The 260,002-nt window shown below is 45.4% G+C and overlaps 3 protein-coding genes across 6 annotated transcripts; 1 reads left to right on the top strand and 2 right to left on the bottom strand.

Annotated features, from left to right (window-relative positions):
• Positions 1 to 20,649: 20,649 nt before the first annotated feature.
• psap (prosaposin) lies at positions 20,650 to 81,055 on the bottom strand. The gene is made up of 14 exons (XM_080215733.1): positions 80,922 to 81,055; positions 71,384 to 71,517; positions 65,599 to 65,673; positions 54,113 to 54,238; positions 51,967 to 52,143; positions 43,004 to 43,144; positions 39,316 to 39,372; positions 38,075 to 38,170; positions 35,584 to 35,679; positions 35,015 to 35,198; positions 30,520 to 30,683; positions 29,213 to 29,293; positions 25,053 to 25,160; positions 20,650 to 21,266 (listed from the first exon to the last, which is right to left on the bottom strand). The coding sequence occupies exons 1-14, from the start codon at positions 80,962 to 80,964 to the stop codon at positions 21,231 to 21,233; spliced, it is 1,518 nt and encodes a 505-aa protein (XP_080071859.1). The 5' UTR covers positions 80,965 to 81,055; the 3' UTR covers positions 20,650 to 21,230.
• A 9,615-nt stretch (positions 81,056 to 90,670) lies between these two features.
• On the bottom strand, positions 90,671 to 173,373 carry fam149b1 (family with sequence similarity 149 member B1). 4 transcript variants are annotated; one of them, XM_080215729.1, is made up of 17 exons: positions 173,243 to 173,373; positions 169,206 to 169,319; positions 161,165 to 161,300; positions 157,997 to 158,139; positions 150,063 to 150,182; positions 147,637 to 147,810; positions 142,201 to 142,391; positions 132,947 to 133,114; positions 124,238 to 124,356; positions 117,075 to 117,178; positions 112,962 to 113,012; positions 111,605 to 111,829; positions 105,838 to 105,958; positions 104,994 to 105,119; positions 97,796 to 97,871; positions 94,221 to 94,349; positions 90,671 to 91,072 (listed from the first exon to the last, which is right to left on the bottom strand). In XM_080215729.1, the coding sequence occupies exons 1-17, from the start codon at positions 173,287 to 173,289 to the stop codon at positions 90,999 to 91,001; spliced, it is 2,118 nt and encodes a 705-aa protein (XP_080071855.1). In that variant the 5' UTR covers positions 173,290 to 173,373; the 3' UTR covers positions 90,671 to 90,998. The 4 variants fall into 4 exon arrangements, with proteins under 4 accessions (XP_080071855.1, XP_080071856.1, XP_080071857.1 ...); XM_080215730.1 differs by having other exon boundaries at positions 132,947 to 133,111; XM_080215731.1 differs by lacking the exon at positions 132,947 to 133,114.
• A 4,855-nt stretch (positions 173,374 to 178,228) lies between these two features.
• On the top strand, positions 178,229 to 249,723 carry bms1 (BMS1 ribosome biogenesis factor). Its single transcript, XM_080215695.1, has 23 exons — positions 178,229 to 178,298; positions 179,988 to 180,167; positions 183,688 to 183,878; positions 185,057 to 185,136; positions 187,076 to 187,264; positions 189,348 to 189,490; positions 194,329 to 194,450; positions 199,545 to 199,738; positions 201,872 to 202,023; positions 205,915 to 206,573; positions 209,349 to 209,447; positions 209,863 to 210,011; positions 211,706 to 211,787; positions 213,994 to 214,076; positions 222,411 to 222,587; positions 223,668 to 223,856; positions 226,699 to 226,879; positions 228,173 to 228,231; positions 239,769 to 239,891; positions 240,715 to 240,862; positions 244,777 to 244,952; positions 246,830 to 246,982; positions 249,242 to 249,723. Exons 2-23 carry the CDS (start codon positions 179,989 to 179,991, stop codon positions 249,464 to 249,466), a joined length of 3,753 nt encoding a protein of 1,250 aa, XP_080071821.1. The 5' UTR covers positions 178,229 to 178,298; position 179,988; the 3' UTR covers positions 249,467 to 249,723.
• Positions 249,724 to 260,002: the final 10,279 nt, after the last annotated feature.

Raw genomic sequence — 260,002 nt, 5'->3', positions numbered from 1 at the left:
TGTCCCCCCGGTGCCAGTGTGTCTCCCGCAGCCTATGTTCCCCTCTCCCAGTGAAGCGTTCAGTCTGACTGTCTCCGTGTCCCAGTCAGGATTATTGTGAATCTCTGTCAATGTTCAGAACCACAGCAGTATTTCCTTATTTAAAATGCTTTTAATTTTTGTATGAATTTTTAAAGGTTTTATGGTATTATTCTGCCCTGTGATTTGAGGAATCATCCCGCTGTTTTCATTGATTTGGACAAAACAAAATAAAAAAAAATCTTCCGTGTGACTGGCCCTCGCGTGCACTTGTCCTTCTGCCTTTAACAAAGAACAAAAACAGCCCGGGAAACAGGCCCTTCGGCCCAACGAGCCCACCCCGCCATTTTAACATCACCCCCTGTCCACCCATGACCCTTATCTATTGTTTTATGGCATTCCACATTGAGGGAAACTAATTTAGGGACAATTTATTACTTCCAATCAGCCTAAGAGCACATCTTTGGGGTGTGGGAGGAAACCGGAGCACCCGGAGAAAACCCACGCAAGCATGGGGAGAATGCACAAACTCCCACAGACACTGGCCCAAATCCATGTGTCTGCACAGCAAACAGTGATAGTCACTGAGCTGTCGTGTTGCCCAGCATCTGGTCCAGTTTAAGTGCACACTAACGACGTGAAGGAGAATTTAACACTGCCAGCACGTCTTTCAGACCGTGGGTGGAAACCCACGCAGACATGGGGAGAATGTGCAAACTTCACACAGACAGTGTCCCAAGCCTGGAATCGAACCCAGGACCCTGGTGCTGTGAGGCAGCAGTGCTAACCCACTGTGCTACCGTGACACCCTATGATTTCTATAACCTGCTCAGTGACGCTCAGTCACTCAGCTCCTCGCCATATCGCCCGGACTCATAGAACATAGAACATAGAACATTACAGCGCAGAACAGGCCCTTCGGCCCACGATGTTGCGCCGACCAGTTACAAAACAATGACCCACTAACCTAAACCAATCCCTTTTTGTCCATAAACCTATCCACGGATCTCTTAAACGCCCCCAAACTAGGCGCATTTACAACTGCAGCAGGCAGGGCATTCCAATCCCTCACCACCCTCTGGGTAAAGAACCTACCCCTGACATCCGTCCTGTAGCTACCCCATGGTGAGGAGAACCTAACCACCCTTAACATCAGGGCAGTGTTTGGCATCAAGAAGCCCCAGCAAAACTGGAGAGAATGGGTCTCAGGGGGCAAACACTCTGCTGGCTGGAGTCATAGTTGGCACAAAGGAAGATGGTTATGGTGGTTGGAGACCATTCAGCTCAGCTCCAGGACATCTCTGCAGGAGTTCCTCCTGCAGGAACGTGTCCTCGACCCAACCACCTTCAGCTGCTTCACCTTCCCTCCGCCAACGGATCAGAAGTGGGGAGTGCGCCGATGACGGTATAACTTTTATTTATGGAACTCAGATAGCGAGGCAGCGCATATCGACCTGCAGCAAGACCCGGACAACCTTCCGGCTCAGACACAGTGCCAGACGATGACCGTCACGAGGAAGAGAGGTTCTACCCACTTCCTCTGACATTCAGTGGAACATAGAAACAGGGGTAGGCCAATCAGCCCCTCTAGTCTGTCCTGCCAGTTAGGCCGCAAAATGGAGGGTACAAAAACCCAAGGGGAAAAACAGTAATCTATATTGATATAGCGCCTGTGAGACCCTTTCATAGAATCATAGAACCCTACAGTGCAGAAAGAGGCCTTTTGGCCCATCGAGTCTGCACCCAACACAATCCCACCCAGACCCTACCCCCATATCCCTACATATTATACCCACTAATCCCTCTAACCTACACATCCCTGGACACTAAGGGGCAATTTCTTAGCATGGCCAATCAACCTAACCCGCACATCTTTGGACTGTGGGAGGAAACCGGAGCACCCAGAGGAAACCCACGCAGACACGAGGAGAATGTGCAAACTCCGCACAGACAGTGACCCGAGCCGGGAATCGAACCCAGGACCCTGGAGCTGTGAAGCAGCAGTGCCAACCCACTGTGCCACCGTGCCGCCCAGGATGTTGCCTGGTCTCAAGGGTACTGGCTATGAGGAAAGGTTGAATAAATAGGATTGTTTTCACTGGAAAGACAGATACTGAGGGGAGACCTGATAGAGGTCTACAAAATGATGAGGGGCAGAGAGGGGGTGGATAGTCAGAGGCTTTTCCCCAGGGTGTAAGTGTCTATTACAAGGGGGCAGAGGTTCATGGTAAAGTTTAAGGGAGATGTGTTGGGGGGGGAAGTTTTTCACACAGAGAGTGTTGGGTGCCTGGAACGCAGGTGGTGGAAGCAGGAACATTAGCAACATTTAAGAGACATCTGGATGGATATATGGACAGGGAGGGAGTAGAGGGATACGAACCGAGTAAGGACAGAGGTTATTTTTAGTTGGTTAGGGCATCATGATTGGCACGGGTTTGGAGGGCCAAAGGGCCTGTTCCTGTTTGCAATGAATGAGTAGCTCAGGTTGTCCAACGAGGGGCATACACGCGATGGGTCGTACGAGGGCTGCTCTTGGATGTTGCTTTGAGAGTTGCCTAGTGCTTCACATCGTTAGTGTACGCTTAAACTGGACCAACTGACGGGCAACACGACAGCTCAGTGACTATCACTGTTTGCTGTGCAGACACATGGATTTGGGTCGGTGTCTGTGGGAGTTTGCACATTCTCCCCGTGCCTGCGTGGGTTTTCTCCGGGTGCTCCGGTTTCCTCCCACACCCCAAAGGTGTGCTGTTAGGCTGACTGGTGTAACAAATTGTCCCTAAATTAGTCTCCCCTCCATCTTCCCCAAAGGTCATGGGTAGAGGAGGGCACTCACAATGTTAAGATGGCGGTGGGGGCTCGTTGGGCCGAGGGGCCTGTTTCTCGGGCTGTGTTGTTCTTTGTTGTCGAGGGGCTCTCGGGCAGACCAAACATATGGAACGGCCCAGTAAAATGTTCCAAAGTTACAGGAGCGTTAACACCGATATCCCTTCAGGAGATGGACCTTTGTGTTAATAATCAACCAGATTGTGTGAAGCATGGATTATCCGGGTGTTCCATTCCAATTTAACAGTAAAGCGAAGGGCAACCTTGATTAACAAAAGGATACTGTTTAAAGTTTATTAGTGTTCGGTTTACAATGAAGTTACTGTGGAAAATGCCCTAGTTGTCACACTCTGGCGCCTATTCAAGTACACTGAGGGAGAATGTAGCACGATCAATGCATTTAACCAACAGGTCTTTCGGACTGTGGCAGGAAACCGGAGCACCCGGGAGGAAACCCACGCAGACACGGCGAGAATGTGCAAACTCCACAACAGGCCCAAGCCAAATTTAAATTCACTGGCCCACCAGCTCAGGCTGTTTCTCTGTTAATCTCCCAGGTCCATCGCTGGTCCCATCATCATGCTACTGACCCCACCCACACACCCCCCGCCCCCCTCACCTCCCCCCCCTCCCCCCCTCCCACCACCACCACCACCCCCCAACAAACTTTGCTTCTTTTCACTGTAACTTCTATAAATCCGATCCCCCATTGGATAGGGTGGCAGTGGCTGACTTTTTAAATAATTTGGACGTCCCATCCGCCGATACTGAGTTCAGTGCGGAGGCAATGATCCCTTGGGTCAGGGGATGAGATAAACTGCATTAATCCAACGCAAAGTGACAAGGCCCCAGGTCCCAGGCTTTCCTATTGAACTCTGTAAAAAGTTCTCTCCTCAGTCCGCCCCCTTATTACTCGATATACTTCATGACTCACTGCCTCAAGGTTCTCTGGCCCCTAACGCTGACTCAAGCTTCCACCCCGCTCCACACTGAAAAGTTTCCGAGAGACTGAGGGAAGAGAAACAGAAAATGCTGGAGAATCTCGGCGGGTCTGACAGCATCTGTGGGGAGAGGATAGAGGCAACGTTTCGAGTCTGGATGCCAGAGCCCTGAGGAATTTGAATCATATCAGCCTATCCCCCTATAAAACGCTGACGTAAAGCTGTTAGCTGGGATATAGATATTTGAAGCCTTGTCTTTCTGGTAAAATGTGACGATTGAATTGGCTTTGGGAAGGAGCACCAATTATTTTCAAATGTATTTTATCTCCTCGATATTATACTTTTCCCCATCGCCTCAATCAACCTTGAAGCTGTGGCATTTCCAGATGCAGGGATGGCTTTGGACTGGGAGGGGTGGCACAGTGGGTTAGCACGGCTGCCCCACAGCGCCGGGGACCTGGGTTCGATTCCCGGCTCGGGTCACTGCCTGTGTGGAGTTTGCACGTTCTCCCTGTGTCTGCATGGGTTTCCTCCCACAGTCCAAGAATGTGCGGGTTAGGCCGATTGGCCATTGCTCCTCAGTGACAGGGTGATTCGTAGGGTAAATATACAGGGTTATTGGGATAGGGCTTGGATGGAATGGTTGCCAGTGCAAGCTGGATGGGCCAAATGGCCTCCATCTGCACTGTAGATATTTTATGATTTGACCAGTCTCCTGTCCATCGACTCTGTCTATACTTTCCGCTGTCTTGGAAAAGAAGCTAGCTTAATCAAGGACCCCACATCCCCAGGACATCCCGTCTTCCACCTTATTCTGTCAGGTTAGAGATAGAAAACTCTGAGGTCCTGTACCGACCGACTCAAGAACAGTTTCTTCCCTGCTGCCGTCAGGCTTTTGAATGGACCTACCTCGCATTAAGTTGATCTTTCTCCACACCCTCGCTGTGACTGTAACACTCCATTCTGCACCCTCTCCTTTCCTTCTCTATGAACAGTATGCTTTGTACTGCGCAAGAAACAATACTTTTCACTGTATAGTAACAAATGTGACAATAATAAATCAAATCAAATCAAATTTGACCAGGTGGAGGGGGGGTTATTTGACCAGGTGGAGGGGGGTTATTTGACCAGGTGGAGGGGGGGGTTATTTGACCAGGTGGAGGGGGTTATTTGACCAGGTGGAGGGGGGGTTATTTGACCAGGTGGAGGGGGGGTTATTTGACCAGGTGGAGGGGGGGTTATTTGACCAGGTGGAGGGGGTTATTTGACCAGGTGGAGGGGGTTATTTGACCAGGTGGAGGGGGGGTTATTTGACCAGGTGGAGGGGGTTATTTGACCAGGTGGAGGGGGGGTTATTTGACCAGGTGGAGGGGGTTATTTGACCAGGTGGAGTGGGTTATTTGACCAGACGGAGGGGGGGTTATTTGACCAGGTGGAGGGGGTTATTTGACCAGACGGAGGGGGGGTTATTTGACCAGGTGGAGGGGGTTATTTGACCAGGTGGAGGGGGGATTATTTGACCAGGTGGAGGGGGATTAATTGACCAGGTGGAGGGGGGTTATTTGACCAGACGGAGGGGGGGTTATTTGACCAGGTGGAGGGGGTTATTTGACCAGGTGGAGGGGATTAATTGACCAGGTGGAGGGGGTTATTTGACCAGGTGGAGGGGGGGTTAATTGACCAGGTGGAGGGGGTTATTTGACCAGGCGGAGGGGGGGTTATTTGACCAGGTGGAGGGGGGGTTATTTGACCAGGTGGAGGGGGGGTTAATTGACCAGACGGAGGGGGGTTTATTTGACCAGGTGGAGGGGGGGTTATTTGACCAGGTGGAGGGGGTTATTTGACCAGGTGGAGGGGGGGTTAATTGACCAGGTGGAGGGGGTTATTTGACCAGGCGGAGGGGGGGTTATTTGACCAGGTGGAGGGGGGGTTATTTGACCAGGTGGAGGGGGGGTTATTTGACCAGGCGGAGGGGGGGTTATTTGACCAGGTGGAGGGGGGGTTTTTTGACCAGGTGGAGGGGGTTATTTGACCAGGCGGAGGGGGGGTTAATTGACCAGGTGGAGGGGGGGTTTTTTGACCAGGTGGAGGGGGGATTAATTGACCAGGTGGAGGGGGGTTATTTGACCAGGTGGAGGGGGGGTTAATTGACCAGGTGGAGGGGGGTTATTTGACCAGGTGGAGGGGGTTATTTGACCAGGTGGAGGGGGGATTAATTGACCAGGTGGAGGGGGGGGTTATTTGACCAGGTGGAGGGGGTTATTTGACCAGGTGGAGGGGGTTATTTGACCAGGTGGAGGGGGGATTAATTGACCAGGTGGAGGGGGGGTTATTTGACCAGGTGGAGGGGGTTATTTGACCAGGTGGAGGGGGGGTTATTTGACCAGGTGGAGGGGGGTTATTTGACCAGGTGGAGGGGGTTATTTGACCAGATGGAGGGGGGGGTTATTTGACCAGGTGGAGGGGGGGTTATTTGACCAGGTGGAGGGGGGGTTATTTGACCAGGTGGAGGGGGGGTTATTTGACCAGGTGGAGGGGGGATTAATTGACCAGGTGGAGGGGGGGTTATTTGACCAGGTGGAGGGGGGGTTATTTGACCAGGTGGAGGGGGGGTTATTTGACCAGGTGGAGGGGGTTATTTGACCAGGTGGAGTGGGTTATTTGACCAGGTGGAGGGGGGGTTATTTGACCAGGTGGAGTGGGTTATTTGACCAGGTGGAGGGGGGGTTATTTGACCAGGTGGAGGGGGATTATTTGACCAGGTGGAGGGGGGTTATTTGACCAGGTGGAGGGGGGATTAATTGACCAGATGGAGGGGGGGGGTTATTTGACCAGGTGGAGGGGGTTATTTGACCAGGTGGAGGGGGGGTTATTTGACCAGGTGGAGGGGGTTATTTGACCAGGTGGAGGGGGATTATTTGACCAGGTGGAGGGGGTTATTTGACCAGGTGGAGGGGGTTATTTGACCAGGTGGAGGGGGATTATTTGACCAGGTGGAGGGGGTTATTTGACCAGGTGGAGGGGGGTTATTTGACCAGGTGGAGGGGGGGTTATTTGACCAGGTGGAGTGGGTTATTTGACCAGGTGGAGGGGGGGTTATTTGACCAGGTGGAGGGGGTTATTTGACCAGGTGGAGGGGGATTATTTGACCAGGTGGAGGGGGTTATTTGACCAGGTGGAGGGGGGTTATTTGACCAGGTGGAGGGGGGATTAATTGACCAGATGGAGGGGGGGGTTATTTGACCAGGTGGAGGGGGTTATTTGACCAGGTGGAGGGGGGGTTATTTGACCAGGTGGAGGGGGGGTTATTTGACCAGGTGGAGGGGGTTATTTGACCAGGTGGAGGGGGGATTATTTGACCAGGTGGAGGGGGGATTAATTGACCAGATGGAGGGGGGGGTTATTTGACCAGGTGGAGGGGGTTATTTGACCAGGTGGAGGGGGGGTTATTTGACCAGGTGGAGGGGGGGTTATTTGACCAGGTGGAGGGGGTTATTTGACCAGGTGGAGGGGGGGTTATTTGACCAGGTGGAGGGGGGGTTATTTGACCAGGTGGAGGGGGGGTTATTTGACCAGGTGGAGGGGGTTATTTGACCAGGTGGAGGGGGGGTTATTTGACCAGACGGAGGGGGGGTTATTTGACCAGGTGGAGGGGGTTATTTGACCAGGTGGAGGGGGGGTTATTTGACCAGACGGAGGGGGGGTTATTTGACCAGGTGGAGGGGGTTATTTGACCAGGTGGAGGGGGGGTTATTTGACCAGGTGGAGGGGGGGTTATTTGACCAGGTGGAGGGGGTTATTTGACCAGGTGGAGGGGGGGTTATTTGACCAGGTGGAGGGGGGGTTATTTGACCAGGTGGAGGGGGGGTTATTTGACCAGGTGGAGGGGGGGTTATTTGACCAGGTGGAGGGGGTTATTTGACCAGGTGGAGGGGGGGTTATTTGACCAGACGGAGGGGGGTTTATTTGACCAGGTGGAGGGGGGGTTATTTGACCAGGTGGAGGGGGTTATTTGACCAGACGGAGGGGGGTTATTTGACCAGGTGGAGGGGGGGTTATTTGACCAGGTGGAGGGGGGGTTATTTGACCAGGTGGAGGGGGGGTTATTTGACCAGACGGAGGGGGGTTATTTGACCAGGTGGAGGGGGGGTTATTTGACCAGGTGGAGGGGGGGTTATTTGACCAGGTGGAGGGGGGGTTATTTGACCAGGTGGAGGGGGGTTATTTGTTTCCAATTTTGGGCAAATTTGGTTTTTGTCCAAATGATATTTTCTGGGTTTGTTTCCCTCTATACCTACCCTCCTCCAAATGTGCGCACTAACACTGTACACCGCCCAGTGACTCCAATCCCCTCACCCTGGTGATTAAATCCCTGTCTGTCACCGTAACGTCACCAGCTCTGTTCATGGGAATCCCTTGAGGAGCCTCTAGAGTTATGAGAGAAATCAGCAGAGGACATGAGATTGCTTTGGCAGATACGGCAAAGGAGAATCCAAAGAGCTTCTACAAATACATAAAGAGCAAAAGAGTAACAAGGGAGAGAGTCGGAGCTCTTAGGGATCAACAAGGACATCCATGTACGGATCCACAAGAGATGGGTGAGATCCTGAATGAATATTTCTCATCATTATTTATTGCTGAGAAAAGCATAGATGTTATGGAACTTGGGAAAATAAATAGTGATGTCTTGAGGAGTGTACATATTACAGAGAAGGAGGTGCTGGAAGTCTTAAAGGTAGATAAATCCCTGGGACCTGATGAAGTGTATCCCAGGATATCGTGGGAGGCTAAGGAGGAAATTGCAGGTCCCCAAGCCAAGATATTTGAATCATCGATTGTCACAAGTGAGGTGCCTGAAGATTGGAGGGTGGCAAATGATGTACCTTTGTTTAAAAAGGGCTGCAGGGAAAAGCCTGGGAACTACAGGCCAGTGAGCCTCACATCTGTGGTGGGTAAATTGTTGGAAGGTATTTTGAGAGACAGGATCTACAGACATTCAGGACTGATTGGGGAGAGTCAGCATGGCTTTGAGAGTGGAAAATCATGTCTCACAAATCTGATTGCCAAACTAGCTTTTTATGATTAGTAATTAATGAAATTTAAATTGATTTGAACTCCCGGTGCTCCGGTTTCCTCCCACATCCCAAAGACGTGCTCTTAGGTGTAACAAATTATCCCTAAATTAGTCTTCCCACAATCTTCCCCAATAGGTGTAGACAAAGGTCACGGGTAGAGGAGGGCACTCATAATGGCGGCGCGGGCTCGTTGGGCCGAAGGGCCTGTTTCCCAGGCTGTGTTGTTCTTTGTTCGTTCCTCTAAGCAGTGGATTACTAATCCAGTCACTTTATTGAAATAATCCCATCTCCTGGTTCAGTGTGGTGACTGATGTTGTAAACTGGTCAGTAACTCATCGCTAATAACTGCACAGTCTCGGCTGGTGAGAATATTCAGCTTGGGAAAGGATACCATTCAGTAAAATGAGAATGATGGAATGATTAGACCACCCTCTACTGGTGCAGCAGTACAGCCACTGGGCAACAACACACTGAACAAGCAGTGATTCAGACTGAAACCTCATCCAGCATTCAGTGAGTGTAGGGCAGGCTAAAGGAGAGTATCCAATCCAGCTGGACAACGCAATAGGCGCAGCCCCCATGTCCTAGCTGTGATCCTACCACAGATAAACATAAAGTTAACACTGGTACTGCTGGTACATCATTAACATTTTTCTCCCCAGCTCGATCAACTCAAGATGATAAAATCTTGGCTGCAGAACTGTGTATCCTGCTGTGAAACACTATCAGAAGTGTTGATTGTGGAGTAAAAATTGATAAAGAAATATACAGTGACTCATTGTTAGTGAGAGGTGGGAAAACTGAAGCAAAATTTCTGGGTGAAAATATTCTAGCACCGTATTCTGTACAGAAGCTTGTGGAGTTTAGAACATAGAAAAACTACAGCACAAACAGGCCCTTCGGCCCACAAGTTGCACCAATCTTATCTCTACCTACCAGGCCTATCTATAACCCTCAATCCTATTAAGTCCCATGTACTCATCCAGAAATTCTCAAAAAGATCCCATCGAATCCGCCTCCACCACCACCAACGGCAGCCGATTCCACTCACTCACCACCCTCTGAGTGAAAAACTTACCCCTGACATCTCCTCTGTACCTGCTCCCCAGCACCTTAAACCTGTGTCCTCTCGTAGCGACCATTTCAGCCCTGGGAAATAGCCTCTGAGAATCCACCCTATCTACACCTCTCAACGTTTTATAAACCTCTATCGGATCACCTCTTCTTTGAGTTCATCAAAGAACATGGCTTGCCCTTTTCAGGAGCAACTAATACTTCAAACAAAGTGTTTCCCAATAGTTAGAACATAGAACACTACAGCACAAACAGGCCCTTCGGCTCACAAGCTGCGCCGATCATATCCATACCTACCAAGCCATAGAACTATCTGTAACTCCCAATCCCATTAAATCCCATGTACTCATCCAGGAGTCTTTTAAAAGACCCCAGCGAGTTCGCCTCTACCACCACCGACGGCAGCCGATTCCACTCACTCACCACCCTCTGAGTGAAAAACTTACCCCTGACATCTCCTCTGTACCTGCTCCCCAGCACCTTAAACCTGTGTCCTCTCATAGTGACCATTTCAGCCCTGGGAAATAGCCTCCGAGAATCCACCCTATCTATTCCTCTCAACGTTTTATAAATCTCTATCTGAGGCTTCTGAGATTCTTTCATTTTGAGAAGAGAGTGCAACGTGTGTTACTTTACAGCGATAACAATGAACAATAAGGCAAAGGAGAATCCAAAGAGCTTCTACAAATACATAAAGAGCAAAAGAGTAAGAAGGGAGAGAGTCGGGCCTCTTAAGGAACAATAAGGACATCTTATTTGATAATAAATAATAATAATAAATAATAAATAAGGATCTGAATAAAGTGTCTGCACTGCTGGCAATGCAAGTGTAAACTACGGAAAACACAACAGTGTTTATCGGAAACTGAAAATAGCTCAAAAGAACATTATTGCTGCAAGACAAACCATCATTCATGTCAATCAACTTTCAGTGGATGAAGCCGTGTGTGTGTAGGGAGGCCAGAAGTCTGGCTTTAGTCCAGACAGTCCAGCTTTTGAGCACTCCGTCTGGCGCCACCTCGAGCACAAGAGTTGAATACACAACTCTTTGTTCATTTTTCCTCCTTTTTTGGGTCTGACTGAAAAAAACCTTTATAAATTATCTCAGGTATACTGTGTGGAGTTTGCACATTCTCCTCATGTCTGCGTGGGTTTCCTCCGGGTGCTCCGGTTTCCTCCCACAGTCCAAAGATGTGCGGGTTAGGTTGATTGGCCATGCTAAGAAATTGCCCCTTTGTGTCCAGGGATGTGTAGGTTAGAGGGATTAGTGGGTATAATATGTAGGGATATGGGGATAGGGCCTGGGTGGGATTGTGGTCGGTGCAGACTCAATGGGCTGAAGGGCCTCTTTCTGCAATGTAGGGTTTCTATGATTCTATGATCTAAAACAATGGGAACTGAAAGCTATAACAACCACTAACGTTTCTTCACTCAGAGTGGTTGGGGTGTGGAATGCACTGCCTGCTGTGATAGTGGAGTCGGACACTTTAGGAACTTTCAAGTGGTTATTGGATAGGCACATGGAGCACTCCAGAATGATAGGGAGTGGGATAGCTTGATATTGGGATTGGACATAGCTCGGTACAACATTGAGGGCCGAAGGGCCTGCACTGTGCTATGTTCTATATACTAAATTATCTGGCCCATATTTTGTACAATGCAACAAGATTTGCTACAAGAAAACTGGAAATTGATGTTGAAAATATGGTGCTGAAAATGTACAACCATTCCAGCATCTCAGCTAAAAGATCAGCACAGTTAAAGGAATTCTGTGAATTTGTGGGTGTTGATAATTGTACAGCATGTTGTGACTCTCTTTTGCCATCTACTGACAGAATACTGAAGTGCTGGCAAGTCCTAAAAAGTTATTTTCAGAGTCGAGGTGAGGGGGGAGGGCCCCACGGCACAGCAGCAATGCTTTGGAGATGAAGGAAATGCCTGTGAATCGTCAGAGATCTATTTCTCCTTCCTCAGTCACACTCTGCACAAAACTGTGTGCAGTTTTGGTCGCCGCACTTGCGCAAGGATATTTTGGCCTTGGAGGGAGTGCAGAGGACGTTCACTAGGCTGATACCGGAGTTGAGGGGGTTGGGCTATGAAGAGAGACTGAATAGACTGGGTCTCTACTATTTGGAGTTTAGAAGGATGAGGGGGGATCTTGTAGAGACGTATAAGATAATGAAGGGGATGGATAGGGTAGAGGTGGAGAGGTTCTTCCCGCTCAGAAAGGATAGTAGGACTAGAGGGCACAGCCTCAAGATAAGGGGGGGCAGTTTAGAACAGAGTTGAGGAGGAACTTCTTCACTCAAAGGGTGGTGAATCTCTGGAATTCTCTGCCCGTTGAAGTGGTGGAGGCTACCTTGCTAAATACATTTAAGTCACGGGTCAATAGGTTTCTGATAGACAGGGGAATTAAGGGTTATGGGGAGAGGGCGGGAAAGTGGAACTGATCCACTTCAGATCAGCCATGATCTTATTGAATGGCGGGGCAGGCTCGAGGGGCTAGATGGCCTACTCCTGCTCCTATTTCTTATGTTCTTAAATTGTTCTCAGACACTATTAAAGTGCTACCGTGACCATCAGGAAGACTGACCAGAAGGAAGGAAGAAGCTGCCATTGAAACTCACCTTTGTGATGACGGACCAGAGGGACTCAGAGAATCGGGCCTGCAGTTTAACCAAACCATCTTTGCGGACAGTATACTTGAATCTGGGGTATCCTCTTGTTTTATGTGGGCAATTTAAGGGTTAGTAGTGTTATTATTAATAAATAATTTCCAGTTGTCTTGTAGCAAATCTTGTTGCATTGTACAAAATATGGGCCAGACAATTTAATATATAGAACATATAGAACAGTACAGGCCCTTCGGCCCTCAATGTTGTGTTGAGCTTTGTTGAACCCTTACTTTTTTGTCCTTTGTCCATTTTGCAAATAAGAGCACCGGGGTAAAACCTTGGAGTGAGCAAACTGGACGAAAGTATCTGAGAATTAACAAGGACAACAATACAAAAGGGTCCAGAGGGGCAATTTTTTCGCACAGAAGGTGGTGAGTGTCTGGAACGAGCTGTCAGAGGTAGTAGTAGAGGCAGGTACAACTTCATCTTTTAAAAAGCATTTAGACTGTTACATGGGTAAGCAGGATATGGGCCAAATGTGGGCAATTGGGACTAGCTTAGGGGTTTAAGAGAAAAGGGCAGCATGGACAAGTTGGGCTGAAGGGCCTGTTTCCATGCTGTAAATCTCTATCACTAGAAGCCCAGTCATTCAGTATAATTTCAGTATTTAAGCTCATGGCCGAACTGAAAAGCAAACTTGAGAGAAGATTAAAGGACTGTTTCTTTGGCTTTGCAGTGAACACCAAGCTTAGCTAGCTTACCCCTAAAGTATCTAAGAAATGTGAAGCAGACTTCATTCTTTCCTATAAAAGGGTCATGAAGTGACTTCTGTGAAAACAGCTTTCATAACAAAGTGTCAAAATTGAGCCTAACAAGTGCCATACCTTTTGGAGAATTCTGTGAGAATTCAAGGCCTGTAACCTTCAAGATATTGATATGGATGGATTATATGAAGAGTATGGGATTGTGGAGGCAATTATCAACACTCCTGAGATAGCCATAATGAAGAACTATTCAGTAAATCTGAGGTCTCTTTTACAAACCTAAAGAAGGTGAGTGCTTATATCTTCTCTATTCCACACAGCAGGGCTCACACAGAACGGGTTTTTTCAGTGGTGACCTCAGCTTGGAGAAACCGTTTGCAAGTGGACTCAGTCAAATCAGAGCTCCAAACATGGAACAACTTCTCAGGAGAGTGCTCAGGGTGACACGGTAGCACAGTGGGTTAGCACTGCTGCTTTGCAGCGCCAGGGTCCTGGGTTTGATTCCTGGCTTGGGGTCACTGTCTGTGTGGAGTTTGCACATTCTCCTCATGTCTGCATGGGTTTGCTCTGGTTTCCTTCCACAGTCCAAAGATGTGTGGGTGAGGTTGATTGGCTACGCTAAGAAATTGCCCCTTAGTGTCCAGGGATGCGTAGGTTGGAGGGATTAGTGGGTATGATATGGGGGTAGGGCCTGGGTGGGATTGTGTTCGGTGCAGACTCGATGGGCCGAAGGGCCTCTTTGTGCACTGTAGGGTTCTATGATTCATGGACAGAAAACTCCTGGAGATGGCAAATAAAGAGAAGAAATAGACATCCATACCTGGCGATCCACTGTAGGCCCAAGTAGGCTACTTCCTTTAGTTTGGGAAGTAAGTTAATTTGATGAGCATATCGGCTTCAGCAGGAGTGAAAATGAATATTCAGTTCTTTATTGATACTGTGTGAATGTATGTATGTAATATACAGAACAATGAATCATTAAATAGGAAAAAGGGCTCTGGCAAAAAAATCACTGATTAATGATGAAATAGCTAGGTTTTTGCTGGATTTATATAGGTAAAAAAAAGTATCATGTTGGAATTTTTATTTCATAAAATAACTCAACTGATCATCTGTTTGCATTTATTGTTTTTGCAATACGGTTTAAATTTTATTAAAAAAAATAAATTTTTTTGAAGAACGCTGTGTATGGTAACCTATGACCATGAGTGCAATGTCCCCCTTTTTGGAAATGGCCACCCTATGTGTATGTGAGGAATTTTGAACGTGGATCAAGTTGGGTTGATGGAACATTACAGCACGCTACAGGCCCTTCGGCCCTCGATGTTGTACCGAGCTACGTCCAATCTCAAGATAAAGCTATCCCACTCCCTACAGGGTTTCTGGACCCATTAAACATAGAACATAGAACATTACAGCGCAGAACAGGCCCTTCGGCCCACGATGTTGCGCCGACCAGTTTAAAAAAAGCAACAATGACCCACTAACCTAAACCAATCCCTTTTCGTCCATAAACCTGTCCACAGACCTCTTAAACGCCCCCAAACTAGGCGCATTTACAACTGCAGCAGGCAGGGCATTCCAATCCCTCACCACCCTCTGGGTAAAGAACCTACCCCTGACATCTGTCCTATAACTACCCCCCCTTAGTTTAAAGCCATGCCCCCTCGTGCTAGATTTCTCCATCAGAGGAAAAAGGCTATCACTATCCACCCTATCTAAACCTCTAATCATCTTATATGTTTCAATAAGATCCCCTCTTAGCCGCCTTCTTTCCAGCGAAAACAACCCCAAATCCCTCAGCCTCTCCTCATAGGACCTCCCCTCCATACCAGGCAACATCCTGGTAAACCTCCTCTGCACCCTCTCCAAAGCCTCCACATCCTTCCTGTAATGTGGGGACCAGAACTGCACACAATACTCCAAGTGCGGCCGCACCAGAGTTGTGTACAGTTGCAACATAACGCTACGACTCCTAAACTCCTACGACTCATTGGGTCTGATTTTACCATTGCGTCATGCAACAGGGATTTAAATGTATTTTCATGCTTTAAATTGAATTAATGAGCTGCCTGCCCAACTTTACCGGCATTTCCCCCTTTACCGTCACGTTCGCGGGTCCAGATTCGGTTCAAAACAGACCTGCTCGGCAAAGACCACGCCAGCTGCTGAAGAGGTAAGCTCAGAGCTTCCAGCAGCTCTCAGATCAGGGGGGTGGGGGGGAACGGGAGGCAGGCCAGATCATCCTCTGGTGAGGCGGGGGGGGGGGGGGGGGGGGGGAGGGAGGCCAGCTTGTTGTCTGGTGAGGGGGGGAAGGAGGAGGAGGGTGATGGGAGGAGGGAGGCTGGTTGAGAGGCAGGAGGAGTGAGGCCAGATGAGTCTCTGGTGGAGGGGGGAGGCCCAATCATTCTCTGGGGTGGAGTGGGGGGTCAGATGTATCTCTGTCGATGGGACAGAGGGTTGGGGGGGGGGGGTCTATTGCGACTTTGCAGGGGGCGAAAGGGGTATAGGGTTGCGATCGGTCTCAGTAGCGGGGAGGGGGATGAATGGGTATGTGGGACAGTTATGTTGTTGGGGTGGGGGGGGCGATGCGATGTCTGTGGGGGCCATTGCTCCCGCTTTTCGCTCCTGGGCAGCTTTATCTGTGTTGTGGGGCCCAGAAGCGATGTGACAAGGGCGCATTTTTCAATTTTTTTTTCCTAACTGCGCGTGTGTAGTTCTGAACTCTGATCGTTTCAGGCATGTTAAGCCCCACCCACAGCGCAATTCAGACCTGCGATTCTTTTTCAGCCTGAGTGCCTATGGGGGTGCCCGAGAGCAGGTTTCCAAATGAGATCTGAATTACACCCAGATTCTGAAAATGGTAAAATCGAGCCCTTAGTGTCCAAGACTGGGTCCCTGTCTTTCCAAGCGGACATAGAACGGAGCTTTGTCTGGAAACACGTAGACGATTTGAAAGAGCGGGAGTTTCCCCGGCAGCCAGTACAGGCATCGGAGCGATATAGTCATCTGGGAATGTATGTGGCTATCCAAGCACTGAATACCAGGCAGAACCGGCCTCTCCATGGAAACAGAATTAAATTACCCGTGTCTCATTGTTTCAGCTGACAGCAATCCTGTACCCCAGACAGAAGGATTACGCTGTGATACAAAGCTTCGGAAACCCCCTGAAAGACTTCATTTATAATAGAGTGGGTTCAATTACTAAATGTTTAATTATTTTGGACTGTGTAAATTGAATATTGACGTTTGTATAAAGGGACTTAGAGGGGGAGGGATGTAGTGATTGTCCCTTTAAGGATCATTCTGCTGACTAAGGGTCACAGGACCCGAGGCAACTCAGAGAGCATAATATCTTGGATTCATACAGTACAGAAGGAGGCCATTTGACCCATCAAGTCTGTACTGAACACAATCCCACTAGGCTCTATCCCCGTAACCCCATGTTATTTACCCTGTTAATGCCACTGACACTAGGGAGAACTTAGCACGGCCAATCAACCTAACCCGCACATCTTTTGGACTGTGGGAGGAAACCGGAGCACCCGGAGGAAACCCACGCAGACACAGGGAGAATGTGCAAACTCCACACAGGACAGTCACCCAAGGCCAGAATTGGACCTGGGGTCCTGGCGTTGCGAGGTAGCAGTGCTAATCACTGTGCCACCGTGTCGCCTAAGCAGGATAGGGGGAGCGGGGAACAGGGATCATACTGGTGAGCTTGGGTTTCTGTTCCAGAACTTTCTAGGGAGCTGACTGGCAGCCGTGAGGCTGTAAACCTCTGAATAGTTTTTAATCTGTAAATAAATGTGTTGTTTCTTTCCTTAAACCAATGGACAAACATTATTACAATTTCACTCGAATGCATAGCCTGGTATGGACCCTTGAAACTACCTTCAGAACAACAGAGGCTCGGGAAGGAGTGAATGCAGTATTTGAAGAAATGAATGGATAGGACAGAGTAGAAAGAAACGTTTTCTGGAGTTAAGGATCTAGAACAGCTGGGCATAGATTAAATGCATCAATTTAGGAACCACAGCTTCTGTTAGAGTTGTAAGGCCGGTGACTTGTGGTCAGTGGCCTAAGCAACTAGACTCAACATAGAATGGGGCAATCTAAATTAAGCAGCAGTCAACAGCATCTGCAGCCAGGCCTAATGGGGATCCGTTCATGCCAAGTTTAAAACACAAACACAGGTCAGATGTGAGCAAAGGCAAGTTTGGACTGGAGATACGCAGACCTGAACAAATTAGGACAGTACTTGTGTATTCCCCAGTTTCTGCCTGACTCTGAACCTCAGATTCCCCTGCCATCGCCTTATAACAAAAGGAGCTACATGCACCCCGTGCCCCTGAGGATGGACACCCAGGGGGGCCCTAGCATCTTCCATACATAGAATCAGCAATCCCATTTGGGTACTGCGACCCCCGCCTGGTAACCTCACTGGCTGGAAACCAGAGAAGCTTCCCGAAAGGTGTGAGGAAGGGGGATAAGAAGAGATACCTGGGGGCCACCTCCAGCGAAGACTCAGTGTTGGCAGCAGAGATACAGCAAGGATCCAGTTAAGAATCGATGAAAACCCAAAACCAACTTTAATCACACAGAAGACCTTGAGTTCAGAGTTCAGTGAAAACCAGAGACCAAGGTCCATACCTGGTGGAGTGAGTTTGGCCAGTTCAACCCCACGGATAGTATTTAGGTCTCAGATAAATGTGCTGAAATAGTTTTAAAGTTAAAGGAGTTTCATTTAACGAAAGTGTTTTGTTGAAGTTTTGGACCAAAAGTATTGTAATAATGACAAAGTTTATTTAAGCATTTATTTAAGAGCAGCTGGGTAAACGTGTCTTAGTAAAAACTTGTCAAAGTATCTAATTTCCAGACAACAGACTTCACATCCCAAGTTAATGACTGCAGTATAGATTATTAGATAATTTACGATAGGTTAAACAACTAGGTGAGTAAACTGGACAAGCATATCATCGCTCAAGAAAACTTGAGTATTGCTGACAAAAAGAGAGATGTGTTTCTGAAAACTTTCCAACTTGTACTTACGAGGACAGAGGCAAGAATGACCTGGATAAGGGTAGTGATTGTACTATTGCCAAGTTTGCAGACGACACAAAAAAAATAGGTGGGAAGGCAAGTGGTGACACAAGGAGTCTACAGAGGGATACAGACAGGTTAGGTAAGTGGGCACAAACCTGGCAGATGGAATATAATGTAGGGAAATGTGAAGATACGTGCTTTGGTAGGAAGAATAAAGGGGCTGAAAATTATTTAAATAGGGAAAGACTGCAGAAAGCAGCAGCAGAGGGATTTGGGGATCCTCATGTCCAAATCACAAATAGTTCATGCAAATTCTGCAAGTAATAGGGTCAGTAAATGAAATATTGGCCTTTATTTCAAAGGGGATGGGGTAGAAAAATAGGAAAGTATTATTAAAACTATACAAGACACTAATTAGATTATATCTGGAATATTGTGAACAGGTTTGGTCCTTTAACTAACCATTGGAGGCAGTCCAGAGAAGATTCACTAAGTTGATCCCAGGTATGGAGGGATTTTCTTATGAGGAGGAGAGGATGAGTAGATTGGGCCTGTACTCATTGGAGTTCAGAACAATGGGAGCTGAATGGATTGAGACATAAGATTTTCAGGGGGGTTTAACAGTAGATGCTGAGAGGCTGTTTCTCCTTGTGGGAGAGTCCAGGACTAGAAGGCACAATCTGAGTAAGGGGGTCACCCATTTAAGATAGAGGTGAGGAGGAATTTCATCTCTCAGATGGTAGTGAATCTGTGGAATTCTGTACCGCAGAGGGTTGTAGAGGATAGGCTGTTAAGTTCAAGGATGAGTTAGACAGATTTTTAATCAGTAAGGGAATCGAGGGCTATACGGATTAGTTGGGAAAGCAGACTTGAGGATTATCACATCAGTCATGATCTCATTTAATGGCAGAACAGATTTGATGGGCCAAATGGCCTACTTCTGTTCCTATGTCTTATGGTCTTTTTTTTATATACCCCAGGCCCCCCCCACCAACGCTAGAGTCCTAAACAGGAAATGACATCATCAACAATGGCCAACCATTCTTCCTCTTTTTGGTCAAACAAAATAGACAAACTCAAGTTAAATTAGGACCAAGTAAAAGGGGCAGCTCCCCAAAAGGAAGGGGAACAGCCTAAACAAAAACAAAAAGTACAAAGGAAACTTAAGACACATCAACTCAAAATGTGATTGTCGGGGTCTATAATGCACCCCAGCCCCTGCAGTGCTCAGCAGGCACGGAAGGCATCAACTGTGCCCATGGAAAAATACCAAAGTTCAAAGTGAATAGCAATTTATCCCCCAGGAGCTTGGAGTCCTGACTGATTTAGACATTGCCATGGTAAATACACCAGGGAGATATTTTCCTCCAAGCTTTATTCAAGAATGGTGCACTGTCTGGACATAATACTTTTTCCTGCAGAGGAAAGCTCCCTGCATGAATATATGTAGCTTCCAGCAAGTGTACGTGAACCACATTGCAAAATGTGTGATAATCTTAAATTGATTTTAGTGTAATTCCTAGCATACTTGGGATTGTAGAATAAGTGCTGCCCAATCGCAGAGTCACATCTAATAACAAAGAACATACTGTCAGACATTATGTTCTGGCTGTTTGTCAGACTTTGCCTATTGCGAACAGCCAAAATTGTTTGATACATTTCCCGCACCCACCTTAATATGATTTTGCGATCCTATCTGTGCGAAATGTGGACAGGTTGTGTTGAATGGCCTGTTAGGATGTAATTTCTGTATAATATCCCAACGGACACACTTCATTTGCTCAGTTACTCAAGCAAATTTGTAACCAACCCTAGGAATGAACAGCAAACTCTGCTTAGCACCAACTTTTTTGATACGGCATCACATAAGCGACCTATTGAGGGAGCAGCGCTCTGAAAGCTCGTGATTTCAAATAAACCTGTTGGACTATAACCTGGTGTCATGTGGCCTCTCACCCTGACTTGAGGGCAGCAGACTATTTCACTGCTCTGAAACTTAAGTCGTCACACTCCAGCGTCCGTTCGGGTACACTGAGGGAGAATTTAGCATGGTCAATGCACCTAACCAGCATGTCTTTTGCACTGCGGGAGGAAACCCACATAGACACAGGGAGAACATGCAGATTCCGCACAGACAGTGACCCAAGCCAGGAATCGAACCAAGGTCCCTGGCACTGAGAGGCCGCAGTGCTAACCACTGTGCCACCACAGGTGCCCCCTTTAGTGTCAACTGAAAAATGACCAACTCTCAGCAACTCAGAAAACCCAAAGGAAATGATGTGACGACAGATAGGATTTACAGCGGGTTTTATTGACAAACCAATTCACACACTAGATTAAAAGACAAGTTTAACAAACTGTTTAGCAAACAATTTATATTCAAAAACACTAATATTTCAGACATTTTGAACATGCAGGCCCATGTCCCTTAGACCAATTGTCCCACAGTAAGCAAAGCAGAGCTCGAATCAAACTTGCAAAAAAATTATACATTAATTCTCAAACTGGAAAAAAACAATTATTGCACTGCAGCATTTTCCTCCAGTGTACAAAGCCCGTGTAGGGACTTACCGTGATGCTCCATCTCCTGCCATCGCAGCATAGTTAGCACAGCATGGCTACAACCACAACTCGCCACAAGCGGGGCTTAAAATTAGAAAGCATTTACAGATCCAGTTAATGTCCACAGGGTAGTTAGACTGTTAATAGTGTGTTGTTTCAGATACAAGGCTTACAAGGTGGCTACAACAGACACTTCTCTGCCTAACGTAGCAGGGTATATCGTAAGCAAAAACAGAAAAATATCTGACAGAAAGAAAAAGGATTTGCATTTTAAAACTATTATCATCTTCATCTAGAAGTTGATGTCTTTCAGTTCCAGATATGACGCTTGCAATGTTCAACAGCCTGTTGGGAAAGTAGATGTGATCAGAAATCGCACGGTCAAAGACAGTATTGACTCAGATAAACTGCAGCCTCAGTTTGTGAAGGCACTAAATTGGAGAATACAGATCGACTGGTCTGAGCACGCACGCGATGATGTTCTGCCGAAATGGTCAGTTTTTAGAGGCAGCAGCAGCTCAATCTGTTGCCGTGACAGCAGAATGAATTTCACTGAGGTATATGTGGATGTTAACATGCTGATAATGAAGAAAGACAGGGGATTGGACTTCCAGAGGAGACATCACGGGGTGGGGGAGGCGGACGGCATCGAGGGGGGAGCTGAGCGGCAAGGGCGTCGGGGCCTAGCTTTGCAGAAGATGCCGGTGGAGGAGCGGTCAGGGGTGAGGCTGGCTGCTGCACCTGAGAATGTGTGTTTTACCCACTCACTCAGTCTCACCCCCACACCAACACACAGTTATACCCACTTCCACAGTGGGTGAGGGCGAGTGAGCACCTGGGAGCGAGTGAATGAGCAACACACACACACACACACCCACCCACATACACAGACACAGAGACATATAGAGAGACACAGCCACAGTGACGTAACAAAATACAGGAACACACGTACAGAGAGAGACACACACACACTGACTCCCTTGGTTATTTTTATTAATTCTTTATAATTTCTTTGACATTGCTTTATTATCGCTTAGTAAGTTATTTTCTTCATTTCTCAATGTTTTTTAGAATTCTGTTTAATGTTGTGCCAAATCTTATATCTTTTAAATTTGCCTCGCCTGCCCATGGATAACAAAAGAAATGGAAATGTGACAGCCCACGTAACAAGACTGAACTATTCTGATCGAGCTGCTGATAGAACAATAATCTGTTCACCAAAATACCAAACCTGCACAAAGAAACCAAGTCCTGAGGTTTGGTGAGAGTGACTGCCTTTAACATCAAGGCAGCATTTAAGAACATAAGAACATAAGAAATAGGAGCAGGAGTAGGCCATCTGGCCCTTCGAGCCTGCCCCGCCATTCAATAAGATCATGGCTGATCTGTCGTGGCTCAGTTCCACTTTCCCGCCCTCTCCCCATAACCCTTAATCCCCTCTCTTATCAAAAACGCATCAACCCGCTTCTTAAAAATATTTAGCGAGGCAGCCTCCACCACTTCAACGGGCAGAGAATTCCAGAGATTCACCACCCTTTGAGTGAAGAAGTTCCTCCTCAACTCCGTTCTAAACCGCCCCCCCTTTATCTTGAGGCTGTGCCCCCTAGTCCTACTGTCTTTTTTGAGCGGGAAGAGTCTCTCCACCTCTATCCTATCCATCCCATTCATCATCTTATACGTCTCAATGAGATCTCCCCTCATTCTTCTAAACTCTAACGAGTACAAGCCTAGTTTATTCAGCCTCTCCTCATAGCTCAACCCCCTCAACTCCGGTATCAGCCTAGTAAACCTCCTCTGCACTCCCTCCAAGGCCAAAATATCCTTGTGCAGGTGCGGCGCCCAAAACTGCACACAGTACTCCAGCTGTGGCCTCACCAATGCCCTATACAGCTGCAGCAAGACCTCCCTACTTTTACATTCAATCCCCCTCGCTATGAAGGCCAGCATCCCATTCGCCTTCCTGACCACCTGCTGCACCTGCAGGCTGGGTTTTTGCGACTCATGCACAAGGACCCCAAGGTCCCTCTGCACCGTCGCCTGCTGCAGTTTTTCGCCACGTAAGTAATAGTCCTTCCTACCATTCTTCCTACCAAAGTGGACCACCTCACACTTGCCAACATTAAATTCCATTTGCCATTTCCTGGCCCATTCGCCCAGCCTATCTAGATCCTTCTGCAGACTCTCCACACCCTCCGCACAATTTGCCTTTCCCCCAATCTTGGTGTCATCAGCAAATTTCGACACCCTACACTCGGTTCCCTCCTCCAGATCATCTATATAAATGGTAAATAGCTGAGGCCCCAGCACCGACCCCTGGGGCACCCCACTAGTCACCAACCGCCAATCCGAATAGCACCCATTGACCCCCACTCTCTGCCTCCTATTTGACAACCAATCCTCTATCCACGCTAACACCCTACCCCCAACTCCATGTCCTCTGACCTTCTGCAGTAACCTCTTGTGAGGTACCTTATCAAACGCCTTCTGAAAATCCAGAAAGACCACATCCACCGGCTCTCCTCTATCCACCGCCCTAGACACATCCTCATAGAACTCCAGTAAATTTGTCAGACTTGACTGAGTGCAGCATCAAGGAGGCCTTGCAAAGCTGGAGAGAATGGAAATCTGAGGGAAATCTAGCCAGCACGCTGGAAGATGGTCAGCGGTTGGAGGCCAATCAGCTTAGTCTCAGGCAGGTGCTCCTCAGGATAGTGTCTTCAGTCCAATCATCGCCTGGCTGCTTCACCAATGACCAAAGTCAAACTGGGGTAGTTCACTGATAATTGCACGATGTTCAGTCCCATTCCTCAGATACTGAACCAATGTGTAGCTGAAAAGATTGACATTATCCAGGCCTTGGGCTGTTCAGGTAATGACCATCAGCCAATTAAAGTAATAATATTTACAATTCTCTGTTTCACGTACTGTTTGCTTCCATCAAATTTGCCATCATTGCCCACTACCCACCCAGGAAACTCCCCTCTGCCCCTTCAGAAACCAGCTCCCTCTTCAACCTCCCCCCTCAACATGCTGAATATTTGAATCTAGCCAATCGGATTTCTGCCTTTGCTGCAGCACTGAAACTGTTCGCAATTCCATCCTATACGACTTTAATATACTACCCCCCAATCCTATATGACTTTAATATACTGCCCTGATCCTATATACCTGTGACATACTATCCTGTTCCTATTTGACTGTGACATACGTAGAAACATAGAAAAACTACAGCACAATACAGGCCCTTCGGCCCACAAAGTTGTGCCGAAACATGTCCCTACCTTAGAGATTACTAGACTTACCAATACCCTCTATCTCACTAAGTTCCGTGTACTTATCTAAAAGTCTTTTAAAAGACCCTATCGAATCCGCCTCCACCACCATTGCCAGCAGCCCATTCCACGCACTCACCACTCTGAAAAACTTACCCCTGACATCTCCTCTGTACCTACTCCCCAGCACCTGATCCTGTAACACCCCTTTATGTATTCTTTACCCAGCTGGTTGCATAAGTGCCAGTAATGCAACTTTGTCAGTACACCTTGACCTGGGGCACAGCTAGTTCTGGATCACAAGTCTTCAGCACTACTGTCATGATACTCTCAGTCTTTTCTATATCCAAAGACCATCTGCAATGGAGGATAGCAGTGCATACTCTCACATCCAAGTCCATACACGGCAGTGTGCAACATCACTGAGCTCAAGAGAACTACTGATACCTACACTGCATTCGGCCCATCAGATCTGTACTGACTCTTACCGAAGCTCACCACTCCACTCTAACCTGTATCCCTGCCCATTTATCATGGCTAAATCTACACATCTTTGGGCACTAAGGTACGATTTAACATGGCCAATCCACCTAACCTGCACATTTTTGGGCTGAGAGAGGAATCCAGAGGAAACCTACACAGGCACATGCAAACTCCACACAGACGGTCACCCAAGGCCAGAATCGGACCTGGGTTCCTGGTGCTGAGAGGTAGCAGTACTAATACACAGCTGGCATTAGAATGCAAAACCTCTGAGTCACTTTCAAACCTCTCACTTGGCGCATTCTATAACAGTATTTTAAAAGTACACTTAACAGTGCAGCAATTGTTGTAAGGCTGGTATGGTGTAGTTACTTACATTGCACTGGTTTGCAGTGTCCATGTTCTTACACCAGTATGACGGACCCCAAACACATTTATCTGCTCCCAAAAGATGCTTCTTTGCACCTAGGCAAACTCCAATTTTCTGCAGATGGAAACATGAATTTACTGATTAGGCAAATACTGTTTCAGGATCCAAGAAACCTCAAAATGGTGTACCGTACCAAAAGCAGTTACCCATCTAGAGAGTTTTGCTTATTATTCTGAATTCTGGTGTTCATCCATCGTTTACAAGACACAAGTCAGGAGTGTGATGGAATACTCCCCACTTGTCTGGACGGGCGCAGCTATAATAACACTCAAACAGCTCGACACCATCCAGGATAAAGCAGCCCTGCTTGATTGGCACCACATCCACAAACATCCACTCCCTCCACCACCGACACTCAGTCGCAGCAGTTTGCACTGCAGCAATTCACCAAAGATCCTCAGGCAGCACCTTCCAAACCCAGGACCACTTCCATCTAGAAGGACAACGGCAGCAGATACACATGGGAACACCACCACCTGCAAGTTCCCCTCCAAGCCACTCACCCCCCTGACTTGGAAATATATCACCGTTCCTTCGCAGTTGCTGGGTCAAAACCCTGGAATTCCCTCCCTATCAGCACTGTGGGTCAACCCACAGAACATGGACTGCAGTGATTCAAGAAGGCAGCTCACCACCACTTTCTCAAGTGCAAATAGGGACAGGCAATAAAAGCTGGCCAGCCAGCAACATCCACGTCCCACAAATGAATAAAAAAAAATTAGAACATTAGAACAGGGGAAAACAGCATTTTCTTTCCTCCATTATATAGAGACCCCTCCCCCTCCTCCTCACTGGATTTTACATGGTATTGCTTACAGTGAATTACTGTTTTGCAATAAAAACACAACATTTGGAAATACTCTGCATGTCAGGCAGCATCTGTGGAGACAGAACAGGTTTGCAGAAAGGATAGACAAATGCCAGGTGAAATTTAATGTCACATTACAGATGTGCAAGATGACTGATCCTGACAAGAAAGAAGCAGAGATAAGGGGACAATTCTAAAGGAGACCATGTTTGCATACTGAATGGAGGCGTGCAACAAAGCTGCCCCCAAGTCTACATCTGGTCTCCCCAGTGTTGAGACCCATTGTGAGTAACAAACAGCGTATTGTCAAGTGAAAGAAACGCGATTAAATCATCTGGAAGTGTCTGGGATCTTGGATGAGTGAAAAGAGAGATGGAATAGAATCATAGACTTCTACAGTGCAGAAGGAAGCCATTCAGTCCATTGAATCTACACCATCCACAATAGCACCCAGGCCTTATCCCCATATATTTACCCTAGCAAGACACCTGCTAAAATTGCTTAGGGCAATTTAGCATGGCAAATCCACTGAACCCACACACCTTTGGACTGTGGGAGGAAACTCAGTTCTGGTCACCTTGTTACAGGAGGGATATGGAAGCTATTGAAAGAGTGCAGAGGAGATTTACAAAGATGTTGCCTGGATTGGGAGGCATGCCTTATGAGGATAGGTTGAGGGAGCTCGGTCTTTTCTCCCTGGGGAGATGAAGGATGAGAGGTGACCTGATAGAAGTGTATAAGATGTTGAGAGGTATAGATAGGGTGGATTCTCGGAGGCTATTTCCCAGGGCTGAAATGGTCACTACGAGAGGACACAGGTTTAAGGTGCTGGGAAGCAGGTACACAGGAGATATCAGGAATAAGTTTTTCACTCAGAGGGTAGTGGGTGAGTGGAATCGGCTGCTGTCGGTGGTGGTGGAGGCAAATCCGATAGGGTCTTTTAAGAGACTTCTGGATGAGTACATGGGACTTAATAGAATTAAGGGTTATAGGTAAGCCAAGTAGGTAGGGATATCATCAGCGCAATTTGTGGGCCAAAGGGCCTGTTTGTGCTGTAGTTTTTCTATGTTCTAAACCGGAGCATCGGGAAAAAGCCCACGCAGACACAGGGAGAATGTGCAAACTCCACAGTGTCACTTGACGCTGGAATTGAACCCGAGTCCCTGGCACAGAGGCAGCAGTGCTAACCATTGTGCCGCCTGTGTTGACGGGGTTGCATCTCCAACATTTGCAATGGAAAGGTGCCTGAGGGAAAGAATGGGGTATTAATAGTGAATGAAGAGAGGATCAGGATGCCACAGAGGGAATGGTCTCTCCTGAATGGTGAAATGGAAGGGCAGGCTTACACACGTTTGGTGGTGACAGCGTGCTGGAGTGGGCGGGAATGGTGAAAATTCAATAGAAAATTTGTTGCTACTGGAGATGAGTGGAACGGAAGGTGAGAACAAGGGTTAACTTATCGTGTTTCAGACAGATGGAGGGGAAGTGGCAAAAGCAGGAAGCGAGTGACATTGATTGGACACATTTGAAGGATCCTGTTAACTGCCGGAGTGGAGTCCCTGGTTGAGGAAAAAAGACATATTTAAAATGTTGGTGTGGTAAACTACACCATCAGAACAGCTGCAATGGAATCAGAGAACAGGATTTGAATCCTAATAGGAGAGGTAGCTATGGGAGTCCATGAGTTTGAAGTGAATATTACTTGAAAAGCTACCTCCAGAAATGGAGCAGAGAAGTCGAAGAAGAGAGGTCAGAGAGGGAAGAAACTGTTCTTGAGTCAGTTGGTATGCGACCTCAGACTTTTGTATCTTTTTCCTGATGGAAGAAGGTGGAAAAGAGAATGTCCATAGTACATGGGGTCCTTAATTATGCTGGCTGCTTTGCCGATGCAGCTGAAAATGCCAGGTGAAGGCGAGAAAAGGGTGGAAATTGGAAACAAAGTCAGTGATATTTTTCAGTTTCAACAATAGCATGAAGATAAAATGTTTAACAAAGCCTGCAGAATAAGGAAACATTTTAAAATGGGCTGTGTTTGCTGCTAACATTGTGCATGCATAGGTTTATGCTGATGGTAGATCTATGTCATTGATATCAGGTGACACAGTGAAGAATATGCCTGTCTACATCAACGGGGATGAAGTAGGAAGGGTCGAGAGCTTCAAGTTTTTAGATGTCCAGATCACATACAACCTGTCCTGGTCCCCCCATGCTGACACTATAGTTAAGAAAGCCCACCAACGCCTCTACATTTTCTCAGAAGACAAAGGAAATTAATTACAATTCTCACCAACTATTACAGATGCACCACAGAAAGCATTCTTTCAGCTTGGTATGGGCTCCTGCACTGTCCAAGGGTGTGAGAAACTACAAAAGGTCGTGAATTAGCTCAATCCATCACACATACCAGCCTCCCATCCATTGACTCTGTCTACATTTTCAGTTGCATCGGCAAAGCAGCCAGCATAATTAAGGACCCCATGTACCATGGACATTCTCTTTTCCACCTTCTTCCGTCAGGAAACAGATACAAAAGTCTGAGGTCACGTACCAACCGACTCAAGAACAGCTTCTTCCCTGCTGCTGTCAGACTTTTGAATGGACCTACCTTGCATTGAGTTGATCTTTCTCTACACCCTAGCTATGACTGTAACACTACATTCTGCACCCTCTCCTTTCCTTCTCTATGAACGGTATGCTTTGTCTGTATAGCGCGCAAGAAACAATACTTTTCACTGTATCCCAGCACATTCGACAATAATAAATCAAACCAAATGGTTACAGCTGCCACCTTCATAGGCAGCAAAGTGCAGCAGAGCTTCTTCATGGTCACCACTGTCCTTGGCAGCAACCGGAGAAAATTTCTAACCTGGACTGAGTGTGATGGATTTTGGAAGCTCCTTTTCCAGCAGGTTATAAGGGAAAGGTTTGCAGATGGCAAGCTAAAATCCATTCCTGCAGTTGTGCTTGTGTATCTAAATTCAGTGACGTAACTTACCGACCACCAAAGAAAGACTAACTGGCCTATAATTACCAGGGTCATTCCTATCTTAGAACTTACAGGAGGGCAGCCAGACCCAGGGACAGGGCAATGGCCTGACCTTTTCCAGGAACTGGCGGGCAAGTTCTGAGCAATACTGCAAGTTTCAAATGACACTTAATGCTAAACTGGTGGTAGTTCTGTGCTGTCCACTAAACTCACTGCAAAGCAGGTCCAAGCACTGCACAAAAGCTGCAGTTTACACACAGCAGGGCAGAGACATGGCAGAAGGCATTCTTAAGAAAGTTAAATTATACTCACGGTGCAAACAAATTCTGGGTCCATAGTTTCCAGCAAGATTTCCAGCAGAGTTTGTCCATATTGACTTATCAGCTGCTTGCACTGAAACACAAAAGCCATTCTTTCAGTTAAGTGGTCATTAAGGCAGGAAATCTCTCAGTTACAGGTCCGAACTCATTCAGCAACATGATGGTATACCTCAGCAATGCTGTCTTCACAGTGCAATCCCTCGCCCCCCCCCAACCCGAGACAGACGCACAGACACACGCACAGACACCCCAACTGGTTCGTTTGCTGAAGGGAAGAGGCAAATAATAATAATGTGACCCCCCCAGCCCCCACCACAGTCATAGAATCCCTACAGTGCTAAGAGAGGCCATTCGGCCCATCGCGTCTGCGCTGACCACAATCTCACCCAGCCCATATCCCCGTAACCCCACATATTTACCCTGCTAATCCCCTGGCACTAGGATTAATTCAGCAGAGGTTATCCATACAGGCCCCCACCTTCTCCACCGTGCCCCCTGCCTGAGGTGTGGTGACCCTCAGGTTAAACTCTTCATCAGTCAGCTCTCCCCTTCAAAGGGAAGAGCAGTCTCTGGTCATCTGGAACTATGGCCACTTTATCTTTGCTTGTGTTGGCAGCTTAGAAGCTGGAGTTACACAACTAAGTTCTGCTGTCATGGATCTGCCTAGTAAACGCAGAACAGGAATTTAAGGAACAATGGGATATGATCTGCCCAGTAAAAGGTATAAAGTAGCCAGCATTCCAAACGAGATAATGAAGTACAATCTTCCCCAATTATATCCTGGTTCGATCTGATTCTCTTCTCTGTATATTTGGGCTGTCTGTGGAGGCCTTTGTAAAGGTAACTTAAATATCTTTGCTGGACCAGGAAAAGATGTCTCCGAGACTTGATCATCAGCCTTGCATTGCGTGCTAACAAACTTGATTTGACTCAAAGATTTACTTAATTTGGGTATTATTTGGGAAGGGCAAAGTCTTGAGTTCAGTGATTGCGGGTGTACACTTTGGAGCAAGGAGTATTGTGTACGTTCGGTAAATCATATATTTACTTATCTTAAGAGTGACATAGTTCAATTTGTGTGTATTTGTTTTTTTCTTTAATAAATAGTCTTTAATAATTCTTACACAATGACTGGGCTTGTTATTCTCACTGGAATTTCATGTGACGTCTCATGCCATTCCTGAACTAAAACTATACACCACCACGAAGTGATGCTTCTCGTTGAGATGCCCTCGCAGATCTCATCTGGGATGTTTGTCACACCGCAGACTGTAGATTGGGAAGCTGGTGGTCTCTTACCTCATCGCGTGCTTTGGCCGGCAGCAAGTTGCACACTTTGTCAAGAGCGGCTTCAATCTCGTGCTCAGTAGCATTCTTTTCCAGTAATTCATCCAAACGTTTTACCACGGTCTTACAGATTGCACACAGAGGGCCTATTTTCGGCTGCTCTGGTTTAATTTTTTCTGGAGGTCAGAAAAGATTTGCATCAGGATACAAAACCAAATTCACATTTACTGCAGACGACATCCACGAAAAGTACGACAGTTTCAGTAAGAGTAGGGAAGGCGGGGGAGTGGCATTGTTAATCAAGGATAGTTTAACGGCTGCTGAAAGGCATTTCGAGGGGGATCTGCCTACTGAGATAATATGGGCTGAAGTTAGAAATAGGAAAGGATCAGTCACGTTGTTAGAAGTTTTCTACAGACCCCCAAATAGTAATAGAGATGTGGAGGAGGAAATGGCAAAACAGACTATGGATCGGTGTGGAGGTCACAGGGTGACTTTAACTTTCCAGATATTGATTGGAACCTTTATAGGTCAAATAGTTTGGATGGGGCACTTTTTGTACAGTGTGTGCAAGAGGGTTTCCTGACACAATATGTGGATAAGCCGACAAGAGGTGGGGCCACATTGGACTTGGTACTGGGTAATGAACCGGGCCAAGTGTTAGATTTGTTTGTGGGAGAGCACTTTGGAGATAGTGACCACAATTCGGTGTCCTTCATTATTGCAATGGAGAGGGATAGGGTCACACGGCAGGACAATGTTTATAACTGGGGCAGGGGTAATTATGATGCAATTAGGCAAGAATTAGGGAGTACAAGAGGGGAGCGGAAACTGTCAGGTATGGGCACAAATGAAAAGTGGAGTTTTTTCAAGGAACAAATACTGGGTGTCCTTGATAGGTGTATCCCTGTCAGGCAGGGAGGAAATGGCTGAGCGAGGGAACCATGGTTCACAAAGGAGGCTGAATGTCTTGTCAAGAGGAAATAGGAAGGGTATGTAAGGGTGAAAAAACAAGGTTCAGTTGGGTCGCTTGAGTATTACAAGGGAGCAAGGAATGAGTTAAAGAAAGGACTTAGGAGAGCTGGGGTGGGGTGTCATGAGAAGTCCTTGGCGGGTCGGATAAAAGAAAACCCCAAGGCTTTTTACTCTTATGTGAGAAATAAAAGAATGAGCAGGGTGAGGTTAGGACCAGTCAAGGATACTAGTGGGGACTTGTGCATGGAGTCAGAAGAGACAGGTGAGGCGTTGAATGAATACTTTTCTTCAGTGTTCATTAAGGAGAGGGCCATGTTTTCGAGAATGAGTATGTGATACAGGCTGATAGGATGGAGGAGGTAGATGTTCTGAGGGAAGATATATTAGCAATTTTGAAAAACCTGAGGGTTAATAAGTCCTCTAGGCCAGATGGGATACATTGGGAGGCAAGGGATAAGATTGTGGAGCCTTTAGCTTTGATCTTTGGGTCTTCACTGTCCATGGGGATAGTGCCAGAGGACTGGAGAGTGGCAAATGTTGTTCTTCTTTTCAAGAAAGGAAACAGGAATGACCCTGGTAATTACAGGCCAGTTAGTCTTACTTTGGTGGTCAGTAAGTTAATGGTAAGAGTCCTGAGAGATAGGATTTATGACCATTTGGAAAGACAGTAAAAAGTCTGACAACACCAGGTTTAAGTCCAACCGATTTGTTTGATAGTACACTCACTAGCTTTCAGGGTTAGTCCCTGCGTCAGGTGAATGGAGAGTTCTGGCCTCAGACAGAGCATATGACAGAGTTTACAGATTACTGATTAGAATGCGTAATCTGTAAACTGTCTGTGCTTTATATGCTCTGTCTGAGGCCAGAACTCTCCATTCACCTGACGAAGGGACTAACCCAAAAGCTAGTGAGTGTACTAACAAATAAATCGGTTGGACTTAAACCTGGTGTTGTCAGACTTTTTACTGTGTTTACCCCAGTCCAACGCCGGCGTATCCACATCATGTCTCATAGGAGACAGAGGGTGCTGGCGGAAGGAAAATTTTCAGACTGGAGGCCAGTTACCAGCGGTGTACCACAGGGATCAGTGCTGGGTCCTCTGCTATTTGTGATTTTTATCAATGACTTGGAAGAGGGGGCTGAAGGGTGGGTTAGTAAATTTGCTGATGACACCAAGATTGGTGGAATTCTGGATGAGGTGGAGGGCTCTTGCAGCTGCAAAGAGACATTGATAGGATGCAGAGCTGGGCAGGAAAGTGACAGATGGAGCTTAATCCTGATAAGTGCGAGGTGATTCGTTTTGGTAGGACAAACTTGAATGCGGATTACAGGGTCAACGGCAGGGTTCTAAGGAATGTGGAGGAACAGAGAAATCTTGGGGTTCATAGCCACAGATCTCTGAAGGTTGCCACTCAAGTGGATAGAACAGAGAAGAAGGCTTATAGTGTGTTAGCACTTATTTACAGGGGGTTTGAGTTTAAGAGCCACGGGGTATTCTGCAACTATACCGGACATTGGTGAGACCACATTTGGAATTGTGTGTTTAGTTTGGGTCACCTCACTAAAAGAAGGCTGTGGAAGCATTGGAGAGAGTGCAGAGGAGATTTACCAGGAAGCTGCCTGGTTTGGAGGGTAGGTCTTATGAGGAAAGGTTGAGGGAGCTGGGGCTTTTCTCTTTAGAGCAGAGGAGGATGAGAGACGACTTAGAGGTTTATAAAATGATGAGAGGGATTGATAGAGTGGACGTGTAGAGACTATTTCCTCGGGTGGATGCAGCTGTTACTAGGGGGCATAAAACTAAAACTATAAGGCTCATGGTGGGAGATATAGGAGGGGTGTCCAAGGTAGATTCTTCGCTCAGAGAATGGTTGGGATATGGAATACACTGCCTGCTGTGATAGTGGAGTCGGTCACTTTAGGAACTTTCAAGCGGGTATGGATAGGCACATGGAGCATATCAGAATTTTAGGGAGTGGGATAGCTTGATCTTGGGATTGGACATAGCTCGGCACAACATTGAGGGCCGAAGGGCCTATATTGTGCTGTAATGTTCTACGTTCTATAACTCCATCAAAAAAAAAACTCACACAACCAGAACATTACACTGCAGCCTCACAGTAACCGACACCAGTAGGGCAGTCACTAATCGTGGTATTTCTTGCACAAATTGTCAAATTGACAGCCCAGACAGTTATCCAATTGAATGGCATGGGCAGTGGGAAAGAAAATAATGAAGTAAATGTGGTAACTGAGCCACCAGCCAATCTTCCAGTTGCAGTCTTAATTTCATTCCATTTCTATTCCAATTCACTGTAACAGATAGATTATCCTGCACAACAGGGCTTAGACATTGTCCAACAATTCTGAGCTGTTTGAAACAAGAGTTAGAAAAGGTCTGTATTTTGATCACACGAATGTTTCAAGGTTTCACCTTCAAAGCCCAATAACAAGAGGAAAATGTCACTTTAGGGGTTGCGATTTGAGAAATTCAGGTCAGACACATTATACAAGACCACAAGGCAGGTGACTTTACACAAATCCTCATAATTGTGACAAATCTCCAATGGACGGAGATTCTCCCCGTGCTGGACACCCACTGACCATAATGATAGTTGGCTTGCAGGTGCAGTAGTTAATTAAGAAAGCAAATGGAATTTTGTCCTTCACTGCTAGAGACACGGAGTGCAAAAACAGTGAATGTATGTTGCAGCTATGTAAGGTGCTGGTGAGGCCAAACCTGGAGTACTGTGTACAGTTTTGGTCTCCTTACTTGAGGAAAGGATATACTCACATGGAGAGGGTGCAGAGGAGATTCACTGGGGTGATTCCAGAGTTGAGAGGGTTGGAGAGACTGAGTAGACTGGGGCTATATTCATTGGAATTCAGAAGAATGAGGGGCGATCTTATAAAAACATATAAGATTATGATGGGAATAGAGAAGATAGAAGCAGGAAAGTTGATCCCACTGGCAGGTGAAATTAGAACTAGGGGGCATAACCTCAAAATAAGGGAAGTAGATTTAGGACTGAGTTGAGGAGGAACTTCTTCACACAAAGGGTTGTGAATCTGTGGAATTCCCTGCCCAGTGAGGCTACCTCATTGAATGCTTTTAAGGCAAAGATAGATAAATTTTTGAACAGTAAAGGAATTAAGGGTTATGGTGAGCGGGTGGGGAAGTGGAGCTGAGTCCATGAAAAGATCAGCCATGATCTTATTGAATGGCGGAGCAGGCTCAAGGGGCCAGATGGCCAACTCCTGCTCCTAGTTCTTACATTTCAAGCCCCCGGATCATCTGAAGACTGCAGCCTATGAAGCAGCCCAAATCTATCTCCCAGGCTGGGTAAAACAGGGTTGCCTGTCTGCCCTCATCTGGCAGGCTGCCCACATCCTGCACATTTGATGCTGCCAGGCTTGTGGGTAAGGTGGGGTACAACTACATAGGTCACTGAGATTCTGCTGAAAGCTGATGAGATCAGCTGGAAGGCTTAAGGAATTGTGATTTAACTGTAATGGAAAAATAAATCCCACGCACCAACAGCCATATGTTCTGTGCTCTTGCAGAGGCCAATGGCTGTACATACAACTGCGGGATCTAATTCCTGTGCAAGAAGCTCCACCACTGCCCTCCCATAGTCTCTGACAAAGTCTTCACACTCGCTTGCTACAGTAGCTGGCAGAAGGGAGCACACTTTTGCCACAGCGTTAGTGATCATCTCCTGTAGGTGAGAAACATATCAATTATCATTTAATCATGCACAATTGTTTGCAGTCATACAACCATGTTAGTCTATCATGAGATATCTCTTGTACATTATCCCTGGCAATATTTAACCCTCAGGCGCGACCACAGATTATCTTGATCATTATCACACTGCCGCTGGTGGGAGCTTGCTGCGTATGAATTAGATGATGGTTCTTCTATCAATGACTAGACTTCAAAAGTACTTAACTGGCTGTAAAGGGTTTTATGATGTCTCATTTATATACCTCCTTTTATAACTACCCAAGTATTTTAATCACTGCTTCTCCCAAGTCGTAATCAACTACACATCTTTTTTGGGCTACGTTTCCGACCCTTATGTCAAGGTTCCAAGTGCTCACCTCCGTCCTGTTCAGCTGCAGAAGGCTGTCAATCTGTTTCATGGCAAACTCACAGATTACACATCCCTGCGACGTTGCCGCAGGTGCTGGGCTTTTCTGAAGACGGAAAAAAAATTTAACATGAGGGAATGGTTGAGGTAACTAAAGTCAGTGTGTTTGGGGGTGGGGGGGTGGGGAGGGTTGTGGAGCAGTGGGTGGGGGAGGTGCATGATCATGTTCTGGATTTATACCTGATCCAAAAAAAAAGAAATCCTACATAAGTATTATGTAGGAATCACTAACCCAGTCCACACAGATTTCTCAATAAGATGGTCCCTGGCAGGATCTATATTTAATTTCCAGTGTGTTTGAGTTTTGCACAGCTGAGAATGTTCTTGATTTATTAAAGCATCATGCAACATGCAAGGAGTCTATTCAGTTTGTGGTATCTATGCTTCTTCTTTGGCAAGAGTTATCCAGTTCGTCCCAAGTCCTGCTTTTTCCCCCAAAGCCTTGCAGTGCTTTGGTTTCATGTATTTGTCCTATCCTCTTTCACAAATTACAATGAATTTGGTTCCACCACTCTGTTGGCAGTGTATTCCAGATCAGAACTTGCTGCATAAAAACATTTCTCCTCACATTTCCCCCGAGGTTTTATCATCTTCGATCTCAGTTCTCTGGTTACCGACCATGCTCCCAATGGAAAGAGTTTCTTGTTATTTACTTTGTCAAAATTCATGATTTTGAACAGCTTTCTCAAATCTCCTCAACTTTCTCTGCTTTGAGAACAATCCCAATTTCTCCAGCTAACTCCTCACCCCTGGCAAGATTCTGGACAATCTACACAATGATGACAGCAGAAATGAGAGAGTTGCATTTAACGAACAGCTGGGGAACAGTGCTGTAATCATAAAAGACAGGGGTTATTTGGCTCTTTCTGCTCCTGTGTTTGCTTAGTGGTGGTAGTCTTTATAGTGGAAGGAGCATCTGTCCCAGAGTCCCATTCACTTAGTGATCCCTGCACGCTGCCTGTGGGTTCCTGCAGGAAGTGATATAAAAGTGGTAAAGCAAATTGTGCGGAGGGTGTGGAAAGTCTGCAGAGGGATCTAGATAGGCTGAGCGAGTGGGCGAGGACCTGGCAGATGGGGTACAATGTTAGCAAGTGTGAGGTTATCACTTTGGCAGGAGGGATTACTATTTAAAGGGTGAAAAGCCGCAGCATGCTACGGTGCAGAGGGACCTGGGGGTCCTTGTGCATGAATCGCAAAAACCCAGTCTGCAGGTGCAGCAGGTGATCAAGAAGGCGAATGGGATGCTGGCCTTAATAGCGAGGGGGATAGAATATAAAAGCAGGGAGGTCTTGCTGTAACTGTATAGGGCACTGGTGAGGCCGCAGCTGGAGTACTGTGTGCAGTTTTGGTGGCCACACTTGCGCAAGGATATTTTGGCCTTGGAGGGAGTGCAGAGGAGGTTCACTAGGCTGATACCGGAGATGAGGGGGTTAGACTATGAAGAGAGACTAAATAGACTGGGTCTGTACTCGGAGTTTAGAAGGATGAGGGGGGATCTTAGAGATGTATAAGATAATGAAAGGGATGGATAGGGTAGAAGTAGAGAGATTCTTCCTGCTCAGAAAGGACAGCAGGACTAGAGGGCACAGCCTCAAGATAAGGGGGGAGCAGTTTTGAACGGAATTGAGGAGGAACTTCTTCACTCAAAGGGTGGTGAATCTCTGGAATTCTCTGCCCATTGAAGTGGTGGAGGCTACCTTGCTAAATATATTTAAGACATGGAGAGATAGGTTTTTGGTAGACAAGGGAATTAAGGGTTTTGGGGAGAAAGCAGGAAAGTGGAACTGATCCACTTCAGATCAGCCATGGTCTTATTGAATGGCGGGGCAGGCTCGAAGGGCTAGATGGCCTACTCCTGCTCCTACTGCTTATGTTTATGTTTAAGATAAACATAAGGGAGAACAGAAAGATATGTTGACAGGGTGACAGGAAGTAAGATAGGGGAGGCTCGCTCAGAGCACAAAGACTGCCTGGGCACATTCAGAGAATCCTACAGTGCAGAAGAAGACCTTTGACCCATCGAGTCTGCAGTGACACATGATAGGTGCCTATCATCCTACCAATCTAATGCCATTTACCAATACTTGGTCCATAGTCTTAAATATTATGATATGCCAAATGTTCATCCAGCTACTTTTAAAAGGATGCGGCTCAAATGACCCATTTCTGTGCTGTAAATTCTCTAAATCTCTTTACTCTCTCTCTCTCTCTCTCTCTCTCTCTCTCGAGGGCCTCAAATCCATCATGTGGGCCCAGAATTGAGGATTAATGACTGATTTATAACCATTTACCTTCTTTGCTTTTTCACACCATGCCTGCCTCTATTTTACCTCCACTGGCCCTACACTGCAGCTTCAGAGGGTAAGCAGCCAAAACCTGTCGCGGAAGAAATATTCAGACATTTCCTGGACCATGAAACTAACAAAGGCACTCTACTGCACCTGGACAGGGTTAACAATGGCTTCCTGGAGGAGTTGCATGGGCACAGTGGCTGGTTTCTGGCAAAATCCATTTGTCGTACAGATCTCTTTCGCATCCTGAAAAGAGGTAATGAAATTCAAGTAAAATTTCTTTGTCAAAAAATATTAAAACAGCAAAAGTAGTAGCAAGAATTATCTTAACAAGCACAGGAGAAAGGACCACCTTAGCTGTGATGCAGCCACTAGCAATCAAAGTACTGTTTTAATCTCTGAACAACATATTGGCAGCTAATTGGTATAAATCAAATCAAAAATCAGACAGATACAGGTAGAGAGTAGAGCACTGTTTTTTTAAGAGCAGGGCTAGAGTATAGCAGGGCTACATTGTGATGCCACAGATCTTTTTATTTGGCTAAAATTGACTTCAGGGTAACAGTCCCTTTGGGGACCAGCTAACCTCAAAGCTCTCCGGTCTAAATGTCTAACTTTCCACAGCATTAACCAATTGGGCTGTCAACTGTATTAGTGTGTTTTAGGGGCGATAATCTGATCCCCAGATCCCAGTGGACGTTATGGGCTGTAACACTGGCCTGGAGATCCTGATGTGTATTAAGGACTGCAACATAGAGGCTTTGCGCTAAAAATATCCACTGAGAGTTTAGGATCCACCGAAAGCAAGAAATGTCCCAAAACAAGTGATGCGATTCCTGATTGCAACCAAGTGGGAAGTTGAGGGCAATAACTTGCATCTGTAACTGGGCTAAAGAAGAGAAAATATAATCATAATTCCGTCAAATCGCATTTTAGAGATCCCTGCTAGAGCATCCGAACTTTCTGGTGCCAGACAGGCGTAACGGTTGCTTGTCATTAAAACCAGTGTCAAAACCAGGAGTGAAAGGAGCCAAATAGAAAAGTAAGTGCTATCCTGAGAGGCTGCACTGTGTAGGCGTTAAGGCAGGACTTCTTGAAACAATGACGTAGAGATGCCGGCGTTGGACTGGGGTGGGCATAGCAAGAAGTCTTACACCACCAGGTTAAGCTCACCTGATGAAGAGTCAGCGCTCCGAAAGCTCGTGATTCCAAATAAACCTGTTGGACTCTAACATGGTGTTGTGAGACTTCTTCTTGGAACAATGATTTACAAATTACTCCCCAGTCATATTCCCAACGGAGATTGGTTGGAAGATTAGAGAGCTCGATCAGAGGTGCAGCATTCCCAATATATAATGCTATGCTTGGACAAGGATTGTTCAAATACTCACTCTTGTCATCAATATCTCAACCACTCGTGGTGCATGCTGTGAAATGTAGTTCTCGCACTGAAATGACAAGTGAATAATGCCTGTTAATACACATTTATTATCATGCACCACCTGATGTTTTTCACTAAACTTCCACACAAATAACTGGTAAAAAGTTAAAGGTGATTAGAAACTGCAATGTTACACCCCTTTACAAACGGGACTGAGATGAAACACAACAATCACAAAGCTAATGGAAAAGGCACAGTAAGAGTGGCATGGTAGCACAGTGGTTGGCACTGCTGCCTCAAAGCACCAGGGACATGGGTTCGATTCCCAGCTTGGGTCACTGTCTGTGCGGAGTCTGCGTGTTCGCACGAGGGGACATAGCTTTAAACTAAAGGGTGGTAGTTATAGGATGTCAGAGGTAGGTTCTTTACCCAGAGGGTGGTGGGGGAATGGAATGCCCTGCCTGCTTCAGTTGTAGATGCGCCTAGTTTGGGGGCGTTTAAGAGAACCGTGGATAGGTTTATGGATGGAAAGGGATTGGTTTAGGTTAGAGGGTCATTGCTTTTTTCTTAATTGGTCGGCGCAACATCGTGGGCCGAAGGGCCTGTTCTGCGCTGTAATGTTCTATGTTCTATATCTGCGTGGGGTTCCTCTGGGTGCCCTGGTTTCCTCCCACAGTCTGAAAAATATGCGGGTTAGCTGCATTGATCCGAACAGATACTGGAGTGTGGCACTAGGGGAATTTCACAGTAACTTCTTAGAATCATAGACACCCTACAGTCTCGAAAGAGGCCATTCAGCCCATCGAGTCTGCACCGACCACAATCCCACCCTGGCCCTACCCCCATATCCCTACATATTTGTCTCTCTAACCTACTAGTCTCTCTAACCTACGCATCTCAGGACACTAAGGGCAATTTTTAGCATGGCCAATCAACCTAACCTGCACATCTTTGGACTGTGGGAGGAAATTGGAGGACCCAGAGGAAATCCACGTTGACACGAGGAGAATGTGCAAACTCCACACAGACAGTGACACGAGCCGAGAATCAAACCCAGATCCTTGGAGCTGTGAAGCAGCAGTGCCACCCACAGTGTTGTAGTGTTAATGTAAGCCTTCCTTATAACACTAATAAATAAACTTTAACTTGAACAGTTTTATTAGAACACACAGAAATTTCCCCTGGGAAATGGGATCAAACGACAATTCTCATTCGACAGCCTGGAAATCTCTCCTGGTTGAATAGTTTCAGTCCAGGACACAAACACACACTTGGCTGGAATCACTGGGGAGCAGGACAGCTGACATCCTCTCTCCACTCAAAAGGAGAAAGCTCACTACATAATCCCGATTGGCAAAGCACAACCTGAAAATGTAAATATTCAACCACAAACACATTTAACACTCAACTTGGGAAATCTGTACGAATCTATGTTCTAAAGGAATGTCTACACATTGGTACAAAATAAAAATTCTTATCTCTTTTGGGATCTGTTGTACCTCTGGCAAGATGTCAAGTGTACTGCACAGGGAGAGGACAGACAGGCATCCTGACACCACTCCCTTATTGATGATTAATACACGAGTTGGGGACAATCTTTCCTGTCCCACTCGCTCCTCCCATGGTTGACACATGGGCACTGCAGCAGATCAGCTCTCACTTTCCGTCTGCATCTCCCTCCACAATGTCTGTTTGTTTTAAAGGTATTCCAACCTGCAGGCTTGTTCTAAACGATTGTATCCATGGACTTGATGGGATTCTTACTGAGGGTGATGACACCTTTCCTCCCATCTGGCTATACCTTCTACCACTCGCCCCCTCTAGAATGTTGGTCATGTCACTAAATCAAATCGTGGTCTGAACTCCTGCTCCTCTGGCACTTTCTCCTCCTTTTGAATACCTCACTCACTCATCTTTCATTTAACATCTTCATTCTCTACTGCCCACTCTTCTTCTCTACTGACACCTTTTTTTCAGCCACTGCACCCAATGATTTTTATCCATAGTGACTGCAATCTCCATCTCAACTCATCCTGTTCTTTCTCCTCAGAGATCACTGCCCTGAGATGGCACAGTGGTTAGCTCTGTTCTTTCATAGCATCAGGGACCCGGGTTCAATTCCGGCCTAAGGTGACTGTCTGTGTGGAGGTTACACATTCTCCCCATGTCAGCAGGGGTTTCTTCCAATTTCCTCTCAGTCTAAAGACGTGCAGGTTAGGTGGGTTGGCCATGCTAAATTCTCCCTCAGTGTCCCCAAGATGAGCAGGCTAGATGGATTAGCCATGGCACGCATGTGGGGTTACAGGGTTAGGATGTGGTAAGATGCTCTTTGCCATCGTGCTGCCATCCATTAAGACATAGGCAATAGAATTTTGGATGGCTTCAAGTAGAGAAGGTTAGAAAGTGAGAGGCTAGTCTGGAATAGGCAGTTGTAATAGTCTAGTTTTAAGATAATAAAGACTGGGGTGAGGGTTTCAGCAGCAGATTAATTGAAATGGGGCAAAGTGGACATGTATATAAGGTTACATAACTCCCCTCGGCATCAAATATGACCCAAAGTTTCAGACAGCCTGGTTCAGACTCCATTCAGGAAATGGAGTTCGTGGCAAGGACCGAAAACAATAACTTCAGTCTTCCCAAAATTTAATATTTAGAAATTTTGCTTACCTAGTAGCAGGACAGCAGCGTAATAATTTAAGGATAAAGACAAGGGTCATGTGGCTTTGCTATTCCCATGAGAGAATGAAGAAAAAAGCCATATGTTTTCATTTGCTTACATCGCTCTCAGTCCATGTCTCACATCACCCCCTCCCCCCACCCCTCCAACCCCTCCAGGGACATGCTGATGTCTGGTTCCAACCAAAAGTAGCCAGAGAATCAACTTCAGTGGCTTTCTCTGCCTGCTCCCAAATTGTTATCTTTGCTGTTCCCAAGAATCTATCCCCCTTCTTCTCAACAAAGTGCTGACCTTTGGTGACACCATGCAAAAACTGGGATAGTTTCCACAAGTGTGCTAATACCACCCAACTAGTTCCCTTGACCCTTGCATTATCCTTAAATTATTACGCTGCTGTCCTGACACCTGCAACTAGATAAGCAAAATTTCTAAATATTAAACATTGGGAAGACTGAAGTTATTGTTTTCGGTCCTTGCCACAAACTCCATTTCCTGAATGGAGTCTGAACCAGGCTGTCTGAAACTTTGGGTCATATTTGATGCCGAGGGGAGTTATATAACCTTATATACATGTCCACTCTGCCCCATTTCAATTAATCTGCTGCTGAAACCCTCACCCCAGTCTTTATTACCTCTAAACTTGACTATTACAACTGTCTATTCCAGACTAGCCTCTCACTTTCTAACCTTTTCTACTTGAAGCCATCCAAAATTCTATTGCCTATGTCTTAATGGATGGCAGCACGATGGCACAGTGGTTAGCACTGCTGTCTCACAGCGCCAGAAACCTGGGTTCTATTCCCAGTTTGGGTCACTGTCTGTGTGGAGTTTGCACCTTCTCCCCGTATCTGCATGGGTTTCCTCCTGGGTTCCGGCTTCCTCCCCCTATCTGAAAGACGTGCTGGTTAGGCGCATCGACCCGAACAGAGTGGGGGAATTTCACAGTAACTGTAGTGTAATGTGCAACAGATGTGCAACACATTTGACATTCACCAGCTAGGACACACCCAGCATGACTCACCAGTTGTGTTAAACCACCTCCCAGATTGCACTGCTGTTTTAACTGAGCAACGAGCTCATCCAAGACGATGGCTTTCTCTTTCGCAGCAACCTGAATATCAGTGATAAACTGGGTGCAGCCCTGGCACACAGCATCATTGCTCTGAAACAAACAGATTTGAATTAGAAGACTTGAAACAACTCACCCATCCTCAGAAAAGACAGAAAGACTGATGTAACTCCAATCTTTTCAATGCGGGTACCAGAGCTGAAGAGTGGGCCATAGAAAGGATTAAAAACAATCTCTTTTCTTTTATAAATTTTCAACCTATTACTTTAAAATGTTCAAGAAAAGAACAACATTTATTAATTTCAGCTGGATAGCGAAGGACCGAGCTCCATATCTCTAAACTCCAACCAATAATTGGACTGATAAATGAGACATTTGAAAAAAGACAGCAAGTAAAAGGAATAAGATAAATAGACCACATGAAATTGAGCTTAGCAATGGAACCAGTAAAGAATAATAGAATGGCAATGAACTGCAGGGAGGTGTTGCTGAAAAGATTGAAATGGCCAACAAATGATGAGGTTAGGGACCAGGATCTGTGGTGGCAGTGACGAAAGGTATCATTCTGAGACCTCATACGATAAGCAGCTAAAAGGTGATTTGGAGAAATGTGGGCTGCGTGGTGGCCCAGTGGTTAGCACTGCTGCCTCACAGCGCCACGGACCCAGGTTCAATTGTGGTTTGGGCGATTGCCTGTTTGGAGTCTATATGGGTTTCCTCCGGGTGCTTCGGATTTCTCCCACAGTCCAAAAGATGCGCTGGTTAGGGTGCATCGGCCATACTAAATTCCTCCTCAGTGCACCCGAACAGGCGACTAGGGGATTTTCACAACTTCTTGCGTGGTTGCGTGGGTTTCCTCCGGGTGCTCCGGTTTCCTCCCACACCCCAAAGATGCGCTCTTGGGCTGATTGGTGTAACAAATTGTCCCTAAATTATTCTCCCCTCAATCTGGTTTCCAACGTGGGTGCCATAAGCATAGACATGGGTCAAGGGTGGAAGAGGAAAAGCACAATATTAAAATGGCGGCGCGGGCTCATTGGGCTGAAGGGCCTGTTTCCTGTGCTGTGTTGATCTTTGTTCTTGCAATGTTAATGTAAGCCTACTTGTGACAATAATAAATAAGCTTTAGAAACTTTAAACTGGATGGCAGAAGATATAGGTACAGAGTTTGAGTGTCACAACAAGGATCTTTTGCAATAAAGGTCAGGCTGCAGCAAGGGCAGGAGCTAAAAATAATGGTCAGGGCATGTTTGCTCTCTCGAAAGAATAGAGCAATAACAACTATCAGGTTATCATGGATTGATTTACTTACAAATAATCTTTTCATTTATTTGCTGTTTGTTTCACAGAATTCTTTAATATAGTAACAAGCTTTCAAAAATAAACTGCACGTTTCAGTGGATCTTTGTTCAAGCAGGAATTGATAAACAACTGGAATTTGTAAGCTACACTGAAGATAGCCACTGTCTGTAATTATCTGATAAATTAAGAAATGCAATAGCAAATAAAGATTGCACCAGACTGAAACAATTGAGGGCACCCATGACCAGGCATTGACAAAGATGATTGGAAATCAGATCAGCTGAAACTAGCACCGATCAGGTGATATGATGCAATGGTCATCAAACAATTCCATCCAGCCTGTTCCAGCCTGGTTTACCTGGAGTGTGTGGGGGATATTATAAATCAGACTGAATTTTACTCTGCTCCCTCATCTACACTGATGAAATATTCCTTTCCTGTGAACGCCATTTCACCTCAAAATGGTTTAGTAATAATCTGTGTGCTGGTCAGTCCACAATCCCTTAGCAACAGCCTTTTGTTCACGGGAAGCTTGCATTCAAAAATCCCTGAACTCTCTTGAAGTTGTCAGTGACCTGTTTATTTCAATGCACGCAAGATCATTATACAGCTGTGTGCGCACAAATACATCTCAGAACAAAGAATGAGTTGATATTTCAAGTCTGTGCACATCTTCCTCAGCTCCAACGAGTCATTTGGGCTTGAAACAGTAACCCTATTTCTCTCATAAAAACACAGAAAAGAAGAACAGGAGTAGGCCATTCAGCCCATTGAACCTGCTGCGCCACTCAGTGTGATCATGGCTGATTATCCAATTAAAGCCTGAACCCAGCTGGCCCCCCAAATTCTATGATCCCTAAGAACTAAAACTAGCTCCCTCTTGAAAACATACAATGTGTTGCCCTCAACTGTTCCTGCGGTAGTGAATTTGTGATGTGGAGATGCCGGCGTTGGACTGGGGTAAACACAGTAAAAAGTCTGACAACGCCAGGTTTTAGTCCAACTGATTTATTTGACAGTAAACTCACTAGCTTTCGAGGGGTTTCCCCTCTTCTTCAGATGAATGGAGAGTTCTGGCCTCGCAGAGCACATAAAGCACAGCATATAAATTCACAGTCGTGAATTTGACAGGCTTACTGCTCTCTGGGTAAAGCTATTTCTCCTCATCTCAGTCCTAAAAGGTTTCCCCTGTATCCTAAGAATATGATCCCTGTCTTTGGACTCCTCACCATTGAGAACATCCTTCCTGCATTTATCCTATCCAGATTTGTTAGAATTTATAGGTTTCTGTAAGAGTCTTTCTCATTCTTCTGAACTCCAGTGAATATAATCCTAAACAATCCAATCTCTCCTCATATGACAGACCTGCTACCCCAGGAATCAGTTCAGTAAACCTCCTCTGCACTCCCTCCATAGCAAGAATCTCTTTTCTCAGTTAAGGACATTAAAACTGCACACAATGTTCCAGATGCAGCCTCACCAAGGTCCTATGCAATTGCAACAAAACATTCCCACTCCTGTATTCAAATCCATTCTCTATGAAGTTTGCCTTCTTCACCGCCTTCTGCGCCTGCATGCTTACCTTCAGCGACTGGTGTATATGGACACCCAAGTCTTGTTACACTTCCTGTTCTCTTAATTCATAGCCAGATAATAGTCTGCCTTCCTGTTTTTGCTACCAAAGCGGATAACCTCACATATATCCACATTATGCTGCATCTGCCACTCACTCTGCTTGCCCAAATCACAATGAAGCATCCCTGTATCCTCCTCACAGCTCATCCTCCCATCTAGCTTTGCTAGAGATATTACATTTAGCATCCTCATCTAAATCATTACTATATATATAGTGAATAATGAGTCGCAGCATAGATCCTAGTGGTATTCCACAAGTCACTGCCTACTATTCTGAAAATGGCCTATTTATTCCTACTCTTTGCTTCCTGTCTGCTAATCAGTTTTCCACCTATCACAATACGCCACCCCCAATCTCATGTGTTTTAGTTTACACACTAACCTGTTAAGGTGAACTTTGTTGACAGCCTTCTGAAAGTCCAAATAAACCACATCCACTGCCCCCTCCTCTACCGATCAACTCCACTAGTTACATACTCAAAGCATTTCAGTAGATTTGCCAAGCGTGATTTCCCTTTCACAAACCATGCCGACTCTGTCCAATCTCACCACTGTTTTCCAAGTATTTTGGTATAAAATCTATGACAATAGATTCTAGAAATTTGTTCACTACCAACGTCCAGCTGACAGGTCTATAGTTCTGTGTTTTCTCTCTACTTCTTAAATAGTGAGGCAGGATTAGCTACCTTCCAATTTGTGGAATGGTTTGAGAGAACTATAGAATCTTGGAAAAATGACCACTAATGCATCCACTATTTCCAGGACCACTTCCTTAAATTCTCTGGGATGTAGATTATCAGGCCCTGGGGATTTATTGGCCTTCAATGTCAATTTCCCCAACACCTTTCTCTATTAATACTGATCTGCTTTAGTTCCTCCCTCCCACTAAACCCTGTATTCTCCAACATTACTGGTGTTACTTGTCTCCTCCTTTGGGAAGAGAGAACATATATTTAGTTAGTCAGCCATTTCTTTGTCCCCCATTATAAATTCCCCTAATTCTGATATTTGTCTTCACCAATCTTATTCTCCTCACATATCTACAGAAACGTTCAGTCAGTTTTCATGTTCCCTGCAAGATTACTCTCATACTCTATTTTCACCTTCTTAATCAGTCCCTTGGTCTCCCTTTGCTGAGTTCTAAACTACTCCCAATCCTCAGGTCTGTTGTTTTTTACCTGGATCTAACTCTATCTCTAATTTCCTTTGGAAGTTATGGTTTGGCCACCTTTTCAGTTTTACTTTTTGCCAGACAGGAATAAACAATTGTCAAAGTTCACCCATGTGCTCCTTGAATGTCTGCCTCTGCCTAAACACCGGCATCCCTTTAAGTAACGCTTCCAAATCCACAGAGTCAACTTGCACGTCATAATATCGTAGTTTCCTTTATTAAAATTTAGGGCCCTTGTCTCTCCCTCTCCCCACAGATATCGTCAGAATTGCTGAGCTTTTCCAGCATTTTTGTTTTTGTTTCAGACTTCCAGCATCCACAGTATTTTATTTTAGAACAAACATTGTTATCCTTCAATTAGGCCCATTCTCCCTTCCAAAGGTCACATTTCACCTTCACTTTTCACTGGTCCCAACCACCTCTAACCTTACACATCTCAATTCAGGTCCCCACTCCTCTCTCTTCTCTCACACATGCCCCATTCCATCTCTCATCTCACTGGCTGTGCTCTCCCTCTCCTGACATATCCCACATCTGGACTGTTAGTTCCCTTTTCCCCAACTGTAGGGGGTCACACACTCTGGGAGAAGATGAATTGCAAAGAGAACAGGAAGGATGCACACAGTTTGAAAGCCTGAGCTTAGATCATAAAACAGTTTTAAAAATCCATTTATCTCGCCAAATAGTGAAATGAAGTTACAAAATCTGGTCTTTCATCCATTATACTAGACAAATACAATTAACCGGGAGCTCACTGACACCAAATCCAACAATTAACTCTCACTTTGGACATTTATTCGATCCCTTGACCATTAGCTTTGTTTCATTCAGTTACCGAGGATCACTCTTCCCCAGACTGTGTTCTGGGGTATGGCCATTACAGCCACACATTTTCCAGCCACTCTGCTGGCCCTGTCACTTTCAGCTGATGAAACCCCTGTCTCACTCTTTGGGTAAAGAAATTTCTTCTGAAATTCCAGTTTGATTTCTCTGTGACTATCTTATACTGACGGCCTTCAATTGTGCTCTACCTCACAAGAGGAGACATTTTCCCTGCAGCCTTTCTATTAAAACCCATCAGTTTAAACACTTCTATTAGGTGGAATAGCCCCCTTTTCAAGGGAGTCCAGCCTGGCAATCCTTTTCTAAACCCACACATTTCTGGTATCATCCTTGCAAGCTTCTCCTCCATTGCCACTATATCCTTTTTAATAGTATCGCCACCAGAACTGCACATGGTTCAAACCAAATTTAGCACAACATCCATATTTTTCAATGATATCCCTCTAGAAGTAAAGCTGGTGCTTGGTTTGCTTTGTTTGCGGCCTTGCTAACCTGTGGACTAACTACTGCTGACTGATGTAATTTTATCCCAAGGTCCCTTTGCACCATCTAACCTTGTACCTGCCATATAATAAATAACCTCCCTATTCTTCCAACCAAAATACACGACCTCACATTTATCTGTGTTGAACATAATTTGCCAATCATTTGGCCATTCTGAAAGGTTAATATTCTCCTATATTTGTTTTCGTCCTCTTCAGCATTAACTAACTTGGTGTAACCTGTGAATTTAGGAATTGTGTTTTTGATTCCAAAGTCTGAAAATTAATGTGCAGACACTGACCCGCGTAGGACACCACTTTCCACCTTCTCTCACTGTGAACAATAACACTTAACTCCCACTCTCAGGTCTTGAAGCCAGTTAGCAAGCCATTCTCTCACTTGCCCATGACTCTGCACCTCTGGCCTGATAAGGTATTAAGAGGGATCTTATCAAAAACCTTTTGAAAATTCAAATGAACTACATTATCACTGAATCCCTACAGTGCAGAAGGTGGCCATTTGGCCCATCGAGTCTGCACCGACCACAATCCCACCCAGGCCCTATCTTCATCTACTCCATGATCTCCCTCCGAATCAATTTAGTGAGTTAGTTAAGCAAAAGTATCCCTTCAGAAATCCATGCTGAATCTTCATTATTCTGTTACTTTGCTTCTCCCATTTTGTAAAGATTTCCAGCATTTTTCCTACTATTGATGTTAAGGTGACATCTATAATTCTCTGGGCTATCCCCCTCTGCAAATACAGGGGGTTACATCGGGTTGACAGTCTCTCCTCCTCCACACAAAGTTCATTCTCACTTCTCCAATCTATCATCCAGGTTTTGTCATACTTCCCTAAGTCTTTAAGTATAATTCAGGGATGGAATTTATTGCCCGAGTATCCTCCTACTTTTAAGAGTCATCCAAGGTCTTACAGTGGTGAGCATTTTTGCATTGCTCCTTATTATAGGAAGGATGTAAAAGTACTGGAACTGGCACAGCAGGGATTCACTAGAAATAGATTAGAGTTGTGGTGAGAGAGCTGAGTGAAAGCACTGGAGTTAAAGTTATGGGGAGTGTCAATCATGCTCAGCAGGTCGAGCAAACTTCACAATCGTGAATAATTAAAGATGTTGGCACCAATTTCTCCAAAGCTGATTAGCATTTGGGATCCTGCCACAAACGGTTGCTATGGCAGGGTCCACAAAATATTTTAAACGAGGAATATTAATGGATAGAGAGCTGGATAGTGGGAATTGATTTAAGTATCAAATCGGTGGGATAAATGTCTGTTTCTGTCTTTTAACACTCTGTGGAATTTGCTGCAACAGCATTAATATGAATGTGGATGAAGCAAGAACAGAGTAATTTCCTATAGGAGCAGAATATGGCTCTAGAGTTTGGAGTCTACAGGGAAATTCAATGAGAAAAAAAGATGAAAATGGCCAAGTCTTTTTAAGATAGTGAGATCATGCACAACTAAGCCATTGTGGCGGCGGAACAGCAAGTGCACGGGGCTGGAAATTTATATTTATAGATTGGTTTAGAGGGATACGGGCCAAATATGGGTAATTGAGTAACTGGTAAGAACTGGGCGGCATGGACAAGTTGGGCCTAAGGGCCTGTTTCCATGCTGTAAACCTCTATGGCTCTATAGTAGAAGGAAAAACTAATAAATTTTCTGACTTAGCAGAGAGACTGCACTCTCAGCCAAGGTGACAATTACTTTGGATTGTGGTTAAAGGAGGACTGGGAGGATTGTGCCTCACAGCACCAGTGACTTGGGTTCCATTCCCGGCTTGGGTCACTGTCTGTGTGGAGTTTTTCACGTTCTCCCTGTTTCTGCGTGGGTTCCCTCCGGGTGCTCTGGTTTCCTCCCATGGTCCAAAAGACGTGCTGGTTAGGGTGCATTGGCCATGCTGAATTCTCCCCCAGCGTACCCAAACAGGTGCCGGAGTGTGGCAACTAGGGGATTTTTGAAGCAACTTCACTGGAGTGTTAATATATGCCTACTTGTGACACTAATAAATAAACTTTAAACAGAGCAGAATAGGTCCAAACCAAGTTCAAATGCATAAGAAACAAAAGTTTGAGTTAGCTGGGAGGGTGAACAAGGAGTGGGAGGAGTTGGCTGCCTCTGTAAGAGGACACATCAGTGAGAAAGATCATTGATGGGCTCATAATATCAACATGCTTCTGCATATCCAGGAGAAGACACCTTTGCTGCTAGCTATTAAAGAACAACATGTATAATCTGAAATGATGTGGAAGCAAATTTAGTGGTACCTTTCAAAACTTAACTGGGTTAGGAGCAAGGGAATGGGGCTAACTCTTTCAAAAGCTGGTGCAGGACATAATGGGCTAAAGGGCCTCCATTATGAGCTGCACAATTACACGTATCCAGGGATTGGGGAGAATGTGAATGAAAAGCTGTAGTCTGAGAGACTGCTCAAAATCAGCCTGTGGTAAACACTACAACAAGTACAGTAATAGATCAGAGCACAGGGTCACATACTGTTTGAGGGAAACAAGTGCCAGGCTATATAGGGACTGGAATTTGCGAGGGAAGTAGTGGTACGTGGGGATAGCGATCTGAGCAGCTGAGAAATGATACAGCAAGTGCAGGACTGAAAGAACAAAGAAAAAGGCAAAATACTCAAAATCTGAAATGTGTAGAAAATACTGCCAAAACCCAACAGCTCACATAGCATCTGGGCAGAGAGAGATGGAGTTGATGATCATCTGAAGCAAGGTCACTTGCAACATTAACTGTGGGCTGAGGCTGAATCTTCCACAGATTGGCAATCACCAGTGGGTACCAGAAGGGAGTTGCACATTTCTTGCCTGTCTTCTGAACCGAGTGTTGTGAGAAATGTGCAGCCCAACAGCTCCCCCAGTCCTATCAACACAGGACAAGATCAAGAGTTATGAAGCCCTTGATTAACGACACGAGGAAAGGTCAGGGGTTGGTCAGCTGGAGGAGTGGGGGGATTGCTGCTCAGAGAGGCTAGTAGGGGAAGGGGATGAGCCCTGTCCGAGGCAGAGGTTGGGAGCAGGAGTGGGATGGGAGCAGGGGTGAACAGTGCTCTGGATGCTGCAGTGCTTTAACACCTTTGTTGATTAACTTGGGTTTTGCTCATTTTATACCTGCCACGTAACTTAGGACAAACGGCCCATTCTCCGTGGTTCTGGCCAATCATGGAGCAATCTGGGCAGGACTACAAACAGCAATCAGAAGTTTAAACTTCCACCAGGTATGTGTTTATGTCAGGCCCACATGCCCCTATCGGAATCCCTCTGGTCCCCAAATATCCAAAGAACAGAAGATCTGAGCCTCTATCTCCACAGATGCTGCCTGATCTATTGGGTGTTTCAAAGAAAGAAGTGATAAAGATAGGGAGGCTCATGGCACCAGATCTGCACTGCACCACAGAATCAACTTTACACAAAGATGTCAACCGCACATTTTGGTTTCTGCTTACCTTTGGCTCAGTGACCTGCTGTGGATAGAGGAGGAGAGGGATATTGGCAATGAAAGGTGGTGTTAATTTGGACATGACCACTTCTGGTATCTCATTGGAGAGAATATTCTTCTCGGCAAGATTCTCTTGCAGCGATTGGCACAAGTGCAGGGCACTGCACACCACTTCAGGATTGTCCTTTCAAAGGAAACAAAGTAAAGCACACAAAATTCAACGATTTTCTAACTCACACCAACCCAAGAATCAACTCCAAATACTGGTCATCATTGAGATGGGGAAGTGGAAGCCCCACTAGTTTCATGGGAAAGCACATCACCTGCCCCCAACCCAAAAAACAAACCAAGGACAGGGAACTGGCCCCTTCAAACTGTCAGGAAGTGGTCCAGGCTCCACAGATAGAGGAAAAGGAGAGAGGCTGAGGCATTTTGGGGACAGAAAAGGGAAAGGGAAATGGAGAGAGAGAGACCGCGTGCGCGCTCTCCCCCCCCCTTTCCCGACGTGCGCACGCGTGGTCTCTTTCTCTCTCCCCCCCTCCCCGAGAAAGGGGGTGTCGGGAAAAGGAGAAAAAGAGAAGGGGGGGGGGGGGGGGGGGAGGGGAGGGGGGGAGGGAGAGAGAGAGAGAGAGAGAGAGAGAGAGAGAGGAAAAGCAAATTACTGCAGAGGCTGGAATCTGAAACTAAAAGCGAAAATGCTGCAAAATGTCAGCAGGTCTGGCAGTGTGTTTAAGATGTGAAGATGCCGGTGTTGGACTGGGGTAAACACATGAAGACGTCTGACAACACCAGGTTAAAGTCCAACCGACTTATTTGATAGTAACCTCACAAGCTTTCGAGGTTTCCCTCTTCATCAGGTGAATGAAGAGTTCTGGCCTCAGATAGTGCATATAGAGCACACACAGTGCTTTATACAGATTTGCATTCTGATCAGTAATCTCTAAACTATCTGTGCTTTATATGCTCTGTCTGAGGCCAGAACTCTTCATTCACCTGACGAAGAGAGAAACCTCGAAAGCTTGTGAGTTTACTATCAAATAAATCGGTTGGACTTAAACCTGGTGTTGTGAGACTTCTTACAGTGTGTTTAAGGAGAGAAAAGAGCTGACGTTTCGAGTCCAGATGACACCTTTGTCAAAGTTTTGCGTATATGAATATGATGATTATGTAAAAGCTTTGACAAAAGGTCATCTGGACTCGAAACGTCAGCTTATTTCTCTCGTCACAGATGCTGCCAGACCTGCTGAGATTTTCCAGCATTTTCTCTTTGGATAGAGTGACAGAGAGCATTGGGAAAGGAGAGAGAGGCACCGAGAAGGAGAGTGGGAAAGGGGACTCAGAGAGGAGAGAGTGGGAGTGGAAAAGGAAAGCAAGCAAAATGCTGAGCTGAGTTTCAAGAATGCTGTGGGTGAGACACAGAAGGGCTTGTTTGATTGTTTTACTTTGAATTGATACAGTATTTCTGTCATATTCACTGATTTATTTTGTTTTGCAAATTATTCAAGCTGGGAATACATCTTACTGTATATGCATAGTGCAGTATTTCAACTTGTACAACATTTTTTCTGGGCAAGCGTTATCCAAAGGAACCAAACTCTGCTTTAACCCTGATTCCTACAGGAACCTTTGATTCACAAATTGTTTCATTTGAACTGGTGATTTTCAGGAATGCAATCACAACTTAGAGGACTTACTGTCCTTATCTAGCTGCCCTTTAACTGTATCGGCATTAGCTAAACTACTCCACGTGATAGCAAATTCCACACTTTAACCGCTCTGACTTGCAGACCGGGGAAGAGAAAGTCCAAACAAGGGAAGAACAAGGCCTATTCGTTGTTTTAAGTGACAACAGTGGTTAGCACTGCTGCCTCACAGCATTAGAGACCTGGGTTCGATTCCCATCTTGGGTCACTGTCTGTGTGGAGTCTGCAAGTTCTCTGTGTCTGCGTGGGTTCCCTCCGGGTGCTCCAGTTTCCTCCCACATTCTGAAAGACGTGCTGTTAGGTGCATTGACCCGAACAGGCACCGGGGTGTGGTGACTAGGGGAATTTCACAGTAACTTCAGTGCAGTGTTAATGTAAGTCTTACTTGTGACTAACAAATAAACTTTACTTTAATACACAAGATCTATGACGTGGAAAAGTCTGTTTTACCAGCTCGCCCCTGAGAATATCCAAAATGACTGGCAAGTAGTCATCTACCAATTCATCGCATTCTGATGTCAAACTTGGGCTTGGAAGCAGTTCACAGGCCTTTTCCAAGTAACCGCGTAACTCAGCCTAAAAGATAAAACAAGCTTACTAAATCAGCTGCTGTGAATAGAATAGATTTAAGGTTAAGGAGAGCATTCGTTATTTGAGTAAATATAGAAAAATATTTATTGACACATAAGAACATAAGAAATAGGAGCAGTAGGCCATCTAGCCCTTCGAGCCTGCCCCGCCATTCAATAAGATCATGGCTGATCTGTCGCGGCTCAGTTCCACTTTCCCGCCCTCTCCCCATAACCCTTAATCCCCTCTCTTATCAAAAACCCATCAACCCGCGTCTTAAAAATATTTAGCGAGGCAGCCTCCACCACTTCAACGGGCAGAGAATTCCAGAGATTCACCACCCTTTGAATGAAGAAGTTCCTCCTCAACTCCGTTCTAAACTGCCCCCCCTTTATCTTGAGGCTGTGCCCCCTAGTCCTACTGTCTTTTTTGAGCGGGAAGAGTCTCTCCACCTCTATCCTATCCATCCCATTCATCATCTTATACGTCTCAATGAGATCTCCTCTCATTCTTCTAAACTCTAACGAGTACAAGCCTAGTTTATTCAGCCTCTCCTCATAGCTCAACCCCCTCAACTCCGGTATCAGCCTAGTAAACCTCCTCTGCACTCCCTCCAAGGCCAAAATATCTTTGCGCAGGTGCGGCGCCCAAAACTGCACACAGTACTCCAGCTGCGGCCTCACCAATGCCCTATACAGCTGCAGCAAGACCTCCCTACTTTTATATTCAATCCCCCTCGCTATGAAGGCCAGCATCCCATTCGCCCTCCTGACCACCTGCTGCACCTGCAAGCTGGGTTTTTGCGACTCATGCACAAGGACCCCGAGGTCCCTCTGCACCGTCGCCTGCTGCAGTTTTTCGCCCCGTAAGTAATAGTCCTTCCTACCATTATTCCTACCAAAGTGGACCACCTCACACTTGCCAACATTAAATTCCATTTGCCATTTCCTGGCCCATTCGCCCAGCCTATCTAGATCCTTCTGCAGACTCTCCACACCCTCCGCACAATTTGCCGTTCCCCCAAATTTGGTGTCATCAGCAAATTTCGACACCCTACACTCGGTTCCCTCCTCCAGATCATCTATATAAATGGTAAAAAGCTGAGGCCCCAGCACCGACCCCTGGGGCACTCCACTAGTCACCATCCGCCAATCCGAATAGCACCCGTTGACCCCCACTCTCTGCCTCCTATTTGACAACCAATCCTCTATCCACGCTAACACCCTACCCCCAACTCCATGTCCCTCGACCTTCTGCAATAACCTCTTGTGAGGTACTTTGTCAAACGCCTTCTGAAAATCTAGAAAGACCACATCCACCGGCTCTCCTCTATCCACCGCCCTAGACACATCCTCATAGAACTCCAGTAAATTTGTCAGACACGACTTCCCTTTAATGAAACCGTGTTGCGTCTGCTCTATCAAGCAATTCCCTTCAAGATGCCTCGCAATTTCCTCCTTAATGACAGATTCTAACATTTTACCTACCACAGACGTTAAACTAACCGACCTATAATTCCCCGCCTTTTGCCTGGCACCCTTCTTAAACAACGGCGTAACATTAGCCGTTTTCCAATCATCCGGCACTTCCCCGGAATCCAGCGACGTCTGGAAAATAACCACCAAGGCATCCACTATCACCTCCGCCATTTCTTTCAGAACCCTCGGATGCATTCCATCCGGTCCTGGGAACCTGTCCACAATCAGCCCCTCCAGTCTGTCGAGCACCGCCTCTCTAGTAACAGTAATGTCATTAAGACCCTCCAGTCCTACCACCTTTCCATCGCTAACACCCGGCAAATTATTCACGTCCTCCTCCATGAAGACAGAAACAAAAAAGTTATTCAATACCTTAGCCATATCCCCATCCCCTACCACTAGGTCCCCTTTCTCATCCTCTAAAGGACCAACGTTCACCCTAGCCAGCCTCTTCCTTTTTATATATTTATAAAAACTCTTGCTATCCTTTTTCATATTAAGTGCTAGCCCAGGCTCAAGTGACTGAAGTAAAATGTGAAATATGCACATCCATTTGCAAGCCTTCCACTGACATGTGACTTTAATATGCTATCACGAACCTAAAGATATGTGACAAAGAGGGAAATGTTTTCATTTTACACTTTATAGGCGTGGCAAGAGTTAGACTTTCTACAGTAATACATGACAAGAAAAGTGATAAACTGTTGAGAATTATATAGCAACGGGGGGTTGGGAGGGGGGGCACCAACTGACAATGGAGGAAAATTTACAAATGACTAGATGAGAAAAATGTGTGTACAGAAACATGACGCTTATGAATAACATAACTGAAAATCCTGTCAGCAACACACTCAACAGTCACACATCAAAAATGCTTCCATTACACCACTAACCCAGCTGGCTGACAAAGCTGCGAGATTGGGTCTACAGCAGGTGGCAGGGGAACTACCGTACTTGGCCTCATCATCACCAGTCTCCCCATTACAGATGCATATGTCCACACTGGTATTGGTATTCAGCACAGTCCTTATGGGGATACAGTCCTGTCTTCATGTTGTGGATCCATCCACCATATTGTATGGCATTCCCACTGTGCAAAACAGGAACACTGACTTGGGAGCAGCAGCAAGCCATTTGCCACTTGAGTCTGCTCCATCAATCAATAAAATCATGGCTGATCTGGTTATGGTCTCAACTTCCTCTCAGCCCCTAACCCTCGACTCCCTTGTCTATCACCAATCCGTTAACCCAGCCTTGTATATATTTCAAGAGCCAGACTCCACCACTCTCTGGGGAAGAGAATTCCACAGCCTAACAATACTCACCTCAGCCTTAAAAGAGAGAGCACTTATTCTTAAACTGTATCACAGATGCTCTATTCTCTTCCAAAATTGGCAACATCCTCTCGATATCCATTTATCAAATCCCCTCAGGATCTTATACGGGGTTGACTTCAAACAGATTTAGCAACTAAAAACAGAGTAGCCATGAGGCAGTGGGATTCATGTGGCAAACCAAGCAGGATACTCACAACCAGTGGATCAGATCTCAGCCTGGCAATCCTGCCACATACAGCTGTGAATGGTGGTGAGCGATTAAACAACTACTTGGAGGAGCTGCTCCTTAAACACTCGCAACACTCAAAACATTCAACTTCAACACTCCCAACTTTCAAACATCTTCATGATGCACGTTGATGATTTTTTACAGGGTGACACTGTAGAATTTGAGAAATGTATTATTAATAACTGTTTAGAATGGAATTAGGGAAAAGGTTTCTTTGTCAATGGAGTTTTGGTTTGATTGGATTTTAGATGTATGTGTTTAGGGTTACTGTATTATCGTAGTTGTTTTGTTCGTAATTGATGGGAGTTATTGCTAATTTTCTTTCTATACTCGCTAACTATATTTTTCAATAAACTTGGTTTGATAATAGCTCCCAGTGGGTCATTTGAATCAAAGCTGAAGTGAAGTATATCATGCTCATCCTAGCAAAATTCAAAGTGCAAAACTTACGATGCAGGCAGACTTCATAAAACACTCTTGAGTTTCTGACCTAAATTATAACAAAGAGAAGGAAATCTACCATCCTGATCTGACTGAGACTCTAGATCCATAGCAAGGCACTTGACTCTTTGGGATGGACAACATATATTGCCCAGACTCCATGGAAGAATTTAGAACTCTCAGTTGAACTTGGCTTGTTGGGAATGGTTGAGTTAGGGATGTGCTGAGCTACGAGCATCTTGCTGTGTTGCCTGTGGACACCCAGCTTTGGCTTGCTAGATCTGTTCTGAATCGATCCAATTCAGTGCAGTGGTAGTGCCGCAATACAATAGAAAAGTGAAGACAGGACTTTGTCTCCATGGCTTGGTGGTTACTCCTACAAATAATGTCATGGACAGATGCATCTTCAACAGATAGATTGGTCAAGGTGAAGTCAAGTTTGATCTGATTGGTTCCCTTACCACCTGACCCAGGCAGCCAGCTATGTCACAGTGGACTTGGCCAGCTAAGATGGCAGTAGGTGGTACTCAGCAGGCTACCTATGTTTGACCTAATGCCATGGGGCTTCGTCAGTGTTAAGGAGTCTGAGGGCATCTCCTCCTGATTGTACACCCACATATCCCAGGATGGTGGTGAAGCCTAGGACATGATCTGGAAGGTTTGACCTGCATTGTTGTACACATTAATGAGCGAGTCGTGAACGTGGGGGTTATGATCAGCGAGTTCGCACATAACACAAAATTGACAGTTTGGTCAACAGTGAGGAGGCAAGCCTTGGATTAAAGGATGATATAGACAGACTGGTTAGGTGGGCAGAACAGTGGCAAATGGAATTTAACCCTGAAACGTGTGAGGTGATACACAGAACATAAGAGCAGGGAGTTATGATGGAGCTGTATAAAACACTGGTTAGTCTATAGTTGGAGTTTGTGTGTGCAGTTCCGGTCACCCACAAGGAAGGATGTGATCGCAGTATAGAAGGTATAGAGGAGATTCACCAGGATGTTGCTTGGGTTGGAATGCTTTAGCTACGAAGAGAGGCTGGTTAGTGCACAGTTATTTTCATTAGAGCAGAGAAGGCTGAGAGGGGACCTGATCGAGGTGTACAATATTATAAGGGTCATGGGTAGATGGGAAGAAACTTTTCCCTCAGCAGAGGGGTCAACAACCAGGAAGCATAGATTTAAGCTGCAGGAGGTTGAGAGGGGATTTGAGGAAAAGCTTTTTCACCCAGAGGGAATCTTGAACTCACTGGCTGAAAGGGTGGTAGAGGCAGGAACCCTCAACATTTAAGCAGCCTTTAGATGAGCACTTTAAACAAGAGCGTGTACAAGGTTGGGGACCAAGTGCTGACAAATGGGATTATAATAGATAGGAGCTTGATGGGTTGAAAGGCCTCAATCTGTGTCGTAAAACGCTATAACTGATTTTGGCACAACTCTCCAGATGGGATGACGCAGTGGTTAGCATTGCTGCCTCACAACGCCAAGGATCCAGGTTTGATTTCGGCCTTGGGTCATTGTCTATCTGGAGTTTACACGTTCTCCCCGTGCCTGCGCGGGTTTCCTCTGGGTGCTCCAGTTTCCTCCCACATTTCAAAGATGTAAAGGTTAGTTGGATTGGCCATGCTAAATTGCACCTTAGTATTCTGAGATGTGTTGTTTAAGGGGATTAGCGGGGTAAATACATGGGATTACAAGGATAGGTGGGGGAAGGTGGTGAACGGGTAAGATGCTCTTTCAGGGAGTCACTGCTGACTCAATGGGCCAAATGGTCTCGTTCTGCATTGTGGGGATTCTATGATTCAACATTAGTAGGAAAGGCTTTGCAATGTTCACTTGGCACAATGTACTTTGTTGTTTGCAGAGATTGTGTTCTCAGATGGTCTATCCAAAACTATTTCCTTTTGATTTTTCTGCAGCCATTTCATATGATTGAGTGGCTTGCTAGGTCATTTTAGAGAGCAGTTAATAGTCAGTCCACACTGCTATGGGTCTGAAGTGACATGAAGACCAGGCCAAGTATGACCATTAGTGTATCAGAGGTTTTTGCAACAGTCCTGATTTCAAGGACACCGTGGCTGAGACTACTCAAATTTTTAATTATTTAATTGAATTAAACTCCGCCAGTTGCTGTGTTGTGATGTGAGCCTGGGTCGGCAGAGTATAAGCCTGGGCCTCTGGAATGCTGGTCCAGTAACATTACCACCATCTTAAATACCGTCTGGTACTTCAGACTGACAATCATAGGCTATGGTAATGGGTGTAGACAGTATATAGGACAGGCTCCCCAAAACCCGTCCAGCACCTGCAAAGCACAAGTCAGGACTGTGATGGAATACTCTCTACTTGTCTGGACGACCACAACTCCAACAACACTCAAGAAGGTCAACACCATCTTGAGACATCCCAGAATGAAGCATGTATTACAGAACATTGGATGGAGGTTCAAAATGATGATGAATGAGATAACGCTCAGCTCCTCACCACACAAGCTCCATATCCCGAGTAATTTAGATATCAAAGAGAAATGTTGGATAAATCCCCAGGGCCTGATCATCGACATTCCAGACTATTTAAGGAAGTGACCCTAAAAATAGTGGATGCATTGATCATCTTTCAAGATTCTACAGACTGGAACAGTTCCTACAGATTAGAGAGTAGCTAATGTAACCTCACTATTTTAAAAAAAAAAGCACTAATGAGGAAATAGGGAATTAAAGACCAGTCAGTCTGGGGAAAATTCTGGAATCCATTATCAAATATTTGATACCAAGACACTTAGAAAACAGTGGGATGGGGGATGATGCACTGAGATGGATAGAAAATTGATCAGCAAACAGGAAACAAAGAGTAGGAGTAAACAGGTTTTTTTCCCAAGTGGCAGGCACTGTCAAGTGGGATACCACACAGATCAGTGCTTGTGCCCCAACTATTCATAATGTATATTAACGATTCAGATGAGGGAACTAAATGTATTTATCTCCAAATTTGCCTCAAATCCAACTCCTCACCTGTACTCAATATCCCTCTTTCCCTTTATTAGGACTATATCCATCTCCCTCTTGAAAGCATTCGGTGATTCAGACTCCACCACGCTATGCGGCAACAAGTTCCACAAATTCACCACCCTCTGTGAGAAGTAGTTCCTCCTCATCTCAGTGTTAAGTCTACTGTCTCTCAGCCTATGCCTGTGACTTCTAGGTTGCCCCATTTGGTCCACATTTACTTTATCAATCTCTTTTCAAATTTTATATACCTCGATCAGATCCCCTCTCATCCTTCTGAGTCCCAATGAGTATAAGACCAAACTGTTTAATCTCTTCTCATAAGTCAACCCGCATCCTCAGAATCAACCCACTGAATCTCCTCTGAACTGTCTCCAATGCCAGCACATCTTTCCTCAAATAAAGAGAACAAAACAGGACACAATACTCTAGATGTGATCTCACCAACACCCTATATGGGTGGCACAGTGGCACACTGGTTAGCACTGCTACTTCACAGCTCCAGGGGCCTGGGTTCCATTCCTGGCTTGTGTCACTGTCTGTGTGGAGTTTGCACATTCTCCTCATGTCTGCATGGGTTTCCTCCTGATGCTCCAGTTTCCTCCCACGGTCCAGAGATATGCAGGTTAGGTTGATTGGCCATGCTAAAATTGCCCCTCAGTGTCCTGAGGTGCGTAGGTTAGAGGGATTAATGGGTAAAATATGTAGGGAGATGGGGATAGGGCCTGGGTGGGATTGTAGTCGGTGTAGACTCGATGGGCCGAATGGCTTCTCTTTGTACTGTCAGGTTTCTATGATGTCTATATAATTGCAACAACAGTTTGCTACTTTTACATTCCAGTCCCTTTGCAATAAATGCCAGCATTTCACTTACCTTTTTCATTACATGCTGCATTTGTATACCGACTTTTTGCAAGTGAAGAAGACAGACACCTAGATTTCTCTGCCCGGATGCATTTTGAATGTTTTCCATTTAGGTAATAATTTGCCTATTTTTTTCTGCCAAAATGGATTATCTCACATTAAACTCCATTTGCCAAATTTTGATCCATTCCCCTAACCTATCTATATCCATCTGTAGATTTTTTATAACCTCTGACAACTGAGGTCCAAGGCACCCCACTAGTTACATTTTGGCAGCCAGAGAAGAGCCCATTTATCCTGACCCTCTGTTTTCTGTCAGTCAGCCAATCCTCAATCCAATCCAGTACTCCACTCCTATTGCCCTGTGATCTTACCTTCCTGATCAATCTTTTATGCAGCACCTTGTCAAACGCCTTTGAGAAGTTTAGATATACCACATCCACAGGCCCCCCACTATCCACCTTGTTGGTTATGGGAGCAGAAACTGTCAGGTATAGGCACTAACGAAAAGTGGAGCTTTTTCAAGGAACAAATACTGCATGTCCTTGATAGGTACATCCCTGGCAGGCAGGGAGAAAATGGCCGAGTGAGGGAACCATGGTTCACAAAGGAGGCTGAATGCCTTGTCAAAAGGAAAAAGGAAGCGTCTGTCAGGCTGAAAAAACAAGGTTCAGTTGGGTCGCTTCAGTATTACAAGGTAGCTAGGAATGAGTTAAAGAAACAACTTAGGAGAACTAGGAGGGGGCATGAGAAGTCCTTGGCGGGTCGGATAAAAGAAAACCCCAAGGCTTTTTACTCTTATGTGAGAAAAAAAACAATGATCAGGGTGACGTTAGGGCCATTTAAGGATAGTAGTGGGAACTTGTGCATGGAGTCAGAAGAGATAGGTGAGGCGTTGAATGAATACTTTTCTTCAGTGTTCACTAAGGAGAGGGGCTGTGTTTTTGAGGGTGAGTGAGTGATACAGACTGATAGGATGGAGGAGGTAGATGTTCTGAGGGAAGATGTATTAGCAATTTTGAAAAACCTGAGGGTGGATAAGTCCCCTGGGCCAGATGGGATACATCCTACGATACTTTGGGAGACAAGGGAGGAGATTGCGGAGCGTTTAGCTTTGATCTCTGGGTCCTCACTGTCCACGGGGATAGTGCCAGAGGACTGGAGAGTGGCGAATGTTGTTCCTCTCTTCAAGAAAGGAAATAGGAATGCCCCTGGTAATTATAGGCCAGTTAGTCTTACTTCGGTGGTCATAAGTTAATGGAAAGGGTCCTGAGAGATAAGATTTATGACCATTTGGAAAGATGCAGTTTAATCCGGGATAGTCAGCACAGTTTCGTGAGGGGCAAGTCCTGTCTCACAAATTTGACTGAATTTTTTGAGGAGGTAACTAAGTGTGTGGACGAAAGTAGAGCAGTTGATGTCGTATACACGGATTTTAGTCAGGCATTTGATAAGGTTCCCCATGGTAGGCTCATAAAGAAGATAAGGATGTATGGGATAGAAGGAAATTTGGCCAATTGGATAAGTAACTGGCTGTATCATAGAACACAGAGGGTGGTGGTGTAAGAAAAATTTTCAGACTGGAGGCCAGTTACCAGTGGTGTACCACAGGAGTGAGTGCTGGGTCCTCTGCTATTTGTGATTTTTATCAATGGCTTGGAAGAGGGGGCTGAAGGGTGGGTTAGTAAATTTGTTGATGACACCAATATTGGTGGAGTAGTGGATGAGGCGGAGGGCTCTTGTAGGCTGCAAAGAGACATTGATAGGATGCAGAGCTGGGCAGAAAAGTGGCAGATGGAGTTTAACCCTGATAACGTGAGGTGATTCATTTTGGTAGGACAAACTTGAATGCAGATTACAGGGCCAACAGCAGGGTTCTAAGGAATGTGGAGGAACAGAGAGATCTTGGGGTTCATATCCACAGATCTCTGAAGGTTGCCACTCAAGTGGATAGAGCCATGAAAAAGGCTTATAGTGTGTTAGCATTTATTAACAGGGGGTTTGAGTTTAAGAGCCATGGGGTTATGCTGCAACTATACCGGATGTTGGTGAGACCACATTTGGAATATTGTGTTCAGTTCTGGTCACCTCACTATAAGGAGGATGTGGAAGCATTGGAGAGAGTGCAGAGGAGATTTACCAGGATGCTGCCTGGTTTGGAGGGTAGGTCTGAGGGAGCTGGGGCTTTTCTCTTGGGAGCGGAGGAGGATGAGAGGTGACTTAATAGAGGTTTATAAGATGATGAGAGGGATTGATAGAGTGGATGTGCAGAGACTATTTCCTCGGGTGGATGTAGCTGTTACTAGGGGGCATAACTATAAGGTTGATGGTGGGAGATATAGGAGGGATGTCCGAGGTAGATTCTTTACCCAGAGAGTGGTTGGGGTGTGGAATACACTGCCTGCTGTGATAGTGGAGTCGGACACTTTAGGAACTTTCAAGCAGTTACTGGATAGGCACATGGAGCACACCAGAATGATAGAGTGGGATAGCTTGATCTTAGGATTGGATACAGCTCGGCACAACATTGAGGGCCGAAGGGCCTGTACTGTGCTGTTCTATGTTCTATCCTCAAAGAACTCAAGTTTGTCAAGCTTGCCTTTGCTTTCATAAAACCGCGCTGACAATGTTGGATTGAGCTTTGGCTTTCTAGATGCTCAGTCATTTCCTCCTTAATGATTGATTCCAGAAACTTTCCCACCACAGAGGTCAAGCTAACCAGCTTATAGTTTCCTACTTTTTGCCTCTCTGCCTTTGAATAGGGGTGTCACAGTAGTGTGTTTCCAATCCATTGGGACCTTACTGGAATCCAAAGAATTTTGAAATATCACAACTAATATCTCTGCCGCCATCTCCTTTAATATCCTCGGCTGCAGGCCATCAGCTCCAGGGGACTTACATGCCTTTAATCCCATTAGTTTACTCAATACCCTCTCCCTTGTGATGGTTATTGCACCAAGTTCCTCCAATCCTGAGTTGGGTGAAATACAGAGGATTTAGCCGGCCACTTACCCTGGGAATGTTAGTCAGTTTCATTCCCAGTCTAAAAGCTACATGAGACAACACAACATTACAATCGATCCCGCCAATATCCAACCCCCCCCACCACCACTTTCCAACCTGATTTCCCATATTAGCCAGAGGACCTCAGGCCCACCCATCCTTTGGAAGACCTTTAAAAATGTACCTGATATGGCAGCTACTGCCATAACAAGGAGCGTTCTCTCCTTTCCCTGATCCTGCTGTACTTTCCCACTACTGCTTCAGCTGGAATCAGAAGATTCCAGAAAAAAACATCGGTTTGGGAAAAACTTCCTGAGCACCCAGCAATTCCACAGACTGGAGGATCTGGGCCACAATTTTCAGAGCACGATGGTAGGCCTTACTTGGCATGGATCATTTCAATGCCTCATTTAACACACAGGATCTCAACGACAGATCAGGTCAATTACAGGAAACATTCAAATAATAATACTTGGTCTAAGACACACCCAGAGAGCTGTACAACTTGTTCCTCCTAACGCAGTATTCAAACTCTCCACCCCCAAGTTCAGCAATGTAGTGAACGTGTTCCATGTGAAAGGACTGATTCAAACTCTGAGTTGAATTTCAAATCCTCATTTAGCAATGCAACCTCGAGACTATTGCGACATTAAAGATATTTCCAGAAATACTGGGTCAGTTTTGACTCCTCGCAATCAGTGGCAATATCAGAATAATGACTGAGTGTGCGTACATGACAGTAACCCATGCCACAGTCCAATTCAGAACTCGGTCGCTGAAACTTTGGATTAAAGGACCATTTGCCTTTGTTGCTCTTACCTCGCTGACCCCAGAAGGGGCTAGTGGCTTCTAGGCATGTACCCAACTTAATTTTCAATACAGCTCTGCCTCTAAAACTAGGCCCTAACCGTTCTCAAGGGCCATTAGGGATGGGCAATACCAGCCATCTTAGCCAACAATGCCCACATCCTAGGACTGAATATTAAAAGAAAGTTTACACTCAGTACCTCAGTTGCATTGTCCTTCAGAAGGTTTCCCATCACAGACACAACTTCTTTGCACAGGTCACATGGGGCACTTTTCTAAAATAAAACAAAGACAGAATAAATACCAATATAGTTTAGAAAAGTTCCTCATTTTGAGCATTTAAATCCACAGTCAAGGTCAGAAATACCAAAATTGCAATCAGATCAAGTAGGAATGTAGAACAGCCTCGGAGATAACTAGGACCAGCCTGAACCGGCTGCCCAGCTATCAAAGAAGAACAAAGAACACAGAAAGGTACAGCACAGGCCTGCGCTGTTCACGATGCCTGCCTAAACTAAAACCGTATGCACTTCCATTCCCATCCTATTCACGTATTACACTTGGGCTAACTCATTCTCCAGAAATAAGTCTAATAGGAGCTGCCCTCTCATTGAACCAGAAACATATTCCTGCAGAAAACTGGTCAATCAGATGTGGTCTCCAACATTCTGTCTGCTCTCTATACCCATTGCAACTCCCTGGTCTATCAACAGGTCCTTTAATCAACAGGTTGGAAATTGAGTCTCTGTGGGTGGAGTTGAGGAATAGGAAGGGGGCCATTACTATGCTAGGAGTGTACTACAGGCCGCCCGACAGCCCGCGGGCAGTGGAAGAGGGTATACGTAGAGACATTTTGGACAAGTGTAGGAAGAACAGGGTTGTTGTAGTGGGAGATTTTAATCTCCCTGGGGTGGATTGGAAGATACCTTGAGCTGGGGGGGTCGGACGGGGAGGAATTCGTAAGTTGTATATTGGAAGGATCCTTGCAGCAGTATGTAGACAGCCCGACTAGACAGGGGGCTACACTGGATTTAGTTCTGGGCAATGAGCCGGGTCAGGTGGTTGAGGTTGCGGTAGGTGAACATGTGGCTAATAGTGACCACAACTCTGTCTACTTTAGGATACGAATGGAAAAAGTTGCGTGCTGTCCTAAGGGGAGGGTGCTAAATTGGGGGAGGGCTAGACACAGCCGAATTAGGCAGGAGCTTAGGGATACAGACTGGGATAGGCTGTTGGAAGGCAAGACCACGTTAGGCATGTGGGAGTCTTTCAAGGGAAAACTGCAATGGGTGCAGGAAAGGCATGTGCCGGTTAGGAGGAAGGATGGGAAAGGTAGGATTAGAGAGCCGTGGATTACTAGAGATATAGAAGACCTGGTTAGGAAGAAACGAGAGGCGTATGTCAGGTCTAAGCAGCTGGGAACGGAGACAGCGTTGGAGGAGTACAGAGAGAGTAGGAGGGATCTCAAAAGGGGAGTTAGGAGGGCAAAAAGGGGGCATGAGATGGCTTTGGCAGGTAGGAATAAGGAAAATCCAAAGGCATTTTACTCCTATGTTAGGAGCAAAAGGGTGGCTAGGGGTAAAATCGGTCCTCTCAGGGACAGACGAGGGGAATTGTGCTTGGAGTCTGAGGGAATGGGGGAGATCCTGAATGAGTACTTTGCGTCGGCATTCACGAAGGAGAGAGGCTTGATGTCTGGTACGGTCATCGAGGGAGCAGTAGACCAATTGAAGGATCTATCGATTATGAGGGAAGAAGTGTTAGGGCTTTTAGGTTGCATTAAAACTGATAAATCTCCGGGGCCCGATGGCATTTATCCTAGGATGCTTAGGGAGGTGAGGGATGAGATTGCTGGGCCTCTGATGCAAATCTTTGTCTCTTCTTTGGACACAGGTGAGGTCCCAGAGGACTGGAGGATAGCGAACATGGTACCGTTGTTTAAAAAGGGTAGGAGAGATAACCCGGGTAAATATAGGCCGGTGAGTTTAATGTCAGTGGTAGGTAAGTTGATGGAGAGGATTCTTCGGGATAGGATGTATGCGCACTTGGAGCATTGCGATCTGATTAAGGATACGCAGCATGGGTTTGTAAAGGGGAAGTCTTGCCTTACGAATCTGGTAGAATTTTTTGAGGTGGTGACAAAAACGGTCGACGAAGGACGAGCCATGGATGTCGTCTATACAGATTTCAGTAAGGCGTTTGACAAAGTCCTTCACGGTAGGTTGGTAGAAAAGATTAAGGCTCATGGGATACATGGCCAGGTATCTAGATGGGTTGAGAACTGGCTTGCAAAGAGGAGACAGAGAGTAGTAGTGGAGGGGTCCTTTTCTAGCTGGAGGTCTGTCACTACTGGTGTGCCGCAGGGCTCAGTACTGGGACCTCTTCTCTTTGTAGTGTATATAAATGACTTGGAAGAGGGAGTAAGTGGTGTGATCAGCAAATTTGCTGATGGCAGCAAGATGGCTGGATTGGCAGGCTGTGAGGAGCAGTGTCTGGCAATACAACGGGATATTGATAGGCTGGTATATTGGGCAGATACATGGCAAATGGAGTTTAATCCGGATAAATGTGAGGTGATGCATTTTGGCCGGAATAATGTAGGGGGGAGTTATATGATTAAGGGTAAGCCCGTAAGGAGTATAGAATCGCAGCGAGACCTGGGGGTGCAAGTGCACAAGTCTTTGAAGGTGGCAGTACAAGTGGAGAGTGTGGTGAAGAAAGCCTATGGTATGTTAGCCTTTATAGGAAGGTGTATAGAATATAAGAGCTGGAGTCTAATGTTGCAGTTGTGTAGAACGTTGGTTAGGCTGCATTTGGAGTACTGCGTCCAGTTCTGGTCGCCTTACTAACATAAGGATGTGGAGACTCTGGACAGAGTGCAGAGGAGGTTTTCCAGGATGTTGCCCGGTATGGAAGGACTGGGTTGAGGAAAGATTGAAGAAATTGGGGCTCTTTTTCCTTGAAAGACGGTGACTGAGGGGGGATCTAATAGAGGTATATAAGATTATGAAGGGTATAGATAGAGTAAACAGAGGTAAGCTATTTCCTATGGTAGAGACACATAGTACGAGGGGCCATGGGCTTAAGGTGAGGGGCGAGAGGCATAACACGGATATTAGAGGGAGGTTTTTCACACAGAGGGTAGTGGGGGTACGGAAAGCTCTGCCAAGTAAGGTGGTGGAGGCAAGCACGCTAGAGTTGTTTAAGAGTAAATTAGACAGGCACGAGTGGGTTGGAGATGGGTGGACATAGGAGATTGTTTTAAACAAGGGTCATTAGCATTGGGGCGTCCCTGGTAATGTAAATGGATATGGTATGATAATAATGTTTTTTCTCTTTTCATTCACAGGTTTTAAGTCGGTTCGCCTTGTTGCCCAACGAAGGGCGTACATGCGGTGGGTCGTACTTGGGCTTCTCTTGGTTGTTCGAGATTGGCCGAGTGCTTCATGTCGTTAGTGTGTGCTTAAACTGGACCAGATGCTGGGCAAGACGACAGCTCAGTGACTATCACTGATTGCTGTGCAGACACATGGATTTGGGCCGGTGTCTGTGGGAGTTTGTGCATTCTCCCCGTGCTTGCGTGGGTTTTCTCCGGGTGCTCCGGTTTCCTCCCACACCCCAAAGATGTGCTATTAGGCTGATTGGCAGTAATAAATTGTCCCTAAATTAGTTCCCCTCAATGTGGATGGCCATAAAACAATAGATAAGGGTCATGGGTGGAGAGCGGGACTGGTGGTGTTAAAATGGCGGCGTGGGCTCGTTGGGCCGAAGGGCCTGTTTCCCAGGCTGTTTTGTTCTTTGTTTTTTGTTTAACAGTCTCTCTAACTCTGCCTTCAGTAGCCACCCTTGACTGCTCTCTGGATACAAGAATCCCACTGATTAATGACAGTTGAAAATAGGACTCTCATCTCCAGCTTAATTGGGAGACGTGTTATTTTTAAAAATGTGACCTCTCGTTCTTAGTCTCTCCCCAGCATGGGGGAGCATCCTTTTAGCATCCACCATGTCAAATCCCCTCAGGATCTATATTTCAATAGATTGTTTGGCTGGGGTGGGGGGAAGCTATTTAGAAGTAGGGGGAGGGAGGACACGCTGGTATTCAGCTCTGTCAAGTTATCCGACCACCTTCAAAGATATTTGTCAGCCCCCAAGTCTCTCTACCCCTGCACTCTCTCTACCACTGTCTCATTATTTTAAACTTCCCATCCTCACTCATGCACGTGACAATAATAAATAAAATTTTTTAAAAAAATCAACCTATTTGAAATGTTTCACATCACACTCGTGCGTTGAATTTTACATTGTATCTGCCCATTTCACCAGATGTCTAGAAACAAAAAACAGCCTCCTGTCGAGATTTGGGTTAATTAAAGATTTGGATCATGCCCGACTGATTTAATTGAGAAGTAACAGGGAAAGCCGACGGAGGGAAATGTAGTGGACGTATATGGATCTTCGAACCTTTCACCCAAAAAACACAGAAAAGACTGGTTAACCAAATTGAGCTTTGTAAAGAGAAAGCTAAATGTCAGCTTCAATGAATAATTAGAGTGGTGACAAAAAACTGGAAGTCGTTATTTTTCAGACCGAAGGATAAACAATGGCACACCCAAGGGTCAGTGCTCAGAGCGCTGTTTTTATCATATAGAAAATACCTTTTGTTTTGTACCTTTTCTGTTCATGGTGAGTGAGGACACAGTAAAAAGTCTGACAACACCAGGTTTTAGTCCAACCTATTTACTTGATAATATACTCGCAAGCTTTCGGGTTAGCCCCTTCGTCAGGTGAACCTGACGAAGGGGCTAACCCGAAAGCTTGCGAGTATATTATCAAATAAATAGGTTGGACTAAAACCTGGTGTTGTCAGACTTTTTACTGTGTTTACACCAGTCCAACGCCGGCATACCCACATCATGGTGAGTGACTCAGCAAAAGCAGCAGCAACCAGCCAGGGTGGAGAGGCTTAGGTGCAACATCCAGTTTGCTCGATTATCAGTACGTCAAGTCCAATTTCAGAGCAGGAATTCAACGAGTATGAGATTTTGTTGCCTCTCTGATCAGCCTCTCACCCACACCCCATACAGGCCTGTCTCCTCTGGGTACTCCGGTTTCCTCCCACAGTCTAAAGATGTGTGGGTTAAGCGGATTGGCCATGATAAATTGCCACTTAGTGCCAGGGGACTAACTAGGATAAATACATGGTGTTATGGGGATAGAGCCTGGGTGGGACTGTGGTTGATGCAGACTCGATGGGCCGAATGGCCTCCTTCTGTAATATAGGATTCTATGGTATTGTATGATACAGAAACCAATCTGACATTTGAACCCAGATAGAGTGAGTTTCCAAAAGCAACAATTTGATAAAACCTTTATGACTATCTATTGCTTCCTATTCAAACTTGAGCCCCACCAAAACATCCAGCTGATCATTTGCTTAACTCTCTTCAATAATCCACAATAACCGACACATTGTGATTATAGTTATAAAACTGCCATCGCAGTTATTAAAAAAAGCACTGATTGTACCAGTCCCACTCCACCCTAAACTGTGCTGCTACATTCACCGACAAGTAATTACATGCTTCAACTTAAAAGATCAGCGTTAAGTTGTAATTCATCCCTAGTCATTAACATGTGACACAGAGAGCTATGCAGCGTTGCAAAATTGTCAAACGCATTATGCACTGTAGTCACAGTAAACTGCAGGAAACTGTCCACATCAATCAAATCAAGCTGCATAATATTAATAATTCAGGCATCAAAACTATTCCAGCTTCCTGGTGAATTCAATTACTGCAGAATCAATATCATTCTGCTGTATCCTCCTTATCTGACCAATCATAAATAATTCTTGTCTAAATCATATTTCACCAGAACTGTTACTCAGCAGTTCGGCTAGTCTCACATGCCGTTGGGTCCAAAAAGCGACACCACTTGTGACTGATCGAAACATGGGGCATTAACGGACAATATTCCCATTCTTACCGCAGTCGGCTGTCTCCAGACAGTCTGCTGACAGTGCTTTACAGCTCCACATTCTGAGGCAGTCCTTACGTCTTGACACCAAAAGGTAGGTCCTTCAGCACATCGCTCCTTCCCCAGGAAAGGACTGGCTACAGCTAAGATGGAGAAAAACAAGCTACTTGTAATTCAATTCAGAAGCAAAGATAATCATTAAGTTAGGAGCATAAAGGGATGCGAGGCATAACAAACTACTGTGCCTGACTTCTGCCATAGTACCTCAAAGGTCTGTGTACAACTCAGCAGCCAACATAATTAAGGCCCCCACGCACCCGGACATTCTCTCTTCCACCTTCTTCCATCAGAAAAAAGATACCAAAGTCTGAGGTCACGTATCAACCGAGTCCAGAACAGCTTCTTCCCTGCTGCCATCAGACTCTTGAATGGACCTACCTCAAATTAATCTGATCTTTCTCTACACCCTAGCTTTGACTGTAACACTACATTCTGCACTCTCTCCTTTCCTTCTCTATGAATGGTATGCTTTGTCTGCATATTCCTGCTCCTATTTCTTATGTTCTTATTACAGTGCGCAAGAAATGATACTTCTCACAGTATGTTAATACATGTGACAATAATAAACCAAATCAAAAACAACTGGGGATTAGCAGAGTAAATACATGGGGTGGACTTATTATCGACGCAGAATTGATGGGCCAAATGGTCTCATTTATGATTCTACGTACAAATCAGGAGGAGTAGGCCACTTGGCCCCTCAAGCTGCTCCCCCATTCAGTAATATCATGGTTGATTTGATTGTAACCTCAACCCCACATTCCCCAATAACCTTTCACCCACTTGTTAATCAAGTATCGATCCAGCTCTGCCTTAAAAATACACAAAGACCCTGCTTCCACTGCCTTTTCAGAAAGAGAGTTCCAGTCTCATAACCCTCAGAGAGAAAAGTTCTCCTAATCTCTCTTAAACCAGTGACTCTTTCTTCTAGATTGTCCCAAAAGTGGAAATATCCTCTCCAAATCCGTCCTGTCAAGATCCCTCAGAATTCTGTTTCAATTAATTCCCCTCTTATCTTCTAAACTCCACCAGATACCAGCCTAGCCTGTCCGACCTTTCCACATTACACGACCTTTCCACATTTCACAACCTTCCCATTCCAGGTATTATTCTGGTCAGCCTTCTCTGAACTGCTTCCAATGTATTTACACCTGAGAAAAGGAAGCCATTCAGCCCTTCGATTCTATTCTGCCGTTCAATAGGATCATGGCTGTTCCTCGATTTCAATGCCACACTCCCACACTTCCCCCATGCCTCTTGGCACTGTTAAAATTTAGAAAACTACTTCCTTCTTCAATATATTAAGTGACCTCCACAGACTTCTGTGGTAGAGTGTTCCACATAATTCCACTGAAACGTGACCAATACTGTACACAGTAACCCAGATGTGGTTTTATTAATGCCCTGTAAAACTGAATAATTTGACTATCTTCAGTTACTTATTTCCATACTTTCCCATTCCTGTTGGATTTGCCAGCAGATTGTTCAGTAATATCAGCATTTCCAAGCCATGAACATTTTCCAATTTGCACCCAATTTTCCTGACCTGGGCAAACTCGGCCAAAGAGGTTTACAGCATGGAAACAGGCACTTCGACCCAAATTGTCTATGCCGCCCTTTTGTTTTCAAACCCCAAGCTAGTCCCAATTGCCCCTCTTTGGCCCACATTCCTCTATACCCATCTTACCCACGTAACTGTCTAAATGCTTTTTAAAAGCAAAATTGTCCCTGCCTCTATTACCTCCGGCAGCTTGTTCCAGACACTCGCCACCCTGTGTGTGAAAAAATTGCCCCTCTGGAAACTTTTGTATCTCTCCCCCCTCACCTTAAACCTCTGCCCTCTAGTTTTAAACTCCCCTACCTTTGGGAAAAGATGTTGACTATCTAGCTGATCTGTGCACCTCATTATTTTATAGACCTCTAATAAGATCACCCCTCAGCCTCCTACACTCCAGGGAAAAACGTCCCAGTCTATCCAGCCTCTCCTTATAACTTAAACCATCAAGTCCCGCTAGCATCCCAGTAAATCTTTCCTGCATTCTTTCTAGTTTAATAATATCTTTTCTATAATCGGGTGACCAAAACTGTACATGGTCTGTTGCAGCACGGTAGCACAGTGGTTAGCACTGCTGCTTTACAACTCCACGGTCCTGGGTTCGATTCCCGGCTCGGGTCACTGTCTGTGTCGAGTTTGCACATTCTCCTCATGTCTGCGTGGGTTTCCTCCGGGTGCTCCGGTTTCCTCCGACAGTCCAAAGATGTGCAGGTTAGGTTGATTGGTCATGCTAAAAAATTGCCCCTTAGTATCCAGGGATGTGTAGGTTAGAGGGATTAGTGGGTATAATACATAGGGATATGGGGGGTAGGGCCTGGGTGGGATTGTGTTCGGTGCAGACTCGATGGGCTGAAGGGCCTCTTTCTGCACTGTAGGGTTTCTATGATTGGCTCCATCTTAACCAGTCGCATTAATATGAAGCCTTTCAGAGAAAACCGTTCCATGGAGCCTCACAGAAGCATCATCAGATAAAAATTAACACTGGCAAAGGGGAAGATATCAGAAAAGATGGCTAAAAGCTTGATCAAACGTTGCATTTTAAAGTTAAAAGTTTATTTATTCGTCTCAAGTAGGCTTACATTGACACTGCAATGAAGTTACTGTGAAAATCCCCTAGTCGTCACACTCTGGCACTTGCGGGTACACTGAGGGAGAATTTAGTATGGCCAATGCACCTGCATTGTGGGAGGAAACCAGAGCACCCGGAGGAAACCCACGCAGAGACAGGGAGAAGATGCAAGCTCCACACAGGCAGTGACCCAAGTTGGGAATCGAACCCGGGTCCCTTGTGCTATGAGGCAGCAGCGTTAGCCACTGTGTCACCCTCAGGAGGTCTTTGAGGTGAGGAAGCTGCAGACAGTTCGAGATGTGAGAGACACAGACAGAGGGGTGAATGAAGGATGCTGATAAACACGGACAGGGTAACAATTTTACCAATCAGGAAAACACTTCATAAGACACAGGAACAGAAATAGGCCATGTGGAGCATGATAACTCTCAATTCAACTTTCCTGCCTTGTCCCCATGATCCTTCACTCTCTTAGTGATTAAAAATCAAATTAAAAAAAACAGAAGCAGAAAATCTGGAAAATTTCAGCAGTTCTGACAGGGAATGTGTTAAAACTCTGACTATCTCAGTGGGGAAATGAAAAGCACCTTTATGAGTTGTGAAACAGTGAGAATTGACGCTTTCTTGGCACAGGTACCAAAGTACTTGTCCTTGTTCAGGACAAAGGGGAATTGTAAGGATGAGAGACTGGAGCTGCAGCCAGCGACTGGGTCAGAATTGTCAACACTGCAGTTAGTCACATGCTTGTGACTGGCTACTCACATGATTAAACTGCAGAGCGTTAGAGATCACAGGACCAGCAGAGTCACCAAGCTATCTGGAAATGTTTTTATCCACTTCCTCATTGCTGTCAGGAATGAACAGACTCCAACAAAACTAGAGAGAAATTATTAATTTCAATTCCCATTCGAAACTCCACTCTCTTCCTCCCCCAGTCCAAGGTCAGTTTCAGATCACACACTCGAATCTCCAAAAATTGCAAACTTCCCCAAAGATGCTGCTTTGCACCAGAACTCTGATTAATACTGGCTTTTATTTCTTCAATCCTCCAACTTCCCGCAATTCCATTTGTCCAAAAATTGAACAGATTTAATCTTAGTCTGCTCCGCAATCGCTTTGTCCGCAGTGGATCAACTTGGACACAAATTCAAATCATAGGCTCAAATCTGAATACAGGAGTTGGGACGTCTTGTTGAAGTTGTACAAGAAATGCCTTACCAATATCTTGTAAGGCCACACTTGAAATACTGTTCTGGTCACCCTATTATAGAAAGGATATTATTAAACTAGAAAGAGTGCAGAAAAGATTTACTAGGATGCTACTGGGACTTGATGGTTTGAGTTATAAGGAGTGGCTGTATAGACTGAGACTTTTCCCTCTGGAGTGTAGGAGGCTGAGGGGTGATCTTTTAGAGGTCTATAACATAATGAGGGGCACAGGTCAGCTAGACAGTCAATATCTTTTCCCAAAGGTAGGGGAGTCTAAAACTAGAGGCGATGGGTTTAAGGTGAGAGGAGAGAGACACAAAAGGGTCCAGAGGGGCAATTTTTTCACACAGAGGGTGGCAAGTGTCTGGAACAAGCTGCCAGAGGCAGTAATAGAGATGGATACAATTTTGTCTTTTAAAAAGCGTTTAGACAAGTTACATGGGTAAAACGGACAGAGAGGGATATGGGCCAAATACAGGCAATTGGGACTAGCTTAGGGTTTTAAAAGGTGCAGCATGGACAAGTTGGGCCTCTTTCCGTGCTGGAAACCTCTATGGCTCTCTTTTCAAAACCCCCCAGCCCCTCTCAGGGTGGCACGGCAGCACAGTGGTTAGCATTGCTATCTCACAGTGCCAGGGACCCAGGTTCAATTCCTGGCAGCGTGTGCACCTTCTCTTCACGTCTGCGTGGGCTTCCATCAGATGCTCTGGTTTCCTCCCACCATCCAAAAGACGCGCTGGTTAGGTACGTTGACTGTGCAAAACTCTCCCTCGGTGTACCCGAATGGGTGGCGGACTATGGCAACCAGAAGACTTCAGTGCAGTGTCAATGGAAGTCTACTTGTGACACTAATAAATAATAAAAATAAAGCTTCCTCCACCAGCCTCCCCCCACCCCCTCCTCCTCAGGCCCTCCCACACCTCCCTTCCCATAAACCCTCCCAGACTCCCCAAACACACCACCCCCCCCAACCCTGTCTCCCTCTGACCTCCCCCACCTCCAGCTCCTTGACTTGCCTGTTCCCTTTGCCACTCCAGGGACTGTCTCAGCCCCACCTCCTGAAATCCCCTCCACCTTTGTCTTTGCCGCTCTGCTGTGAGTGAGAGTGAAAACACAGGCATGACACTGCCCAAGTGACCCTGAGGACCAGGCTAATAACCTGGGGACACAGGGTTCAAATTCCCCCATGGAAGCTGGGAATAAATCTGGAATTGATAATTAGTCTCAGTAATAGCAACTATCACTGACTGCTGAACAAGTGGATTTTTGTCCTATGGGGAAGGAAATCTGCCATCCTTGCCCGGTCTGGCCTACATGTGACTCCAGACCCACAGCAACAGTTCTCAAAGTTCCCACAGTTCCCTAAAAGTGCAACACAGGTGGTCAAGGTGATTAAGAAGGCATGCGGCATACTTATCTTTGCCAGCCAGGGCACTGTGTACAAGGGTTGCGGCTATATAAAACTGTAGACCACATTTGGAATATTGCATGCAGGTCTAGTCACACTACTAGCAGGAATGGAAGCTTTGGAGAGAGTGCAAAGAAGGTTCACCAGGATGTTGCCTGGCCTCGAGGGTGTTGGCTACGAGGAGAGGTTGGATAAACTAGGATTGCTTCCACAGGAAAGACAGATACTGAGGGGAGAGCTGATAGAGGTCTACAAAATTATGAGAGGCAGAGAGGGGGTGGATAGTCAGAGCCTTTTTCCCAGGTGGAATTGTCAACTACAAGGGGGTACAGGTTCAAGGTGAGAGGGGGAAAGTTAAGGGAGATGTGCGGGGGAAGTTTTTCATGCAGAGAATGGGTAGGTGCCTGGAGTGTGTTGCCAGGCGAGGTGATAGAAGCAGGCACATTAGCAACAGTTAAGAGGCTCCTGGATGGATACGTGAATAGGGAGGGAATAGAGGCATCGGGACCGAGAAAGAGAAGGCTTTTTTTAAGTTTAATTAGGGCATCATGATTGAACAAAGAAAAGTACACTCCAAACTCGTGCCAATGTGGTTGACCCTTAAATGCCCTCTGAAATGGCCCAGCAAGCCACACACCTGAAGATCAGTTAGAAATGGACAAGTGATACTAGCCCAGCCCAGCCAGAGACTTCCACAAGGGATAAGAAAAGCACCAACATGTTCTGAGGATTGTCATTTGGAAAGTGAAAAGGAGAATGGGCTATTCATGTTTCACAGCTGAGTGTAACCACATCACACTATAAAAGTGCTGGCTCAGTACAAAGGAGGAACATTGTTAGCAAGCTGTGACACAACAGAATCCAGGTGTGGCTCCCAAATTTGGAGTCTGCAGTACAAAGTCTTGTGATAGGATAAGCTCCATAACGTTAAAAGCTAGCTGCCAATACACTGACTAGTGAAATCTGGCCGGACACTGGATTAATAAAATTCAATTAATTGGTGGTCTTGTGTGTTTCTTGAATGCATTCACATGTCACTGTAATGCTCTCAACAATGTTATTCAGTAAAAAGGATTACGTTTCAGCAAAAAAATTTCAATTGGGGTGACTGAGCACAATGCTAATCAGCTCACGGATTCTGTTTGATGATCGATATCTCACTGAAAGATCAATACTGCAATCATAAAACCAGAGCACACGGTAGCACAATGGGTTAGCACTGCTGCTTCACAGCTCCAGGAACCTGGGTTCAATTCCCCGCTCGGGTCACTGTCTGTGTGGAGTTTGCGCATTCTCCTCGTGTTTGCGTGGGTTTCCTCCGGGTGCTCTGGTTTCCTCCCACAGTCCAAATATGTGCGGGTTAGGTTGATTGGCCACACTAAAATTGCCCGAGTGTCCTGAGGTTAGAGGGATTAGTGGGTAAAATATGTAGGGATATGGGGGTAGGGCCTGGGTGGGATTGTGGTCGATGCCGACTCAATGGGCTGAATGACTTCTCTCTGCACTGTAGGGTTTCCATGATTCTACATCAGGGTAATCATCTCATTGTGCCTGTGCTGCAGAAGAGGAAAAAATCAGCTCCAGTGCCAGTGGCAGGAACTCCCACAGTGATGCCCTCAGACAGTAATGCCCTTCAAAGTCAAACAGCCTGCCAAAACTCTCCATCACCTGTGAAGAGCGAACGCTTGATGAGATTTTGAGGGCTGTTGTTATAGCTAAAGTCATTGCGGCAAGGAAGTGGAGCAAAGAAAAGCAATCCATTTGGTAGAATTTAGATGGAGTCCACAGCAAGCTCAGTGAAGCTAACTGGTCTGAAGATCAATATTTAGATTGCTTGATGAATCATCAGGGCCACCCAAACCCCAATGAACACTGCTCTCAAACTCCGGAGCCTAGACTGCAATCAGCTGCTGATCCGTGCTAGAAAGTCTCCTCATCAGACATCAATCTGGTATAAGAACATAAGAAATAGTAGGCCATTTGGTCCCCCAGTCTGCTGCACTCCCATTCAATTGATTTTTTTAAAACATACACAGAAGCACTTTCTGTTTTTATATTTCTTGCTAGTTTACTCTCATATTCCAATGTCTATCTTTATTTTTAGTTATCCTGCGCTGATAGCTCAAATTTCCAAATTCTCTGGCCTATCGCTAATCTTTCAGAATGATATCATCCTTACCTTTCTTACTCAGTTCACCTTTATGGAGGTCCTTCTTTCTCAACTGAACATATCGGAGTTAGGAAATATTTCCTCAAAATCTGCCACTGTCTTATCTATTTTCCAATCCATTGTGGCCAACTCTGTTTTTAAAAGCTTTATAATTGCTTTTATTTAAGACACAAGTTTCACACCCAAATGTCTCACCCTCAAATTGGATGTGAGACTCTATCATGTTAGGATCTCCTGCCCCAGGGGGTCCTTTACTATGAGATCAATAGTTTATCCTGCCTCATTTAGAGCCACGAGGTAGCACAGCACCTAACGCTGTTGCATCAGTGCCAGGGACCCAGGTTCAATTCCAGTCTGTATGGAGTTTGCAGTTTTCCCATGTCTGCACGGGTTTCCTCTTGGTGCTCCGGTTTCCTCCCGCAGTCCAACGATGTGCAGGTTAGGTGGACTGGCCTTGCTAAATTGCCTCTTGGCTTCTAAAGATGTGTGGGTTAGGTGGATTAACGGGGTAGATATGTGGGGTTACAGGGATAGGGCATGGGTGAGATACTCTGTCGGAGAGTCAGTACAGACTTCATGGGCCGACTGGCCTCCTTCTACGCTGTAGGGATTCTATGGTTCTATGAGTCCCTGAAACTGGCTCAGGGTCCAACTGCAGCACTTAATCCTGTCAGATTGCTGCTTCTATTGACAACAAGAGCTGAATAACTCATTATATTGAATTTGAATGGTTGTGTTAGGAAATCCAGACTCTGTAAACTGATTACTTACTTCTTCAAAGATCTGTTTGTTGAGCAGGAAGTTACACAAGGAGCTTCAGTAAGAGATTTGGTGCTCTGCGTTGTTATTACAAACGGTTTACTTAAATCTTGACAGTCTGTAACTGGCGCATTGTTACCTTCAGTGTTCCTAGCCTGGCAAAGGGTTAGCCTCACCATACCAGGGCCTGACTCAGGTGAAAATACTGCACTGGCTTTTCAGCTTTTCTTTCTAGGTCCCATACTACAGTGCTGCAATAACTGGGTGATTTTAACCTTCATAGAGAAAGGTGGTCTTCAGGATGAGTTCATACCCTGTATTGAGCACAATTTCTTAGAACTATACGTTCTGGAATTGACCAGAGAGCATGCGATGGTGCAATCACAGAATCACTACACTGAACAAGAGGCCATTCGGTTCATTGACCCTAACAAGTGTGTCGTATCCAGACCCTCTCCCCAGCCCTCAAATATTCAGCATGGCCATTCCACATTTAACTCACAAATCTCTCGGGCTGTGGGGGGAAACCGGAGCACCGGGATGGCACGGTGTTCAGCACTGCTGCCTCGCAGAGTCAGGGACCCAGGTTCAATTCTAACCTTGGGTCACTGTCTATGTGGTGTTTGCACATTCTCCCCGCATCTGCGTGGGTTTCCTCTGGATGCTCCGGTTTCCTCCCGCAGTCTGAAAGATGAGCTGGTTAGGGTGTATTGACCCGGACCGGCGTCAGAGTGTGACGAGTAGGGGAATTTCACAGTTATTTCATTGCAGTGTTAACATAAGCCTTACTTGGGACATTAATTTTCAAAACAACATTTTCATCTGGAGGAAACCCATGCAGACACGGGGAGAAGGTGCAGGCCCCACGCAGACTGGAATTGAACCCGGGTCCCTGGTGCTGTGGGGCAGCGGTGCTAACCCACTGTGCCACCCTGGTGAGCCATCCGCAGTGAGGATATTCTCACTGAAGCTCCCCCCCCACCCCACAGCAGGGCGGTGGCTGCGGCAGGGTGAGGATGGGCTGGAGCTTGTCTGAATGATGCAGCACAGCATATCAGGGTGGACTTTAACCTGGTGTTGTGAGGTTTCTTATTGATGCAGCATTTTCCTTCAATAGGGGTCTGCAGACAGAGGCTGGCAGCAATCCTCCCCCCGGGGAAAGGGGGGGGGGAACAGTCCCTGACACAGGCCCCACTCACTCATTCCCCCCTCACCCCGGCGGGAGCAGCAGCCTCTTCTCCCGGCCACCTCCTCCCTTCCCGCCCGGGGTCCCTCAGCCCGATCCTTCCCTCCCCTCCTCTCCTCTCGGTCTCCTACCTGCACCGAGATAACACAGCGCCCAGATCCAAATCGCCGCCATCCTCAACCCTATCGCTCCTCACAATGTCCTCACCCTGCCCGGAGGACCCAGAAACAGCGCCGCTTGCAGCAGGGGAGGAGCAACTACACCCGCATGGGGGGGGAGGAGCTGGAGGACCCAGAAACAGCGCCGCTTGCGGTAGGGGAGGAGTAACTACACCCACAGGGGGGAGGAGCTGGATGACCCAGAAACAGCGCCACCCGCAGCAGAGGAGGAGCAACTACACCTGCACGGGGGGAGGAGATGGAGCGCTCAGAAACAGCGCCACCTGCAGCAGGGGAGGACCAACTACACCCACACGGGGAAGGGGGCTGGAGGACCCATAAACAGCGCCACCTGCAGCAAAGGAGGAGCAATTTCACCCATACCGGAGGGAGGAGCTGGAGAGCCCAGAAATATACCACTTGCAGCAGGGGAGAAGCAATTACACCCAGACCGGGCGGGAGGAACTGGCGAGCCCAGAAACAGCGCCACCTGTAGTAGGGGAGGAGCAATTACACTCAGACCGGGAGGGAGGAGCTGGAGAGCCCATAAACAGCGCCATCTGCAGCTGGGGATGAGCAACTACATGCACACCGAGAGGGTGGGGAAGCAGCTGGAGGACCCAGAAACAGCGCCACCCGCAGCAGAGGAGGAGTAACTCCGGCCACGCCGGGGGAGGAGCCGGAGAGCCTTGAAACAGCGCCACCTGCAGCAAAGGAGGAGCAACCACACCAACGCCGGGGAGGAGCTGGAAGTTCAGGAGGACCAGAAACAGCGCCACCTGCAGCAGGGGAGGAGCAACTCGGGGTGGGGGCCTAACCCAGTGACTTGGCCTCAGTCTCACCAATAGAATCCCTACTGTGCAGAAGGAAGCCATTCAGCCCATCGTGTCTGTACTGACCACAATCCCAATCAGGCCCTATTCCCACAACCCCATACATTTACCCTGCAAATCCCACAAAACTAGGGGCAATTTAGCATGGCCAATCAGCCTAACCCGCACATCTTTCAGACTGTGGGAAGAAACCGGAGCCCCCGGAGGAAACCCACGCAGACATGAGGAGAATGTGCACACAGACAGCGACCCGCGAATTGGGTGAGGAAATGTTTCCTCATTTCAGTCCTAACTGGTCTATCCTGAGACTGTGCCCCCAGGTTAAAGATTCCCCAACCAGGGAAATATCCTCCCCGTGTCCAACCCGGTTAGAATTACACACGTTTCAATTAGATTCCCTCTCACCCTTCTAAACTCCAGCGAATACAGGCCCAGTTGAACCAATCTCTCCTCAGACGACAGTCCATTCTCCTAATGACCGTGCGGCCAAATTCCCCTCCAACCCCATTCTCAAGTTTGCTGACGACACCACCGTAGTGGGTCGGATCTCAAACAGTGACGAGACGGAGTACAGGAATGAGATCTGGTGAACTGGTGCAACAACAATAATCTCTCCCTCAATGTCAGCAAAACGGAGGAGACTGTCATCGACTTCAGGAAGTGTAGTGGAGAACATGCCCCTGTCTACATCAACAGGGACGAAGTAGAAATAATCGAGAGCTTCAAGTTTTTAGGTGTCCAGATCACCAACAACCTATCTTGGTCTCCCTATGCCACCACTATGGTTACGAAAGCCCCACCAACGCCTCTACTTTCTCAGATGACTAAGGAAATTTGGCATGTCTGCTACGACTCTCACCAACTTTTACAGATGCCCCATAGAAAGCATCCTTTCTGGTTGTATCACAGCTTGGTATGGGCTCCTGCTCTGCCCAAGAAACGACAAAGGATCATGAACGAAGCCCAGTTCATCACTCAAACAGTCTCTCAACCATTGACACTGTCTACATTTCTGTTACCTGCCACCTGTCAGCCCAAGCCTGGACGTTGTCCAGAACTTGCTGGACTTGGACATGGACTCTGAGGAGTTGTGAATGGTGCTGAACATTGTGCAATCATCGATGAACATCCCCACTTCAGATCGTATGATGGAGGGAAAGTCATCGATGAAGCAGCTGAAGGTGTTTGGGTTGAGGGCACTAACCTGAGGGACTCCTGCAGAGATGTCCTGGAGCTGAGATGACTGATCTCCAACTACCACAACCATCTCTCTTTATGACTCCAATCAGTGGAAAGTTTCCCCTGATATGCAGTGACTCCAGTTTTGCTCAGGCTCCTTGATGCTGCACTCGGTCACATGGTGCCTTGATGTCGAGGGCAGTCACTCTCACTGCGGCTCTGGAGTTCAGCTCTTTTGTCCACGTTTGACCCATTGCTTTATTAAGGTAAGCTGAGTGACCCTGGCTGAATTCAAACTAGGCATCCATGAGCAGGTTATTGCTGAGTAAGTGTTGTGTCATAGCTCTGTTGATGACACCTTCCATCACTTTACTGATGATGGAGAGTAGGCTGATGGGATGGTAACTGACATTGACCTGGAAAATTACCCTGGTATGTCTTGTACACAAAAAGCAGGACAAATCCAACCCGGCCAATTACTGTCCCATTGGTCTACTCTCAATCATCAGTAAAGTGATTGCAAAAGAGCTTGTTGCTTATGCTGTTTGGTGCATACTCAGTCCTGTCTTGTCCTAGGGTGACACCTATTTTTAGGCATGCCTGGTGCTGCTCCTGACATGCCATCCCGCACTCTCCATTGAACCAGGGGTGATCCCCTGGCTTGGTGGTAATGGTAGACTGGGGGATATGTCAGGCCATGAGGTTACAGATTGTGTTGAGTACAATCGCTGCTGCTGAGGGCCCACTGCGCCTGACGGATGCCCAGCCTTAAGTTGCTTGATCTGTTTGTAGTCTATCCCATTTAGCTCAGTGGCACAGCTGCTGCCTCACAGCACCAGGGATACACATTCAATTCCGGTCTTGGGAGACTGTCTGTGTGGAGTTTGCACGCTCTCCTCGTGTCTGCGTGGGTTTCCTCCGGGTGCTCCGGTTTCCTCCCACAATCCAAAGATGTGCTGGTTAGGTGGATTGACCATGCTAAATTGCCCCTTAGTGTAAAGGGTATACACATGGGGTCACAGGGATAGGGTCTGGGTGGGATTGTGGTCAGTGCAGACTCGATGGGCCAAATAGCCTTTTCCCGCACTGTAAGGATTCTATGATTCTATTTCACGATTCCAGTGCCACCCAACACGATGGATTTGGGATGTGAAGATGGGACTTTGTCTCCACAAGGACTGTGTTGTTACTCTACTTGTCATGGACAGATACATCAGTGGCAGATTGGGGAGGATGAGATTAAATATCTTTTTCCCTCTTGTTGGTTCCCTCACCACCTGCCATGGTCCCGTCTAACAGCGATGTCCTTTTTCTCTTTATCCAATGCTGTGTATCCCTCATAGAATTATCGAAACCCTACTTTCTCTATTCTTGCACATTATACCCACTAATCCCTCTAACCTACACATCTCAGGACACTAAGGGGCAATTTCTTAGCATGGCCAATCAACCTAACCCGCACATCTTTGGACGGGAGGAAACTGGAGCTCCCGGAGGAAACCTACGCAGACACGAGGAGAATGTGCAACCTCCACACAGACAGTGACCCGAGCCAGGAATCGAACCCAGGACCCTGGAGCTGTGAAGCAGCAGTGCTAACCACTGTGCTACCGTGCTGCCCATATCCAGGATGGTGGCATAGCGATATCCAGGATTCACTGGATTTTTTGGTTACAGATTCGAAAGGTGCTATCGAAGGAGCCTTGGTGAGTTCCTGCAGTGCATCCTGTAGATAGTCCACATGGCTGCCACTGTGCATTGGTGGTGGAGGGAGTGAATGTTTGTGGATGGGATGCCAATCAAACGGGGCTGCTTTGTCCTGGATGGGATTACATTTCTTGAGTGTTGTTGGAGCCGCACCCATCCAAACAAGTGGAGAGTATTCTGTCACACTCCTGACTTGTGCCTTGTAGATTGGGCTTTGGGTATTAAGGACACTTTGACAACATAATTGAAAAGGGGACGAATTTGCCACAAACTGTACCATGTAGCAATGCCTCACCCAACAAGTGGCAACATCACTGACCATATAAACTGTTGCAGAGAAGGTGGAAGGGGAGGGCAGAATCCTGGCTTGAGAACCCTCCCTCCTCAGGGCACCTTTTGTTCTCTCTGCTCAAACAACTGTTGCTGGAGGGTTGTCTGACTGAATCAGCTCCGGACACACAAGTCACGAAGCTCGGCAGATGTCATCCTGGTTTCGAGGAATTGATGATGGTGATGTTCGAGGCTGGCTGGAAATTGAATAGATTATTGAATATCCTTCATTGACTGTCAATCCCACCTATGGGGAAGAGGCCCAGGGATGATGCCAGCGAACAGCATGAACATTTGTCTGCCTGCTCCTGCTCCCTTCCATCAGGCGATGAGATCACTGTCCTTGGTCTTTGAAAAGTATTTCCATTTTTAGTTATCCATTTCTGCCTTTCACCAATTTCTTCATGTTTCAGTTCATCATTTCCCTGCGTTATTTTTAACCATTTCCCATGTTGGCCTCAATCACTAAAAGTTTTTTTCCACTTTCAGATGATTTTTCACTATATAGTTTTTTATTACAGCTTTGATTTCTCGTTTCCAGACTTCTCAAATATCCATTTCCCTTTCAGATCCACTTTCTGAACATTTGATTGTTTGGTAAATTATCTATCAGCCATTTGATTAAACATTCACCATTTCAGGTTTGTTTTTTGCAGGCATTTTTCTTTTTGATGTTTTGGTTAATAATTCCCCACTTTTTAAATTAATTCATGGGATGTGCGTGTCGCGGGCAAGGCCAGCATTTATTGCCTATCGCGAGTTGCCCTTGAGAAGGTGGTGGTGAACTGCCTTCTTGAACTGCTGCAGTTCAATGTGGTGTAGGTACACCCACAGTGCTGTTAGGAAGAGAGTTCCAGGATCTTGACCCAGCGACAGTGAAGGATGGTGAGTGACTCGGAGGGGAACCTCCAAGTGGTGGCGTTCCCAGGTATCTGCTGCCCTTGTTCTTTGAGACGGTAGAGGTCATGGGTTAGGAAGGGGCTGTCTAAGGAACCCTGGTGAGTTCCTGCAGTGCATCTTGTAGATTGTACACATTGTTGCCATTTTCATCATTGGTAGAGGGATTGAATAGTTGTGAAGTTTTTTTGTTTGAAGATTTCTCCATGTGTTGACAGATTTGTTGAACACTAGACATAGGTTTCACATTCAGTAGGTCAAACTATATTTGTATACAGGAAAAACACTTGTATTGTAGAGGTCCCATCAATGTTTTATAGCAAGAAGGCTGAGGAATGGGAATGGATGGGGTTGGTGGGGGTCTCAAAAGCAAAATGGCTGCGAATGCCTGTCTTTCATTTAAAGCAACCACTATACCAACCATCTGTCTTATAGAGACGTATAAGATAATGAAGGGGATGGATAGGGTAGAGAGATTCTTCCCGCTTAGAAAGGATAGCAGGACACAGCCTCAAGATAAGGGGGGGGGGGCAGTTTAGATCAGAGTTGAGGAGGAACTTCTTCACTCAAAGGGTGGTGAATCTCTGGAATTCTCTGCCCATTGAAGTGGTGGAGGCTACCTCGCTGAATATATTTAAGTCACGGGTAGATAGGTTTTTGACAGACAAGGGAATTAAGGGTTATGGGGAGAAAGCTGGAAAGTGGAACTGATCCACTTCAGATCAGCCATGATCTTATTGAATGGCGGGGCAGGCTCGAAGGGCTAGATGGCCGACTCCTGCTCCTATTTCTTATGTTCTTATTCTCTGAAAGCTCTTCATTGAATGTAAAGTGCTTTGGAATGCTCAGAAATGGTGTGAAAAGTGCTTTATAAATAAAGCTTTTTTTTCCAAATTCCAATCTTTGCGAATTCTTTCCTTATCTGCAGAATGCTATTACGACTATATTGATTTAAAGTCCTTCCTACAAAGCTATCTTTTCTGCTGATCCTTGATTAAACTGCAGTGTGTTCCAGCAATAGAGTGAAATTAAGGATGAACACAGACACTGAACTCAGATTTAACCATAAATATCTCTTGTGTTGGTGCAAATTTTATTGTTTAATTAAAACTAAAGTATACGTATAAAACTTCTGGCATACAAAATTTACAAAAGTTTGATAACACCAGTAAAAATAGCATTGAATCTTACTGGCAGCCATAAAACAGACTTCACCCTTCCCTAAATTAAATCTGTAATCCATTCAGACCTACCAGACAATTACACATACCCTAGTTAGTACAATCCCAACACATGCACTCAATTCTTAATGATCCTAATGAAGCAGAACAGCCCTGCTCAAGATCAACGTCTGAATATTGCCAAGCACTAACTATCAGAAAAGTCCTGTGCTCCAGACCTCCTAACAGAATAATGTTGGTCAGAGGTATTTGACAGGGTGCCTGTGAGGTAGAGAACAGAAACTGTAGCAGGAATACTCTTTTTTAAAAGATGCAACTGTCACTGCAGCATCACCCACGGGTCAAAGAAACATGTAACACTCTGGAGGGCAGCGGGCGGGGAGTGTTCACTGGTTAGAGGAGGAGGAGGGATGGAGAAGATGGGGTGGAGGAAGAAGGGTGGTGAGGGGTGAAGGTGTGCAGGTAAAGCAGGACATCAATGGATTTGGAAGGGTGAAGATCTGAGAACGGAGATGCAGTCTGACTGGATCTGAGGTGGACCTTGTACAGATCAATACCTTTGGCCACTGTGAGAAGGGAAGTGTCCAGAGAGCAGGTTTTCAGTTTCATCGAATTGAGTTCAGATTCCCTCAGGACACTGACGTTGTGTAGCAGGGCAGTGTAACTAGATCTCACGCTGACTTGGTTGAAGTTGATGAGAGTAAAATAAAGTTTATTTATTAGTGTCACAAGTCAGCTTACATTAACACTGCAATGAAGTTACTGTGAAAATCCCCTATTTGCCACACTCTGGCACCTGTTCGGGTACACTGAGGGAGAATTTAGCATGGACAATTCACCCAACCTGCACATCTTTGGACTGTGGGGAGAAAACAGAGCACCTGGAGGAAACCCATGCAGACACGGGGAGAATGTGCAACTCCACACAGACAGTGACCCAAGCTGGGAATTGAACCCGGGTCCCTGGCTGCTGTGAGGCAGCAGTAACCACTGTGCGACCGTGCCGCCCAGAGGAGAGATTCCACAAAGCGGGGTTCTATTCCATGGAATGTAGAAGGTTAAATCTTCGAGATATTAACGAGAAAATAAAAACTGTTATTCCCACTGTTGGGAATTATAGGATTAGGAGGAAAAATGCAAATAACAGAGACAGACTTTTTCAGGAGTGAAATTAGGAAACACTTCTACACATGAAGGGTGACAGAGGTTTGGAATTCTCTTCGGTAAGCAGCAAATCAATTGTTAGTTTTAAAACTGATATTGATAACATTTTATTCACCAGATGTATTAAGAGATATGGGGCAAAGGTGGATAAATAGAGCTAGATCAAAGATCAGCCTGAATACTGAACATGATCAAGAGACTAAATGGCTTAAAAGTAATTTACTTTTCTTGAATCATCAAAGGATCGTCTGGACTCGAAACGTCAGCTGTTTTCTCTCCTTCCAGATGCTGTCAGAGCTGCTGAGATTTTCCAGCATTTTTTCTTTTGGACTAAGTGGTTTCCCTGGTTCCTATGATCCCACTTACTGTAGAATCCTACAGTGCCCATCGAGTTTGCACCAGACAACAATCCCACCCAGACCCTATCCCCATAACTCCATACATTTACCCTAGCTCGTCCCCCCTGACACTAAGGGACAATTTAGCGTGGCCAATCCACTTAACTGCACAACTTTCAGACTGTGGGAGGAAACCGGAACACCTGGAGGAAACCCGTGCAGACATGGGGAGAACGTGCAAACTCCACTCAGACAGGGCCCCAAGCCGAGAATTGAACCCGGGTCCCTGGTGCTGTGAGGCAGCAGTGCTAACCACTGTGCCACCGTGACGCTCATTTAACACAATAGCAGCTTAAAATAGAACACAGAAACCCTACAGTGCAGAAACAGGCTCTTCGGCCCATCGAGTCTGCACCGACCACAATCCCACCCAGGCCCTATCCCCATATCCTGCTGATCCCTCTAACCTACACAACCCAGGACACTAATGTACAGAAATGTACAACTGTGGGCAAGATATCTGTTCAATTCCTTAAAACAAGCTGCTCAGGTCACTGCAGGGATTGGTGATTGAAGTGAATCCATCCTTCCCCCTTGGCGAGCTGATTCATCCTTTGTGAAATCTCTCTCTCTGTCAGTGTTGGTGATCTCTCGGAGTTTCAATGTTGTTATTTGCTTTCTCGTGGAATATTGCTGCAATAAGAGGGTAATGTACACTCGTAGCACCGGAACCTGTGAGCCTGATGCTGGCTGTAGAATCTCACACACATTGAGCATCTGGTCTGCCTGCAGAATCCCGATCCATTTTCTTGCCCTGCGCACTGCAAATTTCTTCAGACAGGCCTCTGAGCTCTGAATCCCAAAAGTGAGAGAGGTTGTGGAGGGGTGTGGGTCACATGTCTATGAGGATTTCTTTTAAGCCACATTGAAAAATCCAGAGTCCCAATCTTAGTGATTTAAGGTTCACAACTGAGAATTTGGGCAGCATTTTCCAAAAGGCAACTCCAAGAATGAAATGGTCAGAATTTATTCTCCTTTGATGTCCTTGCTGTAGGTTTATGACCTATCGCTCTGGGATCAGGCTGTATTCATCATCCTCTATTCACGAGGACAATCCCGGCTTTTAAACTCCTAATAAAGGCCTTTGCACAGCTCGTGAGGCACATCCCTGCAGCCATGGGAAGATTAAATCACGTTCGGGATGAGGGTTCCTTGACTGCTTTCAAGGGACAGGAACAAAACTCTGTAGACTGATTAATGATTGGTCAATGGTCCAAAAAGTTGAAGGTCAGAACAAAATATTAGGAGTGTGATGCCAACCTGTTCCTGAGACCCCTCGATCCAACCTGTTCCCGAGACCCCTCGAGCTAACCCATTCGCGAGACCCCTCGATCCAACCTGTTCCCGAGACCCCTTGGTCCAACCCGTTCCCGAGACCTATCGATCCAACCCGTTCCCGAGACCCCTCGATCCAACACATTCCCGAGACCCCTCGATTCAACGCAATCCCCGAGACCCCTCGATCCAACCTGTTTCTGAAACCCCTCAATCCATCAAATTCCCAGGACATTCCCAATCCAACACATTCTCAGGACCCCTTGTTTCCTGCATTCCCATGACTCCTCGTTCCAAAAACTTCCCTGGACTCATCACTCCCAACACATTCCCGGGACCCCTCCCTTCAATACTTTCCCGGGACCTCTCAATTCAACAAATTCGCGGGACCCCTCGCTCCAACATGTTCTCGTTAGCTCCCCGCTCCAACATATTCCTGGGACTCTCAATCCAACATGTCCCTTGTATCCCTCGCTCCAGTATAGTCCCGGGACCCTCAATCCAACATGTGATTGGTATCCCTCGCTCCAACACATTCCCGGGACCCTCAATCCAAGATATTCTCAGGACCCTACAGGTGGGGATTGCTTGGTGACAAAGTAATCTCATTAACCACATCCAAAACCAGCACCTCACAGCTCCAACCTGATTCGTTGCACTGACTTGAAGAGGAAAGACCTCTTCATCTTTTTTGTGAAGAGATTAACTTACTGGCTAGCAATGACTAGTGTGGGAGAAGGTGAATGAAACACCTCAGATTAAAGTGGACACGATTTTATCATTGTAAATATCAATGTGTATACAGGCTTTGCTGAACTGGCAGTGAAGAGTTTGATCAAATCATTATTTCTTTGTACTTGCAGGAAATGAATTAGAAATTCTTTCTTGTGCACTTCAACTCAGGGAGATGGCAGTTGCCACATTTTCCATCAGCCTTTCTTCTCAATAAATATCGCTCAGCTTGACGGAGGCTGTGCTGCCTTCTGGCCTGGCCGTGTTCCTGGAGGTAGCACGTTAGCTGGTTCCAGAGGTCACTCACTGGGGTGGATAATGTCAGATCTTGTCCCCGCACAGCTCTCTTGTTTGCTATAAGGCAGTCCTGCTTCTTGAGCCAATGCCTCCACGGATATGTGGTGGGTTTGGGAGTGGTAAACGGTGACCTGGTACAGAAGGAAAGATAATATTTCGATTTATTTCACATTTCCGTGCAGTCCCCTCCTTTTCCCCGACCCACCCTGCTACCTCCACTCTGCCTTACTTTGCTCTTACCCTGTCTCTGGGAAAATATAAAGAGCTGCAAATGTGAATATGGGAAGGAAAAACAGTAAGGGATTTCAAGGACAACAACGAAGGTACGGTGGAGCAGAAAGAAAGAATTCATTGGAGTTGTCAGAAAGGTACATCAATAATCAGGGGAGATTTTAAATTACATATAAATTGTAAATGTCAGATGGACAAAGTTGGTGTAGATGAGTTCACTGAATGTTTTCAGAATAGTTTCTTAGAACAGCACATTCTGGAGCTATACGTGACCTTGTGCAAACAGATGAGAGTAATTAATGATCTCCTAATGAAGGCACTCCTAGGTAGCAGTGACCATAATAAGATGATTTTTACATTCAGTTAGAGGGAGAGAGGAGTGGGTCTGAGACTATGTGTTTACATTTAAATAAGGGCAAGTATGAGGACATGAAAGCAGAGCTGGCTAAAGTAAATTAGCAAATTTGATTAAGGGATAGAGATGCAGTGGCAAATATTTTTGATTTGATTCATTATTGTCACGTGTTAACATACAGTGAAAAGTATTGTTTCTTAGATAGCGGTAGATAGAGGGGAACCAGTGGATGTGGTGTTTTTAGATTTCTAAAAGGCGTTTGATAAGGTGCCTCACAAAAGGTTGCTGCAAAAGATTAGGGTGAACGGAGTTGGGGGTAAGGTGTTAGCATGGATAGAGGATTGGCTGTCTAATAGGAAGCAGACAGTTGGAATCAATGGGTGCTATTCTGGTTGGCAGTCGGTGACTAGTGGAGTGCCGCAGGGATCGGTGCTGGGGCCCCAGCTATTTACCATTTATATAGATGATCTGGAGGAGGGGCTGAGTGTAGGGTGACGAAATTTTCTCAAATTCTACTCCATTTACCAGATCTTTGCCCACTCACTTAACCTCTCTCTATCTTTTTGTAGCCTCCTTATGTTCTCTTCACAACTTACTTTCCTACCTATCTCAGCAACTTTGGCAATTGTACAGTCCCTTTATCCAAGTCATTTTATATATATTGTAAATAGTTGGCGCCCCAGCACTGATTCCTGTGACACACCACTCGTTACATCTTGCCAACCTGAAAAAGTCCCACTTATGCCAACTCTCTCTTTCCTGTTAGCCAACTAGCCTTCTATCCATGCCAATAATGTTACCCCTCATACCATGAGATTTTATTTTCCACATTAACCTTTGCTGTGGCACATTATCAAATGCCTTCTGGAAATCTAAGTACAGTACATTCACTGGTTCCCCTTTATCCATAATACTTGTTACTTCCTCAAAGACCTCCCATCAGTTGGTTGAACATGATTTCCCACTCATAAAACCATGCTGCCTCTACTGTTTCTGGGATGGTACTTATATCCTCTATAGTGAAGACTGATGCAAAGTAACTGTTCAATTCATCTGCCATCTCGTTGTTTTCCTTTATTAATTCTCCAGACTTACTTTTTACCGGACCAACGCTCACTTCGTTAACATTTCTTTTTGAAATATTTACAGAAACTCTTGACTATCTGTTTTTATATTTTTGGATAGCTTTTTCTCATACTTTAGATTTTCCCTCCTTATTAATCTTTGAGTCATCCATATATTGTCCAATCTTCTAATCTGTCACCTGTCTTTGCATAATTATATGCTTTTACTTTAAGTTTGTCTGTGGCAGATGGAGTTCTAGGTGGAAAGGTGTGACATGATCCAGTCTGAACTTACAAAAGAGAATATTTGCTAAATGGTGAGAACCATGTTTTGGTCCGGTCCACTTGCTTTTTAATGGTTACGGTGCTTAGGGACCTAGTGGACAGGTCCAAAACATACTTTACAAAGCTAAATGAATATTAGCCTTTATTTCAAAAGGACTGGAATAAGAAGGGATAAGGAGAACAAACAGAAGAAGAACAAAGAATAACACAGCACAGGAAACAGGCCCTTCGGCCCTACAAGCCCACGCCGCCATTTTAACACTCAGTGAGTGCCTCATTCCAATCCTTCTTCCACCTATGACCTTTGTCCACGCCTCTTGGTCTCCACAATAAAGTGTGCAAATTTAGAGAATTTATGTGCACCAGATTAAGGGAGGTCTAATTTAGGGACAATTTGTGAACACCAATCAGCCTAAAAGCACGTTTTTGGGGTATGGGATGAATGTAGGTTACCGTTAGAAAACATAGAACATAGAACATTCCAGCGCAGTACAGGCCCTTTGGCCCTCGACGTTGCGCCGACCAGTGGAACCAATCTAATGGCCCTCTAACCTAAACTATTCCAATGTTATCCATATGCCTATCCACTGACCATTTGAACGCCCTTAAAGTTGGCGAGTCCACAACTGCTGCAGGCAGGGCATTCCACGCCCTTATTACCCTCTGAGTAAAGAACCTACCTCTGACATCCGTCCTATAATTACCACCCCTTAATTTAAAGCTATGTCCCCTCGTGTTAGCCATCACCATCCGAGGAAAAAGGCTCTCACTGTCCACCCTATCCAATCCTCTGATCATCTTGTATGCGAGTCTCTGGTTAGATCCTCTTTGTGATGCTGCATTCAGTTCTGCGAACTGCGCCTTAGGGAGGATCTAACATTACTTTTGGCTGGGTGTAGTACAAATTCATCAGAACGATACACGAGATAAAAGGGTTAAATTATGTGGACAGGCTTCAGAGATAAGGCTTGTATTGTCCTAGGTGTAAAAGATTAAGGGTGATCTAATTGAGGATGACTGAAAGAGCTGAAGGGGTAGATTCCCTCTGATGGGACAGTGTAGAGCAACTTTAAAATTAGAGCATACCTGTTCAGGGTGATGCCAGAAAGCATGTTCAGCAGCAATCTGGAACTCTCCCCTCTAACTGCCTTGGAAACTGGACGTCAATAAACATTTTAGAGGTATGGTAGATAAGCAAGGATGTTAAGGGTTCTGGAACCAATGCATGCAGATGGTATTAGGTATACGTCTGCCAGGATCTAACAGATTAGCTGAACAGACTCAAAGGGCTGAGTGGCCCACTCTTGTTCCTATGTTCCTGGCCCTGTGCTAACCATGTCCTACCCAGTGATGTTTGATCTTCCATCTTCTCTTCAGTTTCTATTAGTGAGCCGCTGTGGTGGTGCAACATATCAAGGTGAGAGGAGCTGGAAGTACTCAAACTCATCCCAGTCACTCCGATAGAATTGGAATCTGGAATAAATAAAGCACAATCAAACTAAGTTAATTAAGTGATTCAATATGTACCTCCAGCTCACACAATCATTCGCAGACCTCTTTGTCTAATGTCTCCTGAGAGACTGCAAAGCCTCAGAGCCTTCCTGCACCAGATACTCGTTGTAACTTGCAACTCCATAGCACCTAACAACATGCAGAGCACCCAACCATGCAGAGGGGAGGAAAAGGACCAGGAGGGGACAGGATATTGGCTGAAGAGGAGACAGAAAACAGAGGGTTAATGGATGTTTTTTGTATTGGAAATCTGGTTTGTGGTGGAGTTCCCCAGGAGTCAGTGCCGGGACTCATGGTTTTCCTGATATATATTAATGTACAGGACTCAGCTGCAAAACTTGTGGACGATACAAACTTAGGATTATTGTGAATTGTGAGGAGGATAGCACAGAATATTAAAAGGACATAGACAAGTTGGTGGAATGGGCAGACAAAATTCACTGCAGCAGATTGTGAAGTGATTCACTTTGGTAAGAAGAACGCAGAGACAATGTAAAATAATGGGGGAAAATCGAAAGGGGGTGTAAAAATCATACAAGTTTAAAAACCATTTAAGCTGCTTGATTAAAGTTTAGTGTCATAAGTAGGCTTAAACTAATGCTGCAGTGAAATGACTGTGAAAATGCAAATCTCAAAATAATGTGCCTAAACAGGTGCAGAAATGAGGCAACTGGGGGATTTTCACAATAACTTCATTGCAGTGTTAATGTAAGCCTATATGTGACACTAATAAATAAACTTCTGTGGTGCATGCTGACCTGACTGTCAGTCACGGCTCTCTCCGATGCCTCCCTGAGAACGCCATTGCTTGCTGCTCAAGGGGGTCAAGAGATGCAGCTCGGGGACCTCAAAGCGGGTCCTCACCCGCTCCCTTTGATTATGTGCCACTGGTGACAAGAAATCCTGGTGGCTGGAAGGCTGTGGGGTATCGGGGGTGGTGTGAGGGGAGTATTTACTATTTTGGCATCATCTGTCTTCGGGTTTGTGTGGTGATTGGAGGTGTCAGATGGGTTTGAGGACGATGCTGGGGGACTGGATGGCCACTGGGTCTGCAGGAGGCGAAACAGGATGGGGTAAATGCCCACCCTCACTGCCCAAATGAGGTCATTCATTTTCTTGAGGTGTTAGCCGCTGGTTCTCTGTGTTAGTGCATGGGCACTGACTGCCGCTGTCATCACATCCTGTAGTGGCGTTACTGTCCTGACTCCTGGGTCATCTGCTCTCTCAGAGCAACAAGATAGCCTGTCTCTCCTCCATGGCATCCAGCTGGGGTCCGAGCTCTCCCTCCATAAACCGTGGGGCTGGTCTGCGTGCTGCCATCTTCCTGCTATGGTTGTGTGTGCATCGTTAGTGTTTAAATGGAGCTCCCCCCTGGCTTAATGGTGCACGGCTGTGGTCACTCGGGAAAGTCATACACCTGGAGTTTCCATGATGGTGTGTTCCACATGACAGCGCTTTCAGTGCACTAAGTGTTGGTGGATTACGGTGCAGAGTGCCTCAAACAGACCAGCACGCATCACTCCAGCATTCTCACCAGTTTGACAATTAGTCATTTTTTGGGAGAATGCTGCCCTCCATTGTCTTTCTTGCAGATTTCATTCAGAAATTCAAACAGAAAGCCTAAAATTTCTTCACTATCCAGTTGCCAGGCATCTATCTCACATGGGCAGCACGGTAGCACAGTGGTTAGCACTGCTGCCTCACAGCTTCAGGGACCCAGTTTCGATTCCTGGCTTGAGTCACTATCTGTGTGGAGTTTACACATTCTCTCCGTGTCTGCGTGAGTTTCCTCTGGGTGATCCGGTTTCCTCCTATAGTCCAAAGATGTGTGGGTTAGGTGGATTGGCTGTGCTAAATTGCCCCTTAGTGTCAGGGGGATTAGCTAGTATAAATGCAAGGGGTTATGGGGATAGGGCCTGGGTGGGATTATGGTTGGCACTGTAGGATTCTATGATTCTTTATACTTATAGTTTTACTTGTAGGAAGTAGCAACACCTTATTTTCTCTTTGATAGATTTGTAATCCGTGTTCATATATCTTTCCAATGGTTACATATGGTTTAGACTTTGAGATTTTCCGAAGGTGATCAGAAGGCACCCCAGCAAATTTGATTTCTTTCTGCCAATTTGCATTATGGACATTCAGGTTTTATCTTTATGTTCATAAGATATATTGGAGCAGAATTAGGCCATTCGGCCCACCGAGACCGCTCTGCCATTCGATCACGACTGAAATGCTCCTCATCCCCATTTTCTTGCCTTCTCCCCATAACTCTTCAACCCATTACTAATTTAAAACCTGTCTAACTCCTCCTTAAATTTACACACTGTCTCAGCATCCACTGCACTCTGGAGTAGTGAATTCCACAGATTCACAATCCTTTGGGAGAAGTAGTTTCTCCTCACTCTGTTTTAAATTTGCTACCTCTTATCCTAAGATTACGACCTCTCATTCTAGAATGTCCCACAAGAGGAAGCATCTGCTCCAAGTCTACTTTATCCACACCTTTTATCATTTTATATGCCTCAATTTAATCTCCACTCATTCTTCTAAGTTCCAGAGGGTATAGGCCTAAAGTGTTCAATCTCTTTTCAAACGACAAACCCTTCATCTTTGGAATCAATCTCGTGAACCTAGAAAAACCCATGTCTGAAAAAATGTTCTTTATTACAACCTTCACCATGAAGCTCAATGGTGAAGGATGCTGTTGGAGACTAAATTTTGCACTTTTAACGTTTATTCATTGATGTCACAAGTAGGCTTCCATTAACATTGCAATGAAGTTACTGTGAAAATCTCCACTTACAGAGATAGACATTACAAACGTGCACTTCCTAACTCAGCTTCAGTGTGTTCTTATTTACAGGAGTCCAAATTAATCCCCAATTAATACACACCATCTGTAAATAATTAAATACACCATTAACATACAATTAACAGAGAGCTGAACTGAGATTGTGTTGGACTGCAGGTGAGATGTTAAAATGAGGTTCAAGGGATGGAAAAAATCCCAATAGTACTGTTTGGACAAGAGTAGGGGAGGCCACCTATCAGACTGAATCTGCATTCCTCTATAATACCTCATTAAAAAACAGATTCTCTCACTGCTCTCTGTGCCTACTTGCTGTGCATCAGTTAGATGCCATGTTTCCTACTTCACTCCAATTCAAAGAGACTTAATTGGCTGTGGAGTATTTTGAGACTGTGATTGTGAAATAATGCATGAACGTGGATTTGTTTTCCTCTATATCTGGAGGACTTGATGTCAGGCAGAGTCTTTGCCTATTGTGGCAGTGCCTAGCTGAATCACATTATCTCTTTTGGTGAGTTCCTGTTTTTCAGTTTGGAGGAAAGGTAAGAGTGCGCAAAATGTAAACTAAACAGTTCAAATCACAGTAATAATTTACCTGGTCCCGCAAATCTTCTGTGTGACTGAGGAGTATATTCTAGAGCTGTGAAGGATCGATGGTAAGAAATATCTGACTGGAAAAGAACCATAGGAATACAATATTATTAGTATCTCTCAATGTTGGATTGAAACAAAAAGTATTGCTGAGGCCTCGAAGGTACAAGTGTCAAAAATCATAATTTTGCTCATAATTAGCATTGCCTTTAATGATACAATCATTAAACAAATGGAAATAAGTTCCCGGAGCCATCTAGACAATATTCCTTACCCTAATCCCATATCAGATCAACTTACTCCTCCACCTGTGCAACCTGTCCCTCCTTTCCCTGCTCCATTCATTTCTTTCTGCTTCAACTTACGCCACTCTTCCACACTCCACCTGCCTCACTCATTCATACTCCTCCTATTTCTCCTTTCTTCTCCCAACTCTGCCCTCTTTCTGTTCCACTCAACCCTCCCTTTGCTGCCTGGCTCTCCCCACTCCAATCACCCCCTGCTCTCCCCACCTCACTCCAGCAATCCTCCCTTTAATCTCTCCACCCATTAACCCCCTTCACGTTTCTCTGCACACTTCACAGAACTTTTTGTTTGAGGATATTACTTATAGCGTTGACAAAGGAGAATGGATATGGTGTATTTAAATTTTCAGAAGCCTTTTGATAATGTTCTACACAGGGGATTTGTTTATAAAATTAGCTCACATATCATATAATAATATGGTTTTGGTTAGAATTAGTTGACAGAGAGAAGGACGAGTGTGGCAATAAACAAATCATTCTCAGAATGGCAGGCTGTTATTAGTGGGATCCTGCAAGGATCAGTGCTAGGACCACATCCGTTTGCAATCTACAGAGATGATTTGGATGTGGGAACTAATAATGACGTCGTATTGGGTGGAAATGAAGTTGTGAGGAGGATGCAAGTAGACTTCAGGAGGACTTGAACAAGCTAAGTGAATGGGCTAGAACATGGCAGATGGAATATAATGGGAATAAGTGTGAAGAAATTTACTTTGGTAGAAAAAAAAGGCAGCAGGTATGGGCAAGGTAGGGGAATTTCACAGTAACTTAATTGCAGTGTTAATGTAAGCCTTACTTGTGTCACTAATAAATGAACTTGAACTATTTTGTTAAATGGGGAGAAGTTGGGAAGTTTGGGTGTCCAAAGGGACAAGTTACATAGCCGTGTAGCTTGTACATAGAGCCTTGATGAGGCTGCACCTGGAGTACCGTGCACAGTACTGGTCCCCCTATCTAACTTGCCATAGAAGTAGCGCAATGGAGGTTCACCAGATTAATATCTGGGATGGTGGGACTGTGTTGTGAGGAGCCATTGAGGAGACTAGGTCTGCATTCCCTAGCTTTTCAAAGAACAAGGTGTGACCTCATTGAAACTTATAAAATTCTGACAGGGCATGACAGGGTGAATGTAACATAGAAAGACAGAAGATAGGAGCAGGAGGAGGCCATTCTGCACTTTGAGCCTGCTCCGCTATTCATTACGAACATGGCTGATCATTCAACTCAATAGCCTAATCCTGCTTTTTCCCTATAATCTTTGATCCCATTCACCCCAAGTGCTATATCTAGCTGCCTCTTGAATACATTCAATGTTTTATATGTAGATAAGATGTTCCTCCTAGTTGGTGACTCGAAAGCCAGGAGACATAATCTCAGGATTCAAGACAAGTAAATATTTTGTTTTAGTAATTCATTCATGGACATGGGTGACATTCCTTCACTGCCTTTGAAGTGATGCTGAGCTTCCACCTTGAACTGCAGTAATCAATGTGGTGTAGGTACTTCTACAGAGCTATTAGCAAAGGAGCTGTAGGATTTTGAGCCAATATCAATAAATATTTCTAAGTCAGGATGGTGTCTGTCCTTGTCCTTCCAGGTGATAGAGATTGTGGATTTGGAAAGTATTGTTGAAGAAGCTTTAGCAAGATACTGCATGCTTTTCATGGGTGGAACATACTTTGCCATTGTTTGCTGGTGGAGGAAGAGATTAAATGTTTAATGTGGTGGATGGGGTGCCAATCAATTAGGCAGCTTTGTCCTGGACGGTGTTGAGTTTTTTGAGTGTTGTTGAAGTTACACTCATCGAGGCAACTGGTGAGTATTCCATCACATAAATCCATCACTTGTGGTTTGTAAGCAATTGAAAGGCTTTGAGGAGTCAGATGAGTCACTCGACATGGAATTCCAAGCCTTTGATCTGCCCTTGTAGCCACATTATTTATGTTGCTGGTTTCTTCAGGTTTTTTGTCAAGTTTGATCCTCAGGACATGGATAGTAGACGATCCAGCAAAGAGTCATAGAGGTTTACAGCCCTTCAGCCAACTTGTCCTTGCCACCCAGTTTTTACCATCAAGCTTGTCCCAGTTGTCTGCATTTAGCCCGTATCCCTCTATACCATTTAGCCCATGTAACTGTCTAAATTATTTTTTAAAATAACAAAATTGTACCCGCCTCTACTCCTACCTCTGGCAGCTTGTTCCAGACACTCACCACCCTCTGAAAGAACTGTCCCCCCGGACTTTTTTCGTATCTCTCCCCTCTCACCTTAAACCTATGCCTTCTAGTTTTAGACTCATAGACTTTTGGGTAAAGATGTTGACTATCTAGCTGATATATGCCCCTCGTTATTTTATAGACCTCTGTAAGATCACCCCTAAGATTCCTATGCTCCAGGGAAAAAATCCCAGTCTATTCAGCGTCTGCTTATAACTCAACCATCAAATCCCGGTAGCATCCTAATAAATCTTTTCTGCACTCTTTCTAGTTTAGTAATATCCTTTCTATAATAGGGTGACCAGAACTGTACACAGTATCCCAAGTGTGGCCTTACCAATGTCTTGTATAACTTCAACAAGACGTCCCAACTCCAGTATTCAATATTCTGACCAAAGAAACTAAGCATGCTAAATGTCTTCTTCACCACCCTGTCCACCTGTGACTCCACTTTCAAGGAGCTATGAACCTGCACCCGTAGATCTCTTTGTTCGATAACTCTCCATAATGCCTTACTCAGTTAATGGTATGTCCTGCCCTGGTTCGATCTACATTGGTTCCCAATCAAACAATGCATCCACCTTAAAATTCTTATTCTCATTTTAAATCCCTCAATGAACTTGGTGCTCCCTAACTCGGTAAATTTCTTCAGCAGTATAACCTCTTCCCCTCCACAGATTTCTGCACCCTGCTAATTGTGGCCTCTTCATCTTTTCAACATTTCTAATTTTAATTCATCATTAGTGACCATGCCTTCAGCTGCCTGGGCCAAGACTCTAGGGTCTCAACTCTTTATGTCTCCACTTCATGGTACTTAGTAAGTGCGGTTTTGTTGGAGAGACTAGCTTTTGGATTTCAGATGTCAAACTAAAGACCTGCCGGCTCTCTGGTGGATGTAAAAGATCCCATGGTACTCTTCTGAAGAGGAACAGGGAAGTTATCCTCATTGTCCTGGCCAATATTTATACCTCAATTAACATCAGCTTCCTATTACATTGCTGCCTGTAGGTGCATGCTGCATGCGTTTCCTACATCGCAACAATGATTTCACTTCAAAATTACTTCACCGGCCATTAACTGCTTTGGTACATCCTGTGAAAGTAGTGAATGTAGGTATTTCCTTTCCTTCCCCAACAATTTTAAATGGTCACTCATATTGATACTAGCTTTTTTATTGCAGATTTATTCAATTAAGTGAATTTAAATTCATAAACCCATGTCTCAAAATTATTAATCAAGGTTTATGCATTATTAATCCAATAAGATAACCACCAGGCTATTGTAATCCCTTGTTTATCCTGAAAACCCATAAAATCTTGAAAATCTCTAACCTTCTCAAATCTTGGATATAGAGCAGGCTACAATTTGGCCAATCTCTCCTATCAATTGTGTCTCTCCCCCAGGTGACCTCCATCAGCTATATCCGTCATCTGGGGAATCTCCATCAGTTTCATCCCAATCCAGGGAATTGTCATCAGTTATATACCTCATCAAAGAAATCCCCATCACCAGTGTCCCTAATCCAGGGAATCTCCCATCAATAGTGCCTTCCCCCCAGGGAGTCTCCATCAGCTATGACCCTAATCCTGGATTCGATTCCCGATTTGGGTCACTTTCTGTGTGGAGTCTGCACATTCTCCCCATGTCTGCGTGGGTTTCCTCCCACTGTATGAAAGACATATGCTAGTTAGATGCATTGGCCATGCTGTATTTTCTCTCAGTGTGCCCGAGCAGACGCTGGATTGTGGCAGCTCGGGGATTTTCACAGTAACTTCATTGAAGTGTTAATGTAAGCCTACTTGTGAAAGAAATTTTTTAAAAAATCCAGGGAATCTCAATCTACCCTGCCTCTGCCTCACAATGTCCTCATTGGAATGGTGACATAATGATGACACCTGAAAAGTTAACTTTATTTGTCTCTCCTCAAATGCTGCCAGATGAGACACCCTCGCTGATATCTGAGAGAGCTGTCCCAGTCAAGCAACAGTCCTACATTGTCAAACTCATTGGCTGGAAAGCACAATTCAAGGTCCAGACTCCTCTATCCTCAGCCCTGGGACACCAGGACAGATCCAGCAAGAAGTGGCAATACAATAAAGAGGATATAACCCTGGAAATCTTCACTCGAGACTCTGGATCCCAGGAAGTTTCAATGGAATTAGTCAAACATGATGAAAGAAAGCTCCAGCTGATAGACATTTACTGGCCTCCCTCAGCTGATCAAATACTGCTCCTCTATGTTGAACACACACTGTCTGTGTGGAGTTTGTACGTTCTCCCTATGTCTGCGTGGGTTTTCTCCAGGTACTCCAGTTTCCTCCCAGAGCCCAGTGATGTGAAGGTTAGGTGACTTGGCCATGCTAAATTCTCCCTCAGTGGAGTGTGGCGACTCAGGGATTTTCACAGTAACTTCATTGCAGTGTTAATGTAAGCCTACTTGTGACTAACAAATAATAAACTTTAAACTTTAATACCACATGGAAGAAGCACTGAGGTTAGCGAGAGCATAGAGAGTATCTTGGGTGAGGGACTTCAATAACCCTGGTCTGCTTAGGCAATCTCTCAGGATCGTGGATGAATTGTTTCCACTCCAATTCGATGGGTTCTCGATGGCTGCTAAGTCCAATACATATCTACAGACTCTGTCAGACGTGGGGCAAGTGGCACTTGAAGGATTTAGTAGATGAGTTGTTTGGAGGTTTCTGACATAGAATCTAACATTTTGGTTTGATTTATTGTCACATGTATTAGTATACAGTGAAAAGCATTGTTTCTTGCACGCTATACAGACAAAGCATGCTGTTTATAGAGTACATAGGGGAGAAAGAAAGGAGAGGGTGCAGAATGTAGTATTACAGTCATAGCTAGGGTGTAGACAAAGATCAACTTAATATGAGGTAGGTTCATTCAAAGGTCTGATGGCAGCAGGGAAGGTGTTCTTGAGTTGGTTGCTACGTTTCCAATGAAGTCTCTTGATGTGATTCGTTCTACCATGGCTTATGACTGACCAAAATGGAGGAGAGTATTCCATGAGTTGGCAGGGATATTTTGCTTTGAGGACATCCCTTAAGTCTTTCTGCTATACTCCTGCTGCAATTGAGTTTGGAGTGGAGCAGTTGCTTTAGGAATCTGGTGTCAGGCACATCAATGACAAGTTCCATCAGCAGAGCTGGTTCTCAGTAACTGGTTCAAGTCAGCTTGGGAGAGGACACTGCTGTTGGACAGCCTTTCTTATCACCAGATATGGAAGATCTTACGACAGCACAGCTGGTGCTACTTCTCCAGGGCTTTGAGGCGCCTACTGCAGGTTATCCAAGTTTCTGATGCACATTGGAGCATGGCAATCACAGCTGCCGAGTAAACCATGATCTCAGTCTCAAGATTGAGATCCTGGTTCTCAAAATGCCCTTTTACTCAATCAGCTGAAGGCTTACATCAGAGCCAATGATGTATTTAGACATCTGTCTGTCTCCATTGTGTGGAGACTCCCAAGGTACAGAAAATATTCACACTTTCTGGGATCTCATTATTGATCTTAATCGATGTGGGCAGTTAATATGTTGTAGGAGCTGGTTAGAAGGTGAACTTTGTTTTCTGGGTGTTTTAGTGAAAGGCCCATTTTCTCATGTGTTTGAAAGATGGAGATGGCAATGAACAGGAGCTCTGTTTCTGAATAAATGTACAACCTTCATCTGCACAATGAAGCTCTGTAATTGAGGTTGACGTACTTTAATTTTTGGATTGTAGGTTAAACAGTTCCCTGTCACCCCACTGACAGCAAGCATGGGGGAGCTCAGCAAAAACTGGGAGACGATCAATGTTTGCTAGACAGAACATTTTAGAAAACTCCTCAAGTGTTTGAGTTCAACATCCTCAACACCCTGTCTGGCTTATGCAGTGAATTCAGGAAAAGTACAAGGAACAGCATCAACCACTGTAACTTGCCTTTTGACCTCACAAAAGTCTCTGATTCTGACGGAGTGTCCTCCTCAAATTTGGCTGCACTCAGAAGTGTATCATAATTTTCCACACGGACCACAACTGGACCTTACCATTCCCAGTTATATTACAGTTTGGTATGGCTCCTGTTCTGCAGAAGACCGCAAGTCATGAATGTAGCTCAATCCATCACGGAAACCAGTCTCCCATCCATTGACTCTGTCTACACTTCCTGCTGCCTCAGAAAAGCAGCCAGCATAATTAAGCACCCGGACATTCTCTCTTCTACCTTCTTCCGTCAGGAAAAAGATACAAAAGTCTGAGGTCACGTACCAACCGACTCAAGAACAGCTTCTTCCCCGCTGCCGCCAGACTTTTGAATGCCCCTACCTTGCATTAAGTTGATCTTTCTCTACACCCTAGCTATGACTGTAACACTACATTCTGCACTTTCTCGTTTCCTTCCCCATGAACGGTATGCTTTGTATAGTACGCCAGAAACAATACTTTTCACTGTATACATGTGACAATAAAAAAATCAAATCAAATCATGCTCAATCTTCAACCACTCTGATAACTTGCTTTCCTCGGCAAAAAAGGATTATTCTTGCTTCCCTACCATTTGATCAGATAGCATAGAGATCTATGATCCAACCCAAGACTATTTTGGGTTGTACTGCTCAGCCACCTATAGGTTAAACCTGATGAGACATTGGCAAAGCTAAATTTTATGTTCCTCCTTACCCGAAAGGTGTGTGAGGTTTTGGGCCGGGTAAAGCATTCATACCCCAGAAATCTATCTCTTGGAGGCAGATGGCTTGTCTCATCTATAACTGCACTGTGAGCCCGGTTTGAATGCATTCGCATTTTCTACAGGGAAGAAAAAAAGCAGTTAGCCGCCTGATATTAGCAACATTCTTAGTCTGACAGAGAGCAGCTTTGCTGTTCCTGTGACTATTTACTGAATTACTTACTGTGTCACAATTTTTTGATTTCAACATTTTATTCTACCCAGCCTGACAGTTCTGCATTTCAAGTACCTCTTTCTCTCCTCTCCTAAGGGTTATAAAATCATACCGTGCACAAGAGGCCCTTCGGCCCATCAAGTCTGTGCCAACTTGTGAGAAACACTTGACCTCCCAACTAATCCCATTTAACATAGAATCATGGAATCCATACAGTGCAGGAGGAGGCCATTCGGCCCAGAGTCTGCACTGACAACAATCCCACCCAGGCCCTATCCCCGTACCCCACGTATTTATCATGCTCGTCCCCCAACACAAAGGGGCAACTTAGCATGTCCAATCAACCTAACCTGGACATCTTTGGAGTGTGGAAGGAAACTAGAGCACCTGGAATAAACCCATGCGGACAAGGGGAGAGCATGCAGACTCCGCACAGACAGTCACCTGAGGCCGGAATTGAACCTGGGTCCCTGGTGCTGTGAGGCAACAGTGCTAACCACTGTGCCAGCACTTGGCCTAAATGTAGGTTATCAGTACGAAAATGCTTGGTTGCAGATCGGAACGACACGAATATTACGGCACATGATGTGGCAGCAACAAAACTGGGCAAGTTGCTCAGGTACCTGTGGTCGGGCAGTTAACTTTCCAGCTGAATGATCAGTATCAGTGCTGCCAATAGGCGGAAGCAGGGTGTTGTGCCTGAGAGGCAGAGTTGGGGCAGAGAGGCGATCACTTGCTGTCTGTCTGTAATCAAAAAGAAAAAAAAACTTGAGCTTCCTAAATGTCAAGACTTACCATTGAGCTAAACATGATTGAGATTCATATTCCTGTCCATGTAGCATGTTCTCACAATAGAGGATGTACTTACAAAGTTTCACAGCCAAAGGGTGAAACCAAAAAATCCATATACAGGAAACACTGCCACTACGGTACCTTCTCCAAGAGACACCATTTCCAAACTAGTACCAGATGATTTGAATGATTATCATAGAATCATAGAACCCGACAGTGCAGAAAGAGGCCCTTTGGCCCATCAAGTCTGCACCGACCACAATCCCACCCAGGCCCTACCCAATATCCCTACATATTTTACCCGCTAATCCCTCTAACCTAAGCATCCTAGTATACTAAGGGTCAATTTTGGTATGGCCAATCAACCGAATCCGCACATCTTTGGACTGTGGGAGGAAACCGGAGCACCCGGAGGAAACCCACGCAGACACGAGGACAATGTGCAAACTCCACACAGACAGTTGTAGACAGTGAGGATGGATGTCACAGTTTGCAGAGGGACATAGATAAGCTGCAGAGCTGGGCTGAGAGGTGGCAAATGGAGTTTATTGTGGAAAAGTGTGAGGTGATTCACTTTGGTAAGAATAACAGGAGTACAGAGTATAGGGCTAAAGGAAGGACTCTAGGTAGTGTCGACGAGCAGAGAGATCTCGGGGTACATGTGCATAGCTCCCTGAAAGTTGGCACCCAGGTTGATAAGGTTGTTAAGAAGGTGTACGGTGTGTTAGCTTCTATTGGTAGAGGGATTGAATTTCGGAGCAGTGAGGTCATGTTGCAACTGTACAAAACTCTGGTACGGCCGCACTTGGAGTATTGCGTACAGTTCTGGTCGCCGCATTATAAGAAGGATGTGGAGGCATTGGAAAGGGTGCAGAGGAGGTTTACCAGGATGTTGCCTGGTATGGTGGGAAGGTCTGATGAGGAAAGGCTGAGGGACTTGAGGTTGTTTTCGTTAGAAAGAAGAAGGTTAAGAGGTGACCTAATTGAGGCATACAAGATGATCAGAGGGTTAGATAGGGTGGATAGTGAGAGCCTTTTTCCTCGGATGGTGATGGCTAACACGAGGGGACATAGCTTTAAATTAAGGGGTGGTAATTATAGGACGGATGTCAGAGGTAGGTTCTTTACTCCGTGGGTAGTAAGGGCGTGGAATGCCCTGCCTGTAGCAGTTGTGGACTCGCCAACTTTAAGGGCATTCAAATGGTCAGTGGATAGGCATATGGATAACATTGGAATCGTTTAGGTTAGAGGGTCATTAGATTGGTTCCACTGGTCGGCGCAACATCGAGGGCCGAAGGGCCTGTACTGTGCTGTAATGTTCTATGTTCTACTGTGACCTGAGCCGGGAATCGAACCCAGGCCCCTGGAGCTGTGAAGCAGCAGTGCTAACCACTATGCTACCGTGCCGCAAAATTACCCCAATTTCATAACATTAAATAGTCACATGTAACTTTTTTCTGGAGTAATAACCATATTCAAATGCAGGATTTCCCCATTAATACTCAGAGAGTGAGACTTTCTTTGGTGAATTTTGTTGTCACTCATTTACCAATGGATATCCATAATGCTGCCTGCACCCATGGTTCAAAGTAAAATACTTCAATCTATAAAGTGCATCTCTTTATATAAATATTTAATCTTGTAAAAAAAATAGCTAGCTTGAGTTATGCAAATGATAATTTTGTACAAAGCACTCATGCAATCATACTGCCCCGAATACCCATTATGTAGCATTGTACTGGGGCAGAGAGATCTTCATTTCATCCTGGAATTCAAACCTAACATCAGAAGTGAAAAGGACAACATGCCAATAGCTCTCTCACTCAGTTTGAAAGAGAATCTCTCATATTGAGTAAATGGTCATTCCAGCTGTATAAATGGATAATGTTATGAAGCAGAGATGGATCTCCCCCTCTGAGAACTAACACCTCAGAAGAGGACTACCTCGCCTCATCATCTGTAAATGAGTGTGAAGTGGTATGGTCTACGCTTCAGCAACTTTTAGTGGTTAAATCAAAATAACTCCCTGACATTCTCTCTAAAGTCAATAAGGAACAATTTATCTATCTAACAGTGAACTAGTTAACTACTGGATAAAACAAGATTCGAATGGAATGCTGTTCAGATAAATCCAAATCCCAATTATTCCTGTAGGGATTCTATTAAGAAAAAAAATCGAATTTTAGTCACTCTCTAAATTACAACCAGGTTTTGTATCTTCCGGAATATTCTGGGCTTTCTCTGTTGATTCTCCTATCTTGAGCTTCTGTCTTCTTTCATACCTTTGCTATTGAGATGAGCATTGAGCTAATAGCTGTGACAGCTGTGGCAGATGCTCTCTTCCTCTCGCGCACTGCCCTTTTCCTTTTCTACCTGTGATGACATACCAATATCTCCCACAAAATGATTGGTCTTAGATTAACAAAACCATCAAATTTAAATTTAATAGGTTCTTGGTATTTAAGTGCCTGATTCAAATTTTATTCGCTGAATTCAAAAAAATGCAAAAGCCTGTTGCCCTGGTAACCCTGCTGCTTGGCCTTCCGATTAAAAAAAAATTGGAAGTACTTACATTTTTTTAAACTTTCTCTAAGCACAGAAAAAAAGGTGCCACCTTTTAACAGACAATTTACAGACACCAACTTCACAATAATACTAATTGCCTAGGTATCATTACACTTGTATTAAACTAAGGTAACAGATGCCAGTGTTACACTGTGGGGGTAGGGGAAGAGAGAGAACATAACAGATTCACTCTTGGGCTACTCCAAACCCTGCACTGTGACCACATTATTGCCCAGCCTTGCGTAAGTTGGCATTGGGACAAATGATCAGAAAACTAAAGATAAAGGTAAAGTTGCCATGGTCCCAGATGACCATAGGCTGCTCTCCCCTTTGAGGGGGAAGAGCTGATTGGTGGTGGTTTTAACCTGAAGATCACCACACCTCAGACATGGAAAAGGCTGAAGGTGGGCCTTCATGAATAACTTCAGCTGGTACAGGAATTGAACCCGCACAGTTGGTGTTGCTCTGCATCACTAACCCACCATCCTGCCAACTGAGTGGCTGAAGAATTAATGTGGCACCTGTACTGGGAAAGGAACCAGCTGTAGCACTGGGATGGGCTGCATCCGATGGCATTATGCTGTTGCGTTTTTAAATCAGCTTTTTAATTTTTATCTTTAATCTGCGTTTATTAGCTGGACTTTGTTGTCATCGCTTCTTCTTAACTTTAGAGCTGTTTTCACTATTATTTTTATTCTTGTCTTAGCCTCTCCCTCCCCCTATTTTACTGGTTTAAAGCTCGTGGTATCCGCAGCCCTATTTTCACTTTCAGCGAAGGCCTTAAAACACGATTCGAATGGAATGCTGTTCAGATAAATACAATTCCCACTTATTAACAAAAAAAATAGAACTTTTGTCTCTCTCTTTAAATTACAAAATATTCTGGCTTCTCTGTTGATTTCTTTCATCCGGACTTCTTTCTTCTTTGCATATATATCACTATCAAGGTGAGGCTTTGATTAAGATATAGATGAGGTTGTTACGTGGCAGATGGCCATTGCTGTCTCTGCCTATTATCCTACTGCCAGTTCTTTTATATCTGTGATGACATATCCACATCCCCCTAATAGGATTGGTTCTCAGGTTACCAAAACATCAAATTTAAATCTAATAAACTGCTGTTATCCAAGTGCCTAATTTAAATTGATGGGTTAAATTGAAATGCCTGTTCTGGCTGAATTAAAAAAAATCAAAAAGCCTGAAAGCCTGTTGCCAAAGCAACCCTGCTGCTTGGGCTTTGATACAATATTTCAATCCGTGTTCTCCATGTCTGTGTGGAGTTTGCATGTTCTTCCCGTGTCTGCATGGGTTCCTTCTGGGTGCTCTGGTTTCCTCCCCCAGTTCAAAGATGTGTGGGTTAGATTGATTGGCCATGCTAAATTGACCCTAGTGTCAGGGGGTTAATTAGCAGGATAAATGTGCGGGGTTATGGGAATAGGGCCTTCGTGGGATTGTGGCTGATATAGACTTAATGGGTGAATGGCCTCCTTCTGTACTGTAAAGATCCAATGCACCGGCACCTTTTTTAAACTTTCTAAGCACAGACAAAACATTACCTTTCAAAGGGACATGCAATTTTTTTTTCCCTAGTATTTTTACAATTTTGTTTATAATTTTACAAACATCAACTTTGCAAAACCAGATCAGTTCAAGGGTCAATGCACAAGCACTTCTTGAGGCAGTCCAGTTTGAGGCAGCGCAGAAAAGTTTAAATTTGTAATTGCTTACAATTAGTTTGTAGTTTAGTTATGCACATTAGTTAAGTAATGAAAGAGGGTTAACCCAAAGAGATTATGCTGAATTCTGGGATACTAGCTCATCAAGTGACCTAGTCTTTGTTTGCATCGCACTCACACTTGACAAGGGAAAAAAAGGCCATATGGCTCTTAAGAGGGTGATGCAAAACATTATGGTCAAACTATGACTGGTGTGGGACCATCAAACACACTGGCAATAAAAAAGCTTACCAGTTTTATTTAAAGTAAAAAGTTAAAGTAAAGTTTATTTATCAGTCACAAGTAAGACTTACCTTGACACTGCAATGAAGTTACAGTGAATTTCCCCTACTCGCCAGAGTCCAGCACCTGTTTGGGACAATACACCTAACCAGCATGTCTTTCAGAATGTGGGAGGAAACCAGAGCTCCCGGAGGAAACTCACGCAGACACAGGGAGAACGTGTAAACTCCACACAGCCAGTGACCCAAGCCGGGAATCGAACCTGGGTCCCTGGCAGTGTGAAGTAGCACCGTGCCACCCCTAAATCCTTAAAAATTAGTCCCTAATTCAAAGCTATGCAAAGAAAAGCAGGTGTTAAAACATTCAGCCTGTGCATGGAACGAGTGTTTCAAAGAAGTCGTTTTATTTCAGTGTGTCTTTGATTTTGTATGTTTCAAATCAAGTTCTGCGATTGGTGATCTGAGGACAGAGACAGATTAGTAAACACAAATATTCAATATCCTTAAGAGAACAGGAGGTGGATTCTTTGATGCCGCGCGTGGCTGGGATTCTCCAGTCCTGCAGCAGCGAACGGAGATTTGGCTGAATACCAGATTACCTGTTCCCACCAGCAGCAGTAATGGGATGTGCACAACCAGAGAATTCTGACCCAGTGAGTGTGTTGTCACCCCAGACACTAATCGACTGATATCCCAGTGTCACACCGGACACAAACTCACTAAACACTAACCTACATCCCACTGTCACACCGGACACTAAACACTGACCGATATCCCTCTGTCACACCGGACACACACTCACTACGTAGAAGATGGTCACAAACCCTAGCACCAGAGAACAGGGCTCTAAGAGGGAAGATACACAGTATAGGCAGAGCTATTTCATGCTGCAGGTAGTCAATGTGTGAAACGAAAAGGTGTGAAGGCACGTAATGCGAGAAAACATCAAGGAGCATGGAGACATCTGCAGTGGAGCAGCTAACTGAAGCCATTAATTTTGGGAAATGCCAGTTACACTCCCGAATCTTTTCCATTTCTGTACGTTGCTACATTTCATGCTTCCATTTCACACTTACAGCCGGATTCCCTGCACCGCTTTGTCAATGGATCCAACTGGAGTTCCGGAGTGGGATAAAGTTGAATGTATTGGGTGGAGTGTCCGAGGAGGATTGCGCCGTCTTGCAGAATGGACAGGATAGGATAGAGAGGAAACACTGTGTTCTAGCTGTTGGTTTGCATTAAAACGGTTTGAAGAGATGGTGCTTGAACGTGGTCGCAGAATAGGCCTCTCATCCTGATCCCTGTAATCAAGTTTAAAACACATTTACAATGCATCTGTCACATCTTCAAAGTACCCGCCAACGTTTTCTGCCCAAACACAAAACCGAAACCGAAACTCCCACTGTGTCAATCGTCCTTCATTGCCAATAACACAAACCCAAACAGCACATATCCGGTAATCTACAATCACAGATTACTACAGTGCAGAAAAGGCCCTTCGGCCCATCAAATCTGCACCGACGCATGAAATGCCCTGACCTGCCCACCTAATCCCACTTGCCAGCACTTGGCCCATATCCTTGAATGTTATGGCGTGCCAAGTACTCATCCAGGTACTTTTTAAAGATGTGAAGCATCCTGTCTCCATCACCCTCCCAGGCTGTGCATTCTAGACTGTCACCACCCTCTGAGTTAAAAAGGTTTTTCCTCAAATCTCTCCCTAAACCTCCCACCCCTCTCTTTTAACGTATGTCCCCTCGTAACTGACCCTTCAACTAAAGGGAACAGCTGCTCCCGATCCACCTTGCCCGTGCCCCTCATAATCTTGAGCATCTCAATCAGATCATCCCTCAGTCTTCTCTGCACCAAAGAAAACAAGAGTGGAGATAGCATTAGGCATGGGTTGAAGAGATGTGTATTGTCTCCAGACAGGACAGTAAGTGAGATTTTGCAAGCCCAGGCAAGTCATGGGGGTCACAGATAGTGTGACATGAACCCAAGATCCCGATTGAGACCGTCCTCATGTGTGGGGAATTTGGCTATCGGTCTCTGCTCAGCGACTCTGTGCTGTCGTGTGGCAACACACCATCCTGCAGTCTCTTTCACGACTATCTGTGCCCTTAACTATGGAGTCCCCTATGACTATCGCTCTTCTGAACTTTGACCCTCCCAGCTGAACAACAGAGCCAGCCGCAGTGTCACTGCACTGACCGCGGCTGTTATTTTCGCCCAATAGGCCAACCATCCAACAGTATCCAAAGCGTATACCTATAATCGACATGCTGCATGACTGTCCATGAACTGGTCAACTGTAAGAACACCGCAGCTCAATATCAAACTTACCCCACTTTGAAGCAACAATCAATCACATTGCCAAAATGCTTTCCTCAAGTTGAGGATTTTTTAAAATTAAGAATCTCTCTCCAAACTTACATGGTACAGTCCATCCAGAAGTTGCCACTGCTTATCGCTGATTTTTGAGTTCTAGATAATAAAACAAATAAATAAATGCTTCAAATGTTTATAATATGTTACAAAATATAAAGACCTACTTTGAGACTCTGCCACTTGTCACCACTACTGAAGTTTTTCTCAATCTTGTCTGTGTCTGGCTCTCATATTTCATATATTCACTGTACAAATGGCAAACTGGCTACTGCATAGTAAATGCAGTTTATGTTTTTAAAATCAGATGGTGTACACACACACACCACACACCCACCCACGCACACACACACACCTTGCCTTGTTTTAGGTGTTTTATATGTAAAAAAAAATTATGAGGTCAGGTTGCACAAAGATAACTTGTACAGGACGGCACGGTGGCACAGTGGTTAGCACTGCGGCCACACAGCACCAGGGACCAGGGTTCGATTCCTGGCTTGGTCACTGCCTGTGCAGAGTCTGCACATTTTCCCTGCGTCTGTATTGGTTTCTTCAGGATGCTCTGGTTTCCTCCCACAGTCCAAAAGGTTAGGTGCATTGGCCATACTAAATTCTCCCTCAGTGTACACAAACATATGCTGTGAAGCATGGTGACTAGGGGATTTTCACAGTAACTTCATTGCAGTGTTAATGTAAGCCTGATTGTGACACTAATAAATAGACTTTAAAAAAGACTTTAAAGTATTCTCTGAACCATAGAAGGATCTGATTAAAGCATTTAAAATGATGATGGATTTGTTGAACAAGTATAGAGGAACAGCCTCCTCTGCACTGGGAATCCAGGAGAAAGAGGCATAATCTTAAATTAGAATCAGGAAACACTTGTCAAATTTTTCGAAGCATTGTGGAACTCACTTACTGAAAGAATATGGGTGCTGAGTGCCCACAAATTTTTGACACCAAGATCGATAAGATTTTTATTACGTGTGGGATTTGGAAGGTGGGTAATAAAGTTGAGATCAACCATGAATTAACTGGCTTATGGGATGAATTTGAGAGGCTGAATGGTCTATTGCGGAGGTGATAGCCTAATGGCCTTATTGCTCGACTATTAATCCAGAATCTCAGCTAATGTTCTGAGGACCCAGGTTTGGATCCTGCCATGGCAGGTGGTGAAATTTGAATTCAATAAAAAATCTCTGGAATTAAGAATCGATTGATGACTGCGAAACCATTGTCGATTGTTGGAAAAACCCATCTGGTTCACTAATGTCCTTTCGGGAAGGAAATCTGCCCTCCTTACCTGGTCTGGCCTACACGTGACTCCAGAATCACAGCAATATGGTTGACTCAACTGCTGTCTGAAATGGCCTAGCATGCCACTCAAATTAAGGGCGACTAGGGATAGACAAAAAATGCCAACCAGCCAGCGATGCCCATGTCCCACAAATGAATTCAAGAAGTCCGATGGTTTTGTCACTGACAGTCCTACTGTCAAAAATATTTTTTTTTAAATCTGGATCTTAAAGGCACAAATCCATGGTGGAAGTTACAATCAAGGTCAGGAATCTTGCAATAAAAAAGTTTTATCAATCTTACCTGAAAAGATGAAACATTTTAATGACAGGATTTTTACTCAGAAACATCCTCCAAATTTTAATAATGATTATATGAAATACTACATGTTTTACATGTAGGGGCAGCATATTGGCACAGTAGTTAGCACTGCTGCCTCAAAGCACCAGGAACCTGGGTTCGATTCCCAGCTTGGGTCACTGTCTGTGTGGAGTTTGCATGTTCTCCCCATGTCTGCAAGGGTTTCCCTGGGTGCTCCAGTTTCCTCCCACAGAAACATGTCCTGGTGAGGTGCATTGACCCTAACAGGTGCTGGAGTGTGGTGAATGGGAATTTCACAGTAACTTAATTGCGGTGTTAATGTAAGCCTTACTTGTGACTAACAAATGAACTTTACTACAAAGCTAATGTAGTATTGGTATTGTGGTATTGGCAGTGCTTCCTCCGAGTGCTGCATGCAGCTGCAGCACAACTAGCTGACCCTGTTCCATAATGCCACAATGGTCAACATAAAGCTGTATTGCTACTGTGGGGTAGTAATAACTACAGCAAGACCGCGGTATGCAAAGTAACCTGACGGGATTCACCAGCTTTGGGTGTTGCAGTAATGCAGCATTTGTTAGCGCTAGGGTAACAAAGTGGAAATGGCAAATTTAAATTCAAATTCTTCACTCAAAGGGTGGTGAATCTCTGGAATTCTCTGCCCGTTGAAGTGGTGGAGGCTACCTCCCTGAATATATTTAAGTCACGGATAGATAGGTTTCTGACAGACAGGGGAATTAAGGGTTTTGGGGAGAAAGCGGGAAAGTGGAACTGATCCACTTCAGATCAGCCATGATCTTATTGAATGGCAGGGCAGGCTCGAAGGGCTAGATGGCCAACTCCTGCTCCTATTTCTTATGTTCTTATGTCAAATCCCATTACAGCAAGCGATCTTTGTACCTGATCACTTAACATACTAGGGTTTTAAAAAAGGGGGCTTCAGAGATCACAAATGTAGCTTTGATCTTCTTTATTCCTTGGTCTCTGCATGGATCTTGTAAACTAAAAAGTTGTAAGTGTGAAAAGACTATTGGAGAAAAGCGGGAGACAGGGAACTATAAGCTAGTTACCCTATTATCAGTAAGTGAGAAAATGCTGCACTCTCTTATTAGTGATATGAACAGGCACTTAGAAAATTGTAATATAACTAGGCAATGCAGATTGATTAATGGGAAATTCTTATCCATTGTTCAAGAATTGTATGTTTAATGCATGCAGGTGGTGGGCAATTAGCTGGAGTTCACTAGAAAATTGTAATATAACTGGACAGAGGCAATACAAATTGATTAATGGGAAATTCTTATCCATCGTACATGAATTGTGCATTTAATGCATGCAGGTGGTGGGCAGTTAGCTGGAGATTCACTTGTGCACCTGTAAATAAGAACTTAATGAAATGCTAACCACTGTGCCATAGCGCTGCCCATGCTGAGCTTCTCACATCTCAGGAAGCCTGACAGAGAGATGGAGGTGAAAATGGGTGGCTCCAGAAGATCAGCGCTTTAATAGCACTCCTAGTTGGCCAGAAGGAGGCACAGGTGCTTCCCCTGGCCTTTCGAGGATGCAGTTCCCTTTCTTCTGCAATAGTGGTCATCATTAGTAGTTGCTCTCATTGTCTGATCTCTCGCTCGCAATGCCAGGCTCTCTCCCAATTACATTAACGTATTTACAGCCAACAGAAAAAGAATTTGACTGGTTGCTGGACAGAGGCCCTGCTGTTAAATTCTACAGAACGTTATGGCCACCTCCAGCAGCAGCAGCTCCCCTCAACCCCACCCCAACTACAGGAAGTACTCCATACCCCTGCCTGTCTCCTGTGAATATTGAGGGTTCTGTTGTGTAAATATCATAATCAAAGTCCCTCAGGTGGTACAATCAACAGAATATGATCGTAAAATAACAATACTTAAAGCATTATAAAACTGAAAACAGTGCATTGTCCAGCTCCATATGAGCAAAGCCACAGGCATTTTGGAGATACTTTCCATTCAATGCTACAAGAATTCTGTAAAACAAGCAATAAAACCTAGAGAAGCCACAGCATGATTCTTCATAACCCAATAAATAAGGTAAAGTTGCTATGGTCTCTATGATCATAGAGCTGACTGGTAAAGATTTTACCCGAGGGCCACCGCGCCTCAGGTGAGGAGCAAGGTTGGAAAGGCAGGGCCTTCATGAATAACCTCAGCCGGTATGGAAATCGGACCCAGGCTATTGGTGTCACTCTGCATCACTAACCAGCCATCCAGCCAACTGACCCAACTCCCCAAAACACCAGCAACCAATGTGGGGCTTTAACCTCTGACCCTGAGGTTAAGAGCTCACGCTCTACAGACTGAGCTCACTAGGCTCTTACATATATGTTACGAAAAGCCCTGTCTGCCACCCTGAGTACAGACACGGTCTTTCACTCCCAGTTTACCATAGTCTCAACATGACAGACAGAGAGATAAGAGACAACGTAAATCAAAAAAAGCGATGTTGACAAAGTGAACACCATCATGTGAACTGACAACAAAGCCCAACTTAAGGAGCAGTACTTACTGAATCTTCCCAGCTAGTGGAGAGTTTCTCTGGTGAAAGGGAACTCCTTGGATTTGTAAACTGTTTGGCCTGGTCTGTACTGCCCCAATATGCGCTTGCTGAACCTGCATGCAAAAAAACAGACAGAATCTAACATCAATTTACATTGCAGCACAGTGGCACAGTATTACTGCCTCATAGTGCATTCAATTCCTGGCTTGGGTTACTGTCTGTCTGTCTTTGCACATTCTCTCTGAGCCTGTGTGAGTTTCCTCCCAGTGCTCCGGTTTCCTCCCACAGTCCAAAGACATGCTGGTTAGGTGCATTGGCCATGCTACATTCTTCCTCAGTGTATCCAAACAGGTGCTAGAATGTGGCGACTAGGGGATTTCCACAATAACTTCATCGCAGTGTAAATGTAAGCCTACTTATGACTAATAAATTAACTTTACTTTTACTTAAAGGACTTCTATTTTGCTCCAGAGATGCTATCAGATAAAAAAGGCCATTGGCCAAAGAAGACGTTATGGGGGGGTGGGGTGACTGAAGGTTTGGCTGATGAGGTGTGTGATAAGAACAGTGGCAGAAGGATGAGTGAATCGTGGAATTAGGTATGGAATTCCAGAATGTAGGGCCTAGGTAGTGAAGCATAGCTACCAATGCTGTGGTGAAATGAGGGAAGAAGACACAAGAATTCAAACTGAAAAGAATAATTAGTTCAGTGGGATTTGTATGAGAAGATTACTGGGCTGAATAAATCCCAGGATAGGATGGGATGAAGCAATGAAGACTTAAATAATAGTAAGAAGTCTCACAACACCAGGTTAAAGTCCAACAAGTTTATTTGACAATAAACCCACAAGCTTTCGGGGTTTGCCCCAAAAAAGACAGAGGGTAGCAGTAGAGGGGTGCGTTTCTGAATGGAAGGCCGTGACTTAGCGATGTACCACAGGGATCAGTTCTGGGACCTTTGTTGTTCATTGTATATATAAATGATTTGGAGGGAAATGTAGCTGATCTGACTAGTAAATTCGCAGATGACACAAGAATTGGTGTAGTTGTGGATAGTGAAGAGGCTTGTCAGAGGTTACAGCAAGATATAGAGCGGCTGGGCAGAGAAATTGCAGAGGGAGTTTAATCCAGGCAAATGTGAGATAATGCATTTTGGAAGGTCCAATGCATATAGGAATTATAATCCCAATGATCCACATTTCTGTAGCCCTCCCTCCTACACCAGCTCTTTAGCCACATATTTAACTGTACAATCTTTCTATTCCTAAACCCACTGACATGTGGCACTGAGAATAATCCTGAGATTACAAGTTTAGACGTCCTGCTTTTCAACTTACTACCTAACTCCCTGTATTCCCTTTGCAAGACCTTGTTACTCTTCCTGCCTATGTCATCAATACCAATATATACACCATGACCTCTGGCTTCTCGCTCTCCCTTTTGAGAATGTCCCAAGCCCTCTCAGAAATATCTTCGAACCTGGCATCAGAGAGGCAACACACCTATCTGTGCCCCTGATTCTAGAATCTCCTACTACTCTGGCCCTATTGCTTTGGAAGGAGTAATTTGGCAAAAAAGTCCTCAATGAATGGTAAAATACTCAAAGTTCTGTGGAACAGAGGGACCTTGGTGTTTTTGTCCACAGATCTCTGAAAGCAAACAGTATGTTAGTAGGGTGGTAAAAAAGACATATGGGAGATGGGATACTTGCCTTTATCAATCAAGGCGTAGATTACAAAAGCAGGGAAGTCATGTTAGAGTTGTGTAAAACTTTGGTGAGACCACAGCAAGAGTACTGTATCCAGTTCCAGTCGCCACATTATAGGAAGGATGTGACTGCACTGGCAGGGGTGCAGAGGAGATTCACCAGGATGCTGGAAGTTATGAAAAGAAATTGCGTAGACTTGGATTGTTTTCGTTGGAGCAGAGAAGACTGAGGGGTGACTTGATTGAGGTGTACAAGATTATGAGAAACATGGACAGAGTGGATAGGGTGCAGCTGTTCCCCTTAATTGAAGTGTCAGTCACAAGGGAGCATAGGTTCAAGGTGAAGGGTGGGTGGTTTAGGGGAGATGTGAGGAAAAACCTTTTTACCTAGCAGATGGTGACAGTCTGAAATGTGCTACCTGGAAGGGTGGTAGAGGCGGGATGCCTCACATCCTTTGAAGGGGATGAGCACTTGGCACATCATAACATTCAGGACTATGGGCCAAGTGCTAGCAGATGGGATTTGGTGGGACCCTTACTGCCACACACACTCTCACTGTTACACACACCCCTCACACACTCTCTGCCACACACTTTCCTAAGTTGATTGGGGCCCTGGTTGAGGACTAGAAAGCCAGAGGAGCCAAGAAGGGTGCCAAGAAAGTCATCAAGAAAGTGCCACCAAAGAGCGGCAAGAAGAGGAGGAAGTCCAGGAAGGAAAGTTACGTTATCCACATCTACAAAGTGATGAAACAGGTTCACTCCAACATCAGCATCTCCTCCAAGGCCATGAGCATCACGAACTTATTCATCAATGACATCTCTGAGTGCATTGCGTGGCCCATTACAACAAGCACAGCACCATCAGCTCCCGGGAAATCCAGACTACTATCTGCCTGCTGCTGCCCGGGGAACTGGCCAAGCATGCTGTTTTAGAGGGGACAAAGGCAGTGACCAAGTACACCAGCTCCAAGTAAAACTGTACAATGCACTGAAAAATACACACCCTCACTCATTCAATGTCAACACTCACCGAATACGCATGTGTACGTATATACACAATGTTGTAGGTAAAGTAATACCTCAGGCTGTTAGTGAGTCAAAATACAGTGGTTTTTATTTCAAAGTTCTGGTGTTCATTCAAGAGCTTTGGGAGAAGTAGGACTAATGACTCCTCATAGAACACAAACACAAGTGGGCATTTATACGTCATGAGTCTTAGTGTCAATCACGACACCAAGTTTCCCATTCCGGCCAGAACTCCGGGTCTTCCTTCCTTGGTCGTGATGCAGCCCCAGATTTAATCACGATTCACAGTCCAGCTGGCAGCTGCAGTCATGACACACGGTCATGATTCAAAACCTTTCTGCCGCAGTACCGGTATCCCTGTCTTTGAAGTTACTTGTGCGATCGCGGCTGTCCCAGCAGGACTCTTCCTGTTAAAAGCCGGTATTGTGATCTGCCATCAGCAGCTGTCAAAAGCTATCGTAAACTACCATCAGTGTAATGATGTCCAACTAACACAAATAGATCAGCCAGGGAACTACTGACCGGTGAGTCTCATGGCAGTGGAAAGGAAACTATTGGAGAAAATTCTGAAGGAGAGCATCTATCCCCACTTGGAGAGGCAAGTTTTGATTATGAATCGTCAGCATGGATTAATCAGAGGAAGGTCATGCCTAACAAATTTGATTCAGTTTTTTGTAGAGGTGACTGGGTGTTCAAATGAGGGTAGCTTATATGGATTTCAGCAAAGCCTCTGACAAGGTCCGGCTTGGGAGACTTATGATGTGGCAAATTCATATGTGATACAGGGTAATTTGATAAAGTGGATTCAAAATTGGCTCAGTTATAGGAGACAGAGGGTGATGACAGAAGGTTGCTTTAGTGATATTGATCTGTTGGGGAATAGAGATGAGGGCACTTCACACTCACAGAGGTAGGGAGTCTCCAGAACACTAGTGATTGGAGGACTGCTGGAGACCAGGCCCATGCTGAGTCTGAGGGAGATGATGAATCTCCGGATGATAATGATGTGTTTGAAATCGATGTGTTATGTTTATGATCGATGTGGATCAACCTTTTTTTATATCCCTGAAATTATCACCTCTGGTGGCACGGTGGCACAGTGGATAGCGCTGCTGCCTCAATGTCAGCAACCCGGGTTCAATTCCGGCCTCAGGTGACTGTCTGTGTGGAGTTTGTACGTTGTCCCAGTATCTGCATGGGTTTCCTCCGGGTGCTCTGATTTCCAAAGATGTGCAAATTAGGTAGATTGGCCATGCTAAATTGCTCCTTAGTGTCAGGGGGATTAGTGGGGAATATACATGGGATTACAGGGATAGGGCCTGGGTGGGATTGTTGTTGGTGCAGATTTGATGGGCTGAATGGCCTCCTTCTGCACTGTACGAATTCTATGGTTTTATGACCATGTCAATTCAAGCCAGATGCGTTTTGTGTGCTGCACTGGTGTCAAACTGATCGCTGCCTGATCCGGAATTTCCAGGGTATCACGCTTTATTTGGCAGGTGTGGCCTCCTGGATGGATGAGTGTTACGTACCTGGAACAACAGTAGTGCCCACTAGCGATGCAGGAACAGAAAGTGTGCCAGTGCATCTGAAGAATCACTGAATCAGGTTGTCCCTGCTGTCCCCGCACTCCTGGAGGTTCCTCATAGCTTCCTCATTGTCCTCTCCCTCTGGCTGCTGACATCAGCATCAGAGTTCTCGTCTGTGTCCACGTCATCTTCCTCCTCCTGCTCAAGCGGCTCCCCCCCTGGAGTGTGCGAGATTGTGGACAGCACAGCAGACTATTACAATGAGCGACACTCACTCGGGTGGGTACTGCAGGGCATTTCTGGATTGGTTGAGGCATCTGAACCTTATCTTCAGCAGCTAATGGTCCTTTCCATCACAGCTCTCGTGAACACATGGCATTGGTAGTATTTTTCCTCCGCATCCATCCTTGGGCACCTTTTCAGCAGTTAACCCTTGTTATCGGTCATCTACCAACCTAGACTAGCTGGGGCATGAAGATCGTGGGCACCTGCAGAATGTACGAATTACGGAATTGCCCGTGTACCTCGTGCACACCTGCAAGATCTGAGTTCCGTGATTACACACAATCTGAACATTCGTCGAATTAAAACTTTCCTATTCACAAAGGCTCCTGGTTGGCCAGCTGGCACCTTGATGCCCACGTAGATACAATCAATAGCTCCTTGGTTGCAGGGAAGCCCTGCGATGACTACAAAATTTCTTGCCCGCTCAGCCTGGCTGACCTAGTCTGTCTTAAAATGGATGAATCTGCTCACATGCCTGAACAGTTACTACGTTAACACAGCTGTCCACAGCTGACTGTGCCCTGGAATGATCTGGAGACATAGAAATTTATTGCCACTATGGTCTTCAGAGCAACGGGCACTGGGTGCCCCACCACACAATTGGTGGCTATCTCAGGTTCTATCATCTGCCAAATGCTTGTGATGGCTTCCCTTGATAGCTGGAGCCTCCTGTGGCACTGGACTTCGGTCGTGTCAAGGTAGTTGGACCACTGCCTGTTTGCCCTGGCAGCTGGGTTATGATGTTTTCTTCAGGGAAAGTCTTCTTGCCCTCTGTGAGGCCCTGATCATCCTGTTCATGGACCTATGCCTGAGCTGGGTGCCTGCGATCACGTTGCCTCTTAAATCTTTGTCCTCTTGAGAGGAGGAAGTGCTCCCCGCCAACAATACTCATTCGTAGGTTGGCTAATGGAGCTTACCCACGCACAAGATGGGGGACACAGGGACCCAAACATCTGGTGCCAGCCAACAGGAAAGCCCTGACAGCCCAACACTCTGGTGAGCCCAATACACAAAACACACTTTCCACATTACAAGCCACCTCAGCTCACCTCTACAAAGGCCTAACTCCTCAGCCAGTAGGCATCTTTTATCCCACTCTGGAAATAAAAGTGATCAATTATGATCAGACTGCCTTCCTGTGTCACCATATGATGAGCTTAAGTTCACACAGGCAACATTAAACTCCAGTCAACTGGGGTTTTAATCTCCTTAATAACTCTAATTACCGTGGGGCATGTGTCTGATCCGTGCCTGTTCAGTGAAATATCGAGTGAGTGCGTAATGACATCAGGATGAATGCCCAATGTCATCACACGCCATTTAATGGACATCCAGGATGGGCATGCACAAGTTCAGGAGACATACAATTCTAAATTAAGTGGTAATTTGATTCAAATATTTCAAGTGTTAAGTGGAACAGATAAGATGGAATAGGGAGAAATTGTTTCTGACGGTTGGGGAATCTAGGCATTATTTAAAAATTACTCCTGTAAGACCACAGTCTAAAGTTAGGAGACACTTCTACATATAAACGGTACCCGAAGTTTGAAATTCTCTTGTTCAAGCAGCCATTGATGCGAGGCATTTTGTTAAATTAAAAATTAAGATTGATAGACTCTTTTTAACAACAACTTAAATTTATATAGTGCCTTTAAAGCAATGAAATGTCCGAAGGTGCTTTGGAGGGCATTATGAAACAAAGTATGACACCAGCCACGTAAGGTCAGATGACTAAAAGCTTGGTTAAAAAAAGTAGGTTCTCAGGAGCGTCTTAAAGGAGGAAAATGAGGTAGAGAGCTGGAGAGCTGTAGGGAGAGAATTCCAGAGTTTGGGATCTAACTAAAGGCACAGCCATATGAGTGGTTAAAATTAGGGATGCTCAAGAAGTAAGAATTAGAGATCAGAGGGACATGGGGCTAAAGAGATAGAGAGGGATGAAACTGAAAACAAGGATGAGAATTTTAAAATCAAGATAGTACTCGATGGGGAACCAGTGTTGGCCAACAAGCACAGTAATGATAAGGCAACAGGACTTGGTATGAGTTAAAACACAGGCTTCCATGGAGGGTTGAATGAGGGAGACCAGCCAGGAGTGCGTTGATACAGTCAAGTCTAGAGGCAACAAAGATTATAAAGTAATAATGAGATTTCAGCAGCAGATAAGCTGAGATAGAGATGATGTCAGGTGGTGGTGGAAATAATTGGTCTTAGTGTTGGCTGGAATATTGGATCAGTTCATCTCAGGATCAGATATGACACCAAGGTTGTGAACAAACTGGTTTAATATCAGACTGGTGCCAAGAGAGGGATTAGGTGAGGAGCTGGAGGAATAAAAATAGTATGGGATGTGGGATCAAAGTGGAGATATGGAGTTCAGGCACATATTAGATGGCTGTCACTGAATGATGGAACAGGTCTAAAGGGCTACATGGATCATTTGTATTCCTTTTGAGTCTGAGCATCACTGCTGTAAATCTCCTCTACACCCTCCGTACTGCGATCACATCAGTCCTGTAACGTGATGACTTCAACTGAATACAGTACTTTAGTGTGACCTAACTAATGATTTAATTTATGTTGCATGCTGCATCATATCAACTTTGTCCATATATCCACACCAACCTGAGATTTTGTTAGATAAGCACTGAAAGCTGGCACTCGAACTTGCGATAACTGTGGCACGAACAAGTTCTTAGGTTCAATTCCTGCACTTTCATCTGACGCAATACTCTTCTCTTCATCTGCAGAACACACAGATTGAATAAAGTCAGTCTTGGTCACTACGATTGAACTCTGAAAGGGTTTCCCCATTCCATTCAGTCTATTTTGAAAGAAAATGGCGTACTCCCTCAAATCCTGATGACACCACCTTCTGAGAGAAAGTTTGGCCGGCACCAGGCGTCACTGGCAACTCACCAAAGTGTGTGAGTGTGAAGTACCAAGGCTGATCTCAATCTCATCGTTATAGAACGGAAGAAGCCATTTCGGCCCTTTGTATCCATGCCAACTTTCCATAAGATAAACACTGCTTGTCTCACTGCTCCACCATGGTCTTCCAACATTTTTATCTTCAAGTGCTTATTCAAAGAACTTTTGTCTCAGTGGATTCTGCCTCCACCACACTCTCAGGCAGGCATTCCAACTTCATCACTCACTGAGTAAGAAGAATTTTCCTCCTGCTGCCGTTGCTTTTGTCAATCACCTTAAGTCAGCATAGTAGTTAATACTGCTACCTCACACCACCAGCCACCCAGGTTCAATTCCTGTCTTGGGTCACTGCCTGTGTGGAGTCTGCATGTTCTCCCTAGGTCTGCGTGGGTTTCTCCGGGTGCTCCGGTTTCCTCCCACAGTCCAAAAGACATGACGGTTAGGTGCATTGGCCGTGCTAAATTCTCCCTCAGTGTACCCGAACAGGTGCCGCAGTGTGGCGACTAGGGGGTTGTCACAGTAACTTCATTGCAGTGTTAATGTAAGCCTACTTGTGTCAATAATAAATAAATAAAGTCCCTGTTCTCTGGCTCCTGACCTTATTGCCAACAGGAACAGTTTCTCCCCTCTCTCTACACCACTCACGATTTTGAACACCTGTATCAAATTCTCTCTCAACTTTCTCTTTTCTAAGGAGAACAACGCCAGCTTCTCTAATCTACCTACATAAATAAAGACTCTTTCCCTGGAACTATTCTCTTAAATCTTTTCTGTATCTTCCCTAAAGTCTTCACATTATTTTAAAGTACTGTACCCAGAATTTGACACAATACTCCAGTTAAGGCCAAACTGGTATTATATAAAAGTTCATAACTTCAAAACAAAAACAACAGTTGCTGGAAATACTGGAAAATGTAAGTTGCTTAAGACAGGGACAGTTTGGTTATTCATAGAAACCCTACAGTGCAGAAAGAGGCCATCTGGCCCATTCAATCTGCACCGACCACAATCCCACCCATTCCCTATTCCCATATCCCTATATATTTTACCTGCTAATCTCTATAACCTACGCATCCCGGGACACTAAGGGGCAATTTTGGCATTGACAATCAACCTAACCCACACATCTTTGGACTGTGGGAGGAAACTGGAGTACCCAGAGGAAACCCACGCAGACACGAGGAGAATGTGCAAACTCCACACACAGTGACCCAAGCTGGGAATCGAACCCAGGTCCCTGGAGCTATGAAGCAGCAGTGCTAACCACTGTGCTACCAGCTAACGTGTCACCCTATGCTAATTGAACTTTTGATGTTTTGTTGAGCCCAGCAACACTGCAAACAGATGTTTACCTAAGGCAAGCTGGTAGCAATGGGGAACAGAACATAAAGTGTTTGAATAAGGGGTTAGAAGTTCAAAGGAGTACATAGGGTGTGAACTTTTTATTTACAATTGAAACAGTAGCCTCAGTAGGAGCAGGAATACATCACTCAGCCCCCTGAGCCTGCTCTGCCATTCAATAAAATCATGGTTGGTCTGATTGTAATCTCAACCTCACATTCCTTCTTCGCCCCGACAACCTTTCATCCTGTTGTTAGTCATGAATCTATCGAGCTCTGCCTTAAAAATATTCAAACATTCTGCTTCTACTGCCTTTTCAGGAAGAAAGTTCCAGAGGCTCGCAATCCTCTGAGAGGGCTTTTTAAAAAATCTTTTGTCTTAATTTAGTGATCCCTTATTTTTAAAAGTGACCACTAATTATAGTTCCCGAATACTTTCCACCCTGTCAATGCCCCTGAGGATCTTAAAAGGTTTTGACCAAGCCACCTCTAACTCTTCTAAATTCCAGAGATACAAACCTAATTTCTCCGACCTTTGCTCATACCACAACCCTGGTAGTAGTCGAGTATAGCTTTCTGAACTGCTTCCAATGCATTTACATTTGAATGTAGTTATTCAGCCAGTTTCCTGTTGCCGACACCTAACACGGCTGACAGGTAGTTTTCACCTCAGAACCTACAAATATCTGTCCGGGTAAAGTTACGGGCTTAGAAACACCCACTAGCTGCTTCTCATTGGGCAAGCCTCCATTCACTCAATAAGGCAGCTCATATTTCATGAAGCCCAGGGGTAGATTTATTTACCCCATGGCCTCTGTGGTCAGCCCTCCTCCCTTAGATCTGTGTATTTCCCAGACCCCACTGCAAGGAGGTCCTTGCCATCACTTGGCACACAGGTAAAAGTCCATTGAAGGCGGGGCTGGGTCAGGCAGTGTAAGCCAAATAGGGGACCTTCTTTTTCGGAAGAAGCATTGCTGATTCACTGAAGCAGGCTCCTTCTCAGCTTCCGCTTCAGCTCAGGGGCCCACTTCTTCAGCTTCCACCTCCAAGTTTGTAGCTTCACCATCAGGAAGTGGCAACAGGATTCAGCCTCAAGCTGAGTACTGGCACGGGCAGCGGCTATTTCCATGGTGATGGGGGCTCGGGCAAGGACTCTCTGGTCCTGAGATGCTTCTTTAGAGTTTCACCCTCTACTTCAACCTAGCAAGCTACTGGTCCTGTTTTCTCAATAATGATCCCAGGGTCCCATCTGGGACAATCCCCCAAAGTTCCTTTCATGAACCAGGCTGCCTGTTGCAAAAGTTCTTTCTGTCCTTGTGGGAATCAAAGTTGCTTTTCTGGTTTTCCTGTTGGGATTCCACTCTCCTGTCAAGATTGGGAATAATAGGCTCAATCTGTTACGAAGACAATATCCCGTCAACAGCACTGCTGGAGCAACACCTGTTGTGGTGTGCAGTGTCATCCGGTAATCGAATAAAATTGTGCCACTTTAGTCTTCATGGATGCCACCTGTTGCTTTTTCACACCATTTTTGAAGATCTGAACTGCCCATTCACCAGTCCATTTGATGACAGGCGATAAGGTGCAGTCCAGAAGTGTCAGGTACCGTTGGAGAGCACAAAGTTCTGGAAATCACTGCTAGTAAAGGTTGTGCCGTTATCAGAAACCAGGACTTCCGGTATCCTGTGTACACTGAAGCTACGTCACAATTTCTCTATCATAGCCTGAATGGTGGATGAGCCACCATTGGGCTCATGGAGTACCTCTTGGAGTGCGTGTCCACTATGGTTAAAAACTTAGAACACATAAAAGAACCTACAAAGTCCACATGTACTGACACTCATGGTCTGCCAGGCAACTCCAATTGGGGCAGGAAGGCTGAGGGTGGGACCTTTGACCTTCCTGGCACAGGTCACATTGCTTTACCAAGTCTGTGATGTTGTTGGAATCAAAACCGGGCCACCAGACATAACTCCTGGCCAGCATCTTCATTTTGATACTGACGGGCGTCCAGTATGTAGTTTTGTTGATATTAGGCATTGTCTTGGGGATGGAACAATTACACTGACCCTCAAAGACCCTCACTGACCCTCTGTCCTCAACGCTAAGTTCAGATTTCTTAATGATTAGATGTTTCATTTTTTTCAAAGGGTTGACCTTGGAGCCAATCCTGTAAACTCATTTGGTAATTTTGGATAAGCTTGGGTCCTTTTGGGTCCAGGCTTTAATCTGCTTTGCTGACACAGGTAAGGTCTCCAAAAAGTTCAGGGGCTCACAACCTCTTCTACTGATGGTAAAGGAATGAATCTTATGGGCAATGGGAGGCAAGTCATTGCTTCTGCACTGGTATCTTGGTGCCCGGGCAGTGTTCTAGAACATATTCATAAGTTGTCAATAATAAGGCCCAGGGCACATCCCAAAACTAAACAAAACATCAACTGTAGACATATTGATGGAACTTTCTCACACCAAATATGATTGCCAACCTCTCCTTCTCAATTTGAGAATATCTTTGTTCTGTGTCCGAAAGGATCCTGGAGGCATCTGTGATGGGCTTTTCTGTCCTATCTTTTCAGTGATGTGATAGCAATGCACCACCCCCATACTGGGAAGTTTCACAGGTGAAAATAAGATCTTTCTTAATGTAAGAGCATAAGGATCAGGTGCAGGAGTAAGCTTTCTGGTCCCTCGAGCCTGCTCTGCCATTCAATAAGATCATTGCTGTTCTTTTCGTGGACTCAGCTCCACTTACCCACCCGCTCACCATAACCCTTAATTCCTTTACTGTTCAAAAATGTATTGACCCCTGCCTTAAAAACAATCAACGAGGTAGCCTCAACTGCTTCACTGGGCAGGGAATTCCACAGATATGCAACCCTTTGTGTGAAGAAGTTCCTCCTCAACTCAGTCCTAAATCTGCTCCCATAAGAACCGAAATGGGCCAGTAAGTTGGATAAGTGTAACGGACGTTTGACCTTGGAATAAACCTCTGCCTGCAGAGCTTCCCAAGACCATCTGTGGGATTTTCATAGTACGGCATGCAATGGGGCCAGCAAGAAAGCCAAATTCGGGATAAACTCTCTGCAGTAACTGAATAACCCCAGCAAGGATTTTAACTCCATTGTGTTCCTTGGGATTGGTGCCTCCTTCACGACCTTCACGTTATCCTCTATTGAATGTACTGTCATCTACTCGGTGGCCTAAATAAATTTGGCCACCTGAAAAATGCTTTTCTCCTTCTTCAAGCAAACTCCTGCCCTGGAGAATCGCTGCAAGACTTATTCTTGGTGGTCAGGTGTTCCTGTTCTGAAGTCCCCACAACCAAGATGTTTATATTGCTTCCTTGGGTAGCCCTTTAAGGATGTTCTCCATAACTCTTTGGAAGATGGCACATGTTGACAAGACCCCGAAAAGCAAACAAGTATACTCATAGAGTCACTTATGTGTGTTGATTAGTACATATTTCTGGGAGGACTCATCCAATTCAAGCTGGTGATGGGTGTGGCTCACATCCAACATGGAGAATGTCTGGCCATCTGCTAATTTAGCATACAGAACTACGATCCAGGGCGTAGGGTACCTATTGGGTTTAGAGACCCGACTGATCATCAGTTTGTAGACTCTGCAAAGATAAGCCAATTTGTCAGGCTTAAGAACAGGGACTACGGGCATGCCTCATTTTGCCAACTGCATTGGCCTTATTATACCCAAACTTTCATGCCACCCTAGTTCAGTTTCCACCTTCTCCAGCATGGAGTAAAGGACTGGCCTGGCTCTCAAGTATCTAGGTGTACTGTAGGGGTCAATGTATATCTTGGCCCTGGCTCCTTCTATTTTCACCAAGCTCTCCTGAAAAACTCCAGGGTATCTCCTCATAACTTTGTAAAGTCCTCCCACTCCTAGTCTGAAGTTCGCCAACCAGTTCAGCCCAATATGCTGGAGCTAATCTCTCCCCATAAGGCTTGGTCCGTGCCTCCATACAACAATGATTGAGAGATGAGCTGGTTGCTGTCTATATGTCACTGGGGCCACTGTGGTGCCTTTTATTTGTAAAGGTTCCCCTGTGAAGGTGGTTAGCCTGGTCCTCATATTGTCCAAGCTCAGGTGTTAGATGCCCAACTGAAGGTGCTTATAGGTCTGTTCACCTATAATGGAGACTGTGACTCCCATATACACATCCATCTTCGAGGGATGGCCAATACCAGTAATTCCATCATTACTGGGGTAATCAGTTGCAGTGTCTCTGTTTCTGGAAGACAAGATATCAGCATGGTAGGCTCAGGTCTTGGTTTTCTTCCTGGGTAGCTCGCATTTTGCCTGTTCCTGAAACATCTCTGTGGCTGTGTCCTTTGACAGTCCTCATAGTAAACCATCAACTGGCATCACACCTCTCTGGATTTCATCTTTAATACTCTTGGAGTTGGCACTGCCGCTGTCGGTGACATTCCTATATTGAAATGGGCCCTTTATACCTCGTTGACCCAAGCACATTCCATAGAGGACTGGTTGTATGACAGTGCTGCTTGATATCCCTTGTAGCTCCTGAGCCCCTTTTCCTGCATTCTCAAGTGAAAAGGAAATCTCAATGGCTTTTTAAAGTCCAAATTGGGTTCTGTCAACAGCTTCTTTTGGATGATTAGATCATTTATGCTGCTCGCAATTTTTCCGCAACATTTCATTAAGAAGCGGTCCAAATTCATAGTGTTCAATCAGTTTCCACAACCCTGTCAAGAACTTAGTGACAAGTTCTCCAGGGGTTCTCCCAACCATATTGAAGAGATTGCTGGGTGATTACTGGGGGTGTTGGGTCATGGTGATTTGTTTTACCAGGTCGGCCAGTTCATTAAAAGTTTTGAGTTAGGGGCAAACGGATAGGTCAGATCTTATCACCCTGAAATACATGGCAGCACGTGCCATTAGCAATATGACTTTCTTCTTTTCTTCTCCTTCAATGTTGTTAGCATGGAAGAAGTAATGTACTCAGTGTATTGGACCCAATCTTCCCCACTGCTCTCATCGGAATGGGTTTCCTGAAAAGAATTATAATGGCCTTTTCTTATTTGAGAAATTCTTGAATTTGACGTTATCTAAAGTGAAAGATGGAAGAAAAAGGAATATTTCTCCTCATCGCCAACGTAGCAATTCAGCTAAACATCAGTTTCTTGACCCAATACCGTTTATTATGCACCAAAGGGAAAGTCCGCTCCCACAGCTTAATCAGGTAGTCTTCACCGCAAGATCTCCAATCTGGGCAAAGTTATTAGCTTAAAAACCTCGTTCACTGCTCAATAAGGCAGCTTGAATTCACAAAGCCCGTGGATAAACCTATTGATGAACCCCTGTGGCCTTTGTTGTCGTCATAACACTTAAATAAGGAAACCAAACTATACACAATACTCCAGTTGCAGTTACACCAATCGTAATGTACTATGTTAGGGGTGTGTTTTTTCATAAAAAGAAACGACGGGGTTTGCAAAAATGGATTCAAAGCAACAACAACATCAAAGATGCGTGGGTTAGGTTGAATGGCCGTATGAAGTTGCCTTTTGATATCAGAGGATTTATAACAGGGTAGATGTGTGGTGTTGCAGGGATGGGGCCTGGGTGGGATTGCTGTCGCTGCAGGCTCGATGGGCCGAATGGCCTCCTTCTGCACTGTACGGAATCTATGCTAACAAGTGATTTATTTTAGATGTTCTCTGCACTGCACCAAGTACAAACAAAAAATAAAACAGCACCCTTTGTCAACAACCTAATGACATCATCATCAAATCATGTGATCAGCTGTTAAAGGATCCTGCAACCCTTTTAAATATCTAACCTCCCTCCCGCTTACTTTTGTGGTCATGACAAAAAGTTATTCCAATGTTATACTTGGATCAATAATACTCTAGACACAATACTATGCACCATTGATCATTATCCATCTTCAATAAGAAAACTGATCAAGAGGTCGCTGTATACGATATTCTGGAATTTGGCAGTCCTTGGCCCGAGAAGATTTGGAATTACAGGAGAGACTTCTTTTCTTGGAACTAACTCTGCATCATTCTCATGTGTATAGCACCAGAGACATAATCATTAAGTAACCCACATTCTGACAACATTAGGGACTAAAGATGTTGATACTCATGGAGGTGATTTGGCGAAATCCAATAATTTCACCTTGGACAGTCGACTCAATTATGAGATGACAGCACCATGTTGCCAAACTAGTTCATCTTCGGTTTGAACTGTGAAATTGGACTTATTTTTACTAAAGAAATGGCTGGTACCCATTTCTCACTCGTGGCGTAATTACGTGCCAGCACTTGATCTTCCTGTTGAAATGAGCATTGTTTCTCACCCTCACTTCTCATCTAGCAATTTGAGATTTTTGTTGACACTCTACTATCTCTGAAGTTCCTGGAGGTAATAATAAATTTGGATAGTCACATGGTAGTGTTTCTATAACATGCCAAAAAGCTATTCACATAACATGGTAACAAATCTTGCTCTTTTGAAGCTTTTAAAAAATGTTGCATTGTACGAATCTTTCAGCTAATCCATTGGTTGATGGATGATAAGGTGCGGATTTTATATGCTGAATACCATTTACTTTGCGATAATCCTCAAACTCTTGCGAAGTAAACTGTGAAACGTTATTGCTAACAATATGTTCTGGTTTACCAAATCTTGCCAAAAAATTCATCAAGTTTTTAAATGGTTTCTTCAATTGTAGTGGATCTCATAATAACAACTTCTGGCCACTTTGAGTGTGCATCAATTATGCTTATGAACATATAACCCTCAAATGGACCAGCACAATCTATCGTTGCCATGGAATTTTAGGCCACTTCTAAGAGTGTAAAGGAGACGTTAATGACATATTTCTTATTCGTGCACAGGATTGACACTGTTCCACTTTTTCTTCAATCTGAGCATTCGGACATGGCCACCAAAAATAATTGTGCTAATTCCTTCATCCAGACTCTACCAGGATGCCTTTCAAGTAGTTGTTCAAGAAATCTTCAACGCAGGCTAGGAGGAATGATCATTCCGATTCCCCAAAATAGACACCCACCTTGGACGGTCAACTCAAGCCTTCTTGACACATGTGGTTTCGAAACAGGATGCGGACGATGCGTTCCAGCTATTGTTCCTTTCAATCCCATATCCATTGCCTTCCCCATCACAGCATCATTTTTGGTATGTCTCTGAACTTGAGAAGCTGTCACAGGCAAATGATCTACTGGTGAAAGATAAAGAACATTAGCAAAAGTAGGTTGGTGGCATCTCATCAATAGGTAAATGTAAGTATAATAATGCATGAGCATGGCATTTGGAATGATGATGCTTTACATCATAAGAATGTGCAGATAATTTCAGTGATCAACTTCACAATTGACTAGCAATCGACTACATATAGCCCAAAATTGGTATTTAAGGATGGATGATCAGTCAATAATGTGAAATGATGAACATATTAGTAACGATGAAACCTTTGCATGCTGAAGATGACACTCAATGCTTCTTTTTCTAGCTGAGCATTGTTAGGTTCAGCACTAGTCAGAGTATGCGAAGCAAAAGCTATTTTTCTCCCAAATGCATAATATGTGGAACGATACTCCATAAGGTGCAGCGTCACAAGCCAGGAGTAATGGTTGCTTTGGATTAAAATGAACCAATACTTCAGATTTCTGCAAAGCACCACTGACATCCTACGATGTTTTCTCACATTCTGTTGTCCAGTTCCGTGACTGTTTCACGCAAAGCAAATTATGCAAGTCTTCAATAATGTAGCTAAGTTAGAAATAAATTTGTCATAATAATTTATTAGTCCTCAAAAGGACCCAACTGCATTACATTCATTGGATGAATGCTTCCATCTTTTTAGGTGTTTATTTAGGCCTTTGCTCTCAATAATGTGGCCCAAAAACTGGACTGATGTCAGGAAAAAGTCAAATGTTTCTTTCTTGATACTCAGTTCATGTGTTTGAAGACATTCCAATGTTGCTTCTAAATTATTCAAATGGTCCTGTTCAGTGGATCCTGTGATTAGAATATCATCCAGGTAACATTGTACACCAGAGAGACCACTTAAAATCTGATCCATCAATCTTTGGAGTAGGACTGGTGCAGATATTATTCCAAAAGGCTGTAACAAAACTTTTATACTAAAAAAGAACTTTATGAGTAAAGGTGGTATGCAATGGTTGTGAATTAATGGTGGCATGCATCTGTAAATATATTTGCGAAAAATCAATCTTGCTGAATCCATAACCCAGCAAACAAATCTTCAATTAAAGGACACGGATACTGATTAGCACACAACACTGGATTTACGGTTGTTTTAAAATCACCATGAATACAAACTGAATCATCTGGTTTCATGATAGGCACGATGGGGGTAGCCCAGTAACTCATTATAACCAGCTCTAATACACCAGTGCAAACAAGTCACACTAATTTTTCTTTAACGTTGGGACGAATTGCACATGGCATTGCTCTAGCTTTGAGTTAACAGTATGCTTTACCTTGAATTTCACTTGAACTCCCTTCACTGAGGCAAGCATATAGTCAAATACACTCTCATATTTATGTAGAAGGTGCTTTCAGGTCTGTTTTGACATCAAACAATCAGTTGACAGCGTGCCAGTTAAGCTGTATCTTCTCCAACCATGATCTCCCAAATAGTGCTGGAAAATTCCACGGACCACATGGAGATACAACTCAACTGTTTGCCCACTCAACTCTACACTGACCATGATATAACCTTTTAATGGCATGACCTCTTCCATGCATGTTCTCAAAATCACATCAGATGATTTTAAAGGAACATGCTTCAACTTTTGCTGCTAGGTAGTCTCAGGAATAAAAGATACAGCAACATTAGTGTCAACCTCGATCCTAATAATATGTTGTCCACTTAATTTTGAAATCACCCAGAATCTAGGTGATTCATCTTGTATGGGTTCAACGCTCAGCTGAAACTGTTCATCATATTTCAGGGCATTCACTTCTTCACAATTGTAATTATTTTCTTCCATTTTGTAAATTATTTTTGTACAATGCAACTTGTTCTCCTTGTTGAAGGTTCCAGATTTTTCTTCGGAGTGTTTTTCTCAGGGGAAGCCTGTTTAGCCCAATGATCTATTGCAATGTGACCCATTTTGCCTCAAGTTTTGCAATGACTCTCCTTACTCCAGCATTCATTTTTTGAATGACCCACTTTGACACTACTGTGACATGCATGTTGCTGCTTTGACTTCTTATGGGTAGTTCCCAACTTGTGGATCTTCATTCCTGCACTAAATTGTGAAGTCTCTTGAGCAGCCAGTTACATTGACACTGCAATTTTCAAACCAAAGTACGCTCAGCAAGTAATCTTTAGATAACATCATTTAGAGACCACAAACTAGACAACTGCGAATAGTACCTTCTAACAACTCACCAAACTCAAAATGTTGTGCTAGTCTTTTTAAGATTGCCACAAACTGAAAATGCTTTCGCCTTCTACTTGATTCATTCGGTGGAACTGTTCCGCTATGATCAATAACTTTAGAGAATCGTGCTTTTCAAGGGCCTTTGTCATGTCATCATAAGTTTTTGGCTCCAGGCTTTGCTGGATGGACCAAGTTCCAAAGCAATTGAAGAGTTTATTTCTTGATGTACTAAGAAAGACTGGTATGAGCAAGTGATTTTCAATTTCATTTGCTTTCACAAAGCAAACTCCATGAAAGGACACATCCATCTATCCATCACAAGACATTATCCGCAATCCCACGTGCTTTATCTTTACATAATAGTCTGCTATGTGAGATCTTGTTGAAAATCTTCTGAAAGTCTAAACAACCCACCTTAGTCAAATATGAGTTACACCCTCAAAGAATTCCAATAGATTTGTCAAGCATGACTTCCCTGTGTAAATCCATGCTGACTTTGTCATACTGTTTTCCAAATCCAGAGTTATGAAATCCTTGATAATAGACTCCAGCAACTTCTCCAGTACTGACATTAGGCTCACTGGTCTATAGTTCCCTGTTTTCGCTCTACCTCGCTTTTGAATAGCAGGCTTACATCAGCTACCCTCCGATCTGTAGGAACCAGGCGAGAGTCCAATGAATCCACCAATGAATCTACTTTTCCAGGGCCAGATCCTTAAGTACTCTGAGATGAAGGTTATCAGGTCCTGTAGATTTCTCCACCTTCAATCCCAAGAATTTCCCCAAAACCATTTCTCTACTAATGCTGATTTCCTTCAACTTCTCACTAGAGTTACCTCTCTCACAACTTCTGGTATATTATCCATGTCTTCCTTTGTGAAGATGTGGAGATGCCGGCGTTGGACTGGAGTAAACACAGTAAGAAGTCTCACAACACCAGGTTTAAGTCCAACCTGTTTATTTGATAGTAAACTCACAAGCTTTCGGAAACGGTGTCCCTTTGTCAGATGTGTGGAAGGTTCTGATCAGAGAAAGGCATATAAAGAGACACACAGTTTACAGAATACTGATGAGAGTATATATTAGAGTAAATAAACTGGTTGGACTTAAACCTGGTGTTGTGAGACTTCCTTTGTGAAGACTGAAGCAAAGCATGAATTTAGCTCCTTGGCCATATTTATTTTCTCTGTTTCTGATTGCAAGGCGCCTACATTCACTTTTGCCACTTTTTCTCTTTACATATCCATAGAAACTTCTACAATTTCTACCCTGGGAAAAAGACTTCAACTATCCATTCTATCCATGCATTTCATAATTTTGTAAACTTCTTTCAGGTTGCCCCTAAGCCTCCAACGTTCAAGTGAAAACAAACCGAGTTTGTCCAATTGCTCCTCAGAGCTAATACCCTCCAAAACAGGCAACATCCTTTTCTTTACCCTCTCCAAAATCTCCACATCATTCTGGTAGCGTGGCACAGTATTCCAAAAATGGCCTAAGTTCTATACAGCTGCAATATGACTTGCCAATTTTTATATTCCATGCCCCAACCAATGAAGACAAACACCTTCTTGACCACCGTATCCATTTGTGTTGCCACCTTCAGGGAACTGTGGACCTTTAACATCTCGATCCCTCTGTATGTTAGTGCTTCTAAGGGTTCTACCATTTACTGTATACTCTCCTGCATTAGACCTTCCAAAATGCATTGCCTCACATTTTTCTGGATTAAATTCCAGCTGCCCAGTTCTCCAGCCTATCCATATCCTGCTGTAACCTCCCTCTTGCCCATGCCATCCCCATCCCAATCCAGCCGTTCCATCCTTCCCATATCACCTCTCCAATGCCACCACCACCAATCTTCCCATGCCATCCCTTCATATGCTATTTCATTCTTCCCATGCCACTTCTCTGATGCCATTCCCTCCTTCCACTCATCCCACGCCATTCAAACTTTTATCTATACTCTATACTGTATTATTTTACTCAAGGAGCACCTTCATATTATTTAAAATCCTTGTGACCGCCCTTTTATCTTTTCATAGAATGATAGAATCCTACAGTGCAGGAAGAGGCCCTTCGGCCCATCGTGTCTGCACCGAACACAATCCCACCGAGGCCCTACCCCCATATCCTACATATTATACCCACTAATCCCTCTAACCTACGCATCCCTGGATACTAAGGGGCGATTTCTTAGCATGGCCAATCAACCTAACCCGCACATCTTTGGACTGTGGGAGGAAACCAGAGTACCCGGAGGAAACCCATGCAGACACGAGGAGAATGTGCAAACTCCACACAGGCAGTGACCCGAGCCAGGAATTGAACCCAGGACCCTGGAGCTGTGAAGCAGCAGTGCTAACCACTGTGCTATCATGCCGCCCTTTTTTATTAGGACTCTGGCCCCAGTCTGATTCAGGTAGACCCTGGGCCAACAGTTTCTTGTTCCAGTAATTTTGCAAGTAAATAGAATCACTCTTTGTCAAATCACTCCTCCAGCCCTGCATTATTTTCCTGTATCCCAAATCATTCCTGCAGCTCTTTAGTCTTTGTTTTACATACCACTGTGTCTGCCTCAATCTTTGCCTCATAAAGCTTTATTGGTTTGTGATTGCTATTGCTAAAGATTCTAGAGAGGTTTACATGTACAACGTTGGACTGATTTCATTATTGTGCTATTTACTAAGTTTAGCTTAGCCAAGTAGGGAGGGGAATGAACCAAGGAGACAGCTTGATTGGCAACTCAACAGAGAACTGAGGAAGAGTCAATGTCAAGTTCTTAGTGTACTAGCTGACTTGAAAAAAGGCAGGAGTTTGTTGTAAACTTCAATTTGGAACAGTCATGCAGAAGTATTGACATGGCTAATTGTACTAATTGCGAGGCTCTACAATCACTCAGCAGGGTAAAGTAATTTATTTGTGTATTCAAAGCACACTATGGACAAGGGAGGTCAATGACAACCTGCTGCAATGCAAGCTTCGACTTGTGCTCCTGCAGAACGCAAGTTTGGACTTGTGTTCAACCACCACTCTGCGCTCTAGGAGGCATGCTCTATCACTGCTCTCAGCTCACGAACCCGAGGTCAACCAGTGCATATCGTGGTCTGTCGTGCTATCACATTAAACTGTTCTCCAAGTACCATTCAATGAAGCCACAGACTTTCTTCCACAATCCAAAGGTCTGAAGCTTAAGTGAATTGGCTATGGGAAGTGTGTGGAGTTATGGGAATAGGGTAGGGTCTGAGTAAGATGTTTGTTCACAATTGGTACAGGCTGAATGGCCTCTTTGTGCTCTGTAGGTTTTCTATGGGTTATACCCACACAAGGTCTGTCCTTGGCAGACAGAAAGAACATGTTCACGCATCATGCTTTTTCCAACTAAACAAAAGCTTGAGGGATAGCCATTCTCTGGTTCTGGACTCACCCATAAGAAGAAAGCATCCTTTCAAACTCCACAATGTCAAGACTGTTTTGGATTTTAAATACTTCAATCAAGTCACCCTTCACTCTTCGAAGCTCCAATGAAAACAAGCACAATTTGTCCAACCTTTGTTACAAGATAACAAGATTATAAGATTTCCAGAAGGCGTTTGATAAGGTGCCTCACAAAAGGTTGCTGCAAAAGGTTAGGGTGCACGGAGTTGGGGGCAAGGTGTTAGCGTGGACAGAAGATTGGTTGTCTAATAGGAAGCAGAGAGTTGGAATCAATGGGTGCTATTCTGGTTGGCAGTTGGCGACTAGTAGCAAGCCACAGGGATCGGTGATGGGGCCTCAACTGTTTACCATTTACATAGATGATCTGGAGGAGGGGGCTGAGTGTAGGGTGACGAAATTTGCTGATGACACGAAGATGAGTGGAAAAGCGAATTGCGTGAAAGGCGTGGAAAGTCTGCAGAGAGATCTGGATAGACTGAGCGAGTGGACGAGGACCAGGCAGATGGAGCAAATGTGAGGTTATCCGCTTTGGTAGAAATAATAGTAGAAGGAATTATTATTTAAAAGGCGAAAAGCTGCAGCATGCTACGGTGCAGAGGGACCTGGGGGTCCTTGTGCATGAGTCGCAAAAACCCAGTCTGCAGGTGCAGCAGGTGATCAAGAAGGCGAATGGGATGTTGGCCTTTATAGCGAGGGGGATAGAATATAAAAGTAGGGAGGTCTTGCTGCAACTGTACGGGGCACTGGTGAGGCCGCAACCGGAGTACTGTGTGCAGTTTTGGTCGCCACATTTGCGAAAGGATATATTGGCCTTGGAGGGAGTGCAGAGAATGTTCACTAAGCTGATACCGGAGATGAGGGGGTTAGCCTATGAGGAGAGACTGAATAGACTGGGTCTGTACTCGTTGGGGTTTAGAAGGCTGAGGGGGGATCTTATAGAGGCATATAAGATAATGGAGGGGATAGATAGGGTAGAGGTAGAGAGATTCTTCCCGCTTAGAAAGGATAGCAGAACTAGAGGGCACAGCCTCAAAATAAAGGGGGGGTGCAGTTTAGATTGTTGAAGAGGAACTTCTTCACTCAAAGGGTGGTGAATCTCTGGAATTCTCTGTCCGTTGAAGTGGTGGAGGCTACCTCGCTGAATATATTTAAGTCATGGGTAGATAGGTTTCTGATAGTCAAGGGAATTAAGGGTTATGGGGAGAAAGCGGGAAAGTGGAACTGATCCACTTCAGGTCAGCCATGATCTTATTGAATGGCGGGGCAGGCTCGAAGGACTAGATGGCCTACTCCTGCTCCTATTTCTTATAACCTACTCATTCCAGTTATCAATCTAACAAATCCCACCCCTCCAGAACTACCTCCAAAGCATTTATATTGTGACAATAATCTGCCTTTAAGATTTTTTAAATATGTCGTGTGAGAGGAATGCTTTAAGTTCTGTTTATGGTGCCAATCTGTCCATGACCCCAGCAGCCACATGCTGAGAATGTAGAAGAATACTTGACTCTAGATATTGGAGTGTTTATTTTAATCTATATCGTGGCTATTAGAAATAACATAGTAGTTTAATTTGAGTTTTTGTACTTGTGTCCCAGGAAAGGGTTAAAACTTTAGTTTCACTTCATGCTAGGTTTTGTTTCACTTTAAACTGTGCCTGAATTGTATTTGAGGTTTGATGATGTAAAAGCAATTACAGGCTTTCAAGAAAAACTAAGCTGTTGCTTAATAACCAGAGGCTCACCTTGAGACAATATCCCAGTTCACTTCAGCTAGCTCAGCTTTCATGCCCACATGGTTGCCCTCCTTTATGTTTAAAATACGAGTCTTAGGTCCACTCTTCTCCCTTTTATAGTGTGGTTGCAGCTGCCTAGAGATACTTTAACACTGAGGCCATTAATTAATCCTGGCACATCACATTATACCAAGTCTAATATCACCTGCTCTCTGATTACTCAAAGAAACTATCTCAAAAGCATTCTATGAACTCCTCACCCAAGCTACTTCTATCAATCTGATTTTTCCAATTCAAATGTAGATTAGAATCACCATGATTATTGCAATTCCTTTCTCACAAGCACCCAATATTTAATTTTGTATGGATTGTTTGACATTGTAGTTACTGTAAACTACTCCCACTAGTGACTTCTTTCCCCATTATCTCTCATTTCCACCAAAACCAGTTCTGTATCCTGATCTCCTGAATTAAGGCTATCTCCAACAATTGCACCAATGCCATCCTTGATTAAGAGTGCTCCCCTCTATCTTTACTCAGCTTCCTATTCTTCTTGAATTTGGTACCCAATTCTTGTCATCCTGAAGCTCTGCCTCTACAATGGCTATCAGATCATATTTATTTAATTCAATGTGGGTTATCAATTATTTTACTTTGTTATGAATACTGTGGGCATTCAGATACACGGTCTTTAGTTCTGTCTTTTTGTGATCTTTGTAACATCAAGACTTGACTGTATTCTTAGGTTTTTCCTCTGTTCCTACTTGCCATTCTCTGATTCTCATTTCTTACATCACTATTTTGCTCTTGTGCCTCGACTCTACCTCTTGAATAGCTACGTCTATGCAAGTTTGATCCCTCAGCAGCCCCCCTGCCCCCCGGTTTAGCTTAAACACTTTCTACTTCCCTCATTATGGGGCTCACAAGAACACTGGTCCGAGCATGGTTCAGTTAGAGACAGCGCCAACATTACAGCCTCCACTTTGCCCCATACCGTAGCCAGTACCCTACACACCAGAACTACTTAGAATAGAATCATAGAATTACTACAGTGGCAGGAGGTCATTTGACCCAGCGAGCCTGCTCAGACAACAATCACACCCGAGCCCTATCTCGTAACCCTATGTTATCTACCTTGCTAACCTCCCTGACACTAAGGGGCAATTTAGCATGGCCAATCAACCTAACCCACACATCTTTGGACTGTGGGGGGAAACTGGAGGAAACCCATGCAGACATGGGGAGACTGGAGTTAGACCCAGGTCACTTGCATTGTGAAACAGCAGTGCTAACTACCGTGCCACCTTGCTACCCATACCCGTCTATTATTCATTCACAAGGGTGTAATTGTAACTCGCGCACAAATATTTTTCAGCAAAGACACTTAATTATGCAGAAATAATTCCCCTCCCAACCTAAAAATCCTAAATCCATCTGTTGAAATAGCCCAGATCAGTCAACTTAGTAGACAGCAGAAACTGAATCTGAGGCACTCTGATTGACGGTGTTAGAACTCACTCAGCAGCTCCTTGACTGACGAGTTCCTTTAAACATTTGAACAAAGTGATTTGAAAAGCAGTAATCTCCAGAATTAGCACTTATCTTCAAATCCTTCACAGAGTAGCTCATGTGTCTTCAGTTCAGAGCTTTGAAACTGAAAATGTGTTTTGGACAGAAACAATTTGCAAAATCGTTATACCTCAAGTTCAGGTGTCTTTATACCTGAAACATGCTCTTCCCAGTGCTTCCGGATCAGCTCCTCCATACACCCCAGGACCTCTAGCCACACCTCATCAAAGAGTTCTGCCACAATTGTATTCCTTCTGCACTGACTTGGAGAAACTGGAGGCAGCCCCAGTCTGTTTTCGCATTGCAAAGCAAGACTCAGCTTCTTCTCACTGATATCATCTTCCCTGTGTGGATACAAGGCACAAACAAGTGAAGTAAATTAAAATGCAAAGGAAACCACATTCGCTTGTCCTGATCGCTACATCCAGAAACCACTAGAGGTTCGAAACAACAGCAAGACAGGGTTCCACAATAAATCTGCTGACAATGTTTGCCATTGATATCTCCTGATTATACCTGTCACCCTCCAGTTCACCTGTGGATTTGTTAAACTCAATGAGATCATAGAAAATAATATTCATGCAGATCACTTAGCCCCACCTGACTTGCTTATATTCAGTGTTAGAACGAGTGGGCAAAGTTAGAAGCTATACCTGAGGACCCTGGGTTAAATTTCTTACTGGGCTAACAAAAAATTCAGAAGGGCACAACAATTCCCTTTATTGCCTGGATTACTGAGATGTGGGATTAGGAGTGGTGGAGGTTAAAGAGGTAGGCAAAATCACATCTGATTCTCCCTTTAGATACCTATCCAATGACCTCTGCTGGAAACCTACCTGACCATGTCATCTTCTGGCAGAGATGAGAAACCAGATAAAAAAAAACCCAGGTCAGTCAGGCAGATAAACAAGTGAAAAGTTTCCTCCTGACCTTTAAAGCGATCACAACTAGTCCAGGAGACCTCTCTGGCCATACGTCCAGCTACCAGCATCTAGTACAAGGGATAGCACAAGTGGTTAGCACTTCTACCTCATAGCACCAGGGACCTGGGTTCAATTCTGGCCTCTGGACACTGTCTGTGGAATCTGCATATTCTCCCTGTATCTGTGTGGGTTTCTCCAATGCTCCAGTTTCCTCCCAAACTCCAAAGATATATGGGTTAGGTTGATTGGTGATGCTAAATTGATCCTAATGGATTTAGCAGGGTAGATATGTGGGGTTATGGGAATAGGGCATGGGTGGGACTGTAGTCGCTGCAGTTTAAATGGGCTGAATGGCACTGTAGGGGTTCTGTGATTCTTTGATCTCTGTCCCAGCCAGTTCAGCTCTTGCTTAAAGAAATCTAGCGAATCGGCATCAACTTGAGCCAGCAGCCTGGTTCACCGGTCCACTATTCTCTGAGAAAACAATCACTCATGGCATGAAACCTATTTCTGGTCATCTCTAACAGCCGTCCCTCCCTAACCTATTTAGTTGATATAATTGGTTCATGCAAATATAATCGATACCCGTCATCATCTTAGAAACTTCAATCAAATCATCTCAAAGTTTACACATCTCTATAAAATGTAAAGTCGCAGTTCTTCAAGCCTGTTTTGGTACCCTAAGGTAGTGGACGTTGAATGTGGACAGGCCAAGCTCATTTGCAGTGCCTTTAAGAGATGGATAAGCTGTCCAACATTTACTAACTAGGATCACAATAGAAGAACGCACATGTAGCTGAGTTACAATTTATCAACAATAGTCAATGGGAATGATTTTGAGGCAGCACTGTCTGTCAGTGGGAATGGCATCGGGGGCTCAAAATCCACAGAGTGATTTGCGCCAGTAAGTTTCTGAGTTTGGTCTTACTGGTCCCTCACCGGTGGAGTAGTCTGAGATATGCCATGGAACGGAAGAAGGCTCATTTTAATACATTACAATGTCATTAGTGAGCACTCTCTCCAAATATTGGTGAATCTGGTGAATTGGTGCAATGACAATAATCTCTTCCTCAATGTCAGTAAAATCATCGACTACAGGAGGGCAGTGGAGGACATGCCCCTGTGATACATCAACTGGGATGAAATGGAGATAGGCAAGGGCTTCAAGTTTCTTGTCCTGATCACCAGCAAACTGTCCTGGTCCCTCCAGCCAGATGCTGTAGACAAGAAAGCCCATCAATGCCCTGCTTTCTCAGGAGGCGAAGGAAATTCAGCATGTCCACTAGGACTCTCACCAACTTTTACAGATGCACCAAAGAAAGCATTCTTTCTGGATGTATCACAGCTTGGTATGTTCCTGCTCTGTGCAAGACCACAAGAAACTACAATGGGTTGAATGTAGCCCAGTCTATCACGCAAATGAGCTTCCCACGCATCTACACTTTCCGCTGCCTTGGAAAAGGAGCCAGTGTAACCAAGGACCCCACACACCCCGGACATACTAGGGTTCATTCTCCCACCCTGCTGTGCTAAAAAATCAGCGCAGCTGGCCGAGGGATCTAAGTGGTGTCCGATCTGCAGGATCAGCGCTGGGCGTCTGGCCCAGAGCACATCTCCCAGTGGTGGATTTCCAGCATTATAGATACGGGGCGGGGGGCAATTGAAATACTATTTGAATGTAATTAACTGAAGTCTCCAGACCCGCTAACCTCCCCTATCCTGCCAGTGAAACACTCCAGTAGGGGTTACACTACTCCCCACTTTCGGGCAACTAGCGGCCCGACCCCGTTGGACTGAAGAGGAGGAGGTAATTGGGCCTTGCAGGAGGATGGCGGGGGTGGCGGTGCCCCGGGCATGGGCACCCTGGCAGTGCCAGCCTGTGTCCCCAGCATTGCCCAAGGGGCAAAGTGCCTATGACCAGGGTTCACTTTGGCTCTGTCCATCAGGCATCGGGCAGTGTTAAAGAGGTTGGGCCTAGGGGGCGACCAGTGGGGGTGTAAGGAGCAGCACCAGGAATACATAAAAATAAGATGTCAACCATGTGCAGCTCTGCTCAAGATTATTTGTGTGCCAAACAGAACAAGCAGCATGCAACAGGCAAAACTACCCGGCAGTGTGGAAAATTGCACAGGTATGTCCTGTATACAAAAAGCTGGACAAATCCAACCCAGTCAATTACCAACTCATCAGTTTACTCGGAATCATTTGTAAAATCATAGAAGGGGGTCATCAACAGTGCTATCAAGCAGCACTTACTCAGCAATAAACTGCTCATTGATGCTCAGTTTGGGTTTCGCCAGGGTCACTCAGTTCCTGACACCATTACAGCTTTGCTTCAAACACGGACAAAGCTGAATTCCAGAGGTGAGCTGAGAGTGACTGCCCTTGAGATCAAGGCAGCATTTGACCAAGCATGGCATCAAAGAGACCCAGCAAAGTTAGAGTCAATGGGAATCAGGGGAAAACTCTCTACTGGTTGGGGTCATACCTAGCACAAAGGAAGATGGTTGCGGTTTTTGGAGGTCAACCTTCTCAATTCCAAGACATCACTACAGGAGTTCCTCAGGGTAATGTCCTGGACCCCAGCCATATTCAGCTGTTTCATCAACTTTTCTTCCATCATAAGGTCAGAAACCGGCATGTTCGCTGATGATTGCACGTAGTCCAGGAAACAAGTGGCAAGTGACATTCATGCCACACAAATGCCAGACTATGACTATCTCCAACTAGAGGGAATCTAATCATCACCCCATGACAATCAGTGGCATTACCATTACTGAAATGACCAAAATCAATATCCTGACAGATTACCATTGACCAGAAATTTAACCAGATTAGCCATATAGATACTGTAGCTACAGGACAGATAGGAAGCTAGGAATCCTGTGGTGAGTAACTCAACTCCTGACTCCCCAAAACCTGCCCAACATCTGGAAGGCACACGTTAAGAGTGTGATAGGATAATGTCCATTTACTTTGGTGACTGCAGCTTCAACAAAACTCAAAAAGTTTGACACTATCCAGGGCAAAGTAGTCTGCTTGCTTGGCAACCCATTCAGAAACTCTCCCACTACCACTGATGCACAGTAGCAGCAGTGTGTACCATCCACAAGATGCACTCCTCAGACAGAACCGCCACACTGCTACCTTCAGGAAGGGCAAGTACAGCAGATAGCTGGGAATACAATGCACCCGTATGTTCCCCTCCAAGCCACACACCATCCTGACTTGGAAATATATCACTGTCACTGGGACAAATCCCGGAACTCACTGACAGCACTGTGGGTGTAACTACATCACATAGACAGTAGTTTCAAAAATGCAGCTCACTACCACCTTCTCAAGGGCAATTAGGGATGGGAAATAAATACTAGCCTGGCCAATGATGCCCATATCCTAAGAATTAATGAAAAACCCAAGGGAGTGCTGAGAATTTCAAACTCGCTTCCTGGATGGCTGGTAGCAGCACAAACCCTTATCACATTTAAATAGGCTTTGGATATGCACTGTATTCGCTGTAACCTACACAGCAAGAGCTGGAAATGGAATTAGGGTGGCTAGCTCTTCCTTGGCTGGTGGACACAATGGGCTGAAAAGGGTGAACTTTCTCTGTTTAACCATCCTCCACACACTAGAGTTCATTCAAATTCACTGCCCATCCACTTGCTTATGCCATTTACCCACTACTCCTACACTCACCAACCTGTACTGGCTCCTAGGCCTGAACCAGCAAAGCTTCATTTTTAAAATTAAAATTTGAACACCATTGTGTTTAAATTCTTTGTAGCTTCTACCCTCCCTATCTCTTTAATCACACCTAGTATTAGAACTTTTCTTGAACATTGTGCTTCTGCAAGTCTGGCCTCGAGCGTGGCCGCCACTTCCTTCATCTTATCATCAGCAGCTGACCCTTCAATTACTGAGGCCTTTAAGCTCTAGAACTCCCTTGCTAAACATTTCTGCTCCTTTCAAACACTTAAAACCTACTCTTTATTCAAGCATTTGATTACCTCTCCTAATATCATCTTTACTGGCCTTGTGAATCTTTTTGCCTGATTACACTCAGGCGCCTTGGGATGTTTTATTCCATTAACCACAAGCTGAGTTTGTTGTTGAAGAGTTGGGAGAGTGAGCACTGTTAGTCATTGAGTGGTGTTAATCTGAGTGGTGACCTCAGCCACGAGCCAGCTCTTTCCTATTGGCCCCTGTGCCGGCTCTCTCCCATTGGCCCCCTGTGCTGGCTCTCTCCCATTGGCCCCCGTGCCGCCTCTCTCCCATTGGCCCCCGTGCTGCCTCTCTCCCATTGGACCCCTGTGCCGGCTCTCTCCCATTGGCCCCCTGTGCTGGCTCTCTCCCATTGGCCCCCTGTGCTGGCTCTCTCCCATTGGCCTCCTGTGCTGGCTCTCTCCCATTGGCCCCCTGTGCTTGCTCTCTCCCATTGGCCTCCATGCCTCAGGCACCTTGGGATGTTTTATTCCATTAAACACAAGCTGAGTTTGTTGTTGAAGTGTTGGGAGAGTAAGCACTGATAGTCATTGAGCGCTGTTAATGACTGGTGCTGTGGACAGGGACTAAGCTTTAGGGGAAGATACTGAATTGAAATGATGATATTGGTGCTAATTCATGAAACTGGTTGTTAAATAGGAACAGTTTCCTTGGTACTAACAGGTCTTTGTGATGAAATGCCAGGTATTCTTCAACAACACCTTCTGCAACAATCACACCATTATCTGACTCGTCATCTTCTTCACCGGGAAAAGTGGCAATCTTCCGCATAAAGTCTCCTTCATTGCTCTGAGGAGGCCCCGAGATGGTCACTTTCTTGCCAAGAACACAGAGTCTAAAAGAAAGAAAAGATAATTCCATGCCGTTCAAACATAAAAGCAGCTAAAATTATGGGGAGTTGTGTAATGAGTGAAATGCTGTACTCCTCAACAATCTGGTAAAGGCAGCGTGCAGCCGAGGGTCGATTCATAGCTTGTGCTGATTGCGAATAGGGTGGTTCTGGAGTTGTTGCAATTAGCCTGTACTCTACAAAAGCTGGGGAAGCAGAAGAGTAAACCAAAGCTTTTGTTCCTCCTAACAATTTCGTGTCCTTGTCTGGATATGTGACTTAGCTAGAGTTAGTTGTTTCTAGAATGTCACCATAGTGATCACCACAACTCTCTTGTGTTCCTGTGCTAACTATGAGGATTCATTTGGGAACAGAAAAATCTTAATCAACTGATTAATTACATATTAGGCTGGATATGAGAGCCGTTGGTCTGTTAAAGTTATTTGGCCAACATTCATGTGGTTGGAGCAGATTACTCTAACTCAACTATTATAAGGAGAGGCTGGATAGACTGGTATTTCTTCCTCTGGAGCATAGGAGGCTGAGGGGTGATCTTACAGAGGTCTATAAAATAATGAGGGACGTAAATCAGATAGATAGTCAATATCTTTTCCCAAAGGTAGGGGAGTCTGAAACTAGAGGGCATAGGTTTAAGGTGAGAGGGGAGAGATACAAAAGGGTCCAGAGGGGCAATTTTTTCACACACAGGGTGGTGAGTGTCTGGAACGCTGCCGGAGGTAGTAGTAGAGGCAGGTACAATTTCATCTTTTAAAAAGCATTTAGACAGTTACATGGGTAAGATGGGTATAGAGGGATATGGGCCAAACACGGGCAATTAGGACTAGCTTAGAGGTTAAAGAAAGGGACGGCATGGACAAGTTGGGCTGAAGGGCCCGTTTCCATGCTGTAGACCTCTATGACTCTATCCTGCCATTTTCCCCTTTTGTTGAAGTACCTATCCAATTCCATCTCACGGTTTGTGACTTCAAAAATGATATTACAATTGGAAAGATTCTACATTGTTTCCTACTGATAACTTGAATATTCGTTTTTATGTCTTTTAGGTTCGGAAATGTTGGCTTTACAGCTTAATATGTTTACAATTCTATATTCAGTCTTAGTTTCACTTTTTTTGAATGTTTTTGTAAAGGTGAATTGTGCTAAAAGTTGACACGGGTGATGGTGATGTGATGACCTGCTTGGTTGGTGATGTCTGACTTGTAACAAACAGTTTGTTTAATTTCAAAAGAACAGCCATTTGTGGTAAACATAAGACTTTTCTTAAGGTAATGATCAGTCTCCACCATATTGCTACCAGTCAATACAATCTGTCACCATTTATATTCCATGAGATTTCTCCCCCATTGGCCCCCGTGCCGGCTCTCCCCCATTGGCCCCCGTGCCGGCTCTCCCCCATTGGCCCCCGTGCCGGCTCTCCCCCATTGGCCCCCGTGCCGGCTCTCCCCCTATTGACCCCTGTGCTGACTTTACCCCCACGAGTCCCTGTGCTGACTCTCCGCCACTATCCCCTGTGCTAGTTCTACCCTATCAACTCCATGTGGACCCCAATCATCTTGAATACCTCAAATCTTCTTTCAACCTTCTCTTCGCAACAAGAACTGCCCCAGCTTTTACTACTTATCTATGTAACTGAAGTCTGCCATTCCAAGAACAAACTGCAGAAAATAAAAACTCATGCTGTATTTTGTGGATAAATGCGGAAAAAAGATTGGCAAGTTGGCTAAAAATCAGGGAATGTGCGTAAGTGGGAGCAGTGCGTGTTCAGTGGTTTGTTCTGGGGTCTCAACTTTTTATGACCAACGTCAATGACTGAAGGGGGCGAAGGCATGGTTTGCAGATGACACAACACTAAATATTGTGATGAAGACATGAAGGGTGGGATTTTCTGGCCACGCTTGCCCCAAATCTTAGATTCTGTGGGCAACAAGGTAGCAAAGTAGTTTGCACTGCTGCCTCACAACATGAGCAACTGGGTTCGATTCCTGGCTGGGGTCACTGTCTGTGTGAAGTCTGCATGGGTTTCCTTCGGGTGCTCAGGTTTCCTCCCACAGTCTGAAAGACATGTTGGTTAGGTGCAGGTGCCGGAGACATGCCGGTTAGGTGCATTATCCCGAACAGGTGCCAGAGTGTGGTTACTGGGGGAATTTCACAGTAACTTCATTGTAGTGTTAATGTAAGCCTTACTTGTGACTAATAAATAAACTTTAACTGCTATATTATTCTTGGCTGATACTTACTCATTCACATCTGCCTCAGCATCTGAACTGCAAATTGACAATGGAGTAGTGACATGCTCCGGACCAGGATACCAACAATAGGCTTCATCAACAGGAGCCACTATTTGTTTCCCCAAAATTCTGCAGAGAAAGATTAAAATAAATGTTGATAGTAATAAGAATCCCAATTAATTATATGGCATAGAAATGCAAGCCTATCTCAAACGAGACAATACTCAGATTGCGAGGTTATATTAACGCATGAAATAGGAAGAGGAGGCCATTCAGCCCCTTGAGCCTGCTCTGCCATTTGGTAAAATTATGGCTAACCTACCTGTGGGTTCAACTCTACTTTCCTGTCTATCCCCACAACCTTTGGCTCTTTCATCAATCAAGAATCTAACTCAGGCTTAAACACACTGAATGATCCAGGCTCCACTGTGATCGTGGAAAGAGAATTCACCCTAGAAAAATTCTCCTCACCTCCTTCTTAAAAGGAAGACCTCTTATTCTTGAAGAGTGGCCCCTAATTCTTGTCTTTCCCAGACGAGGAACATCCTATTAACATATGGTTCGGCACAGTGGCAGCACTGCTGCCTCACAGCGTCAGGGACCTGGGTTCAATTCCACCCTCGGGTCACAGTATGTGTGGAGTTTGCATTCTCCCCATGTCCGCGTGCATTTCCTCAGGGTGCTCAGGTTTCCTCTCACAGTCCAAAGATATGTGGGTTTGGTTGATTGGCCATGCTAAATTGACTTGAGTGTCAGGGGGATCAGCAAGGTAAATATGCGTGGTTATGGGAATAGGGCCTGGGTGGAATTGTGGTCGGTGAAGACTCGATGGGCCGAATGGCTTCTTTCTGCATTACAGGAATTCTATGGATTCAACGATATACAAGGTCTTATATAATTTGCTTCTTTTAGTACTAGAAGGTCTATATAATATTAATCATAATAAACTATTTAATCTTGTCCAAAAAAGTGGAACCACACAGCATACCTGCATTTTATAGAATCCCTGTAGTGCAGAAAGAGGCCATCAGTCCCATCGAGTCTGCACCGGCTCTCTGACAGAGCATCTTAACCAGGCCCATCCTCTGCCCTATCCCCATAACCCCACACATTTACTCTCTAATCTCAACCTCCACATCTGGAGACCTTAAGGGGAGATTTAGCACTTAACGGCACAAATTCAAAACTAATTTGTGTAAATGACCTTTCAATGAATGAGTGGATAACTTATGGATCGGGCTTCTAAGATAGTGCCAGTAGTTAGTATTGATTCATTCAAATGCAAGTTAGATCAATTTAGTTCAGAAAGGATCATTTAGAGAAATGGAATATAAGTAATTTGAGACATGTTATGTTGTAAATATAGATACAAATATGGAGGAATAAGTAACTTTGCACCAACGGTTGTGAAAGCTCTCCATTGTTGGGGATTTTCCTCACGCCATCTTTGACTTTGCCAACCAATAGAAACTGACTAGTATGAAATGTCAACAATTCATGGAGGCACAGTAGCTCGCACTGCTGTTTCTCAGCACCAGGAACCTGGGTTCAATTCCAGACTTGGGTGACTGCACGTTCTCCCTCTATCTGCATGGCTTTCCTCCAGATGCTCTGGTTTCCCCCAGCTTAGGTGGATTGGCCATGCTAAATTGCCTCTTTGTCATAGAATCCCTACAGTACAGGAGGATATTCAGCCCATTGAGTATGCAATCCACTCAAGCCCTATTCTCGTAACCCCACATATTTACCCTGCTAATCCCCCCTGACATGAGGGTCAATTTTTAACATGGTCAATCAACCTAATCTGTACATCTTTGGACTGTGGGAGGAAACTGGAGCACCAGGAGGAAACACACGCAGACATGGAGAGAATGTGCAAACTCCACACAGATAGTGACCCAAGGTGGGAATTGGACCTGGGTTCGTGGCGCTCTGAGGTCATAGTGCTAATAACCGTGCCACCATGCCGCCCTGTGTCCAAAGTGTTCAAAGCTATGTAGGTTAGGTGGATTAGTGGGGTAAATATGTGGGGTTACGAGGATAGGACCTGAGTGGGATGCTCTGTCAGAGAGTCGGTATAGATGGGCCGGCTGGTTCCTTCTGCACAGTAGGGATATGAATGTGACTTCCAGGGTGGTGCAAGACAAATTAGTTGAACTTTGAAACAAAAACATAAAATGCTGCAGAATCTCAGCAGGTCTGACAGCATCTGCAGAGAGAGAATAGAATCAACATATCGAGTCTGGATGACCCTTCATCAGAGTTAAGAGTAAAGAAAATCAGAAAAGTATCATACCATAAGAGTGGAGGGGGTGGCTGCAATAGGATAAAGGGAACGTAAATGAGGATAAAGGGCAAGGACAGACACCACCACCAGAATTCTACCACCCCATCTGCCACGGAATCAGATCGGGCAAGAGATGGACAACGGAACTATCTACTGACCTTGGATGGAATTTAATATTTTAGGGATTTTCCAACAGCAATCAAAACAATAACATATTGATACGGCACCTTCCATGTATCCAAAGACACTATAGGGGTGCTTTCAAAAACAATTTGACCTCTTGCCACACAAGGCCACACATAGGGCAGACAACCAGAAGTTTAGACAAAGGAATAGAATTTAAGGAGACAAAAACAGAATTTAAGGAGTGTTTTAAAGGAGGAAAGAGGGGTAGGGAGGCAGAGGAGTTTACGGAAGGGATTCAACCTTATAACCCTGGTAGCTAAGAGCATGGCCATCAAAGACTGAGTAATTAAAATAGGGTATGTGCAAGACGTTAAAAGACAGGTAGTAGGACTGGCAATGTTCCCATTAATCTTCCTTCACTGAGCATTGTATAGTCTCTTTAGGATGGGGTGGGGAGGGGGTGGAAGAGAAGGTTAAGTTTATGGACAGAAGATGGTAGACTATCAAAGAGTGCATTGGAATAGTCAAGTCTAGAGGTAACAAAAGGTATGGATGAGAGTTTCAACAGCAGATGAGCTGAGGCAGAGACCAATAATACCAAGGAGGTAAAAATGGGTGGTCTTACTGATGAGTTGGAAGCTTATCTAAAGGTCAATTACAACACTCTGGTTACAAACAGGTTGCTTCAGCCTTAAAGACTTTCAAGAAAGAAGGATCCAATCAGTGGCTAGAGAACAGAGATTGTGATGGTGGTCAAATACAATGGTTTCAGTTTTCCAACATTTAGTTGGAGGAAATTTCTGCTCATCGAGTACTGGATGTTGGGGAGCAGTATGATAATTTGGAGGCAGTGGAAGCATTGAAAGATATAATCATATTGATACGAAATTGGCAGAATAATGGGAAGCAGAGAGTGATGGTTAATGGGTATTTTTTGGGCTGGAGGAAGGCTTGTAGTGGTGTTTCTCAGGGGTCAATATTATGATCCTTGCTTTTCTGATATATATTAATGATTGAGATCTTGGTGTACAGGGAACAATTTCAAAGTTTGCGGCTGACTTGGAAGCAACGTAAACTGTGAGAAGGACAGTCCAGAACTTCGAAAGGACATAGACAAGTTGGTGGAATAGACAGATAGGTGACAGATGAAATTCAGTGCGGCAAGTTTTGCATTTTGGTAGGGAGAACAAAGAGACAATATACTATAAAGCGCAAAAAAACTTTTTCACATAGCAGGTCATTTGAGTCTGGAATGCACTGCCTGAAAGTGTGGTTGAAGCAGTTTCAATCAAGGCTTTTAAGGTTAGATATTTTGCATAAGGATACAGGGAAAAAGATAGAGGAACAGCACTAATTCACAACAGTCATTTGGAGAGCTGATGCAGATTTAATGGGCTCAATGGTCTCCTTGTGCGCCATGATAAATCTGTGATTTTCGAATATGTTCTGTACCTGTTCAAACCTTTTGTCTCTCTGGCCAATTGAATATCTTTCAATATATTCAAACACCCTATCATTTTAGACTTTACGAATATCCTGCAGCCATCCAATTTTTAAAAATTAATTTACAGGATATGGGCATCACTGGCTAAGGCAGCATTTATTGCCCACTCCTAGTTGCTCTTGAGAAAGTGTGCTGGTACACCCACAGTGCTGCTAGAGGGGGAATTACTTTGTGTTTTGTTTGTATCAGTTGAATACAACTGAGTCGCTTGCCAGGCCATTTCAGAGGGAATTTAAGAGTCAACCACTTTGCTGTGTGAAAGTGGGGGAAAGCAGGTGTTACTGAAAAAGAGTTCAAGTGTGTGTGTTTACCATCTCCACTGTTCACTAAAATGGTTTGAAAATCTACAGTTTAGTCTGTGAGAGGCAAGCTGTTAGCTGCAAAGAAGCACCCCCAGGGCACAATCAGCCTACAGCTAGTTCCCAGGCAGGAATTTATAGGTGTGAGATCTCAAGGTCTGTAAAAGCAATATGAGGTTGTTCTACCGTCTACGCTGATGGCCAAATCGCCTAGAAATAACTTAGAGAGACAACATGAGAGAATTCATTAAGCACACTGGGAAAGCTGGGCTAGGGAGTGTAATTGATGTCCACAAACCAGACACAAATGGTTATGTTAAAAACCAATTATAGCCAGTAGTAAATCAGACTGTTTGAGTTCATACACTGATTGGATATTATAATCAAGCAGACACATAATTGGTCGATTGTAATCGCACCTCAGGCATGATGTAAACCTAATTGATAATTGTGAATGGATATAGATAAATTCCTGTACAAATGTATACACATTGATTGGTGTATGCTAATTTCTTAACCAAAACTGTCTGTAGAATTTTTGACCCAGTGCTTTCTCTGGTTAATCACCAGTTGGAGCACGGGGGCCAGCCCCATTCTATAATTCATAATAAAGGCCTTAGCCGCGATTCTCCTAAAAAAGGTTTAAGTATCGAATTCACGGGAAAACTGGTGTAAATCATGCTGGTTTTTTCAGTGGGACTTCAGACAAGAATCTCTCACACTCTGCAATGTAGAGATCACAATCGGGAATATAATTAAAAGCTTGGGGGGGGGGCAGGGCCTAATCACCCTGGAGGCTGACAGTTCCGGACCTCTGTGCATGCACAGCGGCCCCGATCTGTCAACCTGCAGACTGCTGGCTCGCTCGATCACTGGCCAGTCCGGGACCTTCACCGTACTGCCCCTCCACGACCCAATCGTGGCCCCCCTTCCCCCTGTCCATTCGCAGGCAAGCCCTGAACCCTCCTGTCCCAGACCGCCTGATCTCCAGCCCCCTCCCCCAGAAGTGATGAACCATCTCCCACCCCACCCCCAGCACACCCCTCCTCCCCAAGAGACTCCCCTCAAATGAACACCACCCTGCCCCCTCCCAGCCCTCCCCAATCCCTGGCCTCCCTCCTGCTGTAAGAAGTCTCACAACACCAGGTTAAAGTCCAACGGGTTTATGTGGTAGTAAATGCCACTAGCTTTCGGAACGCTGTTCCTTCGTCAGGTGAGTGGAGAGTTCTGATCACAAACAGGGCATATAAAGGCACACACAGATTACAGAATACTGATTAGAATGCGAGTCTTTAATCAGTATTCTGTAAACAGTGTGTGCCTTTACATGCCCTGTGTTCTGAAAGCTAGCGGCGTTTATTACCAAATAAACCTGTTGGACTTTAACCTGGTGTTGTGAGACTTCTTACTGTGTTTACCCCAATCCAACGCTGGCATCTCCACATCATGACTCCCTCCTGCACCCACCGATCGCAATGACAGAGTGGCGGCAGGACCACCCATCCCCACCAATCACCCGCTAAGCCCCACCTTCAGCTTGCCCTGCCCCCAGGCCCTGCCCTACTGGTACTGCCCATGCCTGATGGGAAGTGCCAAGGTGCCCCCCCCCCCAGGCATGAGCAAATTGTTTCTCTGGCAGTGCCGGGGGCACAGGCTGGCACTGCCAGGCTGTCCATGCCCATATGGCACCACCCACCTGACCCCCAACGGGGCCCCGATTGACCCTCTCCCCCTTTCTCTCCAGCACAGTCGTCCCACTAGTTTGTCGAAAGTGGAGAACTAACCTGAACCCCGCTGGAGTGAAATACTCCTGATGGGGTGGGAGATGCGAGCAGGCCCAGAGATTTCAGTCCTGCGTTCGTTAATCAGATTTAAATTACATTAAAAGTAGATTTAAATCACTTATCTGGTGTTCCTGTTGGTTTCCAGCGCAAATCAGACGGTGCAGGATATCTAGCGCTGGGAGATGCGCACGCGGCGGGAACACGTGTGAATCCCGTGAAGAGGCAGGCACGCAATTCTTCTGGCCCGCCATGCTAAAAATGGAGCGTGGTGGGATGGGAGGATTGCCCCCCTTGTCTGAAACTCCAAGAGACTGAAGTTCACAATAGCTGAATAGATGTCTTTTTCTCCCTAATACGGTGGAGTCAACATGTAGGCCAAACCGGTTAAGAGTGGCAGGTTTCCTTCTCTAAAAGCAATTAGTGAACCAGATGGGTTTTCCCGACAATTGACAATGTTTTCATGGTCGTCATTAGACTTTTAATTTCAGATGTTTTGTTGAGCTTAAATTCCACCATCTCCCAAGGTGAGATCCGAATCCTGGTCCCCAGAGGGTTACTAGACTTCGGAGAGTGGTTGGGGTGTGGAATGCACCGCCTGCTGTGATAGTGGAGTCGACACTTTAGAAACTTTTGAAGCAGGGAAAGGGTTAATGCATTTTGTATCTAGAATATGTCACAAACATAACCTTTCATCATGACTGATCTTCTCAAGCTTATACCACTCCTGGCAGTAATATAAGTTCATGTCTTACATGCTTTAACTCTCGCTTTTATAAAGACATATAGTTTAACGTGTCTGTTATTTTGTAGACTTTGCAAATCTTACCTATTTGTGTTAGTTTGACATCGTTACACAGATGGTAGTTTACGATACCGGCTTTTGACAGTTGCTGATGGCAGATTACAATACCGGCTTTTAACAGGAAGAGTCCTGCTGGGACAGCTGCAATCACACAAGTAACTTCAAAGACAGGGATACCGGTACTGCTGCAAAAGGGTTTTGAATCGTGACCAGATTGAAGACTGTGTTGTGACCGCAGGACTGTAGTTCCTGATTAAATCTGGGGCTGAATCATGACCAAGGAAGGAAGACCTGGAGGTCTGGCTAGAATTGGAACTTTGAATCGTGATTACTGCTGGAGCTCACAATGTAAAAATGCCCACTTGTGTTTGTGTTCTATGAGAAGTCTGGCAGTCCCTGCTTCTCCCAAAGCTCTTGAATGAACGCCTGAGCTTTGAAATAAAAACCACTGTATTTTGACTAACAGTCTCAGAGGTATTATTTTGTCTACAACACTTTCAAACGGTTATTGGCTAGGCACATGGAGCATACCAGAATGATAGGGAGTGGGATAGCTTGATCTTGATTTCGGACATAGCTCGGCACAACATCAAGGGCCGAAGGGCTGTACTGTTCTATGTCTATGTTTAGACTCTGGACTACTGGTCCAGTGACCAGTGAGAATACCAGTGTGTCACTACCTCCCTGGCTAATTGGTCTAGAATTCATCCAAATTCAGATCAACCATGACCTTATCAAATGGTGGAGCAGGCTTGAAAGGTTGAATGTCTGAATTCTGCTGCTAATATGTATGTGTGTAAAACAGTGTTGTCCTTCAGCTGATGATACATTTATTTCAGTATCAACAGATTTCTTCTGATTCATCGAGATCCAGTGCAGTTCGCCATTAAGAAAATGAAGAGGGTATGGAGGAGGCTCATGTGACATATAAACACATAGTCACAATGGTTTGTTTCTACGCTTTGACATTCTGTACCAGTCATAAAAACATATCCCAGAAAGAACAATGTCTAGGGAAAAAAGATGAAAAAAAATGGAGAGTGGAACAAGGTTGAGATTATTATTATCTGTAATCTTTACAAGAGATCAGAAACACGTTGTCAGGGACACTGAGAGGCATAGTATTCCATTATTTCCTTACCGAAAATGTGGGAAGCTGCACTTCCATTCCTGACACTCCTTCTCCAGACTCTGTACACGAGAACATTTCTTCTCTTCAAAAAGAAGCTCATCAATCTCACAGAACATTTGTTGGACCTGCTGTGAGGTTGCTTTCTCAAACTCCTAGGACATGCAAATACATAGGAAAAAAGTGCATCTATCACTTTCAGCACTAAAAATTAAATTGGATTTAAAAAGACTGTGCTCCTGTACTAGCCAGTGGGTAAAAGTGCAGCACTGTGCATGACCTTTCTGTCTCTAAGGCACGGTACTGTTCAACTCAGAATTTACTCATTCAACATTTCATCGAGTTTTTTGAAGAAGTGCCAAGGTGCGCAGATGAAAGTAATGGAGTTTATGCAATTTATATGGATTTTACCAAAGCATTTGACAAGGTCCCACTTGTAAAGAAGGCAAGTGCACATGGGACACAGAGTAATTTGATAAAGTGGATTCAAAATTGACTCAGTTGTTGGAGACAGAGGATGACTACAGATGGCTGTATCCAAGATGTGCGAGTTAAGTTGATTGGCCATGCTAAATTGCCCCTCAGTGTCAGGGGGATTAGTAGGGTAAATATGTGGAGTTATGGGGATAGGGCCTGCGTGGCCCTATCCCTATATATGCTCTTAACTTGTGTTTGGCGAGACACCTGGGGAACTGCTGTTAAATGACAGGTGTATCTCCCAAAAGCTTTTGAATAAACTGCTGTACTTTGACTCACAATTAGTCTCAGAGGTATCTTTACCTACAACATAGTGATTGGAAGCCCATGTCCAGTGGCATGCTACAAGGATTTATGCTGGGTCCCCCATTATTTGTTATTCATATAAATGATATAGATGACGATGGATGGGGATAGGATTAGTAAGTTTGTAGATGACGGATAGTTAATAGTGAGATTAAGTGTCTTGGGCTATAAGAAGATATAGATGGGCTGGTCAAATGGGCAGATGAGTAGCTATTAGAATTTAACCCTGAAAAGTGTGAGGTGATGTACTTTGGAAGGAGTAATTTGATGAACATAGAACATAGAACATAGAACATTACAGCGCAGAACAGGCCCTTCGACCCACGATGTTGCACCGACCAGTTAAAAAAAAACAACAATGACCCACTAACCTAAACCAATCCCTTTTCGTCCATAAACCTGTCCACAGACCTCTTAAACGCCCCCAAACTAGGCGCATTTACAACTGCAGCAGGCAGGGCATTCCAATCCCTCACCACCCTCTGGGTAAAGAACCTACCCCTAACATCTGTCCTATAACTACCCCCCCCTTAGTTTAAAGCCATGCCCCCTCGTGCTAGATTTTTCCATCAGAGGAAAAAGGCTATCACTATCCACCCTATCTAAACCTCTAATCATCTTATATGTTTCAATAAGATCCCCTCTTAGCCGCCTTCTTTCCAGCGAAAACAACCCCAAATCCCTCAGCCTCTCCTCTTAGGATCTCCCCTCCATACCAGGCAACATCCTGGTAAACCTCCTCTGCACCCTCTCCAAAGCCTCCACATCCTTCCTGTAATGTGGGGACCAGAACTGCACACAATACTCCAAGTGCGGCCGCACCAGAGTTGTGTACAGTTGCAACATAACGCTACGACTCCTAAATTCAATTCCCCTACCAATAAACGCCAAGACACTGTATGCCTTCTTAACAACCTTATCTACTTGATTCCCAACTTTCAGGGATCTATGTACACATACACCTAGATCCCTCTGCTCCTCCACACTATTCAAAGTCTTCCCGTTAGCCCTATACTCAACACATCTGTTATTCCTACCAAAGTGAATTACCTCACATTTCTCTGCATTAAACTCCGTCCGCCACCTCTCGGCCCAGCTCTGCAACCTGTCTAAGTCTTCCTGCAAACTATGACACCCTTCCTCACTATCTACCACACCTCCGACTTTGGTGTCATCAGCAAATTTACTGATCCACCCAACTATACCCTCATCCAGATCATTAATAAAAATCACAAACAGCAGTGGCCCCAACACAGATCCCTGAGGCACACCACTTGTAACCGAACTCCATGATGAATATTTACCGTCAACCACTACCCTCTGTCTCCTATCCGCTAGCCAATTCCTAATCCAGTTCCCTAGATCACCCCCAATCCCATACATCTGCATTTTGTGCAGAAGCCTACCATGGTGAACCTTATCAAACGCCTTACTAAAATCCATATACACCACGTCCACTGCCTTACCCCCATCCACCTCTTTGGTCACTTTCTCAAAAAAGGAAATACTGAATGAATGGTCGGATACTATGAAGTTTTGCAGAACAAAGGGAGCTTGGCATGTTTGTCCACAGATCTCTGAAAGTGAAAAGGCATGTTAGTAGGGTGGTGAAAAAGGCACATGGACACTTGCCTTTATCAATCAAGTCATAGATTACAAAAGCAGGAACATCACATTGGAGTTGTAAAGAACTTTGATGAGGCCACAGATGGAATGCTGTGTGCAGTTCTGCTCGCCACATTATCGGAAGGATGTGATTGCACTGGAAAGGGCGCAGAAGTGATTCACCAGGATGCTGCCTGGGTTGGAACATTTAAGTTATGAAGAGAGGTTAGAGAAGCCTGGGTTGTTTTCATTGGAGCAGAGAAAACTGAGGAGCGATCTGACTGAGGTGTACAAGGTTATGAGGATCATGGACAGAGTGGATAGGGGGCAGCTGTTCCCCTTAGTTGAAGGATCAGTCATGAGGGGACACAAGTTAAAAGTGAGGGATGGGAGGTTTGGGAGGGGATGTGAGGAAAAACCTTTTTAACCCAGAGGGTAGTGACGGTTTGGAATGCGCTGCCTGGGAGGGTGTAGAGACGAATTCCCTCACATCCTTTAAAAAGTATTGGGATGAGCATTTGGCATACCATAACATCCAATACTATGGGCCAAATGCTAGTAAATGAGATTAGGTGAGAAGTCAGGTGTTTCTTACATGTTTCTGATGTGTTTCAATGCTAAATTGACCTTAGTATTAAGAGATTAGCAGGGTAAATATGTGAGATTATGGAACAGGGCCTGGGCGGGATTGTGGTTTGTTCAGACTTGATGGGCCAAAGGGCTTCTTCTGCACGGTATGAATCTATGGTTCTCTGAGCATGCAGTGCAAATGACTGGAAAAGCACTACTCACATTGTCACCCCAGGAGAAGGTAGAGCTGCAGGCAGTGGAGATTCTTGTTCCTGTGTAACTGTTTACGGCAGACCAAGGGTGTCCAAAATCAGCCAGCAAAGGTTGGCTGCTAGTGTCTTCAGAAACGTCCGAATCACTGAAACATTATCAGATAGGTGTAAATATAAACCTGAAACATGGAAAAATACTACAGACGCAGAGATAGATTATCCACTGCACATCAAAATCTACATTTCTCATAGAGTCCCTACAGTGCAGAAGGAGGCCATTCGGCCCATCAAGTCTGCACCAATCACAATCCCACCCAAGCCCTATTCTTGTAACTCCACATACTGACCCTGCTAATCCCTTAACACTAGGATCAATTTAGCATGACCAATCAACCTAATCCAAACATCTTTGGGCTGTGGAAGGAAACCGGAGCACCCGGAAGAAACCCACGCAAACACAGGGAGAACATGCAAACTTCAGACAGTGACCCAAGGCTGGAACTGAACCCAGGTCCCTGATGCTGAGAGACAGCAGTGCACACTAGCAGAAATCAACTATTTGAGGGATACATTCAACATATAGAAATGCTGTTGAGAGAGAATTCAAAATAATATTAGATAAAAGCAAATTACTATGGATGCTGGAATCTGAAACCAAAAGAGAAAACGCTGGAAAATCTCAGTGGGTCTGGCAGCATCATTCCGAGTCCAGGTGACCCTTTGTCAAGGCTCTTTGTCAAACCCTGCCAGTTTTGACAAAGGATCATCTGGACTCGAAACATCGCCTCTTTTCTCTCCTTACAGATGCTGCCAGACCTGCTGAAACTTTCCAGCATTTTCTGTCTTTGAGTACAAAATAATACTAATGCTTTTAGCATTCATGTGTCCTTATTTTATCAATTCTAGTGTTTCTCAAGACACTCCTCTCGAGCTACAATCATACCAGTCATGGAAAATAAACTCCCTGATCTTCAACTTGCACCTGACACAATATTGCCCTGTCAGGAATTCTCCACGCTGCCTGATGACACTGACTCATAGGACCATAAGAAATAGGAACAGGAGTAGGCCATTCGGCCCCTCGAGCCTGCTCCACCATGTAAAAGGTCACAGCTGATCCGACATTCCTCATGTCACTTTCCTGTCCTTTCCCTGTAACCCTTCATTCCCTTCCTGATCAAAAATCTATCTCAGCTTAAATATATACAAGGGCTCTGTCCCCACAGCTCTCTGTGACAAAGAGTTCCAAAGACTCTCAACCCTCAGAGAAAAATTCCTCCTCATTGCAGTCTTACATTGGTACCTCTTTATTCTGAGACTCTGCCCTCTGGTCCTACCTTCTCAGCATTTACCCTGTCAAGCCCCTTAAGAATTCTATATGTTTCAATCAGATCATCTCTCATTCTTCTACGACAGATCAGCCATGATCTTATTGAATGGCGGGGCAGGCCTACTCCTGCTCCTATTTCTTATGTTCTTATGTTCTAAATTCAAATGGGTAAAGTCCCAACTTGTTTAATCTTTCCCCACAAGACAAGCCCTTCATCCCAGTGAACCTTCCCTGAACTGTTTATGGGTGCGATTCTCCCGGCTTGCTGCACTGTTTGAGTAGACACAGTAAGAAGTCTCACAGCATCAGGTTAAAGTCCAACAGGTTTACTTGATAGTAAACCCACAAGCTTTCGGAAACGCTGTTCCTTCATCACGTGTGTGGAAAGTTTCCACACACTTTCCACACACCTGACGAAGGAACAGCGTTTCTGAAAGCTTGGGGGTTTACTATCAAATAAACCTGTTGGACTTTAACCTGATGTTGTGAGGCTTCTTACTGTGTTTACCCCCGTCCAACACCAGCATCTCCACATCATGACTGTTTGAGTAGTGAAGTGGGCCAGAAAATATCACTTGCATCAGGATTCCCAACTGGCATCCAGCTGATCACGACTCCCCCAGGCCTTTTTTTTTTAAGCGTTATCATCCTTGCACTGGAAATCAGCACGAGGCTGATGACAATATGGAAACTGATATTTCCATATCATTAGCGAGCCCGGAACGGTATCGTCCGAGCTCACTAATGTTTCCCATTCCGCCGGGAGAGGTTCCCACCTGCAGAGATTAAAGCTACCAGAAGGTAGCAGGTGTGATCACCCCACTGGTGGGGATAGAGTCGCTCCCTCCCCACCACCTCCCCCCCACCCCCCCATCCCCCACCCCCACCCCACCCCCCAACCCCACCACCCCACCCCCCCACCCCCCACCCTACCCCACCCCCCACCCCCACCCCACCCCCCAACCCCACCACCCCACCCCCCACCCCACCCCCCCAACCCCCAGTTCGATTCCAGCCTAGGGCTATGTGGAGTTTGAATGTTCTCCCCAAGTCTGCATGGGTTTCCTCCAGGTGCTCCAGTTTCCTCCTACATTCCAAAGATTGCAAAAATTGCCCCTTAGTGTTTGAAGATGTGTAGGTTAGGTGGACTAGCCGTGGTAAACATGAAGGATGCGGGGACAGGGTGAGGGGGTGGGCCCGGACAAGATGCTCTTTCGGAGAGTTGGTGCAGATTCAGTGGGACAAATTGCCTCCTTCTCCACTGTAGGGATTCTAATTTATCTTTATAAACTGTTTGTAGCCCTCTCACAACTTGCCTTTTCACCTACTTTTGTGTCATCTGTAAATTTGGTTACAGTACATTCACTTCCTTCACAGAACAGAATTGCTGCAGTGTGGAAGGAGGCCATTCAGCCCATCAAGTCTGTACCGATTCTCCAACAGAGCATCCTACCCAGGTCCTATCCCCATAACCCAAGCATTTACCCCACTAATCTCCCTAACCTGCACATCTTGGGACTATGGGAAAAAACTGGAGCAGCCAGAGAAAACCCATACGCACATGGGAGAATGTGCAAACTCCACACAGACAACCACCCAAGGCTGGAATTGAATCCAGGTTCCTGGCACTGTGAGGCAGCAGTGCTAACCACTTTGCCCCCCTCCCTCCCACCGCCCCCCCCCCCAACCAAGTCATTAACACATATTGTAAACAGCTGCAGTCACAGCTCTGATCCCTGTGAAGCCCCACTGGTTATAGGTTGTCAACCTGAATAAAAGCCTCTTAGCCCACTTGCTGCTTCCTGCCCAATTAGCCCCAGTTCTCTATTCATTCCAATATACTACCTCCATCACCATGGGCTCTTATCTGATGACTTAACCTTTTAGAAGTACCTTGTCGGATGCTTTCTGGAAATCAAATAACACATCTACTAGTTCCCCTCTATCCACTTGGGTTGAGACTCTCTCAAAACTGGTTAGTCAGACACAATTTTCCTTTCATGAAGCCATTCTGAGTCTGCTAGCTTGGATTATGATTTTCCAAATGTGCTGCCATTACTTCCTCAATAATTGATTCAACATTTTTCCAACAACAAATGCTAATCAGCTTATATTTACTTGTTTTTTGCTTCCTCCCCTTTTGAATGGGGGTGCCACATTAGCAGTTTTCCAACACTTCTGGTACTTCTCTAGAATCCAAGGATTTTCGAATACATTTTAAAACCAATGTTCCACTATCTCTTAGCTACTGACTTTAGGATTCTAGGATGCAATCCATCAGGGCCAGAGGTCCTATCTATCTTTTGGCCCATTAGTTTGTCCATTAAATTATAGAATCATAAAACCCTACAGTGCAGAAAGAGGCCCTTTGGCTTATCAAGTCCACACTGACCACAATCCCACCCAGGCCCTACCCATTATCCCCACATATTTTACCCACTAATCCCTCTAACCTGCATGGCCAATCAACCTAACCTGCACATCTTTGGACTGTGGGAGGAAACCCACGCAGACACAAGGAGAATGTGCAAACTCCACACAGACAGTCACCCAAGCCAGGAATCGAACCCAGGTTCCTGGAGCTGTGAAGCAGCAGTGCTAACCACTGTGCTACCATGCGACAAGGTGGTCATCTCTGGGCTACTGCCTGAACCGAGTGCAGACGGGCGTAGGGTTGATAGGATTAAGGAAGTGAATGGGTGGCTTAGGGCTTGGTGTGGGAGGAATGGGTTTGAATTTATGGGGCATTGGCACCAGTATTGGGGTAGGTGGGACCTGTTCGGGCGGGATGGGGTTGGTCTGAACCGTGCTGGGACCAGAGTGCTGGCGAATTGTGTAAAGAGGACTGTAGACAGGGCTTTAAACTAATTGGGGGGGGGGGGGGGGAGGGTGTGAGGGTAGGTGACATTACGGGGTCTAAAGTTAAGGAGACGGTACAGGTAAGGATAGAGGCCGAGGATGTCCCAATAATAGAGGGAGTAGGGGGCGTGAGTATAGTTGGTGGCGTCCCAGCAAATAAGGTCCAGGTGAAGGCTGGGATGAAGGCGCTTTATCTGAATGCACGAAGCATTAGGAATAAAGTGGATGAGTTGGTGGCGCAGATCGACACAAATGGATATGATCTGGTGGCCATTACAGAGACGTGGCTGCAAGGTGACAGGGACTGGGAGCTGAATGTCCAGGGGTATCAAGTGTTTAGGAAGGATAGGCAGGAGGGAAAAGGGGGGGGGGGGCGTAGCTCTGCTGATTAAGGATAGCATCAGGGTGGTAGCAAGGGATGATATTGGAGCCAAGGAGCAGAACGTGGAATCGTTGTGGGTAGAGATTAGGAACAGCAAAGGGAGGAAGACGCTGGTGGGTGTCGTCTATAGGCCCCCGAATAATGATCTGGAGGTGGGGCGGGCTGTTAACGCGCAAATAAGTGCGGCGTGCAGGAATGGGACGGCCGTAGTTATGGGGGATTTCAATCTGCATATTGATTGGTTGACCCATGTTGGACGCGGTGGGCTCGAGGAGGAGTTCTTGGAATGCTGCCGGGATAGTTTCCTGGAACAGTGTGTGTTGGAGCCGACGAGGGAGCGAGCTATCTTGGATCTGGTGCTATGTAATGAGGCGGGTAGAATTAGGGAACTTGCAGTGAAGGATCCTCTTGGGGAGAGTGATCATTGTATGGTGGAGTTTCTGGTGCAGATGGAGGAGGAGAAAGTGGGTTCCCGGACACGCGTCCTTTGTTTGAACAGAGGGGAGTACGGTAGGATGAGAGAAGAATTGGCGAATGTGGACTGGGGGAGCGCGTTGGAAGGTAGGTCTGCTGAGGAGCAGTGGAGGATCTTTAAGGAGATCTTTCTTGGTGCTCAGCAGAAATTTATTCCGATGGTCAAAAAGGACCGTAGGAGGAGAGGTAATAAGCCGTGGATAACGAAGGAGGTGAAGGAAAGTGTTAAATTAAAAGCGGAGGCGTTTAGAGTAGCTAAGAGTAGTGGGCGAGAAGAGGATTGGGAGAGGTTTAAATGTCAACAAAGATTGACAAAGAAGTTGATAAAGAAGGGTAGGAGAAACTATGAAGCTGGGCTAGCGCTTAATATAAAAAAGGACAGCAAGAGTTTTTATAAATACATAAAAAGGAAGAGGCTGGCTAGGGTGAACGTTGGTCCCTTAGAGGATGAGAAGGGGGACTTAGTGGTAGGGGATGGGGATATGGCTGAGGTCTTGAATAACTTTTTTGTTTCGGTCTTCACGGAGGAGGACGTGAATAATTTGCCGGATGTTAGAGATGGAAAGGTGGTAGGACTGGAGGGTCTCGATGACATTACTGTTACTAGAGAGGTGGTGCTCGACAGACTGGAGGGGCTGATTGTGGACAAGTCCCCAGGACCGGATGGAATGCATCCGAGGGTCCTGAAAGAAATGGCGGAGGTGATAGTGGATACCTTGGTGGTTATTTTCCAGACGTCGCTGGATTCCGGGGAAGTGCCGGAAGATTGGAAAACGGCTAATGTTACGCCATTGTTTAAGAAGGGTGCCAGGCAAAAGGCGGGGAATTATAGGCCTGTTAGTTTAACGTCTGTTGTAGGTAAAATGTTAGAATCCGTCATCAAGGAGGAAATAGCGAGGCATCTTGAGGGGAACTGCTTGATAGAGCAGACGCAGCACGGTTTCATTAAAGGGAAGTCGTGTCTGACAAATTTACTGGAGTTCTATGAGGATGTGTCTAGGGCGGTGGATAGAGGAGAGCCGGTGGATGTGGTCTTTCTTGATTTTCAGAAGGCGTTTGACAAGGTACCTCACAAGAGGTTATTGCAGAAGGTCAGGGGGCATGGAGTTGGGGGTAGGGTGTTAGTGTGGATAGAGGACTGGTTGTCAAATAGGAGGCAGAGAGTGGGGGTCAATGGGTGCTATTTGGATTGGCGGATGGTGACTAGTGGAGTGCCCCAGGGGTCGGTGCTGGGGCCTCAGCTATTTACCATTTATATAGATGATCTGGAGGAGGGAACCGAGTGTAGGGTGTCGAAATTTGCTGATGACACCAAAATTGGTGGAAAGGCAAATTGTGCGGAGGGTGGGGAGAGTCTACAGAAGGATCTAAATAGGCTGGGTGAATGAGCCAGGAAATGGCAAATGGAATTTAATGTTGGCAAGTGCGAGGTGGTCCACTTTGGTAGGAATAATGGTAGGAAGGATTATTACTTACGTGGAGAAAAACTGCAGCAGGCGACGGTGCAGAGGGACCTCGGGGTCCTTGTGCATGAGTCGCAAAAACCCAGCTTGCAGGTGCAGCAGGTGGTCAGGAAGGCAAATGGGATGCTGGCCTTCATCGCGAGGGGGATTGAATATAAAAGTAGGGAGGTCTTGCTGCGGCTGTATAGGCATTGGTGAGGCCGCAGCTGGAGTACTGTGTGCAGTATTGGGCGCCGTACTTACGCAAGGATATTTTGGCCTTGGAGGGAGTGCAGTGGAGGTTTACTAGGCTGATGCCAGAGTTGAGGGGGTTGAGCTATGAGGAGAGGCTGAATAAATTAGGCTTGTACTCGTTAGAGTTTAGAAGAATGAGGGGAGATCTCATTGAGACGTATAAGATGATGAATGGGATGGATAGGGTAGAGGTGGAGAGACTCTTCCCGCTCAGAAAGGATAGTAGGACTAGGGGGCACAGCCTCAAGATAAAGGGGGGGCGGTTTAGAACAGAGTTGAGGAGGAACTTCTTCACTCAAAGGGTGGTGAATCTCTGGAATTCTCTGCCCGTTGAAGTGGTGGAGGCTACCTCGCTAAATATTTTTAAGACGCGGGTTGATGGGTTTTTGATAAGAGAGGGGATTAAGGGTTATGGGGAGAGGGCGGGAATGTGGAACTGAGCCACGACAGATCAGCCATGATCTTATTGAATGGCGGGGCAGGCTCGAAGGGCTAGTTGGCCTACTCCTGCTCCTATTTCTTATGTTCTTATAGCTATTACTACTGTGACTGCGGTCAGTGTTTTAATGTTTTGCATCAAGTTTCCACAAATGGCAGTGATTACTGATGTTGCTTGAGGATTGATTATTGGCTAGAATGATATTTGTGCATCCCCCACCGACAGCTCAAGCTGTCACCAATCTTGATGTGTGAGACAACAGTATCAAAAGGCTCCACCTATTTGCTGTTATCCTTACCAAAGGCCCAGACACCTCTCACTGTACAGGACATGGAGATGCCAGTGTTGGACTGGGGTGGGCACAGTAAGAAGTCTCACAACACTAGGTTAAAGTCCAACAGATTTATTTGGTAGCATGAGCTTTCGGAACACTGCTCCTTCACCAGGTGAGTGGAGAGTTGGGTTCACAAACAAGGCATATAGACAGAGACTCAACTACAAGATAATGGTTGGAATGCAAGTCTTCACAGATAATAAAGTCTTTATGAGTACAGACAATACGAGCAAAGAGAGGGGTAAACACAGGCTAAAGAGGTCAGAACTGGTGTACAGAACAAGTCAGGAGCCCTGCTTGATCTCTCACCTCTCTGGCATAAGGATGCTGGGGTTGCTTATTACCTGCTTCCCTGATACAAGTCCCATCAATCCAGTCTCAGACACTCTGGTCAGTCTGAGGCTGCACAAATGGTCCTCCTACCCATTCAGCAAAGCACAAAGCTGACCTTTCGGTTGCTGCAAGCACACTATTCCAGGACTCGATAATGAAACTCTACAACAGTACTAAATTGCTGGAATAAGTGATATTCATACCCACTAGAGGTGGAGTCCACGTCCTCGACGCTGGTGATGGGAGAGGGAGTTGAAAATTCTTCTAGTTTGTCTGGCAGTGGGTGATTTTCAATGTTGCATCGCAACAGGTCTTGTCTGTGGAAATACAAACTAACTTTGAAAACAAAGTTGTTTTTTTTTCTCATTCCAAACATACAAATAATTATTCTGATTATATTGTATTTATACATAGATGAGTAATAGAAACAGAGATAGCTGGATGGGTCTCCCATGTGTTTCGTCACATCTCGACCTGGGTCTAAGCAGAAGTAACTGGCAGCTTGGTCTTTTTAACAACAATGTTCTAAATTGACAAACACAGATATTTCAGGGCAGATAGGGCGGCACGGTAGCACAGTGGTTAGCACTGCTGCCTCACAGTGCCAGGGATCCAGGTTTGATTCCCAGCTCGGGTCACTGTCTATGCGGTGTTTGCACATTCTCCCCATATCTGCACGGGGGTTTCCTCCAGCTGCTTCAGTTTCCTCCCACAGCCCAAAGATGCGCTTGTTAGGCACATTGGCCATGCTAAATTCTCCCTCAGTGTACTCAAACAGGTGCCGGAGTGTGGCGGTTAGGGGATTTTTACAGTAACTTAATTGCAGTGTTAATGTCAGCCAACTTGTGACTAATAAATAAATAAATAAAACTTTAAAACCGAGGTTCCTGTTATCATTCCAGTAAATCTCCTCGACCCCTTCTCCAAATGCTTAATTTTCCTAAAGCGTGGTGTCCAGAATTGGACACAATACAACAGCTGAGCCCTAACAAGAGATTCATACAATTTTATCATAATTTTATTGGATATTGAATTCAGGAGGTGGGACATCTTGTTGAAGTTGTACAAGACATTAGTAAGGCCACACTTGGAGTACAGCATACAGTTCAGGTCACCCAATTATAGGAAGGATCTCACAAAACTAGAAACACTGCAGAAAAGATTTACTAAGATGTTACCAGGATTTGCTGGTTTGAGTTATGAGGAGAGGCTGGATAGACTGGGACTTTTTTTCCCTGGAGCGTAGGAGGTTTGGGGGTGATCCTATAGAGGTCTATAAAATAATGAGGGGCACAGATAAGGTAGGTGGACAACATCTTTTTCCCAAGGTACGGGAATCTAAAACATAGGACATGGAACATAGAACACTACAGCACAAACAGGCCCTTCGGCCCACAAGTTGCGCTGATCACATCCATACCTACCAAGCCATAGAACTATCTGTAACTCCCATATACTCATCCAGAAGTCTTTTAAAAGACCCCAGTGAGTTCGCCTCTACCACCACTGATGGCAGCCGATTCCACTCACTCACCACCCTCTGAGTGAAAAACTTACCCCTAACATCTCCTCTGTACTTGCTTCCCAGCACCTTAAACCTGTGTCCTCTCGTAGCAACCATTTCAGCCCTGGGAAACAGCCTCTGAGAATCCACCCTATCTATTCCTCTCAACATTTTATAAACCTCTATCAGGTCACCTCTCAACCTTCATCTCTCCGGGGAGAAGAGACCGAGCTCCCTCAACCTATCCTCACAAGGCATGCCTCCCAATCCAGGCAACATCCTTGTAAATCTCCTCTGCACCCTCTCAATAGCCTCCACATCCTTCCTGTAGTGAGGTGACCAGAATTGCGCACAGTACTCCAAGTGGGGTCTGACAAAGGTCTTATAAAGTTGCAGCATTACCTCCCGACTCCTAAACTAAATCCCTCGATTAATGAAGGCCAGTACACCATATGCCTTCTTGACCACACCTCCACCTGTGAGGCCGATTTGAGCATCCTATGGACCCGGACCCCAAGATCCTTTCGCTCCTCAACACTGCTAAGACCCCTACCCTTGATATTGTACTCCTTCATCCCATTGGTCCTGCCAAAATGGACCACTACACATTTATCCGCATTGAAGTCCATCTGCCACTTCTCCGCCCAGTCTTGCATCCTATCTATGTCACGCTGCAACTTCTGACATCCCTCCAGACTATCCACAACACCACCAACCTTCGTATCGTCGGTGAACTTACTAACCCATCCCTCCACTTCCTCATCCAGGTCATTTATGAAAATGACAAACAGCAAGGGTCCTAGAACAGATCCCTGGGGCACTCCACTGGTGACCGACCTCCATGCAGAAAAAGACCCATCCACAACCACTCTCTGCCTTCTGCAGGCAAGCCAGTTCAGGATCCACAAGGCCAAAGCCCCTTGGATACCATGCCCTCTCACCAAAACAAGAGGGCATAAGTTCGAGGTGAGAGCGGAAAGACATAAAAAGGTTCAGAGGGACAATTCTTTCACTAGAAGATGGTGAGTGTCTGGAACAAATTGCCATAGACAACAGTTGGGTACAATCTTGTCTTTTAAAAAGCATTTAGACAGTTAAATTGGTAATATGGGTACAGATGGATATGGGCCAAATGCAGGCAATTGGGACTAGATTAGTAATAAAAACTGAGTGGCATGGACAATTTGAGCCAAAGGGCCTGTTTCCATGCTGTAAACCTCTATGTCTGTAACACTACATTCCGCACTCTCTCCTTTCCTTCCTTCTGTACAATATGCTTTGTCTGTATAGTGCATAAGAAACAATGCTTTTCACTGTATACTAATACATATGACAATAAATAAATCAAATCAAAATTGGCTATTTTGCCCTTGCTCCTATGTCCATCCATCCTTTTATCCATAGGAGGATGTGAAGATACCTGTTAAGGCCTCAGCTATTTCTTCCCTTGCCTCCCAGAATAACCTGGGATAGATCCCATCTGGCCCCTGGCACCTGTCTGCCGTAATGCAATTTATGATGCCCAACACCTCCTCCTTTAATATATTGATAAGACCATCATCAATTAATATTGATATCTAATTGCTGCCAAAAAGTGGTGGCGAACTGACTTTTCAGATTGCTGCAGTCCACGTGGCATGGATCGGGGAGTCTATGACAAGAGAGCACAGTCTTAAAAATTAGAACTAGACCTTCTGGGAGTGATGTTCGGAAACCTTTCCACACAAAAACTATGGCAGAAGTTTGGGATACTCTTCCCCAAATGGCAATTGGTGCTGGTTTGCCAGATTCTGGCTACCAATGGAGCAAATCTGGAGCAAAGGTGGATAAAGAGAGTTGAGTCAAAAATCAGCCATGAACCCGTTGAATGATGTAACTGATTCATGGTGCTAAATTTCTTCATTCTGTTCCAACATTCCCCCAGTGCTGTTACAGCATGAGCTCCATTGTCACTGGGTGAAAAAAATCTGAAGTGTGATATACTTCCAAGTCAGGATGCTTTATGGTTTGATGGGGAACTTGCAGTTGGTACTATCCCCATACATACGCTGCCCTCCTTGGGGCAGCACAATGGCACAGTGGTTAGCACTGTTGCTTCGCAGTGCCAGGGACCCGAGTTTGATTCTCGACTTGGATCACTGTCTGTGTGGAGTATGCACAGTCTCCTCGCGTGTGCGTGGGTTTCCTCCGGGTGCTCTGGTTTCCTCCCACAGTCTGAAAGACGTGCTGGTTAAGTGCATTGACCCGAACAGGGGCCAGACTGTGACGACCGGGGGAATTTCATAGCGGCTTCATTGCGGTGTTGATATAAGCCTCACTTGTGACACTAATAAATAAACTTCTGTCCTTATAGGTAGGAGAGATCCTGGATTTGAAAAGAGCAGTTTAAGGGTTTCGATGCAGTGCATCTTGCAGACGGTGGTGGGGAGAGAATGGTGAAGGACATCAATGAAGTGCTAAGCTTTATTTCTATTCTTTCACATCAATGGGAAATTGATGGGCATCAATGGGAAGAGCAGCTTTGGTCACCCATCCCCAAACTGCAGGACAAGGTGTTGGAGAATCGCCTTCTCCTGGAAGGGGCACATTGAGCCCCTGGTGCTGGGACAAAGCGCAGCTTCTACCCGAAGCACAGCATCAGTTAGAGGGGCTGAGTGGCCTCCGCCTCACCGCCTGCAGTCAGAGGCCCCGCGGCTGCTGCCGCCCTCCTGAACCCCCCGCCATCCCCGCACTCACATCTCCGGCGTGTTGGACAGCGGCCTCCGGCTGTATCTGTGAATCATGCCGCCGCCTCTCGCTGCAGCACGGGCCGGAAAGCGCGCATGGTCCCGCTGGGGGGGGGTCTGCAGGAACCGGCCTCTCTCCGCTCTCACTCCCCGGGCTTGGCCGCCTGACTAGGCCGCGCTGCCATGGAAACCGACTCAGACCCGGGGCCTGCTGGGAGATGGAGTTCACACAGAGGACACCGCAAGCCTGAGGTACTGTAACCAGGATAAACCTTAACCAGGATAAACCTCACCCAGGATAAACCTTAACCAGGATAAACCTCACCCAGGATAAACCTTAACCAGGATAAACCTCACCCAGGATAAACCTTAACCAGGATAAACTTCACCCAGGATAAACCTTAACCAGGATAAACCTCACCCAGGATAAACCTTAACCAGGATAAACTTCACCCAGGATAAACCTTAACCAGGATAAACCTCACCCAGGATAAACCTTAACCAGGATAAACCTCACCCAGGATAAACCTTAACCAGGATAAACCTCACCCAGGATAAACTTCACCCAGGATAAACCTTAACCAGGATAAACTTCACCCAGGATAAACCTTAACCAGGATAAACATTAACCAGGATAAACCTCACCCAGGATAAACTGCGACCAGGATAAACCTTGACCAGGATAAACTTCACCCAGGATAAACTTTAACCAGAATAAACCTCACCCAGGATAAACTGCGACCAGGATAAACTTCACCCAGGATAAACTGCGACCAGGATAAACCTCACCCAGGATAAACATTAACCAGGATAAACCTCACCCAGGATAAACATTAACCAGGATAAACTTCATCCAGAATAATCTTCACCCAGAATAAACTTTAACCAGGATAAACCTCACCCAGAATAAACTTTAACCAAGATAAGCATTAGGGGTCCTTGTGCATGAATCGCAAAAACCCAGCTTGCAGGTGCAGCAGGTGGTCAGGAAGGCGAATGGGATGCTGGCCTTCATAGCGAGGGGGATTGAATATAAAAGTAGGGAGGTCTTGCTGCAGCTGTATAGGGCATTGGTGAGGCCGCAGCTGGAGTACTGTGTGCAGTTTTGGGCGCCGCACCTGCGCAAGGATATTTTGGCCCTGGAGGGAGTGCAGAGGAGGTTTACTAGGCTGATACCGGAGTTGAGGGGATTGAGCTATGAGGAGAGGCTGAATAAACTAGGCTTGTACTCGTTAGAGTTTAGAAGAATGAGGGAGATCTCATTGAGACGTATAAGATGATGAATGGGATGGATAGGATAGAGGTGGAGAGACTCTTCCCGCTCAAAAAAGACAGTAGGACTAGGGGGCACAGCCTCAAGATAAAGGGGAGGCGGTTTAGAACGGAGTTGAGGAGGAACTTCTTCACTCAAAGGGTGGTGAATCTCTGGAATTCTCTGCCCGTTGAAGTGGTGGAGGCTGCCTCGCTAAATATTTTTAAGAAGCGGGTTGATGGGTTTTTGATAAGAGAAGGGATTAAGGGTTATGGGGAGAGGGCGGGAAAGTGGAACTGAGCCACGACAGATCAGCCATGATCTTATTGAATGGCGGGGCAGGCTCGAAGGGCTAGATGGCCTACTCCTGCTCCTATTTCTTATGTTCTTATGTTCTTATTAACCAGGATAAACCTCACCCCGAATAAACTTTAACCAAGATAAACATTAACCAGGATAAACCTCACCCAGAATAAACTGTAACTAGGATAAACCTCACCCAGAATAAACTTTAACTAAGATAAACATTAACCAGGATAAACCTCACCCAGAATAAACTTTAACCAGGATAAACTTTAACCAGGACAAACTTCACACAGAATAATCATTACACAGAATAATCTTCACCAATAATAATCCTCACCAGACTAATCTTTACCCAGAATAATCTTCACCAATAATAAACTTCACCCGGAATAGTCACTGCCTAGAATCATCCTCACCAAGAATAATACTATTGCAAACTTCGCCAAGGGTAATGTTGTCTTCTCAATGACACTCAATTAATTGGCAATGATTTTTCATGACATGTCCTCTCAGGGAATAACTTCTGTATGGCTCACTGTATAACCAACTGTCATTAGGATGTAATGATATCCCTCTTCCATCTTCTGTGAAGAACTTTCAGGAACAATCTTACATTGCAACTGACAACTTGTCTTGTCGTTCAGCTGAAACTGTTAGAAGTGAAAATAAATTAAACCACTAATAAAATGAATACTGATGTGCTGGTGTACCTTTGCATCTGCATTCGGAATTGGTAGGTTCAATTTACTCTTTTTCTTAATTCATTCATGGACATGGGTTGCCATTGGCTGCCCAGCATTTAATGCCCATTCCTGGCTGCTGCCTGTTGACAGTCAACCACATTGCTGGGACTCTAGGTAAGGACAGCAGCTTTTCTTCCCTAAATGACACTTTTTCTGACAACAGACAGTGGTATCAGTAGATTCTTAATTCCAGAATTTTTTTATTGAATTCAAATTCCACCATCTGCTGTGGTGAGATTTGAATCCCGGTCCCCAGAACATTAGCTGAGTTTCTGGATTAATAGTCTAGCGATAATACCACTAGGCTATCGCCTGCCCACCCATTAGAAACGTAGAATCCCTACAGTGCAGAAGGAGGCCATTCAGCCCATTGAGTCTGCACTGCCCACAATCCCACCCAGGCCCTATTCCTGTAACTTCACATATTTACCCTACTAATCCCCTGGACACTAAGGGGCAATTTAGCATGGCTATTGTAGGTAAAAATAATACCTCTGAGACTGTTAGTGAGTCAAGCTACAGTAGCCTTTATGTCAAAACTCTGGTGTTTATTCCAGAGCTTTGGGAGAACAGGTTCCTTCCAATGGACTACCAGACTTCTCAAAGAACACAAACACAAGTGGGCACTTATGCATTATGAGCTCCAACAGTAATCATGATTCAAAGTTCCAATTCCGACCAGACCTCCAGATCTTCTTACCCTGATCACGATTTAGCTTCAGAGTTGACCAGAATTTACAGTCCAGCTGGCAGCTGCAGTCATGACACAGGCTTAATCCGGTCATGATTCAAAGCCCTTCTGCAGCAGTACCGGCATCCCTGCCTTTGAAGTTACTTGTGCGATTGCGGCTGTCCCAGCAGGAGTCTTCCTGTTAAAAGGTGGTATTGCGATCTGCCATCAGCAGCTGTCAAAAGCCGGTATCTGTTTTGACACCAACCAAATAAACTAACTCAAATTAACTTAGGGACAAATTAAAGGGGCAGCTCCCCAAAAGGGAGGGGACACAGCCCGAACAAAAAACAAAGTCGAAAGGAAACTTAAAACATTAAATCAAAATGTGATTGTCGGGGTCTATAATGCAACCCGGCCCCTGCGGTGCCCAGCAGATGCGGAAGGCGTCAACTGCACCCGTGGACACTGCATGCTCCCTCTCCAGCGACACCTGGCCGTGAATGTAGCCGCTGTAGAGGGGCAGACAGTCGGGATGGACGGCCCCATTGATTGCCCGCTGCCTGGGCCTATTGATGGCACGTCTCGCCAGGCCCAGGAGCAGGTTCACGAGGAGGTCGCCATCCCGACCCACCCCTCTCCGCAACAGGTGCCCGTAGACCAGGAGCGTGGGACTGAAGCGCAAATAAAACATCAGTAAAAGGGTGTACAATCTATAAGACAAAACGTAGACATGGTCCACGGAAAAAGCCGGTATCGTAAACTACCATCTGTGTAACGATGTCCAACTAACACAAATAGGTAAGATTTGCAAAGTCTACAAAATAACAGCCACAGTCTTTATAAAAATGAGAGTTAAAGCATGTAAGACATGAACAAATAACTTATATTAATGCCAGGAGCGGTATAAGCTAAAGGAGATCAGCCATGAGGAAGGGTTATGTTTGTGACATATTCTAGGTACAAAATGCATTAATCCTTTTCCCTTCTTCAATGGCCAATCAACCTAACCCGCAGATCTTTGGACTGTGGGAGGAAACCAGAGCACCTGGAGGAAACCCATGCAGACACGGGGAGAACATGCAAACTCCACACAGACAGTCACCCGAAGCCAGAATTGAACCCGGGTTCCTGGTGCTCTGAGGCAGCAGTACTAACCCACTGTGCTGCCCCAGTGGGGGGAGAGTAGGTGATCTCAGGGAGACATAGAAAATCCTTAAGTGATGGTCTCCTAGTAAGAAATCTCACAACACCAGGTTAGAGTCCAACAGGTTTATTTGGTATCAGGAGCTTTCAGAGCGCCGCTCCTTCATCAGGGGATTCTCCTGGTGGGAGAGATCAGAGGCGGCACAGTAGCACAGTGGTTAGCCCTGCTGCTTCACAGCTCCAGAGACCCAGGTTCGATTCCCGGCTCGGGTCACTGTCTGTGTGGAGTTTGCACGTTCTCCTCGTGTCTGCGTGGATTTCCTCTGGGTGCTCTGGTTTCCTCCCACAGTTTGAAGATGTGCAGGTTAGGTTGATTGGCTATGCTAAAATTGTCCCTAGTGCCCAGGGATGTGTAGGTTAGAGGGATTAGCAGGTGAAATATGTAGGGATATGGGGGTAGGGCCTGGGTGGGATTGTGGTCGGTGCAGACTCGATGGGCCGAAGGGCCTCTTTCTGCACTGTAGGGTTTCTATGATCTAAGCAGAAGTCACTCTTTGAAGATAAGGATGATGTAGGTTCAGCCATCCCTGATGTTTGTGGAATCTGACTCTGGTGATTCCAAAATAATTCATCCTGAAAGGAAGTCAGCAAACAACAACAAGTTTCCATGCTGTAAACCTCTATAACTGATAGTCTTATTGTTTAAGGCGGTCCATAAACACAATACATTTTCTATGAAAATGCCGCTTCAGCGATGAATGGAATTCCCATCCCGGAAAACCTGCAGCGGGTCCGGCACACAGAGCGGCCGGGCCGGAAAACCCCGGAACCAAATCACCGGGGGCCTGAGGGCGCCCGGGAGCTCAGAGAGACGGACAGGCCACTTCCGGTAGGGAGAGACAGCATCCGGAAAGAGAGACTTCACGTGGGGAAAGAAACAGAAAACAGAGTGAGTACCGGGGGTGGGGAGACAGGGGGTGGAAAGGTTGGGGGGGGGGGTGGAAAGGTTGGGGGGGGGGTGGAAAGGTTGGGGGGGAGAGACGAGGGGGCGGAAAGGTGGGGGGGGAGAGACGAGGGGGGCGGAAAGGTGGGGGGGGAGAGACGAGGGGGCGGAAAGGTGGGGGGGGGGAGAGACGAGGGGGCGGAAAGGTGGGGGTGGGGGGGGGGGGAGACGAGGGGGCGGAAAGGTGGGGGGGGGGGAGAGACGAGGGGGCGGAAAGGTGGGGGGGGGGGGAGAGACGAGGGGGCGGAAAGGTGGGGGGGGGAGAGACGAGGGGCGGAAAGGGTCGGGGGGGGGGGAGAGACGAGGGGGCGGAAAGGTCGGGGGGGGGGGGGAGAGACGAGGGGGCGGAAAGGTTCGGGGGGGGGGGAGAGGACGAGGGGCGGAAAGGCGGGGGGGGGGGAGAGACGAGGGGGCGGAAAGGTGGGGGGGGGGGAGAGACGAGGGGCGGAAGGGGGGGGGGAGAGACGAGGGGGCGGAAAGGTGGGGGGGGGGGAGAGACGAGGGGGCGGAAGGGGGGGGGGAGAGACGAGGGGGCGGAAAGGTGGGGGGGGGGGAGAGACGAGGGGGCGGAAAGGTGGGGGGGGAGAGACGAGGGGCGGAAGGAGGTGGGGGCGGGGGAGAGGGGGTGGAAAGGTGGGGGCGGGGGGGAGAGGGGGGGTGGAAAGGTGGGGGCGGGGGGAGAGGGGGTGGAAAGCTGGGGGGGCAAGGCAGGGGAGAGAGGTTGGAATGGTGGGGTGGGAGAGAGGGTGGGAAAGGTGGGGGCAAGGGGGGGAGAGAGGGGTGGAAAGGTGGGGCAAGGGGGGGAGAGAGGGTGGAAAGGTGGGGGCAAGGGGGGAGAGAGGGTGGAAAGGGGGGGCAAGGGGGGAGAGAGGGTGGAAAGGTGGGGGCAAGGGGGGAGAGAGGGGGGAAGGGGGGGGCAAGGGGGGGAGAGAGGGTGGAAAGGTGGGGGCAAGGGGGGAGAGAGGGTGAAAGGTGGGGCAAGGGGGGGAGAGAGGGTGGAAGGTGGGGGCAGAGAGGGGGGGAAGGTGGGGCAAGGGGGGAGAGGGAGGGGGCGGGGGAGAGAGGTGGAAGGTGGGGGCAAGGGGGGAGAGAGGGTGGAAAGGTGGGGGCAAGGGGGGAGAGAGGTGGAAAGGGGGGCAAGGGGGGAGAGAGGGTGGGAAGGTGGGGGGGGCAGGCGAGGTGGGGGGGAGAGGTGGGCAGAGAGAGTGGAGAGGGGGTGGGGGGACAGGTAGCGAACGAGGCATCAGGAATGATGGGGGAGCAGAGAGAAAGATGAAACCGGGGTGTGGGCCGGGGTGAGAGAATCCAGGGAGTGAAAGAAACTGTGGGGGGTGGGGGGTGGGGGTGGTGGTGCGAGTGGTGAAGAGAGCAAGGTTTTTAACGGGGAGTTGTGGGAGTTGGACTGGAGAGCAAGATTGAGAGTGAAAGGGAGAAATTGGGTGGATGCAAACAGGCGATGTGGGGTGGGTGTTGGGGGCACTGGGACACACAACTCATTGTTGAGGGAGTTGGATAATTCTGACACCAGGTCACTCTGGCTGTGTGAGTGACTGATGTCCTCCGCTGGCAGTTTGCAGCAGCAGCCTGAGTCAGTGTGAAAAGCTGCAGATGTGATGGATTGTTTTGTTGGGATAGGATGGAGCACCAGCCGAAGAAGAAAGCGCATCACCCACGGCAAAGTGGGCCCAAAGCAGCAAAGAAGAAACAGCGTCACCTTAAGGAGCTGGGTGTGGAAAATGAAACGGATCCGAGGAAGAGAAATCCAAAGGCTTTCACTGTCCAGTCTGCAGTGCGCATGGCTAAAACCTTCCATAGGTGAGGATAGAATGCTCAGAAACAGCTTAAGGCTGAGGCTTGGGTGGTGACGGTGAAACTGTGCAGCAGATCTGCTAAATGGGAGGCGGGAACAGCCAGAATGAAGGATCTGTGTAAACAAGCAATTGGGACAGGCGTGGGAATGGAAAATACCTTTTGGACTACAGACCTGAGTTTGTTGCCACAAACACCCAACGTTACCCAGAAGCAGAAAAATGCTAAAAGTAATTTCTTTTGTTGGCACGTCAGAGGATCGGGGGGGGGGGCAGCCCATGGAGGTCTCTGAGATTATGACAGGCTTGGATAGAGTGGCTAGTTAGTCTTTTTCCCAGGGTCAGTCACTCGAGGGCATAGGTTGAGAGCAAGGTGGGGGGGAGTTTCAGAAATGTAAGGAGCAAGATTTTCACACAGGGTGGTGAATGCCTGGAATGTGCTATCAGAGGATGTGGTGGAAGCACATTCTATAACGACATTCAGGAGGCATCTGGAGAGGTACGTGAATAGGCAGGGAATAGAATCGTAGAACCCTACAGTGTAGAAACAGACCCTTAGACCCATCGAGTTTTCTCTGACCCCAACCCCACCCAGGCCCTATCCCCGTATCCCTACGCATTTACCCACTAATCCCACTAACCTACACCTCCCAGGACACTAAGGGGCAATTTTAGCTTGGCCAAACAACCTAACCCACCCATCTTTGGACTGTGGGAGGAAACCCATGCAGACATGAGGAGAATGTGCAAACTCCACACAGACAGTGGCCCGAGCCAGGAATCGAACCCAGGTTCCTGGAGTTGTGAAGCAGTAGTGCTAACCACTGTGCTACCGTGCTGCTGTAGAGGAATATGTACCACATAGAGGCAAGAAAATATTAGATTAGAGAGGCCTCTGTGTCGGCACAGACCTGGTGGGCCAAAGGGCCTGTTCCTGTGCAGTACTCTTCTTTGAACAGAATGAAAAAAGGAGACTGGCGATGATAGTGTACCTTGCACATCTTCCATCCTTTTCGAAGAACTTGAGCAATTGTTTTTGAAGTGTATGCGCTGTCTTATTAACAAAAATAGCACCAAATCTGCAACGTAAAGATCCTACAAACTTCAATAACCAGTTCAATCTGTTTGAATGTTGCAGGTTGAGGGATAATGTTGGCCTAAGAATTCTGATCCCAAGAGTTATGGGGAAACCATAAAAAATTACCAAACAACCAAATGAAGAAATACCATTGAGATTTCATGTTTTGTAACTTGTTTGAATTCATATGGAACCAATGCAAATTAAATATGAATTAACAGGCAAATGATACTTCAGGAAAAAAGGTACATCACACTTTGATACAATGAAGATATGCCCTACACAAGTATCCCCCTCAGCATGCAGTTACACAGTTCCACAGTTTGCTGTTCTTTATTTACGCAGTTTATTTGACAACAGTTTTCATCCTTCAAGTCTTATGGATGCGATACTGCCTGCAAGGCACACTTCTAAAAACTTTCTCCTGAAGTGCAGAAAGAGGCTTTTGGCCCATCAAGTCTGCACCGACCACAATCCCACCCAGGCCTTACCCCCATAAACATAAGAACATAAGAAATAGGAGCAGGAGTAGGCCTTCGAGCCTGCCCCACCATTCAATAAGATCATGGTTGATCTGAAGTGGATCAGTCCCACTTTCCCGCTTTCTCCCCATAACCCTTAATTCCCTGTCTATCAAAAACCTATCTATCTGTGACTTAAATATATTTAGCGAGGTAGCCTCCACCACTTCAACAGGCAGAGAATTCCAGAGATTCACCACCCTTTGAGTGAAGAAGTTCCTCCTCAACTCTGATCTAAACTGCACCCCCCCCCCATCTTGAGGCTGTGCCCTTTAGTCCTGCTATCCTTTCTAAGCGGGAAGAATCTCTCTACCTCTACCCTATCCATCCCCTTCATTATCTTATATGTTTCTATAAGAACCCCCCTCATCCTTCTAAACTCTAACGAGTACAGACCCAGTCTATTTAGTCTCTCTTCATAGTCCAACCCCCTCATCTCTGGTATCAGCCTAGTGAACCTCCTCTGCATTCCCTCCAAGGCCAATATATCCTTGCGCAAGTGCGGCGACCAAAACTGCACACAGCACTCCAGCTGCAGCCTCACCAGTACCCTGTACAGTTGCAGCAGGACCTCCCTGCTTTTATATTCTCTTCCCCCTCGCTATAAAGGCCAGCACCCCATTCGCCTTCTTGATCACCTCCAGACTGGGTTTTTGCGACTCTTGCACAATGACCCCCAGGTCCCTCTGCACCGTAGCATGCTGCAGCTTTTCGCCTTTTAAATAATAATCCCTCCTATTATTCCTGCCAAAGTGGATAACCTTGCACTTGCTAATATTATACTCCATCTGCCAGGCCCTCGCCCACTCACTCAACCTATCCAGATCTCTCTGCAGACTTTCCACACCCTCCGTGCAATTTGCTTTTCTACTCATCTTTGTGTCATCAGCAAATTTCGTCACCCTACACTCAGCCCCCTCCTCCAGGTCATCTATATAAATGGTAAATAGCTGAGGCCCCAGCACCGATCCTTGCGGCACTCCAGTAGTCACCAACCGCCAACCAGAACAGCACCCATTGATACCAACGCTCTACTTCCTATTAGACAGCCAATCCTCTATCCACGCTAACACCTTACCCCCAACTCCGTGCACCTTAACCTTCTGAACTCCGTGCACCTTAACCTTAACCCCATGAATTTACTCTAGCTAGTTCCCCTTGACACTAAGGGCAATTTAGCATGGCCAATCTACCTAACCTGCATATCTTGAGTGTGGGAGGAAACTGGAACACCTGGAGCAAACCCATGCAAACTCTATACAATCGCTCGTGGCTGGAATTGAACCCAGGCCCTGGGCGCTGTGAGGCAACAATGCTAACCGTTATGCCACCATGCTGCCCAAACAAGAAGGGGTGAAAGGTAAGCCATGGTTTATGTACAGCTTTGGTTAGACCTTATTTGGGGTACTGCATTCAGTTCCAGGTAGTGCGCCACAGGTAGGATATATCAGCCTTGTAACATATGCAGTGCAGATTTACCAGAATGATACCAGGGTTAAACCAAGATAGATAGATGAAGTTAATTGACTGATGAACAAACTCAAAGCTGATTGGTGCCTCACAGCACCAAGGACCCTTGTTCGATTCCTAGTTTGCATCACTATCTGTGTGAAGTTTGCATGTTCTTTCAGAATTTGCGTGCGTTTCCTCTGGGTGCTCCAGTTTCCTCCCGCAGCCTGAAAGACGTGCTGGCTAGGTGCGTTGGCCATGCTAAATTCTCCCTCAGTGTACCCAAACAGGTGTTGGGGTGTGGCGAGTGGAGGAATTTTCACAGTAACTTCATTGCAGTGTTACTGAAAGCCTACTTACAACAATAATAAATAAACTTACTCTTGTTCCACCGAGACGGAACTATTTACTCAATGTTGAGATTGGGAAAATGAGTCCTGTGATTAGTTAATAATTGAATCTACCATTATTATAAACAGGACCCAGGACTTGAAAACTAAAAAACACCATATTCCATTGGTCGACCGGACACCGTTGGAGCGCCCACCTTTTATAGTTGTTGTTGTTGGACCCCCAAAAGTGGGAAAGAGTACTTTGGTTCGGTGCCTTATTCAAAACTTCACCAAGCAAAAGCTAACAGAAATCAAAGGTCCAGTCACTTTACTTACTGGTAAGTTTATAATGTAAGTATTTGATATGATTTGAAGATGCTGAGTGAATGATCCAGAAAATGTTTCCACAGAACAGTTTCAGTACAAAAGAGATTCTGAAGATGCTTTACTGACAGCAAGTGCCTGTTGAAATGTGGCGACAGACATAATGGTGACCAAACCTTTGGCCACAGACCATATCTTGGTTCAGTGGTATCAAGTGCTATGAGACATCGTGACTTCAGTGAGTGTTGACTCGTCATGGTAAATCTGCTTTTATACCAGTGAGATGTCTGAGAGTGTAACAGTGAAAGCCTCCCACGAAAGTTATGAGCATGAGCTCCATGTCATAAATCTTTTTCCGTGTATGGCAATGACTCATCTTATCACTAGAGCAGGCTAGGCTTGGTTTGAAGCAATCTTATTTCACAGTGGCTTGGAAATACAGAGTAATAATGATCAAATGGCACTATCTACAACGTGGGGTAATGAATTTACTTGGTGGATCGCTGTGCTTGATTTTGATTCTTCAGATTGGGGCAGAATCTGTAATGTCTGTGTTTGCCCAGAGAATGTGCCTTAGCAGCACAGTTCTATTCTACTGGTGCAACATTTTCTGTATCCACACCTTCCATTGTGTGCCCTGCAGCTAGTATCAGTTATCACCAAACTACTGTTAGTTTTGTGTTATTGGCCCATGAAACCTGGGAGCCTCTACGAAATTTTTAAAAACCCCATTTGGAGGATATTGTAAAGTTTATTTATTAGTCACAAGTAAGGCTTACATTAACATTACAATGAAGTTACTGTGAAATTCCTATAGTCGCCACACTCCAGCACCTGTTTGGGTCCATGAACCTAACCAGCACGTCTTTTAGATTGTGGGAGGAAACTGGAGCACCCAGAGGAAACCCACACAGACATGGGGAGAACGTGCAGACTCCGCACAGACAGTGACCCAAGCTGGGAATCGAACCCGGGTCCCTGGCACTGTGAGACAGCAGTGCTAACCACTGTACCACCGTGCCACCCCATTGAAGCCCATATTAAGAAGGAGTTAAGCTCAGAGTCATACAGGTAAATACGAGGAGCAGTCTGAAAATTTGGTGTTTGTTCTTTTAGAATTATGCAGATTAGTCTTCCTTTGCATAGTCCTTGCACATCTTTGAGGCTAATCACATGCTTTGGTTTCCAATAGGCAAAAAGCGTCGCATATCGATCATTGAATGTGGGAACGATTTGAATTCCATGATAGATTTAGCCAAAGTGGCTGACCTGGTGAGAATCATTTTTGTTGACTTCTTAAAAAGAAACTTGACTATTTTGTGATTATGATGGGTATAGATAGAGTGAATGCAAGCAGGCTTTTTCCACTGAGGCTAGGGGAGGAAAAAAACTAGAGGACATGGGTTAAGGGTGAAGGAGGAAAAGTTTAAAGGGAATATTAGTGGGCGGGGGGGTGGCTGCTTCACACAGAGAGTGGTAGGAGTGTGGAATGAGCTGCCGGATGAAGTGGTGAATGTGGGCTCACTTTTAATATTCAAGAAAAGCTTGGACAGGTACATGGATGGGGGGGTATGGAGGGATATGGTCCAGGTACAGGTCAGTGGGACTAGGCAAAATATGATTCAGCGCAGACAAGAAGGGCCAAAAGGGCCTGTTTCTGTGCTGTAATGTTCTGTGGCAGGGCAGGGCTAAGTGGCTTATTCGGGAATCTCGGGGCTTTTCAGTGTAGATGCTGCAAGGTTGTTTCCTCTTGTGGGAGAGTCTAGGACTCGAGGCCATCATCTCAGTGAGAGGTTGCCCATTTAAAACAGAGGCGAGGAGGAATTCCTTCTCTCGAAGGGTAAGTGAATCTTTGGAATTCTTCATTGTAGAGGCTGGATCGTTAACTTCAAACCTGAGATAGATTTTTAATCAGTAAACAAGGGATAAAGCAGGAAAATGGAGTTGAGGATTATCCGACCAGCCATGATTTCGTTGATTGGTGGAGCAGGCTCAGTGGGCTGAATGGCCTACTACTTCTGTGTTTCATGGTCATGCTCCTAATTTGTATATAATTGTTCCTCTTTCCAAGTTAGTATGTGGCTTGCAGAGTACTTCCAGGATTTTGGTTGTCTTTAAACAGCATCTTAAACTTAATAACATGTCACAAAGCCCTTCGCAACAAATTATCCAACAAAATTTGACACAGCATGCAAAGATATTGGAATATCCTTGACAAAGAAGTTTTGAGCTGCGTTCTTTGTTAATAGACAGGCAGAAAGACTTTAGGTTAGAATTTCAGATTTTAGAATCTGGACAGCTGAAGACATGGTCATTAACAACAGCTGATTAGCACTGCTACCTCTCAGTGCCAGGGACCTGGGTTCAGTTCCCAGTTTGGGTCACTGTGTGGAGTTTGCACATTCTCCCCGTGTTTGCGTGGGTTTCTTTCCATGTTCTGTAAGACGCGTCGGTTAGATGCATTGACCCAAAAAGGTGCCGGACTGTGGCGACTAGGAGATTCTCACAGTGTTAATATAAGTGTTACTTGTGACTAATAAATAAACTTTAATGTTGGAATGATGAATCGAGATGATTTGGAGTGGAGTATCAATTCTAGGAGAAATAGGAATGGGAGAGATTTGAAGTTATAGATAAGAATTTAAAATTCAGTTTTGTTTTGCTGGACTGGTAGCCACTTCAGGTCAGCAAGCAGAGGTGTGCTGGATGAGAAGGGAAAAGCTTGGTATGAGAAGAGCTTTGAGTGACTTGTTGTTTATGGAGAGTTTAAGATAGGATTTCAATTAGGGTTATCTTTTTCCTCTAATAAAATGATGATTATAAACTCACTTAATGGATTGTGTGGTGCAGTGGGTTAGCAGACTGCCCTGATTTACCTCTGTGAGCCAGGTTTTAAATATGGTGTTACTTGTACAAACGTATGTCAGTTTGAAGGGTCTGGAAGGAGGAAAGATGAATCTTTAGGTCAAGGCCTCAGGTAGTTTATCCTTTTCTGAAAGGAAGCAAATATTTTGTTGTATCAGAGTGTTGGTTTAACTGATGTGAGAATAGTTGAATGGATACAGGTGACAGTGAAGTGTTAATTCGTACCCTTGCCTCAATGCACATTCATTTGTGAGCACAACAAGTTGAAAATGAAACGTTGAGGAGATTTAACTAAAGCTTTTCTGCGAAGTATATTGAGTGGACTAAATGAGCCTCTCTCCTTCAGGTTTTAATGCTGACTGATGCCAGCTTTGGCTTTGAGATGGAGACGTTTGAGTTCCTGAACATCTGTCAAGTTCATGGTTTTCCCAAGATCATGGGGGTCCTCACACATCTAGACGCCTACAAAAACAACAAGCAGCTGAGAAAGGCCAAGAGGAAGCTAAAGCACCGGTTCTGGACCGAGGTCTACCAGGTATGGATGACACATTGAAACATAGAAAATAGGAGCAGGAGGTCATTTGGTCCTTTGAGCTTGCTCCGCTATTCAGTATCCTAGAACATAGAAAAACTACAGTACAAACAGGCCCTTTGGCTCACAATTTGCACAGAACATCTCTACCTACAAGGCTTACCTATAACCCTCAATCCTACTAAGTCCCATGTATTCAACCAAAAGTCTCTTAAAAGACCCTATCAAATCTGCCTCCACCACCACCACCGACAGCAGCTGATTCCACACATGCACGACCTTCTGAGTGAAAAATTTACCCCTGACATCTTCTCTGTACCTACTCCCCAGCACCCTAAACCTGTGTCCTCTTGTGGCAGCCATTTCAGCTCTGGAAAAAAGCCTCTGAGAATCCACCCGATCTATACCTCTCAACATCTTATACTTCTCATCCTCCTTCTCTCCAAGGAGAAAAAGACCGAGCTCTCTCAACCTATCCTCATAAGGCATGTCTCCCAATCCAGGCAACATCCTTGTAAATCTCCTCTGCACCCTTTCAATGGCTTCCACATCCTTCCTGTAATGAGGCGACCAGAACTGCGCACAGTACTCCAAGTGGGGCCTACCGAATCTGCAGAAATGCTTCATCGTGTCCTCAGAACATCTCTGAAGTGGTCAAACAAAAGCAATAACTCACTGGAGAATCTGGCTTGTGACTGGAAGACTGTCGGGAATGAGCAGAGGCGAAGCCGAGGCAACAGAGGGAGTGCACAAACCTCCCATCAACTCTCCGAGCACTGCCCCATGTGGCAGTGCCTGTAGATCGCCCATGGATCAGGGTGGCCCTCTCGCAGCCTAGAATCATGGCATCCGTACAGTGCAGCAGGAGGCCATTTGACCCATCGAGCCTGCACCGACAACTATCCCACCGAAGCCCTATCCCAGTAACCCCAAATAGTTAGCCTGCTATTCCCGCTGACAGCAAGGGGCAATTTTGTACAGCCAGTCAACCTGCACACCTTTGAACTGTGGGAGGATACCCACACAGACAGGGAGAATGTACAGAGACAGTCACTCAAGGCTAGAATTGAACCCGGGTTCCTGGCACTGAGAGGCAGCAGTGCTGACCGCTGTGCCACCGTACTGCCCTATTGAACTGGAATAGAAGCAAGTTGTTCTCGACTCTAAGGTTCTGCCTAAGAGAACAAAAGACTGACAGTCTAAAATACGTAAGGCAATTCTCGATTGTGAGCTGAGTGAGCATTGCCGGACTATTTCACTTGGATGTCATTGTCGCAATGGCTTTTCAGCACAGATTCCTGAGTAGCAGTACGGAGCAACAACGTGTGCTGATTTGACCACCCTCCACTGTAGGTGCCCTGGCTAATTTGTGTACTTCACTTTTTGAGTCATAGGAAATACGAACAGTGGGAAGTCAGATGTCCCCCCAGGCCTTCTTTGCCATTCAGTAAGATTGAATGGTGTCCACTTTCCTGTCCTATCCATCGCATGTCTTGATCCCCTCAGTGTTCAAAAACTTATTGCTTATAAATCAAATCATTATTTAATTGTTTAAACTATATTAAATTATTTAACTTTGTTTAACATTTGATCTGATGGATAGCACCTCCACTGAAATATCAGCCTGGATTATGTGCTCAAGCCACTGGAGGGGAGAGTTCTACCCACTGATTAATAACTTGTATTTTGGAGTGGTCGAAGTTTTAAGAGAGGGCATCGTGGTGGCACGGCTGCCTCACAGCGCCAGGGACTTGGGTTAAATTCCGGCGTTGTCTGTGGAGTTTGCTCATTCTTCCTGTATCTGTGTGGGTTTCCTCTGAGTGCTTCCAGTTTGCTCCCGCAGTCAGAAAGACATACTCGTTAGGTGCATTGGCCATGCTAAATTCTCCCTCGGTGAATCCAAACAGGCATCGGAGTGTGGCGATTAGGGGATTTTCACATAACTTCATTGCAGTGTTAATGTAAGCCTCACTTGTGACATTAAATAAACTTTAAAACTTTAGAGGCTTGATATTGTTCCACTACTTCTGATGGTGGTCAGTGCCTGTACTTTGTTAGTAACCTCAGCATCTTCTGGATTTTCTAGGGGGCAAAGCTCTTTTACCTGTCGGGAATGGTTCATGGAGAATATCAAAAACAAGAGATTCATAACCTGGGTCGATTTATCCATGTAATGAAGTTTCGGCCGCTAGTGTGGCAAACGGCACATCCTTACCTCTTGGCCGACAGGTAGGTACAAACTGTCTAAGTTCCCTTCAGAAAACTGGCTCAGAATTCAATAGGAAGATGGGACCACCAACAAGTACTGGATGAATGAGGCTGGATTAAAATTCTGAGATAGAAACATAAAAAATAGGAGCAGGAGGAGGCCATTTGGCCCTTCGAGCCTGCTCTGCAATTCATTATATCATGACTGGTCATCAAACTCAGTAGCCTGATTCTGCCTCCTCCCCCCCCACCGATATCCTTTAAGCCCCTTCGCCTCAAGTACGATATCTAACTGCTTCGTGAAAACATTCAATGTTTTGGCTTCAACAACTTTCTGTGGTAACAAATTCCACAGGATGACCACACACTCTGGGTGAAGTAATTTCTCCCAATCTCTGTCCTAAATGGCCTACCATGTATCCTCAGGGGGTGACCCCTCATCCTGGACACCCCCAACATTGGGAACATTCTAGTCCCGTTAGGTTTTTAGAGATTTCTAATGAGCTTCCCTCCCCCCATCATTCTTCTGAACTCCAGTGAACACAATCCTAACCAAGTCAATCTTTCCTCATAGTCAATCCCACCATCTCAGGAATCAGACTGGTGCACTTCAGTGCACTCCCTCTGATGAGGAGTCTAAAACTGTGTGCACAAATCCAGGCCCCACCAAAGCCTTTTACAATTGCAGCAAGACATCACTCCTGTACTCAAACCCTCTTGCGATGAAGCTCTACGTAATTTTCTCTTAGCCTTTTACCTCTATTTGTATGATTAATTCATCCACTTGAGTGCGAATGCTCCACGTGTTAAGCCACGAAGCCATTAGTCTTGTCTTTTTAACATTGCTTGTCCTGTTATCTCTATTTTTCAATGAGGCCCTGTTTAAGTCTGGCCCTTGGTCTCTCTACCTATCACTTTTCTTATTCCCCTTCTGTCTTTGGTTTTTGTCCTTCCTCTGACCCCTGCCATTTTTTTTGAACCCTCCCCAACCATTCTAGCAAACCCCCCCCCCCCCCCCCCCCCCCCAAAAGGACATCAGTCCCTGGTCTTGCCCAGGTGTAACCTGTCCGGTTTGTGCTGGTCCCACATCCCCCAGAACCAGTCCCAATGCCCCAGGAATCTGAATCCCTCCCCCCTCACACCATTGCTTCAGCCAAGTTTTTATCCGAAATATCTTGCTCCGACTAGCACATGGCATTGGTAGTAATCCTTAGCTCACCACCTTTGAGGTCCACCTTCTCAATTTTCTTCCTAACTCCTTACATTGTTCTTTTAGGACCTTGTCTCTTTTTTCGCCAATGCCATTGGTACTGATGTGTACTGTGTCCACTGGCTGTTCATACTCCCCCCACCCCCACTTTCAGAATGTCCAATAGCTGCTCTAAGGCATCCTTGACCCTAGCGCGAAGGAGACAACATACCATTCCAGAGTCTCGTTTGCAGCCACAGAAACACATATCTATTCACCTTACAATTGAACCCACTATAACTATCGCATTTCCATACTTTTTACTCCTCCCCTCTACAGCAGAACCAACTGTGGTGCAACAAATTTAGCTGTTACTGCTTTCCCTAAGCAGTATATCTGTTTTTTTTCAGGAGGATGGTCGGAGGAGATTCCAGTACTGCCTCACCCTCTTGCTCTGCCTGGTGATCACCCATTCCCTTCCTGTCTGGGGATTCTTATCCCGTAGCGCAATAACTTCTCGATTCATGCTAACAGTGATGCTTGCGAATGCTCCACGGTGTCCCCAGCCGCCGTCGCTGCCGCCACTCCAGCTCTGAAACATGAGCTATCACTGGGGACACTTCTGTACATATGCTGGCCCTGGGCACTGGAAATGTTCTCGACTTCCCACATGGAGCATGAAGGCACACTATGGCTTCAAGCTCTCCTGCCATTAAGTTTAACCGTTAGATAAAACTTTTGAGAGACGGGTGGCACAGTGGTTAGCACCCTTGCCTCACAGTACCAGGGACCCAGGTTCAATTCCAGCCTTAAGTCACTGTCTGTATGGAGTTTGCACATTTTTCCAGTGTCTACGTGGGTTTCCTCCAGGTGCTTTGGTTTCCTCCCCCAATCCGTGATGGATTGGCCATGTTAAATTGCCCTTTAGTGTCAGGGGGATATGCAGGGTAAATGCTTGGGGTTATAGGGATAGGCTCCAAGTTTGATTGTTGTTAGTGCAGATTTGATAGGCCAAATGGTCTCCTTCTGTACTGCAGGGATTCTGTTTGATATCAGACTATATCCAATTCTCTCTGGCCCTTTTTTCCTGCTCTTCATTACGATTGAATATAAACCCTTACAGAGAATAAACCACAAACAAAGACCTGAGAAACTGCAAGGGGTAAAAGTATTAAATACTTAGCCGAACTTAGCAATCAGCTCTCTCTCTCTCTCTCTCTCCCCCTCTCTCCCTTGTGACCTCTACTACTGCTGCAGGGCAAGACCACCCTCTAAAGATTTAAAAGTTAGAAAGTGAGGAGAATAAACAAAGAACACCTTGTTCCCCTCTGCACCAAATGTCTACAGCTCCAATTTCTGATACCCATATTCATTCTGGCTGGCTGTCTCTCTCAGGATGAGGTCTCTCCCACATTTGTGCAGAGATGAGGCTGGGCGAGAGTGAATTGGTTCCACTTTCCAAACTCATTGGAGTTTGCACGTTCTCCCCGTGTCTGTGTGGGTTTCCTCCATTGCTCTGATTTCCTCCCAGTGTAAGAAGCCTTACAACACTAGGTTAAAGTCCATCAGGTTTATTTGGTAGCAAACACCGCTAGCTTTCGGAGTGCTCGCAGCCCCTTCGTCAGGTGAGTGAGAGATCTTTTCACAAACAGGGCATATAAAGGCACAAACTCAATTTACAGAATAATGATTGAAATGTGCGTCTTTACAGCTAATCAAGTCTTAAAGGTGCAGACAATGTAAGTGGAGAGAGCATTGAGCACAAGTTAAAGAGATGTGTATTGCCTCCAGACAGGACAGTTAGTGAGATTTTGCAAGTCCAGGCAAGTCATGGGGGTTACAGATAGTGTGACATGAACCCAAGATCTCGGTTGAGGTCGTCCTTGTGTGCGGAACTTAGCTTTCTTTGCTCAGCGACTCTGCGCTGTCGTGTGTCATGAAGGCCGCCTTGGAGAATGCTTACCCGCAGATCAGAGGCTGAATGCTCATGACTGCTGAAATGTTCCCCAACAGGAAGGGAACAGTCTTGCCTGGTGATTGTCGAGCGGTGTTCATTCATCCATTGTTGTAGCGTCTGCACAGTCTCCCCGATGTACCATGCCTCGGGACGTCCTTTCCTGCAGTGTATCAGGTAGACAACGTTGGCCGAGTTGCAAGAGTATGTACCGTGTACCTGGTGGATGGTGTTCTCACGTGTGATGATGGCACCCGTGTCGATGATCTGGCATGTCTTGCAGAGGTTGCTGTGGCAGGGTTGTGTGGTGTTGTGGTCACTGTTCTCCTGAAGGCTGGTAGTTTCTCCACATCATTTCTCCCACTGTCCAAAGGTGTGTAGATTAGGTTGGTTGCCCATGCTAAATTGACCCTTGTGTCCAGAGGATTAGCAGGGTAAATATGTGGGGTTATGGGAATAGCGCCTGGGTGGGATTGTGGTCAGTTGCAGACTTGATGGGCCAAGTGGCGGCCTCCTGCACTGTAGGGATTCTCAGATTCCATGAGTTAGATTAGCTCCCTTCAGAGACAGAGATGGGGAGAGTGGCAGAGCTGGAAAGGAGACGGAGGGGAGAGAGAGGGGGTGGGGGCAGGGGATAGTGGAAGAACAGGAACGAATGGCAAAAGAGTGGCTTGGGGCACAGTGGTTACCCCCTGCTGCCTCTCAGCTCCAGGGATCTGGGTTCGATTCCTGGCTCGGGTCACTGTCTGTGTAGAGTTTGTACATTCTCTTCGTGTCTGTGTGGGCTTCCTCCTGGTGCTCCAGTTTCCTCCCACATTTGATGCAGGGGGGAACAAGGTGCTTTTTGGTTTTATTTCTCCTCATTTTCTAACTTTTAAATCTTTAAATGTGCAGGTTAGGTTGATTGGACATGCTAAATTAACCCTTCATGTCCTGGGATGTGATGAGTTAGAGGGATTAGTAGGGTAACTAAGCTAGGATAAGGCCTGGGTAGGATTGATGTGGGTGCAGACTTGATGGGCCGAATGGCTGCCTCCTGCACTGTAGGGATTCTATGAAAAGAGGCAGAATGGGAAAGAAGTGTCAAAGGAAAGTAAGCTATCAGTCAGTTACAGGAATGCAGCAGGTGAGTCTCACAAGCTGTGCTGCTCAGGACTTATTTTGGTGATTTAGTTTCACCTTATTTGATTTTTTTTTTGCTGTATTTTATATTCAGTAATTTGTGTTACTTTGCAGGTTATTCTGGCTGGGAATTCACCATGCTGCATTTGCATGTGCCTTCCAACTTGTATAATTGTAATACCGAAAGGTGCCAAACCCGGGCTTAACTTTGATTTCTATGTGATTCACAAAGTTGTTCATTGCGATTTTCAGGAACGTAGGAGTATGGAGTAACTCTTCCTTTCCTCTATTAATCATGACCTTGATGTGTCTGTGTAAAAGAGAAAATATTTTTTGCCAAGGTGATCACATTATTTTATGTGTGCTTTACTGTGGACCCCGTAGTGAAAACCTCTCCCCAGAGACACTCAAATGACAACTCAAATCTGCAAGTATGAGAGAGAACTCAGCAAGCCATTGTTAACAAATACTTACCCCCATAAGCTGCCGCTGAACTTGGCTTGTGTCAGCCAAACCCAGCTTTCCAATGTACCAACATTTAACCCCTGAGTGAAAAAGCGAGAACCAAACTGAGAAATGTTGCTGTTGTTTCAGAATGGAAGATCTTACCAATCCCGAGAATATACGCAAAAATCAGAAGTGTGACCGTAAAATTTCAATGTACGGGTACCTGCGAGGGACATACCTCAAGAAGAACAGTCAAGTTCACATTCCAGGTATTCCTCAAATCCATTGTAATTGCTTATGGGTTAAACTGTGTCATGTGGTGAGGAATTGGACTGTACAAACCAGAAGGTCTGTGCTGTGTTTGTTGCTCCCTGCTGGATCAGTTGAAACATCATGAATGGTTTCTTTTCCCCTTGTTGGAGGGAATAGATCTAAGGTAAGGGGCAGAAGTTTTGGAGGAGATGTCAGGAAAAATCTTTTCACTCAAAGTGTGGTGGACGTCTGGAACTCACTGATTGAAAGGGAGGCAGAGACCTTCATTGTATTTAAGAAGCATTTAGATGTGCGCTTGCAATGCAAGGGCATACAAAACTATGGACCAAGAGCTGGGAAATGGGTTTAGAAAAGTAAGGTGGTTTGTCTTTGACTGGCACAGATGTGATGGGCCAAAGGGCCTTTTCCTGTGTTATATACCTCTATGACTCTGGCTGTGGCATATGGGAGGGCAAAACACATCAGACAGAGTTTGCTGGATTCCAGCAAAGCTACAGGTTCAACTCTGATGGTGGGACTTCAGAACAGAAATAGAATATTCAGTGCCTTGAGCCCACTTAATCATTTTAAATGTTTCGATGAGATCAATCCTCAACCTTCTAAACTCCAGTGGCGTTTCTGCAACTTTAAGAACATAAGAACATAAGAACATAAGAAATAGGAGCAGGAGTAGGCCATCTAGCCCTTCGAGCCTGCCCCGCCATTCAATAAGATCATGGCTGATCTGTCGTGGCTCAGTTCCACTTTCCCGCCCTCTCCCCATAACCCTTAATCCCTTCTCTTATCAAAAACCCATCAACCCGCTTCTTAAAAATATTTAGCGAGGCAGCCTCCACCACTTCAACGGGCAGAGAATTCCAGAGATTCACCACCCTTTGAGTGAAGAAGTTCCTCCTCAACTCCGTTCTAAACCGCCTCCCCTTTATCTTGAGGCTGTGCCCCCTAGTCCTACTGTCTTTTTTGAGCGGGAAGAGTCTCTCCACCTCTATCCTATCCATCCCATTCATCATCTTATACGTCTCAATGAGATCTCCCCTCATTCTTCTAAACTCTAACGAGTACAAGCCTAGTTTATTCAGCCTCTCCTCATAGCTCAATCCCCTCAACTCCGGTATCAGCCTAGTAAACCTCCTCTGCACTCCCTCCAGGGCCAAAATATCCTTGCGCAGGTGCGGCGCCCAAAACTGCACACAGTACTCCAGCTGCGGCCTCACCAATGCCCTATACAGCTGCAGCAAGACCTCCCTACTTTTATATTCAATCCCCCTCGCTATGAAGGCCAGCATCCCATTCGCCTTCCTGACCACCTGCTGCACCTGCAAGCTGGGTTTTTGCGACTCATGCACAAGGACCCCGAGGTCCCTCTGCACCGTCGCCTGCTGCAGTTTTTCGCCCCGTAAGTAATAGTCCTTCCTACCATTCTTCCTACCAAAGTGGACCACCTCACACTTGCCAACATTAAATTCCATTTGCCATTTCCTGGCCCATTCGCCCAGCCTATCTAGATCCTTCTGAAGACTCTCCACACCCTCCGCACAATTTGCCGTTCCCCCAATCTTGGTGTCATCAGCAAATTTCGACACCCTGCACTCGGTTCCCTCCTCCAGATCATCTATATAAATGGTAAATAGCTGAGGCCCCAGCACCGACCCCTGGGGCACCCCACTAGTCACCATCCGCCAATCCGAATAGCACCCATTGACCCCCACTCTCTGCCTCCTATTTGACAACCAATCCTCTATCCACGCTAACACCCTACCCCCAACTCCATGTCCCCTGACCTTCTGCAATAACCTCTTGTGAGGTACCTTGTCAAACGCCTTCTGAAAATCCAGAAAGACCACATCCACCGGCTCTCCTCTATCCACTGCCCTAGACACATCCTCATAGAACTCCAGTAAATTTGTCAGACACGACTTCCCTTTAATGAAACCGTGTTGCGTCCGCCCTATCAAGCAATTCCCTTCAAGATGCCTCGCAATTTCCTGCTTAATGATGGATTCTAACATTTTACCTACCACAGACGTTAAACTAACCGGCCTATAATTCCCCGCCTTTTGCCTGGCACCCTTCTTAAACAACGGCGTAACATTAGCCGTTTTCCAATCTTCCGGCACTTCCCCGGAATCCAGCGACGTCTGGAAAATAACCACCAAGGCATCCACTATCACCTCCGCCATTTCTTTCAGAACCCTCGGATGCATTCCATCCGGTCCTGGGGACTTGTCCACAATCAGCCCCTCCAGTCTGTCGAGCACCACCTCTCTAGTAACAGTAATGTCATTAAGACCCTCCATTCCTACCACCTTTCCATCGCTAACACCCGGCAAATTATTCACGTCCTCCTCCGTGAAGACAGAAACAAAAAAGTTATTCAAGACCTTCGCCATATCCCCATCCCCTACCACTAGCTCCCCTTTCTCATCCTCTAAAGGACCAACGTTCACCCTAGCCAGCCTCTTCCTTTTTATATATTTATAAAAACTCTTGCTATCCTTTTTTATATTAAGTGCTAGCCCAGCCTCATAGCTTCTCCTACCCTCCTTTATCAACTTCTTTGTCAATCTTTGTTGACATTTAAACCTTTCCCAATCCTCTTCTCGCCCACTGCTCTTAGCTACTCTAAATTCCTCCGCTTTTAATTTAACACTTTCCTTCACCTCCTTCGTTATCCACGGCTTATTACCTCTCTTCCTACTGTCCTTTTTAACCATCGGAATAAATTTCTGCTGAGCACCAAGAAAGATCTCCTTAAAGATCCTCCACTGCTCCTCAGCAGACCTACCTTCCAACGCACTCCCCCAGTCCACATTCGCCAATTCTTCTCTCATCCTACCATACTCCCCTCTATTCAAACAAAGGACGCGTGTCCGGGAACCCACTTTCTCCTCCTCCATCTGCACCAGAAACTCCACCATACAATGATCACTCTCTCCAAGAGGATCCTTCACCGCAAGGTCCCTAATTCTACCCGCCTCATTACATAGCACCAGATCCAAGATAGCTTGCTCCCTCGTCGGCTCCAACACACACTGTTCAAGGAAATTATCCCGGCAGCATTCCAAGAACTCCTCCTCGAGCCCACCTCGTCCAACATGGGTCGACCAATCAATATGCAGATTGAAATCTCCCATAAATACTGCCGTCCCATTCCTGCACGCCGCACTTATTTGCGTGTTAACAGCCCGCCCCACCTCCAGATCATTATTCGGGGGCCTATAGACAACACCCACCAGCGTCTTCCTCCCTTTCCTGTTCCTAATCTCCACCCACAACGATTCCACGTTCTGCTCTTTGGCTCCGATATCATCCCTTGCTACCACCTTGATACTATCCTTAATCAGCAGAGCTACGCCACCCCCTCTTTCCTCCTGCCTATCCTTCCTAAACACTTGATAGCCCTGTACATTCATCTCCCAGTCCCTGTCACCTTGCAGCCACGTCTCTGTAATGGCCACCAGATCGTATCCATTTGTGTCGATCTGCGCCACCAGCTCATCCACTTTATTCCGAATGCTTCTTGCATTCAGATAAAGCGCTTTCATCCCAGCCTTCACCTGGACCCTATTTGCCGTAACGCCACCAATTGGGACATCCTCGGCCTCTTCCCTTACCTGTACCCTATCCTTAACTTTAGACCTCGTAGCGTCACCTACCCTCGCACCCTCCCCCCCGCTAATTAGTTTAAAGCCCTGTCTACAGTCCTCTTTACTCGATTCGCCAACACTCTGGTCCCAGCACGATTCAGACCAACCCCATCCCGCCCGAACAAGTCCCACCTACCCCAATACTGGTGCCAATGCCCCATAAATTCGAACCCATTCCTCCCACACCAATCCCTGAGCCACCCATTCACTTCCTTTATCCTGTCAACCCTACGCCCGTCTGCACTCAGTTCAGGCAGTAGCCCAGAGACGACCACCTTGTCGGTTCTACTTTTTAATTCCATTCCCAGCTTCTCATACTCCCTCCGCAGATCCTCAGTCCGCACTTTGCCTACGTCGCCGGCACCCACATGTACTACAACGACCGGGTTCTCACCCTCCCACTCCAGGTTCCTCTGCAGCCCAGCTGTGACATCCTGTACCCGAGCACCAGGCAGACAACACACCCTTCTGTGCACTTTGTCATTGTGACAAAGGACAGTGTCAATACTCTTCACCCCACTATCTCCAACTTTAACCAACATTACTGAGCTGCGCTCATGTTAAATGTGGCAACTTCTTGGAAGATCTTTGGCAGCACTTAAATAGATCTCAATTTTGGGTGAGATGGGAGGGAGGAACTTGGAGTTTTTAAGTTTGAGTTTTGTGGGTAGCACAGTGGTCAGCACTGCTGCTGCACAGTGGTCAGCACTGCTGCTGCCACACGGCACCGGAGACCTGGGTTTGATTCCTGGCTTGGGTCACTGTGTAGAGTTTGCATGTTCTCCTCATGTCTGTGTGGGTTTCCTCCGGGTGCAACGGTTTCCTCCCACAGTTTGAAAGATGCGCTGGTTTGGTGCGTTGACTCGCACAGGCGCTGAAGTGTGGCAACTAGAGGAATTTCACAATAACTTTATGTAGTGTTAATGTAAGCCTCATTTGTGACTAAATGAACTTTAAATGTTTTCTCATATTGTGCAGCTTCTAAAATATATCATCATTACTGATCATGCACTAGATTGTTCTGTGAAAGTGCAAGGACTGGCGACATGATGGGGGGAGGTCGCAGATTTAATGTTTAAGCACAAAATGCATAGGGAACGTGAAAGGAAACATATTTACACAGTAAGTGGTGATGGCCTTGAACTTGCTGCCTAGGAGAGTGTGGAAGCAGAACAGTGAATAATTTCAAAAGGAGATTGGGTGGATGCTTGGAGGTAACCCAGCAAGGCTATAGGGATTGAACAGAGGAGTGGGATTGACTAGATGTTCTCCGAGGAGCTGGCATTGACTCGAAGGGCTGAATGGCTTTCTGCTATGCCGTAAATGCCTCCATGTCTGTTCAGTATACATGATCTGTTTATTCTTAACTTCTTCACTTGGATTCATTCTTCACTTGGACTAATGCAGTTGCCATGCTTAAGTCATGTCCTTTTGGTTTTCCAGGTGTGGGTGACTTCATGGCGAATGGAGTTAGCTTCCTTTCAGATCCCTGTCCCCTCCCACAGCAGCTGAAGAAACGATCCCTGCGTGACAAGGAGAGGCTGCTCTATGCCCCAATGTCTGGTGTTGGGGGTATTGTTTTTGATAAGGATGCTGTGTATATTGATCTTGGTGGGAGTCATGCACACAAAGAGGAGGTAACATTTAATTTTGCTTTATCTTGCCAGCTTTATTGGTCCCCTCCCTTCCCATTGAAGAGAGGGAAGCAGTCCTCCCAGCTTTCCAAAACCTGGCCAAATTAGCAATTGAAATGTGATCTGATTTGGTTTGATTTATTGTCACGTGCATTGATATACAGTGAAAAGTTTAATGCGCGCTATACTGTTGCAAATGGGAGGTTGATCTCTGAGAACTAATACGCAACCACTCAGAAGTACTTTCCTTCATAACCTGTTAAGAGTTTGAGAAGGGGGATTATCTGCACTTCAAACAGCCTTTAGTGGTCAAATCAAAATAACTACCTGAGACACACTCTGTAAAATCAACATTGTTGAAGTAATAGTGTGTATAGAAAGAAGCGGTGATGATAATTGCAACTATACGTAATTACAATTACGCCTGCAGCGTTACCAAGGATGGGAACTGAACAGCTAGGGGTATTCATTATTTAGGAAGGACAGGCAGAAAGGTAAAGGAGGTGGATAACATTATTAATAAAGTAGGAAATCAATGCAATTGAGGAAAATCATGTGGAACTGTATGGGTGGAGATAAGTAACACTAAGAGACAGAAAACAGTGTTGAAGTTGTCTTTGGACCCCAAATCGTGATGGAGATGAGAGATCAGAGGCGCATGCATTAAGTGTACAACTGTAATCACGGGTGATTTACAAAGAACAACCCAGCACGGGAAACAGGCCCTTCGGCCCAACGAGCCCGCGCCGCCGCATCACCCTACACCTATTCTACCCTGCGTGTCTATGAATGGAACCCCTAACTTAGCCAGATTCAGGGGAGAATAGTGTCAATTTGGTAAACCAGTCAGCCTAAGAGCGCATCTTTGAGGTGTGGGAGGAAACCGGAGCGCCCGGAGGAAACCCACGCAACCACAGGGAGAATGCACAAACTCCCACAGACACAGGCCCAAATCCATGTATCTGCACAGCCAGCAGTGCTTAGTCACCGAGCTGTTGCGGCGCCCGTCTACTGGTCCAGGATCAAGCACACACATCGACGCGAAGTACTAGGCCAATCCCGGAACCTCCAAGAGCAGCCCACGCACAACCCACCGTGTGCATGCCCCTCGTTTGACAACGAGGTGGATCTCCACCTGCGGAATAAAAAGACAAAAACGTTAACTTACAAGTCTGCATTTCCGGTGTCTCCCGAGGTTCTGACCTTATTTAATAGCCCCTACTCTAACCCTGTCAAATGTCAAAGTCATGCTAATCTTATTTTCCTGCACTTGTCCCATATCCTTTAATATTATAATGTTACAGATGCTCATCAAAATATTTTTAAAAGGTTGTAAGTTTTCCAATCTCCCTTGCCTTCCCAGGCAGCACATTCCAGATTTCCACCACCCTCTGAGTGAAAAAGGATTTTTTTCTCAAATCCCCTCTGAAGTTCCTTCCCCTCGCCCTAAAACTGTGCCCCCTCGTGATTGACCCCTCAACCAAGCTGCTCCCTAGTCACCCTGTCCAAACCCCTCATAATCTTATAAACCTCCGTCATGCCCCCCCCTCAGCCTTCTCTGCTCTGGAGAAAACAGTCTGTCAAAAAAAAGCTAATACTTGCCTTCTGCGTGGAAGTAAATCTGTCTTCAATCTTCACTTTGAGGCGACCGTTCTCTACAACCAATATCAAATAAACTCTCGAGCATGGTTGTGAAGAAGATACTGAGTTGGATGCTTTGATGGAGTCTGTCTATTTCTTGCTACTGAGCTTATTTCTCCATTCTAACATTGTCCACATGCTGGCTGACTCCTTATTAGATACTCATCTGAGTAGAATTGAGTAGTCAATACTTGTTCACCTAATTACCTTAAACTACTGGTATTTAACACCCAGCGTTAGAACCTATTAGATCTGTCTCTCTGCTTAAGACGCTCCAAGCTTATCTGACCTAATCTTTCCTTATATGGCTGTCATTTTTTATTGTTTTATAATGCTCCGATACAGACTTTGGGATGGTGTAATAGTGCTATCTAATTATAAGTTATTAGTATTGTGTTTGTTATTACTATACATTAAAACATCCATTATTACTATATCAGCAACACTATAGAATTGCTGCTATATGTTTTTATAAAAATGTTCATTTGTTTGTAGGAAGAGAATAGACCGAACTACGAACTGGTGCAGAGCCTAATTGCAACACACAGCACCATTGACACCAAGATGGCATCTAGCAAAGTCTCCCTCTTCATGGACTCAAAGCCACTGGCATCTGAGGAATTGGAAGAAAGCAAGTCGACAGAAATGTAGATATTTTTAATTACATCCCATTCACTCGTAACCCTGGTCATTGGAAGCTTGCCAGATTCTGATGTGTATGTGAGCAGTAGTATTTTTGCCATGCCATCGTTGTCCTGGAAGATGCACAATGACCCATTTCTGTGGCCTTCTAAAGGCTGAGGAAGCTCCAAGTTGGCCAGTTATCCTCCCCCAGGTTTTGAGAAGGCATTTGAAGTGTCACTTTCAGCACCCAGCGCAGCAGGTGTAAGATCACTTGCTGTTTATTAATCACACATAAAGCTTCAGTGTGAAATTCCCCTGGTCGCCACACTCTGGTGGCTGTTCGGGTCGGTGAACCTTACCAGCATGTCTTTCAGACTGTAGGAGGAAACCGGAACACCCGGATGAAACCCATGCTGACACAGGGGGAACGTGCAGACTCCACACAGACAGTGACCCAAGCCAGGAATTGAACCCTGTTCACTGTCGCTGTGAGACAACTTTGCCACCGTGCTACCCCTAGCCTGTACTGAACTGTTCTTGTTTTTCTCTCTCTATATAGCCCTCCCTTTGTGAGCGCTGCAACTCCAATAAGCTAGTTTTCCTAGATAGGGGAGCATGATCACATCTATAAGGCTAGATTCGTTATTTGCAGAGCCAGTTACAATATTCTTTCTGTGTGTACATTAAGCTTAGTTAATGAAGTAATCAAACCCCCAAAAGCTCCAGCAGTTTTTTAGTTGCACAGGTGAGGTTTCCAAAAGTAGAACTTGCCTTTTAAAGGTAACAAGTTGTCAGCTGGAATTTTGACCAATGGTTTACCTTCTTCCGCTGCCCCCTCCCTTTCCTATCCATTCCCATAGTTTCTGGACCTCCTAAGGTTCCTTTATGATTGTGCTATTTGTGGCTACTTTCTCGTAACCAACAGCTCCATGTCAGTCTAAATCTTCCATTATCACAGTTCATCCTTGTAAAAACAGCGCTGCCTCCTTAAACCCCTTCCACAAATCTTTCCACCCCCTTTGGGGATTAACACGGCTTTAATACTAACTGTTGTTGGTGCAGACTTGATGGGATGAAGGGGTTTTTTTTTTAGTGCTATACGACTCTGACTTATGATGAGGGAAGATTATTAATGAAGCAAATACTGATAATTGGGCTTGGGGGGGCATTTCCCTGAAGAACTCCTGCAGAGATGTCCTGGAGCTGATTAGTGAAACTTGTTTTTGAGAGAGACGGTGATTTGCGCAGTAAAGTATTTTTCTCTTTCGGGTGATGAGTTAATTAGACTCTTTAGAATCGAAAGGCGGAAGTTAAGCTTGCAGAGATCCTCAGCTAAGCCACACTTGAAGTATAAAAGCAATGTAGTAACTCTGGAGAGGTGGGGAAAAGATTAACTGGAATGACTTCAGAACTGAGAGGTTATAGCTATTAGGAAAGATTGAGCAGGCTGGGTGCCTTTCTTAAAAGGAAGACTGAGGGCTGACCTGGAGAGGTCTTCAAGGTAATTATTGGATATGAACAGCTTGATAGTGATGCTTCCGCTTGTGATCAGCGCTCTGGGCCATTACTATAAAAGAATTAGGAATAAATCCAACAGGTAATTCAGGGTAAGTATCAGAGTGGTGAGAATGAGGAACTCACTACCCATGGAACGGTTGAGGCAAATGCTTGTGCAAAGTAGCTACGTAAGCAGCTGAGGGAGTAAGAAATAAAAGGATATGTCAATGGGGGTTAGATGAAGAGGAGGCAGACGGGTGGAGCATAAACACCAGTACAGACTTGAGACAGATAATCTATTCTTGTACTTTAACACGTGACTTACTATTGACCAGCTCACGGAGGAGTACAGTCATTTACTGTTAGCTTTTGTAAAACAAAATTCTTGTGGTTTGGAGTGGCAAAATTATACTTTTTTCTGCAATCTGTTGCTGTTGACTAAAAAGGAGAGTGTTGGTGGCTTGGGAAGAGAGTTTGGAATGGATGCCAAAACACTGGCTTCAGTCTTCCTTTTTTTGACTGGCCTATAGAACATAGGAACGTAGAACATTACAGCGCAGTACAGGCCCTTCGGCCCTCGATGTTGCACCGACCAGTGGAACCAATCTAATGACCCTCTAACCTAAACTATTCCAGTGTTATCAATATGCCTATCCACTGACCATTTGAATGCCCTTAAAGTTGGCGAGTCCACAACCGCTGCAGGCAGGGCATTCCACGTCCTTACTACCCTCTGAGTAAAGAACCTACCTCTGACATCCGTCCTATAATTATCACCCCAAAAAATTACTTAAAATTAGTTATTTAGACTGTACTAAACTACAGACAGTTACGTGGGTAAGATGGCTATAGAGGGATATGGGCCAAACACGGGCAGTTGAGATGAGCTTTTAAAAAAAAGGGTGGCATGGACAAAGGGCCAAAGGACCTGTTTCCATGCTGTCAACCTGTATGACTCTATAACTCTGTATTTTGTGTAAGTGACGAGAGGCAGAAGGATTCATGGTGACATCACTGGAAGTAGCTAATCTGCCAGTTAGAACCTGTTTGAAATGAAAATTTATAACTTCATTTTCCTTTTCCCACTACAAACATTCGTACAATGATTTTTGATGCTAAAATACCACATTAAAAAGCTTGCCTCAGTCTTAATGCAGAATGCGAGAGGGACGGGATTTTGAAACACATAGATGTATATTTTATAGTATGTATTTACTTGTTCGTAGTTTCTTTAACAGTTTTGCTTAACAGTTTCAATCCGCAATAGTCTAACGTACAGTGATATGGTAGCACAGTTGTTAGCGCTGCTGCCTCATAGTGTCAGGGACCTGGGTTCAATTCCCAGCTATGGTCACTGTCTGTGTGGAGTTTGCACGTTCTCCCCGTGTCTGCCTAGGTTTCCTCCCACAGTCCAAAGATGTGCATGTTAGCTGGATTGACCGTGCTAAATTGTCCCTTAGTATCAGGGAGGCTAGGTTGGGTAAATGCATGGGGTTATGGGGATAGGGCCTGGGTGGGATTGTGGTCGGTGTAGACTCGATGGCCTCCTCCTGCACTGTAGGATTCTATGACTGGAAAGAAATTTTGTAAAATCAGTTTAAATCCAGTGGCTTCAAAATATCTAAGGGTTTCCATGTTAACTCATTATTATCACAATTATGCAGCTTCCTCTTGAGGCTTTTCTTCCTGGTTGATGCTCTGTAGCTACAATGCAGAAAAAATAAATATTAAGAGTTTTTATCCAACAACCTGTTCTGAAAACTGTGCTTGCATTTTTAAATTCCACCACAGCAGCTGAAACAGTCTGCACCATTTTAAAACCATTAAAAATGATCCAGAAGGTTATATTTTAAAATAAAGTCAATTTGCCCTCAGCTGATATTAGCGGATCTTTTAAGATTCCAGCATCCAGATGCACATCTTCCCTCAAAATCAAATCAGTTTTTCCTCAGGCCATGGTCTTGTACTGAGTTCCTTTGAAACCAATCCAGAGATATTGTTTACAGACAAACGTACTAAAATCATAGAATCCTTACAGTGCAGTTGGAGGCCATTCAGCCCATCGGGTGCACCAACTCTCTGACAAAGTGTTTTAACCAGGCTCCCGCCCCTGCTCTATCCCCATTAGACTGTGGGGAATAAAAACCTGGAGCTCTGAGGAAACCCACGCAGACATGGGGAGGATGTACAAAACTCTACAATCACCCAAGGCAGGAATTGAACCAGCGTCCCTGGCAGTGAGAGACATCAGAGCTAACCACTGTGCCACACTTAGAACTAACGAAGAAAAATATTACTTTTGTCCATATTCAGTGATGCAGGTTACAAAATGTTTGTTCCTGGAATAGGTTGAACATGAAACCAAATTTTCTGTTTTTAAAAAAAAATTACAACTCCCATTTCTGCCCACGAAACAGATCCAGAACACCTAAAGAGGAGAAAATGTTTGACCCAAAGAGTGGACGAGTGCGTCGCAAAGCTGTCTTCGATGATGGTGATGATGATGATGGTGGTGGTGATGATGATGATGATGGTGAAATGACTGAAACTGAGGAACAAGAATCTGACGCTGCAAGTGAGGATGAGACAGAAGATGAAAGTGAAGAAGAGACTGGCAATCAAGGCAAAATTGATCGCGAAAGAGAAATTTATCCCCGACCACTTAAAGTCTTGAAGCTGGAGAATGAGGCAGAGGTTGCAGTTGAAAAACCCGTGTTCGCAGATAGTGATGATGACTTGGAAATGGATTCAGAGACAGAGATGACTGATGAGGGGTATAATGAGGCAGATGATGAAGAACAGGACTTGACTTCTGATTCCGAAGTTTTTGTGCACCCTAGTCATAAAAGTTTGAAGGAAGACCCAAAGGTGAAAATAAATTTGAATGGCAAGCAGGAAGATGAGGAGTCAACCTTAAACTTGGAGATGGATTCTGATGAAGATGATTTGGACTCCACAGTGGAACTGAGTAATTCTGGGCTTTCAGAGAGCAAAGTGCTAAACCAAGAAAGCAGTGATATTGAGGAACATAACGAAGATTATGAAGAAAAGATCAGTTCAAGCTTCGAAACCGTAGGTATGTCAAGTTATTTCTGGGCCTGTTTGAGCGAGGCATTGCTTTGGGCCTAATGTGTTGGATTCATTTTGAACAATAGAAATGAGTAAAACTCACTGCTTTTAACACTGAATCCCACCTACTCATTATCTCTCCGTTATTAGCGAACCTGTAGTTACCTAATCTCCCTAAAGGGAGACAGTGCCCTAGTGATGTATCACTTGACTATTAATCCAGACACTCAACTAATGTTCTGGGGAACCAGGTTCAAATCCCGCCATGGCAGGTGGTGGAATTTGAATTCAAGAAAAAATATCTGGAATTGAGAATCTACTGATGACCATGAAACCATTGTCGATTGTCAGAAAAACCCATCTGGTTCACTGCTGTCCTATAGGGACGGCAATCTGCTGTCCTTACTTGGTCTGGCTTAATGGGACTCCAGAGCCACCACAATGTGGTTGACTGCCCTCTGAACAAGCCGCTCAGTTCAAGGGCAACTAGGGATGGGCAATAAATGCTCGCTAGACAGCGACGCCCATATCCAGGAGTGAATTAAAACAAAATCCATCACACTGAATTTAAAATCTTTTGTCTTTAGGTAAGTCCATTGCCTCACATCTCCTGCAGTAACCTCTTCATTACCTTAGCCCTTGAGCCTTTGATGTAGTCCCCTGTCTCTTTCACCACGGCATTGTTGGCCTAGTCCTCAGCCAGCTATTCTTGCTCTGATTTATGTATTTTCTTGACTATGGTTACCAGTGTGTTCAGGACCCCCTGTAAGTGAGGCATGCAGCCGTTTAGCATAAATAAGCTGATTTGTGGGACTGTCCTTTCCTCTTTAAGTTCCATCCATCTCTTACTTCAATTCTGCAAATTCAGTGTCCAATATGCCACTGTGCATGTTGCCAATGCCCATTTAAACAATCATTTGGATTTCTGCCTACTCAGAAAGTTGGCCTTTATAACAAGGGGTTTGTAGTACAAGAATAAAGGAGTCTGCTACAATTGTACTGAATTTTGGCAAGACCTCATTTGGAATGCTGGGAGCAGATTTGGTCTCCGCATTTAAGAAAGGATACAGTTGACTTATTAGTGCTACAAGTTGGCTTACGTTAACGCTGCAATGAAGATGCTGTGAAAATCCCCTAGTCGCCACACTCTGGCGCATGTTCAGGTACATTGAGGGAGAATTTAGCATGTTCAATGCATCTAATAAGGCGTCTTTCAGACTGTGGGAGGAAACTGGAGCACCCACAAAGACACGGAGAACATACAAATTCCACACAGAAAGTGACCCAAGCCGGGAATCTAACCCAGGTCCCTGGCTCTGGGAGGCAGCAGTGCTAACCACTGTGTTGCTATGCTGCTCCATACTTGGAGGTGGTGAGTGAAAGTTTGCTGGATTGATCCCTGGGCTGAGTGTGCTGTCCTGTGATGAGAGGCTGAGTAAATTGGGTTTATATTCTCGTTGTTGAGGCGATCTCATTGAAAGAAGATTCTGAAGGGGCTGGATGGGGTGGGCACAGAGGTTATTTCTGCTGCCTGGGAAATCTAAAACACCGGCACAGTTTCTGGGTCAGGGGTCATTCATTTAGGACTGATAGAAATTATTTCATTCAGAATTGTTAATCTTTGAAATTCTGTACCCTCGAGGGCTGCGGATGTTCCATCATTGAATATGATGGAATGGCACGGTGATACAGTAGTTAGCACTGCTGCCTCTGTGTCAGGGGCCCGGGTTTGATTCCCGGCTTGGGTCACTGCTGTGTGGAGTTTGCACGTCCTCTCCACGTCTGCATGGGATTCCTCCCACAGTCCAAAGATGTGCGGGTTACGTGGATTGGCCGTGTTAAATTGCCCCTTAGTGTCAGGGGCACTAGCTAAGGTAAATGCATGAGGTTATGGGGATAGAGCCTGGGTGGGATTGTGGTCGGTGCAAACTCCATGGGTTCAATGCCCTCATTCTGAACTGTAGGATTCCAAGAAGAGTCTATAAGTACATTAATAACGCTGTTCTTTAATATATTTAGATCTGGGATAGACAGCTTTTAGATTGCAGGAAATTAAAGAATCTGGAGAGCAGAAGAAAAGCCCATGATCACAGTGAATGGTGGAGCAGGCTCAATGGGCCACATGTTCTATTCTAGGTCCTAATTCCAGTGTTACATTGCTTACATTAGATTCAATCACAGAAGCACCTGAATTGGTTACTGCCACAAAAATCACCCAAAAGCCTCACTCCGAGCAACACCTCTAAAATTCTCAACCTTGTTTTCAAATTGTTTGACCTCTCCCGGTCTTTGCAACCTCCTCCGGTTCAACAATCCCCTGAGATATCTGTGCTCCTTTAATTCTAGTCTCTTGACCATTCCAGATTTTAATCACCCCACACTTGGTGACTGTTTCTATTTCCTCCTTTAACCTCCCTGCCTCACTTTCCATCTTGAAGATTATCCTAAAAACCCAACCTCTGATCAAATACTTGCCCATCTGCCCTAGTGTCTCCTTTTTCAGTTCAATGTCATCTCTTGCACCTTGGGATTAATTAATACTTTAAAGGTGCTATATCAATACTAGTTGCTGTGGCTCTTGGTAACACTATGAAGAGTAGTGTGTGAGTATATGTTACTGTGACAGTGCAATATTTCCTTTGCTTCCCCTCTCCTCCAGCCCTCCCTCATTTATTCCACGCTGCCCCCACTGTGTATTTCCAGCACTTTCAGTTTACATTTCTGATTTCCAGTCTCTCTGGTGTTTTGCTTTGTTAATACGCTTGCCTTCTCGTTTCTGAAGGAGCATTGAAGTGGAAAGAAGGATTAGCCCAGCGGGCAGCTGATGTCTTCTTAAAGCAGCAGTCGGTCCGAAACCTCCAGAGACTGGTCTACGGAGCAGGTATAGAAGCACAGGCTGGTGTGTGGTCAACTGGATAAGCACCTGAACAGAGAAAAGTTTGCAGAACCCTGGGAAAGGGCGGGTAATGCGATTAAGTGAGTTGCCCTTGCAAAGTTGGCATGGACGCAATGTGTTAACTAGCTTCCTCCTACATTGGAACCATTCTGCGATTGTAAGTAAAAGGTGGGCTTCAACCCCACAGCTTTTGGGCAAACTTTAAGGGTTATGGGAGGTGAGTGAACAGAATTGAAAACAGAACTACGCTGATTTAGATACATGAAGAATTAAACAACTCACTCCTGGCCCCATGTTTATTAATCTGCCATGGACAACGATCACCACGAGCATTTTAAGGGGTTGATGGGCTCTGTGCATGGAAGTGAAATAAAATATCCCTTTCATATCTTTATTTTAGTCATTGAAGAGAATGAGGACGATGAAGGTGGTGATAAGTTGGGAGGAATTTTCCACGTAAGCAGGCCTGACGAATCCAAAAGGAAGGCCAGTGGTCTGGATTCTTCAGTGTTTCATGTGAAAAACCCTCGTGACTGGGACCTGGAAGAGGTGAGGCCACCAGTAGAACTTTTGTTCATTTGTTCATGGGATGTGGGGGTTGTTCAGGTCCAGGTCACCCCTTTACAATCACTTAAGATAAATTAGCGAAGTATTAACCAGCCAACCACTTAGCTGCTTCCCTGTGGGTCGCACTTCAACCTTTCTCAAGTTCAAGGACACGTTGGATGCCCTGGTTGAGAATCGCCTGGGACTGTAGCAAGGAAGAGGAAGAACTGATTGCTAGGCAGTGGGTTTTGTGGGGCTGTGACATCTTCAGACTCACCAGTATTCAGTTGAAGGAAATTATGGCTTGTCTGAGATGATGTTGGGCAAGCAGCCTTCCTAGCACTGAGGTAGCAGGACCAGTGTTTATGTAGAAAATGGCTACGTATCGGTGTTTGCTGTTGCCATAGAATATCAAGATGACGTGGGAGCCGAGAACAGATCCCTAGAGACTCCCATAGTGACAGCGTGGTTTGGAAATAGAAGACGGTGCTGGGATACATCAGCTAGCGCCAAGCTTGACAATAGAGGAGCTAAGAAGGAGGTTGGCATGGTCAGCCGTGGCAAAAGCAAGTGAGGAGAGACCTGATAGAGGTCTACAAAATTGAGAGGCAAAGGCAGGGTGGATAGGCAGAGGCTTTTTCCCAGGGTTAAAGTGCCAGTTCTAAGGGGCACAGGCTCAAGGTGAGGAGTACATGAATAGGGAGGGAATGAAGGGATACAGACCAAGTAAGGACAGAACGTTTTGTTTTAGTTTAGTTTGGGAATCATGATAGGCGTGGGCTTGGAGGGCCGAAGGGCCTGTTCCTGTGCTGTACTTTTCTTTGTTCTAGATGTTGAGAACTGACTACAGACCAACTTCTTCCCTTTAGTGAATGAAAAGTTTCTGGTATTGGAGCATAAGCTTTAGGAGTAGAATTAGGCCATTCGGCCCATCAAATCTGCTATTTGATCATGGCTGATATGTTTCTTATCCCCGTTCTCCCGCCTTTTCCCTGTAACCTTTGATCCCCTTACAAATCAAGAACCTATCTCTGTCTTAAAGACACTCAATGCCCTGGCCTCTACACTCTCTGTGGCAATGAATTCCACAGATTCTCCACCCACTGGCTGAAGAAATTCCCCCTCATCTCAGTTCTAAGGCTGTGACCTCGGATCTTAGTCTCTCCTACTAATAGAAACATCCTCCCACATCCATTCTGTCCAATATTTCAGTATTCTGTAAGTTTGGATGAGATTCCCCCTCATCCTTTTAAACTCCATCGAGTACAGACCCAGTGTCCTCAAACGCTTCTCATATGTCACGGTTCTCGTTCCTGACACCATTCTTCTGAACCTCCTCTGGACCCTATCCAAGCCCAGCACATCTATCCTTAGATGTGGGGGCCCAAAATTGCTTGCAGTGTTCCAAATGTAGTCTGACCATATTAGGCATACTTTTCTATTGTGGGATGGAGCTTATTGATTTTTTTTTTTGAAACTAGAAATTCATAGTCGCAGCCCAGAAGGAGGCTTTTCGGGCCATTGTGCCTGTGCTGGTCCTTTGGAAGAACTACCCGATGAGACCCACTCTTTCTGTAGAGCCCTGCAAGTTTGTCCTTTTGTCAAAAAGAGTTGATACCTCACCAGTTAAAAGTGAGGAGAATTTTTTCTTTACAAAGGAGAATGTTTGTGCTGAAATATTTATTCTCTCTGCACAGACTATGGACAGTGTCCGGGATTGTTTTGTGACTGGAAAATGGGAGTCGAATAAGGATGCGGCCACGCTTCTTCAAGAAGATGGTATGTGGACGATGCAGTTAGACCACCAAGTTCCCAACACTGAGCAATACCAGTACAATTATAGACACCACCCTCCAAACTGTGTTTCTGTCCAAGAGGACGCTGATTAGAAAATTATTGCGCTGGTCATCTGAGGCAACAAAGTAACTGGCAAAACTCCATCTACGAGGGGAGCATCACACAACAATGATTTTTATTTTTGTAACATTTGGTATAAGCTTTCAGGTTTACAATCACGTGATGGTTTTGGTGGTCTCCCAGCTGAATTGGGAGTACTCTTATTCAAAAATTTCTAGATTCTAGAGTGGTCGTAAATGGATTATTGGAAGTTAGTAAACGTCAGACCAATCCTCCATAAAGGAGGGAGAGACAAAATGGGGAATGAAAGGCAGTAAACCTGACATCAGTTGTTCAAACATGGACTAAAGGCTGACTACAGATGGGAGCTACTGCTCTTGGCAATCAAGGCAGCATTTAACTAAGTGTGACATTAAATAGTCTTTGTGAAATTGGAGTCAGTGGGAATCGGTGAAACCCTCCGATGTTTGGAGTCATACCTGCAACAAAGGAAGGTGGTTATGTTGGTTGGAGATCAATCATCTCAGCTCCAGGACACACTGCAGGAGTTCCTCAGGGTAGTGTCCTAGGCTCAACCATCTTCAGCTGCTTCATCGTTGACCTCCTAAATTGTCCAGTCCACCAAACCCACACATCTCCGGACTGAGAGAGGAAACCCGAGCACCCGGAGGAAACCCACACAGATATGGGGAGAGCGTGCAAACTCCACACACACACACACACACACATATACACACACACACACACCCCGTCACCTGAGACTGGAGTTGGCCTCTGGTGCGTGAGGCAGCAATGCTAATGCATGTGCCATCTGAGCTGAGGCATGAGGTTACCTATTGCAGTTGAGTACAGTTCTGCTGCCTTGAATGGCCCACAGCCCCTTAGAGATGTCCAGCCTTGAGTTGCTGAATCCATTCAAAGTCCATCCCATTTAGCACAGTGATGGTGCCACACAACTCGCTGGAGGGTATCCTCAATGTGAAGAAGGTATTTTGTCTCCACAAGGATGGTGCGATGGTCACTCTCAACAATGCTACCATGGACAACTGCATCATCAGCAGGTCAGTGAGGATGAGGTCAAACATATTTTTCCCTCCTGTTGGTTCCCTCACACCTGCCGCGATGTTCTTTAGGACCTGACCAGCTCGGTCTGTGGTGGTACTACTGAGCCACTCTTGGTGATGGACATTGAAGTCCTCATCCAGTGTACATTCTGTGCCCTTGCCACTCTCAGTGCTTCAGCTTGAGTTTTACTTGTCCAAGTTTAATCTGTTGCCATGAGACTTCATGGGATCCAGAGTCAATATTAATAAGGAGGATTTCATTCCCTATAGGCATTCTAATAGATTGATGCAACTGAGTAGCTTGCTTGGCTATTTCAGAGGGCATTTAATAGTCAGCCACGTTGCCGTGGGGCTGGAGTCACAAATTAGTGAACCTGATGGGTTTTTCCCACAATCCTAGACTTCGAATTCCAAACTTTCATGGATTGAATTCAAATGCCACCATCTGCCATGGTCCCCAGAATTGCCCTGGGTCTCTGGATTACTAGTCCACTGCACCACTTTCACCTTGGGTGTGACCAGCTTTAGCCTCCATATGTAAGGAAGGAAATATCTGCCTGGGGGGTGGTACAGCAAAGCTTCACTGAATTGGTCCACAAGTGAGTGGGGTAGTCCTATAATGAGAGGCTGAGTAAATTGGGATTATATTCTCTGGGGTTTCGAAGAATGAGACGTGATCCCATTGAAACATACACGATACTGAAGGGGCTTGACAGGGTAGATACTGAGGAGTTGTTTACCCTGGCTTATCTCAGGATAAAGACTGATTTTTTTCAGGTGAGAAACGAGCAATTTCACTGAAAGGGTCATGAAACTTTGGAATTCTCTTCCGAGGGTTGTGATGCTCTATCACGGCTATGTAAGGCTGAGATAGACAGATTTTTGCTCAGTTAGGGAATAAAGGGATGTGGGGAGCAGACAGGAAAATGTTTCTGAGGCAGGAGTTGGTCAGATTGAATTGACAAGCATGTACAAGGGACCGTATGGTCTACCCTTCTTCTTGTGATCTTATATTTTATCCACATCTCTTCATCATCTTTTATGCCCTTGTTTTTTCCTTCTAGATGCTGCATATGGAACATTTGAGGATCTGGAGACAGGCGAAGTTCACACAGGGAAACCTGATGAGCTAAAACAAGACCATGAGGTTTGTGTTTAAGGAAACCTACTTCCAGAGAGATATTTGATTTATTATTGTCACACTTTATTAATATACAGTGAAAGGTATTGTTTCTTGCACGCTATACAGACAAAGCTTACCATTCATAGAGAAAAAAAAGAGTGTGTGTAGAACGTAGTGTTTTAGTCATAGCTCAGGTTTAGAGAAAGATCGACTTAATACAAGGTAGGTCCATTCAAAACTCTGGCAGCAGGGAAGAAGCTGTTATTGTGTTGGTTGGTCCATGACCTCAGGCTTTTTCCTGATGGAAAAGAGTATGTCTGGGGTGCATGAGGTCCTTAATTATGCCGGTTGCTTTTCCAAGGCAGGGGGACGTGTAGACCGAGTCAATGGATGGGAGACTGGTTTGTGTGATGGATTGGGCTATATTCACGATCTTTTGTAGAGCAGGAGCCATACCAAACCGTGATACAATCAGAAAGAATGCTTTCTATCGTGCATCTGTAAAGGTTGGTGAGAATTGGAGTGGACATGCCAAATTTTCTTAGGCTTCTGAGAAAGTAGAGATATTGGTGGGGTTTCTTAACTATAGCGTCGGCGTGGAGGGACCAGAGAGGTTGTTGGTGATCTGGACACCTAGAAACTTGAAATTCTTGACCATTTCTGTTTCATCCTGTTGATGTAGACAGGGACATATCCTCCACTACACGTCCTGAAGTCAATGACTACCTCCTTCATTTTGTTGACATTGAGGGAGGGATTATTTTCGTTGCACCAATTTACCAGTTAGTTCCTCTGTCTTTTTCCTGTACCCTGTCTCGTTGTTGTTTGAGAGCTGACCCACTATGCTTGAAAATCGAGTTGAAGGGCAATTTGGCCACAGAGTCATTGGTGTATAGTGATTACAGTAAGGGGGCTGAGGGCACAGCATTGTGGGACACCGGTGTTGAGGATGATCGTGGAGGAGCTGTTGTTGTCTACCCTTCCTGATTGTGGTCTGTGGATTAGACAGTTTAGGATCCAGTCACAAAGGGGAGGAGCTGAGCCCCAGGCCACAAAGTCTGGAGATGAGTTTTGTAATAGCATTGAAGGCTGAGCTGTAGTCAGTAAGGCTGAGTGCAGGATCAGGGAGATAGCGTGGACCTGTTGGAATGGTAGGCAAACTGCAGTGGATCCAGGTCGTCCGGGAGGCTGGAAGTGATTCCTGCCATGACTAACATTTTGAAGCACTTCATAATGATGGATGTCAGAGCCACTGGCTGATGGTCATTAAGGCTCGCTGCTTGGCTTTTCATTACATAAGAACATAAGAAATAGGAGCAGGAGTAGGCCTTCGAGCCTGCCTCCGCCATTCAATAAGATCGTGGCTGATCTGAAGTGAATCATTCCACTTTCCTGCTTTCTCCCCATAACCCTTAATTCCCCTATCAGAAATCTATCTACCCTTGACTTAAATATATTCAACAAGGTAGTCTCCGTCGCTTCAATAGGTAGAGAATTCCAGAGATTCACCACCCTCTGAGTGAAGAAGTTCCTCCTCAACTCCGTTCTAAACTGCTCCCCGGTTTATCTTGAGGCTGTGCCCTCTAGTCCTGCTATCCTTTCTAAGCGGGAAGAATCTGTCTACCTCTACCCTACCTAGCCCCTTCACTATCTTATACGTCTCTATAAGATCCCCCCTCAGCCTTCTAAACTCCAACGAGTACAGACCCAATCTATTTAGTCTCTCTTCATAGTCCAACCCCCTCATCTCTAGTATCAGCCTAGTGAACCTTCTCTGCACTCCCCTCAAGGCCAGTATATCCTTTTGCAAACACGGGGCCCAAAACTGCACACAGTACTCCTGCTGCGGTCTCACCAGTGCCCTGTACAGTTGCAGCAAGACCTCCCTGCTTTTATATTCTATTGAATTACTTATTCATTGATAATGGGATGATGGTTGTCTTCTTGAAGCAGAGAGGAGCATCAGGTTGGTGTAAAGAGAGGTTAAAGATGCCTGCGAATACTCCTGCCACCCGGTCTGCGCAGGATCTGAGCACACATCTGGATGCCGCATCCGGGCCTGTTGCTTTCCATGGGTTAACTTTCGAGTAGGCTGCTCTGACATCTGCAATGGTGATCTCAGATATGGGTACGGCCGAAGCTTCCTGGGTGGAGAGCTGACCTCTTGCTCAAAACGGGCATAGAATGCATTGAGCTCATCAGGAGGGATGCTTTGGTGCCAGCCATTCTAAATGCCTTCATCTTATAGCCTGTTATGTCTTGCAGACCTTGCCAAAGTCGGTGGGAGTCTGTATGGCTAGTCTGGGACTATTGCTTGGTCTGGTATTGTGATTTAGCATAAGAACATAATAAGAACATAAGAAATAGGAGCAGGAGTAGGCCATCTAGCCCTTCAAGCCTGCCCCGCCATTCAATAAGATCATGGCTGATCTGAAGTGGTTCAGTTCCACTTTCCCGCTTTCTCCCCATAACCCTTAATCCCCCTGTCTATCAGAAACCTATCTACCCGTGTCTTAAATATATTTAGCGAGGTAACCTCCACCACTTCAACGGGCAGAGAATTCCAGAGATTCACCACCCTTTGAGTGAAGAAGTTCCTCCTCAACTCCGTTCTAAACTGCCCCCCCCTTATCTTGAGGTTGTGCCCTCTAGTCCTGCTATCCTTTCTAAGCGGGAAGAATCTCTCTACCTCTACACTATCCATCTCTTTTATTATCTTATACGTCTCTATAAGATACCCCCCTCATCCTTCTAAACTCCAACGAGTACAGACCCAGTCTATTTCGTCTCTCTTCATAGGCTAACCCCCTCATCTCCGGTATCAGCCTACTGAACCTCCTCTGCACTCCCTCCAAGGCCAAAATATCCTTGCGCAAGTGCGGCGACCAAAACTGCACATGGTACTCCAGCTGCGGCCTCACCAGTGCCCCATACAGTTGCAGCAAGACCTCCCTGCTTTTATATTCTATCCCCCTCGCTATAAAGGCCAGCATCCCATTCGCCTTCTTGAACCCTGCTGCACCTGCAGACTGGGTTTTTGCGACTCGTGCACAAGGACCCCCAGGTCCCTCTGCACCGTAGCATGCTGCAGCTTTTCGCCCTTCAAATAGTAATCCCTTCTACTATTATTCCTGCCAAAGTGGATAACCTCACACTTGCTAACATTGTACTCCATCTGCCAGGTCCTCGCCCACTCGCTCAGCCTATCCAGATCCCTCTGCAGACTTTCCACACCCTCCACACAATTTGCTTTTCCACTCATCTTCGTGTCATCAGCAAATTTCGTCACCCTACACTCAGCCCCCTCCTCCAGATCATCTATATAAATGGTAAATAGCTGAGGCCCCAGCACCGATCCCTGCGGCACTCCACTAGTCACCAACCGCCAATCAGAATAGCACCCATTGATACCAACTCTCTGCCCCCTATTAGACAACCAATCCTCTATCCACGCTAACACCTTACCCCCAACGCCATGCCCCCTAACCTTCTGAAGCAACCTTTCTGAAGGCATCTAAGATGGATCTCTGTTGATCTTTTCTGGATTTCTTAAATGATTAATTAAATAGCACCTGATACTTAAGACTTTATTTTCTGAAGGTTCTGGCTAAAGCATGACCATTATTTTGGGTTTTCTGTGTTGGAGTTGGCTGTATTGTACCGGGCTCAAACTCTGCACAGCTTTAGTCTGCAAATTATTCACAAGGTAATGTCAACTCTCCACAATGCTTCATCACATATTGGAAGCACGGTCCCTGGCTATTAAAAGGAATTAGGAAATATGGATTGTTGGACACCTGGAGCAGATTCAGTTCACTTTGTAGAGTGCATTTTGGGAAAGTGACATTGAATTGTAGAGAGAGTTTAAAGATGAAGGTAAGGCTGATTTACTTTTAAGAAGCAGCAAACAGGATTCTACATTTTTGCTTTGGCTATTAAATATAAAAAGGAAAGAAGTGACGTACTAGGCGTTACCTAGACCATTATTGAAGTATCACATGAAGGGCGACACAGTGACACAGGGATTAGCAGCGCTGCCTCAGCACCATGGAACATAGAACCTTACAGTGCAGAAAGAAGCCCTTCGGCCCATCGAGTCTGCACCGACCGCAATCCCACCCAGGCCCTACCCCCATATTGTTACCCGCTAATCTCTCTAACCTAAGCATCTTAGGACACTAAGGGGCAATTTTAGCATAGCCAGTCAACCTAACCCGCACATATTTCGGACTTTGGGAGGAAACCAGAGCACCCGGAGGAAACCCATACAGACATGAGGAGAATGTACAAACTCCACACAGACAGTGACGCGAGGCCGGGAATCGAACCCAGGTCCCTGGAGCTGTGAAGCAGCAGTGCTAACCACTGCTACCGTGCTGCCCGCAAGTTCAGTTCTGGCATTGGGTAGCTGCCGGTGGAGTTTGCACGTTTGCCCTGTAGCTGCATGGGTTTCCTCTCAGTGCTCTGGTTTCCTCCTACAACTCAGATGTGCAAGTTAGGTGGATTGGCCATGCTAAACTGCCCCTTTGTGTCCCAAGATGTGTAGGCTAGGGGGATTGGCAGGGGTTGTGGGGATAAGGCAGGGGATGGGCCTGGGTGAGATGTGCTGTTGATGAGTTGGTGCAAATCCAATGGGCTGAATGGCTGCATTCTGCACTGTAGGGATTACATGATTCTGTTCTATGATTATAAGTTCTGGGCTCCATGTCATTGGAAAGATATTAGCATTTGGAGAGCACTGAAAAGATCATTCCTGGACTGCTACCATGAAAGGGGTAAAGAGAAAGTCAGAAAATGGTGCTTTATTCAATAGTTAAGGGGGGAATCTAATAAAGCTTTAAAAATTGTGAAAGCTTCTTGAGGATAAACGATAAAAGATGTTTTCATTGATTGGTGAAACATCGAAGTCCAGCAGCCAGCTGGGCTTACTAATCACCAGTTCAACACCAGAGGTTTTCCTGCATTAACAACTTATTGAATTCGATCCTGCTGCTCCATCTTTTAAAATTCCATCACGACCAGTTCCATTCTCCTCACTCTTTAAAATTCCATCTGGGAAGATTTTGCAAAGTTTATCTCATGTCATCCTATCATCTTCTATAAGACCTGAGATCTGAGTTGACATGAGGTTTCAAATGAAATTCCGTCTTTGTTAAACACTCTTAATTATAATTATAATCTTGATTATAGAACATAGAACATTACAGCGCAGAACAGGCCCTTCGGCCCACGATGTTGCGCCGACCAGTTAAAAAACAATGACCCTCTAACCTAAACCAAACCCTTTCCATCCATAAACCTATCCACGGATCTCTTAAACGCCCCCAAACTAGGCGCATCCACAACTGCAGCAGGCAGGGCATTCCAATCCCTCACCACCCTCTGGGTAAAGAACCTACCCCTGATATCCGTCCTATAACTACCGCCCCTTAATTTAAAGCTATGCCCCCTCGTGCTAGCTTTCTCCATCTGAGGGAAAAGGCTATCACTGTCCACCCTATCCAAACCTCTGATCATCTTATATGTTTCAATAAGGTCCCCTCGCAGCCGCTTTCTTTCTAATGAAAACAACCCCAAATCCCTCAGTCTCTCCTCATAGGACCTCCCCTCTATACCAGGCAACATCCTGGTAAACCTCCTCTGCACCCTCTCCAAAGCCTCCACATCCTTCCTATAATGTGGGGACCAGAACTGCACACAGTACTCCAAGTGCGGACGCACCAGAGTTTTGTACAGTTGCAACATGACGCTGCGGCTCTTAAATTCATTCCCCCTACCAATAAACGCCAAGACACCGTATGCCTTCCTAACAACCCTATCTACTTGATTCCCAACTTTCAGGGATCTATGTACACATACACCTAGATCCCTCTGTTCATCAACACTATTCAGAGTCCTGCCGTTAGCCCTATACTCTACACATCCATTATTCCTGCCAAAGTGAATTACCTCACACTTTTCCGCATTAAACTCCATCCTCCACCTCTCGGCCCAGCTCTGCAACTTGACCAAGTCTCCCTGTAGACTAAGACACCCTTCCTCACTATCTACCACACCTCCGACTTTGGTGTCATCAGCAAATTTACTAATCCACCCAGCTATACCCTCATCCAGATCATTTATAAAAATTACAAACAGCAGTGGCCCCAAAACAGATCCCTGAGGCACACCACTCGTAACTGATTATAATTATAATTTATAACCCTCTCATTAACCAGTGTAAAGAATCCATTGCCATTTACTCTATTATAACCCTAATCTTCTATAATCTGGAAAAGCTTTGCTTTGATTTGATTTATTATTGTCACATATATTAGCATACAGTGAAAATTATCGTTTCTTGCACACTAGTGCAGACAAAAACATACCATTCATAGAGAAGGAAATGAGGGAGTGCAGAATGTAGTGTTACAGTCACAGCTAGGGCGTAGAGAAAGATCAGCTTAGTGCAAGGTAGGCCCATTCAAAAGTCTGGCAGCAGGGAAGAAGCTGTTCTTGAGTTGGTTGGTCCTCAGACTTGTGTATCTTTTTCCTGATGGAAGAAGGTAGAAGAGAGAATGTCTGGGGTGTTTCGTTATGCTGGCTGCTTTTCCGAGGCAACGGGAAGTGTAGACAGAGTCAATGGATGGGAGGTTGGTTTGCATGATGGATTGGGCTACGTTCACGACCTTTTGTAGCTTTTTTGCTGTTTGTAGTTACCCATCTTTAGTTCATTTGATGTGAAAAAGACCTCCTCATCCTGGTTTTTCTACAACTGTAAGCTCCTGTTATATGCAATGTGCTTATCCTTAAAACACAATGTTCTTGCTATGATCTAACTCGCATTTGGTTTAACATCATTTCCTCTTTTTGTTGTATGCATTTTTGAAAATTTAAATCGCTAACAAGGGCATAATCATCGAGAATTTTCCTGGATGGGCAAAGGAGACACTTTGAAATGTTTTCATAAATCATATCATTAGAATATAAATGTTTGGCAGCAAATGATTGCTAACTGCTTGATGGCCACGCAGACAGAATGGGCTGAAGGGACTCTTCTTGTTCTGTAAAACGCTATGACTGGTCTCCACCAGTGGGTTTATTTAACTGCACGGTACGCCAGAGGGATCTCTGCTACTTTTCTGATCATCACAACATTATTGGGTGTTAGCCTCAATGCCCTGTAAGGATGGGGATGTTATCCAGAATTCCTGATGTTTTTGACTGTACACTTAACTCTGCCATAAGGTCATAGAGTTTGAGGTCTACAGCATGGAAACATGCCATCTTTTTTTTAAACCCCTAAGCTAGTCCCAATTGCCCGTGTTTGGCCCATATTCCTCTATACTCATCTTCCCCATGAAACTGTCTAAATGCTTTTTAAAAGACAAAATTGTACCCGCCTCTACTACTACCTCTGGCAGTCGTTGCAGATGCTCACCACCCTCTGTGAAAAAATTGCCTCTGGACATTTTTGTATCTCTCCCCTCCCACCTTAAACCTATGCCCTCCCGTTTTAGACTCCACTACCTTTGGGACAATGTATTGACTAACTAGCTGATCTGTGGTCCACATTATTTTATAGACTTCTGTGAGATCACCCCTCAGCCTCCTACACGCCAGAAAAAAAAGTCCCAGTCTATCCAGTCTCTCCTTGTAACTCAATCCATCAAGTCCCGGTAGCATCCTTGCAAATCTTTTCTGCACTCTTGTCTAGTTTAATAATAGCCTTTCTATAATAGGGTGACCAGAACTATACACGATATTCCAGGTGTGGCCGTACCAATGTCTTGAAAAATTGCAACAAGACATCCCAACTCCTGCATTCAATGTTCTGACCATTGAAACCTAGCATGCTGAATGCCACCTTCATCACTCTGTCCACCTGTGACTCCCTTTGAAGGAGCTATGAACTTGTACCCCTAGATCTCTTTGTTCTATAACTCTCCCCAGTGCCCTACCATTAACTGAATAAATCCTGCCCTGGTTTTATCTACCAAAATGCATCACCTGGCATTTATCTTAATTAAACTCCACCTGCCACTTGTCAGCCCACTGGGTGGGCTGGTAAGACGAAGGGACTAACCCGAAAGCTTGTGCGTTTACTATCAAATAAATTGGTTGGACTAAAACCTGGTGTTGTCAGACATTTTACTGGGCTGGTAAGATACAGGTGAATTATCCAAGGGCAGGGTTGGGCTTTGCTGTCACATCCAGTAAGCTGCTGGAACATGTGGGACCATTTCTCAGGGAACGAGGCAGAAATTAGTCAAAACATTCCAAGCCTCAGGATTTGATAGGAAACATTTTAGTTTATGTTCTTAATCTGGATGTAGAAATTAGCTTAAAAACTGAAAATCAAATTGTCTGCTGTACCAGGAAGGTGAAGATGATGGCAAAGATAATGAAGATCCCAGAGGTATCGAGGAAAAGAAGCAACAGACCAAGCGTTTGGAGAAAAAGCGGAGATTGAAGGAAATGTTTGATGTGGAATATGATGATGGCGACGCAACCTACTTTGATGATCTGAAGGAAGAAATGCAGAAACAGGCACAGGTAAGCACAAACATTCAAGTCTGAGAGTCCTGCACTTGCTGCAATGCACGCGTCAATAGTAAAGCATGCACCGGTTGGAATTTTAATTGTCAAAAATTCAAGATGATATCAGTATTGAAAGGAGAGTGATGCTTCTCTCTTTGCTTTTGTTGACTGCTGATGGTTACTTGTTTTTGTTTCACTGCCGTCCCACATTGGTTTGCTCATATTTCATCTCTTCCCTGTTCACTGACCTTTTGTTCTCGGAGTATGAAATTTGACGCAGTTGTATGACGGCTTCGCATCCGAAGGACACGCTGGTTAAGGTGTGTTGGCGGTGCTAAATTCTCCCTCAGTATACCCGAACAGGCGCCTGTGTGTGGCAACCAGGGGATTTTCACAGTAACCTCATTGCTGAGTAAGCCTACTTGTGACACTAATAAATAAACTTCAGACTTTAAGTGAAATAGAAAGTTATTTCTAAGGTTAATGAGTGGCACAGTGGTTAGCACTGCTACCTCATAGTACCATGAACTGGGTTTGATTCCCGGTTTAGGTCACTGTCTGTATGGAGTTTGCATGTTCTCCCCGTGTCTGCGTGGGGTTTCCTCCCACAGTCTGAAAGACCTGTGGTTAGGTGCATTGACCCGAACAGGTACCGGAGTGTGGTGAATTTCATAGTAACTTCATTGCAGTGTAAATGTGAGCCTTACTTGTGACTAATAAATAAACTTTAGATGCATATGTTTATAGCAGAAATCCCTTGCACGTCTCCTTCAGGTATAATGCTGCAAGGAATCACTATGATAGGAAAACAAAAATTCTGCAGATGCTGGAAACCTGAAATAAAAAGAGAAAATGTTGTTAATTATCGGCAGGTCGGGTTAACTTCTCAATTCGATGACTTGTTATCAGTTCTGAAATTGACCTGAAATGTTAACGCTGTTTCTCTCCACAGGTGCTGCCTGACCTGCTGAGTAATTATAGTATTTTTCTGTTTTGGTGATGATAAGCAAACTGTTTCCCACCTAAACCCATGTGCACTATCCAGTAAAACACCCTTCTGATCTTTATTCAAACATGGCTTTCCCTTTCCAACAGCTTAATCGAACTGAATTTGAGGACCAGAATGATGAGGTCCGAGTTCAGTATGAAGGTTTTCGCCCCGGAATGTACTTGCGTGTTGAGATTGACAATGTGCCCTTTGAGTTTGTGGCGAATTTTGACTCCTCCTATCCATTGATTCTCGGTGGCTTGGGAAACAGCGAAGGAAATATTGGATTCCTGCAGGTAATGGCTCACCAATAACGACACTTTGCATTTACACGGTGCCTTGAGTCTGTGTGGAGTTTGCATGTTCTCCCTGTGTCTGTGTGAATTTCCTCCAGGTGCTCCGGTTTTCTCCCACATTTCAAATATAGAACATAAAACAGTACAACACAGGACAGGAACAGGTCCTTTGTCCTCAATGTTGTGTCAAACATGACACCAAATTAAACTAATCCCTTCTGCCTGCCCTTGGTCCATATCCCCCTCTCCTTGTATATTTGTGTGCTTATCTTAAAGCCCCTTAAATGCCCCTAACATTTCTGCCCATACCACCACTCCTGACAGCATATTCTAGACGCCTACCACTCTTTAAAAAAAAAACAAATTGCCCCTCACATCTCCTTTAAACTTTCTCCTCTCATTTTAAGTGCACGCTCCCCAGTATTAGACATTTCAACTCTGGGAAAGCATTGTCAACCCTGTCTATGCCCCTCATAATTTTATAGTCTTTTATCAGGTCTCCCCTCAGCCTGCGCCGCTCCAGAGAAAACAACCCGAGTTTGTCCAGCCTCTCCTTTATAGCTCATACCCTCTAATCTAGGCAGCATCCTGGTAAACCTCTTCTGCACCCTCTCCAACACCCCTCTGCCAGAAAGATATGGAAACTTTGGAGAAAATGCAAAGAAGGTTCACCAGGATGTTGTCTGGTCTTGAGGGCGTTGACTGTGAGGAGAAGTTGAATAAAGTAGGATTGTTTTCAGTGGAAAGACGGAGGCTGATGGCAGACCTGATATGGCCTACAAAATTTTGAGGCATGGAAAGGTTGGATAGTCAGAGGCTTTTTCCAACGATAGATGTGTCAGTTGCAAGGGGGCACAGATTCAAGGTGAGAGGGGGAAAGTTTAAGGGAGATGTACAGGGGAAGTTTTTCACACAGAGAGTGGTGGGTGCCTGGAATGTGCTGCCAGAGGATGTGGTGAAAGCAGCTGCATTAGCAACAGATAAAAGGCATCTGGATGGGTACATGAATATGGAGAGAGTAGAGGGATATAGAACATAGAACAATACAGGCCCTTCGGCCCTCGATGTTGTGCCGAGCTATGTCTGAAACCAAGATCAAGCTATCCCATTCCCTATCATTCTGGTATGGTCCATGTGCCTATCCAGTAACTGCTTGAAAGACCCTGAAGTGTCCAACTCCACAATCACAGCAGGCAGTGCATTCCACACCCCAACCACTCTCTCAGTAAGGAATCTGCCTCGGACGTCCCTCCTATATCTCCCACCATGAATCTTATAGTTATACCCCCTAATAACAGCTACATCCACCCAAGGAAATAGCCTCTGCCCGTCCATTCTATCTATCCCCCTCATCATCTTATAAACCTCTATTAAATCACCTCTCATCCTCCTCCGCTCTAAAGAGAAAAGCCCCAGCTCCCTCCTCCTTTACTCATAAGACCTACCCTCCAAACCAGGCAGCATCCTGGTAAATTTCCTCTGCAGTCTCCAATGCTTCCACATTCTGCTTATAGTGTGGTGACCAGAACTGAACACAACATTCCAAACGTGGTCTCACCAAGGTCCTATATAGTTGCAGCACAACCCCACGGCTCTTAAACTCAAACCCCCTGTTAGTAAATGCTAACACACTATAAGCCTTTTTCATGGCTCTATCCACTTGAGTGGCAACCTTCAGAGATCTATGGATATGAACCCCAAGATCTCTCTGTTACTCCACATTCCTCAGAACCCTGCCGTTGACCCTGTAATCCGCATTCAAGTTTGTCTTACCAAAATGAATCACCTTGATCTTATCAAGGCTAAACTCCATCAGCCACTTTTCGGCCTGGCTCTGCATCCTATCAATGTCTCTTTGCAGCCTGCAAGAGCCCTCCACCTCGTCCACTACTCCACTAATTTTTGGTGTCATCAGCAAGTTTACTGACCCATCTATTTGACCTATAAAGGTCCCAGTCAATATTTGGAAAGTTAAAATCACCCATGATAACTACCCTGTGACCTCCACACTTATCCATAATCTGCTTTGCCATTTCCTCCTCCACATCTCTATTACTATTTGGGGCCTATAGAAAACTCCTAACAACGTGACCAATCCTTTCCTATTTCTAACTTCAGCTTAGGATATGGACTGAGTAAGGGCAGAAGCTGCTGTCCTGTTCTTTGGACCGTCGCTGGAGTACGACAATTTAAGAACAATCAGGGCTTTGTGTAGCTGAAGACTGACTCTACCCCATTGTATACTAATTAACTGGCCATATTGTGTGTCGGAGGTTTTTGTGTAAATCGGCTGCTGCATTTGCTACATTATGAAAATGGCTATCCTTCCAAAATGACTTCATTGGCTGTAAAGTGCCTTGAAAAATCCTGTTGTTGTGAAAGGCGCTGTATAAATGTGGGAGTTTTGTTTGTTTATTTTATGATGGGAGATGAGGATTATTGTATAGGCTTGGGGGGGATGTGAGGGAAAGCTTTTTTTTAATCCAGGGGGTGGCGATGGTCTGGAATGTGCTGCCTGGGAGGGTGGTAGAGGCAGGTTGCCTCACATCCTTTAGAACTTACCTGGGTGAGCACTTGGTGCATCATCACATTCAAGGCATGGTCAAAATGCTGGTAAATGGGATTGGATGGGAGGTCAGGTGTCTGTACAGAGTCAGTGAGCTGGAGGGCCTTTTCTGTACTGTTTGATTGTATGACCCTTGTCAGTGGAATATGTTACATTTAACATCTGTTGAGAAGAGTTACCTTTGTGCGTAGGTGCATTGTTACTGAGATGGCTCCAACTTCCAAGATCTTTGTGACTGCCATCCACTAACATCCCATTTTCTTTCTGCTCAACCAGATGCGTTTGAAGAAGCATCGATGGCACAACAAGATTTTGAAGACCAGAGACCCTTTGATCTTCTCCCTTGGCTGGAGACGCTTTCAGACCATCCCACTGTATTACATTGAGGATCATAATGGACGTCACAGACTGCTCAAGTACACACCTGAGCACATGCACTGCTGTGCTACCATCTGGGGTAAAAGACTTCCCACTTCTCCCTCTCCTTGAGCAGAGAATAATTCTTGGGTGCGGAGCCTAAGTGCTGGCTTACACTATTCATGTATGTGCCGTGTAGCGACCAGTAATTTAAGAGTTTTGAGCTTTCAGTTAATGGTTGAAAGGATAACGGAACAAAATTTCACATTTTAAGATGTTTCCTGTAACCAGTGATTAAAAGCATCACTGAATAAATACTGGCTGGAATTCTCTGGCTGTTCACGCCCCACTGCTACTGCTGCTGCCAGAGAGAATGGAGAATTTGGCACTAAGCCATTCACAGCAGCGGGACTGAAAAATCACAGCTGTGGTTGAGGCCAGAGAATCTGATCCGCTATTTTATTCAGGCCACTTATACTTTGAGACATTAGAGTAGCTCCCCACCCCCTTCTTATTTTAACACCGTTGAAAGAATAGATGCTATCCTTTAAGTAGGAATTCTCCCAGAATCAGTAAAAATGATTTGTAGTTTCCGTGTATTTTATTTTATTTGCCACAAGTAAGGCTTACATTAACACTGCAATGAAGTTATTGTGAAACTCCCCTAGTCGTCACACTCCGGCTCCTGTTCAGGTCAGTGCACCCTAACCAGCACGCCTTTCAGAATGTGGGAGGAAACCAGAGCACCCAGAGAAAACCCACGCAGGCACGGGGAGAACGTGCAAACTCCACACAGACAGTGACCCATGTCGGGAATCGAATGTAGGTCCCTGGCGCTGTCAGGCAGCAGTGCTAACCACTGTGCCGCCCACTTGTTTGCCTTTGTCAATCTGGTCATTTCTAACCTTTAGAACCGTCTTTCTCTGTGAAAGCATTATTGGTTTTCCTCCCACAAGTGCAAGCTAGGTGAATCTTCCAGCTTCATTTTAATTTGATCCTTTCAACCTGAGCTTGAGCTCCCACCTGCTTTCCGCTGTGCTGAACCATAGAAAGCTGAGACTTCTGCCAGACTAAGAACTTTCTGAAGCCTTGAGCCAGGCCCTCTACAAATCATCACTAAAAACACAGTTCATCCTGTCTAATGAAGATATGTGTCAAGGTAGGCCAGTTAGCAGTCTGAACCTACTCTGCCGAGAGGTATAATCATGGGTGACCTATCTGCTTGTAACCATAGATGTTAAGTTTTATAGAGCTTTCTGCTCACTAGGTAGTGCAGGGTGCAGTATGAGTAAATCATATTTACTCATGTTTACTCTTGTAGCAAAGGCTGCTAATGTTTTCAGTCATGGTTTTTTTTGAGTAACATCTAGATCTTTATCCTTCCTCGTTGCAGGTCCGATTACTCCACAAGGGACAGGCTTTTTCGCTATTCCATCTGTGACCGGTGCTACGGTGAGTTTTGGCAGACGGGCAAAAGGCAGCTTTAATCTTTAAGGAGTAGGGCAGACGGGTTAGATCCTGCAGTGCTTTCATCCTCCCATCTTCCATTGTCACCATTTCCACACGCACTCACTCATTCGTGCCCTGACCACTTCCCTTGGCTTATTCAGAAGAGAGTTTGGTCCAGGTGTGAAAGTGGTGAATGACTGTGTCCAGTTATTGTTCAGGGGTTGGAAATCGCACAATGTTCTTCATTGAAGCAGATGTTCAATAAAACCCCACAGCCCAGCTTTTTCCCTCTGCACATCTGTGCCTCTTCTGAAAGTTCCTGTACACCCTGTTGCCATCAGGTAGTGCATTTCAAGAATCCTACAGTGGAGGCCATTCAGCCCACCAAGTCTGCACCAGCACCAACCACAACCCCACCCAGGCCCTGTCCCCATAACTCCCTGCATTTACTGTAGCTAGTTCCCCTGTCAGTAAGGGGCAATTCAGCATGGCCAATCCACCTAACCCGCACATCTTTGGACTGAGAGGAAACCGGAGGAAACCCACACACAGGCACAGGGAGAACATGCAAATTCCACACAGACAGTGTCCCAAGCCGAGAATTGAGCTCAGGTCCCTGGCGCTGTGAGGCAGCAGTGCTAATCACTGTGACGCTCATTTCAGATGTTAATGTTCTGTGTGAAGAAGCCATTCCTCATTTCCCCTCTAGCACTTTTGCGAATTATTTTCAATCCCTGACCTCTGGTTGTTTGCCAGCTTCTCCCAACTTGCTTGATCAAAACCTCTGCTAAGTTTGCCTACTTCCGCGAGATTCCTCATTAGCTTCTCTGCTCCAAAGAGGTCTCAACCTCTCCATCTATCCACACATCTATCCTTGATGTTATCTTGGTAAACATCTTCCAGGCCTTGACATATTTCCCAAAGTTTAATCTTGTCGTACTTACCCACATTAAGTTCTGTCTGCCATCAGTGTTCCTTCTGAACTTGTAGGTGTGTGGATACGTGGCGATCAGAATGTGCTGTGTAGAGACATAAGTAATCTCCTTAAGATCCGCAGATGTGATAGGCTCAGGAGCCGTTTTCTGTGTTGTAGACCTCTGACTGTGTGACTTGCCTGATAATTTTTAAGGAACCATTCAATGCAACAAGCTGGCTTGGAACAGCAAACAAAAGTTAGAGGAATCTGGCCTGTGTCATGTCAGTAAAAACAATTGTCTTGATAGTGACCCTGGAGAGTCTCATTACATGCTTTTTTCCAGTTGGCCAAATATCCATCACCACTACATTGCCTTCCATCCATAAGACATAGGAGCAGAATTAGGCCACTCATAAGTTCATATGATATAGGAGCAGAATTAGGCCATTCGGCCCATCGAGTCCGCTCTCGATCATGGCTGATATACTCCTCATTCCCATTTTCTTGCCTTCTCCCCATAACCCTTCAACCTATTCCCAATTAAGAATCTGTCTAACTCCTCCTTAAATGTACTCACTGTCCCAGCATCCACCGCACTTTGGGGTAGTGAATTCCACAGATTCACAACACTTTGGGAGAAGTAGTTTCTCCTCAATTCTTGCTACTTCTTATCTTAAGACTATGATCCTTGGTCCTAGAATGCTCCACCAGAGGAAGCATCCCCTTCATGTCTACTTTATCCATACCTTTTTATCACCATTGTATACCTCAATTTGATCTCCCCTCAGTCTTCTAAATGCCAGAGAGTATAGACCTAAACCCTTCTGACCTGAAAGATCACCCACTGAGGCAAGGTGAACAGGTTAATGATTAGTTTGCATTATTTCCTGTGTAAAACAGATATCACAATGGAGGAAATCAAACTTGGGGATGTCTCCGTCACTTGGAGCCTGCCCAGTTGACCTTCCTTCCCACCTGCTTCAGCCTGTAGTTATGGGGTTACTCAGCCCGTCAAGTCCACTCTGCCATTCAATCATGGCTGATCGTTTTCTCATCCCCATTCTCCTGGCTTTTCCCTCTAGCCCCAGATCCCCTTATTAATCAAGAACCTATCTATCTCTGACTTAAAGACACTCAATGACCTGGCCAGTGACTGTTTTCTTTATTCCTTCATGGGATGGGGGCGTCACTGGCAATTTGCTGTCCATTCAAACTGCCCTTGAGAAGTTGATGTTGAGTCAAGCACCTACAGCTGCAGCAGCCCGTGGTGTAGGCAGGGAGTTCCAGAGTTTCAATTCTGACAGTGAAGGAATGGTGTTACTTTTTCAAATCAGGATGATGAGTGACGTGGAGGAGAGTGTTCCCTTGTGCCTGCTGCCCTTGTCCTTATAGAAGGTATACGAGATTGTGGGTTTGGAAGGTGCTTTCAAAGGAAACTTGGTTAGTCGCTGCACTGCATCTTGTAGATGGTACACACTGCTGCCTCTGTGCATTAATGGTAAAGGGACTGAATGTATCAGTTAGTGGATTGGGTGCCACTTAAGTAGACTGCTTATTGAACTATATTTGGAGCTGCACTAATCCAGGCAAGTGGAGTGTTCTGTCACATTCCTGACTTGTATCTTGCAGATAGTAGACGAGCTTTGGAGACCTAGGTGGTGAGTTGTTCCCCTCAGGAGCTTTAAATTCTGACCTCCCTTGTAGCCACAATATTGACATGACTGGCCCAATTAAATTTCTGGTGATGTGACTCAGTGATGGTTAATGCTGTCGAAAGTTGATGGAGCGTGGTTAGGTTCTCTCTTATTGAAGATGGCCCTTTGCACTCATGTGGTGCAAATGTCACTTGCTATTTATTAGCCCAAGCCTGAGTGTCTTGCTGCTCAATGGACACGGACAGTTTCAGTATCCGAGGAATTATGAATAGCATTGAACGCTGTGCAATCATGAATGAGCGTTCCCACTTTAATCTTATGAGGGTGAATGTCAGCTAAGGATTTGGCCTTACCCTGGGGAACTCCTGCATCAATATTCTGGGACTGACATGGCCTCCAAAGATCACAGCCATTTTCATTTGTGCGAGTTGTGATTCCAACCAGTGAGAGCTTCCCTCCGATTTGTACTGACTTCAATTTGCTTCTGCTCTTTGATGCTGCAGCCTTGTCAAATGCTGCTTTGATGTCAAGAGTAGTCACACTCACTGCATCTCTGTTGTTTAGCTTTTTTATTCATATTAAATTCGAATCGGTGTGTCCCAGGTGAAACCTAAATGGAGCATTAGTGAGCAGGTTATTTAGAATCATAGAATTCCTACAGTGCAGAAGGAGGCCATTTGACCCATCGAGTCTGTACTGATCACAATCCCACCCAGCCCAATCCCCATAACTCTGCATTTACCCTAGCTAGTACCCCTGACACTAAGGGGCAATTCAGCATGGCCAATCCACCTAACCTGCACATCTTTCGACTCCAGGATGAAACCAGAGTACCTGGAGGAAACCCACGCAGACACGGGGAGAATGTGCAGACTCCACACAGACAGTGACCCATGGCGCTGTGAGGCAGCGGTGCTAGCTACTGTGCCACCATACGGCCCCACAGTTATTGTTGTATGAGTGCAGTTGGATAGCACTGTCTAAAGACACTTTCTCTCTTACTAATGATTGAGAGTAAACTGGGGTGATAATTAGCTGGTTTGGATTTATTCGACAGCTTATGGGCAAGGCATTGCAGGGCTACATTGTTGGTTGGATGCCAATGTTGCAGCTGTATTGGAACAGCTTGGCGAGGGACATGGCTAGTTCTGGAGGACAAGTCTTCAGTTCTACTCTGGGCTGTTGTCAGGACCAAAAAGCTTTGCTGTTTGCAGTGTCATAGAAACATAGAGATAGGAGCAGGAGGAGGCTATTTGGCCCTTCGAGCCTGCTCCGCCATTCATTACGATCATGGCTGATCATCCGACTCAATAGCCTAATCCTGCTTTCTCCCCATAACCTTTGATCCCATTCGCCCCAAGTGCTATATCCAGCCCACCTCTTGAATACATTCAATGTTTTGGCATCAGCTACTTCCTGTGGGAATGAATTCCACAGGCTCACCACTCTTTGGGTGAGGAAATGTCTCCTTGTCACTGTCCTAAACGGTCTACCCTGAATCCTCAGACTGTTATCCTGGTTCTGGACTCCCCCCACCATTGGGAACATCCTCTCTGCATCTACCCTGTCTAGTCCTGTTAGAATTTTATAAATCTCTATGAGATCCGCTCTCATTCGTCTGAACTCCAGTGAAAACAATCCTAACCCAGTCAATCTCTCCTCATACATTAGTCCCACCATCCCCGGAATCAGCCTGGTAAACCTTCGCTGCACTCCCTCGAGAGCAAGAACACTCTTTCTCAGAAAAGGAGACCCAAACTGCACACAATACTCTAGGTGTGGTCTCACCAAGGCCCTGTACAATTGCAACAACACATCCCTGCTCCTGTACTCGAAACCTCTCGCAATGAAGGCCAACATACCATTTGCCTTCTTTACCGCCTGCTGTACCTACATGCTTACCTTCAGTGACTGGTGCACAAGGACACCCAGGTCTTGCTGCACACTCCCCTCTCCCATTTACAGGCATTCAGGTATAATCTGCTGTCTTGTTTTTGCTTCCAAAGTGAATAACCTCACATTTATCCAAATTATACTACATCTGCCATTGATTTGCCCACTCACCCAATCTGTCCAGATAATTCTGAAGGATCTCTGCATCCTCGTCACAGTTCATCCTCCCACCCAACTTGGTATCATTTGCAAACTTTGAGATGTTATGCTTTGTTCCCTCATCCAAATCATTAATGTATATTGTGAATAGCTGGGGTTCCAGCACCGATCCCTGTGGCACCCCCACTAGTTAATGCCTGCCTATTTGAAAAGCACTCATTAATTCGTACTCAGTTTTCTATCCACCTGAGTACACTTCCCCCAATCCCATGCGCATTCATCTTGCACGATAATCTCTTTTGCAGGACTGTCAAACGCTTTCTGAAAGTCCAAATATACCACATCGACTGGCTCCCCTTTGTCAACTCTACTGGTTACATCTTCAAAGAATTCCAACAGATTTGTCAAGCATGATTTCCCCTTCATAAATCCATGTTGACTCTGCCTGATCCTGTCACTGCTTTCTAAATGCTCTGCTCTTAAAGTCCTTGATAAGAAATTTGAGAATTTTCCCCATTGCTGATGTTAAGCTCATTGTCATTAGCTGCTTCTTGACATTAAGTGGAATAAACTGAATTATCTTAAGACTGACATGTTGGCAGTTGAAATCCTCCTCCGGAGGCCCAATTTTGTCTCTTGGGTGCATGTCCCATAAGGTTTTTGGGGGGAAGAGCCCAGAGTTTGAGATTTTCTTCCTTTGCATCATTAAAGCGTTGGGGCATTGAAACATGATTGACAAGCTGATGTCATTCCCAGTCATAGAAATCATCCAGTGCAGACGGTAGCTATTGGGTCTGTGCCAACAACAATCCCATCCAGGCCCTTTCCCCAAACCTAACCTGGACATCTTTAGACTGTGGGAGGAAACCGGAGCACCCGGAGGCAGCCCACAGGGAGAATGTGCAAACTCCACACAGGCTGGGAATTGAATCCGGGTCCCAGGCGCTGTGAGGTAGCAGCTAACCACTGTGCCACCGTGCTGCCCATCATTAAAGTTAATGTCACCGCCCTTCAAGGAGAGCTGCACAATGTTTTTGAAGCATTTTCTTTGTCCATCCTTGGGAATATTGGACATACAAAAGTTGAGAGATTGGAGTACAATGTTAGCAAGTGTGAGGTTATCCACTTTGGCAGGAATAATAGTAGGAGGGATTACTCTTTGAAGGGCGAAAAGCTGCAGCATGCTACGGTGCAGAGGGACCTGGGGGTCCTTGTGCACGAGTCGCAAAAACCCAGTCTGCAGGTGCAGCAGGCGATCAAGAAGGCGAATGGGATGCTGGCCCTTATAGCGAGGGGGATAGAATATAAAAGCAGGGAGGTCTTGCTGCAACTGTACAGGGTACTGGTAAGGCCACAGCTGGAGTACTGTGTGCAGTTTTGGTCGCCGCACTTGCGCAAGGATATTTTGGTCTTGGAGGGAGTGCAGAGGAGGTTCACTAGGCTGATATCAGAGATGAGGGGGTTGGACTATGAAGAGAGACTAAATAGACTGGGTCTGTACTCGTTGGAGTTTAGAAGAATGAGGGGGGATCTTATAGAGACGTATAAGATAATGAAAGGGATGGATAGGATAGAAGTAGAGAAATTCTTCCTGCTTAGAAAGGACAGCAGGACTAGAGGGCACAGCCTCAAGATAAGGGGGAGCAGTTTAGAATGGAGTTGAGGAGGAACTTCTTCACTCAAAGGGTGGTGAATCGCTGGAATTCTCTGCCCGTTGAAGTGGTGGAGGCTACCTCGCTAAATATATTTAAGACACGGGTAGGTAGGTTTTTCGTAGACAAGGGAATTAAGGGTTATGGGGAGAAAGCGGGAAAGTGGAACTGAGCCACTTCAGATCAGCCGTGATCTTATTGAATGGCGGGGCAGGCTCGAAGGGCTAGATGGCCTACTCCTGCCCCTACTTCTTATGTTCTTATGGGTCCTGGTGGGAGCAGCACTCCCCTTTCCAAAGATGAAAGACTGTGGTCAGACCTCGTACCATCTCTACACCAGCTGCTTTCTGAAATCTCGGGCATATCTCATGTGAATCAAGTAACTTTGAAGTCAGCCCATCATCACCAGCTATCATCTACTTTTATCTTGTTCAACATTCTGACTCCCCTTCCTTCACTGAGACAAAAAGTTCACCCTCCCCTTCCTCAGATGTGAAATAATTATTTGATATGTTATCTTTGCCACTCCACAGTAATAATTTTGCTCTAATTGATTTGTGATTCTTTTAACTTTCTATTTATGTTTATATTTTGGGTCCCCTTGTATACTACCCACTAATCCTTTTCTCATACTCTCCCTTTGTTGTTCTCAAGTCCTTATTCAATTGCCCCATGGATTCTGCCAGGTTTTCAGTTGACCTTAGTGTTGGGGGATTAGCTAGGATAAATGAGAGTTTCGGGAATAGGGCCTGGGTGGGATTGTGTTTGATACAGACTTGATAGTCCAAATGGCCGCCTTCTGTACCGTAGGGATTTTATGATAAACTTCTATTTTCTGTTTTATTAAAATTAATAAATTTAATAATTAGAGATTAAATAGACTGGGCCTGTACTCGGAGTTTAGAAGGCTGAGGGGGATCTTATAGAGACTTACAAGATAATGAAGGGGCTAGATAGGGTAGAGGTAGAGAGATTCTTTTCACTTAGAAAGGAAAACAGAACTAGGGGGCACAGCCTCAAAATAAGGGGGGGGGGGCAGTTTAGAACGGAGTTGAGGAGGAACTTCTTCACTCAAAGGGTGGTGAATCTCTGGAATTCTCTGCCCGTTGAAGTGGTGGAGGCTACCTCGCTGAATATATTTAAGTCACGGGTAGATAGGTTTCTGATAGACAGGGGAATTAAGGGTTATGGGGAGAAAGCGGGAAAGTGGAACTGAACCACTTCAGATCAGCCATGATCTTATTGAATGGCGGGGCAGGCTTGAAGGGCTAGATGGCCTACTCCTGCTCCTATTTCTTATGTTCTTATTTAATGTTCAGTTGGGCTGATCAGTGGCAAATGGAATTCAATCCAGATTAAAATGAGGTGATGCACTTGGGCAGGACAAACAAGACAAAGGAAATACATGAAGAATGGCAGGACCCTGGGAAGCACCGAGGATTAGAGGGACCTTGGTGTGTGGGTACACCAGTCCCTGAAGGCAGCGGGGCATGTGGTTAAGAAGGCGCGTGGCATACTTGCCTTTATTAGCTGAGGCGTACTGTTTAAGAGCGGGGAGGTTATGCTGGAACTATATAAATTGTTGATTAGGCCACAGCTAGAATATTTGTGTGCAGTTCTGGAACCCACATTATAGGAGGAATGTGATGGTTTTGGAGAGGGTGCAGAGGAGATTTACTTGGATGCTGCCACGGCAGGAGAGTTTTCATTATGAAGAGAGATTGGATAAACTGGGATAGCTTGCCTGTAACAGAGAGGCTGAGGGGAAACATGATTGAGATGTATAAAATTATGAGAGGCATAGATAAAAACTTTCTCCAATGATCAGTGACTCGGGTATTAAGGTAATGGGAAGGAGGTTTAGAGAGGATGTGAGGAAAATCTTTTCACATAAAGGATGGTGGGAATCTGGAATTCAGTGCCTGAAAGGGTGGTGGAATCAGACCCTCAACACTGAAGAAATATTTAGATATATACTTGTGATTCCAAGGTTATGAGTTAAGTGCTAGAAAATGAGATGAAGATAGTTGGGAGGTTTCTCTGACTAATGCGGATGCAGTGGGCTGAAGGGCCTTTTTCTATACTGTAGACCTCCATAACTTCCTTTTCATGGGACAATGCCTGATTTGTTCCTTAAATATCTGTGCTTTAAAAGTGTACCCCTGTTCATCTGTTATTTTTGCCCAATCTGGCTGGCTCACCTGCGATTTATCCTTTCTCACATCATGTTGGCTCTCTTCTTTGATGGTTGGTTTTTCTTAATCCTGTTCTGCAGCTGCTTTAAACCCCCACTGATCTTATCTCTAATACCTAACACATAACAGTATCCATTTCCCAGAACTAGATCCAGTACTGTTTCCTTCCTTGTTGGGCTAGTAACATACTGATGAAGGAAACGCGCAAACTTCAGAAGAGGAACAGGCCCTTCGGCCCTCCAAGCCTGTGCCAATCACGATACCCAAACTGAACTGAACTAACTGAAACATGATACCCTAACTGTCGCAAAAACCCAGCCTGCAGGTGGTCAGGAAGGCAAATGGGATGCTGGCCTTTATAGCGAGGGGGATTGAATATAAAAGTAGGGAGGTCTTGCTGCAACTGTACAGGGCACTGGTGAGGCCACAGCTGGAGTACTGTGTGCAGTTTTGGTCGCCGCACTTACGCAAGGATATTTTGGCCTTGGGAGTGCAGAGGAGGTTTACTAGGCTGATACCGGAGTTGAGGTGGTTGAACTATGAGTAGAGGCTGAATAAATTAGGCTTGTACTCGTTAGAGTTTAGAAGAATGAGGGGAGATCTCATTGAGACATATAAGATGATGAATGGGATGGATAGGATAGAGGTGGAGAGGCTCTTCCCACTCAAAGGACAGTAGGACTAGAGGGCACAGCCTCAAGATAAAGGGGGGGTGGTTTAGAACGGAGTTGAGGAAGAACTTCTTCACTCAAAGGGTGGTGAATCTCTGGAATTCTCTGCCCGTTGAAGTGGTGGAGGCTACCTCGCTGAATATATTTAAGACGCGGGTAGATAGGTTTTTGATAGGCAAGGGGATTAAGGGTTATGGGGAGAGGGCGGGAAAGTGGAACTGATCCACTTCAGATCAGCCATGATCTTATTGAATGGCGGGGCAGGCTCGAAGGGCTAGATGGTCTACTCCTGCTCCTATTTCTTATGTTCTTATGTTCTAACTAAAAAAAATTCTGCCCTTACTTGGTCCGTGTCCCTCTATTTCGTCCCTATTCGTGTACCCATCCAGATACCTCTTAAATGTTGCTAATTTGTCTGCTTCCACCACCTCTTCCACACACTTAACACACACTACTGAAAAACATCCCCCCACACATCTCCATTAAACTTTCCCCCTCTCACCTTGAATCTATGCCTCCTTTGTAATTGACACTTCCACCCAGGGTAGAAGCCTATGGCTATCCACCCTGCCTGTGTCTCTCATAATAGGGCGGCATGGTGGCACAGTGGTTAGCTCAGCTGCCTCAGACCACCAGGGATCCAAGTTTGATTCCCGGTTTGGATCATTGTCTGTGTGGACTCTGCATGTTCTCCCTGTGTTTGTGTGGGTTCCTCCAGTGCTCTGGATTCCTCCCACAGTCCAAAGATGTGTGGGTTAGGTGGATTGGCTGTGTAAAATTGCCCCTTAGTGTCAGGGGGATCAGCAGGGTAAACGCATGGGGTAATGGACGTAGGGCCCGTGTGGGATTGTGGTTGGTGCTGACTCGATGGGCTGAATGGCCTCCTGCACTGTAGGGATTCTATGATTCTAATTTTCTGGACCTCTGTCAGGTCAGCATCTTCAAATTTTTAAAAATTCTTCAAAGGAAAATATGGCAGATAGTGGAAATTTCACTTAAGATGAGAAAATGCTGAAGAACTCAGCACCTGTGGAGAGAGAATTAAATTGGTGCCCTCTAGCTCTCGATCCTCCTTGCATTGGTAACAATTTCTCTCTCTTGGCTCCCTCATGATTTTGAATACCTCTATCAGATCTCTCAACTTTCTCCTCTAAAAAGCACAGGTCCAGCTTCTCCAATCTATTAAGTTGCTCATCCCTGGATCTATATCTTCTCCGCATCCAAAGTACGGTTGCCCAAAGTTGGACAAGATTACACCAACTGGGGCCACACCAACGCCTTAGCAAGATTCATCTTTGCTTCCTTGCTTTGGTACTCTGACTTTATAAAGCCCAACCTGTCCTCAACCTGTCCAGTTAGCTTGAATGATTTAGAGTGATAGAGACTTACAGCATGGACACAGGCTCTTCGGCCCAACTTGTCCATGCTGCCCCTTTTTTAACTCCTAAACTAGTCCCAATTGCCCATGTTTGGTCTATACCCCTCTATACCCATCTTGCCCATGTAAATGTCTAAATGCTTCTTAAAAGACAAAATTGTACCTGCCTCTATGACTACCTCTGGCAGATTATTCCAGACGCCCACCATCCTCTGTGTGAAAAAAAATTGCCCCTCTGGATCCTTTTGTATCTCTTCCCTCCCCTCACTTAAACCTGTGCCCTCTAGTTCTAGACTCCTTTACCTTCGGGAAAAGATATTGACTATCTAGCTGATCTATGCCCCTCGATATTTTACAGACCTCTATAAGATCACTCTTAAGCCTCCTACATGTACATGTTTATTCCTAGGTTTCTCTGTTCCTATTCTCCATTGTCACGTGTCTCATTGCAAGATCTTGGTTTCCTTCTCTTTGAAAAATTAGTTTAAGTCCCTCGTCTCAGCATTGTTTAGTCCCCAGCCCTATTTAGTTGCACAGGTCCCTGTTGTACTAGTCTTTCCCTCAGGAGTCTGAAGCCCCCTCCCGCATCACTTTCAGCTGCACATTCACTTTTGTTATCTTCCTGCCTCTGGACCCACTCACACATGGCACTGAGAATAATCCAGAGATCTCCCACTTCTGAGATCCTGTGCTTGAATCTTTTGTCGGACTCCTGAAACTCTGTCTCTAGGTCTTGTTCACAGCGATCAGTTGGGGTCTGGGATGCTCTGTCTGGAAGTGTGGTAGAGACAGGTTCAATCAAGGCGTTCAGTTGGGCAATTTAGATAATAATTTGAATAGAAACAATGTGCGGGGAAGAGGCAGAGGAATGGCACTAAGTCACAATACAATGGGCTTTCTGCATTGTAACAATTCTGTGAATCAGTCCCTTCTACACTTGCTCAGTAACGAACCATTTTTCTTGTATCCTCAGTGTAGATGAGTCACCTTCTTGAGACTAACTATAGATTTATTTTTGCAGAAAGATTTCCGGATAGCAGCGACAGGCGTGGTGCTGGATCTTGATAAATCTGTATCTATCGTTAAAAAACTCAAGTTGGTGGGGTTCCCATTCAAGATATACAAGAACACAGCCTTCATAAAGGTGATATCATCTTTACTGCTGCCAACAGTTTCCCTTTCTAATGCTCCATTTCCCCTTTGTCTTACCTCTCTTTTACTCCCCTCTATCAGGGTGGCACAGTGGTTAGCATTGTTGCCTCACAACACCAAAGACCCAGGTTCGATTCTGGCCTTGGGTGACTGTGGAGTCTGCATGTTCTCCCTGTGTCTGCGTGGGTTTCCTCCAGGTGCTCCAGTTTCCTCCCCCACAGTCCGAAGACATACAGGTTGGGCATATTGGCCATGCTAAATTGCCCCTTAGTGTACCAAGATCTGAAGGTTAGGGGGATTAATGGGATAAATGCACGGGGTTATACAATCCCAGTAAGAAGTCTCACAACACCAGGTTAAAGTCCAACCAGTTTATTTGATAGTAAACTGGTTGGACTTTAATCTGGTGTTGTGAGACTTCTTGCTGTGTTTACCCCAGTCCAATGCCGGCATTTCCATGTTATAGAATCCCTACAGTGCAGGAGGAGGCCATTCTGCATTGATTACAATCCCACTAGGCCCATCCCTGTAACCCCACGTATTTACCTACTAATCCCCCTGGCACTAAGGAGCAATTTAGAATGGCCAATCCACCTAACCCACACATCTTTGGACTGTGGGAGGAAACCAGAGTACCTGGAAGAAATCCACGCAGACAAGGGGGAGAATGTGCAAACTCCACACAGACAGTGACCTGAGGCCGCAATTGAATCCAGGTCTCTGGTGCTGTGAGGCAGGAGTGCTAACCACTATGTCACCGTGCCGCCCATGTCTGTTCTCTTGGATTAGCTCATGAATATTGTCTCTGAACGCAGGGAATGTTTAACTCCGCGCTGGAAGTTGCTAAATATGAGAATGCTGTGATCCGAACTGTGAGCGGGATCCGTGGTCAACTGAAGAAAGCACTTCGCACCCCAGAGGGTGGGTTCCGAGCATCCTTTGAGGACAAGCTACTGATGAGTGGTGAGTGATGTATCTTTCAATGTAATGATTAAGGAAATGGTCTCCAAGTGTGATGTAACTGATGTTACAGACAGGAGGGTGGGGAACATAGACACATAGAAAATAGGAGCAGGAAGAGGCCATTTGGCCCTTCGAGCCTGCTCCGCCATTCATCATGGCTGATCATCCAACTCAATCGCCTCATCCTGCTTTTTCCCATAACCTTTGATCCCATTTGTCCCAATTTTAAACAGCCCTGATTTCCCTGCTTACTGGTCATCTGTGAACAGACAGACTTATTTTTTATTCTGATTTTCCCCTTTATAAATATTTTCTTGACCCCCTTAAACTTGAAGTGTTTCAATCCTCTATCCGTAAGTTACACAGTAGACGCGAGCTAAAATATATACGCACATGCATGCTGGAACATAAAGTGATTTAGTCTTGGAGGCATGAGTGCCAACGTTTCAGCTGTTTGCAGTTTTTGGTGAGGGCCAGTCTCCTTTCTGCTACCACTGGCTTGATGGTAAATTGGTGGACAGCGCAGGCTATTTGCATGGAACCTCTGTTTTCTTTGGAGGGCCAACAGCGACTCACAATCTGGTCTGAAGACTGTAATGAAAAGAAGTCTCAACCAGGATCTTGGATTCGTGTCACACTATCTGTCACCCCCACGACTTGCCTGGGCTTGCAAAATCTCACTAACTATCCTGGTTGGATACAGTACACATCTCTTTAACCTGTGCTTAATGCTCTCTCCACCCACATTGTCTATACCTTTCAGACTTGATTACTTGTAAAGACTCGCATTCCAACCATTATTTTTGTAAATTGAGTTTGCGTCTTTATGTACCCTGTTTGTGAACAGAACTCCCACTTACCTGACGAAGGGGCAGCGCTCCGAAAGCTGGTGGCTTGTGTGACCGAATAAACCTGTTGGACTTTAACCTGGTGTTGTGAGACTTCTTACTGTAATTAAAAGAAGTCAGCTGGCCCCATGTCTGGGTCATGTGGTACTGATTTGTTAAACAAGGGACTCTTGTTGAAACCTTTGTATTAGAGCAGTCAAAGAGTAGAGAACCAATTACAGAAACGGCCCTTCAGCCTACCAAGCCTCTGACAAACCTTTTTGCCTCAACACAGTCTGTATCTCTCTATTCCCTGCCTATTCATGTATCTCTAAAGATGCCTCTTAAACATTGCTATCGTATCTGCTTCTACCACCATCTCTGGCAGCAAATTCTAGACACTTTGTGTAAAAAGCTTGCCTCTCACATCTCCTTTAAATTTTCCCCCTTTTACCTTAAACATTTTCCGTCCCCTCTCCAAGGCATCCTTTTGGTGGTGTGGTGTCTAGAACTGTATGCAACGTTCCAAATGTGGCCTAACCACAGTTCTATATAGCCGCAACATGACTTGCCAATTTTTATCCTCTTTGCCCCAACTGATGGCAAGCACGCTATATGTCTTCTTGACCATCTTATCCACTTGTGATGCCACTTAATTTATAGCTAAGTAAATGGCCCCCACTATTAGATTCTCACTAAAATTACTAATTATACTATTCTGTAAAGAACAGTATGTTGATGGGAAAAGAATAACCAGGGAAAGAGTAGGGCCCATGAGGGACCAAGAGGGAAATCTGAGTGTAGAGCCAGAGGACATTGATAGAGTGTTGAATGAATCCTTCACATCCATTTTCACCCAGAGAATGAAGACAATGGGATGAAATTCAGGGAGAGATTGTGAGGTTCGTGAGCAAACTGACGTGGGGAAGGACAAGGTTGGCAGCGTTAAAAGTGAATAAACCTCCAGATGAATTGTGCCCTTGGCTGCTGTGGGAAGCAAGGGAGGAGATTGCAGGGGCTCTGACCCAAATTTTTAATTCCGCTCTGGCCACGTGGGAGGTGCCAGACAACTGGAGAACAGCTAATGTGGTTCTGCTATTTAAGGAGGATTGTAGAGATAAACCAGAGAACTACAGACCACTGAGTCTCACGTCAGTGGTAGGAAAACTATTAGAGAAACTTCTGAAAGAGAGCATCTATCTCCACTTGAAGAGATAAGGCTTGGTAAAGGATAATCGGCACGGCTGCATCAGAGGGAGGTCTTGTCTAACAAATTTGATTTAGTTTCTTGAGGAGGTGACCAGGTGTGTAGTTGAGGATAGTGCAGTCGATGTGGTTTATATGGATTTCAGCAAAATCTTTGACGAGGTCCCACGTGGGAGACTTGTAAAGAAGGTAAATTCTCCTGGGGTACAGGATAATTTGATGAAGTGGATTCAGAATTGGCTGTGTTGTTGCAGACGGAGGGTGATAATAGAAGACTGCTTTAGTGACTGGAAGCCACTGTCCAGTGGCATACACCGGAATCAGTGCTGGGCTCCCTATTATTCATCATTTTTATATAAATGACATTGATGACTGTGGGAGGTGGGATCAGTAAATTTGCCGACGACACAAAGATTGTCCGAGTGGTTAACAGTAAAGCGGAGTGCCTTTGACTACAAGAACGTATAGATGGAATGGTCAAATGGGCAGATCAGTGGCAGATGATACACTTTGGAAGGAGTAATTTGATGAGGAAATATTCAGTGAAGGGCATGACACTAGGAAGTTCTGTAGAGTAAAGAGATGTTGGCGAGTTTGTCCATAGATTTCTGAAAGCGGAAGAGCATGTTAGCAGGGTGGTGAAAAAGGTATATGGTTCACTTGCCTTTATCAGAGGCCACAGCTCGAGTACTGTGTGCAGTTCTGGTGGCCACATTATCAGAAGGATGTGATTGCACTGGAGTGGGTGCAGGGGAAATTTGCCAGGATGCTGCTTGGGATGGAGCATTTAAGTTATAAAGAGAGGTTGGATAGGCTTGGGTTCTTTTTGCTGGAGCAGAGAAGACTGAGGGGCACCCTGATTGAGGTGTACAAGATTGAGATAAATCTCTCATCAGGATAAGGAGCAGATGTTTCCTTTAGTTGAAGGTTGAAAACTTAAAAAAACAGTCGCAAGAGGACACACGTTGAAGGTGAGGGGCAGGAGACTTGGAGGGGATGTCAGGAAAAATATTTTTACCTAGAGGGTGGTGACGGTCTGGAATGCGCTGCCTGTGAGGGTGGTGGGGGTGGGATGCCTCACATCCTTTAAAAAGTATCTGGATGAGCACTTGGCACATCTGAACATTCAGGGCTATGAGCCAAGTGCTAGTAAATGGGGTTAGGTGGGAGTTCAGGTATTTCTAATGTGCCAATGCGGACTCGATGGGCCGAAGGGCCTCTTCTGTGCTCTATGATTTTAGGAACAGTCTAAGTCTCACTCTTAAAGCCCAGTTCTGTACTACTCTGACACTTTAAGTCCTCCAGCATTCTCCTCAAGGTACTCCTGACTGACCGTCCCACTGTCCTTGCATTCATCAAGGTGCTACCTATCCCGGTGTTCCCCTTCTCTCATTCTCCTCTAGGTGCTGTCTGTCTGTCCCAGTGCCACTCCCTCTCACTCTCGTCTAGGTGCTGCTGACTGTCTGTCCCAGTGTCCTCCTCTCACATTCTCCTCTAGGTGTTGCTGTCTGTCCAGTTCTCCTCCTCTCGCACACACCTAGGTGCTGTTGGTTCCAGTGTCCTCCCCTCACTCTCTCCTCTAGGTGCTGCTGTCTTGACTCTCGTGCGGAATCGGTGATCAGCATAAACCTGTGTCCTACCGTATTTTAATATATGATAGGAAAGCTTATGTTTTAATTGTTTTGGAGACAAAGAACAACACAGCACGGGAAACAGGCCCTTCGGCCCAACGAGTCCACGCCGCCATCTTAACAATGTATTTTTCCTACACCTTCCTTAACCCGTGTCTATGCTTATGGAGACAGATTTTATTCAGTTGGTAGTCACATTGTGATGTGTTCACCAGTATGTAGCTAACCTGTTTATTTTGTTGTTTCTCAGATATTGTTTTCTTGAGAACGTGGTATCCAGTTTCTGTGCCAAAGTTGTATAATCCAGTCACGTCGTTGCTTAGACCAGTCGGCGAGAGAGAGACTTGGACTGGAATGAGAACTGTTGGACAACTCAAACATGACTTGGGCATTAAGATCAAACCATCCAAGGATTCCTTGTACAGGGTAATGGCCGATTAATACTTTCCTAATGGCAGCGCCAAACTGGAATAATTGGATTCAGAATTGGGTTGGAATTACTGCCATAGGGCAAACAGCATAAAGAGATATAGTTAGTTTTTCCAGGATAGCAAATTAGGACTGGAATAATACCAAGTGTTGAACTTCACATTGAAAATCCTGAGGAGAGGCAGCAGCATTGCTGGCACTAATCCCAGGTACCAGTCAAAGCCAGGGGCATTGTCCTGTTCCGCCCTCTGCCCCCCAGGCACAGTCCAACCATCCCAGCACCAACTGGGATCCGTGCAGTCAATGGCAGTGCTCCGAGGAAAGGAATAGAGAAGATTAGGATTTTAGAACTGAAAATGCTGGAAAATCTCAGCAGGTCTGACAGCGCCTGTGAAGACAATAGAGCCAATATGTCAAGTTTGAATGACCCTTTGTCAGCTCTTAGTGGCACAATGGTTAGCACTGTTGCCTCACAGTGCCAAGGACCTGGGTTCACTTCCAGCCTCGGATCTCCATATGTATAATATCAAGGGTAGGACTCTTAGCAGTGTAGAGGATCAGAAGGGCCTTGGGGTCCGGGTCCATAGGACTCTTAAATCGGCCTCGCAGGTGGAGGATGTGGTCAAGAAGGCGTATGGTGTACTGGCCTTCATTAACCGAAGGATTGAGTTTAGGAGTCGGGAGGTAATGCTGCAGCTTTGAGGCCCTTGTCTGACCCCACTTGGAGTACTGTGCTCAGTTCTGGTCGCCTCACTACAGGAAGGATGTGGAGGTTATTGAAAGGGTGCAGAGGAGATTTACAAGGATGTTGCCTGGATTGGGTGGCATGCCTTATGAGGATAGGTTGAGGAAGTTGAGTCTTTTCTCCCTGGAGAGACAAAGGATTTGAGAGGTGACCTGATAGAGGTTTATAAGATGTTGAGTGGTATAGAAAGCCTCTGAGAACCAACCTATTTCCCAGGGCTGAAATGGTCGCTACGAGAGGACACAGGTTTAAGGTGCTGGGGAGTAGGTACAGAGGAGATGTCAGGGGTAAGTTTTTCACTCAGAGGGCGGTGAGTGAGTGGAATCGGCTGCCGTCGGTGGTGGTGGTGGTGGAGGCGAACTCACTGGGGTCTTTTAAAAGACTTCTGGATGAGTACATGGGATTTAATGGGATTGAGGGTTACAGATAGGTCTGGTAAGTAGGAATATGATCGGCACAACTTGTGGGCCGAAGGGCCTGTTTTTGCTGTAGTGTTCTATGTTCTGTGTGTGCGGTGCGTGGGTCTGCATGGGTTTCCTCCAGGTGCTCTGAAGATGTGCGGGCTAGGTGGATTGGCCATTCTAAGTTGCCCCCTTACTGTCGGGGGGACTAACAGGATAAGTACGTGGGGTTACGGGAATTCAGTTTGGGTGGGTTTGTTGCAGGCTCAATGGACTAAATGGCCTCCTGCACCGTAAGGATTCTCTGATTTAAAAAAAAATCAACGAGTGATGAGGAATTTGTCCTGCAGCAATTTATCATCTGAACTGTAGTGTCTGTAAGGGTGGTGGAAGTAGATTAAATAACTTTTAAAAGGCAGCTGGGGAAGGGAAAGGGGAGACTGATTGTAGTCGATCTTTCAGAGTCAAAACACGCATGATGGGCCAAATGTCGTCCTCCAGTGTCGAATGATGTGATTTATTTCAAGTCTGTGACTTAGAATCCTGGTGCCAGTTGTAAAGAATCAGTAGTTCAGGTGCTGAATTCCTGATAGTCAAACACCTTTAACCTGCCAGAGTATTTTCCTTTCTATGTAATTGAATTTATTACTGGGTCAGATCCTGTGACGCAGAGTTGGTTGCTGATCTGGCTTGTGCTGTGTTTCTAATCGTGTATATTTTTTCTCCAGCCTATCGAGAGGAAGGTGAAACATTTCAATCCACTCCATATCCCCAAGGCACTGCAGAAGGCTCTGCCTTTTAAGAACAAGCCCAAATTCCATGAGAAGTTGGCGCCTGAGAGGCGGCGAGTGGCTGTCATCAAAAGCTCAAAGGAGAGAAAGGTAAGTGTGCAGAAACAGAAGAAATTCACGTCCTGTGTTTCCAAGGCAGTGGGTTACCTCAGTATTCGCCAAAGAGGGGGACTTGATGGATAAGGAACCGAGGGTAGCGTGTGTAGATGTTCCGGGTCAAGTCAATATCAAAAAGGTAGTGGTGTTGGGCATCTTAAAAAGTGTTAGATAGGTCCCCAGGGCCTGATGGAATTTACTCCAGAATACTGAGGGAGGCAGGGGTTGAAATTGCTAGGGGCCTTGACAGAAATCTTTGTATCCTCGTTGGTTATCGTCCAGTCCTCTGGAACTTCACGTGTAACCAATGTTCTTCCATTGTTTAAGAAGGGCAGCAGGGATAAGCCAGGAAATTTTAGGCCAGTGAGCCTAACATCAGTGGTTGGGAAATTATTGGAAAAGATTCTCAGTGACAGGATTTACTTATACTTGGAAGAAAATAGACTTATTTGTGATAGCATGATTTTGTGAAGGGGAGCTTCACTAACTTGATTGAGTTTTTTTGAGGGAGATGATAGATGAGGGAAAGGCAGTGGATGTTGTATACACGGACTTTAGTAAAGCCTTTGACAAGGTCCCTCATGGTAGGCTGGTACGAAAGGTGAAGTCACACAGGATCAGAGGAGAGCTGGCAAGATGGATACAGAACTGGCTTGGCCATCGAAGACAGGGTAGCAGTAAAGGTGCTTTTCTGAATGGAAGGCTGCGACTAACGGTGTTCCACAAGGGACCAGTTCCAGGACCTTTGTTCTTCACAGTATATCTAAATGATTCGGAGGAAAATGTAGCTGGTCTGATTAGTAAGTTCACAGATGAGACAAAAATTGGTGGAGTTACAGATAGTGAAGAGAATACAGCAAGATATAGACCGGTTGGAGACTTGGGCGGAGAAATGTAGATGGCATTTAATCTGGACGAGTGTAAGATAATGCATTTTGGAAAGTTCAATGCATGTAGGAATTATACAGTAAATGGTAAACCTTTAGGAGTATTGATAGGCAGAGAGATCTGGGTGTACACGTCTACCGATCACAAAGTGGCAAAGCAGGTGGATAAGGTAGTCAAGAAAGCACATGCATACTTTTATCAGTTGGGGCATTGAGTTTAAAAATTGGCAGGTCATGCTGCAGCTGTACAGAACTTTCGTCCTCATGTAGAACATTGCATACAATTCTGGTTGCTACACTACCAGAAGGATGTGGGTGCTTTGGAGAGGGTATAGAAGAGGTTTACCAGGATGTTGTCTGGTCTGGAGGGTATGAGCTATGAGGAGAGGTTGGGTAGACTTGGTTTGTTCTCATTGGAATGACGGAGATTGAGGGGCGACCTGACAGAGTTTTACAAGATTGAGTGCAATGGATAGAGTGGATGGTCAGATGCTCTTTCCTAGGGTAGAAAGGTCAAGTACGGTTTAAGATGTGTGGGGAAAAGTTTAGAGGAGATGTGCGAGGCAAGAGAGATGTCACCTGACCAGGTTCATTTCCCAATACCAAATCAAGTACAGCCTCTCCTCTTGTAGGCTTACCCACATACTGTGTCAAGAAACCCTCCTGAACACACCTAACAAACTCCTCCCCATCTAAACCTCTTACCTTAGGGAGATTTCAACCAATATTTGGGAAATTAAAATCTCCCATCACGACAACTGTTATTATTAAACCTTTCCAGGATTTGCTTCCCAATCTGTTCCTCAACATCGCTGCTACTATTGGGTGGCCTATAGAAAACACGCAGTAAAGTTATTGACTCCTTCCTGCTCATAACCTCCACCCACAGAGGCTCCGTAGACAATCCCTCCACGGCGTCCATCTTTTCTGCAGCTGTGACACTATCTCTGGTCGGCATGACCTCCCCCGACAAAGGGGCAAATCCCGAAAGCTTGTGAGTTTACTATCAAATAAATTGGTTGGACTTTAACCTGGTGTTGTGAGACTGCTTACAAGCTTCGAAAGCCAGGGCTCCAGTTTCTGCAGCTGGGAGTTCTTCCTGCACTTGGTCACCCATGACAGTGGCTGCGACTGTTCAGATGTGACACGCCACACATTCCCCTACCTGTCTTCACCTGACATTTCTTAAGTGTAAAGTTAGTGGCTTAGACTAGAACATATCTGGATACAGGTGTTAGTTTAAGAAGTTTTCTAATCTACCTTAACCAGTTTCATTGGAATCGTCAACTTCCACTGTTTGAGTTGGACAGTAAATACGAGATAATGTTAGGCTCCGTGTTCTTAAACTACACTGTTTTGTCCTCAGATCGCAGCCCTGCTATCCTCTCTGCGTACTTTGAATACATACAAAATAAAGAAACAGCGCAAGAAGGACCGCCAGCAACACAAAGAGTTCCTTGCGCAGAAAAGCAAACAGCAAGAGGACAAGATCAAGAAGCAAAAAGAAGCTCGGAAGAAGATCCATCGTATCCTGGGACAGAAGGAGAGGTACAAAATGAAAAGCAGTCTGAAAGGACGGGAAGAGGACTGAAACAGTTGGCTTTGCCAGTCTACATTGCAATCTGCAGAGAGTCAGAGCTGGAAAAAACATCTGTATTGACATCAGTGACACTTTTAAATTGTTTCTTTTCTGAGACTATATCTTCATTTCAATTTGGTCTTTGTGCAGATTTTGATTCACAGAGTCTAAAATGGTGCGTGTCACACACATATGATGCAAAGTTAAATACCCCGTGCTCCGTGATGCACAGTGTATTATGAAAACAGTAAAATTACTCGTTAACCCTGTGACTAATACTTTATTTTCCAGCACTTAGGTCAAGTTAAGTACCACTTTCACAAATCACATTTAATCTGAGGCTGTGGGACAGTGTTATTTTTAGGGACATTGAGTATCTGGAAGAGGAATAAGACCATAAGACATAGGAGCACTATTAGGCCACTCGGCCCATCGAGTCTGCTCCACCATTCAATCATGGCTGATATTTTTGTCATCCCCATTCTCCTGCATTTTCCCTATAACCAGTGATCCCGTTATTAGTCAAGAGCCTATCTATCTCTGTCTTAAAGACACTCAATGACCTGGCCTCCACAGCCTTCTGTGGCATAGAGTTCCACAATTTCTGGCTGAAGAAATTCCTCCTCATCTCTGTTTTAAAGCATTGTCCCTTCAGCCTGAGGTTGTGCCCTCTGGTTCTAGTTTTTCCTCCTAATAAGAACATAAGAAATAGGAGCAGGAGTAGGCCAACTAGCCCTTCGAGCCTGCCCCGCCATTCAATAAGATCATGGCTGATCTGATAGTGGATCAGTTCCACTTGCCCGCTTTCTCTTCATAACCCTTAATTCCCCTGTCTATCAGAAACCTACCTACCCGTGACTTAAACATATTCAGCGAGGTAGCCTCCACCACTTCAATGGGTAGAGAATTCCAGAGATTCACCACCCTTTGAGTGAAGAAGTGCCTCTTCAACTCTGTTCTAAACTGCACCCCCCCCCCCCACCCCATTTTGAGGCTGTGCCCTCTAGTTCTGGTTTCCTTTCTAAGCGGGAAGAATCTCTCTACCTCTACCCTATCTAGCCCCTTCATTATCTTGTAAGTCTCTATAAGATCCCCCCTCAGCCTTCTAAACTCCGAGTACAGACCCAGTCTATTTAATCTCTAATGGAAACATCCTCTCCACGTGCAGTCTATCCAGACCTCGCAGTATCGAATGTAGCAGGAAAGTGCACCACTTGAGTCCGGAATGCAAAAAAAGGATCTCCAAAGTTAACCTTGTAACAGTTGCTATGTTGGACCTGTTTAACACCGAGAGCATGTAAAGAAAATGTATACAGAACAACATATTCTCTGGCCAAGTACGTCACCCTGGGTCCCTGATCTCGCAGTAGGTTCAGTTTCTTTTATAACGTGGTGTAGCTTTGACCACACTTGTGTTAATTCAGTTTTCATCTATACCTGCCTCTAATGGGGATCTCACAGTCACCTCAAGGCAGCTTTAATAGATCATAGAACCCTACAGTGCAAAAAGAGGCCCATCGAGTCTGCACCGAACACAATCCCACCCGGGCCCTACCCCCATATCATACCCATTAATCCCTCTAACTTACGCATCGCTGGACACTAAGGGGCAATTTCTTAACATAGCCAATCCACCTAACCCACACATCTTTGGATTGTGGGAGGAAACCGGAGCACCCGGAGGAAACCCCCACGTGTCTGCCTCCGCCATCATCTGGGTGTATATTGTGCAGGAAGACCTAGAAATAGAAATGAGCCAATCCCTGAAAGAATGTGGAATCTTGTGCTGTTGGCAAAGAATGGGCGGGAGATGTATGTATAAGTAATGGAGGCCATTATACTAAGAGGAATGGCCATTGTCAAGCCATTGAGGGGTCGGGGGGTAGAAAAAGGTTTAAGACGTAAAGTTATGTAATTTTAAGATATGTAGCTCCTTGTAGTGTAATCTGGTGTTTCTGCACCAATGTAACTGCTCAGAAATGATTGGGAGCAAGTACCTCACTGGGGTGGGGAAGAGCTGCCCTGAATTAAATGGGTCGCAATCTCGAGCTCCAAATCAAGGGACGCTTCAGCTGCCCCGAGTTTTAGTCATCCCATCATCAAGTTTAACCTCGGAGAGGATGCAGCACACTGATATCTAGGCTGGAAAGGGTTAAATTGGTGACCTGCCTCCTTGCATTTCTCCATTGCTCCACCGTCTGGGAATTCATGATGTGGAGATGCCAGCGTTGAACTGGGGTAAACACAGAAGTCTCACAACAGCAGGTTGGAGCTCAACCAGTTTATTTGATAGTAATATTGTGTGGAGCCTTCCACACACTGCTTCCAAAAGCTCGTGAGATTACTATCAAATAAACTGGTTGGACTCTAACCTGGTGTTGTGAGACTTCTTACAATATTTCTATTCACCAGGATGCTGTGGGAGGTGAGGGAAGAAATTGCAGGGCCCCTAGCAGAGATATTTGTATCGTTGACAGCCACAGGTGAGTTGGCGGAAGTCTGGGGAAGGCAAATGTTGTGCTGTTACTTAAGAACAAGAATGGAGAAGCAACGGAACTGCAAACTAATGTCAGTGGTGGGTAAGTTGTTGGAAGGGATTCTGAGACACAGGATCTACATCCATTTGGAAAGGCAAGGCTGGTTAATGATAGCACAGCTTCCTACATGGGAAATCGTGTCTTAGCAAATTTGGAGGAGGTTTTTGAAGGGGTGACCAGGAAAATAGATGAGGACAGCGCGGTAGACATTGTCTACATGGACTTTAGCAAAGCCTACGAGATACTGCATGGTAGACTAATCAGTAAGATTCATTCACATTGCATCCAGGGAGAACTAGCCAATTTGATACAGTAGGGGACAGAGTGGTGATGCAGGTTGTTTTTCAGACTGGAGGCTTGTGATGAGTGGTGTGCCGCAGGGATTGGTGCTGAGTTCACTGTTGGTTGTCATTTATATAAATGATTTGAAAGAGAATAGAGGAGGTATGATTAGCAAGTTTGCAAATGACACCAAAATTGGTATAGTGGACAGGGAAGACAGTGATCTAAGACTACAATGGGATCTTGATCAACTCGTGCCAGTGGACTGAGAAATAGCAGGAGTTTAATTCAGATAAATGCGAGGTAGGGCCCTGGAGAGTTGTTGAACATAGAGACCGAGGGGGGATTGTTCCTTAGCTCTTTGAAAATGGCTTCATAGGTAGACAGGGTGATGAAGAGAGCGTTTGGCACACTTGCCTTCAGTGGTCTGAGTATTGGGCTGTTATGTTACAAGTGAAAAGTCTGACAACACCAGGTTTAAGCCCAACCGATTTATTTGATAGTAAACTCACAAGCTTTCGGGTTAGCCCCTTCATCAGGTGAATGGAGAGTTCTGGCCTCGGACAGAGCATATAAAGCACAGACAGTTTCCAAATTACTGATTAGAATGCAAATCTTTACACCTAACCTGCTGTTCAAGTCCTAAAGTGGCCGACAATGTGTGTGGAAGGAGCACTGATCACAGGTTAAAGAGATGTGTATTGTCTCCAGACAGTACAGTAAGTGAGGTTTTGCAAACCCAGGCAAGTCACGGGGGTTACAGATAGTGCGACATGAACCCAAGATCCCTGTTGAGACCGTCCTTGTGTGTGACCACACAGCCCTGCCACAGCAACCTCTGCAAGACATGCCGGATCATCGACACGGATGATATCATCACACGTGAGAACACCATCCACCAGGTACACGGTAAATACTCTTGCAACTCGGCCAACGTTGTCTACCTGATACGTTGCAAGAAAGGATGTCCCGAGGCATGGTACATTGGGGAGACCATGCAGACGCTATGACAACGGCTGAATGAACATCGCTCGACAATCACCAGGCAAGACTGTTCCCTTCCTGTTGGCGAACACTTCAGCAGTCACGGGCATTCAGCCTCTGACCTTCGGGTAAGCATTCTCCAAGGCCACCTTCACGACACACGACAGCGCAGAGTCGCTGAGCAGAGACTGATAGCCAAGTTCCACACACATGAGGACAGCCTCAACAGGGATCTTGGGTTCATGTCGCACTATCTGTAACCCCCATGACTTGCCTGTGTTTGCAAAACCTCACTTACTGTGCTGTCTGGAGACAATACACATCCCTTTAACCTGTGATCAGTGCTCCTTCCACTCACATTGTCGGCCACTTTAGGACTTGAACTGCAGGTTAAGTGTAAGGATTTGCATTCTAATCAGTAATCTCTAAACTGTCTGTGCTTTATATGCTCTGTCTGAGGCCAGAACTCTCCATTCACCTGACGAAGAGGGAAACCTCGAAAGCTAGTGAGTGTACTATCAAATAGATCGGTTGGACTTAAACCTGGTGTTGTCAGACTTTTTACTCTGTTTACCCCAGTCCAACGCCGGCATCTCCACATCATGTTACAAGTGTACAAGACATTGGTAAGAATACTGCATACAATTCTGGTCATCCTGCTATAAAATGGGTGTTATTAAACTGGAGAGAGTGCAAAAAAGATTTACAAGAATGTTACTGGGACTGGAAGGTCTGAATTATAAAGCGGAGCTGGTGCATTTTTTTCCCTGGAGGGTAGGGGGGATGAGGGGTGACCTTATTGAAGTTTATAGAATCGTGAGGGGGCACAGAGAAGATGAATCACCAAGGTCTATTCCCCAGGGTAGGTGAGCCTAAAACTAGAGGGTGGAGTTTAGGGTGAGGAAAAAGACTTAAAAGGGACCTGAGAGGCAACTTTTCCACACACAGGATAATGCATGTATGCAATGGGCTGCCAGAGAAGGTGGGTACAATGCCAACATTTGGACAGGTACATGGATGGGAAGGTTTAGAGGGAAATGGGCTGAACAGGCAAATGGGACTAGTTCAGTTTAGGAAGCCTGGTCAGCGTAGACCAGTGGGGCCAGAGGGCCTGTTTCCATGCTGTATATCTCTATTTTCCCAAAACATGAGAGGTTTTATTTCTCTGCGTTGAACTGTAACTGCTCTCTGTCTTTCTCTCTGTTCGTCTAGGTGTGGAGATGCCGGCGTTGGACTGGGGTAAACACGGTAAGAAGTCTGACAACACCAGCTTTAAGTCCAACCGATTTATTTGATAGTAAACTCACTAGCTTTCAGGGTTTGTCCCTTCGTCAGGTGAATGGAGAGTTCTGGCCTCAGATAGAGCTGTCTGAGGCTGAGCTGTTATATGCCCTGTAGAACTCTCCGTTCACCTGACGAAGGGACAAACCCCGAAAGCTTGTGAGTTTACTATCAAATAAATCGGTTGGACTTAAACCTGGTGTTGTCAGACTTCTTACTGTGTTTGTCTAGGGTCGGGGCAGAGGTGCTGATGGCTGTGCCATACAGCTCCTAGGCCAAGGAGAGCCCTGCAGAGGGGGGCACATCGAGCAGTTTGTTTTTTGATTTGATTTGTTATTGTCATCTATTAACATAGTGAAAAGTATTGTTTCTTGGCGTGCTATACAGCCAAAGCATACTGTTCATAGAGAAGGAAAGAACAAAGGACAGCCCGGGAAACAGGCCCAACGAGCCCACGCCACCATTTTAACATTACCGGTACCCCCCCTCCACCCATGACCCTTATCTATTGTTTTATGGCATTCCACATTGAGGGAAACTAATTTAGGGACAATTTATTTCTTCCGATCAGCCTAATAACACATCTTTGGGGTGTGGGAGGAAACCGGAGCACCCAGAGAAAACCCACGCAAGCACGGGGAGAATGCGCAAACTCCCACAGACACTGGCCCAAATCCATGTGTCTGCACAGCAAACAGTGATAGTCACTGAGCTGTCGTCTTGCCCACAGCATCTGGTCCAGTTTAATCACACACTAACGACATGAAGCACAAGGCCAATCTCGAACATCCAAGAGCAGCCCAAGTACGACCCATCGCATGTACGCCCCTCGTTGGACAACAAGGCGGACTGACTTAAAACCTGTGAATTAAAAGAGAAAAAACATTATTATCATACCATATCCATTTACATTACCAGGGATGTCCCAATGCTAATGAACCCTATTTAAATCAATCTCCTAAATCCTCCCATCACCAACCCACTCATGTGCCTGTCTAAGTTACTCTTAAACAACTCTAGCGTGTTTGCCTCCACCACCTTACTTGGCAGAGCATTCCATGCCCCCACTACCCTCTGTGTGAAAAACCTCCCTGTAATATCTATGTTACACCTTTCCCCCCTCACCTTAAGCCCATGGCCCCTCGTACTGTGAAAGGAGAGAGTGCAGAATGTAGTGTTACAGTCACAACTAGGGTGTAGAGAAAGATCAACTTAATGCAAGGTAGGTCCATTCAAGAGTCTGACAGCAGCAGGGAAGAAGCCATTCTTGAGTTGGTTGGTCTGTGTCCTCAGACTTTTGTATCTTTTTCCCCAAAGGAAGAAGGTGGAAGTGAGGGTGTGTGGGGTCCTTAATCACGCTGGCACCTTTGCTGAGGCAGTGGGAAGTATAGACAGAGTCAATGGATGGGAGGCTGCTTTTTACAGCAAATCCAACCCCATAGAGATGGTAATGTTCTGGTTTGCCTTTCCAGAAGGTGTAATGCCATCAGCACTTACCGATCATTCAACTTGTCAGCTTCTTGTGACCTCCCAATTGGCTGTTTGTTTCCGATTGCTGCTTTACAGCAGCTGAAATACTCACTGAGTAACCAAATGCTCATACTCATTGACACCCTGGAAATCTATTTCCTCCTCAACTTCACTCTGATTTGGCTTCCACAGCTTTCTGGGAGAGAATCCCACAGCTCCAGCACCCTCCGAGTGAAGGAGTTTCTCCGCATCTCAGTGCTAAACCTTGTATCCTAAGGCTGTGACCCCTTGTTCTAGTCCAGAGGAAGCAATATCCCTGAATCCTGCCCTAGCTGAATTTTAGATGTTTCGATTAGATCCCCTCTCTTCTGAATTCCAGTGAATACATGCCCAGTTGATCCAATCTTGTCTCATATAACAATCCTGCCATCCCAAGAATCAGTCTGAACATTCGCAGCACTCCCTTCATGATAAGTATGTCCTTTCTTAGATCAAAACACAATACGCCACGTGTGGTCTCACCCGATACAATATCCTTGCTTCTCCATTCAAATTTTCTTGCAGTGAAGACCAATGATACCTTTTGTCTTGCTAGTTGCTTAATGTACCTACCTGTTTGCTTTCAGTGACTGGTTTCTCAATCTATGACCATTTAAGTAGTACTCTGCCATTCTGCTTCTCCATCAAAGTGGATAATTTCACATTCATCCACATTGTACTGCGTGTGCCCACTCGCTCAACTTGTCTAAATCACCTTGAAGCCTCTTGACGTCCCCCTCACCACACACATTCCAACCAAGTTTCATGTCGTCAGCAAACTCGGAAATACCAGTCAGGGCACTGAGTATTGAAGTTGGGAAGTTATGTTACAGTTGTACAGGACATGGGTGAGGCCGCACCTGGAGTATTGTTCAGTTTTGATCGCCTAAAAGATGTTATTAATGAGAATGCAGGAGAGATTTACAAGGATGTTGCCAGGACTCGAGGGACTGAGTTATAGGGAGAGATTGGACAGGCTAGGACTTTTCTTCTTGGGAGTGAAGGAGACTGAGGGGTGATCATTAGAGGCATGGATAGGGTGAATGCACTCAGTCTTTTTCCCTAGGGTTGGGGAATCGAGATCTAGAGGGCACAGGTTAAATGAAGAGGGGAAAAGAATTAATGGGAACCTGAGGAGCAACTGTTTTTCCAGAGGATGGTACGTATGTGGAATGAGTTGCTGGAAGTTGAGGCAGGGACATTGACAATGTTTAAAAGGCATTTGGCCAGATACTTGGTTAAGAAAGATTTAGAGGCATGTGGGCCAACTGCAGGCAAATGGGGTTAGCTTAGATGGGGTTTTTTGTTGGTGTGGACCAGTTTGGGCTAAAGAGCCTGTCTCCTTGCTGTATGTACTATGACATATTGTTCCCTCATCATTGTGAGTAGCAGGGGCCAAGAACTGATCCCTGTAGGACCTCACTAGTTACTGCCAGGTATCTGAAAAAGACCCATTTATTCCTAATCTCTGTTTCCTGTCTGCTAACCAATTTTAATGCATTTGTTGAAGTGGAAATTTTCCTGGCTCTTGACTCAACAAAGTTCGTTCTAACAAAACAACTTATCTTTATTTCCAAAAGACTGCATGCAGAATTGCCAAAAGCATGAGTTCAGAGAGCCGTGGTTACGCCTTGCTGATTCTCCCTCAATCTACGCTTACATAAAGAATCAGTTTGGTATTTTTATATAATCATTATCAGTTTGTGTGACCAGAGCTTATTCAAAAATTCAATCAATAATAGCATCATAAGCAATGTCATAAATAATGGTACAACCTGCTGACCTCCTAAAACTCTTTGTCTCATCGTTCATACTTTGATCTTGTCCTTTTGATAGAACAGGAGGAGGCCGATTGAACTTGTCATTTCTGACCTTATCTTGTCTTACTCATACATCACTAGGTTATGCGGAGTCAACCTTATCAGGTCTTGACCTTCCCTGATCTCATTCATGTCTTATGTGGAATCAGTCTTACAGGGGTCTGTCATTTTGGAATAGTTTGATGAGTTTTCCTTATTTTGTACCAAATACTTGACCAATTTTCCCATCATGCCACTACTTCATTCGTACAACTTTATACATCCCAATATATTAACCCTTCAAAAGAGTTAATAATCACACAAGTTTAAAAATCTCACAGGCTGAAAAACAAAGATCTTTTAAAAGTTTTCACAGACAGACACCAAAGCCGTTAGTCTGGTAAAGCACATAAATCTGACATCTGTCACTGGAAAATGGGACTGATCCACAGATACAGACATGAGCTGTACTGTGGAGTTTTCTCACTAACTGGATATTATAATGAAGCAGCATAAAGTGAGTGTGTTTAGTTTATGCTAATTACTTGTAAACAATTTTGAAAACTTTAAATGCCTTTGTATCTTGGAATATGCCACGTGGGCTAGCTACAGGGATGTGAACTATAGCTTCCCAGGGTCCTTGCTATAATTTGTATCAAAACACCATTTTAAGAAAATTCTGTTAGTTGTCTGGTTACTCGAAGGGTAAAGTCATGATCAGTTAAAAGGCTGACATTACAGCCCATAACACCCCCAACACTAAAGGCACCAGGTTGTCTTCATCATAAAGAAAAACATTCAAGGACTGATTGTTAGAAATTAAAGTGTTGTTGCTTTGGATAATCCTGCCCCTGTGGAGAAAACGTATGACAAGCTACTAGGTTCTCCTGTACTTACAACGAAAGCGGATCAAAGTGCAGAGAAATTATGGGGACATTCTTGTTGAAGATTGGAGTGTCCCCATTCTTGTCTGGTGAAGCAGGGGAGTCAGTTGTTATCCTCTGAGCTACAGGATTAGCAGTCAATGATGTTGGAGATGAGGGATTTAGCTCCAGAAAGTTTGTGTGCAGTTTTGGTTGCCGCACTTGCGAAAGGATATATTGGCCTTGGAGGGAGTGCAGAGGAGGTTCACTAGGCTGATACCGGAGATGACTGGAGAAAAACTGCAGCAGACGACGGTGCAGAGGGACCTTGGGGTCCTTGTGCATGAGTCGCAAAAACCTAGCTTGCAGGTACAGCAGGTGGTCAGGAAGGCGAATGGGATGCTGGCCTTCATAGCGAGGGGGATTGAATATAAAAGTAGGGAGGTCTTGCTGCGGCTGTATAGGGCATTGGTGAGGCCGCAGCTGGAGTACTGTGTGCGGTTTTGGGCGCCGTACTTACGCAAGGATATTTTGGCCTTGGAGGGAGTGCAGAGGAGGTTTACTAGGCTGATACCGGAGTTGAGGGGGTTGAGCTATGAGGAGAGGCTGAATAAACTAGGCTTGTACTCGTTAGAGTTTAGAAGAATGAGGGGAGATCTCATTGAGATGTATAAGATGATGAATGGGATGGATAGGATAGAGGTGGAGAGGCTCTTCCCACTCAGAAAGGACAGTAGGACTAGGGGGCACAGCCTCAAGATAAAAGGGGGGCGGTTTAGAACGGAGTTGAGGAGGAACTTCTTCACTCAAAGGGTGGTGAATCTCTGGAATTCTCTGCCCGTTGAAGTGGTGGAGGCTGCCTCGCTAAATATATTTAAGACACGGGTAGATAGGTTTCTGATAGACAGGGGAATTAAGGGTTATGGGGAGAAAGCGGGAAAGTGGAACTGATCCACTTCAGATCAGCCATGATCTTATTGAATGGCGGGGCAGGCTCGAAGGGCTAGATGGCCTACTCCTGCTCCTATTTCTTATGTTCTTATTAAGTGAAGAAATAATGATATGGGATACTGATAAAAGATTGCTTATCTGTTTGTTTATATAGAGTGAATTTTAATGGGTTTTGGGAACTTTGCGGCTGTGAAAACTGAAGTTTGTTTAGGAAAAGCTGGGAATCGCTAGCTTTCTATGAAAATTAACGTGCGGGTTATAATGGGGAGGGGGGTATAGGTGGGTGAATGTACCTCCCCGTCACCTACCCACCAAGAGTAAAGGCAGTGTGGAGCTGAACTA

This window comes from Carcharhinus amblyrhynchos, chromosome 31, assembly GCF_965287045.1.
Source record: "Carcharhinus amblyrhynchos chromosome 31, sCarAmb.v2.hapA, whole genome shotgun sequence".
In the NCBI taxonomy this organism is placed as follows: domain Eukaryota; kingdom Metazoa; phylum Chordata; class Chondrichthyes; order Carcharhiniformes; family Carcharhinidae; genus Carcharhinus; species Carcharhinus amblyrhynchos.
This window is presented reverse-complemented; position numbering and strand designations above follow the sequence as displayed.

Excerpts from the sequence above, each read along its gene's own strand:
- bms1 (XM_080215695.1), top strand. The coding sequence starts at position 179,989 with ATGGAGCACCAGCCGAAGAAGAAAGCGCATCACCCACGGCAAAGTGGG. Across the intron at positions 187,265-189,347 it reads TCTGGACCGAGGTCTACCAG|GGGGCAAAGCTCTTTTACCT; the intron begins GTATGGATGACA and ends TGGATTTTCTAG. Across the intron at positions 228,232-239,768 it reads CATCTGTGACCGGTGCTACG|AAAGATTTCCGGATAGCAGC; the intron begins GTGAGTTTTGGC and ends TTATTTTTGCAG.
- fam149b1 (XM_080215729.1), bottom strand. The coding sequence starts at position 173,289 with ATGATTCACAGATACAGCCGGAGGCCGCTGTCCAACACGCCGGAGAT. Across the intron at positions 105,959-111,604 it reads GCGGTGCAGGGAATCCGGCT|ACAGACAGCAAGTGATCGCC; the intron begins GTAAGTGTGAAA and ends TTTTGATTACAG. Across the intron at positions 105,120-105,837 it reads AGTTAACTGCCCGACCACAG|AAAATGCGAATGCATTCAAA; the intron begins GTACCTGAGCAA and ends TCTTCCCTGTAG.
- psap (XM_080215733.1), bottom strand. The coding sequence starts at position 80,964 with ATGGCGGCGATTTGGATCTGGGCGCTGTGTTATCTCGGTGCAG. Across the intron at positions 71,518-80,921 it reads GCTGTGTTATCTCGGTGCAG|CTGTAGCCAGTCCTTTCCTG; the intron begins GTAGGAGACCGA and ends TCTCCATCTTAG. Across the intron at positions 30,684-35,014 it reads CACAGAACATATGGCTGTTG|AAAAAATTAAACCAGAGCAG; the intron begins GTGCGTGGGATT and ends TCTGACCTCCAG.